This window comes from Scyliorhinus canicula, chromosome 6 (genome assembly GCF_902713615.1).
Source record: "Scyliorhinus canicula chromosome 6, sScyCan1.1, whole genome shotgun sequence".
Lineage (NCBI taxonomy): Eukaryota > Metazoa > Chordata > Chondrichthyes > Carcharhiniformes > Scyliorhinidae > Scyliorhinus > Scyliorhinus canicula.
In genome coordinates this window covers 165,986,028-166,220,452 of record NC_052151.1, presented here as the reverse complement: position 1 = coordinate 166,220,452, position 234,425 = coordinate 165,986,028, and the positions used below count along the sequence as shown (strand labels likewise).

Genomic DNA, 234,425 nt, shown 5'->3' with positions numbered 1-234,425 from the left:
AATTTCATTTCATTCCTTGAGAGAGGGAAGTGTTAGGCAGAGAAAAAAACATAGAATTATACACAGAAATATTAGACTTTAAAAAGACCTGAGTTTTATATTTTAAAATGGACACAAATCCTGATGATGGCTGAGAATGTACATTTAGCCACTGACACGGATGGTTGTAGGGTGTTTCTCCAAGGGAGAATGGAACCCCTCCTTATGCTTCCAGTCAAGGTACTTCTAAAAGCATCCAAAGACTGATTCCCATCTCTGAAAAAGGCAAGGAACATAATGGCTATCACATCTGAAAGAGCCTGGGTATAGTTGCCTCCCTCGACCAACTAGTGGATTCCGGGTCCAGTTGGAATACACAAAGAAGTGGGTTAAAATGCTAACTCAGGGAGCTGCTCAATGCCTGCCTGTGTCTTTCCCTGCTCAGATGTCTGTATCTGTGTGCTGCAAGGAAAAGCAGCTGGAAGTTTTTCCACACTGAAATTGTGTGATGAAGCCTGGAAAAAGGAAATAATCAACCTTTCTAGGAAAATCTGAAAACTCTCTCTTTGACCGTGGAAGTCAACCAGCCACCAAAAAGGATTCACGGCTGCAAAAAAGAATGGAAATATCTCTGCCAAACTACAAGAACACCTGAATCAAAACATCAACTGCATGGCTGCAAAGGTTAACTCTACTGCAATCACTTATTAACGGCCGCACACGTCACTGTCAACTTCTTGCAACTCAGGGACTGTTCTGTGTAACCTTTTATTTATATTCACTTATTTTTGGATTTGATTCTTACTTCTAACCCGTGTCAATGTGGAATAATGTGTTTTCCCCTTTCTCCTTCCCAGTCCCACACCCAGTGCCCCTCCAATCTTCTTTTGAAATCATTGATCATATCTGCTTCCACCACCCTGTCAGTCCCCAATCTTTTTTTTAAATATAAATTTAGAGTACCCAATTAATTTTTTCCAATTAAGGGGCAATTTAGTGTGGCCAATCCACCTAGCCTGCACTTCATTGGGGTGTGGCGGCGAAACCGACGCAAACACGGGGAGAATGTGAAAACTCCACAGGGACAGTGACCCAGAGACAGGATCGAACCTGGGACCTCGGCACTGTGAGGCAGCAGTGCTAACCCACTGCGCCGCCGTGCTGCCCTCAGTTCTCGATCTTAACCATTCATTTGAACAAGTTCTTCCTCAAATTTACCCTGCATCTCTTTCTCAAAAATGTATTTCTATAATCCCTATTCCTCATGGCATCAGTGAAAGTTGTTTGGCTACCTTGATTAAAAGCAAAATACTGTGGATGCTGGAAATTTGAAATAAAATCAGAAAATGCTGAATAAACTCAGCAGGTCTGGCCGTATCTGTGGCGAGAGAAACAATGTTTTGAGACCATATGGCCCTTCTACAGAACTGAAATGGGATAGAAATGTGATGAATTATCTATGGGGGGGGGGGGGGTGGAGGTATTGTGATGGACATGGGACATGGGCTGTTAATAGTACCATTAGAGATGAAGAATGTTTAAAAATAAATAAATTTAGAGTACCCAATTCATTTTTTCCAATTAAGGGCCAATTAGCGTGTCCATGCAAACACGGGGAGAATGTGCAAACTCCACATGGACAGTGATCCAGAGACGGGATCGAGCCTGGGACCTCAGAGCCGTGAGGCAGCAGTGCTAACCACTGCGCCACTGCGCTGCCCTCGGAAGAATGTTAATAGTGGCAAAGGTAGGATCGCAAAATGTTTTAATAGGAGGACAGATCAGTGCGCAGTTGGACCAAACCTGAATAACAAGGGACAGTGGCCATGTGGGAGAGGGCTGGGGTATTAATGGGACAAGCCAGGGGAACTGAATAACAGAAACAAAAGGGGGGAGTCGAGAAGGAGGGGACAATTCATAGTCTAAAGTTGTTGAACTCAATGCTGAGTCCAGAAGGCTGCAGCGTGCCTAATCAGAAAATGAGGTGTTATTCTTCCAGTTTGTGTTGAGCTTTACGGGAGCATTGCGGCAGGCCGAGGACGGACATGTCAATGGAAATCTTGTCCAAACCTGTCATAACCTTGTATACCTCTGTCAAACCTTCAAATGGGTGTGCATGCCCAGTAGGACTGATGTGCATCCAACAATCTCTCTGGAACTCATATTATTGCAGTAAGATTAGTTTAATTATTTAAAAACCATCCACTCATTGCCAATGTGTAGTTTGTTGCCCTTGGGTTTGAAAATCTGTTACAGACTTAATTGTTTTCCTTTTTTGGCCCATTTCCAGGCACTTTTACTTGTACTTTTATACTTTTCACTCCACAGCCTCTCGCTACATCCACACAGATACACCTGCCAAAGTGAGTGAAACGCAAGATAAAAAAGGTTTTAATTTAGTTTGTTCGTTGAAGTGTATGGTATTATATAAACAGAACAAGTCAAATGTGTGGCAGCTTACACAAAATAAATGTGTTACTCATGATGTATACGGTCAGCATCCTTAGTGACTAATTATATTTTATGTAAACCCTTGCTGTCTGACAGGTGCTGTTTGCATAATTACAGTGTTGAACACTTCTTGGGTGGAAAATGTTTCCCGTTTTCTGTTTAACCGGAAACTTGAGCCAATATACAAAGTCAAAGATGAGAGATTATTGGACAGATTCTCCACTTCACTGAGGTCTTGATCTCTTATGTTGAGCAGACAATATTTTACAAATATGCCATCAAGCTCTCCCACACATCCTGCTAACCTGGTATAGAGGCCCCTGCCTTTCACTCAGTGTTGGCTGCTCAACATAAGAGATCAAGACCTCAGTGAAGTGGAGAATCTGTCCAATAATCTCTTTTCTTGCCGGCAGCTCACCCCAGTCTGTGGGTTTCCCAGCGGTGTGGGTTACCTTCAATGGGAAATTCTATTGACAAGCGGCGGGAGTAAGAATCCTGCCGCCAGAGACGTGCCACTGAGAAACACACAGCTGGGGGGGGCCAGAGAATGCCGTCCGAAAAGTCGGAAGGCAGGGAAACTTTGTTGCAGTTGAGGGGAAAGCTTTTAACTGGCTGACAAAGTCACTGCATGGACTGAGATGTTGTAGGAGCTCATCAAGAGAAAGAGGGAGGGACAAAGGCAAGATCCTTGCTGCCTCAAAGGCTGCTCATCCTCCTGGCAACATCTGGACATTGGGTCATTGAATCAGGCTGTGTGGACATCACCTGGGTGCAGTTCAAGCTAGGTGTTATAGCACCACAAATAGAAACCAGTGAAACAGCACAGCAACTGTATGAATAACAAAGAAGAGGTCCCTGGCCCCAGCAGGCCACATCAGATAGCTGAGGGTTATGCAAAAGGAGCTATTACCCAGAGCACAGAATCTATCAGAACAGGTGAATTTACCGGGACTAGATATAAAACCAGTGCAGGAAGAGACTATGACTCTTGGGGCAGATGATCATAGGCATCTGTGCCCTTGTCAGTGAGGAGCTCACTCCTCACTCCACTCAAGCCAAGCCCTCCCAGTAGCAGCCAAGGTCACTGTGGCCTCAAATTACTTCATGACTGGATCTTTTCAGGGTTTAGCTGTGAACCTCTGTGGCATATCTCAGTCAGCCTCACTCTGCTGCATCACCATGTTTCCTTCTTCACCAAGGCCAGAATCTCTATCCAATTTCTCACTGATGGGGCCTCCCAAGCTCTGAGGGCATTGGGTTTTGCCACCATCACCAGGTTCTTCCAAGCCCAGGGCATTATTTTCTGCACCCGTTTCGGCATCCAGGCATCCACTGACAGACTAGGGCGGTTCTTCAACAGAAAGATCAACCTCTCCCTGAATGGGAAGTTTTTCTGTCACCTCCCAGCATCATGTATGTGCACCTTTTGATGGAAGCTGCCATCACACATCACAGAGGAGGGAGGCGGGGGGGAGTGGGGGGGGGGGGGGGGTGGATATCTTCAGAGGAAGAGGAAGAGATATAGTGGGGCATGGAAAGAATGGGCCAAGGTACACGGATGGGGAACATTCTGCTATGTGAGGTACCATCAGCTGACCATGGAGGTGGCCAGATCCAGTGTGTCACAATGACGTCTATACAGGAAGCCATGATTGTGAGTGACCTTCTGATCCAGCAAAGGTACAGCTTATAAACTCTGAGAGCTGAGGGATTAGCCCTCTGACTGTGAATACAGCAAGCCTGACCTGACAGAGGAAAGACAACCATGCATCAAGCCTGAGCAATCTTACTGTCACCAAGAGATGGTCTTCTGGAGTCTCCACTGACACCAGTAAGAAGCTGGTGTTTTGTTTACACACTTGTACTACAGCTCAGCACAAAGTTTATTAAATCATGAATCACATGCTAATAAAGAGTGGGTTTATTTTCAGATCCTTGCTAACTTATAAGATGCGGCATCTACCTTGCACCACAGTGACCCAGTTATTGCACAGACTGCCATGGTGCCCTCCTCGGATATTCCTGCCTTGTCTCCCCTTGTTGCCTTGGAGGCAGAGGAGACAGCCAGCTCACCTCTCTGCCTTTGTGGCTGCGATGACTGTGGCAATTTCCTCACCTTGGAGGGACCCATTGGGGCCTCACAAGGGAGTGTCCTGTCGCCGTTCCTACAGGGGTAGTCCTCACCACTGGGTCCTGCTCCACAGATGCTTCCTCTGTCATTGAGAGCTGAATGGCCTCCTGCTTCTATATTTTATGTTTGTTTCTATGAATGCTATGTGTTTATGCATTGTAATATTCTATAATTGTAATGCCAAAGGTAGTTTAAAAATGCTGCAAGGAAAGGCAATAAAACATTTCTTTTCCTTTTTCTCTCATTTTGTCTTTGGGGTCTTTCCTTTGGATCTAAATTGTAATATTTCCTGTGGGTTTTTTTTTACATTTTAAATCATCTAATGTTTGTGGCATTGTTACTCATGTTACAGACAGGAGAGAGGCCAGCGGAATTTCATTATTCATCAGAGTCTATCCGTAAGCAGCGGAGTTTTTGAATTACTTTTGAAGTAGGCTGTGGCGTGTTGTCCCAACCCTTCAGTTTATATGATGCAATTGTAGAGGTAACATGCAGCAAACTCTCTTTATGATTAACTCAGTAAGAAGTCTTACAACACCAGGTTAAAGTCCAACAGGTTTGTTTCAAACACGAGCTTTCAGAGCACAGCTCCTTCCTCAGAAGCGGTGCTCCGAAAGCTCGTGTTTGAAACAAACCTGTTGGACTTTAACCTGGTGTTGTAAGACTTCTTACTGTGCCCACCCCAGTCCAACACCGACATCTCCACATTATGATTGACTCAGAGGATTACTTTATTGCACAATCAAATCCAGGCACGCACACATACCCTACACACCGTCCACACACACATGCAGGCACACACGTACTCCACCCACACACCCCACACCACCCACTGCACATACACTGACGTTTTCAGGCTGGTAGGCACGCACACCCCCACGTCACGCACGCGCGCACACACACACACACACACTGCAGCCACACCACACACCACCCACGCTCCAACTCTTCCCCCGCCCCACACACACACACACACCCCACACCACCCACTGCACATACACTGACGTTTTCAGGCTGGTAGGCACGCACACCCCCACGTCACGCACACACACACACTGCAGCCACACCTCACACCAACCACATTCCAACTCTCACCCCCCCCCCCCCCCCCACACACACACACACACCACACACCACCCACACACACACATTCCACCCAGACACACCCCACACACGCACACTGCACACACACTCACGCTTTCAGGCAGGCATGCACACCCACACCACCCACAAACACACACATGCACCCCACACAGCAGCCTCAGACCCCACATAATAACCCACACACATCCCAAAAGAATATTAGGTCACGTGATTTCCAGAGTTCAGAAAGGCAAAGTTCAGAGGGTGTTGAGATGAGCTTCTGGTTGTAGACAGCAACATGAAAATTATTGAATGACAATGCTGGAAATCACGTGACCTAATATTCTTTTGGGATGTGTGTGGGTTATTATGTGGGGTCGGAGGCTGCTGTGTAGGGGTGCATGTGTTTGTTTGTGGGTGGTGTGGGTGTGCATGCCTGCCTGATAGCGTGAGTGTGTGTGCAGTGTGCGCATGTGGGGTGTGTGTGGGTGGAATGTGTGTGTGTGTGGGTGGTATGTGGTGTGTGTGTGTGTGTGTGGGGGGGGGGGGGGTGGTGAGAGTTGGAATGTGGTTGGTGTGTGGTGTGGCTGCTGTGTGTGCAAGGGCTGATCAGAAAGTTTAAAAATCAAACGGCTTCAAGGAGTTGAGACCCAGGGTGGGATTCTACAGCCTCCCAGCCGGGTGTTTCTCAGTGGCAGGAGGCGGTGTACCCTTTGCTGGCGATGGGATTCTCTGTTCCCGCATTTGTCAATGGGAAATCCGTGGACAAGGGTGTACTGCCACCAGCGAATTGCCGGGAAATTCCCGACACAGTAACCAGCAGCTTGGTCAGCTCGAAGCCCTGCCCTAGGTTTGTTCGATTAGTTGGTAATTCAGCAGACTGAAGGTTTCTCAAAGGGAGACTTTAAAATGGTCATTCAAGTCTTGATGCACCATCAATTGGACACGAGACGAAGATGTGATCCAAACAAAAGGCTTTAATGTACAAGATGTGTGCCCGGCAGCAGACGTACAGAAGAATAGCCGATTGCCGGGAAGCACGGGTTCTTATATCCCGCCTTGTAGGCCGGAGCTACCTACCTCTCAGCCAATCGGCTGAGAGGCACATGACTTACCCGGGCCAATGGGCAGCGAGTCCTCTGCACCAATAGCAGCTCACTTCTAAGGTACCGTAATACCCCTGGTCATACTACCACAAGTCTTATCACCTTTCTCCACAATTATTTCAAAAAGGATGTTTATTGTCCGGGCCTGGCTTTGGTTTCAGGAATGATAATAGCTTTTGAAGGAGTCACCGTCCATGTTGAGTATTTTATATTGGAGAGCAATTGACTGAGCAGACACGCTGGTTGGGATTCTCCAAGTCTGCGACGAGACGGAGAATCGCTGTGGCGCGGGAAATTCCCACCACGCCAGGCCGCCGATTCTCCGGTTGCGTCAATTGTGCCCGTGCGGTCGACTCGGTCAGGGGCCGCTGAAATAGGCCCCCGCGGCGATTCTCCGCGGGCAACGGACTGAACTCCCGCTGGGTTCCGCTGAGTCCCCCTGGCATGGTTCAAACCTGGTACCACCCGGCGGGAGCTCGGACCTGCGGCCGCTGTGGAGTTCCTAGTGGGGGGGCGGGGAAATCTGACTCTGGGGGGGTGAGGCTCCACGGGGTTCAGGCCCACGATCGGAGGCTTCCGATCAGCGGGCGGCCGCAATCTGGAGGGGGCCTTGCTCCTTCCCTGCGGGCCCACTGTTAGGTCCCCGACATGTTGCTCCACGCCGGCACTGAGATAGCAACCATGCGCATGCGCCGAGATGGCCTGTGGTAAACCACTGTTGCACCTCTATTGGGTGATGTATAGTAGAACCTGTACTACAGGTACGTTGGTAGTCGCTGCCTGCTGGCTCCGCCCAGTAGGCGGAGAATAAATATGTGTGTCTCCCATGCTGCAGCCATTTCGCCAGCTGCTGTGGGAGGCCACACATCTTAGAGCAATAAAGCCTCAGTTGTGCCCAACTCAAGTCTTTGTGCAATTAATCGTGCATCAATTTATTGCTCTAAGATATTCAAAAGATGGATCCGTATCATACCGGATCGCCTGCAGCTGGATCCGCATTCAAGCACTGCCAAAATGGACTTTCAACACTGGCTAGCTTGTTTCGAGGCGTACATCAACTCGCCGCCCAGCCCTGTCTCGGAGGCTTGAAGATACAGATCCTGTACTCAAGGAAGAGCTCTAGCATCTTTCCGCTAACCCAGGACGCGCTGAACTACACCGAAGCCATGACGCTTCTCAAAGAGAATTACGCTCAGAAGACGAACACGCTCTTTGCCAGGCACGTACTCGCCACTCGCTCTCAACTCCCTGGTGAGTCCATAGAAGACTTCTGGCGGGCCCTAATCCCACTCGTCCAGGACTGTGACTGTCAGGCCATTACGGCCACTGAACATTCAAACCTCCTCATACGGGATGCGTTTGTTACGGGGATTGGGTCGGACCTCATACGCCAGCGACTGTTAGAAGGGGCAATGCTCGACCTAGCAGAGACAAAGAAACTAGCGCTCTCTATGACGTTCGCCTTGTGCAACATTCAGGCCTACAGCCCCAGCCGCGCAGCCCACCCTCCTACGCATTATGGACCCCACAGACAGCCGCCCCAGCGGGGGCCTTACCCAGCCAATATGCCTGCGCCATGCGCCAGCCAGCAAACCCTGCGGGTCCCCGATGTTACTTTTGCGGCCAGCAGAAACACCCCCGCCAACGCTGCCCGGCCCGTGCTGCCCTTTGTAAGACTTGTGGCGAGAAGGGGCACTTTGCCACGGTGTGCCAGGCCCGTGCAGTCGCCGCTACCGTCCTCACCCCCCTCGTTTACGGGCAATGGCACCGCTATCTTCACCTCCCCGGACCATGGGGGGCCAGTGGGAGCCGCCATCTTCCCCTCCGAGCAACATGTATGGCCCATGGGCGTCACCATCTTGTTCAACCCCTGCCACGTGCGGCCCATGGGCGCCGCCATTTTGTCCTCCTCAAGAATTACAGGCGCCGCTATCTTGTCTCCCACACGACACATGGGCAACGCCAGCGTTCGAGGACCTGTGCCCCCCGGGCTCTCCATCATCCGACACCAGCGACGGCCGACCACGACTCGCCTCAGTGACCATCGACCAGTCTCGTCCGCACAACCTGGCCTTCGCATCGACCAGCGTTAAAGTCAACGGACACATGACCTCTTGCCTGCTGGACTCCGGGAGCACCGGAAGCTTCATCCACCCAGATACGGTAAGGCACTGCTCCCTCGTGGTACACCCTGCCAACCAAAAAATCTCTATGGCCTCCGGTTCCCATTCCGTGGCGATCCGGGGGTACTGTACGGTCACACTCACGGTCCAGGGCGTAGAATTCAGCGGCTTCCGCCTCTACATCCTCCCTAACCTCTGTGCTGCCCTACTACTCAGCCTGGACTTCCAGTGCAACCTCCAGAGCCTAACCCTGGAATTCGGCGGGCCCCTACCACCCTCACTGTGTGAGCCTTCCCTCTTCGCAAATCTAACCTCAGATTACAAACCCGTCACCACCAGGAACAGATGGTACAGCGCCCAGGACAGGACCTTCATCAGGTCGGAGGTCCAGCGGCTGCTGCGGGAAGGCATCATCGAGGCCAGCAACAACCCCTGGAGAGCCCAAGTGGTAGTAGTTAAAACTGGGGAGAAGCATAGAATGGTCGTGGACTACAGCCAGACCATCAATCGGTACACGCAGCTCGACGCGTACACCCTCCCACGCATATCTGATATGGTCAATCAGATTGCACAGTACCCGGTCTTCTCAACGGTAGACCTCAAATTCGCTTACCACCAGCTCCCCATTCGTAAATCGGACCGTCCATACACTGCCTTCAAGGCAGACGGCCACCTTTATCACTTCCTCAGGGTTCCCTTCGGCGTCACCAACGGGGTCTCGGTCTTCCAAAGGGAGATGACCGAATGGTCGACCGGTACGGTTTGCGGGCCACCTTTCTGTACCTAGACAATGTCACCATCTGCAGCCATGATCAGCAGGACCATGACGCCAACCTTGCCATATTTCTCCACACCGCTTCTCTCCTAAACCTCACCTACAACAAGGAGAAATGCGTGTTTAGCACGACCCGCTTAGCCATCCTCAGCTATGTGGTCCAGAACGGAGTTCTCGGGCCCGATCCCAACCGCATGCGCCCCCTCATGGAGCTCCCCCTCCTCCACTGCCCCAAAGCCCTCAAACGCTGCCTGGGGTTCTTTTCGTACTATGCCCTGTGGGTTCCAAACTATGCGGACAAGGCCCGCCCACTCACACAGTGAACCCATTTTCCCCTGACGGCCGAGGCACAACAGGCCTTCTCCCGTACCAGAGCCGATATCGCCAAGGCCGGATGCACGCAGTAGAGGTGACACTGCCCTTTCAAGAAGAGAGCGACGCATCAGACGTACCCTAGCCGCCACCCTCAATCAGGTAGGCAGACCTGTGGCATTCTTTTCCCGCACCCTTCATGCCTCAGAAATTCGACACTCATCCGTCGCAAAAGAGGCCCAAGCTATCGTTGAAGCTGTGCGGCATTGGAGGCATTACCTGGCCGGCAGGAGATTCACTCTCCTCACTGACCAACGGTTGGTAGCCTTCATGTTCAATAACATACAGCGGGGCAAGATCAAGAATGATAAGATCTTGAGGTGGAGGATCGAACTCTCCACCTACAATTATGAGATTTTGTATCGCCCCGGTAAGCTCAACGAGCCCCCAGACGCCCTATCCCGAGGTACATTTGCCAGCGCACAGGTAGACCGACTCCGGACCCTGCACAACAGCCTTTGTCACCCGGGAGTCACACGGTTGTACCATTTCATAAAGGCCCGCAATCTGCCCTACTCGGTCGAGGAAGTACGGACAATCACCAGGGACTGCCAGGTCTGTGCGGAGTGCAAGCCGCACTTCTACCGGCCAGACCGTGCGCGCCTGGTGAAGGCCTCCCGCCCCTTTGAGCGCCTCAGTGTGGATTTCAAAGGGCTCCTCCCCTCCACTGATCGTAACACGTATTTTCTCAGTGTGGTCGATGAGTATTCCAGATTCCCCTTAGCCATCCATGCCCCGATATGACGTCTGCCACCGTCATCAAAGCCCTCAACACAATCTTCGCTCTGTTCGGTTTCCCCGCCTACATCCTCAGTGACAGGGGATCCTCCTTCATGAGTGATGAGTTGTATGTTCCTGCTTAGCAGGGATATCGCCTCCAGCAGAACGACCAGCTACAACCCCGGGGAAACGGGCAGGTAGAGAGGGAGAACGGGACGGTATGGAGGGCCGTCCAACTGGCCCTACGGTCCAGGAACCTCCTGGCCTCCCGCTGGCAGGAGATCCTCCCTGATGCACTACACTCCATTCGGTCACTACTGTGCACCGTCACTAACAACACATCCCATGAACGTCTTTTTGCCTTCCCCAGGAAGTCCACATCCGGGGTGTCACTCCCGACTTGGCTCGCAGCTCCAGGACCTGTCCTGCTCCATGTCCGACTCCACAAGGCGGACCCATTGGTGGAAAGGGTGCAATTGCTCCATGCCAACCTCCAGTATGCCTACGTGGCGTACCCCGACGGCCGGCAGGATACTGTCCTCCTCAGGGACCTGGTACCAGCAGGTTCCACACACACACACCCCTCCGGCCAGGCGCCACCCTCCCCTCCCCCGGCGCTCCCAGCAGCAACCCCCCCCCGGGACCATCCGTCCTCCCTTGCCCACGCCCGAGGATGAAGAGGATTTCAGCAGGCTCCCGGAGGCTCTGGACATCAGACCAGCATCGGCATCGCCGCCACCACTACGTCGCTCCCAGCGCCACATCAAGGCCCCGGACCGGTTAAACCTCCAACTGGTCCACTGCACTTCAAAAGACATTTTTTTTTCTCTCTATCAAATATTGTAAATGCAAATGTAAAAAGAAAACCATTTGTTGTATATAGTTCTCCACCAATCCTGCCGGACTCAATTTTAACAGGGGGTGAATGTGGTAAACCACTGTTGCACCTCTATTAGGTGATGTGTGGTAGGACCTGTACTACAGGTGCATTGGTAGTCCGTGCCTGCTGGCTCTGCCCAGTAGGCGGAGTATAAATATGTGTGTGTCCCATGCTGCAGCCATTTCGCCAGCTGCTTTGGGAGGCCACACATCTTAGAGCAATAAAGCCTCAATTGTGCCCAACTCGAGTCTTTGTGCATTGATCATTCATCACGGCCGTTGCGTGCAAGCGCGGACCCGTGCCGACTGTGCAGGGCTGCCTTGTGGCGCCAGAGCAGCACGCAGCACTCCAGTGGCATGCTACCCCCCTAAAAAACAGAGAGTTGTTGGGCCAGGAGGCCTGTTGATGCCAGCGTACACCATTCCTATGTTTACGCCGGCGTCAACACTGGGCCTGAATTTCAGAGAATCCCGGCCGCTGACTCTGCGGGAAGAACAAGCTTATAAAGATACAAATGATGTCCATTCTCCCTCAATAGTTCCCCTTTAAAATGGACGTTGGCAGTTCCAAGCTTGAGATGGGTCTGTTCGTGTCTCAAACCCTTGAACCCTTTTAAAATAAAACTTTGACCTTTTGTTATGCATGGTGTGTTTGGAAGAGTGTTTCTGGCTTCAGTGGGGAATGTGTTTTGGGAAGGCTTTGGTTACTAAAGCGATCATGATTGATCTAATTTTGAAGTGGGTGGGGGGGGGGTGGCAAGGGGGATTTCGGTTTTGTGAGGGGTTTCAGCTTTTTATCTTGTTATTTTCTTGTTATTTTGATTTTTATGAAGTGAAAAATGTTAATTGCAATATTCTTTTAAAAAAATGAGTGATCTAATTTTGGAATATGGGCTGCACTCTTGGATATTTAATGAGAATTGATCTTAGATAAATTGAATTATCTTACTGAAGATTTCAAATACGTCAGTAAACAATCACGCCCTTGCTTTGTTACTTCTTTAAAAGAAATCCCAACCTATGTACCCCAGATCCATAACAAATCCTCAAAACAACGGCACACTGCATTACTGTGAAGTATTCTACCCGGGGGAGCTTCGAATTTCAGTTGGCCCTGTTTGTGAAGGTGCCGAGCAAAAGTACATAACAAGTTAGATAAGCCAGCTAATTGACACGCTGGCGCTCCCTACGGTCAATTATGTCTCTCATAAACAGTATTGTTATTATACTGTATCCACTTTGATGCATACACGAGTGAATAATTCAAGATTGTCAAACAAGAACTCAGTTGTAGCGTGACTGGTACACCTTGCACGCAAATATGTTCTCAAGCACTATATCTACTGTGCGCAGAGTGTATTCAGCTTTCATTCCATTTTGTTATTTGTACTTTACCCTTAATGTCAATATTTATTTGTAACTTGAACCTATTTGCAATCTGGTAGGCACAAGTGTTCTTATACTCACAGATACTAGTGACTCCAGTTGCATTGATATAGTAATGTTATTTGAAATGAACCAATATAAAACTCATGTTTGAGACATCATAACCTGCAGTCTAATAATCTGAGCACATTTTATCCATTCATATGTCAATGGATTTGATACCAAGCTGAAGAGAGAAAGAGAGAGGAAACTGACATTTGGCAAAGAGCGAAACCAATACGAAGATACTGGGAGAGAAGTAGAGAAGTCAGGACAGCCTGAGAGAGGGAAGCCAGGAGCTTTGAGCATAGTAATATCCACCCAGTGATGCAATATTGCTTCTACACAGTCTGCTGAGTCTCTGAACTCAAGATCTTTGCTGTGGTGGGATGCCTGATCAAGGAAAGGTACTCTGTTACATAGAAGCTCCAGTCATTAAAAAATTTAAGGTTAAGTTGCTTGTATTAATGTATTATATGAAACGATGAGGGCGAGATCTACCAGCCGCGTTATGTCTGAAAGCACCCCACCCACTTCCGGGATCTACCTGGATCGCCACGCCTCACAAGACCTAAAATCTCGCAAGATGCTGCAATGCAAATCCCGCCAATTGTGGGCAGGATCACTGTCTGGAAAATCTGCATATTAGAGTAAGACAGCTAGTCTTCCTCTAATATACACTCCCATGATCTATCCAAGGCTTGTGATCTAATTCCCTTGTCTTGGCGATCTTGGCCGAGTGCCGTTCAATGCTGGTCTCCACAAATGGGGACCAGACGGAATGCACTTGTGGGGTATCCCAGGGGATTGGAGGCTTCCAGGTGCTTGTCTTCTGGGCAAGGTGGCACCCTGACACAGTCAGCCTGGCACATTGGCAGTGCCACCTGGGTGCCAGCCTGACACTGCCAAGGTGCCACTTACATTGGCATGGGCACTGCCACGGTGCCATGATGACACTGCCAATGTGACAAGCTGGACTATTTTGCATGATGGGGATTGGATCCCAGGGTGCCCTGCATGGGAGGGGGGCCGGATGGACCGGACCCCCAGGACCCCCTGATAGGCGAGTTGGGGCTGGGGGGGTTCAGCGATCGCATCAGGGGTTGAGAGATATCAGACCAGCATCAGCATCGCCGTCACCACTACGTCGCTCCCAGATCTCTCCCTGCGAGCGGAACTCCTCAGTGCAGAAAACGGGACTATGTCTGACCTCGGCCACATGTGCCCTGCTGAGGCCCCTGATCTATCCAAGAGGCCACTCAATAGTGGGTGTTTCTCGGGGCTCCATGCGCCAGGAGACACCTAGCCAATCGCGCAATGGGACTTTGTTCCTATTCAGGTAGATTGCGCCCAAATATGGTTTACACCTGGCTGCTTCGAGGCATCTCCAATTAGCTGGCTCTGGTATGACATTGGCAGAGTTTGAAGTATTGGGTGGAATTTTCCCAACTGGGGCTAAGGCCATGTTGGGGGTGGAAATTTGGAGTATCTCCCCCGGCAGAAAAACACACATATCATCTAGCCCCAACCTCATTGATTGTGCAACCAGGTGTTTTGTATCATAATCCATGGCGGGACAGACCTGATTGCACATAGTCCACTGTTCTATCCAGGCCTATATTGAAAAAGCACCCAACATCACTGACCCATATTGAAGAAAGAAGATGGACTTCCTGAGAAAGCCATGATGTGGAGATGCCGGATTCGGACTGGGGTGAGCACAGTAAGACGTCTTACAACACCAGGTTAAAGTCCAACAGATTTGTTTCAAACACTAGCTTTCGGAGCGCAGCTCCTTCCTCGGGTGAATATCCTGAGAAAGAAGATGGATTTCCAGGAACATTCTAAGGCTGGAAGATAAATCTCATTCAGGGCACTGAATCTAGTAAGTCCACCTGCAGATTCGCCCCCGACCCACTGCTGCGGTGTTCCGGGATCCAGGGTTGTTCACAACCTTCAGTTTAACTTCCAGAGGTAGCGCCAGGTGTGTCCCGACATCTGCATTCCATGTTGTTCCAAACGTGTTTTGGACCAGCACCGTGGAGAATCAGGCATGAGCGGAATATTCTGGACAGGCCTTCATCTTCATCCCATTAGCGTGATGCAGATCAGTTTCACACCAGCCTCCAGCGGGTTTCTTGTCCCACCATGGCAAGCTGCAGCGTAAGCTCTCTCTGGGAATTTACGCTGTTGTAAAAACGACGTCAACTCCTCACCCCGCTGTCATTAAATCCACCAGCAGGGGCATGGAAAAATTTCATCCAAGCTGCAAACATTTTCTCATTCAGATGGGAAAAAAATTTGAGAACATAATAACTTTGAAAATAAATAAACTACTCCATGTGCCTGTGACCTACGTTGGAACCCGGTCTGCCAATGACTCAGTTTTAAACTTCTCGGGCGGGATTCTCCGTGAACCGGGGGGGGGGGGAACTCCGGTGCAGAGGAGTGGCATGAACCACTCCGGCGCCGGGCCGCCCCAAAGGTGCAGAATCCTCCGCACCTTCAGGGCTAGGCTGGCGCCGGACTGATTTGCGCCCCGCCGGCCGGTGCAGAAAGGGCCTGGCGCCACGCCAACCGGCGCCGAAGGAGCGCCAGTGTGTGCTGGCGTCATGCCAGCATGTGCACAGGGGGTTCTTCTCCACGCCTGCCATCGCGGAACATTACACCGGCTGGCGCGGAGGAATAGAGTGCCCCCACGGCACAGGCCCGCCCGCAGATCGTAGGGCTCCGATCGCAGGCCAGGCCACTGTGGGGGCACCGTGGGGCCCCGGCCAGATCCCCAGATCCCCCCCCCCCCCCCACCGAGGGGGCTTGTGCTGAGTTCTGAAAGACCACCATTCCACACTACAGGGCCTCAAAGCCGCATGCCTTGTGAATTCTTCTCCATCATTTCATGGTCCCAAATGCCCGTGTACCTTCGTCTTCGAGTTAATTTAATTCAGCAGCTGCTACCTTCAGCTAAACCCAGAAGTGCAGAACCTTAGTGCAACCGCTTGTCCCTGAGCTCATTTACCCTCCACCTAGCTTCCAAGGGGGATTTCTTAACAAGACCATAAAAAATATATATTTGTAACATCTCCCCTCCCCCCTCCCCCCCCCCCCCCCCCCCCCACACACACACACACACGCACACACACACACACACAAATGTTAAAATTGATACTCTTTTAAAAAATGTGTTCAGTGAATAATGGCATTGCTGCCTAGGCCAGCATGTATTGACCAACGGCGTGGATTAGTCAGCTGCCACACAGCGGGATCTGGAAGGTGAGTGTGCGGGGGCCATCCTGGAGGGGGGGCAGGGGGATCCGATCCTGGGGGGGACCCCACAGTGGTCTGGCCCGTGATGGGTGCATACTGATTGGCGGGTGGGCTGGTTCCATGGGGGCTTACTTTACTCCGCGCCGGACCCCTGTAGGGCTCCGCCATATTGCCCGGGGGCCGGCGCGGAGAAGGGAACCCCGTGCATGCACGGGAAAACGCCAACCATTCCGCGCATGCGCGGAAAATCACCGGCCGTTCCACGCATGCGTGAACTCATGCGGGCCGTTCCGCGCCGGCTGGAGCTACGGGGACCACTCCGCCACCAACCTAGCCCCCTATGAAAGTACGAATTCCTCACTTTCAGGGGCCGTTGACGCTAGACTCGCTGGCACCTGTTTTCACGCCGGTGTGGGGACATAGCCCCATTATGAGAGAATCCCGACCCATGTGTCCTGATATCCCTTTAAGAGGCTGTGTTTTGTTTGATAATGCTCCTTTGAGTGTTTTACTAAGTTGAAGACACATACAAATGCAGCTTTATGTTGCTGTACTCAGGCTAGTAGCTGTGCTTTCCTGAAATCTATACCCAAAAGAGTATTTGTCCTCCTTCTTTCTATCTAACTTTGAGGAGAATACACATTATTAAAATTTGAAACACAGATGCCATTAGGATAGTGGAAAGGTGTTACTCCTAATTTAAATCAGTGCTGTACTTAATTGGACCCTTATTTTCATGCATTCACAGCAAAATGCAAATGTCAGATGTTTTTGGAACAAGGCAGGCTCTTGGCTCAAAAGCACATCCCTTTTTGATTTACTCATCAATTATTCAGCAATTTATTCATCAAACCACTTTACCCTAAGAAAGCTGTCTAATTATGCCTTGAATTAATTTATACAATCTCCTTCAAATGGTCTTCCCCGGTAATTTGTTCCATATGTTTAATACCCTTTGTATGTGAAACAATTCTGTCTGAATTCCCAAGTTACTCTCATTTTCCTAACTGGAAAATTTGATCTTACTTTTTGGAAGAGTTTGTCAGTGTGAAACATTTCACTCTCGTTATTTTTTCATTACCACTTAGATACTTAACGCATAACCAAATAGCAATAAAAATAGGAACTCCAAGGGTCACCTTAACGCATATTCAGAAGACAGCAAACTTTCATTGCTTTATACCGTCTTTAATGTATCACTTATAGGAGAAGTTAATAAGAGGATTTTCTGTATAAGTGTTATTCTCCATCATTTCATGGTCACAAATGCCTGTGTACCTTCGTCTTCGAGTTAATTTAATTCAGCAGCTGCTACCTTCAGCTAAACCCACAAGTGCAGAACCTTAGTGCAACCGCTTGTCCCTGAGCTCATTTACCCTCCACCTAGCTTCCAAGGGGGATTTCTTAACAAGACCGTTAAAAAATATATTTGTAACATTTCCCCCCCCCCAACACATTTATTGAATAATGGCATTGCTGCCTAGGCCAGCATTTATTACCCACCGCTAATTGCCCTTGAGAAGATGGTGGTGAACCGTCTTAAACTGCTGCAGTTCGCAGGTACACCTGTGGAGGTGCTGGAGAGGGAGTTCCAGGATTTCAACTCAGCAACGATGAAGTATCAGCAATATAGGCCGGAATTCTCCGGCCGCTTGCCGGCAGCATGATTCTCTGGTCCTAGAGGTGGCAACGGCGGTCTGGGGTGGCTTCAATGAGAATTCCCATTGACAGCGGCGGGACCAGAGAATGCCACCACCAGTGAATGACGTACCGACTCCCGTTTCCGAGAAACACGTGGCTGGGAGGCCGGAGAATCCCGCCCATAGTTTCAAATCAGGATGATGCGTAACTTTGAGCGAACGTGGTGTTCTGATTCTTTCAAGGTGGTGGAGATCATGGTTTTGGGAGGTGCTGTCACTGAAGCTTTGGCGATTTGTTGCAGTGCATCTTGTGGCTGGTACTTATTGCAGCCATGGCCGCTGTGGTGGAGTGGTTAATGTTTTAAATGGTGGATGGGGTGCCAATAGAATATTCTGCTTTGTCTTGAAAGGTGTCGAGTTTCTTGAGTGTTGTTGGAACTGCAATAATCCAGGATAACTGGACATGATGTAATCACACAATTGGCATGTACCTTGTAGATGGTGGATAGGCCTTGAGAAGTCAAGAAGTGTCGCTCGGCCCAATTTATCCAACCTCTGATCTGCTCCTTTAGCCACAGTATTTAGGTAGCTGGCCCAGTTAGCTTTCTGGCCAATGGTGATCCCCAAGATGTTGATGTTGATGCTGCAGAATTTTGCAATGATAATGCCATTGAATGCCAAGAAGCGATGGTTAGATTCCCAACCAGTGGAAGATTGCCCCCCTTATTTCAATTGACTTCAATTTTGCTTGTGCCCTGTGATGTCATGCTTGGTTAATTACAGCCTAGATGTCAATGGCAGTCTTACCATACCTCTGAAATTCAGGGGCTCAATTCTCCGCCGGCGGGATGCTCCATTTTGCCGGCAGCCCAGGGGTTTCCAGACAGCTTGGGGCTGCCCCACAATGAGAAACCCCATTGACCAGCCAGCGTAACGAAGCATCCTGCCGGCAGGGTGAAATGGAAACGTGGCACGGTGGGACGGAGAATCCCAGCCCCAGCTTTTTTGTTCATGATTGGACCAAAGCTGCCATGAGATCAGGAGCTGAGTGACCCTGATGGAGCTCAAACTGAGAATCGACAAGTAGGTTACTGCTGAGAAGTGTCACTTGATAGCATTATTGACAACCCCTTCCATCACATTGCTGATGATCGAGAGTAAACTGATGGTGTGGTAATTGGCTGGATTGGATTCATCCTGCTTTTTGTGGGCAGGACATACTTGGGCATTTTTCCACATTGTCAGGTAGGGGATAACATGGCTAGGGGTGTGTCTCGTGTTGAAGCACAATTCGTCAGCACAAAAACTGGGATATTGTTTGGGGCCCACAGTCTTCGCTATTTTGAATGTACTCAGCTATTCCTTGATATCACATAGAGTGGATTCAATCGGATGAAGACTGCTTTCTGTGATGTGGGAACCACAGGAGGAGGTCAAAATGAATCATTCATTCAACGCTTCTGGTTGAAGAAGTTGCCTCCCATTTTCCACCCTTTTAACGTGGACTCATTCAAAACTCTGCTGCCCATATACCACTTGCTAACAAGTCCCATTCATCCATCATTGACCAACACTGACTCCTGTTGTAACACCATGTCAGTTTTACCATTTTCATCCTTACTTTCAAATCCCTCTAGGGCCATGGCCCTATCTTTTTAACCTCTATAACCATCAGAGATCTTATCGCTCTTCCAATCTTGATCTATTGTGCATCCCCTACTTTCATTGCTCCTCCATCGGCAGCCACGCTTTCAGCTGCCTATCCAGGTCACCACAGTGTCTGCCTCTTTCCACATCCATAATATCACCTGATTTAACTCTGTTTCAGCTCATCTGTACTGATGCCCTCAACCGTGGCTTTGTTATCTCTAGACTTGACTATTCCAATGCACTCCACTCACCTTCTCCTTCTGTGCATCATCCAAAACTTTGCTTTTGTACTTGCACGTCCAGTTCACTCATCACCCCTGTGCTCACTGGCTCCTGGTCAAGCAATGATTTTTTTTTTTTAAATGTCCATTTATTGGGATTTTCAATTTTTTTACCAAAACAAATTACACTGCTGCACTGCAGCCTCACAGCGCCGAAGGCCCAGGTTCGATCCCGGCTCTGGGTCACTGTCCGTGTGGAGTTTGCACATTCTCCCTGGGTTTGCGTGGGTTTCGCCCCCACAACCCAAAAGATGTGCAGTGTAGGTGGATTGGCCACGCTAAATTACCCATTATTTGAAACTAAATTACCCATTATTTGGTACTCTAAATTTATTTTAAAAAAAGAAGCTATAGGCTTCAATGTACAGTGGGTACTGCACAAAATAGTAATGACATCATTGGGAACAAATAAGACTGGATGAATCAGGGACACGTTTATTCCACAGATAAATTACCCGTTTGCACCCAAACAGGATACAGGCAACACCGTAGACCCACATCTCACCCATAGACACCAAAGAAAATGACAAAAAGAATACAAAATCCCGAGAACCTCAGTGGTAAGGGGAATTGACTAACTCTCACAACGCAATTCAAACTCTTCTCCAGGTCCAGACAGGAACAGGCAGGAATCCTATACCTTTAAGATGTCAAAATAACAAAAGCAAAAATAAAGAGAGGTCCAGGCACAATCGAACCTGACAACTCAGCCCATGGTCTCCCAAAGAAATGGTAAAGAGAGAGCAAGAACAAGAGTTAAAATCAACAACCCAAACTTCCATAATCCCATTCCTGAGCCCCAGATCAAAGGAAAAAATAGACCACCAACACCAGCACCCCCTCACGGGACAAAAGGATATTGTGGGGTCAAGAACCAAAAGAAATATAAACTGGTCCCAATCTTAAACAGAGGGGGAAATGCACTCCAGGATGGGAGGGCCGTCAGAATGTTCCACGACCTGGGGAGTGCCCTGGGAGGGAGGGCCGACCCGTGCCCCACATCCTCCAGAACTGGGGGCCCTCCCCCACAACCACAATCAGGACCATTCAAAAGGTAAAAGGATGAGGCCACCCAAAAGCCATCACAGCTCCGTTTCTGAGTGTCCAGCTCACCATCCAAACCACCACAGCCAGCCCTCACAGACACAAATGACAGTCAAAGAGGGAGACCACATCCACATTAGGAGAGGAGACCCACATCAACATTAGGAGAATGATTGACTCTCCCCTAAAGTGGAGTTCAACAAACCCCAGTCCTCAACAGGATAATACACATTCACCCTGGATTTGAAAAAGAAAAAGCGTAACCAAATATTTTAAAAACTCTACCTTTCTCAAATGTAGCGCAGACAGAATTAACCTTACTACCCACACCCTCCACCCCTCCCCAGATCCAGCTGCTCATCCTCCCCCCCACAGATATATTAAAATAAGGAAATGCACAAATCCCAAAATCAATATTCAGCCTAACATGATAAAACCTTATTAAATCAGGATAACCACCTGTGCAGGACATCACACCTGAAATATCCCCTACAAACAGATAAATTAACAACATTAACTGACATTATCAGGGAGTAAAGTCGAAGATAACAACTGAGGAACGAGGCACTCATCAGGATAAGAACCACTTCACTGATGTATGAAGAAAGTAGACATCCAGGATAAAGCAGGATCTGAAAAGGAGAGCACATTTCAGGATCTTCTTCGGATTCCAGGGATCAGAACACGATCCTCATTACTTCCAACATGCTGACTCAACAGAGCCCAAGTGGTCACCTACCTAGGCTCCTGGGGGGGGAGGGGGGGGTGGGGGGGCAGCCGGCTCGGGCAATCCCAAATCCTCTCGACTGACAACAGTAATAAGACAACCCCAGGCCTCAGAGTCAGTATTAAATGTGCTCCATTGAATATGAACTGCCCAGCCTCCAGACTGAAATTCCCGAAACAAGGCAGCCAGTTCTCAAGTTCGGCTGGTGCACCTCACCAGGGATACGAGGCACGATCGGACTCCTCATTGTATCCCCTTCATCCTCACCTGAAGCCCTCAGGATGGAGGACAGGCCATGCAATAGGAACTCAACGACGCTGAGGCAGATTTCCACCAGAGACAGTGCTCTCTCTGCGACAAGAACCTGCCACCACCTGCTTAAAGATACCTTGCAACTCTTAAAATTGGGTTTTAATATCCTGCACCGCAAGACTATGTCATGGGAGTGTCCCTTTACGAATTGTTTGTATTATCACATGATTTCAATTATATCATTGTGTGGGTGGAGCTGGGCTGTGGCTCTGGGTTTCACGTTTGGTTTACACAGTTGGAAGCTGGACCCAGCCAAAGAAAGTTTCTTTTGTCTCTCTCTCTCTATATATATATGTGTGTTAAAAGGTGTCCAGATCACTTGATAATTTAAAAGTGATAATTGTTTTCTGGAAAGAATTCAAACCTACTGTTTTGTTAAAAGGTTTTCCTGGTTTAGTGGATGTTGTTATCAAATTGAAACAGTTGAAAGGGAAGTTATTAAGAGTTATATTTATATAGAGAACTGTAGCTGTGTGGGGGATTTATGTTTGTAGTTGATAAAAATGCTTACTGTGTGTGTTTATAAAATGTTAACTGAATTCGTAGAATAAACTTTGTTTTTGTTTAAAAGTGCTTAAGGCCTCTGTTGAATAACACCTGAAAAGTAGGCCCTTGTGATCCTTGTAACCAAAACCTATAAACCGTTGTGGGTCAGGTGAACTCCATGATATACTTTGGTGTTCTCTAAACCCTGGCCCATAACAACTATCGGACAGATCACCTTCATCGCAAACAGGCAAAATCCTTCGGTGTGCATCATATCAGCAGGATGGGAAACCTCTTAAAGGCAGTTGCCCTACCAAGGGTTAGGCCCCACCTCAACTCCCTCCAGCCACCACGACTCAACAAGGATTAAAGCACATTGCCTTGAATTAAAAGTACTATAAACCTGACCAACAAACCTCTGTACATAGTGAAAGCTAAGTTAACCAAAAAGAGACATAAAATAGATATGCGCAAGGATAAAAACAAAGATTGAAAGATGAGCAGAGTCAGAGCTCGCAAATACACAACTGCTCCCGCGTTCACATCATGTGGCCCCCCCATGACTCAATTTTAAAATCCACATCCTTGTTTTTTAGCTCTCCATGGCCTTGTCCCTCTCAATCTCTGTAATCTCCTCCAACCCCAGAACTCTCTGAGACCCTGGGCGGGATTCTCCCCTACCTGGCAGGATGGGCGGTCCCGGCACCGAGGAGTGGAGTGAACCACTCCGGCGTTGGCCGCCCGGAAGGTGCAGAATCCTCCGCACCTTCAGGGGCTAGGTCGGCGCTGGCGGGTTTGGCGCCATGCCAGCCGGCGTCAAAGGGCTTGGCGCCGCGTCAACCGACTCCGAAGGGCCTGGGCCGGCGGGAGATGGCGCATGCGCGGGAGCGCCAGCATTTGCTGGCGTCATCCCAGTGCATGTGCAGGGGGGTTCTTCTCCGTACCAGCCATAGCGGAGGTCCACAGCAGCCGGTGCGGAGGGAAAGAGTGCCCCACGGCACAGGCCCGCCTGCGGATCAGTGGGTCCCGATCGTGGGCCAGGTCACCGTGGGGGAACCCCCCCAGGGCCAGATCCCCCAGCACCCTCCCGAGGACCTTGGAGGCCGTCCGCAGAGTCAGGTCCCGCCGGTAAGTACCTGGTCTAATTTACGCCAGCGGGATCGGCCTAAAACGGGCGGCCTCTCGACCAATCGCAGGCCAGAGAATCGCTGGGGGGGGGGGGGGGGCCGCTACCAGCGGCCACTGACCGGTGCAGCGCAATTCCCGCTCCGCCAAAACCCCGGGGCCGGAGAATTCAGCAGCCGGCGGGGGCGGGATTTACGGCGTTCCCCCGGCGATTCTCTGGCCCGGCGGTGTGTCGGAGAATCCCGCCCCCTATTTCTGGCCTGTTGAGCATCCCTGTTTTTAATCAATCCACCATCGGTGGCAGTACAGTGGCACAATGGTTAGCACTGCTGCCTCACAGTGCCAGGGACCCAGTTTAATTCCAGTCTTGGGTCACTGTCTGTGTGCAGTTTGTATGTGCTCCCACTGTCTGTTTGGGTTTCCTCCAGGTGCTCTGATTTCCTCCCACAATCTAAAGATGTGCCGGTTAGGTGGATTGGCCATGCTAAGTTGCCCTCTCAGTCCAAAAAGGTCAGTTGGGGTTATTTGGTTATGGGTATATTGTGGGCCGTGGGCCTATGTTGGGTGATCTTTCAGAGGGTCAGTGTAGACCTCCTTCTGCACTGTAGTGATTCTATGATGCCTACAACTCCCAAGGCTGCCTCCTTAAACATCTTCATGTCTCCATTTCTTTCTGTCCATAGAATTCCTATTGTGCAGAAGGAGGCCATCGAGGCCATCGAGTCCACACTGACACTCCGAAAGAGCACCCCACCTAGACCCATTCCACTGCCCTATCCCTATAACCCCACCTAACCTTTGGACAGTAAGGGGCAATATAGCATGATCAATCCACATAACCTGCGCATCTTTGGACTATGGGAGGAAACCGGAGCACCTGGAGTGAACACATGCAGACACAGCAAGAAAGTGCAAATTCTACAGTCACCCAAGGCCGGAATTGAACACCGGTCCCTGGCACTGTGAGGCAGCTGTGGTAGATATCATGCCACCCATTTTCCTCCGTTATGATGCTCCTTATAACCCACCTCTTCAAATAATATTTTTGTTGTCTGCCCTATTATTACCTTGCGTAGCTTGGTGCTAAATTTTGTTTTGTAACAGCAAAGTGTTTGAGACTATTTTATGCCAATAAAGGCGTTAAATAAATTCAAGTCAAAGCAAAATACTGAGGATGCTGACGATCTGAAGTACAAACAGATAGTGCTGGAAAAACACAGCATGCTGATACGATATGTGGAGAGAGAAACAGAATTGGGCAATTCCAAAGGAGTCATATTAGACTCGAAATGTTAACCTGTTTCTCTTTCCACAAATGCTGCCACACTGGCTGAGTTTTTCCAGCACTTTCTGTTTTTCTTTTATATTATAAAGATACAAGTTGCTACTGTTGACTCTTGCATACTAACATCAATTAGGAACAGGACTAGGACACTCAGCCCCTAAAACTTGCTCCACCATTCAAAAGATCATGGCTGATTTGATTACAACCTCAACTCCACATTGCTGACCCTCCGATAACCTTTCACCTCTTGCTCATAAAGAATCTAGCTACTTCTGCTTTAAAAAAAAATATTTAAAGACTGTTTCATCCGCCGTATGAGGAAGAGAGTTTCAAAGACTTGTGACACTGAGAGAAAATGGGAGATGTTTTATTTTTAAATGGTTACCCTTTGTTTTAGACTCTCCTACAAGTGGAAAGATCCTTTCCAAATCTACCCTGCCCTTCAAGATCTGTTTCAATCAATTTGCCTTTTACTCTTCCAAACTCCTAGCCTGTCCAACCTTTCCTCATTCCAGGTATTCGTCTCATGCAGTTTCGTCTCATATAGTTTCTCTGAATTGCTTCCAACACATTTACATCCTTCCGCAAATAAAGAGCAGTGCTCTACATGTGCTCTCACCGTGCACTGAAGCACAACTTAAACACATGCAGAATAAATGTAAAACTTGAAATAAGTTAAGATTTGATTGGAGCACTAACAGCAACAACAAAAAGGGGCTCCAAAGCTTGACAAGAGTTGATTTCTTTCACAATGTCAATGGTAAAGTCGATGTGAACTACATTCTCCCCTTGACTACGTGGGTTTCACCCCCTCAACACAAAGATGTGCAGGTTAGGTGGATTGGCCACACTAAATTGTCCCTTAAATCAAAAAAAATAATTGGGTACTCTAAATATTTTTTTAAAAGTCTAAGTGAAGTACAGTAGCGAGCTTTGAGAGATGTTCGTGTTTCTCTGACTCCTGGAGCTGCCTCGGCCACGCCCCCTTCTTGACTCCCCTTGGCCCCGCCCCCGTTGCTATGCAGGAGGCGGCGGCGCCGCCGCCAATCAGCAGGCGCGATGCTGGCGGGTGGAGGCAAAAGGGGAAGAGGCACTGCTCGCAACATGGTGGAGGTGCTGCCGTTGAGGCCGTGAGTCGGACATCGATTACTCACCCTGCTGCCTCGCTCACTCCCTGCCTGCTCGCTCCCTCCTGAGGCAGGAACCCCGGCCTCCTCTCCCTCACCCCCGGCTCCCTGTCACCCCTTCCCCGGCCATCATGCTGCTCTCCCTCGTCGTCCACACTCACTCGCTCCGCTACTGGCTGCCGGCCGCTGTGATGATGGGCACGGCCCCGGTGTACCTCCTCACCTGGGCGGCCTGGCGCCTCCTCTCCATGCTGCTGCCCGCCCGCCTGTACCACATCATGGACGACCGGCTCTACACCATCTACCAGAGTGTCGTCCTCTTCTTCTTCGAGAGCTACACCGGGGTGGAGGTGAGAGCTTTTGCCCAGACACTGCCTGACAGGGGCAGTGGGGTAGGGTTGCCGGGTGGGCAGAGAGGTAGACCACTCACTGCGTTCCAGTCTGCTCCAATACTACCATGTTTGGATGTGTTTTGTGCCGCCCCCCTCCACCCCGGCTGGTTAGTGAAGTTGTAGCAAGTCCGCAGTATATCTAACATTGGCCACAAAGCCAGAATGTGGAATAAAGTGGCTTAAACTCATCTACACTGTCTCATCTCCTTAGTTTTTGCTGAAGTGTACAGATCTTTAACTGGATTCTAGTCCGACAACAGCCATTGAAATTTTCCCCGAGGGAGCCTTGGGGTGGGTGGGGGTGGGGTGTTCATAGGCCAACTGAATGCTGGCTGCCCTCCTGCAGTATGATCACTGGATAGCTGTCTAGCATGAGAAGTCCTGTCTGAGTTCAATCAATACAGAACACCGAGACGTTGAAAACAGCTGACTTATCACAGGGCAAACATTCCATCTTTTAGTGTCACACTGTTTACGCATTGTCTAATTGATGGCCTCTCATCTTGATTTGAATGGAAATTTGTCATCATTCCCACCTTTGTGCAAATAATGTGTAAAAGGTTAACCTCAGACTTTACTGACTATTTTTGGTCGTATGGAAAATTAGGGCATGTGCTCCATTGAAGAGCAACCATTGTGTACCAGAGAGGGTGGTATGGTGGCACAGTGGTTAGCACTGCTACACCACAGCACCAGGGCCCAGGTTCAATTCCAGTCTTGTCTATTTGTCTGTGGAGTTTTCACCTTTCTCCCTATGCTGGTGTGGGATTCCTCAGGGCACTAGGTTTCCTCCCACAATCCAAAAATGTGCAGATTAGGCTGTGCTAAATTGCCCCTTAGTGTCGAAGAGATTAGGTGGGGTTACTTGGTTAGGGGGATAGTGTGGGGTGTAGGCCTAGGGTGAGTGCCCTAGTAGTTCAGTGTAGACCCAATAGGCTGGATGGCCTTCCTCTGCACTGTAGGGGTTTTATCATTCTTTTTTTTTAATAAATGTTTTTATTGGGTTTTTGAACAAGGTATAATTATCGTTATGTACACAGAATAAGAATATATTATATATATATATATATATATTTATTTATTTATTTATTTATTTAGAAGAGAAGGGCACACCCCAACATAGAATACAATAAAATATGAAATAGACTAACTGGTGGGGTACCGTGCACCAGCTCGACAGTGGCAGCTCTGTGCATCTGGCCGAATTATTTACACCACGTGAGTACGCGACTGTTTGTGGGGGGGTGGGGACTGGTGGGGGCAAATATACATTTGGGTGCCGGGGAGATAACCACAGTGCGACACCTGGCCGGGTCGCGTGCCGCTATCGCCCGCCTCTCCCGGACGGCGCTCGCTGCCGTCCCCGCTCGCCTCCGCTGATCCTCCCGTCCTCCATCCCCAACCTCCTCGTTCCCCGCTCCTGGAGATGTCATGCACGTTTTGGCACCCCGTGCCCTCCTTCCGGCTCCCGTTTCCCTACCCCCCGCCCCATCCTGCTGGTTCTCCTCTCCTGTCCCCCCCCCTCCGCCCACGGTTTGCCCCTCCCTCCTCGAGTTCAGCTGTCTCCCCCCTCCCACCCCTGTGGTTCGCCTTTCTTCAGGTTTAGCTGCCCCCTCCCTCCCTCCCTCCCTCCCAGTCCCTCTCTCCCTTTCATGCCTTAGCTACCCTCCCCTGATTCTTGACTAAGTTCTCCTGATTCTTGGCTACCTGACTATTCTTCCTCTTGTTTGTTGGCCACAAACAGGTCCCGGAACAGTCGCGTGAATGGCTCCCACATTCTGTGGAAGCCGTCGTCCGACCCTCGGATGGAGAATTTAATTTTCTCCATTTGGAGAGATTCCGAGAGGTCGGACAGCCAGTCTGCAGCTCTGGGTGGTGCTGCTGACCGCCAGCCAAACAGGATTCTATGGCGGGCGATCAGGGAGGCAAAGGCAAGGGCGTCCGCCCTCCTCCCCAGGAATAGATCTGGATGGTCCCAGACCCCGAAGACCGCCACTTTCGGGCATGGCTCCACCTTCACTCCCACCACTTTGGACATTGCCTCGAAGAAGGCTGTCCAGTACTCCACCAGTATGGGGCAAGACCAGAACATGTGGGCGTGGTTGGCCGGGCCTACTTGGCACCGTTCACATCTATCCTCCACTTCCTGGAAGAACCTACTCATACGGGTTCTTGTTAGGTGGGCTCTATGTACACTTTTAGCTGCGTCAGGCTGAGCCTTGTGGAGGTGGAGTTGACCCTATGCAGTGCTTCGTTCCAGAGTCCCCGTCCTATCTCAATCCCCAGGTCCATTTCTTTCTTGTTGCGTCCAGTATGGTGTTGGCCCTTTCTGTCAGTCGGTTGTACATGTCACTACAGTTCCCTTTATCTAGGATACTTGTGTCCAGTAGGTCTTCCAGTAGTGTCTATCGTGGCGGTTGTGGGTACGTCCTTGTCTCCTTTCGTAAGAAGTGTTTGAGCTGCAGATACCGTAGCTCGTTCCCCCTGGCTAGCCAAAATTTCTCTGTCAGTTCGTCCAGTGTTGCGATCCTGCTGTCCGTGTATAGGTCCCTGACTGTCAGTGTCCCTCCGTCCTGCCTCCACCTTTTGAAGGTGGCGTCAGTCAGTGCTGGTGTGAACGGGGTTTTATTATTCTTTGACATCTTGGTTCAGTGCAGCATTCAACACACTTTAAAAAATAAAAATCTTTTCATTGTCACTAGTAGGCTTACATTAACACTGTAATGAAGCATATATGAAAAGCCCCATAGTTGCCACATTCCTGTGCCTGTGTGGGTACAGAGGGAGAATTCAGAATGTCCAAATTACCTAATAGCACATCTTTCGGGACTTGTGGGAGGAAACTGGTGCATCTGGAAGAAACTCACGCAGACACGGGGAGAACGTGCAGACTCTGCACAGACAGTGACCCAAGCTGGAAATTGAACTTGGTATCCTGGTGCTGTGAAGTCATAGTGTTAACCACTATGCTACTGTGTTGCCCACTGAAGTAAACACCCAACAGAAAAGTAACTTTCTTGGGGGTAGGTTTGACACTCTTATCCCAGTCATCATATTCATTGAACCTGAGACTGTCAAAGCATTAAATATCTGAAGCATTAAATTCTCCGATGTAGCTCATTTGTGATTTCACGTGACATATGCATATATTATGCATAAATATCAGTCACATATTCTATTCTTAAGTTACACCATGTGATAATTTGTGTACAAAGGAAAAAAATGGTCCCGCATGGATTGTTATTTTAGAATTAGGTGTATACTTGCAGATTGCATCACTGAATCTAAATAGTCAATCCATTTGCAGCAGGAACTGTTGTATGCTTATTTTAAAAAAGGGTGGTTGTGACATTTCAATACATGTTTTCTGTAAGAGTTAGGAAGTTTTTGTCACCTCTGTAATATGACAATCTCTATACACGCAGAGGAGTCTGGAAGCTACTTTAAATTCTTAGCTGCTGACAACTCCATGATCTACTTCAATGTAATCTTTCTTAACCCCTGAATTGCTTCTGATTTGTCACCCAAGACTGCCTACATTTTGCATGTGAAATATTCCATTTGTTGCTGAAACATGCATAAATGCTTTTGTGTTCTCTGGACTCGACGATTCCATATTTTCCTAGTAAATCTCCAACCCCCTAAACTTGGGCTGATTCAAAAGTTAGCTGCCCAAGCCTTCGAGAGCCAATAACCCTGTGCTCACAGCTCCAACTCTGGCCTCTTGACCCTCAATGCCCACCAATGCTTTCAGCTTTCCAGGAAGTGAAGTCATGAAATTCCCTCCCTGGACCTCTCTGCCTAGGTAGTTCTCTCCTTTTAAGTTGCTGCTTTAAACCTACTCAATTGACCAAACCTTTGACCTCCTGTTCTGATATCTCTATATGGCTCCAGTGACAAATTTTGATTGACTGCTACTGTGAAACGCATGTGGGTATTTTACTTAATTAAAGCTATATTCAAGTTATTACTTAAGCTGCAGGAAATACACATCATTGTCTGTTGTATAAAAACATAATTTTATGACACTCAAAACAATAGTTCCTTATTAAGAATTCCACCTGAAGCTTTTCTGCTTGGGTGCTTTTTCATATTTGGTTTGGTCTAGTTGACTTCTTATTTGATGTAAAACTGTCACAAGTAATGGGCAAGTTGCACTCTTCGTGTTCTAGAAGTTTTGGTTTTGCACTGGTAATTCATGCAGCTAACACCTTGTTTTCTTTTATTTTTTTGAGAGAAAGTGGCGTTTGTAATTATTGTAAATTCACATTTTGTGCCTAACACTGCACTCAATTGATTTGTACTTAGACTGACTAGTATTTTGTTGCCTAATGTCATAATGTAAATTCTTGCACTTTCTGACGTTGAGTAGGTCGTGTGGTGCAGAGTAATGATGAGGCTTTCCCAATGAACAGATATTGTCTAGATATTGAAGCACGCACCAGGTCATTGAGTGCGCAAGGTGTTGCAGAAGCGATTGGTTGTTGTGTTAAAGAGAAATGCCTAGCTTTAATATCCCATGATAACTTTCAATTGCTTCAATACTTTGTAAGCAGATATAATTTATGACTTTCACAAAACTGCACTGTTGTCCCTTGGAGACTTTTGTCTTTTATTCTTACCTTTTTTTTTTACAGCCCAGAAAGAAGCCAGTTGCCCCATTGTGTCTGTGAAGCCATCCAGCACCTATCTAGTCTAATCCCATTTTCCAGCACTTGGTCTGTCGATGTGTGTACTATGGGGTTTCAAATCCTCATCTAAATACATAAAAAATATTGTGAGGGTTCCTGCCTCTACCACCCTTTCAGGCAGTGAGTTCCAGATTCCTATCCCCTTCTAGGTGAAAAAGTTCTTTTTCCAAATACCTTCTAAATCTGCTGCCCATTTCGTTAAATCTATGCCTGTGGTTGTTGACCCCTCCAATGAAGGGGAAAGACATATTCCTATTTATGTCCTTCATAATTTTGTATACCTTAACCAAGGCCTCCCTCTTCCTTCTCTGCTCTAAGGCGAACAACTCCAGCTGAATCTTCAGAGCTGAAAAGCACCAGCACAGGCATAGAACACACAGTGCAGAAGGAGGCCGTTCGGCCCATCAAGTCTGCACCGACCCACTTAAACCCTCATTTCCACCCTCTCCCCGTAACCCGATAACCCCTCCTAACCTTTTTCGACACTTGAGGGCAATTTAGTATGGCCAGTCCACCTAACCTGCACGTCTTTGGACTGTGGGAAGAAACCGGAGCACCTGGAGGAAACCCACGCAGACACGGGGTGAACCTGCAGACTCCGCTCAGACAGTGACCCAGCAACATCCAGGTGAATCTCCCCTGAGCCCTTTCTGGTGCAATTGCATCCTTCTTACAATGTGGTAACTAGAACTCCTATAGAATCATAGAATTTACAGTGCATTCGGCCCATCGAGTCTGCACCGGCTCTTGGAAAGAGCACCCTACCCAAGTCCGCACCCTACCCAAGCCCACACCCCCATCCCCGAAACCCAGCAACCCCACCCAACCTTTTTTGGGCACTAAAGGCAATTTAGCATGGCCAATCCACCTAAACAATACATCTTTAGACTATGGGAGGAAACCAGAGCACCCGGAGGAAACCCACGCAGAAGGGGCAGACCCCGCACAGACAGTGACCAAGCTGGAATCGAACCTGGGACCCTAGAGCTGTGAAGCAACTGTTCTAACCACAGTGTTTCCCGAGAATACTGCACACACTACTCTAGCTGTGGCCTAACCAGCATTTTATACAGTTCCATCATAACCTTCCTGCACTTACATTCCATGCCTCAGCCAATAACCACAAGTATCCCATATGCCTTCGTAAACACCTTCTCTATCTTTCCTCTTGCCTTCAGGGACCTATCGACATGCACCCCAAGGTGCCTCTGGTTCTCTGTGCTTCCTAGCATCCTAGTTCATTGTGTATTTCCTTATCTTGTTAGTCCTCATAAAATGCGTCCCCTCTCACTTTTCAGGGTTAAATTCTATTTGCCACGGTTCTGCCCATCAATGTTGCTCTGTAATCAAAGGTATTCTTCCTCGCTATTTACCACGCCATCAATTTTTGTAAGTTGTGAACTTACTGATCCTAGACCCATTCCCATCTAGATAATTCATGTACACTACAAACAGCGAGGGACCCAGCACAGACCCCTGCGGTGCATCGCTGGACACAGGCTTCCAGTCACAAAAACAGCCATATACCAACGTCCACTACCTCCTGCTGCTAAGCCAATTTTGGATCCAATTTGCCAGATTTCCCTGGATCCCATGGGCTCTTTCCTTCATGTTCAGTCACCCATGCAGAACCTTGTTAAACGCCTACCTGAATTGATGTAGACTATATCAACTGCACTACCCACACCTCGTCACCACTTCTAAAAATGTAATCAAATTTGTTAGACATGATCGCCCCTTGACAAAACCATGCCACCAATCCTTGATTAATCCTTGCCTCTCCAAGTAGAGATTAATTCTGTCCCTTAAAATTCTTTCTAATAATTTCCTTCCTACTGATAGATTCAGTGATCTGTAATTTCCTGTTACTTCCCTTCTTGAATAATGGCACTGCATTATCATAGAGATATCATCGAATTTGCAGTGCAGAAGGAGGCCATTCGGCCCATCGAGTCTGCACCGGCTCTTGGAAAGCGTGCCCTACCCAAGGTCAACACCTCCACCTTATCCCCATAACCCAGTAATCCACCCAACACTAAGGGCAATTTTGGACACTAAGGGCAATTTATCATGGCCAATCCACCTAACCTGCACATCTTTGGACTGTGGGAGGAAACTGGAGCACCCGGAGGAAACCCACGCACACATGGGGAGGATGTGCAGACTCCACACAGACAGTGACCCAAGCTAGAATCGAACCTGGGACCCTGGAGCTGTGAAGCAATTGTGCTATCCACAAGGCTAACATGCTGCCCATTAGATTCCCTCTCTGGCACCTCACCTGTGGTCAGATGAAAATTAACATCAGAGCCCCTGCAATCTTGTGTCTTGCCTCCCAACAATCGAGGATGCATCTCGTCTGGGCCTACTGATTTATTCATTTTTAAGCCTGCTAAAACCGCTAACACCACCGTCCCCCCCTGCTAATCTGATCAATTATATCACCGTCCCCTTCCCTGCTTTCTATACTGACATAGTCCTTCTCCATAGTGAATGCAGATGCAAATTTTAATACCCTACCTATGTATTTCGACCACACGCATGTTACCACTTTAGTCCCCAATAGGCTCTTTCCCTAATTAACCTCTTGCTCTTTATATACTTAAAACACCCTGGGATTTTTCTTTATTTTGCCCATCAGTCTTTTTTTATGCCCCCTATTTACTCTCCTAATTTATTTTTAAATATCCCCCCATCAATTTCTATACACATCTAGAACATCTACTGTTTCCAGCCGCCATAGTGGGTAATTTTGTATTGTAACCATTGTTCTCTCGGGCCTCACTGAAATGACCCTAATTCTTCATGTCTGAACCTAATTAGTGATTTTCAGCAGGCTACTCGAATGTAGGTGACTTTTCAGGCAAGAAATGCCCTCTTCTTTCTCGGTGACCCCGACACATGCATTTCTAGCAGATGTCACTCAATTAGAAAGTAAGCTATACTTTGGATGAAGGGGTGGATGTACTGTATTTGGGTTTTCAAAAGGCATTTTATGAAGTGCCTATCAAGGGTTATTGTGGAAAAGAGGAGTTTGTGTACTGGGGATAACATATAATAATAATAATAATCTTTATTGTCATGAGAAGGCTTCCATTAACACTGTAATGAAGTTACTGTGAAAAGCCCCTAGTCACCACATTCCAGCACCTGTTCGGCTACACGGAGAATTCAGACTGTCTAAATTACCTAACAGCACGTCATTTGGGACTTGTGGGAGGAAACAGAGCACCCGGAAGAAACCCACGCAGACACGGGGAGAATGTGCAGACCCCGCACAATGACCCAAGTTGGGAATCTAACCTAGGACGTTGGTGCTGTGAAGCAACAGTGCCATATTGACATGGAAAGAGATATAACGAGTGGGGTGCCACGGGTTCAGTGCTGGGACCTCTACTGTTTATAATTTTCTATAAATTACTTTGAGTTGTGAAGAGGGCTAAAAGAGGCCACAAGACATATTGGGAGGTTAAGTGAGTGGGCAAATATCTGGCAACGGGTGGGAAAATTTCAAATTGTGTATTTTGGCAGGAAGAATAAAAAAAATAAGCATATTATCTAAATGGTGAGAGATAGCAGAGAGATCTGAGTGTCCTAGTGCATGAATCACAAGGTTAGTATGCAGGTACAGCAAGTAATCAGGAAAACCAATAAAATGTTATCAGTTATCGCAAGGGGAATTGAATACAAATGTTGGGAGGTTATGCTTCAGTTGTACAGAGCACTAATGAGTCCCCATTTGGAGTACTGTGTACAGTATTGGTCACCTTATTTAAGAAAAGATATAAATGAGCTGGAAGCAGTCCAAAGAAAGTTTACCAGACTGGTTGGACACTCTTAAGTTGTATTCACTGGAGTTTGGAAGAGAAAAAGACAAATGGATTGAAACAGATAAGATCCTGAGGGCTCTTGACGGGGAGTGTTCCCTCTTGTGGGAGAAACTAGAAACCGGGTCCCTATTAAAACTGAGATGAGGTGAAATGTTTTCTGAGGAATGTGAGCCTTTGGAACTCTTTCCTCGAAAGGTGGTGGAAGCAGAGTCTTTGAATATTTTGAAGGCAGGATGGATAGATTCTCGGTGAGCAACAGGGTGATATAGGTGGTAGGCAGGATGTAGATTTGAGGTGACGATCAGATAAGCTGTGATTTTTATCAAATAGCGGAGCAGGCTTGAGGCTGAATGGCCAACTGCTGTTCCTTGTTCGTATATTCAGTAGCAGTCATATGTTCATTCTATCCTCACAACAAGTGTGAGGAGCTCACGGAATTCTTTGTGATGAAGAATAATAAGACCATTAGTTCAGCCGCTTCCTTCCCCTTCCCCACCAAGGAGCTGTCCTTGGTCTTTTCCTCATGTGCATGTTGCTCTGTGGCAGCATTATTCAAAGTCACAGGCTGAAATTTTATATTCCCCTGATGGGTTACAAGATAGGGCTATAAAATTGTATGGGCGGGATTCCCTGCCCACCACAAGCTAGTTGTAATTTTACGCCAGGGCGAGCCTAGCCTTGGGAGGTGGGGGTAAAGGAGGGGGGGGGGGGATCTCTCTGGTTGAAAGGTGGTGGGACATTGCATCAAAATTCCCCATCTGACTTGTGGCAATCTCCCCTTTGAGCCCAGAGACCTATCTTCTCCCCTGACCTAGCACCCCTACCCCCCAAAGCCTTCTGAAACATTTCTGCACCAGCACATTTGCTGCTGATAATCTCAGTATTGTCTTGTAACGTTCATACTCTCCTATTCCAAAGGTCTCCGGACCAGCCTCCCCTCCGTAAATGTCACCACATTAAAAAAAAATTCTTGTGCCATCGTACACAAAATCCTGCTTGCCCATTACCCCGTTTCTCACTGATGGTCATTGGCTCCAGGTCCCTGTCACTACAAATTTAAAATCCCTATATTTATGTATTCTAAATTTCTTTACAGCTTCACCTCTCCCTATCCCTGTAACGTGCTTCCCTCTGAACTACACCTTTCTCTGATCTGGTATCTTATCTTCTCTCTTCATCCTACTTCAGCCTCCGAGGCCATTTACTGCAAAGAGAAAATGGTGGTATTCTTTTCTTTTGATAAATCATTTTGTGTGCTGCTGTTCTTGATCTTGAATCAGCTTAAATGAGTAGTTCACCACTGAAACAAAGTCAGTTTCCCATCTGAGTTTTGCACCTTCCAGGCTTGGATGTATATTGCCATTCATTCATTGGTGCAGAAGTTGATCTCCTGTCATAATGCAGTACCAACAAACGATGATCTCTCAGCCCATTGATGCACAGCAGCAATGAATGATTTAGCAAGTAGATGTGAAATAAAAATCCTGTTTTGTTCGCTCATTGTTTCTACACGTAGTAACACCATTGTGCTTAATAATCAAGCCCCCACATGCCTTTTATCATATGCCGATAACTTCTGTCAGTAACAGCTGCAGCTGTATATGAAGTATACAGCAGTTTCAACCATAAGACCTAGGAGTAGAATTAGGCCACTTGACCCATCGAGTCTGCTCCGCAATTCAATCATGGCTAATATTTTTCTCCTCCCCATTCTCCTGCCTTTTCCCCATAACCCCTGATCCCCTTATTAATCAAGAACCTATCTTTCTCTGTCTTAAAGACACTCAAGTGATTTGGCCCCCACAGCCTTCTGTGGCAAAGAGTACCTTAGATTCACCACCCTCTGGCTGAAGAAATTCCTCCTCATCTCTGTTTTAAAGGATCGTCCTTCAGTCTGAGGCTATGCTCCCTGGTTCCAGTTTTTCCTATTGTGGAAAAATCCTCTCCGCATCTACGTTATCAGGGCCTCTCAGTATCCTGTAAGTTTCAAGTAGATTCCCCCGTTACCATCCTAAACTCAGAGTACAGACCAAGAGTCCTTGACCATTCTTGTGAACCTCCTCTGGACCCTTTCCAAGGCCAGCACATCCTTCCTTAGATATGGGGCCCAAAATTGCCCACATCCAAATGGGGTCTGACCAGAGCCTTATACAGCCTCAGAAGTACATCCCTGCTCTCGTATTCTAGCCCTCTCGACCTGAATGCTAACATTGCATTTGCCTTCCCAACTGCCAACTGAACCTGCAAATTAGGTCTAGGCCTCCCAAGTCCCTTTGTGCTTCTGATTTCATGAGCCTTTTCCCATTTAGAAAATAGTCTGCCTGTATTCTTTCTACAAGTTGCATAACCTCACACTTTTCCACCATCATATTCCATCTACTAGCTCTTTGCCCACTCTCCTAGCCTGTCCAAGTCCTTCTGCAGCCTCCCTGCTTCCTCAATATTACCTATACCTCTGCGTATCATTATATCATCTGCAAACTTAGCAACAAGGCCCTCAGTTCTTTCTTCCAGATTGTTAATAGTTCAGATTTGAAACCTGCAGAAATGGCATTACAGTGAGAAAATGTCAACCACATGGTCAAAAAGTGCCTTTAGAAAGCAAAATACTGCATATGCTGAAAATCTGCCCCCCCCCCCTCACCCCCAGAAATTGCTGGAAATAATCGCTCAGCATGTATGCAGAGAGAAACAGTTAACGTTGTAGATCTCTGACCTGTGTTCTTATGAGAGATCACAGACCTGAAAGGTTGTTTCTGTCTCCACAGTTGCTGTCAGATCTGCTCGATATTTTCAGCCTTTTCTGTTCATTATTTTGGAAAGCAAGTATCATTAAAAAGATGTAAAGTGACAGCATTTTCTTTACTTTATTTTCCTTCAACTATTCCCAAACCCACTCCCTTCTCCCTTTCTCCAAAGGACCGATTAGGTTAAAAACGTTCATGTGGGGAGTTATGGCGATGTAATCCTTCCCAAATCTAATGTTGCCGTGTCTGTAAAATGGTGTGTTTGCTGCTATTTCCATTGAATTGAACATGAACAGTTAATATGGATGTGCAACGTATCTGGAATGCAGGGTGTGTGTGTAAAGTGGGGTGTGTGTGTGTGTGTGTAAAGTGGGGTGTGTGTGTGTGTGTAAAGTGGGGTGTGTGTGTGTGTGGAAAGTGGGGTGTGTGTGTGTGGAAAGTGGGGTGTGTGGAAAGTGGGGTGTGTGGAAAGTGGGGTGTGTGGAAAGTGGGGTGTGTGGGTGTGGAAAGTGGGGTGTGTGGGTGTGGAAAGTGGGGTGTGTGGGTGTGGAAAGTGGGGTGTGTGGGTGTGGAAAGTGGGGTGTGTGGGTGTGGAAAGTGGGGTGTGTGGGTGTGGAAAGTGGGGTGTGTGGGTGTGGAAAGTGGGGTGTGTGGGTGTGGAAAGTGGGGTGTGTGGGTGTGGAAAGTGGGGTGTGTGGGTGTGGAAAGTGAGGTGGGTGGGTGTGGAAAGTGAGGTGGGTGGGTGTGGAAAGTGGGGTGTGTGTGTGCGTGGGGAAAGTGGGGTGTGTGTGTGCGTGGGGAAATTGGGGTGTGTGTGCGTGGGGAAAGTGGGGTGTGTGTGCGTGGGGAAAGTGGGGTGTGTGTGCGTGGGGAAAGTGGGGTGTGTGTGCGTGGGGAAAGTGGGGTGTGTGCGCGTGGGGAAAGTGGGGTGTGTGCGCGTGGGGAAAGTGGGGTGTGTGTGCGTGGGGAAAGTGGGGTGTGTGTGCGTGGGGAAAGTGGGGTGTGTGTGCGTGGGAAAGTGGGGTGTGTGTGCGTGGGGAAAGTGGGGTGTGTGTGCGTGGGGAAAGTGGGGTGTGTGTGCGTGGGGAAAGTGGGGTGTGTGTGCGTGGGGAAAGTGGGGTGTGTGTGCGTGGGGAAAGTGGGGTGTGTGTGCGTGGGGAAAGTGGGGTGTGTGGGGAAAGTGGGGTGTGTGGGGAAAGTGGGGTGTGTGGGTGGGGAAAGTGGGGTGTGTGGGTGGGGAAAGTGGGGTGTGTGGGTGGGGAAAGTGGTGTGCGTGGGTGGGGAAAGTGGTGTGCGTGGGTGGGGAAAGTGGTGTGCGTGGGTGGGGAAAGTGGTGTGCGTGCGTGGGGAAAGTGGCGTGCGTGGGGAAAGTGGCGTGCGTGGGGAAAGTGGGGTGCGTGGGGAAAGTGGGGTGTGTGGGTGGGGAAAGTGGGGTGTGTGGGTGGGGAAAGTGGGGTGTGTGGGTGGGGAAAGTGGTGTGTGTGGGTGGGGAAAGTGGTGTGTGTGGGTGGGGAAAGTGGTGTGGGTGTGTGGGGAAAGTGGGGTGTGTGGGGAAAGTGGGGTGTGTGGGGAAAGTGGGGTGTGTGGGTGGGGAAAGTGGGGTGTGTGGGTGGGGAAAGTGGGGTGTGTGGGTGGGGAAAGTGGGGTGTGTGGGTGGGGAAAGTGGGGTGTGTGGGTGGGAAAAGTGGGGTGTGTGGGTGGGGAAAGTGGTGTGTGTGGGTGGGGAAAGTGGTGTGTGTGGGTGGGGAAAGTGGTGTGTGTGGGTGGGGAAAGTGGTGTGTGTGGGTGGGGAAAGTGGTGTGTGTGGGTGGGGAAAGTGGTGTGTGTGGGTGGGGAAAGTGGTGTGGGTGGGGAAAGTGGTGTGTGTGGGTGGGGAAAGTGGTGTGTGTGGGTGGGGAAAGTGGTGTGTGTGGGTGGGGAAAGTGGGGTGTGTGGGTGGGGAAAGTGGGGTGTGTGGGTGGGGAAAGTGGGGTGTGTGGGTGGGGAAAGTGGGGTGTGTGGGTGGGGAAAGTGGGGTGTGTGGGTGGGGAAAGTGGGGTGTGTGGGTGGGGAAAGTGGGGTGTGTGGGTGGGGAAAGTGGGGTGTGTGGGTGGGGAAAGTGGGGTGTGTGGGTGGGGAAAGTGGGGTGTGTGGGTGGGGAAAGTGGGGTGTGTGGGTGGGGAAAGTGGGGTGTGTGGGTGGGGAAAGTGGGGTGTGTGGGTGGGGAAAGTGGGGTGTGTGGGTGGGGAAAGTGGGGTGTGTGGGTGGGGAAAGTGGGGTGTGTGGGTGGGGAAAGTGGGGTGTGTGGGTGGGGAAAGTGGGGTGTGTGGGTGGGGAAAGTGGGGTGTGTGGGTGGGGAAAGTGGGGTGTGTGGGTGGGGAAAGTGGGGTGTGTGGGTGGGGAAAGTGGGGTGTGTGGGGAAAGTGGGGTGCGTGGGGAAAGTGGGGTGCGTGGGGAAAGTGGGGTGCGTGGGTGGGGAAAGTGGGGTGCGTGGGTGGGGAAAGTGGGGTGCGTGGGTGGGGAAAGTGGGGTGCGTGGGTGGGGAAAGTGGGGTGCGTGGGTGGGGAAAGTGGGGTGCGTGGGTGGGGAAAGTGGGGTGCGTGGGTGGGGAAAGTGGGGTGCGTGGGTGGGGAAAGTGGGGTGGGTGGGTGGGGAAAGTGGGGTGCGTGGGTGGGGAAAGTGGGGTGCGTGGGTGGGGAAAGTGGGGTGCGTGGGTGGGGAAAGTGGGGTGCGTGGGTGGGGAAAGTGGGGTGCGTGGGTGGGGAAAGTGGGGTGCGTGGGTGGGGAAAGTGGGGTGCGTGGGTGGGGAAAGTGGGGTGTGTGGGGGTGGGGAAAGTGGGGTGTGTGGGGGTGGGGAAAGTGGTGTGTGGGGGTGGGGAAAGTGGTGTGTGGGGGTGGGGAAAGTGGTGTGTGGGGGTGGGGAAAGTGGTGTGTGTGGGTGGGGAAAGTGGTGTGTGTGGGTGGGGAAAGTGGTGTGTGTGGGTGGGGAAAGTGGTGTGTGTGGGTGGGGAAAGTGGTGTGTGTGGGTGGGGAAAGTGGTGTGTGTGGGTGGGGAAAGTGGTGTGTGTGGGTGGGGAAAGTGGTGTGTGTGGGTGGGGAAAGTGGTGTGTGTGGGGAAAGTGGGGGGTGTGGGGTGTGTGTGTGGGGTGTGTGTGTGGGGGTGTGTGTGGAAAGTGGGGTGTGTGGGTGTGTGTGGAAAGTGGGGTGTGTGGGTGTGTGTGGAAAGTGGGGTGTGTGGGTGTGTGTGGAAAGTGGGGTGTGTGTGTGTGTGGAAAGTGGGGTGTGTGTGTGTGTGGAAAGTGGGGTGTGTGTGTGTGTGGAAAGTGGGGTGTGTGTGTGTGTGGAAAGTGGGGTGTGTGTGTGTGTGGAAAGTGGCGAGTGTGTGTGTGTGTGTAAAGTGGCGAGTGTGTGTGTGTAAAGTGGCGAGTGTGTGTGTGTAAAGTGGCGAGTGTGTGTGTGTGTAAAGTGGCGAGTGTGTGTGTGTCTGTAAAGTGGCGAGTGTGTGTGTGTCTGTAAAGTGGCGAGTGTGTGTGTCTGTAAAGTGGCGAGTGTGTGTGTCTGTAAAGTGGCGAGTGTGTGTGTGTCTGTAAAGTGGCGAGTGTGTGTGTGTCTGTAAAGTGGCGAGTGTGTGTGTGTCTGTAAAGTGGCGAGTGTGTGTGTCTGTAAAGTGGCGAGTGTGTGTGTGTCTCTGTAAAGTGGCGAGTGTGTGTGTGTCTCTGTAAAGTGGCGAGTGTGTGTGTGTGTCTGTAAAGTGGCGAGTGTGTGTGTGTCTCTGTAAAGTGGCGAGTGTGTGTGTGTCTGTAAAGTGGCGAGTGTGTGTGTGTCTCTGTAAAGTGGCGAGTGTGTGTGTCTCTGTAAAGTGGCGAGTGTGTGTGTCTCTGTAAAGTGGCGAGTGTGTGTGTCTCTGTAAAGTGGCGAGTGTGTGTGTCTCTGTAAAGTGGCGAGTGTGTGTGTGTCTGTAAAGTGGCGAGTGTGTGTGTGTCTGTAAAGTGGCGAGTGTGTGTGTGTGTCTGTAAAGTGGCGAGTGTGTGTGTGTGTGTCTGTAAAGTGGCGAGTGTGTGTGTGTGTCTGTAAAGTGGCGAGTGTGTGGGGTGTCTGTAAAGTGGCGAGTGTGTGGGGTGTCTGTAAAGTGGCGTGTGGGGTGTGTAAAGTGGCGTGTCTGCTATTTCCATTGAACTGAACATAAACAGTTAATATGGGTGTGCAACGTATCTGGAATGTAGGGGTGTGTAGTGTTTTTTGTATTGCGGTTATTGTTGAGGTGTGGACGTTGGAATTTGTAGGACTGCATTCCTTGAGTTCAGTGTATCAAAAAGTCAGGAAACTTTGTGTGTGTATATAGCCTTATTGGCGCCACTGATACCTTGCAATCGGAAGATGATGAAATAAGATGTAAATGATAAGCGCCAAATCACCCATATGAAGCCAGTGCCCCAGATTAATTTGTTATCAAACACTTCACCCTGAATTATGAGAGGGGTAATTTTCAATTGGCAAAGTCTAAATTAAAAAAAAATGGCACTCTTAAACTCTCAAAAAAGCCCTCCATTTTCTAACTTTAAGTTCAGCTGAGACCCGGCCACCTGGAAATTCAACTGCAAGATATCTGGCAGTACTCTGTTTACAAGACCTTAACTTCAACTAACAGAATCAACTTATCCAAGAAACGACCTGACTGTCATGAAAGAGAGACGATTTGTAATTGTACTGTGTTTTTCTTAGTCTGTCTCCGATCATGTATGTGATACGAGTGAGTGAGACATAGCATTTTATAACCACTGGGTCAAGTGTGGAATAGTCTTTGTTTTACAACTCACAAAAAGCTTACTGCTGGAATTATTTAAACTGGGCCAATTATTTAAATTAGGAGGGTAAATTATTTAAATACAGAAAGGAGGCTCCAGCTAAATCTAATAGCTGGGATCACCATTCCATTAGATAATTTTAATTCCTCCTTCCAGATGTAAAAATCAATAACTGTGTTGCCAACTCCATTCTGATTTTAATTTTTAATATTGCTGGTTTCCGAAATCACCCCGAATATCAGGAGCAAGTTGCAAACAAAATGCTAAAGGCTTGAAAGTAACTAACTAATGCAAATTTATTTGGGGAGATTTTTAATATTGGGAGTTGGACATAAGAATATGGTGGAGAGAGAGATTTTCAGTGGTTGGTTTTTTATATTTGTAGAAAATTAATTTAGTAACCAGCCTGATAGCTGAGGAGGCTGAGCAAGAAAGTGTGCACAGAGAAACCATTGCAGAAATTGTGTCATTTTGTTTAAATTAAAAAATAAATAAACTTGGAGTACCAATTATTATTTCAAATTAACGGGCAAGTTAGCGTTACCAATCCACCTAACCTGCACATCTTTGGGTTGTGGGGGTAAAACCCACGAAGACACGGTGTCCAGGTGGGATCAACTTCAGAAGCCTGAAAATCATTAATTTCAAGTTGCTGTCTGACACACCTATGAATTTTCAGAAGTACAAAGGAGCATAACATCAGTTTTATTATAATGAAAATCTGCCTTCTTGCAGCTTGGGTTAATGGGATGAACCTGATGGGAAGCTGACAATACATTGATCAAGTAAGTCCCTGTTATTATTTTAACGGACTCCACTTCTCCACCACCTATCAGAGCTATGTTGCTATGTTCGTGACACTGGAAGGCCCTGATCCAGTCTTTAGAAGAAATTGCCCAGTTTTATTTCCATCCTGCTGGTGTCAGTACTTGAATTATGAGCACTAGAGCAGTGCACTTCAAACTTTTTTCCGGGGACCCATTTTTACCAACTGGCTAACCTTCGCGACCCACGCCGGCCGAGCAGCTCGACCCACCATTTTCTCTTGCCTTGTTTGCTGCTGACAAAAACGGAGGAAATGGTTTTGGGTCTCTTTGGTCATCATACACGCTCCTCCAATGGAACCTGTTGGATGAAGGTGAAGCCTTCTGGTGTCGGGAAGTATGGAGTCTCCATCTATCCAAAGTTCTGCATTTTTTTCTTGTAAAATTTTATCAAATAAAGCCCCACCCGAATTTGTAAAAAATAAAATAAATGAAAAGAATAAAAATTAAATGAATTTAAAAAATGAACAACCCCCCCCCCCCCCCCCCCCCCCCCCCGAACATGTAAAACAAAAAGCTGCAACAGTTTTTTCAAAAAAAGCGGCCACACTGCGCATTCGTGTCCGATCATCGGCGCGCATGGGCAAAACCATGCGCAGTGTGCCCGCATTTTTATACAATTTCGGGGGCATTATTAACAGTTGCTGTTGCACACAGATTTGCGCAATCGGGAGCGCCGCGACGGATGGCTCCGTGACCCGCCTACAACCCACTAGCGGGTCGCACCCCCTAGTTTGACGATGCCTGCACGAGAGTATAGACATTGCAGTGATGCTGTACCACAGCTAAGGGCAAAGTTAAGACTTTTCGTTCTAATGTACTTGTTGGGAATATGTATAGGAACTGCTTAAATTGGTTTCATCTCTCTCTCCCCTAACACCCCACCACCTGTCAAATTGGCAGTTCCAAAATTAATGATTACAGGGTTTTCATTCTTCTGGTTTCATTTTATTGGAAATATATTCTGATGCTGCCACCTTTTCTGAGCATTATACCAAAATGGTAAAGTCTTGGTCCATTGATGTTTCATACGGTGGGCTCTAATCTCCTTTTAAAATTGATATGTGGTCCACTTATCCTAATCTGTTTGTCTAGCTATTTCACATTACTACATTGTGAGGTTCCAGTTTGTTCAATCATTTTGCTGAGATCTAATGTATCCTTTGTTGTGTAATTGAATTAACATGTTTTGGCATTGATGTTGCGACCATGGCCTTGTTACAGTTTATTAGTAAATTACATTTGCTATTAACTTTCCATTTTATTAATGGACTTGGTTTGTGGGTGGCATTTGCCTTCGAGCTACTGTGCCATTGGACAAAGATATTTATGACATTGATATTTCCAGAGAAATAAAATATAAAATTTTTATTCTGTTAGCGCAGACTAAAATCGCAAACGTTGCGAATTCTGATGAAGTTGGTTTATTTACTTCCAAAAGGCTTGGTCTATTCTATCTTCCAGCAAGTACAGATACTGTGTTTAATTTAAATTTCCTGTTGTAAAATCAATTTCAAACTTGATTAGATTTCATGTGCGCAAATTGCATCAAATACATTTGTCATCATAGAATTTACAGTGCAGAATGAGTCCATTCGGCCCATCGAGTCTGCACTGACCCTCGGAAAGAGCAGTGTACTCAAGCCCACACCTCCACCCTATCCCCGTAACCCCACCTAACCTTTTTTGGACACTAAGGCCAATTTAGCATGGCCAATCCACCTAACCTGCACATCTTTGGACTGTGGGAGGAAACCAGAGCACCCGGAGGAAACCCATGCAGACACTGGGAGAACGTGCAGACTCCGCACAGACAGTGACCCAAGCTGGAAATCGAACCTGGGACCCTGGAGCTGTGAAGCAACTGTGCTACCGTGCCGCCATGTTTGAAAAAGGGCAGAGGGATAAACCCAACACCATAGGCCAGTTAAAACAGTGGTGGGGAAATATTTAGGGACCCTGGGATAAAATTAATTGATATTCAGAAAAGTGTGGGTCAGGTGGCACTACTGCTTCACGGAGCTGAGGACCCAGGTCACTGTCCGTGTGAAGTTTGTACATTCTCCATGTCTGCATAGGTCTCACTCCCCACAACCCATAGAAGTGCAGGGAAGGTGGATTGGCCACGATAATTGGAAAAATTTAAAAATGCATGATTTAATAATTGAAGTGAGCATAGATTTGGTAAGACAATGATAAAAATTGAAAATGCTGCAAGTCCTCAGTAGGGCTAGCTGCACCTGTGTTTTATTTGTACTTTGTAAATTTGAAAGCCAGGCTCAGAAGATGTGGACCACATATCAATTTCAAAAGGAGATTAGAGCCAACCGTATGAAACATCAATGGACCAAGACTTTATCATTTTGGTATAATGCTCAGAAAAGGTGGCAGCATCAGAATATATTTCCAATAAAATGAAACCAGAAGAATGAAAACCCTGAGATTCTTGACTTTAGTTGGAAAATTAAAAAAAAAAATTTCAAGTTGGAAAAATTGTATACATAAAATAATCTGCAAGTGTGAATACAGCATTGTTGTCTGTTGCCCACTCGCACCATATCCGATCCACCCTCTGCCTAACTCTCCCTTGCACACAACTGGAACTGCTTTATCTCCACTGGGTCCACCACCATGTTTGCCTTCCTCTCTCCTCTGGATCTGCCGATGGTGGTCCTGAGCTCCCAATTCTCTTTTGTATTGAAATAGGAGAGGTGTGGGGAGGGGACGGTTTGCTTATAAATAATTTTTAAAAGAGTATATGTAAAATAATGTGGCTGTCTCACCTGCTTGACTGTCCACAGAAAGCATTCTGTGATGTGGCAGCGTATTATCAGTATCGATTGGCTTGCTGACCAGCCTGATTGATCCTTGATTACTTATTTAAAAATGGTAAGAAGTCTTGCAACAACAGGTTAAAGTCCAAGAGGTTTGTTTTGAATCACTATCTTTGGGAGCACAGCTCCTTCATCAGGTGAGTCATCCCAGTCCAACGCCGGCATCTCCACGTCATATTTAAATATGGTGGGCTGCTGCAACTTTTGGTGCCCCCCCCCCCCCCATCCCAAGTTTTATATAGGTACTTCTGGATAGATGTGAATGTGGTGGGGTGGGTACCCATCCTATTTTATGTCCACTGACACCTCCACCCACTCCCTCTCCCCCACTCCAAAAGGACAATCTGCCTAGTAGAGGCAGGTTGAATACAGCCTATTAAATACACAAGTCCATGACTTGTGGCAGAACAATTTGAGATGGCAAAAATTAGCAGACAGAACTGTTGATTTCTGATTAGTGGTGCAGAGTACAAAAGTCGAGCAGTTTTGCCAACCATTTTGGTGTGGCTAATTCTGGTAGAGAGCAGGCAGAAGAGATCTGCTAGATTGGTAGCAAGGATGAGGGATTTTAGTTATGTGGAGAGACTGGGGAAAGAGTTGCTGTCCTGAGAGCAGAAATATTTAAGGGGAGTTTTAACCGAGGTGATCAAAATCATGGAGAATTTTGGTAGAGCAAGTTTCTAGTGGCAGACAGTTAGTAATCAGACTATATAGACTGAAAGATATTGGTAAAGGATCAGTCTGTAAGACGAATGTTTTTACATAGCAGATTATGATTATTTGGAATATGCTGCTTGAGAAAACAGCTGCCTTAGTCTTGAAATTAATATTTTGTCACTCAATCGTTAGTTGATTATTCCCGTTTATGTTTTGGGAGTCTAGTGGGTCTATGCACAAATATATTTGAGTGATTTCACGAAGTTAATTAATTGGCTATTAAGTAATTTGGAGCAGCCTGACAATGTGAAGAAGAGAACATAACAACCGTTGTTCTTTTTGTTACTGGATGTCAATTTCAGTAAATGGAAGAGGTGGAACAGTGAGAGAAGAGGAGAAGACCGGGGTCTAGTTCAGCCAGGGATTATAGAATTTTAAAAAGAGAGCCCAGGCGGATACCATTTGTAGTGTAAGATTTTGAACTGGAGCTGTCTCTGCTTAAAGTTGAGGCAGGAATATTGAGAAATCCGTCTAACTTTGCATATCGTACTGCTATCACTGCTTGGGAGCTCAGGCGTTTCTACATTGATACCCTGTTCTAAGTATGATTCAGCGGGCAGTGGAAGGCCAGCTCAAGGAACAAGGTGGCAGTTACACCACCTTCTCTTAAGAACATAAGAACTAGGAGCAGGAGTAGGCCATCTGGCCCCTCGAGCCTGCTCCGCCATTCAATGAGATCATGGCTGATCTTTTGTGGACTCAGCTCCACTTTCCGGCCCGAACACCATAACCCTTAATCCCTTTTTTCTTCCAAAAAACTATCTATCTTTACCTTAAAAACATTTAATGAAGGAGCCTCAACTGCTTCACTGGGCAAGGAATTCCATAGATTCACAACCCTTTGGGTGAAGAAGTTCCTCCTAAACTCAGTCCTAAATCTACTTCCCCTTATTTTGGGGCTATGCCCCCTAGTTCTGCTTTCACCCGCCAGTGGAAACAACCTGCCCGCATCTATCCTATCTATTCCCTTCATAATTTAAAATGTTTCGATAAGATCCCCCATCATCCTTCTATACTCCAACGAGTACAGTCCCAGTCTACTCAACCTCTCCTCGTAATCCAACCCCTTCAATTTGGGATTAACCTCGTGAATCTCCTCTGCACACCCTCCAGTGCCAGTACGTCCTTTCTCAAGCAAGGAGACCAAAACTGAACACAATACTCCAGATGTGCCCTCACTAACACCTTATGCAATTGCAGCATAACCTCCCTGGTCTTAAACGCCATTCCTCTAGCAATGAAGGCCAAAATTCCATTTGCTTTCTTAATCACCTGTTGCACCTGTAAACCAACTTTCTGTGACTCATGCACGAGCACACCCAGGTCTCTCTGCACAGCAGCATGCTTTAACATTTTATTGTTTAAATAATAATCCCGTTTGCTGTTATTCCTACCAAAATGGATAATCTCACATTTGTCAACATTGTATTCCATTTGCCAGACCCTAGCCCATTCACTTAACCTATCCAAATCCCTCTGCAGACTTCCAGTAGCCTCTGCACTTTTCGCTTTACCACTCATCTTAGTGTCATCTGCAAACTTGGACACATTGCCCTTGGTCCCCAACTCCAAATCATCTATGTAAATTGTGAAAAATTGTGGGCCCAACACGGATCCCTGAGGGACACCACTATCTACTGATCGCCAACCAGAGAAGCACCCATTAATTCCCACTCTTTGCTTTCTATTAATTAACCAATCCTCTATCCATGCTACTACTTTACCCTTAATGCCATGCATCTTTATCTCATGCAGCAGCCTTTTGTGTGGCACCTTGTCAAAAGCTTTCTGGAAATCCAGATATACCACATCCATTGACTCCCCGTTATCCACTGCACTGGTAATGTCCTCAAAAAATTCCACTAAATTAGTTAGGCATGACCTGCCCTTTATGAACCCATGCTGTGCCTGCCCAATAGGACAATTTCTATCCAGATGCCTCGCTATTTCTTCCTTGATAGATTCCAGCATCTTCCCTACTACCGAAGTTAAGCTCACTGGCCTATAATTTCCTGCTCTCTGCCTACCTCCTTTTTTAAACAGTGGTGTCACGTTTGCTAATTTCCAATCCACCGGGACCACCCCAGAGTCTAGTGAATTTTGGTAAATCATCACTAGTGCATCTGCAATTTCCCTAGCCATCTCTTTTAGCACTCTGGGATACATTCCATCAGGGCCAGGAGACTTGTCTACCTTTAGCCCCATTAGCTTGCCCATCACTACCTCCTTAGTGATATCAGTCACTGGCATGTTATTTGTGTCTTCCACTGTGAAGATCGACCCAAAAAACCTGTTCAGTTCCTCAGCCATTTCCTCATCTCCCATTATTAAAACTCCCTTCTCATCCTCTAAAGGACCAATATTTACCGTAGCCACTCTTTTTTGCTTTATATATTTGTAAAAACTTTTGCTGTCTGCTTTTATATTCTGAGCAAGTTTACTCTCACGCTCTATCTTACTCTTCTTTATAGCTTTTTTAGTAGCTTTCTGTTGCCCCTTAAATATTTCCCAGTCCTCTGGTCTCCCACCAATCTTTGCCACTTTGTATGCTCTTCCCTTCAATTTGATACTCTCCCTTATTTCCTTGGATATCCACGGTCGATTTTCCCTCTTTCTACCGTCCTTCCTTTTTGTGGGTATAAACCTTTGCTGAGCACTGTGAAAAATCGCTTGGAAGGTTCTCCACTGTTTCTCAACTGTTCCACCATAAAGTCTTTGCTCCCAGTCTACTTTAGCTCGTTCTTCTCTCATCCCATTGTAATCTCCTTTGTTTAAACACAAAACACTAGTATTTGATTTTACCTTCTCACCCTCCATCTGTATTTTAAATTCCATCATATTGTGATCGCTCCTTCCGAGAGGATCCCTAACTATGAGATCATGAATCAATCCTGTCTCATTACACAGGACAAGATCTAGGACTGCTTGTTCCCTCGTAGGTTCCATTACATACTGTTCTAGGAAACTATCGCGGATACATTCTATAAACTCCTCCTCAAGGTTGCCTTGACCGACCTGGTTAAACCAATCGACATGTAGATTAAAATCCCCCATGATAACTGCTGTACCATTTCTACATGCATCAGTTATCTCTTTGTTTATTGCCTGCCCTACCATAACGTTACTATTTGGTGGCCGATAGACTACTTCTATCATTGACTTTTTTGCCTTACTATTCCTGATTTCCACCCAAATGGATTCAACCTTATCCTCCATAGCACCGATATCATCCCTAACTATTGCCCGGATGTCATCCTTAAATAACAGAGCTACACCACCTCCCTTACCATCCACTCTGTCCTTCCGAATAGTTTGATACCCTCGGATATTTAACTCCCAGTCATGACTATCCTTTAACCATGTTTCAGTAATGGCCACTAAATCATAGTTATTCACGATGATTTGCGGCATCAACTCATTTACTTTATTCCGAATACTACGAGCATTCAGGTAAAGTACACTTATGTTGGTTTTTTTACCAGAAGACGGTCACCATTTCCACGGGATTTTCTTCAACCTTAGTTGGCTGTCTCTGACTTGCCTTGCAGGATAGACAAATGTTTCATAACCCTTTGGCTCATCCTAACTCAGAATCTGTGCACTACAGCCTTCAGCGCGTACATGCCAACACTGGAAACTGCAGATAGATTTCAGAGGAATCTTGCTCTATCCCTGAACAATCCTTGGCCCAAGTTCCAAAGGGCGACAAGCTGATCCTCCTTGGCAACATTTAAATTTATTTTTAAATAAATTTGGAGTAACCAATTCTTTTCATCCAATTGAGGGACAATTTAATGGGCCAGTTCACCTACCCTGCACATCTTTTTGGGTTGTGGGGGTGAGACCCACTCAGACTCAGAAAATGTGCAAAGTCTACACAGGCATTGATCCGGGGCCGGGATCGAAAATGGGTCCATGGCGCTGTGAGGCAGCAGTGCAATCTCTGTGGTAACTTCAATACCAGAATTGGAAAGGACACATAATTCTGGAGGTGTAATTATAAGAGATGGGTAGGAAAATCCAGCACCAATGGTACCTTGCTCCTGACAAAATGCCTCGTCATAACCAACATCCTATTCCGTCAGAAACAAGTACAAGGCCTCATGGCAACATCCTCGCTCCAAACTCTGGCAACCTATCGGACTATATAATTGTCCGAATGAAGAACTACAAGGACGTGTATATCACCCGCCCCATGACAGGAGCCTGCAACTGATGAGTGCACCACCATCAAATCTGCTCCCTGATCCACATCAGTGTATCCCCAACGCAGCAGAAACAATGAATCAGGAAAACCAACACCAGGCACTCAAAGATCCTGATAATAAGCCAGTGCCTCATTATCAACCTGATGACTCCCAGTAACCCAGAGATGCAGGGTTTTCAGTGTCAGGCCTGCCCTCAAGGCCTCCATAATCAGCACCTGTGAAGAGATGCTTGGTCACTCAACCAGGAAACCTATTCAAAAAGAATGACAAGGTGATCCAGGAGTTGATAAGTTGCAAGCAAAGCTTTTCTGAACCTGAAACAGCGATCCAATTCTAGAAAGCAGCCTGAGATTCCCCCCAAAAATGACGGCTTAAATAGCAGATGGTCGGTAGAGAAAGTGCAGGAGATCCAGCAGTTAGCTGACAACTAGGATGCATAGTCAAGACCAGCATAGTCATAGTCCAAACATCCAAGGTCCTACCCACAGCTGGCTAAGAGCGGTGAGGTGCTCATTAAGAAGATGACATTGAAGCAATGGAGCATGATGACATGCTCACCAACTGATCTACCACTGATCCAATTCCCATTTGGACTGGGTTGAAGCAAATCTCATCGCACCAACACTCCTTGTTGTTCCTTGCTGCAATGTTCCATCTCACTCTTAGCAAGCACCTCACTGGAATTGAACTAAATTACAGAAACTGAAACCGGCAGGCCACATCCAAGGTTGTCACATCATCTGTCATTGAACTACCGTGTGCAGATGATGCTTGCGTCTGTGTACACTGAGGCCGAGTCCCAAGCCACTGCCAACATCTTCATCAAGATATGCAAGCGTATGGGCCTTAAGCTAAACATCCATAAGACAAATGTCCTCGACCAATCTGCTCCCGCCACACATTGCCCCCATATTATCAAAAGCCACAACAAGGCCGAGGACAATATGAGCCACTTTCCATACTGTGGGTGCCTAATGTCAACAAGGGCAAACGTTGGCAACTAGGTTCGCCACCACCTTAAGTGTCCCAGCGCAGCCACTGATTGCCTTAGCTGATGACCAGGACCTCCAGTACGGCACCAAGCTCTTGGTCTACAGAGCCGGAGTGATACCTGACTTGATCCTGACCTGATGAATGTTTACCGTGGCACTTCAAACCCCTGGAGAAGTACTGCCAGCGCTGCTACCGCAAAATCCTGTGCACCCATTGACAGGATAGGTGCACCAGTATCCGTATTCTCATGTATGTCCGCATTGAAGCATGAACACGTTCGATGTGCTCCGCTGTGCGGCCCCCACCGTCCGCATTTTTGACACAAGACTTCCGAAACAAGCACCCTATTTGGAGCTTCAAGACAATAGGCGAACCTCAAGAAGGCATGACATACTTCCAAAGGACCCGCAAAGCCTTGTTGAAAAAGTGCAACATTGTGTCAGACTTGTGGGCGCCGACCCTGTCGCAGATGCCAGTCCTGGGGGCGCCAGAGGCGCCGTCGTTCCGACCGAAACTGGGGCCAACCCAGGGGCCGTACCTTCCATTTGGATGAACCTGCGACGACTACTCCCGAGGACGTGGAGACGGAGGACGACTGCCTGCAGCTGCATTGTATGGCAGCTCCCCGTGTGGCACCCATTAAGGTGACAGTATGGGTCAATGGTCACCCGCTTCAGATGGAGTTGGACACTGGCGCAGCGGTCTCCATGATCGCCCAGAAGACATTCGACTGCATCAAGCAGGGTATACAGACCCTTGCGTTAACCGACACACAGGCCAGGTTGGCTATCTGTATGGGGGAACCATTGGATATTGCAGCAACTACGATGACCACTGTTGTTTATGGACGCCAGGAGGGGTGTTTCCCACTTATCGTGGTGCGGCCACAGGCCCAGCCTGTTGGGTTGGGACTGGTTGCAGCTGCAGTGGTAGCACATTTTCTGGAGGGTTGACTGAGGTGCTAAGCCGGTACCCAGATTTATTCCAGCCTGGTTTGGGGAAAATAAAAGGGGCCGTAGCCCGTATCTTAAATCGAACCAGAAGCCACGCCGCGCTATTTCTGGGTGCGCCTTGTGCCTTGCTGAGAAGGTAGAAGGGGAGCTCACTTGTTTGGAGACTTTAGGTATTATCAGGCCTGTCTGTTTCGCTGACTATGCAGCACCAATTGTACCTGTAATTAAGCCAGATGCCACAGTTCGCTTGTGCGGCGACTATAAACTTGCAGTGAATACGGCTTCCCGACTCGACCGACATCCAATGACTCGCACAGAGGATCTCTACGCGAAGCTTGCAGGCGGACTCTCATTCTCAAAATTAAGTATGAGTCATGCCTACCTACAGTTCGAGCTGGACCCTGCCTTCCGGCCATGTGTAACTATTAATTCATACCGTGTATATGAATATACACGGTTGCCCTTTGGGGTATCCTCTGCCTGCGCTATTTTTCAACGCGTCATGGAGGGCATTGAGAGGTTTACCGCATGTTGCTGTCTACTTAGACGACGTTTTGATTACAGGGACGTCGGAGCAGGAGCATTGAGAAAATTTGGAGGCTGTCCTTAGATGCTTTTCGGAGGCTGGAGTCCGTTAACGTCGCACAAAGTGTGTCTTTCAGGCGAAGGAAGTAGTCTACCTGGGTTATCGGGTGGACCGTGAAGTTTGCACCCCGTCGCAGAGAAGGTGCGCGCAATTCAACAGGCCCCCGTCCCAATTGACACTTTGCATCTTCGTTCTTTTCTCGGCCTCGTAAACTTTTACGGGAAGTTCCTCCCCAATCTGGCAACTACGCTGGCCCCGTTGTACCTTCTGCTAAAGAAGAATCACACCTGGGTTTGGGGTCATTTGCATGAAACCGCTTTAGAACATAGAACAGTACAGCACAGAACAGGCCCTTCGGCCCTCGATGTTGTGCCGAGCAATGATCACCCTACTCAAACCCACGTATCCACCCTATGCCCGTAACCCAACAACCCCCCCCCCCCCCCCCCCCCCCCCCACCCCCCCCCCCCCTCCAACCTTACTTTTTAGGACACTACGGGCAATTTAGCATGGCCAATCCACCTAACCCGCACATCTTTGGACCGTGGGAGGAAACCGGAGCACCCGGAGGAAACCCACGCACACACGGGGAGGACGTGCAGACTCTGCACAGACAGTGACCCAGCCGGGAATCGACCCTGGGACCTTTCCGGCGGGTAAAATAACAATTGTCGTCGTCTGGGTTACTAACCCACTATGATCCTGGAAAGCCTTTGCTCATCACATGTGATGCATCCCCGTATGGAATTGGGGCCGTCCTGTCCCACAAGATGGAGAACGGGGCCGAGCGGCCGATAGCTTTCACCTCCTGCACATTGACTGCGGCGAGAAAAAAGTACTCGCAGATAGAGGAGGGGGGGGCCTAGCGGTGGTCTTTGTGGTGAAACGCTTACACCAGTACATGTATGGCTGCCACTTCACTATCGTGACTGATCATAAGCCTCTGCTGGGACTTTTCCGAGAGGATAAGTCAATACCGCCCATTGCTTCTGCACGGGTCCAGTGCTGGGCTTTGTTGCTCGTTGCCTATGAGTATTCTCTGGAGCACAAACCAGGAACCCAGATAGCGAATGTTGATGCACTGAGCCGATTGCCTTTATCGACCGGCCCCATGTCGACCCCCACGACCGGTGAGGTGGTTGCAACCCTAAATTTTATGGACACCTTGCCTGTCACGGCGTCACAGATCCGTGAGTGGACCCAGACGGAGCCAGTCCTGTCAAAGATTCGGCACATAGTCCTGTATGTGGGGGCTGGTTTAGCACACTGGGCTAAATCGCTGGCTTTTAAAGCAGACCAAGGCAGGCCAGCAGCACGGTTCAATTCCCGTACCAGCCTCCCTGAACAGGCACCAGAATGTGGCGACTAGGGGCTTTTCACAGTAACTTCATTGAAGCCTACTCGTGACAATAAGCAATTTTCATTTCATTTTCATGGTGGGCAGCATAGACAACTCCCAGGTGAGTTGCGGGCATTTTCCTCCAAGCTGTCAGAGAATTTAGCGTGGAAGACAGTATCCTCTTGTGGGGATGCGTATGATTGTCCCGGAAAAAGAACAGGAGCTGATACTAAGAGACTTGCACAATGGGGATATGGGTGTGGCCTGGGCATCAAGGTGTGCCCAAAATGGAAAATGTTGTTCCGGAGTTATGTTTGGTGGCCAGGCCTCAACACCGACATTGAGAAGGTGGCCCAAAACTGCTCCATTTGCCAGGAGCATCAGACGTTTCCGCCGGCCGTGCCCCTACATCACTTGAGAATGGCCAGGGCGGCTTTGGGCGCGTTTGCATGCGGATTTCGGCGGCCCTTTTCAAGGAACCGTATTCCTTCTATTAATCGTTCTAAATAGTCTAAATAGTTAGAGGTGCATAAGATGGTAGGCGCAACGTCCTGCGCAACAATCGAAGATGCGTTTGTCTTTCAGTACGCGTGGCCTCCCCGAGGTGCTGGTCACGGACAAGTGAGGAGTTTGCGAGGTTCATGAAGGTGAACGGCATACGCCAAATCCGCACCGCTCCATACCACCCGGCTTCAAATGGGTTGGCAGAGCGCGCAGTGCAGACATTCAAACAAGGCCTAAAGAAGCAGTCTTCTGGGTCAATGGACACGCCTGACTCGTTTTCTTGTTTTCATATAGGACCACCCCACCCCCACATGTGGTGACTTGGGTAGCTCCCGCGGACCTCCTAATGGGCCGGAGACTTTGCACCCGCCGTAGTATGGTTTTCCAGGACATTGGCGCAAAAGTACACTGCACACAAGAACATGGGACATGGTTTTTCTCGGCATCGGCCAATTCGGCAGTTTGCGCACGGTGACCAGCGTTCGTTCAGAATTTTGCTGGTGGTGCCCAGTGGGTCCCTGGTGTAATCTTTTGTCAAATGGGCTCTATCTCTTACCAGGTGCAAGCCCAGGGTCGTCTCCAGCGCAAGCATGTAGACCACGTTCGGTCCAGAAGACCATCCCTTCCACAAATTCCTTGCCCCTGGAGCTAATTTCTACAGCCACACAGACACAATGGAAAGTATTCCTCTCAATCTTGCTCTGCCGCACTCAAAGCCTGCGCAGGTGCTTGCAGAACCACATGGAGATGAGATGTCAAGATGACGGAGGCAGCGGACTCTGACTCCGAGGGGGAATCTTTGGGCCCACGGGCCATGGATGTACAACTGTTACGCCGTTCATCACGGAAGCGTCGTTCTCTGTCTTGTTACACGCCGCTCGATCCAGCACCTTGTGAAAATGGTGTCCGGTCTGCGGCAAAACGAGTCCGACACCCTACTTCGCCAGGGTCTTCGGTGGATTCCTTGGACTTTGTGGGGGAGGGATGTTATAACCTGCCTGCTTACCACTGGCTGGGGACTAATAGCAATCCCACAATCCTTTGGGAGTATGAGCTTCCCTAGTGAGGAAGGCGGAGAAATCATTAGCAGATTCCCTGCATAAATAAAGATGTGCGTGTCCTTCAACTTGTGCTGGATTCTCCGTGGCCCTCACAAAAGTAATGAAATGGATGAAGGGAACTGCCTGCTCTACTCTTAACTTCTGATGTTAGCGCTCTCTCCAACTGGGACATGGTCACTGACCACCAAGGCATTCGGAGGAAGATTGTTTGGGAGGTCATTAGAAAAGGCAAGCTGTAAAGTTTAGCTGGTTGCGAGGAGGATCCAGAGAAAACCGATGCCAGAAAATGTGGCAGAGACTGCCATGCCTGAGTGGAGCTCCTGAACCACATCTGGCAATGCTTAACGCAGAGTTAACATCACTGTGCAAACCATTGAATCATGGACAAAGGTTGCCACTGTATGTTCTCATGATAAAGAAAACATGATAGCCAATGCTTTGTCACAAGTTTGACGAAAGTGAAGCAGGTTCGATGGTGGAAGAGAGAACTAAAATAGACTGTATCGTTGTAAATGTCTGCCTGTTTTGATGTTTCAAAATATATGTAGGTCTATTGTCGAGTGTTGGCAATGGGCAAGTGAAAAGGTGAAAAATGAAACCATCTGTGAAGTTGATTTATTTTAAGTTTTGGGGGGGGGGGGGGGGGGAAGAGAGGTGTCGTGAGTGTCCATCTAAGAAAGGTTATCATATGGCTTCATGTGATGTCATTTTGTGGGTGCAGCTGGGCTGTGAGGTGAGAGGGATTTTTAATTTCACTTTGACTGCTATGGACTTATAAGGAGAAAAAAGTATTTTCCCCTGTCTTTCTATGTTTTCATTTTAAAGAGCTGTTCTGGTAAAAAGCACATTTAATTGTGGCTATCTTTAAAGATATAGTTGTTTTCTGGTAAGAGTTTGAATCTGCTGTTTGAGACTGGATCAGAAGCTTGGGGAGAGGAGCAGTCCCATTCAAGTGAGAACAGTGTGCTGGTCACGCCCTTTAAAAGGGGGTACATTCTTAGAATAAACCTTGTTTTTAGTAAAGCGTTTAGGTGGTCAGATGACTCACCTGAAACAAAGGCTTTTGTGCTCATCCTAGCCAAATTCAACATAAAAGTTATAGGTCAGGTGAACTTCATAATACACTTTTTGGAGTTTCTAAGCCCTGGCCCATAATGCATTACAATCTCCAGCCCAGAAAGAGAGCAATTTAATAAGTGCCATCTCGGGTAGTAAATTGTAGTTGGAGATTTCTCTTCGCTTTTTTTTCTTCGGTCTTTATTTATCTCTATTTTACAGTTTTACTTCTTGCAGTTGATTTGACCCTATTTCCTTAGTTCATTTTCTCTCTTAAAGCTCCTGAAAAGTCCTTAAATCTTGTTCGTCAAAGTGATGCACAATTCCCTTTGTTCATCTAACTGATGCTCTATTGCCCTTGTTGCTTTTATCAGCAACTTGCAGGGAATGATTTTGGATAAGCAGGGTGGGAAAGGTATAACTCGGGAGAGTATCCTGTGAGATGTCCCACTGCAGCAAATTCTGGGCCAAAGTTGCAGTTATTTTTAATGCATCACACGTTGCCTCCTGGGTTAATTTACTGTCACCAGGAGAAAACCGAAATGGCAAACTGAAAACCAAATACTATATAAATATGTGGACATATTGATTTGCAATTTCTGGAAGAAATCTTAGCAGTTTTGCTGTTGTGAAAAAACTAATTTCTGCAGCCGTAACCTTTGCTGAGTAGCAAGCATTAAATTTAATTCTTGTCTCACATTGCAACTTCTAACTGTTTTATGTGCCAGTTTGGCTATATAATATTCACTTTTCCCAATCACTTTGATATTTTATGCTCTGTGAATAAAATGTTCTTTTGTCAAATTTAATTAATTTTTTGGAACCCCACAATGAAAATGAAATGTAAAATGTGTTCAATGTGGTCACTTAACAGTGAGGGAAAGTAATGGATTTAATGCACCAGTATTTTGAATTTCAATAATCTGTATTTATTTCAGTCAATCCATTGCAATAAGAAAAAAATAATAGTTGCTGGAAGGAGATAATTAGGTTAAAATGGTATAAGCTAGGAGCCTGGGGGCAAAAGCTGTGAACATTAGAACTCCGATCATATATCGTGCATTAATACCAATTTTCTGGAAATATAGTAGTTCTGATTAACTTCGGACATGTCAAAAACTGTAAATTCTAATGTACACGTTCGATCAAATAGTAAAAGAACAGCAGATCCTTGGGACCGAACACATGGTAAACTAACTCTATGGGTCTGTTTAAAGGTTTTTTTGATCTCCCATATTTGATTATATGTATATTAATTTGTATTCCCAGGCATGGGAAAGGGTCTTCGAGGAAGAAATGGGGGAGACAGTTGAAACAGCGATGATCTTCTCTTGCTGAAGATGTGCACTGAGCACAAGCTCTTCACCAGCAATAGTTTTTTTTTGTCTCCCTAATCACATCAAGACCTCTTTGATGTTCCATACGTATTGGTATCCATTCAGTTATGTCATCGCTGGGAAAAGGGGCAGGCAGGATTTGCATGTAATAAAAGCTGTCTGCAGTGCTGACTGCTGGACCGATCACCATCTTTTTTCAAAGTTAAACATTAAAATCCATCCCCATAGGTGCCCCGAGGACATTTTTGAGGTCCATAGTGGTCTCAATGTCTCAAGAATCATACAAAAATTTATGAAGGCATCTCTCTTTCAAACTTGAATTGCTCACGTACAGCAAACATGGATTGAGAATAGCCAGGCAGCTGTTATGGATATAATGTGTCCACTGTTCTGGAGACCCTTGACCCTACCTCTTTTGGTTTAATGGCAATGAGGAAGCCAGAAACGACTGAAGGAGAAATATTGCTTGTACAGGATTTACTTTAATGAAAAGTCTTCACTATCCAAACACTCTGTCCACCAAAACATCCACAAAATGTCCAATACAAATTTTGAGAGATGCAAAGTAACTGGCTAAATCAGAGAGCAGACGAAATTTCATTACATAAAGGCCACAAAATCTGCAAGAGATTCTACGATGATCTAAAATATTGTCTATGAACCCCTGTCTACTAGATCATCACTATTCCCAGGTGCCAGTGAATCAACACTACTCACAGAAAAAGCTGAAATTCTAGAAATCTTTGGCAGAACACTTCAACTATATTCTTAACTAGCTTTCAGTCATGAGGCAGCTGCAGGTTGCCGTCGACTGTCCTCTTGATGACCTTTAGAAAAGACCAGTGCAATCAGTCTCCAGTTGAGCATCAGTTACAGGAGCTTATTCTATCTGAGCTAAGTACAAAGGCTGGAGATCAGTGTCTGGTCAAGAAGCTCGGTGAACGCTTTCAGTTTACGTGGGAGAAAGGAAATACCCTTGAAGAATACAAAGAAACCTCCATTGTTCATCTGTGCAAGCAGAAAGGAAGTCATCCATCTTGCAACAATCATAGAGCAATCTCACTCCTCTCTGCCAGCAAAATCGTTGCCAGAATCCTTCTGAACCGCTTCGTATAAAACCTCGGCCAGAATCTGCTGCCAGAGAGTTCATGCAGTTTCAGAAAAGCTTGATGAATCACTGATATTGGTTGCAGTTAAGCAACTCCAGGAGAAATACCAAGAACAGAACTTGAGCCTCCAAACCATATTTACCTGACCACGGTCGTTGGAAGTCTGTGCGGAGTCTACACATTCTCCCCGTGTCTGCGTGGGTTTCCTCCGGATGTTCCGGTTTCTTCCCACAAGTCCCGAAAGACATGTTTGTAATGTGAATTGGACATTCTGAATTCTCCCTCGGTGTACCTGAACAGGACCTGGAATGTGGCGACTTGGGGATTTTCATAGTAACTTCATTGCAGTGTTCGTGTAAGCCGACTTGTGACACTAATAAAGATTATTATTATTGGGGAAATTTGGCTACCCTGACCAATTAATCACAATTGTCACTTCCTTGACGACTTGCAAGCAGGTCTTCTGATCCATTCCCAGTCACTAATGGAGTTAAACAGGAGTGCATGCTAGTAGAACTAGCCCTCCATGTTTCTCTCTGCCATGCTACCCGATGCCTTCTATGATGGTAGTGCCCTGGAATAAAAATCAGATATAGCATGGATGGGAAACTGCTCTACTCAATCTGAGACACCTCCAGGCAAAGACCAAGGTTTTTAAGGACGTACTTGCCGATTTTGCCAATGACAGCACCTGCTGTGTATTCAGAACTGGACAATGTTGCATGAACTTTTTCTCCAATGCATGTGACAACTTTGGCCTTGAGATCAGCATGAAGAAAAGTGAAGTGAGATCCCAGCCTGCTCCAGGAAAGCCCTAACTCGAGCCCCACGGTTTCAGTACATGACCAAAATCTGTCAGCGGTGGATAAATTTACTGTCTCAGCTGTTGGTCATGGGGGCACTAAAGAATTGCCAAAGCAATTTGGTGGACTTCCAACGTCAGTCTGGGAATGAGGAGGAGCAAGTTTTCCCATTAAACTGAAAGTCTATAGAGAAGTGTGCTGATCACCCTTCTATATGCCCGCATCATGCCAAGAAGCTCAAACACTTGCATCTGAGCTACCTTCAGAAGCTTTGCAAGTTGGATGGCAGGAGAAAATACCAGACACTGATATGCTCACCTGAGCTGGCATGCTAAGCATTCACATCATACTGAGTTTTGATATTGAGTTCTGGGAGAAGATTGACCAGGTTTGCTGCACTAGCTAGAACAAAATTAACAAAAACACTGCAACCTCCCTTAAGTGCACATCAGAAACGGAGAGAAAACACAAGGAGAGGAATTCCTGAGATACAACTCAATTGTCTGTGGCATTCTATACTATCTTCAGCGGAAATTCCAGGCACAGTTTGGCCTGAGCAGACACCTAGGAAACCACCAGAACTCTTATCAAAAACGCCAGCAAATTAATGTGGTCACCTTTGCCTTTGACGGGAAAACAAGTTCAAGTCAAGTTTGGAGTGATTGACACCACAAATCCACTTTTCACATGCACTCTGACTTTTGCTGCAACAGCACAAATGGAATGGCATGAGAGTTATGATGTGTGGAAGAGATGTCACTCTATCTTATGATGTGTATTCAGACTGTAGCCTTGCTGCAATACCTTAGAACTGGTGGTCTAAAAGAGCGTGGGACCAAACAATATACAATTAGCGTTTTCCAGGTATAATGTTTTTAAACAAATAGATTATTGTTGGTAAAAAGGAAAATAAAACTGGGTGTTACAAATTTGCATGATTTTCCACTTTAATATTCATCAGCTTGTCCAGGGAAAAATAGAAAAAAGTCTTTGCAGCTGCCTAAATTACATATCAATATGGATCAATACCACTTGAGTTGAAGTGGTTATCACCATTGCTGACTCGTAGCCAAAGTGAAAATATTGAAGGGGTATTGGTCCTGACAGGATATATTGACTTATGATTCCATTATTTCATTACAAACATGCTTCCCCATCATTGGTCTCATTGGGACAGTGCTTTGCCAGGTCTTAATTTTAATTCTGTAGTGCTCTTTTTGGATGTAGTTTTGTTTCCTAGGGAGTCACGTGGTTCAAATTAACTGTGGGTCTACTCTAGTGATTTTGTTTTTCAAAGATGAGATATATTTCACTAATAGGGAACCAGGTGGAGCATAACGAAAGGAAACCTTGAATAATGTATTGCATTGTTGCATTAAATACAAAGTGGAGCTATTGAAATTGAAATGATGATTAACCTTTACTGAAAATACTTATGGTTCATGTCCTCCAAACTTTGTATCAATTGTTTCTTCTATTTTTGGTGAAGTTGTCTTTAGACTGAGACACTGTTAGTATTTGCTACAGTTTGAGCTGCTGCTTAAAGTGCTGATCTGTATTTCTGCAATTTTAGTGACCTAGAGTTGAAACATGGTCGTGAAGTCTTGCTTGGCACCAGAAGTTCATATTTATTTGTCCTGACAACTTGCAAAGCTGAGAGGTGAGAAATGACAGGGGGAACAAAAAGTAGGAGAGAAAAGAAGAATGCCTATTGGAGGGTGTAGTAACATAATGCCTGGGTGTTACTAATGTTTACTGTCATTACTCCCTTGAAACTGACAGCAACTTGGCAGGTCAGGACGCATGCAGAGTAACACCAAACTCCAGAAGTTGTCAAAGGTTCCCACAGACTGTAGTCCCTCTTGCAATTCTAGTCCCTCTTGCAATTCTAGTCCCTCTTGCAATTGTAAGTTACCAGGAACTTTCATTGTAACGCTGTTAGTCGTGCTGTAAAACTGGACTTTTACAAAAATAAAAAAAATTTACGTGCCCAATTCATTTTTTTACAATTAAGGGGCAATTTAGCATGGCCAATCCACCTAACCTACACATCTTTGGGTTGTGGGGGTGAAACCCACGTAAACAAGGGGAGAATGTGCAAACTCCACAAGGGCGTTGACCCAGAGCCGGGATCGAACCTGGGTACTCAGCGCCGTGAGACAGCAGTGCTAACCACTGCACCATAAAACTGGACTTTTAATGGTGTACTTACTAACTTCAAATTTGCTAAATACTCTTGCTGGCCATGAAAGGTTAATTTTAGTTTGTGGAGAAATTCCAGTGTTAAATTTCATGTTTTTTATCTTTAAATCTGTATCTTTTTTGTGCTTCTTTCTTGATGCAGTGATAATATATGTTGCTGACTGAGTTTAAATTAAAAGTATGAATTTTAACTACTTTCAACTTCCTGGTTTGTTGTGTGTGAATATTTTAGTTTGTTAGCCTTGAAAGGTTAATTTTAGATTTGTGGAATGTTGGGTTTCTCCACAATGTTAAATGTCATGTTTTTAAAAGCACAGAGCATTGTTTTCTTTAAATCTGTATCTTTATTTTTTGCTTCTATCTTGATGCAGTTGGGAACATACATTTATGACTGTAAATTTAAATTAAAAATGTAGGAATTTAACTATTATCAACTTGCAATTTTGTTGTGTGTGAATATTTCCATTTGGTTCCTACCTGCTTGCTGTCATTACTGCTGCATGCCAAGACATTCCCTTGATTGTATGGTGCCTGAGTTAAATTGCCACCACAGATATTACTAGGTCTTAATGCACAGCTTTCTTCAGGGTCAGCAGAGATCTGTTAAATCGAGGACAAATATTTACATAACTATAAAAAATAACTCAGAATCTGGAGATTGCACCGTACAGTGTTAGCAGTCAGTTACTTTGTGCAGAGTGCCCTAAAATCCTGTGCTCCTAGTGCTTCCCTTCACAATGTTCCAGTGCAGAGAGAGCCATGTGACGAAGGCAAGGGCACAAACTGTTGTGTATGAAAAATTTCAATTCTGATCAAACCTGGAATAGGATTTTCCAAAGTTGAGTCCACAAAGGAGCCTCAATTAAAGACCTAGACGTTTTTACACAACAAATAAAGTCAACAGTTTACTTATCTGCACTTGTGTATAAGCATTACAGAAAATATTATGTATTACTTTTCTTAACTTAAATAGGCTTGGTCTTAAGATTAGAAATCTGTGAGAAAAAAGAATGGAGTCAATAATAATCTTTATTAGTGTCACAAGTAGGTTTACATTAACACTGCAATGAAGTTGCTGTGAAGATCCCCTAGTCGCCATACTCCAGCGCCTGATCTGGTACACTGGGGGAAGAGTTCAGAATATCCAATTCACCTGTTATGTGCCAGGGTTTAGAGAACCCCAAAGTGTATCATGGAGTTCACCTGACCCACAACCTTTAATAGATTGTGGTATGGGGAGCACACGGCCTACTTGACAGGTGTGGTACAGCAGAAATGGATGAGTTTTTAAAAAAGCAAAACAATGTTTATTCTATGAACTCGAGTTAACCTTTTTAAAACATACAGTGAACATCTTAGCAACCATTAATTCAAATACAACCCCCAAAGACTACAACACTAAGTAACCCTTTAAGCTTTCCTTTTTAACATCCATACGACTTAAAAAACAAAACCTTATCAAAGCATATTAGGTTAAAGTCACTACTGAAAACATTTATAATTCTGAATTCACCAAATAATCAAGAGATAGTATTTTCATGGCAGAGAGATCAACAGTACACCTGCTCTGTCTGGCTTCAGCTCCAATACTGAAAACAAAACTATAAAACACACTGCAGCAAACAGCCTAAAACAAAAGTAAAAAGCTGACAGACAGCCCAGCTCCACCCACTCTCTGACAAAATACCCATATCTTAAAGGTACTCTCACTACAGATATTTATATACACGCACATTTATAAACACCCACTTCTTAAAGGTACTCTCACATGACACCCCTATCAAGCACGTCTTTTGGGACTTGTGGGTGGAAACCGGAGCAACCAGAGGAAACCCACAAAGACACTGGAGAACGTGCAGACTCTGCACCGACAGTGACCCAAGCCGGGAATCGAAACTGGGACCCTGGAGCTGTGAAGCAACAATGGTAACCACTGTGCTACATGCAGGCAGGCAAGGCAAGGCACCGGGGCTGAATGGGACCCCGGTGGAATTTTATAAAAGATTTGCCGACCGGCTGGTACCACTGTTAGTGGAGGCATTTAAAGATTGACTGGCGTGGGGGTCGCTTCTAGAGATTTATGATGCAGGATAATGACCCGGTGGAGTGTGGTTTGTACCGGCTAATTTTGTTATTGAATGTAGACGCAATGATTTTGGCCACGGTGATGAAGCTCGGAGTGCTGCATCGGGTGTTCTTCTACGTTGATCTGTTATTGTATTTTGCGGACCCAGTTCCCACACCGGGGACATCATAGCCCTGTCGAAGTGGTTTGGGGATTTCTCCGGATATAAGCTAAATTTGTGGAAAAGTGTGTTTTACGGTTAACCCACGGGGAGCTAATCTGGGGCTGTTGCCATTCTGTTTGACGGGCACTCACTTGAGATACCTGGGGAGTGCAGGTGGCTCAGGGTTGGGTCCGGCATTGTAAAGTAAATTTCCGATTCTGGTGAGTAGAGTTGAGGCCGATCTACAGAGGTGGGATAGCCTTCCTTTCTTTCTTTGGCAGGCCAGATGTTCATCTGTGAAGATGAACATTCTGCCATGGTTTTTATTTTTATTCCAATGTTTGTTTTTCACCAAAAGCATTTTTGTGGAGATGGAGAGCTTGATCTAGGCCTTCATTTGGGTAGGCAAGGCAGCCAGGATTCAACAAAAGGTCTTGCAGTGGGACCGGCAGTTGGGGAGCTTGGCATTGTCAAGCCTGATATCACAGAAGTCATAGGATTTACAGTGCAGAAGGAGGCCATTTAGCCCATCGAATCTGCTCCGGCCCTTGGTGTCTACTTAAGCCCACACCATCACTCTATCCCCATAACACCACCTAACCTATTGTCCTTTTCCTTTTTGGACACTAAGGAGCAATTTATCATGGCCAATCCACCTAACCTGCACATCTTTAGATTGTGGGAGTAAACCGGAGCACCCGAAGGAAACCCATGCAGAGTCTGGGAGAACGTGCAGACTCCGCACATACAGTGACCCAAGCCGGGAATCAAACCTGTGCCCCAGGCATTTGAAGTAACAGTGTTGATTACTGTGCTACCGTGCATTGTTGGGGTTTTCTCTGTCATAAATTTATAGGGGTACGGGTCAGTCCGGTTGATAGTGGTTGAAATGTGTTATTTTTGTTCTGCATCTGAATATATTTGATAACTATTGTTATTTTGCAATATTGAACCCCCCCCCCCAGTTTTCTGCAGTAATTTTTTAAAGTAAAAAGAATATTGTAAAAATACTCATTTTGAATAGTCATTTTGAAAAAAAAAATGCAGGGCTACAAGGTAAAGGTAGGGGAGAGAAACAAGCAGAGTTTTGCATGTGCAGAGAAGGCACAGACATGTCAGACCAAATAGCTTCCTTCTTTGATATAATGGTTCAATGCATGAAAGATTTAAGCAGAAAGAAACCAGCATCATGCCACACTGCACTGAAAGTAGAACGTGGACTGAATTAATACCAAGCAAAAGTCAGAGGCAACATTATTCACTCGAGTGAAAGATTTCAGCATCAGGGCATATAAGTTAGGAGTAAGTAGAAAGTTCAGAGAGAGAGCTTTGTTTTTAAAAACAAAAAGCAAGACGCTTTTTGAATATTCCATCAAAAAAGGCTATTGATGCAAGTAATACAGATTTTGAGAGAAAGAAGATAGATCTGAAGCTGTTTAGCACAGGGCTAAATCGCTGGCTTTGAAAGCAGACCAAGGCAGGCCAGCAGTACGGTTAAATTCCTGTAACAGCCTCCCCGAACAGGTGCCGGAATGTGGCGACTAGGAGCTTTTCGCAGTAACTTAATTTGAAGTCTACTTGTGACAATAAGCGATTTTCATTTTTTTTTCATTTTTCATTTCAAGCAGAAATTAGTGGATACCATCAAGTACATGTGACACTGGGGGGAGGCGGCGCGGGGGCGGGGGGGAATAAAATCAAAACTTTGAAACTGGCACAATAATTTAGATTTTTACTGTCTTTGGATTATTTTGATCAAGTATTGCAAGTATTATTTCTTACATTCTTTTTGTTGAGTAATCATGATTCGCATAAACAAATTTGAATACTAGTTTGAGCTTAAACAGCGCCATCTGGCAGTGTGGCGTTTCCAGAGTGGTGGATCACCCGTGATAAACACTTGGTAACAGTAATGGTTGGACTTATGACATACAAACTTGAAAGTGCTGCCTGTCCAAGATCAGTTTTAGATCAGAAAAGGTGCCGATCTTCTTTCAGAAACTGCCCTTTTGAGACAAAATATGCATTGATATAAGAGTTCTAATTTCAATAAGTAATACTGCCAGACACATGACAGGAGATTTATCAGACTGCCAGTTTTTCATATTTTATTTCTAAAGATGTTTGTAGTTAAGGCCAAAGCCTGGTATGTTTTCAAGAAGCGATTGGGGTGAAGGGGAGCAAAGGATAAGGTGGGGGTAGGGCGGGGGGGGGGGGGGGGGGGGGGGGGGCAGGCGGGATCAAGCTATTGAGTTGAATGATTAACCACGATAATGAATGGCAGAGCAGGCTCAAAGGGCAGATTGGCCTTTTACTGCTCCTTTTATCTATGAAATGAAATGAAAAATGAAATGAAAATCGCTTATTGTCACGAGTAGGCTTCAATGAAGTTACTGTGAAAAGCCCCTAGTCGCCACATTCCGGCGCCTGTCCGGGAAGGCTGGTACGGGAATCGAACCGTACTGCTGGCCTGCTTGGTCTGCTTTAAAAGCCAGCGATTTAGCCGAGTGAGCTAAACCAGCCCCTGTTTCTAACATATGATTGTTAAAAGTAAGATTTGCAGTATATTTGCAGAATGACTGGTGCTATGTGCCAGATTTTCCACAAGACTATTTTACATCATGGTTAAGGAATGCAGGCACATATTTACAATATAATTCCTCGGTTTGCATGTCACGTTTGTAACATCCTGTTTGTGCACGGAAATTCTATTCATAAATTATATTCAAAATCAAAAGATGAATAGAGAGAGTTTTCCCCCTCATTCAACGCATACTTAAGTAAATGAATACAAGAATTAGTTACTTCCTCCAGGGTGCTGGAATTTTATTTTTTGAGCTAATTTTAAACTCCTCATAGTTTAAACAAAAAGCAAGGTACGTGTGGTGTATGAGCATTCTGAAATCTTGCAATCTTCCTTTCCCCCCTATCCACCTACCCTCTACCTGTATTTAGAAAAACGTTATTCTCCCTTCCAAATAGCATTGTTTGTGTACCTCCACATGTGGATTGCAGTGGTTCAAGATGGCGGCTCATGGCCACCTTCCCGAGAATTTAGGAATGGGCATTAAATGCTGGCACAGCCAGTGATGTCCACACCTCATAGAATTTACAGTGCAGAAGGAGGGGATTCGGCCCGTTGAGTCTGCACTGGCACTTTGAAAGAGCACCATACTTGAGCCCACGCCTCCACCCCATCCCAGTGACCCCACCTAACCTTTTAGACTCTAATGGGCAATTTATCATGGCCAATCCACCTAACCTGCACGTCTTTGGATTGTGGGAGGAAACCAGAGCACCCGGAGGAAACCCACGCAGATACTGGGAGAAAGTGCCACCCCACACAGACAGTCACTCAAGGCCGGAATTCAACCTGGTTCCCTGGAGCTGAGGCAGCAGTGCTAACCACTGTCCCACCATGCCGCCCACCTCGTGAAAGAATATTAAAAAAATTGAGTTGTTCAATGTGCTTTGCTTTATTGCTCTAATTTCTGGCTTGGGCAGTGGAAGACGATTTGCATTTGAATGTTAGCTTGCGTCACTGTGACTTGGTGATTTTGACCTGCAAATTCACAATAATTGAGTTTTTCTAACCTAATATTCCTCCTTTATTGCTTGTGCCTGATGTGCCCCTCCTAGAAGAGACATGAAATTACAATCTTTTTCTATGCCGATGTACAGTATGAGTGTAATTTACATGGATCAGAATAATGTAGCAGACCGGACTCATTCAACTTGATATCCTGATGACCTTTATTTGAGTTAGATCAGTTATGGTTATAACATGATTCTTAATTGTCATTTTAAATTATTCAATTAGGACTTTTAGTTTTGACTTTTCTTGAATTCAGATCCAAAAATCCGAAATAATCCACTAAGGAGAAAATCAATCTTAAGGATGGAAAGTTTGTGCTTAAGTGATGAAGGCAATTTTGAAAGGATCCCATATATTATGTGAAGTCTGGTCTGTCTATGCTATAGCCCTTGGGACAGAATCACAAAATTGTTATGGTGCAGAGGGAGGCCGTTTGACCCATTGTGTCTGCGTCGGCTCTCCAGCATCCTGACTTTGTGCCATTCCCCTGCCTTTTCCCTGTACCCCTACGCATTTTTTTTATTCAAATAATCATCTAATGCACTCTTCAATGCCTCGATTGAACCTGCCTCCATCACTACCAGGAAGAGCATTCCAGACTTGGCCACTTCTTGCTGTGTGAAAGTCAGTATCACATTATTTCTTTTGCAAATCACATTTGTTGGTCGTTCTGAGTTAGTGTGTTTAACACTCCTCCAATAGAGGCAGTGTGCTTAACACTCGTTTGGCTCTGTTTCTTATTTCTATGCTCTGGAGTCGCCAGGTGCCGTAAGAGACACCGTCACAAGTGCTAAGGTCAAGTTCAAGTCAATAAAGTCATAAACCGATTAGTAAGTCCAAAACAATTAGAGTTTATTATAACAATTATAATAAATACTCATGCACACGCTAAAAGACTAACTTACTTCTACTATTAAACGACTAATACGTATCTAAGTAGGAACAAGCAAGGTCAGGGAATAAGGCCTTTGTTCCTTTCTGGTCTGCAATTTTGTTCGTTAATAGTCGGCAAGAGTATAAGCAATGCCTGGGTCACGTAGCGATCGTCGTTTTGGCACTTACTTATCGATGGCTGCTGCTCGACGGCCGGTGATGAAAGACAGGAGGCTGGAGCCGGAGACAGGAGGCAACAGCAGCAGGGGCCGGAGACAAAACAGGCCGAACCATGTGCGGGACCTTCTTTTTATAGGTCCCCAGAGGCCCGTGCCCCTTGGGGCGGGCTCACTCACCTGCTGGGGATCGATTGGGTCTTTCCCAATCGATATGATTCAAACCCCCCCCCCCCCCCCCCCGCCTATCCTAGGGTCGTTCCTTGATGGCTGGGGCGGTTCTTAGGGCTTATTGTCCTGGTTTCGTTGGCGCCATCCTGTCTGCTTAGCTATTGAAAAGTATTGATAGATACTTAAATGTATCTATTGTATCTGGGCCTGTCCCGGTATCACCTCATTAGTATGCAGATAGTTTTCCCATTAACATCGCTGCCTGGACTCTGCAGCTGTGGGGAAACCGGTTTTTGCAAATGTCTGAATGCTGCAAGCTGTTTGCTCTTTACTGTCCGTTTTTCCCTGCAGTCTTTGCAGTTCTCCATTTTGTATACTGGTGTCCATTTCAGATGGCTACACATTATATCTATGCCTTCTCATTCTTAGTTCTTTTACGAGCAGGAGCAGTTTCTCCCTACTCTCCTGGAACAATTCTTGTTAACCTCTTCACGCTCTCCACTCTCTCCAATGTATTAGTCTGACGCCCAGAACGCGACACAATATTTCAGCTGAGGTCTAACTACTGTTGACAAGTTTATCATGCCCTCCTTGCTCTTGTACTCTGCCCCTGTTGTTAATAATAACAATAATCTTTATTGTAACAAGTAGGCTTACATTAACACTGCAATGAAGTTACTGTGAAAAGCCCCTAGTCGCCACATTCCGGCGCCTTTTCGGGTGCACAGGGAGAATTCAGAATGTCTAAATTACCAAACAGCATGTCTTGGGACTTGTGGGAGGAAACCGGAGCACCTGGAAGAAACCCACGCAGACACAGGGAGAACGTGCAGACTCCGCACAGACAGTGACCCAAGCCAAATTATTTTTTTCCAATTAAGGGGAAGTTTAACGTGGCCAATCCACCTAACCTGCACATCTATGGGTTGTGGGGGTGAAACCCACACAGACACGGGGAAAATGTGCAAACTCCACACAGGCAGTGACCCGGGCTGGAATCTAACCTGGGTCTTCTGTGCCGTAGGCAGCAATGCCAGCCATTGTGCCACCGTGCCGCCCGTCCATTTGACATTCTACCATGGCCTCTTCACAGTTTACAAGTTTTGTATCATCTGCAAATTTGAAATTTGTCCCCATGCACACCAAGATCTGAATCATTAATGTATGTAGTCCAAAAATGTGCAGATTAGGTGGATTGTCCAGGGATGTGTAGGTTAGGTGGGGCTATGGGATAGGGTGGGGAGTGGGCCCAGGTAGGGTGCTATTTCAGAGGGGCGGTGTAGACTCGATGGGCTGTATGGCTGCCTCTTGCACTGTAGGGAATGTATGATCAGGAAAAGCAAGGACCCCAATACTGACCCTGGGGAACACCACTACAAACTTTCCTCCAAATCCAAACATATATGTTTGACTATTAGTCTCTGCTTCATATTTTTAAGCTAATTTTGTATCCACATTGCTCCAGTCCATTTTATTCCAAGACATCTGCAATTACAAAGTCTCAGTTTTTCAACTCTGTGTTTCTGTCAAAACTTAAATTTCTTAGTCTGTTGCTTTTCCTGTTTGGCTTCTCTCTGCTTAAAGCTTCTTAGCAGTGCTTCCTAACACGTGGATGAATCGTAAACCTAATTACCAATATTTGTTGCCATTACTTTGAGATGCAAATTAGCAGGAACAGTCAGACTTTATACGCAACCTCAGGAACTTCTTGGTACATGCTTTACTCCATGAAGACAAACAATGCAAAATTATGTAAGGAAGTTGTATATCATTAGCTGTATCAATGGAACTCCATGACTTCTCAATGAAAATCGGAGTGGTTGCCTATGTGACTGAAGGCATGCTCTGTTATTTTATTCTCTCTGCTTTTTGTGACTCAATGAATAGCAATTTTATATTGAACTTAACCCGAATTTTGGAGTTTCTTTATCATGGGACAATTATCACAATTAATCAAAAATGGAGACTTAATTAAAACCCAGTTGAATTTGAAGTGCAATGTCGGAAATGGGTGCTGGAAACCGCTTCATCAATAACTTTCAAAAGAGAATTGGATATATACTTGAATAGATGGGAATGGAACTTATCAAGTAGCTTTCAATGATCTACATGGACTTGATGGCATCACTTGTGCTGTAACATTCTATTATGTGATTGTCTATTTAGGATGTCCTAAGGCATTAAAAGGCACTGTCAAAGAAACGTTCCTGGACAATTGCTCCCAGTTTCAAAGAAAAAAACTACTTGATAGCCATTCCGCCTCTTAGCTTGTGCATGTGAAACGAGTCTGTTTTTTGCAGTTTTCCCAAAGGATCAAGAGAAAAAGGAACAGGAGCAGGCCTTCTGGCTCATTGACCTGCTCCATCGTTCAATAAGATCATTGCTGATCTGATTGTGGCCATTGCTCCACTTTTCTGCTTTTGCGCTCCATTACTTTTGACTCTCCTATAGATTAACAATTTGTATAACACAGCCATGAATATATTTAATGACCAAGAGTCCTAAAGATGAATGACCCTCTGAGAAGAAATTGAAATGAGTGACCCCTTGTTTTTAAAGTCTGCTACCTAGTTCTAGGTTGCCCCAAAGGGAAACATCCCCATAATCTTACCCTGTGAAGCCCCTCAGAATCTTTTTGTGTCAATAAGATCATCTTTCTAAACCTCAATGAGTATAGGCGCCCAACTTGTTCAAATTTTCCACCCCTTCATCTCAGGAATCAGCCTAAGGGACTATGTGTGAACTGTTTTCAATTCAATTCTATTCCCACTTGAGACCAACACTATTTTGTACACAGGAGCAGAATTAGGCAATTCAGCCCTTCGAGTCTGCGCCACCATTCAATCAGATCATGGCTAATCTCTTCCTGGTCTCAAAGCCACCTCCCTACCTGTTCCCCATATCCCTTTAACTCTAGATGCCATATCATCACAGCATTATACATTTAATGCACAACTTCCCTATTTTCAAACTTCATCTCCCTTGCAATAAAGGCCAACATTCCGTTTGTCTTTCTAATTACTTGGCATACCAGCATACTAACCTTTTTCTGTTTCATGTCCAAGAACAGAGGTCTATTTGTATCGCAGCATTCTGCAATTTGATTCAATTTAAATAATCTGCTTTTCAATTCTTCCTGCCAAGTGGACAACTTCACATTTTCCCAATTTATGCTTTATCTGCTTTCCCCACTCGCGTGACTATATTCCCTTACACACTCTGTTTGTATTTTCACAACATGTTTTCCTACCTATAAGACCTTCAACCGTACTTCAAACAGGGTCAAAGTTTCCAGTGTGTCATTAAACTGAAACTTCTGCTATCACTGCATAGGCTTAAGACCTAAATTATTGAACTTATTAAGAGAGCCAAAACTGGTGGATGTTTGGGACCTGTCTCAGTACAATTCTAGCACTGACAATTGGCTGATCAGTTTTAACTTCAGTTGAAATTTCAAGAGATGCTACACTGGCAATGCCAGATTGTTTTGATTTTTTTGGAGGGGGATAGTTCCGTGAAAATTTGCTTGAAGCTCCATTTTTTTGTTCTTGGGTGAGGGACGGATGAGAAGGAGACCAACGCCAGAAATCTCTCTTCCCCCAAAATGTACGTATAAATAGAATAATTTAAAATAATTCTCTGGATGCAGGTGTTGCGAGCAGGGCCAATTTTTATTCTTTGGCTCTGAGTAAAACAGTCTGATTGACAAGGAAACCCATGGGATTCTGGAGATTTTCTTGGAGAATGTGAGATTATTCACACTGTTCACGCCAAGTGCCAGACGTATGCTCTCCATAGATTTAGTAGCTGAACAACCCAACATGGTACTTACTACAAAATATAAAACAAAGGCATTCAAAATGTGAAGCTTCTTATTTTTTAGCCTTGTATTCATCCTGTTGGCCAAGTGTCATTTAGTTTAAGGCTGAGAAATAAGAAGCTTCACGTTTTGCATGCTTTTGTTTTATTCAGAAAGTACATTTTTAGAGGGACTATGGTTTTGTATGCAAGAGATTTCAAATGTATGACAACTTGTTCTTGCATTAAAGGGATTACGTCTTCATGAAAATGGAGGGGGAGAATTTTCAGAGCAACTGTTATGATAAAATGTTATTAGTACAACTGGTACAGTGTGATGTACTGTGTTTTTAGGCGTAAAATATTTTTTGCTAAACTTATTCATGAAGATTGTGCCGTTTAACAAAAAAATCATCCCTAAAGTTCGTTTATGGCAGTTGTAAGACACTCCCGAATGACGTAGGTAGTAGGGAAGTTGCTCGAGTCCATTATGAACTATTTCCTAGCACAGCATTTGGAAAGAAGTATCGGACAAGTCAGCATGAATTTACAAAAGGGAAATCATGCTTGGCAAATCTACTGGAATTCCTGAAGATGCAACTAGTTGAGTTGAGCAGGGAGAACCAGTCGGGATGTGGTTTATTTCGGAAGGCTTTCGATAAGGTCTCAACTTTTACTATGTAAAGTTAAAGCGCATGGGATAGAGAGCTGGTTAGCAGACAGGAAGCAAAAAGTTTGAATAAATGGGTCTTTTTCAAATTGGCAGTTCTGCAGGAATCTGCTAAGACCGCAACTGTTCACATAGGATGAGGGAACTAAATGTAGCATCGCCAAATTTGCAGATGGTACAAAGTTGGGTGGTATGGTGAACTGTGAGGAGGATGCAGAGATGCTTCAGTAGGATCTGGACAGGCTGACTGAGTGGGCATATACATGGCAGAAATAGTATGTGGATAAATGTGGCAGATTATTATTTAAATAGGTGTAAATTGAGGGAGGTGGATACTCAGCGGGACCTTGGTGTCCTCATGCATCAGTTGCTGAAAGTGAGTGCATAGGTATAGCAGGCAGTAAAGATTGCAAAGGTATGTTGGCCTTCATAGCGATAACATTGAGTATAGGAATAGGGAGTTTTTACTACAATTGTGTAGGGCATTGGTGAGACCACACCCTGGAGTATTGTTTGCAGTTTTGGTTACCTTATCTGAGGAAGGATATTCTTGCTATGGAGGGAGTGCAGTGAAGGTTTACCGGACTGATTTCTGGGATGGCGGGACTATTACATGAGGAGAGACTAAGTCAGTTAGGATTATATTCATTGAGTTTAGAAGAGTGAGAAGGGATCTCCTTGCAACTTAGAAAATTCGAACAGGCTTAGACAGGGCAGTTTCAGAAAGAATTTTCCCTATGGTGTGGGAGCTCAGAACTAGGGACCATAGTTTGGTAAATGTTTTAGGACTGAGGTGAGGGGAAATCTCTTCACCAAAGAGTGGTGAATCTGTGGAATTCACTACAAAAAGTAGAGGCCAAAATGTTGTGTACTTTCAAATAGTAATTAGATATGACTCTTTGCGGCTAAAGGGATATGGGGGAGGGGGAAAGGAGGGATCAGGGTATTGAACTTGATCAGCCAGGGTCGTAATGAATGGCGGAGCAGGCTGGAAGGGCTGAATGGCCTCCCGTTTCTAGTTTCTATATATGCTTCTTTGTATGCTTTAAATATCAATTTGTTTCATTTTGCTTTTAATGCTATTGTTGAGTTTTTGGAATATATAACAATCTCCACCTGATTTTATTTCTACCCCCTCCATAAAATTAATACTTTCAACACTGATATTTTTGCAGGTTGTTATATATGGAGACCTGCCAAAGGAAAAGGAAAACATGATTTACTTATCTAACCATCAGTGCACAGGTGTGTGAACTTGTCTTCATGTTCTCTTGCCGATTGAGAAGTTGCTCCTTGTATATTGTCTTTGTGTTCTGAATCTTCAATTATTTTCTGTCCTAGATGTTGTTCAGTTCAGGAATGCTATTGAAAGTATTCAAAATAGTAATTTACCACTTTAAGATTATTTCTGTTGACTTGTATGTCTAGTTTTAAGTTGGTACTGTAATTGTGCTAAGTTCCATTGTGTTATAGAAGTTAAAGATTTATCCGTACTGCTTTCTAAGTGAAAAAAGGCAACTGTTATATGTGTGCCTGTGATCCTGGAATATACGCCATTTTCACCGTATTAGACAGTGAAAATACAGTGATTAAAACTGTGGGGAAATGGCAGACAAGTTGAATAATTAATTTGCCTTAGTATTTACAGTAGCAAAGAAGGATAGCTTGCAGAAAGTCCTGAAGACATTAATAGTGGATCGGGTGGCAAGGACTAAATAAAATTAACGTAAGCAAAACATCGATAATGAGGAAATTGATGGAAGTAAAGAGTGACAAATTCACAGGGCCTGACATTTTTCATCTGAGGGTGTTAAAGGAAATAGGGAGCACATTGTTGATGCCCCTAACTATAATCTTTCAGAGTTCCCTAGATTCAGCAGTCGTCCCATTGGATTAGAAAATTGCCCAAGTCACTCTGCTTTTTAAGAAGGGTGAAAGAGGAAAACTAGGGTACAGACCAGTAGCCCTAACATCTGGTGGGGAAATTGTTGGTGTATAATCATGGGTAGAGTAACTGAACACCTGGGAATTTCCGTACCTGCTGAGGTTATTAGTGAAGGCCTGTCTTCCCAATCTTCGCTTGATGTGTGGTGATTTTTGGGTTAAAACTCCACCAGTCAACTCTCCCCCTCAAAGGGGAAAGCAGCCTATGGTCATCTGGGACAATGGTGACTTTACTTGCTTAATTAAGTGAACACCTCAAATTTTCAGTTATTCAGGGAGAGTTGGCATGGATTCATGATCGATAGGTCATGCCTGATAATCCTTATTAATTTATTGAAGAGGTTATGAAGGTAATGCATAGGGGAATGTCGACGAATGTTGTTTATATGCGCTCGCAGAAGGCATTTGATAAGTCCCACTGTTAAGTAAGGTTGAAGGCAAATTACTAACCTGGCTGGGAAATTGGTTGTGTGGCAGGCAACAAAGTAGGGATAATGGATTGGTACACTCGTTGGCAGGATGTGACCAATGGTGTCGCACAGGGAGTTAGGGCCTCACTTGTTCATATTATTCATTAACAACTTGGGCACAGAATGCCATATCCAAATTTGCTGGTGGCACAAAGTTGGGTGGCATTGTAGACCATGTAGATGACAGCATAAAATTACAATGGGATATTGATAGATTAGGTGGATGGGCAAAACTATGGCAGATGGATTTCTGTGTAGGCAAGTGTGTGATTATCCATTTTGAACCAAACAATGATAAATCAAGATGTTGTTTAGATCACTGTTCTTCAAACTTTTTTCCGGGGACCCATTTTTACCAACCGGCCGACCGTCGGGACCCAACCGGCCGACCTTCGAGACCCAACCGGCAGACCTTCACGACCCACGCCGGCTGACCTTCGTGACCCACGCTGTCCAACGACCTGAATGACCCACCATTTTCTCTTGCCTTGTTTGCTGCTGATAAAAATGGAGGAAATAGCTTTGTGTCCCTTTGGCCCTTGTACACGCTCCCCCAATGGAACCTGTTGGATGAAGGTGAAACCTTCTGGTGTCGGAAAGTATGGAGTCTCCATCTGTCCAAATTTCTGCATTTCTTCTGTAAAATTTTATTACATAAACACCCCTGAACTTGTTTAAAAAAAAAACAACTGAAATTATTAAAATAAATGAATAAAATTAATAAAAACTACTACAGAACTTGTAAAAAAAAAATGATAAAAATTAAATTAATAAAATAAATGAATAAAAAAAATGTTAGAGGAACAGTACACAGATGAGCATGGAAATACCATTGTGAAAAAGGTAATGCAAGAATGAGTATGACTAATCATTATTTGCATTCCTTTTATTCTCATATAGATGGAGACAGGAACATTACACACACAAACTACTTACTTCATTGCACCTTTTAAAATTACTCCAGGTAATCAAGGACCAATGAAGTGAAATGATAAATTGTGCATGCACAAGTGAGCGATAAGCTGAGACCATTTATAAAAAAAAAAAAAAAATTGCAGCTGCACTTGCACATGCGTGCCCAATCATGGGCTAGCATGTGCATAGTTTTGCGCGTGCGCGCCGATGATCGTGCGCACATGCGCTATGCGGCTGAATTATTTTTACATGTTCGTGGCCATTTTAAAGGCTGCTTGCAGCTGGCATTATTAAAAGCCGGCTGCTGCGCGGGGATTTGCGCGATCGGGAGCGCCGTGGACAACGGCTCCGCAACCCTCCCGAGAACCACCCGGGGGTCGCGCCCCCGACTTTGAAGAACACTGGTTTAGATGGCATGAAGCCAAATTCAGTGGATGTCCAAAGAGACCTGGGGGTTCACTTGTGCAGAAAGTAATCAAGAAGGCAAATGGAATGCTGACTTTTATATCTAGAGGACTGGAGTTTAAGAAAGAAGAAGTTATGTGGCACCTTTACGAAACCGTGGTTAAACCCCACAAGGTGTACTGTGAGCAGATCTGGGCACCACATCTTAACAAGGATATTTTGGACTTGGAGGGAGTGCAGCATAGATTACAAGAATGATACCTGGACTTCAGGTTATTAGGAAAGATTATACAAATTAGGCCTGTTTTCTCTAGAATTTCCAAGGTTGATCTCTGGAAAAGATGGTGCATAAAGATTAACTGTTTTCACTGGTTGAAGATTCTAGAACTAGGTGGAACTAGAGTCTAAAAATTATGGTCAGACCTTTCACAGAAAACAGGTGCAGGAGTAGGCCATTCGGCCCTTCGAGCCTGCACCACCATTCAATTTTATCATGGATGATCATGCAAATTCTGTATCCCACTCCCTCCTTCTCTCCATACCCCTTGATCCCTTTAGCCGCAAGGGCCAAGTCCAGCTCCTTCTTGGATACATCTAACAAACTGGCCCCAACAGCTTTTTGTGGTAGAAAATTCCCCAAGTTCACAACTCTCTGAGAGAAGGAGTTCTTCCTCATCTCAGTGCTAAATGGCTTACCCCTTATTCTTCGGCTGTTACTCTTAGCTCTGGACATCCCCAACATTGGGAACATTCTTCCCGCATCTAGCCTGTCCAGTGCCCTCAGGATTTTTATATGTTTCTATGAGATCCCCTCACATTCATCTAAAGTTCAGTGAATACAAGCCCAGTCGATCCAGTCTTTTGTCATGTCAGTCCTGCCATCCCTGGAATTAATCGAGTGAGCCTTCTCTAGACACCCTCAATAGCAAGAATGTTCTTCCTCAAACTAGGAGAGCAAACCAGCACACAACATTGAAGGTCTGGCCTCACCAAGGCCCTGTAAAACTGCAGCAAGACATCTTTACTCCTATACTCAAATCCTCTCCGCTATGAAGGCTAGCATGCCATTAGCTTTCCTCACTGTCTGCTTTAGCTGCATGCCAACCTTCAGCGACTGTTCCACCAGAACACCCAGGTGTCGTTGCACTTCTCCTTTTCCTCAACTGCCACCATTCAGATAATCTGCCTTCCCGTTTTTGCCACCAAAGTGGCTAACCTCAGATTTACCCACATTATTGTATTTGCCCACTCGGCCAACCTGTCCCAAGTCCCCCTGCAGCCTCTTCACTCCTCCTCATAGCTCATACTGCAACCCAGCTTAGTGTCATATGCAAATTTGGAGATATTGCAGAGTGCAGTAAACTCAGCCCAACGCATCACACAAGCTTGCCACCCTCGCATTGATTCTGTCTGCACCTCCTGCTGCCTCAGGAAGGCAGACAACATTATCAGAGACCCCTCCCACCCAGGCTTTGCCTTCTTCCAAACCCTTCAATCAGGCAGAAGATACTAGAAGTTTGAAGACCCACACATCCAGACATAAGAACAGCTTCTTCCCCACAGCTACGAGACTCCTCAACGACTCTTCCTCGGACCGATCTGTTCCCTGTAAGAACACTAGCGCAGCATGGTAGCATAGTGGTTAGCACAATTGCTTCAAAGCTCCAGGGTCCCAGGTTCGATTCCCGGCTTGGGTCACTGTCTGTGTGGAGTCTACACATTCTTCCCGTGTGCGCGTGGGTTTCCTCCGGGTGCTCTGGTTTCCTCCCACAGACCAAAGATGTGCAGGTTAGGTGGATTGGTCATACTAAATTGCCCTTCGTGTCCAAAATTGCCCTTAGAGTTGGGTGGGGTTGCTGGGTTATGGGGATAGGGTGGTGGTGTGGACTTGGGTAGGGTGCTCTTTCCAAGAGCCGGTGCAGACTCGATGGGCTGAATGGCCTCCTTCTGCACTGTAAATTCTATGACTATTCACGACGCCCTATGCTGCTCTTGCTCATGTATTTGCTTTGTTTGGCCCCTTGTTCCGCACTGTAACCAATGACTGTTGATGTACCATTTGTCGATGCACTCTGTTGATTATTGTTTTTTTTTTTGTCTACTATGCATGTACTGTGCACGTTCCCTTGGCTGCAGAAAAATACTTTTCACTGTACTTCGGTACATGTGACAAGAAATCAAATCAAAATCAAATATTGCATCCAATTCCTTCAACCATGCTATTGAATGTCACTGCCTGCCATTCTGAAAAGGACGCGTTTATTCCCACTCTCTGCTTCCTGTCTGCCAACCATTTCTCTATCCAAGCCAATGCATTACCCCCAATACCATCAGCTTTAATTTTGCTCACTAACCTATTGTGTGGGACCTTGTCAAAAAGCCTTTTGAAAGTCCAGATACACAGCATACACTGGTTCACCCTTGTCCACTCTACTGGTCACCTCCTCAAAAAATTCCAGAAGATTTGTCACGCATGATTTCTCTTTAGTGAATCCATGCTGATTTGGACTGATCCTGTCCCCGCTTTCCAAATGCTTAGTTATTTTATCCTTAATAATTGACTCCAGTATTTTCCCCATCACCGATGTCAGGTGAATCGGTCAATAATTCCCTGTTTCCTCTTTCCTTTTTTTGTTTAAAAGTAGGGTTATGTGAGCTACCCTCCAATCCATTGGAACTCTTCCAGAGTCTATAGAATGCTGGTAAATGATCATCAATGCGTCCACTATTTCTTGGCCCACATCCTTAAGTACTCTGGGATGCAGAGCATCAGGCCCTGGGGACTTCTGGTTTTAATCCCATCAATTTCCCCAATATAATTTCTTGACTAATAAGGATTTCCATCAGTTCCTCCTTCATGCTAGACTCTTTGTCCTTTCGCATTTCTGGAAGGTTATTTGTGTCCTCCTTAGTGAACGCAGATCCAAAGTATTTGTTCCAAAGTATTTGTTCAACTGGTCTACCATGACTTTGTTGCTCATTATGAATTTACCTAATTCTAACTAAGGGACGTACATTTGTCTTCACCAGTCTTTTTCTCTTTGCATACCTATAGAAGCTTTTGCAGTCAGTTTTTATGTTTTCTGCAAGCATACTCTCGCATTCTATTTTCCCCTTCCAAATTAAAACCTTTATTCTCCTCTGCTACATTTTACATTTCTCTCAGTCCTCCGGCTTGCTGCCTTTTTTGACCAATTTATATGCCTCTTTTCTTTTAACACTATCCCTACTTTCCCTTGTTAGCCATGGTTGAGCCACCTTCACCAGAAAGGGATGTACAACTGTTGAAATTCATGCATGTGTTCTTTAAATGTCTGCCATTGCCTATCCACTGTCAACCCCTTAAGTATCCGTTGCCAGATTATCCTAGCCGATGCACGTCTCGTACCATCAAAGTTGGCTTTCTTTACCTTGAGGACCCTAGTCTCAGACATAACTATGTCACTCTCAATCTTAATGAAGAATTCTACCATATTATGGTCACTCTTTCCTAAGGGATCTCTTATCATAACGTTGCTAATTAATCCCCTCTCATTGCATAATACCCAGTTAGGAGAGACGTTAGGAAGAACTTCTACACACACAGGATGATAGAGGTTTGGAACTTGCTTCCACAAATGGCAATTGATACTAGACCAGTTAGTAATTTTAAATCTCAGACAGTTTTTTGTTAAGCATAGGTATTAAGGGATATGGGCCAAAGGCAGGTATACTGAGTTAGAACATGATCCCATGAATGGCGGAGCAGGCTTAAGGGGCTGAATGGCCTATTGCAGTTGCTATGTTCCTAAGTCTCTAAACTTAGTTGATGTTGGTGCTGCCCCTGGTGTTCGTCAAAGAGCAAATAATAATTTACAAGTGGAGTTGAGTAACTTATTCGGGCACCGTATTGTCAGCCCAGTTGTTTTTGGCACCCTTGCAACAGGTTGCAACATTTATAACAACAGTTGCTCCTTTTCGAATATTTCAATGAAAGTCAGTGCAAATTTGAACCATCTGTCTGTATACCTCTGCCAACCAGGAGATGGTCAAGCTGCACTTTGGTCTAAATGCTGTTTCCTAATCTTTTTGTTAATGTTAAATGTTTTCTTTGGTTGAGTATTACTCGCGGTATGACTCGTGCCTCTTTGAAGTACCTCTCATATTTAAATATATCTTTTGAACTAAACACTTACGAATGGTTGGCATAAAAACTTCAACCTCAATTTAACGCTGCATGTACTGAGTAGCAAGACAAAAAAGGCAATCTCATCAAGAGACAATTTTTGTTTGGTGTCAAGTTTTCCAAAAAAAGCTTTGGCATACGTGCCTTTCTATGTGCATTAGATACTCATTGTTTGGAAGTTGAAGTTTCAAAACTCAAAGTTGAATGAACAATTGCTTTTATTTTAGCCAGAAGTTTAACCCATAGTCACTTAGTTGCAAGTTGCTATTATAAACTGGTGTTGCAAGCCTTGTATTCCTTCAGCTATCCTGAATTAAAGGCTCACTAATGTTTGGTACAATAATTCAAACCCCAATTTAAGGCCAACTTCAAATATCATAGTGCATGTGTGATTGTAATAAGTAGTTGATGAGGAAAAGTAACTTTTACATGTTCATGACACCAGTAAGGATAATTAGAAAAATCGCAAATTGAATTTATATAGGGTACATTTTTTAACAAATGTATTTTATTACAAACATGTATTAAAGCAGGTTACAACATGTAAACACCCTGGGAAACATAGTTCCCAGCAATCAACTGTACAGTCTGTACACCTTTTCTTTTTCACTCCCACGCGACGAACAGCTCCTCAAACACAGGCACAAACATCCTCCAAATATAGTACCTTTAACATAGAAATAACATCCCAAGGCATTACCAAATGTTGAGTCTAGGAGAGAGGTATTAGGAAGGACTTCGGAGTCCTTGTTCACGATTCTCTTACGGTTAACGTGCAGGTTCAGTTGGCAGTTAAGAAGGCAAATGCAATTTTAGCATTCATGTCAAGAAGGCGAGAATACAAGACCAGGGATGTACTTCTAAGGCTGTCGAAGGCTCTGGTCAGACCCCATTTGGTATATTGTGAGCTGTTTTGGGCCCCGTATCTAAGGAAGGATGTGCTGGCCTTGGAAAGGGTCCAGAGGAGGTTCACAAGAATAATCCCTGGAATGAAGAGCTTGTCATATGAGGAATGGTTGAGGACTTGGGTCTGTACTCGTTGGAGTTTAGAAGGATGAGTAGGGAATGTTATTGAAACTTACAGGATACTACTTGGCCTGGATAGAGTGGATGTGGAGAGGATGTTTCTACTAGTAGGAAAAACTAGAACCAGAGGACACATTCTCAGACTAAAGGGACGCTCCTTTAAAATTGAGATACGGAAGAATGTCTTCAGCCAGAAGGTGGTGAATCTGTGGTACTCTTTGCCACAGAAGGCTGTGGAGGCCAAATCACCTGAGTGCCTTTAAGACCGAGATAGATAGGTTCTTGATTAATAAGGAGCTCAGGGTTTATGGGGCGAAGGCAGGAGAATGGGAATGAGAAAAATATCAGCCATGATTGAATGTTGGAGCAGACTCGATGGGCCGCGCAACCTAATTCTGCTCTTGCCCCTATGTCTTATGGTCATTTTTGTTCTCCCCAGTGAAATATTCTGGTAACCTGGTGGTGGGTTGTTACATTGAAAATGTGGAGACAATTCAGCAGCACTTTAAATTGGGAGCGGTGTCGAAGTTGGCGCTGATATGTGCTAACCGTATGTTTCAGCCAGCAAGATTGGATGCCAGAAGGCTGGGAGGACAAGGGGATGGAAAGAATGAAGGATTTGTTTCTGGAGGGGCAGTTCGCGAGTTCAGAGACGTCTGACGGTCTGAAAACCTCAGCTATCTGCAGGTTCAGGACTTCGTGAGGAAGATATTCCTGGCAAAGCCGCCATCATTGCTGTTGGAATACAGGGGTGGCACAGTGGTTAGCACTGCTGCCATACAGCGCCAGGGACCCGGGTTCAATTCTGACCTCTGGCAACTGCATATGTGGAGTTTGTACATTCTCCATGAGTTTTCTTTGGGTGCTCCGTTTCTTTCCATAGTGCAAAGATGTGAGGGTTAGGTGAATTAGCCATGCTAACTTACACCTTGATTTCCAGGGATGTGCAGGTTAGGTTATGGGATTATGGGGATAGGGCAGAGTGGACACTCATAAAATGGGCAGAGTGCTCATTCGAACGTAATTGGGCAGAGTGCCCATTCGAAGGGTGAGTGCACACTTGATGGGCCGAATGGCCTCCTTTTGCACTGAAGGGATTCTATGATTCTAAAATAGTACACCAGGAGCATTTAACAAGGGGTAGGATGAATCGGGTTCTGTTGGAGTGGAGGTCAGCTTCTCACCCAAGGCCTCAGCAGGGCTGGGGGAATTTTATTATTATTATTATCTCTTGAATTCCCTCCCCACCCCTCATATTTGTCTCTTTCAAAGAGCTGTCAAATTACTCTCATGTTCCCCATACCCCTGCAAATATTTACCGTCAACTTTTTTTTATCCGAAGGGGATGGTGAGGACGGTGTCAAGGGTGGTGGGATCCAGGGTCAAGCCAGGATGGGGACTCGCGATCTTTGGGGTTGGGGTAGAGCTGGGAGTGCAGGAGGCGAAAGAGGCCGGTGTGCTGGCCTTCGCGTCCCTAGTAGTCCGGCGAAGGATTTTGCTACAGTGGAAGGACGCGAGGCCCCCAAGCGTGGAGACCTGGATCAATGACATGGCGGGCTTCAGTAAGCTTGAGAAGGTTAAATTCGCCCTGAGAGGATCGGTGCAAGGGTTCTTTAAACGGTGGCAACCTTTCCTCGACTTTCTGGCTCAACGATAGGGTACTGGGACGGTAGCAGCAGCAACCCGGGGGGGGGGGGGGGGGGGGGGGGAAACGTTGATTATGTTTGCTTATTTTATTTAAATTTGATTTATTTAATTTAAATTTATGGTTAAGTTCTCTTGTTGGGGGGGGGGAAGAGAGTGTGATACATGTGATGTTACGGTATGGGGGGAATTGTGGGTGTTATGGGGCTGTTAGTTGCATATTACTGCTAGTTGCTATACTTGTTATATTTTTATATTTTCTGTAAAAACTTCCAATAAAAATTATTTAAAAAAAAACAAATTTTTTTTATCCAAATCCATTTTTAAAGTTATAATTGAAGCTGCTTTCTCACATTCTTCAGGTCACCTCACCTCACCTCTGGTTCTTTGGCAAGTCACCTTAAATCAGTGTTGTCTAGTTAACAACCCTTCTGCCACTGGAAACAGTTATGGCTTTTTTACCTTTTAAAAACCCTTCAAGAGTTTGAATACCTCTTAAATTGCCCCATAGTCATTTCTGCTCTCAGGTAAACATCATCTTCTCTAGTCTCTAAACGTAACTGAAATTCTTTTTTAAAAATTTTTTAAATAAATTTAGAGTTCCCAACTTTTTTTTTCCAATTAACCTGCACATTTGGGCAGCACAGTAGCATAGTGGTTAGCACAATTGCTTCGCAGCTCCAGGGTCCCAGGTTCGATTCCCGGCTTGGGTCACTGTATGTGCGGAGTCTGCACATTCTCCCAGTGTGTGCGTGGGTTTCCTCCGGGTGCTCTGGTTTCCTCCCACAGTCCAAAGATGTGCAGGTTAGGTGGACTGGCCATGCTAAATTGCCCTTAGTGTCCAAAATTGCCCTTTGTGTCGGATGGTGTTACTGGGTTATGGGGATAGGGTGGAGGTGTGGGCTTGGGTGGGGTGCTCTTTCCAGGAGCCGGTGCAGACTCGATGGGCCTCATGGCCTCATTCTGCACTGTAAATTATATGATATGATCTTTGGGTTGTGGGGGAAAAATCCACGCAAACAAGGGGAGTAGAATGAGCAAACCTCACGCAGTGCATAACTGAAATTCTGATCCGCGATGTCATTCCGGTAAATTACTTCAACAGCCTCGCCAAGGCCTTGACGGCTTTACAGAAGTATGGTGCCCAGAAATCTTTGCACTATTGTAGCTGGGACCCTTCCAACATTTAATAAAGGTTTAACACAATTTCTTTAATTTTGCACTTAGTCTCTGCTCATACAGCCCAAGATTCCATATGCATTTTTAAAAATATAAACCATTTCAAGTACAAACTCAGTCCTTGTTTCCTTTGAAATTGTGTTATTTCATTTGTGTTTTAACTCGTTCTTCTGCCCAAAATGTATTAACTCACAGTAGGGTGCTGAATATTAGCTGCCACAGGTCTGTCCACCGCACTGTCCTCCTGAAGTTCGTTTCTATCCATCTTACCGTTCACCTTTATTTAAGTTTCTTTCTCTAATCCTATTTAATCCTCTCCCTTCACATACTTTACTACCGCATAAATGAACACACGATCAATTTTGCCATCTCCCATGTGCTTGATCAAAAACAAAACTATCTCTGACCTGCAGAACAATGCAGCGTGGGTTCAATTCCCGTACCTGCCTCTCCGAACTGGCGCCAGAATGTGGCGACTAGGGGCTTTTCACAGTAACTTCTTACTTGTGACACTAAAGATTATTATTATGGTGTTTCTACACCTTGAGAAAATTAAGTACACCATAAGGGTGCATTTGAGGGATTCTACAAAAGATGGCCACTGTTAATTTTGTACTTTTAAGGAACTTGTCACAATCACTGTTTGGGGAGGGGGGGGGGGGGGGGGGGGGGGGGGGGGGGGGGGGGGTGTTCCGGTTGTTTCTTTGGAGTTTGCTATTCTTGTTTTATTGTTTTGTACTCTTCAAAATTTTAAAAATATTTTCTTAAAACTATCATGGGGACAAGGAAGGGAATCTGAGTGGTCAATTTAGTTTCTAGTGAGCAAGGAAGTGGTGTGTCTTGTGTTGAAGGTGAACTTAGAAGGCTTGCAGGGAAGATGGGAAGGAAACTGAAGAAAGGCGTGGATTCATTCTCGTTAGTGGTAAATTTGACTTTGACGTGGTTTTGGTAACAACGTGGTGACAAAGCAATCTATGAACTCTTGAAATGAGAGTGAAATGAAAATGAAAATCGCTTATTGTCACGATAGGCTTCAATGAAGATACTGTGAAAAGCCCCTAGTCGCCACATTCCGGCGCCTGTCCGGGGAGGCTGGTACAGGAATCGAACCGTGCTGCTGGCCTGCTTGGTCTGCTTTAAAAGCCAGCGATTTAGCTGAGTGAGCTAAACCAGCCCCTGGAGTGAGCTAAACCAGCCCCTGAGTGAGCTAAACCAGTGGAGGAGAGGTTGAAGGTATTGTTGGTAGGAGAGAAAAGAAACTGAAGGAAAAGTTATCTTTTTCAGTCCTGGAGTCGTTAGTACAGTTGTCAGGTAACCCTGCTGGGTAAATCAGTTTTGTACCATGTACTTTGAAACCGTACTCCAATGTGTTTGACAAAGGATCATCTGGACTTGACATTAGCTCTTTTCTCTCCCGACAGATGCTGCCAGACCTGCTGAGATTTTCCAGCATTTTCTCTTTGGTTTCAGATTCCAGCATCCGCAGAAATTTGCTTTTATCTGTGTGTCTGTCCTCCACAGACCTGAGAGTACAAAGGTATAAGCCATACCAGAGGGAGCAATGAGAACCAGGGTATCAAAGGTGGAGCTGAGGGGACTGGTTTAGAAAATGGGCAACTGAAGTAGCATGGCAAATTATAATAATCTTTATTGTCACAAGTTGGCTTACAATAACCCTGCAGTTAAGTTACTGTGAAAATCCCCTTGTCGCCATGTTCTGGCACCTGTTCAGATAGACAGAGGGAGAATTCCGAATGTCGAAATTACCTAACAGCATGTCTTTCAGGACTTGTGGGAGGAAACCGATGCACCAGGAGGAAACCCATGCAGACACTGGGAGAACAAGCAGACTCAGCACAGACAATGACCCAAGCCGGGAATTGAACCTGGGTCCCTGGTGCTGTGAAGCCATAGTGCTAACCACTATGCTAGCCCGTGCTGCACATGGTATAAATTGAAGGCCAAAGGCGAGGCACTTGAAAATTTCAAAATATATTTGCAACTAACTTGGGAAAGGATATTGTCCTATGTGCAGATGGTAGAAGCATTAGATAAAGCTACAGGAATTGATTTATGCACTGAAATGGTCAGAGATAGTTTTGTTTTTGATCAAGCTCATGGGAAATGGCAAAATTGATCGTGTGTTCATTTATGCGGTAGTAAAGTATGTGAAGGGAGAAGATTAAATAGGATTAGAGAAAGAAACTTAAATAAGGTGAAAGGTAAGGTTGATAGAAACAAACTTCAGGAGGACAGTGTGGTGGACAGACCTCTGGCAGATAAAATTCAGCACACTACTGTGATGTAATACATTTTGGGCGGAAGAATGAGTTCAAACATAAATGAAATAACACAATTTCAAAGGAAACAAGGACTGAGTTTGTACTTGAAATTGTTTATATTTTTAAAAATGCATATGGAATCTTAGGCTTTATGAGCAGAGACAGAAGTGCAAAATTAAAGAAATTGTGTTAAACCTTTATTAAATGTTGGAAGGGTCCCAGCTACAATAGTGCAAAGATTTCTGGGCACCATACTTCTGTAAAGCCGTCAAGGCCTTGGCGAGGCTGTTGAAGTAATTTACCGGAATTATATTGGGGATCAAGAATTTCAAATATGCACATTCTCCCCACAACCCAAAGATGTGCAGGTTAATTGGATTGGCCACACTAAAATTGCCCCTTATTTGGAAAAATAGTTGGGAACTCTAAATTTATTAAAAATTAAAAAAAAAAAAGAATTTCAGTTACGTTTAGAGACTAGAGAAGATGATGTTTACCTGAGAGCAGAAATGACTATGGGGCAATTTAAGAGGTATTCAAACTCTTGAAGGGTTTTTAAAAGGTAAAAAAGTCATAACTGTTTCCAGTGGCAGAAGGGTTGTTAACTAGACAACACTGATTTAAGGTGACTTGCCAAAGAACCAGAGGTGAGATGAGGTGACCTGAAGAATGTGAGAAAGCAGCTTCAATTATAACTTCAAAAATGGATTTGGATAAAAAAAGTCGACGGTAAATATTTGCAGGGGTAATTTGATAGCTCTTTGAAAGAGCAGGAACAATGGATTGAACGGCTTCCTTCAAAGCTGTATCCATCAGTGATTCTGTAAGGAGAGCCAATACTGAAATAACAAAGAATGAGCAGTCACCAAGCAACAGCAACGACCGCTTGTATCAATATCAAATCTTTAACGTAGCAAAAGTGTTAGCCATAACAATGTGACACATTGAAGGTATCTGAGCAGATGATCAAAAGCTTAGTCAAAAAGATTGGTTTTAAGGAGTGTCTTCAAAGAGGAGCAAAATATGATCGGTAGGGAGGTTTGGGGAGGGAATTCAAGAGCTAATAATCTTTATTGTCTCAAGTAGGCCTACATTAACACTGCAATGACGTTACTGTGAAAAGCCCCTAGTTGCAACATTCCAGCGCCTGTTTGGGTACACGGAAGGAGAATTCAGAATGCCCAAAGTACCTAACAGCATGTCTTTTGGAACTTGTGAGAGGAAACCGGAGCATCCAGAAGAAACCCACGCAGTCACAGGGAGAAGGTGTAGACTCCGCACAGACAGTGACCCAAGCTGGAAATCGAATCTGGGACCCAAGGCGCTGTGCAGCAATAGTGCTACTACTGTGCAGCCGTGACACCATAGGGCTTTGGCAGTTGGAGCGGCACAGTGGTTAACACTGTTGCCTCACAGCGCCAGTGTCCCAGATTCAATTCTGACCTTGGGTGACTGTTTGTGTGGGGTTTAGCCGTTCTCCCTGTGTCTGCGTGGGTTTCCTCCAGGTGCTCTGGTTTCCTCCCACAGTCCAAAGATGTGCAGGTTAAGCGAATTGGCTATGCTAAATTGCCCAAACGCTAGGTGGGGTTACGGGGCGAGGAGTGGGGGATTGGGCCTAGGTCGGGTGCTCTTTCGGAGCAAGGGCTGGTGGAGACTCAATGGGCCAAATGGCCCCCTTCTGCATTGTAGGGATTCTATGAAAACATGCTGATGCTGGAACAATGAAAATAGAGAATATGCAAGATTATAGAATTAGCAAAGCACAGAGATTTTGAAAATTTGTAGAGCTGGAGGCGGTTACAGAGGTATAGAAGGGCAGAGCCATGGGCAAATTTGAAAAGTAATGAGAATTGGAATAGAAATGAAAAATGCTGAAACTGCTCAGTTGGTCAGGCTGCATCTTGGATAGAGCGAGAGTTAACATTTCATCAGAACTCCATGCTAACCATGAAACGTTAACCCTGTTTCTCTTTCCACAGATGCTGCCTGATCTATGTATTTCCATACTTCTGTTTTTATTTCAGATTTCCAGTCTCTACAATATCTGCTTCTACTCTTGTATGAGAATTTTACATTTGAGGCAATACTGGGCCAATAGCCGATATAGGTCAAGGGGCACAAGAGTGATGAGTGACTGGAAGGAACTTTGTGTGAGTTAAGATATAGGCAGTAGTTTTGGATGAGGACACATTTTATGCAGTGTTAGAGATAGGAGACCAGCCAGGAGAGCATGGGAATAGCCCACTTCAGAGGTAACAATGGTGTGGATAAGGGTTTTAACTGCAGTTAAGTTTAAGCAAAAGTGTTAAAAGGTAATAGAGGGCAATCTTGGACATATGGTCAGAAACTCATCTTTGGGACAAACACACCAGTTGCAAACCCTCTGCTATGTGAGGAAGTGGAGGGAGTCCTGGTTAGATCCATTGAACCAGGCGAGCACAATTCCAACCAGCCGGACACTGGAAGAGGATGATGTGACCAACTGTGTTGAATTTTGCAGACAGTCCAAAAGAATGAAAAGGGGTAATTTACAATGGTTATAGGCTGAAAAATGATGGATATCTTGGCTCGGGTTTGTGTGTAGTAGTGGTTGCGATAGAGGTAGGCAATAAGTATTTTAAAGAGAAATGATAGGATAAAAGACTGTGCTGCTCAAAGGAGAAGGTGCCAGAGGAGTAGCGGAGGACACCCAAGTTCAGATTTTGCCACCAGTGGTTAAATAAGATCAGTGAACCATTCATTCCTCCTAGCTTGTGCCACCGTTCAGTTGAATCATGGATGATCTTTATCTTAACTCAATCCAGTCGTCATGGTTTGTAAACCCTGAATACACTTGCCGAACAAAATATAAATTTGATATTTTCAATTGACCGACACTGACCAGGTTTGGGGACTCGTGGTAGGGTGACGGGGTGTGTTCAAGATTCCCATAAACTATGTGTGAAGAAATGCTTCTTAATTTCTCTCTTGAAAGCCTACAGGCAATAGTTTGTCTAATTTATTCTCAGCGAGTGTAACTATCATTTACAAGAAGGGTTAGATCGCTCCTACTCTGTCTAACCTCCAGGAAATGTGCAACTTGTCCTTGTAATATAACTCTAATCTCTGTCAGAATTCTGGTGAACCCGTGGTGCACCTTCTGAAAGGCCAACAAATCTTCCTTGAAATTTGGGTGCCCAAAGCTGGCCATATTTAGGGGCAGCACGGTAGCATGGTAGTTAGCATAAATGCTTCACAGCTCCAGGGTCCCAGGTTCAGTTCCCGGCTGGGTCACTGTCTGTGCGGAGTCTGCACGTCCTCTCCGTGTGTGCGTGGGTTTTCTCCGGGTGCTCCGGTTTCCTCCCACAGTCCAAAGATGTGCGGGTTAGGTGGATTGGCCATGCTAAATTGCCCGTAGTGTCCTAAAAAGTAAGGTGGGGGGGGGGGGGGGGGTTGTTGGGTTACGGGTATAGGGTGGATACGTGGGTTTGAGTAGGGTGATCATTGCTCGGCACAACATCGAGGGCCGAAGGGCCTGTTCTGTGCTGTACTGTTCTATGTTCTATGTTCTATAATATGCCAGGAAGGATTTAATCAAAATTTTATACAACAGAAACATCACTTTCCCCCTTGGGATAAAGGTCAACATTTCCCTTTTTGATGACATTTTGAACCTATGTAGCTTGTAGCGATTTGTGCACATAGATACACTAATCATTTTACTATCCACAGCTCTTGGTCTGTCACCCAAAACAGTGTTCTAATTTGGAACCAATGTGGGTGACCTCATTTCCCCCACATTGAACACCATTTGCCATAGCTTTCTCTACTCATCGAGTTCATTTGTAACCTCGTGGTCAGGTGCGCAGGCATACTATGTCTCTTAAGGTAGTGTTATCTGCAAATTTGGATGAACAACAATGTTTTCTTTCATTCGAGGTTGGCTTCATGGAGGCTGCAAATGGTCCTGCATGAATCACTTGGAGGATGTGAAGGGGAAAAAAGGGGCAGTTGTGAGATGGTGATTCGAGTTATTAATAGGGATGGAATAACATACCTCAGTTACACGAGAAAAGAAAGAGGTCTGAAGAGGTAGTTAAGAGGTCTGAGAGATGATAAACAAAGAGCCAAGGGAGATAAAAGTTTTTTTTTCAGGTATGCAGTAACAATACGTGCACATGAATGGACACAGGAAATTTTAGTTGCATTAGCAAGACAGCGATTGAAGGACATTACCTAGTTACAATTTAAGGCCCTAGAAGAGATGATCTAAAAGAATCCAAAGTGGTGGGAAGAATTTGAATAATTGCTAAGTGGAATACGATATACATTAACTATCTGGAAGAAGGAACTGGTCTTATTTACTAGGTTTGCCGATGATAGAAAGATATATAAAGGGTCAGTAGTGTTGAGGAAGTGGGGAGCCTGCAGAAGGAGTTGGTCATGCTTGGAGGATGGACAAAAGTGGCAGATGGAATGCAATGTAGAAATGTGAGGTTATGCACTTTGGTTGGAAGAATAGAGGCATAGCCAAATTTCTAAATGGGAAAATGCTTCAGAAATATGAAGCACAAAGGGTTAGGAGTCCCAGTTCATGATCCTCAAGGTTAACATGCAGGTTCAGTTGATAGTTAGGAAGGCAAATGCAATGTTAGCAGTCATGTTGAGAGGGCTAGAATACAAGACCAGGGATGTACTGCTGAGGCTGAGGCTGTCAGACCCCATTTGGAATATTGTGAGCAGTTTTGGGCCCCCTATCTAAAGAAGGCTGTGCCGGCCTTGGATGGGGTCCAGAGGAGATTCACAAGCATGATTCCCGGAATGAAGAGCTTGTGTTATGAGGAGCGGTTGAGGACTTTTGGTCTGTACTCGATGGAGCTTAGAAAGATGAGGGGCGGATCTCTTTGAAACATGCATAACACTGAAAGGCCTGGATAGAGTGGAGAAGATGTTTCCACGTGTAGGTGAGATCCCCTGGGCACAGCCTCAGAGAAGGGACGATCCTTTAAAACAGATGAGGAATTTCTTCAGCCAGAGGGTGGTGAATCTGTGGAACACATTGCTGCAGAAAGCAGTGTTATGCATGTTTCAAAGAGATCCACCCCTCATCTTTCTAAGCTCCATCGAGTACAGACCAAAAGTCCTCAACCGCTCCTCATAACACAAGCTCTTCATTCATGTCTAAGATAGACATAGACCACTTCCAGTCACACGGATGTTCTGAGTGGGGGCGTGAAAGGTGGCCGCCCTCCTGGAAACTTGAAATTAGACACTTTTAACCCACAAATAGGCCACTAACACGGGGGGGGGGGGGGGGGGGGGGGGGGGGGGGGGGGGGGGGGGGGGGGGGGGGGGACTTCACCCTTCTCCAACACCACCACAATGAATGAGGCATGCGAGGCAACAGTTTGAGGAGATGAAAGAAAGATAGAATCAGTACAGCCTGAAGAGGAAGAATGAGGGGACAACAAACATGCGGGCCAACGAGGAATTGGCCGCACCTGAGTGGGATGGGCCTCCCGAGCATATGCTGGGATACCCCCCTATAAACGAATGGATGGACCTTCTAACACGGGAGCTCCAATTGCACAGGCGCCAAAAAAATGGAAATGATGGTAGCGGAGGTACTGGCCCCCTTTCATGCGTGCTGGAAATGGTGGAGCGGCGACTGGAGACACAAAGTGACCACCAGAGAACTGGAGAAAGCTGCAACCAGCCAGTGACCGGATCAACTCATTGGAGACAGAGATGGCAAAGTTGGTGACAACACAAGGGACGCGGGACAAGGACGTTTGAGAACCAGGAAAACCGGTTGCACCGTCAAAACCTCCACTGAGTACAAATGCTGGGCAAGTACCTGTTGGAGGGGAAAGCTTTCCCAGGCCCCAGAAGTGGTCAGAGCCGACAGGTCACTCCGACCAAAGCCGGGGAGCAGCCGCGGGCCATCTTTGCAAAACTGCACCGGTACCAATACGGGGAAAAGATCCTAAATTGGGCTAGCCACACACGGTCCTGTAAGGGGGAAGGGCATGTGATTTGTGTGTACCAGGTATTTGGTGCAGACCTGGCCAAGTGCTGGGCAGTATTCAATGCAGCCAAGGCAGCCTATTTAAAAACAAAAAACAAAACAAGGTGCGGTTTGGGATGCTGCAACCCACCAATCTTTGGGTGACTTTCCAAGGTCAGGAGTTCTAATTCACCGCACCGGCAAAAACAGACGACTTGGTGCGGAAACACGGGCTGGGAAGGCAGCGACACCAGCAGTTTCCTCTGTTTAAAAGAAGAGACTAATTGTGTGGGATTGATCTGCCTCATCTTTGTTCCGACTGAGTCACGGAAAGGAGGGTGTGATAGCGGGAAGGTACATTTTATTACCCATATTGGGGATTGGAAAATATGTATGCTGACTAAAGGGGGGTCTACAGCCATAGTTGCAGTGAAGACTCTTGATGATTATAAATGTTTTTTGGCAAAGTTTGAAAGTTGTAATTTATGAATTGTTGGAGATAAAATATGAAAATACAATAAAAACATTTATTTAAAAAAAGGCAGGTAGATAGGTTCTTGATAAATAAGTGGATCAGAGGTAACCAGGAGAAGGCAAGAGAATGGGGATGAATGGCAGAGCAGAATCGATGGGCCAAATGGTCTAATCCTGCTCCTGTATCCTTTGGTCTTATCAAATCAACTTGGAGCATCCATCAGCCAGTGTCTTAGTTTGGAGAACGTTGTGGCGATGGAGTGGATCTAGGAGCTGATGGGGCGGCAGAGAATGGAAAATGAAAATGAAAAAATGAAAATTGCTTATTGTCACGAGTAGGCTTCAATGAAGTTACTGTGAAAAGCCCCTAGTCGCCACATTCCGGCGCCTGTCCGGGGAGGCTGATGCGGGAATCGAACCGTGCTGCTGGCCTGCTTGGTCTGCTTTAAAAGCCAGCAATTTAGCCTGGTGAGCTAAACCAGCCCCAAATCGAAGGAAGTTGTTCATTGGAATCAAAGTGATGATTAAAAAGGAACCATAAGAGTAGAGCCTGAAATAAGTCAGAATTGTACTGAGAAAGTGAACCAACAAATGGGACTTGGAAGCATTCATGATTACACGCACCTGAATTAGTTTAATGATCCAGTGAAGTAACACAGTCAAAATGTTTAAAAATTAGAAATTTCTTTTTGTCAACCTCCATGAATTCCACATTTTCTGAATGTTATAAAGCATCTTAACTGTAAGCATTCATGCTGACTCTAATTATCTTTAAACGGTTGATGCAAAAATAAGGTCAATAGTGAACAGAAATCAGCAATGTTACCTGATGGACTTTTTAAAAAGTAAAGTAGTGCAGGAAAGAGAAGCCTCAATATTTTGATAGCATCATGTTTGAAAGAACGTTGTATGGCATTTTCATCTTATTTGAACAGTTTAACTGTTCCATTTCTGTATAAATAGAAGCTGCAAGTCTTAATGTATTTACTTTATTTCCTTTGCTTCATTTTAATGTTCTTGGTAGTTAATCACAAGGGACAGCATTGACGTATTTTTTTGTGAAAGGGCAAGAGCGTTCCAAAGATTTGTTCTGATAAATGTGATGACTGAGTAATCTCATAAATGTATTACACTTGCTTTTAAGATTGAATCCATTTAAAAATTCCAAGATGATTGAGAACTTCCATTACTCTGGTTCACTGAGCATTTGTATAGGATGGATTGCATTCCCTGTGCAAGAATGTATCCCACAGGCACATAGAAATGCTGCAGCGCATTTGTACCTTTCTAAAAGCTGGTGTAAGCCAACTTCGTTTCAAAAATAGAACAGATCTTTGATTTGCTGTTCCGTATAATAATAGTATATAAATATACAAATGTCTACAAAATTTAAGGATGATATATTTTTCTTCCCGTTCAGTTGACTGGATTATTGCTGATATGTTAGCAATCCGACAAAATGCACTTGGCCATGTGCGTTACGTTCTAAAGGATGGGTTGAAGTGGCTTCCCTTGTATGGATGGTATTTCTCTCAGGTATGGTACCTTATTTAAAATTTGTGAGGAAGGAAACAATTTACAACGGAAACAATTTAGATTCAAAGATTTACATCATTCTTTATTTGGACGTTTCATGGCTGACTACTTTCTGTCACGCCTGTATGCTAATGAGAACATTCCTTCAATTGCAATGCCAACCGTCCCCTCCACCACTCCTTTTAACTTTTAAACAAATCAGCTATCTAATATGCCATTTTAAAATAGTCGCCATTTTATTAAAGTACAGGGATCATTTTGTTGCCTTCATTAAAAAGAATTGAAAAATTCTGTAAGCTTCAGCTCATCGCAAACTCTGCTGCCCTTGCCCTAACATGTTAAATCCCATTCAACCATCACCCCTGCATTTGTTGATTTAGATTAGCTCCCAGTGAAGCAATGCTTCAATTTAAAAATTCCCATACTTTTTTCTCCATTCTCTCCAAGGCTTCAACTCTCAGATGAGCTGTACAGCTCTGATTAAGGCCTCCGGAACATCCTTAATTTTAATTGTCCCATTGTTAGCCGCCTGAATCTTTACATTGGCATGGTCCTCTGCCCGGGAATTCATTCCCCAACCGCTCTGCCTCTCTATCCTCCTTGGCGCTCTTTAAAACCTAGCTCTTTGACCAAGCTTTTCGTCATCTGCAGTAATATAGCCTTATGTGGCTCAATGTGAAATTTAGTTTGCTGCTGTGAATCGCATTGGAATGTTTTACCTGGTTAAAAGCACTATGCAGCGCTAAGTTGTTACAGCCCAGAAGGCCACCATTTTGCCCGTTATACCTCTGCTGACCCTTTCGCTAATTAGTCCCCCTCCCCTCCACCCCATTGCCCAACACATCTTTCCTTTTCATGGATTTATCAATTCCCTTTTAAAAAAAATAAATAATTTAAATTCAAATTTTCACAAAATACCAATAACAGAAAATACCAAGAACAGAAAGAACAACCCCCCCCCGTATACAAAAAAGAAGAAATAAATTAACGCCCGACATTAGCAAAAAACAAATATGCACGTCCCTTCAGCCCAAAACAAAGGGAAACCCCCCCCCCCCCCCCCCCCCCCCCCCCCCCCCTGCTGCCAGCCTTATTTCTACCATTCTGCCAGGAAATCCAGGAATTGTTGCCACCTCCTGAAGAACCCCTGCACTGATCCCCTTAGGGCAAATTTCGCCCTCAAATTTAATAAACCCCGCCATATCATTGATCCAGGTCTCCACGCTTGGGGGTCTCGCATCCTTCCACTGAAGAAGAATATTTCGCTGGGCTACTAGGGACGCAAAGGCCAGAATGCCGGCCTCTTTTGCCTCCTGCATCCCGGCTCCTCTGCAACCCCAAATATTGCGATCCCCCAGCCCGGTTTGACCCTGGATCCTACCACCCTCGACAACGTCCTTGCTACGCCCTTCCAAAATTCCCCCAGCGCTGGGCATGCCCAGAACATATGGGCATGGTTTGCTGGGTTCCCTGAGCACCTAATACACCTGTCCTCGCTCCCAAAGAATCGGCTCATCCTTGTCCCAGTCATGTGAGCCCTATGCAGCACCTTAAACTGTATGAGGCTAAGCCTCGCACAAGAAGAGGTGGAGTTCACCCTTCCTAGGGTGTCCGCCCACGTTCCTCCCCCCTCAATCTCCTCACCCAGCTCCTCCTCCCATTTAAACTTCAGCTCCTCCACCGAGGCCTCGTCTACCTCCTGCATCACTTGGTACGTTGCCGAGATCCTCCCCTCTCCAACACACACCCCCGAGAGCACCCTGTCCTGGACCCCACGCGGCGGCAACAGAGGGAACTCCGCCACCTGCCGCCTGACAAACGCACTTACCTGCATGTACCTAAAGGTGTTCCCCGGGGGGAACCCGAACTTCCCTTCCAGCTCACCCAGGCTCGCAAATTTCCCGTCTACAAACAGGTTCCTCAACCTCCTAACACCTGCCCTGTGCCAACTCAGGAACCCGCCATCAATTCTCCACGGGACAAACCGGTGGTTCCCCCGTATCGGGGACCGCATTGAGGCCCCCACCTCCCCCCTGTGACGTCTCCATTGCCCCCAAATTTTGAGGATAACTGCCACCACCGGGCTCGTGGTATACCTTGTTGGAGGGAGCGGCAGCGGTGCCATAACCAGCGCCTCCAGGCTCGTGCCCACACAGGACGCCATCTACATCCTCTCATGCTGCCCCTTCCACGTCCATTACCCACTTACGCACCATTGCTGCGTTGGCAGCCCAATAATACCCACAAAGGTCGGGCAGTGCCAGCCCGCCCTATCCCTGCCCCGCTTCACGAACACCCTTCTCACCCTCGGGGTCCCGTGCGCCCACACAAACCCCGTAATGCTCCTGTTAACCCGCCTGAAAAAGGCCTTCGGGATAAGGATGGGGAGGCACTGGAACAGGAACAGAAATCTCGGGAGCACCGTCATCTTGACTGACTGCACCCTACCCGCCAGACACAGCAGCAACATGTCCCATCTCTTGAACTCCTCCTCCATCTGCTCCACCAGCCTTGTGAGGTTAAGCTTATGCAAGGCCCCCCAGCTCCTGGCCACCTGGACCCCAGAGTACCTGAAGCTCCTCTCCGCCCTTTTTAGTGGGAGCCTACTAATCCCCCCCCCCCCCCCCCCCCCTCCTGGTCCCCCGGGTGTACAACGAACAGCTCGCTCTTCCCCAAGTTGAGCTTGTACCCCGAGAAATTCCCGGAGAATCCTCATCACCTCCGGCATTCCCCCCACCGGGTCCGCCACATACAGCAATAGGTCATCCGCATAGAGCGACACTCCGTGCTCCTCCCCACCCCCCGCACCAGCCCCCTCCAGTTCCTCAACTCCCTCAGCGCCATGGCCAGGGGTTCAATTGCCAGCGCAAAAAGCAGGGGGGGGACAAAGGACACCCCTGCCTCGTCCCTCGGTATAACCGAAAATACTCCGACCTCCTCCTCTTCGTGGCCACGCTCGCCATCGGGGCCTCATATAACAGCCTCACCCACCTGACAAACCCCTCCCCAAACCCGAACCTTTCCAGCACCTCCCACAAGTACCCCCCCCACTCAACCCTATCAAAGGCCTTCTCCGCGTCCAACGCCACCACTATCTCCGCCTCTCCTTCTACCGCCGGCATCATTATAACATTCAAGAGCCTCCGTATGTTAGTGCTCAGCTGCCTCCCCTTCACGAACCCCGTTTGATCTTCGTTGATAACCTGCGGCACACAGTCCTCTATCCTCGTGGCTAAAATCTTCGCCTGTAGATCGGCCTGTATGACCCACACTGCAGGGGATCCTTGTCCCGCTTAAGGATCGAGGAAATCAGCGCCCAAGATATCGTCGGAGGCAGAGCCCCCCCCCTTCCCTTGCCTCGTTGAAGGTCCTAACCAACAGGGGGCCCAACAGGTCTGCATACATCTTATAGAATTCGACCGGGAACCTATCCGGCCCTGGCGCCTTCCCCGACTACATGCTCCCTATCCCTTTGCTCCACCCTCGGAAATCTCAGCCGGTTCAAAAAGCGCCCCATCCCCCCCTCCTCCGCTGGGGGTTCGGACTAATACAGTTCCTCATAAAAGTCCCTGAAGACCCCATTAATGTCTACCCCCCTGCACACCACATTTCCTCCCCTATCCTTAACTCCGCCAATCTCCCTGGCCGCATCCCGCTTATGGAGCTGGTGCGCCAGCATCCTGCTCGCCTTCTCCCCATATTCATACACCGCTCCCTGTGCCTCCCTCCACTGAGCTTCCGTCTTTCTGGTGGTTAGCAAGTCGAACTCAGCCTGGAGACTATGCTGCTCCCTCAGCAATCCCCCCTCCGGAGCCTCCGCATATCTCCTGTCCACCCTCACCATCTCCCACATCAGTCTCTCCCTCTCTCTCTGCTCTCTCCTCTCCCTGTGGGCTTGAAAGGAGACCAGCTCCCCCGTAACCACCGCCTTCAGCGCCTCCCAGACCGTCACCTAGACCGTCCCCACTCGAACCTCCCCATTGTCGTTGGCCTCCAGGTACCTCTCGATACATCCTCGAACCCGCCCGGCCACCTCCTCGTCCGCCAGCAGCCCCACCTCCAAGCGCCAAAGCGGGCGCTGGCCCTCTCCTCACCCAGCTCGAGGTCCACCAGTGCGGGGCGTGGTCAGAAATGGCTATCGCCGAATACTCAGCATCCTCCACCCTCGCAATCAGCGCCCTATTCATAATGAAAAAATCAATCCGGGAATAGGCCTTATGCACATGGGAGAAGTATGAAAATTCCCTGGCCCTCGGCCTCGCAAACCTCCAAGGATTCCACCCCTCCCATCTGGTCCATAACCCCCTCAACACCTTAGCCGCCGCTGGCCTCCTACCCGTCCTGGACCTGGATCGATCCAATGGCGGATCCAGCACCGTATTGAAATCCCCCCCATTATCAGGCCCCCCCGCCTCCAAATCTGAAATCCGGCCCAACATGCGCCGCATGAAACCCGCATCGTCCCAATTTGGGGCGTATACATTGACCAGCACCACTCGCTCCTCCTGCAGTTTTCCGCTTACCATCATATACCTCCCGCCGCTGTCTGCCACCACATTTGACGCCTCAAACGACACCCTCTTCCCCACCTGGATCGGCACCCACCGATTTTTTTACATCCAGTCCCGAATGAAACACTTGCCTACCCATCCCTTCCTCAATCTAACCTGATTCGCCACTTCAGGTGCGTTTCCTGAAGCATGGCCACATCCGCCTTCAGCCCCTTCAGGTACGCAAATACGCGGGCCCATTTGACCGGCCCATTCAGTCCCCTCACATTCCAGGTTATCAGGCGGATCAGGGGGCTACCTGTCCCCCTCCCCCGTCGACTAGCCATTACCCTTCCTCAGTCCGCCACGTGCCCGCGCCCCCCGCTGAGCCCGTTCCCCACGGCGACCGACCCCCATCCCGACCCCCTCTACATGCTCCAGCTCCTTCTCGGCCATTCCAGCAGCAACCTGATTTCCCTCCCCGCTCCCCCCCAAGCTAGGCCCCCCCCTAGCTGCGTAACCCCTTCCATTGTACTTCCGTAAGTCAGCCGACTCCGGCTGACCCCGGCTGCTCCCGCCACCCCAATGACCCTCCCCAGTGCAACACCCCCCCCCCCTCCCCCCCCCGTGCCGGCCCCGCCCACTGCTCCTCCAGCACGGGAGTGAAGCCCGCGCTTCCATCCTCAGCCTCGCCCCCCCCGACCCAACATGCGGGAAAAGACGGGCACATGGCCCAACAGGACCGCGAATCACTCCCAAACTCTCAACCAGTGGAAAAAAAAACCAGACGTGACAAAACGCCCAAGTAAACAGATAACAGTCGCGAAAAAACAGAACAGCAAAAAGACATCATCAAATAGAACCGATAAAAGCGAAAGGATACCAAGGAGGACAAAGCCTCCGGGCTGTGTACACCGTTCCCCAGCCCCCAGTCCTCAGTTCAAGTCCAGCTTCTCTGCCTGGACGAAAGCCCAGGCCTCCTCCGGAGAGTCAAAGTAGAGCTGGCGGTCTTTATAAGTGACCCAGAGGCGTGCCGGCTGTAACAGGCCAAACTTGACCCCCTTCTTGTGGAGCACTGCCTTCGTCCGATTAAAACCAGCCCTTCTCTTTGCCACCTCCGCACTCCAGTCCTGGTAGATCCTGACCTCAGCATTCTCCCACTTACTACTCCTCTCCTTCTTCGCCCATCTCAGCACACACTCACGGTCGACGAAGCGGTGAAAACGGCTTGTTTGGCTTGGGTTACCTCAGCAGCACCCGATGGGCACCCTCCGGCTCCGAGGGTCGCTGGAACGACCTCGCGCCCATTAGCGAGTTCAGCATCATAGTCACATAGGTCCCCAAATCCGACTCTTCCAGCCCCTCTGGGAGGCCTAGAATCCGCAGGTTCTTCCAACGGGCGCGGTTCTCCATCTCCTCCATCCTCGCTGACCACTTCTTGTGAGCGCCTCATGCGACTCCACCTTCACTGCCAGGCCCAGGAGTTCGTCCTCACTCTCCGAGGCCTTTTGCCGAAGCTCTCGGATCTCCGCACCCTGAGCCGTTTGGGTCGCCATGAGCTTGTCCAGGGAGGCCTTAAGCGGTTCCAGGATCTCCGCCTTCAGCTCCCTGAAGGAGCGCTGAAGCAGCTCCTGCTGCTCCTGCGCCCACTGCTGCCACGCTGCTGATTCCCCGCCCGCCGCCATCTTGCCTTTCCTGCCTCGCACCTTTCTCTGCTCTAAAGCCGATTTTTTTGACTGCTCCACTCCTGGTCCAGGCCATCCACCGGCGGAGAATCTTAGAGGAAGTGTTCCCACACGGGGAAAAGTCCAACCAACACCGCTGCGGGCCCTTAAAAGAGCCCAAAAGACCGAAAATAGCGGGAGCTACCGAACGTGCGGCTTAGCTCCGCATCACCACAACCGGAAGTTTCATCATTTCCCTTTTTGAAAGATAGTAAATCTGCTTCGTCCACACTCAGGTGGCGCATTCCAGATAATTCTCTACATGCTTTTTCCTTCTGTCACCTGGTTCTTTTGCCAATTAACTTATTTGTCCCCTCTGGTTACCGACACATTATTCTCCTTATTTGCTGTGTGAAAATTGTTCATGATTTTGGACATTTCTGATCCCTTGTATGGTTTTAATAAATCTTCTCTGCAACCTCTGGAAGACCTGGGCATTTTTACTGAAGTGGGGTGTCCAGAACTGGGAGCAAATTCCAGCTGGAGCCTAACCTAGGATTTAAACTAACACATTTTTTGTTTCTACTCTCTTCCTCTGTTCGTAAGAGTGTAAAAATAGAGTAGGAGTCAACTGTTCTAGCCCGCTCAGCCATCTGATATGATCATGCCTAATCCTGTACTTCAGTTCCACCTTCCTGTGCAATCTTCATATCCCTTAATTCCCTGTTGTATCCAACAATCTGCCTATCTCTCTGGGATAGAGAATTCCAATGATTCACAACCCTTTGAGTAGAGAAATGCCTCCTCCTTTAAGCTTTGAATTGCTGACCCCTTGATGTATAATTCTAGACAACATCCTCCCAGTATTCATCCTGTTGAGCCACTTTAGAATTTTCTATGAGATCACCCCTCATCCAGTTTGAGGGATGAAGAGGCCGAACATTTTCAACCTCTGCTCTATGGGCAAATGATTAATTCTAGGGATAGCCTTGGTTAACGTTGGTTGTGTTCCCTCCTTAGCAAGTATATCCATCCTTCATTAAAGGGACAGAGTACTTTCACCAAGGCTCTGTACAAATTGTAATATAACCTCTTTATTCTAATACTCCAATACCTTAATAACAAAGGCAAACATACCATTTTCTTTCCTAATAACCTCCTGTGGCTGCATGTTTACATTTGTAAATTGTGTACAATTGCACCTCAGGTCCCTCAGAATAATAACATTTCCCACTCTCATCATTTAAAAAAATAAATTTCTAAGTCAAGAATTCCTGTTGCGATCCCAACTGGATGTGAAGATCCCGAAATGGAGCCCTGGCACAAAAGACTAACTTTTTAAATTAAAACTTGGAGGAACAGAGTCACAGGACTGCCACTTAGTTTAAACAACACGAATTTAAAAAAAATTAAACTTGAAAAGTTGGATTATTGTACAAGGCTCATTTACTCCTCCCTTTGCTTAACAAATACATAGGATTTAAAATTTAGCGTGGATTACAAAGTACTACATAAGCACATCATTAACACAAAAAGCCCCTTGTAAGCACACAAGATATTTGTGGTCAAACACACAATCTGTTCTGAACCCACGTTAGTGTCTGTTCATTTCCCCTCCGAATCCCCCAGATGAGACTTTCTAAACTCCACTCCCAAAAACACGCTTTAAAATCTTTTTCTTGTAATAATACCTTCCCGCGGCGGTTTACATTTCAAAGTTCAGTCCTGATTTTTCAAACGTTACTTTTAAACAAAACTTCCACTCTTCTTTCAGCAGCAAATCCAATCCAGGATTTTTCACCAACCCCTTTAGGATTTATTTGTCTTGAATGCTGTGAAAACTGCTCACAATTGATTTAACTGTCTGTTCCCAGACTGTATGAAAATGGCATCAAATGTTTCATCTACCTCTGAAGACTGCTATCCCACTTTAAATCTAGTTACTGCAATTGTTTTAACTCAGAACACTTTGTTTACTCTTTTAATTCTTCTAAACAATACCTTGGTCTCTGTTCTCTTAACGTCAGATACCTTACACATTCTTTCTGTCCCTTCTGTCCCAATTCTCAGGTTATCTGAATTGTACCTCATTCCTTAGGAAGCTTGCATCTTTGCACCTCCCTTGTTCTGTCACGCTTATCCTGGCAGAGTTGAGAACTGTTTACTTCCCCAATGCCGTGTCTTCAAATTCGGCTAAAACTTACATCGTCTCTGTCTTCCTAGGCCTCAGGTGCTAAGCAACACCACCATGCTTATGCCTTTTATTTATTCTCAGACCATAGCCCATCTAAGCACAATAGAAACACAGCTGGAACTTAACCGACCCTCAAACATATAAATACCTTTGTACAGCGTGAATTTAACTACAGGGTTTACCCTTCCAAGCACAGAAACATTAAATTAAACCCACTTAAAACTATACCTTATTTCTAATGTTTACCAATACAGCTATAAATCCCTTAAAACTACTTTTGTTTTCCTGACAATCCCACATGCAGTTTTAACAACCATCTGAACTTATTCTGTCACTATCAAAGATTGTAATTCTCTCTCTGTTCCCGAACACCTTTAAAATTGTTAGTTTATAATGCTTTTCTTTCTTCCTGCCAAAATAAATCCCTTTGCACTTCGCTACATCAAATTTAACCTATCTGTAGGGCTTTCATCAATCTATGTCCCCTTGAAGTCTGCTATTATGCTTCTCGCTGCATAACAAGTTATCAGAAGCAAACTTTGAAATTCTGCCCTGTACAATGTTTCCAGGCATTAATTTATATCAAAAAGAGCAGTGGTTGCAGCACCCGAGTCCTGGGGAACGCTACTACATACTTTTCCCCAGTTTGAAAAGCAAATTTTCACTCACTGCTGCCCTGCTTCTGTCCCTTAACTAATTTTGTATTTGCATGATCAATTCTCATTAATTGCATGGCTCAATTTTGCTAACAAGTATATTATGTGTTATTTTATCAAATGCCTTTTGAAAGTCCATATGCATAAACAAGTAAAATGCTTTCAACAACCTTCTCCATTCCTTCATCAAATTCTCAGTTAGTGAAACATGATCTCTCTCAAATCCGTGCTGGTTTTCATTTATTGAGTTATGTTTTTCCAAGCGGCAATTAATTGTCTTGGATTATTGCTCAATTTCTCCACAGCTGACAATAGGCTGATTGGCCTGTAACTACTCGGTTTGTCCTTCAGTGTGGTAGTCCACTTCTACCAATACTGATAGATTTGGGAGGATGGGGTCAAGTTGACTTAACTTTTGTGTTGGTTCTTTCACCATCTACCACATGCCCAGTCTGGCTGAGATGTGAGCTCAGTCAGCCAAAGTGCTGCTTAGATATACATTGAAGTTTCACATCCAGGGAATTCTGTGTTTCTTCACAGTGCCGTTCAACTTGGAGGAACACTGATTCATCATCTGAGGGAGGGTGATCAATAGTAATTAGTAAGCTGCTTGCTTTCCCATTTTGGTGCTGATACCATGTGTTGCTCGTTCTGGGTGAGTGTGCTTTACACTCAATTGGCTCTGTTTTATTCCTTAGCTCTAGAGTCGCCAGGTATCCTTATGATACCGCCACAAGATTCAAGTTCAAGTTCAGACCAATGACTCAATACACCAGTTAGTAAGTTCAAAACAAAACACATTTATTATTACACAGTTATTTACTATAACACTAAAAGACTAGGCTATTCCTACCACTAACAGGCCAATACTTATCTGGAATAAGGGAACTGCTGGATCAGGGAACAATGGCCTCTTGCTTTGTCCTGGATCTGCAGGCTTCCAGTTGGTGTGGACTAAAGGGGTCAGGAGTGTCTACTCCCGTAGCGTGTGTTGTATGACACTTACTTGATGGCGGCTGCTGACCAGGCCTCTCCTTCTCAAGGTGTTCTGCTGGGAGGGCCGGCTGGTCACGAAGAAAGAATCAGTCCTGGGACCTGACTTTTATAGGTCCCAGGGGCTTCGCGCCCTTCTGGGCGGACCCTCCATAAACTTGCAATCGATTGGCTCTCTTCCCAATCGATTGATTTGAATTTCCCCAATAACGGGGTTGTTCCTTGATCACTGGGCGGTCCTTGGGGCTTATTGTTTCAGACTCCCTTTGGCGCCGAGAAGTCTGACCTTCTATAGAATGTTTCAATCTCTTCTAATTGTTGTGTCCATTGTGCCTGGGAATCACTGGGAATCGTTCACTTAATATGCGCAGCTCATTAGTTACAATGCTGTCTGGTTTCTTTAGCAGCTAGAATACACAGGGGATTCTGCAAACTGCTTGTCTCTTTGCAACTGTCCATTTTTCCCTGTAACCTTTGCGTTCTTCCATTTTGTGTGAGGAAGTGGCCAAGCCAGGTGGCTACACATAAGACTTCATGGGGTCCACAATCAATGTTGAAGACTCCCATGTCCACTCTCTTTTCTTTCCCCCTCCCCCACCACCTCTGGATTTATAGACTACTTTACATCTCGTGGTTGATCTGTCCTTGCATTGGGACAGTACGTACCCAGGGATGATGGAGAAGTCCGGGCTTTTTGCTGAAAGGTATGATTCTAACAACATGGCTAGGTTAGACTTGCTTGATTTGGCTGTACGATAATTATGCCATAAATCCTCCGATGTTTGGGAGGAAGGTCAACTGTGCTCGGTGTGCCTTTGTCATGGTTTGATGCATAGATTGATGCTGGGTGGTCTGTCTGCATTTATTCTTAGTAATACTTTGGTACAAATGGGTGACTTTTTGAGCTATTGAGTGCAGTTAAGAGTTGATGACATTGCTGAGAATTGGTAAGGATGACCGATTTGGTTTCCTTAAAGGGCATTAGTGAAACATGAATTTTCATGATAATCTGTTCATTTCATGGTCACTTACTGACGGTAACATTTCGGATTTATATCATTAAATTCCCTCTAGATTACTAGTACAGAAATGTAGCAACTATGTTACTAATCCTCAAGATGTGCCTGCAGCTCACAAACCTTATTTACCATGCTCTGGACATTTGAGTGCGTGCACTTTAAACCTTTCTTAGTCTGCCTTGCATTTTGACTAGTCAGATTCCATCTATTTGTGAACTCTTTATTCTACTGCTGCCTATTGCTCCTGGTACCCTTTCGCTACGGCCTTATCCAGGTCCTTTGCCACATTAATCCATCCCCCGATAGCACTCATTAACCTCACTGCAAGGACAGTAGGCTATCCATTTATGTACAGGGCTGTCCTACCCAGAACTGAACACAGTACCTCAAAAATCCTGAAGCCTTTCCTCCTGCACCATGTCCTCAGCCACATGTTAACCTCCCTCGTGCTACTGTTCCTATACTCAGTACCATGTGGCATTAGGTGTAATGATTACGATTTAAGGTCCTGCTCTTTAACTTTCCCTCTAAAGCCTGAAACTGACTGTAGAACTCGTAACATTTTTTCTATCTATGTCACTGGTTCCAAACTTCTGGCTGTTCCCTTCTCCACACAAAATGTTACCTTTCCGTTACCCCGGTAGCAGTGCAACACCATACCAGGCAAGACTCATCCCAATGTGGACACAAATAACGTAAACAAAGTTACAAAAGAAAAATCTATAAAATATCTGTATACCTCCAGTATTTCTTCGAGCAAATGGCATAAACTGCCTGTCAGAATCTTACTCAATTTTGAAAATTTTGAGTACCCCAGCCTTTTTCTGGGTGAATTTTTCCAAATTTCCACCCCCCTTTGTGAGAAGATGTTCTTGACTTAAGCCCTGAACAGCTTGCCTTATTTTAAAGCTATACCGACCTGCTTGTTCTGGGCTCCCCCTCTCCTTCTGCATTCAGACTTGTTTACTGAGATCTCTCCCAGTTCTATCAAATTATTTAATCCTCTTGGATATTTAAATTAAATCACCCCTTTAATCTTCTACACTTAAGGGAATGCAAGCATAGTAAATGAAATCTGTCCTCCTAATTTAAACATTTTAGCCCAGCTATCATTCTGATGAATTTGTGATGTTCCCCTTCTAAGGTTGGCAAATGCTTCCTGAGTAGAAGTAGCCATAATTGAATACAGTGCACTTTATACATTTTTAAAAATCTTCTGTGTGAGTGCACAAACATTTTCTGCATTATTTTCCTGAGTCTTGAGTAGCTGGCCTTGGTATTCTAAGAATTATTTTTTTTTAAAAATCAGTCCTTTCATAAAAATTGTACAGGTCCAAAATATTGACTTGTAAATACTCAACATTTATTTTAGTGACAAAATGTGCAGGAAAAACTAAGGTCTGGCAGTATCTATGGGACGAAACCGAGTTAACATTCCAGGGGAAGGGACCTTTTGTAAGGGATTTATGAAAGGTTTTTTTAACTCTAATGTCATAGAATGGTTACAGCACAGCAGGAGGCCATTTGGCCATCTGAAAGAGCAATTCATCCAGTGCCGCTACCCTGCTTTATTCCCATATGTAGAATTATTTTCCAAAGAAACATCTAGATTCCTGCAAGTTACTGCTCTTTCTCCATAAACTCATGTAGCCATTTGACAAATAAGAAATCCTCATGATGGAGGCCATCGTGCAACTCTATAGGTCAGTGTTTTGTCGGGTCTTGAGGCTGAAACATTTGTGCCAAATTTAATTTGAGTATTTGATAGATGATTTCAGTTATTATCTCTTGTATAAAATTTTTTAGAAAAAGCCAAACCAAAAAACACAAGTAGCATGCTATACATGACACCACTGCTTTTATATGAGGAGAATGGTACTGATTTTTAGTTACATTCTGCACAATACGGGAATGCATCCAGAACCCTCATTTATACAAAGTAAAATTAAAGTGTGAACAAAGTGAGACGGGCAGCTGTTGTTGTAGTTTGTGTAAAACTCTGGAAATGTAAATTTCCCCTATTTGTATTCAGATGTATGAATTGGGATCTAAGAAAAATGAACAATTATCTTGTGGAAAGTATTTAAAGTTTGCAATCTAGAATAATAACCAAGTTGCTATTTATAAGTTTTTATTCCTACTTTGCAGATGTAAAATATCCTGCAGGTTCTTAAAATATCTTGTAGGTTCTAAGAAAAACTTATTTTACAGTTGAACTGGAGGCCTGCACACCATATGTTGTGCGATTGCGTGGAGTACTATTAATTAGAAAAATGAGATTGTCCATTACTGACATGAATAGTGCCTGTAAAGCTTATTCATGGACAATTACCACGTTATACCATTAATGTCAGTTATCAATCAATTGTGTAGTTTAAGTTTGTACTTTTAAAAATTCTATTATGGAACTCAGTGAACTTTGCAATAAGATGTCACTCACCGTGAATGTCATTTATATTTTAGCATGGAGGAATATATGTCAAGCGAAGTGCCAATTTCAATGAAAAAGCAATGGCTAATAAACTTCGACAACAAATAAAAGTGGGAACCCCAGTAAGTACTTCAGTGCTATTTGTGTTTTGATGGCAATGATAGATGAGTGTTGCTTAAAGTTGAATTTTGTTTTTCTGCATTTGTAAATACTGCTCAATTATCTGTCGTAGGTTTGAGTAGCATTCTAGCCATTTTGATATGGTTATACTTTTGGATTATTACCTGTTCTTTGAACCAGTTTTACATTGCAACTTACAAAATATTTATATCAAGTGTTTTCTACATTGTTGTAATATGTAACATTTCTTCACCCAGTTGTTGAAAATTTATTTTTGGGGAAAGAAGCCATAGTATGCAATACTGTATGGACGAAATAGAAACAGAAGGAGGCCATTCAATAAGATCATGGCTGATCAATTTGTGTTTTGAGTTCCATAATAGCATCCCACCCCACCACCCTGATAACCTTTGGATTTCCTTACCTAACCAGAATATATCTGCCTCTACCTTAAAAATATTCAGTGATCTAACCTACACTGCCTTCTGAGGCAGAGAGCTCCAAAGTTGCACAACACTGAGAAAAAAGTCTTTATATCTGTCTGAAAGGGCAGCCCCTAATTTTAATACCCTGCCCCTAGTTCTGGACTCATTTGCAAGATAAAAACATCCTTTCCACATCCAGCTTGTTGAGACCTTTCAGGATCAAGTCACCCCTCACTCTTCTGACCTCTAGTGGAAACACGCCCAGTCTGTCCATTCTATCCCCATAAGACAACCCACTTGTTCCAGTTATCAATCTAGTAAACCTCCTTAGATCGACCTCCAACGAATTTACATCCTTTCTTAAATAAGGTAACTAAAACTACACACAGTACTTGAGCTGTGGCCTCACCAATGCCCTTTTTAACTGAAGCATATAATACTTACAGTAATTAAATGGTACCTAATGTTTCTTCGAGGTAAATCGGGCGGTGCTGATGGGGATGTTTGGGTCGGAATACGCGGGAATTGTGATGTCGGATGTGACGGGTGCAGAGGCTGGGGTGGAGGTTGGTTTTGGGACTTCTGGCCGACAAGGCGTTTTGCGAGAAGGCGAGAGTGGTGATTCGGAATTATGTGGAACTTAATCACCATATATACTCGCGTATCATGCGATCTCGCGTATCATGCGACCCCTAAATTTTCGTCCCCAAAACATGATTTTATGCTATATCTCATGTATCATGCGAGTCACTTTTTTGGAAATTAATGCCCAAACTAAAACTTCCAAATGGTATCATTGTCTGTGGTTTCTGTTGTGAAAGCTGTTCGCGAATCGAACAGCTTTCCAGCTGGCTTTACTAGCGTCGTTCTGCCACTTGACGTTTCCATTCATAAAAACGGCAAGTAAAACACCCGCGAATTCTGTATCGGAAAAAGACGGCCATGTATTGAATAAACTACCCATATGATCAGGAATACTACTCTTCAGATTTTGACCACAGCATTCTGATGGGAAGATGTTCAGCCACTTGACGTTTCCATTCATGTTTTTATGAATGGAAACGTCAAGTGGCTGAACATCTTCCCATCAGAAAAAACAGCAAGTAAAACACGCGCAAATTTTGTATCTCGCGTATCATGCGACCCCCCCCCAAATTTAGGTTACAATTTAGGTCTTCAAAAGTCGCATGATACGCGAGTATATACGGTACTTATGTCTTCAATTTCTCTGTCAATAAAGGATTGAATTCTATTACCCTTAATTACTTGCTCAATGGAAACCCGTCCGGACCCAGAGCGTTACCAGTTTGTATTGACCAAATACAGCTCATAATCTCCTCCAGCACTCCATCGGAAATGGGACGAGAAGGGGATTAACACTAAAAGATTTGTTTCTTGGGGGTTGGTTTGCAAGATTGAAAGAGCTGGAAGTGAAGTATGGGCTGGAGCAGGGGGAAATGTTTAGATACATGCAGGGTTGAGATTTTGCCAGGAAGGAGATACGGAGCTTCCCGTTGGAGCCAGCCTCCACATTCTGGAGGAGGTGCTGACAACGGGACGAGAGAACGAGGTAAGAGGAATGCTCCGGAGGGTGAACGCCTCCACCTCGTGCGTGAGGTTGGGGCTGATGCAGCTGAAGGTGGTATATAGAGCACACCTCACGAGGGCGAGGATGAGCTGGCTCTTTTGGGGGGTAGAAAATCTGTGAACATTACGTGGGTTGGGGGGAGGGGGGCAAGGGCAAATCACGTTCATATGTTTTGGTCCTGTCCAAAGCTGGAGGATTACTGGAAGGGGGTTTTGGGAGGCCATATTCGGGGTGTCGGGCCAGCTGGGGTTGGAAACGGGTGCGGGGGCAGATGCTGTAGCCTTTGCCTCATTGATCACCCGAAGGCAGATCCTGTTGGGATGGAGAGCAACCTCTCCACCCTGGCGTGGCAGGGGGACCTGACACAGCAGCATCCCACACCGTACAATCAAAATCGGAGTGCCCTACCCAATCTTTTCGCAACTTTGTTTGATATTTGATTTTCAGGTGGTCCTCCTATTGGGAAAACTACAGCCGCTTTCAAACTCCTCCGGTGCAGAAACACCTGGGATCATTCCACCCCCTCACATTCCATGTTATCGACTCTGACCCCCCCCCCCCCCCCCCCCCCCCCCTCCCCCTCCCCTATTTCGACCCACTATTAGCCATATCCACCCTGAGACAATCCAGTAGTGCCCAACCTTCAACAACTCCTCGCCCACCCAAGGTGGGCCCCATCAAACCAGCTCAAAAACATAGGAGCCATCACCATCAGCAATCCACCCCATCCAGCAAACCAAACAAACAATAACAGAGCAACAACCTCCCTATCCTCAAATCAACCAGAAGCAAAGCCTAAGCTTGTTACCTGAAAAAAAATACAACACCCACCCCCCCCATTGTAACCAGCTGCAGGCTTCTCCCCTCTCTGCTCCCATCAATAGCAATACTGCTCGCAGGGTGACACCTGCACAGAATCAAAATCAAAGTCAACTAACCAGTATATCAATAATCAGCCCCTCTTCCCAAACCAAACTTTAATACAAAATCATCGAGGAAGATCAACACACAGCTGCCCTCCATCACAGACAAAACCCCCAACCCCCCCCAAAAAAAACATTCCTCAACTAGTCCAGAGACAACCCCACGCCCCCCCCCCCCCACCGTACAAAAATCCTACAAAAAGAACAAATATAGATGAACTTAAAGAACAAACAATAAACTTCATTATCTTTCAGCATTTCAGTTCACCCCAGTCTGTGCTACTTAACAAACTCATTTGCATCCTCTGCATCAAAGTAATAGTTCTGTCCTTGAAAGTCACCTGAAGACAAGCTCAGTACACCACTCCAAACGTCACGTTGCTCTTGTACAGCATGGCTTTGGCCTTGTTAAACACTGCACGCCTTCTCGCCAGCTCTGCCCCAATATCTTGTTATATTCTGTTGGCATGGCCCTCCCTTCGCCCACCTCAGAACCTGCTCCTTATCCAGGTATCGATTAAATCTGACTATGATCCCTTATATGGTACACCTGATCTAGGCTTCTGCCTCTGTGATGTATGGGCCCTGGACAACTCGGGAGGAGTCGAAAAGACCTCCTACCCCACCATCATTCCAAACATCTTAGACATAGAGTACATGGAGTTGGAGCCCTCCAGGCCCTCCGGCAGCCCAACGATCCTTTTTGCCATCTGGAGCAGGTTTCCAGTTCGTCAACCTTGGCGTTTAGCGCTTTAGGCTCTTCAGCGAGAAATACCATCTCTGACTCCACGGAGACAACTCACTCGCCATGATCAGAGGGCACCTCCACCTTCTGTATCGTTGCCCTTTGTACCTCTATCCGCCAGTTCATCTTATCCGTGGCCACCTGAATTGGGGCCAAAGCCCCCTTCATTGCCTTCTCCAGATCCTCAGCTACCGCCTGCCGCAGCTGCTTAAATTAGCCAGTCAAGAAGCTCACCAACTTCTCAGTCGTCCACTGAGGGGCCACTGACCATAGGAACCGCTGCTATGGACCCCTCTGCAGAAGCGCGAGAAACTTTTAGTCTGGCAACAATCCCTTGCCCAAACTTTGCCTTGAGCTATTTTTACTGAGTGTTACTCGATAGTGGGGAACTTATTCCCTCCAACTACACCAATTTCCTACTAAAAATTCCAAATTGATACTGAAATTGAAATGTACATTTAATAAAAGATGAAATTATTGTGTATTTTGGTGTGTAAGACAGACTTTTCTTATCAGATGGTTAGGCCTCGTCTTGTGCTCCGCTTCAACTTATTTATCAATTAGCCATTGATTAGTCAGACCTGACTTTATCTATATGAATTTTAGATGTCCGCTCCTTTTGTCTGTATGAATAAATCCAAGCGTGCCTCTTGCCAAAATGCCTCCAATCAAGTCACGTCAATCCTATAGTGCAGCGTTTAAACTGGAAGCCATGCAGCAGAAGAAAATGGCAGAAACATGGCTGCTCATTGTAAATACGGAGCATTGGTCAATGTTAAAGGGGGTGGACGGGAAATAACATCACTTCTACCCTATCCCTGTAACCCAATAACCCCTCCTAACCTCTTTGGACATTAAGGGCAATTTAGCATGTCCAATCCACCTAACCTGCACGTCTTTGGGTTGTGGGAGGAAACCGGAGCACCCGGGGGAAACCCACGCAGACATGGGGAGAACGTCCAGACTCCGCACCCAGTGGGGAATCGAAGCTGGGACCCTGCTGCTGTGAAGCCAGAGTGCTAACCATTGTGCTACTGTGCTGCCCATGTAGGTAAATCGGTAACTACGCTGTGTTAAGCATTACTCCTGGATGTATGTCAAAGATACTATGGCTAGTTCATATTTACAAAGAAAAGTACAGGAACAGGCCCTTCGGTCCTCCAAGCCCGTGTTGACCATGCTGCCCGACTAAACTACAATCTTCTACACTTCCTGGGTCCGTATCCCTCTCTTCCCATCCTATTCATGTATTTGTCAAGATGCCCTTCAAATGTCACTATCGTCCCTGCTTCCGCCACCTCTTCCGGCAGCGAGTTCCAGGCACCCACTACCCTCTGTGTAAAAAAAACTTGCCTCGTACATCTACTCTAAACCTTGCCCCTCGCACCTTAAACCTATGCCCCCTAGTAATTGACCGCTCTACCCTGGGGAAAAGCCGCTGGCTATCCACTCTGTCTATGCCCCTCGTAATTTTGTAGACCTCTATCAGGTCGCCCCTCAACCTCCGTCGTCCCAGTGAGAACAAACCGTGTTTATTCAACCACTCCTCATAGCGAATGCCCTCCATACCAGGCAACATCTCTTCTGCACCCTCTCTAAAGCCTCCACATCCTTCTGGTAGTGTGACGACCAGAATTGAACACTATACACCAAGTGTGGCCGTACTAAGGGTCTATACAGCTGCAACATGACTTGCCCATTCTTATACTCAATGCCCCGGCCAATGAAGGCAAGTATGCCGTATGCCTTCTTGACTACCTTCTCCACCTGTGTTGCCCCTTTCAGTGACCTGTGAACTGCTGCTTCATGGCTGAACGCCAGGATGATTTGGGAATTCTGGATGTCTACAGGAGAATAGGTTCATGACCACAGGACGTGTGTGATATGACCTGGTGGATTAAGGATACATGGGGCAGTGTACCTGAAGAGGTGATTATGAACAGTTTAATCCAATCTGAGATTACCAGCAGACTAGAAAAACCCAAGACTCAACCAGAGGAAGACTATGACACGGAGAATAACATCACTTTTGCCCTCAACTCTGAGCTAGCAGCGAATTACCACTTGGACACAGTGATGAAGAATTCAAAGAGTAAACTGTGTTGAAAGTGTTTGTAGTCAATGATTCATTTTTATACGGATTACTGCTAATATATGGATTTACACATCTGTTTCACGATTTGGTGTTAGTGTTGTATGATTTTTCTTTTCATTAATAAATGTGGTTTGGATTGAATCTGTTTTTCTGGTTGTGCCTGGTCTCATCTCCTACACCACTTCGACTTGTATCTGAGTTGAGTTTGGAATAATCGGAAATCCAATCAATTCGACTTATACTCCACATTGACTTCTACACCAGGAAATACAGTAATTTGTTTTATAATAATAATTTATCCATATTTGGAGCTTTTAAATAGTGAGGGACTAAAGCCTCGGTATTTTCATATATATATCATCGATATTTCTAAAATTTAAAAAACTGAGCCAAGATCTTTAAAATGTCTGTCTGTGACCCCTGAACTGAAGAAAAACTCACACATCACTATCTCTAAGGAGCCACTACCGACCCCCTGTAGACTGTACAGCCCAACTTCAAAGACAGTTTTACAAAGGCAATCTGTATTTAATAACCGAGCCTGACCAGAAAGAGATGGATCATCTGACAAATACCCCTCAGTCTTTCTTTCAATTCCTAATGGTTGAGATATTTAACAGTTATTGGGATTCAGATGATGGATGCACATTCTTTGCAAAAGAAGGTGAAGAGGTGGGAGTCATGTGACATGGGCCTCTGGCTTGTGCAACAAGTAATAAATCAAATGTCAACACCAGGACTTCTGGGACCACGAGCTGTGCTGAGCAGTTGCAGGAAAGGCGACTCTCTTCCAAAATAAGTAGTTTCAACATAGAAATGGCCGCTAAGTCGACAAAGTCACCTCCCACCATCCCTTGAAAACCATCACGTACCTGAAGATATGCCCTCAAACCAACAAAAGGGTTCAAAAGAAAAAGGGCAGCAACAGCCAGGAAAGGAAGGACCAAGTCGCGGACAAGAGGAGTGAAGCAGAGCAAGATATGACGGAGGGAACGGAGCCGCCCATACAAAAGCCAGCTTACCTACCAATAGGACAACGGATGGAGTTCCTAGAGGTGCCTTAAAGAAATAAATTATTTTTCTCTCTATAAATTTAGAGTATCCAATTTTTTTTTCCAATTAAGGGGCAATTTAACACAGCCAATCCACCATCTCTGCACATCTTTTGGGGTGTGGGGGTGAGATCCATGCAGACACTGGGAGAATGTGCAAACTCCATACGGACAGTGACCCAAGGCTGGGGTCAAACCTGGGGCCTTAGTGCCTGATGCAGCAGTGCTAAACATTGCGCAAAAAGAAAGAAATTATTGCAACAGTAAAGTCGGTGGTCACAGGAGCGTTGGGCCCCCTTCAAAGAGGCATTGGACTGGACAGTGCGCTGGCTGGAGACGCAGGAAGCAACGGCGCAAGGAGCAGACATGGCAAGGCTGGTGGCGATCCAGGGAGTGCGCAATGGAAAGATGGAGGACCAAGAGAAACGCCTGTACGCTAGGATTGTGGGACTACTGGAGTGCACAGAGGGCAGGAACCCTATGTGGCCCAGATTCTGGATAAGCTGGTTGAGGACGAAGTTTCCCCAAGCTCCCAGATGTAGATAGGGCCCACAGGTCACTCCAGGAGAGGCCAACGGCAAGAGGACCACCGCGGGCCATTATCGCCAAGCTCCACCGATTGCAAAATGAGGAGCAGAACCTGAGCTGTGCACAAAACACACGGTCCTGCATGTGATATGGGCACATGATCCGCGTGTACCAAGACATTGTGTCCACCTGGCTAAGCATCAGATCAAATTTAACAGGACCAAAACAACTAGTGAAGAGCAAGGTATGGATTGGATACCGGGCTAAACTGTGGGTGACCTCCTAAAACAAGGAACGCTATTTCACCACACCAGGAGAAACGGAGGCAATTGCCTGCAAGAACGGATTGGGAAAGCCACAAAAGTGAAGGCAGAAATGGATCAGTATCAATGTGAAATTTACTTTGCTTTGGCATGAATGAATGCCCAAGAGGGGAGGGGGCAGAAGGGGATCAAACCAGGAAGGGAGGGTGGATAAACAAAAGTGGGGAATGGAGGAGTTGCTCCTGGGTGGGAAACCTCTATGCTGGCGAACATGCTAGCACAGGGAAGTAAGTGGAAAGGGTGGTCGTGGTGAATCTCCGATAGGGAGGCGGGGCGGGGAACCCCCCCCCCCCCCCCCATTAGAATAGTCACCTGGCATGTCAGGGGACTTAACGGCCCAGTGGAAGATCCAGAGTCTTCGCCCATCTGAAAAGCCTGAGGGTTGAAGTAGTCTTCCTCCAACAGACGCACCTGAGGGAGAAGGACTAACTGAGGGTAAGAAAGAGTTGGATACGACTGACATACAAAGTGTGTTACTTGGGCCAAAGTGGGATAAGGGCTCGGGAGGTGGCCACCCTGTTCAAAAAGGGGACGACATTCACATGATGAAGATGGTGACGAATCCGCAGGATGGTATGCCATGGGCAGCCGTAACCTGGAAGGGACCCAGTGGTGCTTGTGAATGAAACGCCTCCAACTGGGATGCAGCCTTGATAAAGACCATAGTAGAAATCCCCGACATCGACTCTCATCATGGGGGGGGGGTAGAGGGGAACTTCAACTGTCTGCAGGACCCACGGACGGATAGATCCAGCCCTAACTCTGGGAAACAATCGACCATGGCAAGAGAACTGAATGCCTTTATGGAGCAAATGATGGCGGTGGACCCATGAAGGTTCACACAGCTGAGGGAGAAGGAGTTCTCCTCCCAGGTCCACAGTCTACAGCAAAATTGACTTCTTTGTAATGGGGAAATCGATGCTTCCAGATGTGGTAGAGACGGAATGCTCCACAATAGTCATCTCTGCTAAAATGTGAGGTTGGAGACGGGCTGGGCTCAAAATTCTTCCTCTTTCCCGACACTGGAACCTTTTTCACCGTCCCCAGATGAGAAAGCAGACAGCCATGAGGGAAATAGCACAGGTGAAAGATGGGAAGCTAATCACAGCACCAGACGAGATCATTGAGGCCTTTGTGACTTTCTACGCAGAGCTGTACACCTCCGAGTCCCCAGAGGGGATTGGAAGAGGAAGCAGTTCATCGACGGGCTGGACATACCAGTCATGGGGGAGGAAAAGAGGCAGGGACTGAAAGCACCTCTCGAACTGGGGAAAGTCACAAAAAGTATCCACTCCATGCAGGTGCGGAATACGCCGGATCCAGACAGATTACCAGCTATAAAAGAATTTGCGTCAGCACTGACCCCTCACCTGCAGGAGATGTTCAATTAGTCCCCACAGAGAGGGCCCTGCCACCAACGCTAATAGAGGCCTCGATATTGCTGATCCCCCCCCCCCCCCCCCCCCCCAAGGACAAAGATCTGATGGAGTGCAGGTCATAGAGACCCGTCACTCTTAAACACTAATGCCAAAATACTGGCGAAGGCCCTGGCAAGACGACTGGAGAGTTGCGTGCCAGAGGTTGCCGCAGGTGACCAGACCAACTTTGTCAAGGGCAGACAACTAACAGCGAATATCAGGCATCTGCTGAATGTGATCAGGGAGGAGATACCAGAAGTGATTATCTCACTCGGCGCAGAGAACACTTTCAACAGGGTCAAATGGAGGTACCTCGCAAAGAAACTAGAACGGTTTGGGCTCGGGGTCACCTCGTGGGTCAAACCACTGTACAGCCCTCCCATGGCGAGTGTACGGACAAAGTCGAGCTCTGGATGATTCTGGCTGCACAAAGGCACAACGGATGCCCGCTATTCCTGCTACTATTTGCCCTGGCAATCGAGCCACTGGCACTCTAATAACTATGTAATTACGGCTCTTACATCAGCAGAGAGTTGGAGAGGCATTCATAGGAGAGACAAATCATAAAGTCTCTCTCTCTCTCTCTATGCGGATGATCTCCTCTCCATCTCAAACTTTCCCTAGCCAGTATGGGACAAATAATGGAACTATGCAGGGAGTTCGGATCCTTCTCCGGTTACAAACTTAATCTGAGCAAGAGCGAAACCTTCTCTGTGAACCCACGTGGGGAGAAATCCGAGCTGCAGAAATTGCTGTTCAAACTAGCCCAAACCAAATTCCGATACCTGGTGTTCCAAATAGTCCACGACTGGACATGGATCCATAAACGGAACCTAAAGAGTCTGGTGGAGGAGGTAAAAATGGATCTACAGAGATGGGACTCGCTCCCTGGTGGGGAGATGATGAAGATGAGCATGCTGCCCAGGTTCCCTGTTCAGATCCCTCTCGATCTTTATCCCAAGGCCGCCTTCACCAAAATCAATAAATTAATCATGGAAGGGAAAGGTCCTACGAAGAAGGAGAAACATGGGACGCTTGCCCTCCCAAACCTCCAATTCTACCACTGGGCAGCCACCGCAGAAAGGGGCCGGGGTGGGTCAAGGATTTAGAGGCCGAATGGATTGAGATGGAGGAAAGTTCCTGTACTGGGGCGTCGCTCAGAGCGCTGGCCACGGCTTCACTCCCATCATCCCCCCCCCCCCAGCCAAATGCTGAAAAGCCCAGTGATAGTGGCCACGCTGAGGACATGGAACCGATGTATTTATTCCTGCTTTTTTCTCTCTCCTCTTCCCTGCTATTATGGGTCTGGAAGTTCTTGAATGTTTATCTGCAAGTGCCTGTGAGAATTTGTGATCATTCAGATTTGACCTGGAAATTACAATCCAGTTTTTTTTAAAGGCAGTTTTGCAGTATTTTAGCTTAGTTGCACCCTTGTGAATTTGCTAATGCAACCTCTTTAGCATTACTAAAGAAGCAGGCTTTAAATAACTGTTTTAAACCTTGCGGTTATAGTTTTAGTTGATACTTTAATTGTGATATTTTAAGTGAAAACTACACTACTATGTTTTCAAAACTACACACCCTGCCTTTTAACTTTGTTTTGCCAGAGGCTAGCCGTAAGGTAATAAATTGAGCGAATCATAGTTATTTTCAAACATTTATGGCCCGAAAATAGCTGTAACTGGTCTTTAAGTGTTACTTGCTATTCATTAGATTTGCCCGTTACCTTTTAATCTCTGTACGTTATAATGCTGCAAGTTGTGGAGCATCGTCTAAAATGCAGCTGAGATAAACCAAATTCAACTCCATTCTTGTCACAGTTAATTTTCAGCCCAGGGAGGTCAATTGGCAGAGGCTAACACTTATCCAGTTGCTAAGAGGGTACTTGTACTTGAGATGTCTTGTCTTAATTTTCTGTGGCAAATTTACTTTGTATCCATTATGCAATTGCAGAAATGTTATGCAGTTCAATACATCTGAATAGGGAGCCAGTAAGCAAGACCCCCGTTCTGCAAAACAGCTTCTCGATTTGTTTTCCATGTATCTGCCCTTTACCTGATAATGGTGTGGCATTTACACATAAATAATGAGTGCAATTAGCCTGCCATTATTTTGACATCAATTGCCATGCTTTTTAATGCCATCAATAAAGAGTAAAAATTCAACTAGTCTTAAATCATAAGATAAAGGTTGATAATTGCTCGGCTAAATCGCTGGCTTTTAAAGCAGACTAAGCAGGCCAGCAGCACGGTTCAATTCCCGTACCAGCCTCCCCGGACAGGCGCCGGAATGTGGCGATTCTGTTTTGTTTTCACTTTTTCCTCGCAAGCTTTCATGGCTATTGTCCGTATGAATGTTGTACATAGCTTAAACTTATTGAATAAAAATTGAGGCATAATCATCACTGTTTACTGGAAGCTAATCTGCAGGGTTTATCTTGAAATATGTACTGTATACTGTGTTTAAACACAATCACTAATGCACAGTGAAGTCATTACTCTATTGACCTTTAATTGCTACATTATTGCTGAAAGAGCTACGTGTACTAGAATTCTGATTGCCATTACATTATGTGCCTTCCTTTTTATTGAAATGAGTTTAACAAAGTGTTATTTATAAAATGGTAAGTCTCTTGATAGTCTATTTGCAGTGATATAGCTGTTGCCAGATGACTTTTTCCCATGGCTGTCTCAAAAGATGGGATTGTTGAATTGGTATTTTATGTTCTCCAAAGCTAGCTTTCTACAAGTTATGTTTAAAAATTTCCTTCTGAGGTTTTCCAGCTGGGTAAGTTCGCCAACATTTCTTGTTTCATGCAAAGGGACTTGTGCATACTCTGTTATGTTTTGAGAGAGTACATGTGATTTTACAGATGACATGTTGCTTTACAGGTCCAGTCAGGATCATAGCTACACAATCAGAAGATGTGGTAGCAGTCTGGGTGGTAGTTTGTTTGGAGAGGGTGTGAAGAGGAGTTTTTATTGCATATTGGGTTACAGCAGTGGCGGATAGAATTCTTAGTGACTTTCTCCAGCTGTTTCAGCCTGGTGTCGGTTGGAGGCAGGCCTGGAGAAAGACGGTGCCACACCTGTTTTCACAGTTCCAATTTACCTTTGAAATAAAACCAATTATGACCGTACTATGTATTCTACCATTTATAAAGTGAAAATATAGTTTTGTGTGTAGAGTCAAAGATGTTTACAGTATAGAAACAGGCCCTTATGCTCAGCTTGTCCATGCCGCCCAATTTCTATCACAAAGCTAGTCCCACTTGCCCGCATTTGGCCCATATCCCTCTATACCCACCCTGCCCATGAAACTGCCTAACTGCTTTTTAAAAGGCAAAATTGTACCCGCCTCTACCACTGCTTCTGGCAGCCTGTTCCAGGTGCTCACCACCCTCTTGTGTGAAGAAATTTCCTCTTTGGTCTCTTTTGTATCTCTCCCCTCTCTCCTTAAATATATGCCCTCTAGTTCTAGACTCCTCTACCTTTGGGAAACGATGTTGGCTATCTATCTTGTCTATACTCATTATTTTATAGACCTCTATAAGATCACCCCTAAGCCTCCTATGCTCCAGGGAAAAAAGTTCCAGCCTCTCTTTATAACTGAGACCATCAAGCCCTGGTAGCATCTTCGTGAATCTCTTCTGTACTCTTATCTAGTGTGACAATATCCCTCCTATGATAGGGAGACCAGAACTGAACACCGTATTCCATGTGTGGCCTTACCAATGTCTTGTACAACTTCAACAAGACGTCCTAACGCCTGTATTCAATATTCTGACCAATAAAACCTAGTATGTTGAACGCCTTCTTCACCACCCTGTCCACCTGTGACTCCCACTTTCAAGGAGCCTGTACTCCTAGATCTCTTTGTTCTGTAACTCTCCTCAGCTTCCTACCATTAACTGAGTAGGTCCTGCCCCGATTTGATCTACCAAAATGCATCACCTCACATTTGGCTACCTCACCCTGGATTCCATGAGATTTAACCTTTTGCAACAACCTACCATGCGGTACCTTGTCAAAGACCTTGCTAAAGTCCATGTAGACAAGTCGACCGCACTGACCTCATCTACCTTCTTGGTTACCCCTTCAAAAAGCTCAATCAAATTCGTGAGATGTGACTTTCCCCTTACAAAGCCATGCTGACTTTCCCTAATTAGCACGTGCCTGTCCGTGCTGTCTGAATGCCTGCAGATCCTATCCCTCAGAATACCTTCTAACAACCTACCCACTACAGAAGTAAGGCTCACCGGTCTGTAGTTCCTAGGTTTATCCCAACAGCCCTTCTTAAACAAGGGCATGCATTTGCTACCCTCCAATCTTCAGGCACCTCTCCTGTGGCTGTCGATGATTCAAATATCTCAGCTAGGGGCCGGCAGTTTCCTCCCTAGCCTCCCACCAGGGGACACACTTCTTCAAGTCCTGGGGATTTACCTATCTTAATGCGCTTTAATACCTCCAGCACCATCTCTGCTGTAATATGTACACCCATCAAGACATCACTTTTTATTCCTCACTTTCCCTTTCTCAACAGTAAATAACGACGACAAATATTCATTTAGGACCTCACAAATCCTTGTGGTCCGCACGTATATGACCCTGTTTATCCTTAAGAAGCCCTACCCACTCCCTAGTCACTCTTTTGCCCTTGTGTATCTGTAAAAGCTCATTCGATTTTCCTTTGTCTTTATCTGCCAAGATGATCTCATGTCCCCTTTCTGTCCTTCTGATTTCTCTCTTAACTATTCCGACAATCTCACTACTCTTCAAGGGATCTACTTGATCCCAGCTGCCTGTGCATGTGCCTCCTTCTTCCTTTTGACCATGGCCTTAGTATTCCGAGTCATCCAGGGTTCAATACTTCTACCAACCTTCCCCTTTACTCTAAGAGGAATATACTCACCCTGAACCCTAGTTAACACCCCTTTGAAAGACTCTGACTTATGAGCTGTCCCCTTGCCTGTAAACAGGCTGCCCCAATCAACTTTTGAAAGTTCCTGCCTAATACCATCAAAATTGGCCGTACCCCAATTTAGAATTTAAACTTTTGGACCAGGGCGGCATGGTAGCACAGTGATTAACGCTTGCTTCACAGCATCAGGGTCCCATGTTCGATTCCCGCTTGGGTCACTGTGCGGAGTCTGCACATTCTCCCCGTGTCTGCGTGGGTTTCTTCCAGGTGCTCCGGTTTCCTCCCACAAGTCCCTAAAGATGTGCTTGTTAGGTGAATTGGACATTCTGAATTCTCCGAGTGTGCCCGAACAGGCGTCAGAATGTGGCGACTAGGGACTTTTCACAGTAACTTCATTGTAGCGTATGCCTACTTGTGACAATAATCAAGATTATTAAAAAAGAACTATCATTCTGCATAGCTATCTTTAATCTAATGGAATTATGGTCACTGGTCCCCAAGTGATCCCTCACACTTCGTTGCCTGCCCTTCCTTATTCCCCAAGAGGAGGTCAAGTTTTGCCCCCTTTCTAGTCGGGCCATCCACACTTTGATTGAGGGATTTTTCCTGAATCCACTCGACAAATTTTTCTCTATCCAAACCCCCAATGCTATTGCTGTCCTAGTTAATGTTGGGAAAGTTGAAGTCCCCTACTATTGCCATCCTATTTTTCCGGCAGCTATCTGTAATCTCCTTGCATATTTGCTTCTCGATTTCCCGCTGACTAAATGGGGGCCTTTAGTACAGTCCTATCAAAGTGATCTAGTCCTTCTTATTCTTCAGTTCTACCCATATAGACTCAGTGGACTAATCCTTGGATATATCCTCTCTCTGTACTGCCGTGATGTTGTGCCTAATGAAAAACGGAACTCCCCTTCCTTTCTTAACTCCTGGTTTATCTTTCCTATAGCATCTGTACCCCGGAACATTGAACTGCCAGTACTGCCTCTCTTTTAGCCATGTTTCAGTAATAGCTATAATATCACAGTCCCATGAACCTAGCCATGCCCTGAGTTCATCTGTTAGGTCTCTTGCATTGAAATAAATGCAGTTCAATCTGTTTCTCTGCCTTCCACTTTTCTCCTTACTGGCTTTTGTTTCTATCCCCTCTTTACTACCCTCTGACTTCCCGCATTGGTTTCCATTCCCCCTGTCACATTTGGTTAAATGCTCTCCAAAAGCACTAGCAAACAACCGCCCTAGGATATTGGTTCCAGTCCTGCCCAGGTCCCACCTCTCCTCCCAGAACTGGTTCCAATGTCCCAAAAATCTGAACCCCTCCCTCCATCTCTCAAGCCATGCATTCACCCTGTCTATCCTGTTATTCCTGCTATGACTAGCACGTGGCACTGGTAGCAATCCTGAGATTACTACCTTTTTGAGGTCTTACTTTTTAGTTAGTTTACCTCCCAGCTCCCTAAATTCAGCATGTAGAACCTCATCCCGTTTTTTACTTACATCAGTGGTGCCTATATGCACCACAACAGCTGGCTGTTCACCCTCCCCATTTAGACATCCAGGATCCTTGCACCCGGGCGACAACATACCTTCCTGGAGTCTCGTTTGCGTCCGCATTAACACCTGTCTACTCCCCTTACAATCGAACCCCCTATCACTATAGCTCTGCCACTTTTTCCTATCTTCCTGCGCAGCAGAGCCAACCACGGTGCCATGAACCTGGCTGCTGCTGCCTTCCCCTGGTGAGCAATCTCCCCAACAGTTCCAAACCGGTATACCTGTTTTGGAGGGAGATGACCGCAGGCAACCCCTGCATTGCCTTCCTCCTCTTCCTCTGTCTGTAGGTCACGCATTCCCTATCTCCCTTAGTACAGGGTATCTGCGGTGTGACCAACCCGCTAAACGTGCTGTCCACAACTTATTCAGCATTGTGGATGCTCCGAAGTGAGTCCATCCGCAGCCCCATAGCGTCAAACGGTCTAACCAGAGCTGCAGCTGGACACACTACTTGCACGTGAAGGAGCCAAGGACAGTGGACATGACCCTGATCTCCACATTGCACAAGCAGAGGATGACACGGGTCTGAGATCTTCTGCCATGTCTTAACCCTTAGGTTAATTTATACTAATACAATGCCGCCCAAACAAAGATTTTTAAAAAAAAAGAAAAACTACTTACCAGTCACACTACTTACCAGATATATTCAAATTTGTCAGGTCTCCAGCTCTGCCCCTGGAGACTTACCAGTCATTTCTCTCCCTTGTAGTCTCGGCTCCCAGTTCCACCTAACCTTTAGTTTTCACCCAACCCTGAGAAGTGCCCTCTCTCGGCCAAGACAGCACTCAGTGGTTAGAACTCATTGCTATCTTTGGTTAAAACTCGTTGCTATGTTCCTAGGAGTGGATAACTCAGTTCATGTTCCCAGGGATTGCATATATTTTTGATTTTGTCCAATGAACATTATTTAGTGGGGGGTACAATGTGCCAGATGGGGACCTATGCTTTGTTAATACTGGTTCCTAACATTGCATTTTATGGAGCAAGTTAAGATCTTGGGATGGAGTGTTAGATTTGAAGGTAACAAAATATAAACATGTTTAATGATCTGAAATTCGTCCCCTAACTGCTAGAATAACATTAACAGCTAAGCATCTTGTCTTTTTTTGGATGTCCTTTGCATTTTGAGCTTTGCAATACAATCCTCAGTGGCAGGTCATTGACATCTTCAGTAAGGCACATTACTCTTCTCACCCTTCTCTCCCCCAGTCTTCAAGATACAGGGACTGTTATTTCGAATATCTGATGATCTAATTGGTTGATGTTATGGCAGAATGCGAAAAGTAGTTGAGTTTGTGCTTCAAGCACCCTACACCCCACCTCCAGTTTGTTTAATTTCTTTGGAGGTACTTGACTGCAAGCCTCTTCACCTCCAAGGGCCTGGTCCAAACTTATTCATTTCAAATATGATAGAAAGCTGTTGCACTTTGGCTATGATAAAAAAGCTAACTGTTAACCAGTATTTGCTTGTAGTATGTTTTTCAGCTACCTGTTGAAAACAGCTGAAACTAACCACTTTTAAAATGAACAATTTTTTTTTTCCTCCTCAGGCGTATCTTGTGATTTTCCCAGAAGGAACCCGTTACAACCCAGATAACCCGCAAGTGATTGCGGCAAGCCAAGCATACGCTCGTAAAGAAGGTGAGGTTGTAATTTTTCAAATATTAGAGAGAACTATGTACTGTTCCTGGACATTGATTCAATTGTTGTCTAGAGGAATGGGTAACACACTCCATTGGTTATAAGGTCTACAGGAGAAACTGGCATTGACAGATTCTGCTCCTGTTATAAGCACTAAATTGGCAGTTTCACTTGTCGGAGCCACAGGAGTAGAAGACTGAAGTGCAACATTTGTGTGTGTACGAGTTGGGGAGAGGAATCTTTTATGCTGCATCTGGCCTCTGTTCTAATTGCATCCCTCTGTTCATTGACCTACATTGGCTTCTGAGCAAGCAACACCTAGATGTTAAAATTCTCATCCTTGTTTTCAAATTTTTCCAAATCCATATCTCTATAATTCAGTCTTTATGAAGATTAAAGTCCCCCAATTGTGGTGTTACCTAAGACATAGGAGCAGAAGTATGAGATCTGGCTGATCTGATATAACCCTCAAATTTGTTTTCCTGCCTTATCCCCATAACCCTTGATTCTCTTACAGATTCAAAATCTGTCTATCCCAGCCTTGAACATACTTAACGACCCAGCCACTACAGCCCTCGACAGTAAATAATTCCACAAATTCACTACCATCTTAAGTGAAGACATTTCTCCTCATCTCAGACTTAAATGGTTGACCCCTTACTGAGATTATGCCCACCGGTCCTGAACTGTCTCACAAGGGGAAACAATCTCTCAGCATCTACCCTGCTAAGCCCCTCTTCCTATATGTCTCAATAAGGTCGCCTCTCATTCTTCTAAACACAAATGAGTACTGGCCCACCTACTTAACCCAAGAGAAAATGCTGGAAAATCTCAGCAGGTCTGGCAGCATCAGTAGGGAGAGAAAAGAGCTAACGTTTCAAGTCCAGATGACCTTTGACAAAGAGTCACCTGGACTCATAATATCAGCTCTTTTCTCTCCCTACAGTGCTGCCAGACCTGCTGAGATTTTCCAGCATTTTCTCTTTGGATCCAGATTCCAGCATCCGCAGTAATTTGCTTTTTTTTCAACCTATGTAACCTCTCCTCATGAAAATCCCCGTGATCAACCTAGTAAAGGGTGGCTGTGGTTAGCACTGCTGCTTCACAGCGTCAGGGACCCAGGTTTGATTCCAACCTTGGGTCTGGCTGTGTAGGATTTGCACATTCTCCCCATGTTTGCATGGGTTTCCTCCGGGAGCTTCGATTTCCTCCCACAGTCCAACGATGTGCAGGTTAGGTAAATTGGCCATGCTGAAATTGCTCCTTGGTGCCCAAAGGGTTAGGTGAGGCTACCGTGACAGGGTGGGGACGTGGGCCTAGGTGGGGTGCTCTTTCGGAGCGTTAGTGCAGACCAGATAGCCAAATGGCCTCCTTCTACTCTGTAGAATTCTATGAACCTTCCCTGGTCTGCCACCTGTGCCAGTATATCTTTCCTTAGATAAGGGGTTCAAAACTGTTCACAATATTCCAGGTATGTACCGTTGCACATTTTGTTTGGGTTCATGATTTATATTCTCTGACATTGCAACTACTGTTCATGGGGGGCCTGCTAACTCCTGTGTTTCCTACCCCTTGTTTATTTGTTTCACCCAAATGAATCCTATACCTTGGTTTTTCTGCTATAAAATCTTTTCTATCTAGTGTTTCATCCCAGCCTTTACTTGGGTTATTGTCTGTCCGTTTCCATTTTGCCTATCTCTTCTAAAAATCAAGTATCCTGGAATATTTAATTCCCTTTGGTCAATCTGCAGCTATGTCTCCATATTGGCTGGCGCATCAAGCACCCCCCCCCCCCTTTTTTTCCTGTCAATGCTGTTAATTCATCTGTTTCGTTGCAAATGCTTTGCAGTTTTTTCTGTTCCTTCAGCCACTTGAGCCGTATTCATTTTAAGCTCTCTGACCTTCCTGTCACAATCTACTCTCATGTTCCCGAATTGCTGCATTGCTTTACAGCCGTAACATTTCTTTTGCTGGGGCTGAATTTGACCTTTCCTGTATCCTCTCACCAATACCCCATCTCCACTCATTAGTTTAAAGCCATTCCACTGCCCTAGTTATTCAGTTTGCAGGACACTGTCTCCTGGTTTAAGTTGAGCTTGTCACAAAGCAACTGCTCCCTCTTTCCTCATTACTGCTCGCATTCAAAGTATCGTCTTGCATTTTTGACTTTGTCTATATGTATCTGTTTCTGGAACCTACCTCTTAATTCACCTGAGGAAGGAGCAGTGCTCCGAAAGCTAGTGATGTGAAACAAACCTGTTGGACTTTAACTTGGTGTTGTAAGATTTCTTACTGTGCTCACCCCAGTCTAACGCCGGCATCTCCACATCATCTCATTACTGCTGCCAGTGGCAAACTAATCTCCCGCGCCACTTTCAATGAGACATTTAAGCTACAAATCTATTTGTTAATTTGTGCATCGCTCAAGTAACAATCTAGAGACTGCCTGTCCAGTTCTGCTTTTTAATTTCAGCCCTAACTCCTCAAACACTCATTGACACAACTAGGAATTAGGTTGTCACGTCATTTGGTTCTTTCTGGACCTTGACAACCCTCTCTCATCTAACTAATTTTCTGGCCGTAGGATGATGCCCTTGGCACTGGATGGGCAGTACAGTCTTTGGAGCTACCGATGTGCCTTGCCATGCTAGCTTAACACCTTGCTCTCATGTCCATATGTCCATTCTTGGCCTGCTGCAGTGCTTCAGTGAAGCTCGGCGCAAGCTGGAGGAACAGCATCTCGTCTTCGGTTAGGCGTGTTGCAGCCCATGGTACTCTCTGAGTTCAGTAGCTTTAGATTGTGAACTTTCTCCTCCATCTTAAACCCTTTTTTTTTTCTTTTTAATTTAAAGTACCCAGTTCGTTTTTTTTCCGCCCCAATTAAGGGGCAATTTAGCATGGCCAATCCACCTACTCTGCACATCTTTGGATTGTGGGGGCAAGAATGTGCTAACTGCACACGGACCATGACCCAGGGCCACCCGGGTCCTCTGCCCCATGAGGCAGCAGTGCTAACCACTGCGCCACCGTGCCACCTTATTCAGCATTTTATTTAAAATATCCAATATACGTATTGCTCCATGCAAACACACCCTTCCGCTCCCTCACCAGGCCAATTGCCTTGTCCGTAAAGTTGCTAATTCTTTTGCAATCTTTCACAGCTACACTTCAATATCTAACACATTCTCCCTCTTTCAATTCCAACGAAGAACCAAAGGAACTTGAAAGGTTAACGCTGTTTTCTTCCTTACCAGTGCTGCCAGGCCTGCTGAGGTTTCCCAGAATCATCCTCCTTTCAGATTCCATCATCTGCAGTATTTTGCTTATTTAATTTTAACAGCCTTTCTGGATGGCTGCAATCAGTGGAAACACGCCATACTCATTATTTCAGTCTGGATGTGTAAGCAGGACCCTGGTTCTAGCTTGAAGAATTTGAAGCCAGGGTTGGGTTAATGATCACGGAAACGATTTAGTCAATTTACCTTGAACTTAAAATTCCTCTACTTTAGCTGGTTTGGCTGATTTCAAGTGAATAGTGGAAATTCCAGGCGCTAGTACATTTCTTGCAATAATGCCCTCTTAAATTTGCCTACCAATAGAATCTATCGTAAACCCATTTTTTTTTCTTTTTAATTTAAAGTACCCAGTTCGTTTTTTTCCGCCCCAATTAAGGGGCAATTTAGCGTGGCCAATCCACCTCCTCTGCACATCTTTGGATTGTGGGGGCGAGAATGTGCTAACTGCATCTAGAATCTAATAATTTGTATTTATCTTGTTAATTTCAATATGTCAGTCTTGTGTGATATAGCTCTAGTTCCATGCTGGTACAGAAATTGTATGCTGGTACATTCGCATTGTCTTTTTTTTTTGAAGGCTGTTTTATCTCTTTTTACCGTTCAAGAACAATGCAAGTTGTAGTTATTTTATGCAGTTACAGTTTTTCTTTATTCAAACTGTCTTGGTAGTCATTCCAAATTCCCATTTTCTCGCATCTCCACCCACCTGAAGGGATCTGTACATTGACATATCTAGATCCCTTGGTTCCCTCACTGCATTGAGAAGTTTGCCTTTTCAGATATTTTTTGATTCTTGAATTTTTATTTCCAAATTACTTACTTTGCCTACTTCTCCTTTAACTCTTCTTATCTACCCATTCCCCTAAATTGTTAATATTCTCCTCTAGTTTCCTGTCCTCTCCCTGACAGTTTTCTAATGCTTCTAGTTTGGTATAAGAAAACTTTAATATCCACCCTACACTGTCGAGACTCAGAACCACCCCCACCCCCAGAATCTTACATATTACATCCGGAAATACCTTCCAGAACTCCCTCAGCTTCGGACAAGTGCACATGATTCGCCGGCCCTCCCGCACACAGCCCACACCTATCTTCCCCTCCAAGAAGAACCGGCTCATCCGGGATACCATCATGTGGGCTGTGTGCACCACCTTAAATTGGATGAAGCTTAACTGCGAACATGACGAGAAAACATTCATTCTCCGCAAGACTTCCCTCCACACACCGGCCCACAACTCCTCCTCCCACTTGCGTGAATCTCCTCCAAAGAAGCGCCCTCTATCTTCATCAGCTCCCCATACATATCCACCACTTTACCCTCCCCAATGTCATCCTGGGACAGTAATTTATCCTGCAGCACTGGGGGCGGCAGCGCCGGAAAGGACAAAGCCTCCTTCCTGTCAAAGCCCCTAGCTTGCAGATACTTAAACCTATTCCCCTTTAAGGGCGGCATGTGGCGCAGTGGTTAGCACTGGGACTACGGTGCTGAGGACCCGGGTTCGAATCCCGGCCCTGGGCCACTGTCCTTGTGGAGTTTGCACATTCTCCCAGTGTCTGCGTGGGTTTCACCCCTCCCCAGCCCAAAGATGTGCTGGTTAGTTGGATTGGACATGCTAAATTGCCCCTTCATTGGAAAAAAAAAAAATTGGGTACTCTAAATTTTTTTTTTAAAATGTTCCCCTTTGGTAACGGTTATGTCTCCTCGAGTTCCTCCACACCCGCAAACTTTTCTCCCACGAACAAATCCCTGAAGTACTCTATCCCCACTTGCTGCCACACCCGGAACCTTGCATCTAACCCTGCCAGCGCAAACCTGCAAATCGGTGCCCTCAACGACATACCTTCCAGTCAAAGTACTCTCTACACTGTTTCCAAACACTTGATGGCGAAACCACCACCCGGCTCGTGGAGTACCGAACCGGTGTTAACAGAAGGACCAGCCACGCCAACGAATCCCGCAAATGAATAAAGGAAAAAAAAAATTGGGAACACCTTGCTTTTCCCCATATTCAATTTATTTCCAAAATACGGCCAAACTCATCCAGGGTCCCCATGACCCTATCAAAACTCCCAATCGGGTCCGAAATGTACAACAGGAGGTCATCTGCAGACAAAGACACCGTTGCCCACTCAATTCAACTCCATCCCCTCGACGTCATAACCGCCATTGCCAATGCTTCTATCGCCAAGACAAAAAAACGTGGGGAGAGCTGATCCCCTTGTCTTGTCCCCTGGTATAGACCAAAGTACTCTTTGTCCGAACACTAGCCTTGGGTGCCTTGTACCAACCCAATCCGCAAACCCCTATCCAAACCCAAACCGACCCAACACCTCCAACAGATATGCCCATTCAACCCGATCGAACACTTTCTCCACGTCCATTGCCTCCACCATTTACACTTCCCAACCTTCCGAGGGCATCAAAATGACATTCAGCAGCAGCCTCATATTTGCCGACAGCTGCCGCCCCTTCACGAACCCTGTCTGGTCCTCTCCTGTCACCCTGGCACACAATTCTCCATCTGCGACGCCAACACCTTCCTCAACAACTTTAAGTCTACATTCAACAGTGAAATTGGGAGGTATGATGCACACTGCTCCGGGTCTTTACCCTTTAAAATGAGCGATTTATAGAAGTCTGCAAAAGTGGGGGGGGGGGGGGTGTTCCCCCCTTGAGCATTATACACCCCAATGAGCAAGGAGGCCCCAGCTCCAACCCAAACGTCTAATAAAGCTCAGCTGGAAAGCCTTCTGGACCGGGGGCCTTTCCCACCTGCATCGAACCCCACACAGTCCATCACCTCCCTAACCCCAATCTGTGCCCCCGACCCCTGTACCTTCGCCTTCTCAACTTTCTGGAACTTCAGTCCATCCAAGAACCGCCTGAAGTCTTCATCCTCAACTGGAGTCTCCGACTCGTACAACCTCCGATTGAAGACCTCAAAGACCTAATTCACCCACTCTGGCTCCGATACCACCGTGCCCCTCCCATCCCGCACCCTTCCAATCTCTCTTGCCACCGTCTGCTTCCTCAAACTGATATGCAAGTATCCTGCTCGCTTTCTCCTCTTACTCATAAACCGCCCCTCTGGCCCCTTGCAACTGCCCTACCGCCTTCCCAGTGGATACCATCCAAAACTAATTTGGAGCCTCTGCCTCTCCGTTGGTAACACCTCATCAGGCACCACCGAATATCTCTGTTCCACACTCAGGATGTCCTCAACCAACCTCAGCCTCTCTGTCCTTTCCACTCTCTCCCTGTCCGCTGCAATAGATATGAATTTTCCCCTTACTACCTCTTTTAGCACCTCCCACAACCTCGTGACCTCCCCTGTTTTGTTCAGCCCCACATAGTTTTGAATGGCCACCCTCTCGCATACCCACTTGTCCGCCAGTGATCCCACATCCAACCTCCACTACGGCCGTTGAGCCTCTCCACTGCATCACTCGCAGATCCACCCAGTTGCCCCCTCCCCCAATACACTATAAAATCCATCGCCTAAGCCGAAACTTTCAGGGACTTTCAGGGACCTATGACACGGTCGGTCTGATCTAGGATCCAGAACCGTGGTGAAATGTCCCCTTATAACCAGCCGATGCATATCCAGGTCCAGAATCTTCCCTAAGACCACTTCAGAAAATCCACGTCATCCCAATTTGGGGCATAAATATTCAATGGCACCACAGACTCTAACCTCCCACTAGCCATCACAAACCTGCCCCCAGGATCGGATACAATCCTACCGACCTCAAAGGCCATGCTCTTCTTAACCAGCACCGCAACCCCCCTCGTCTTCAGATCCAGCTCCATATGGAACACCTGCCGCACCCAACCCTTCCTCAGCCTCGCCTGGTGCCCCAACTTCAGGCGGTTCTCCTGAAGAAATGCGCCTTCTCTTATCCAACTGCACCACCTCTTGTGCCAGCATCCGGCTCAACTCCCCCCTCCCCCAATCCCTCCTCCCTTCGATCCCCCACTTCACTACCGTTAACTAACCAACCAGTTAGCATGATGGCCTCCGCCCAAGGCCTCAGACTGCCCCCCCTCCCCACAGCTGACCTTCCCACAACCAGAACAAACAGAAATGGAAGTACACTCACCCACTCCACACCAATATTCATTGAATATACCAATCCGCCCATCGTGTGAACCCGCATTCCCACTTTAACATCTCCAAAGTTCAGTGTCCTCACACACCTCCCAGCCATGGTCTCTCATAAATTCAATCGCCTGCTCTAGCGTATCAAAATGAGACTCCAATTATGGTGTGTGATGCACAGAAAAACAGGGTACAACACCCCAAACTTCACCCCTTCTTATAGAGCATTGATCTGATTATAACCAGCCCACCACTTGTCCAGCTCCGCACCCAGGTCCTAGTATATTCTCAGCATGTTTCCTTCCCAGGTGCACTTTTTTATCTGCCTCGCCCATTTCATTATCTTCTCCTTGTCGAGAAAATGATGCAGCCCCACCACCGTTTCCCGAAGGTGGCTCCACGGCCTTCAGCTTCTTCCGGGGGTTGGTGGTCAAAGTTGCCCTTCCCCGCCAACTTCTGGGCGGCACTGTCACAGTAGCACTGTGGTTAGCACTGTCGTTTCACTGTGCCAGGGACCTTGGTTCAATTCCTGGCTTGGGACACTGTCTGTGCGGAGTCTGCGTGTTCTGCCTGGGTTTCCTTCCTCAAGTCCCGAAAGACGTGCTGTCTCCCTCCATGTACCAGAACAGGTGCCAGAATGTGGCGACTAGGAGGTTTTCACAGTAACTTTGCACTTCTCCAGCATATCCGTCATATACTTTGCGGCCTGCATTCCTTCAGTTTCCTCGGGGTTTGTTCCACAACCTGGAGATTCTGCCTCCTAGAACGGTTTTCGAGGTCCTCTACCTCCTCCCTCAGCCTCTTATGACTATCCGTCACAAGCACCATCTCTGCGTTAAAAACGAGGCCAGCCAGTCCTCGTGCTCCCCCATCGATTTCTCCACCTTCTCAAGTGCCAGACCCTGCACCACCAGCCAGTGCTCCACTCTCTAGATAGCTGCCATGAACGGCTCCATCACATTTGCCAGGTCCTGTATGGCCTCCTTCCTAAGTTTAAAAACTTCACAAGCTGTTCGGTAGACAACTGGGCAGGCAACGATGCCCCAGCGTCCTCCACCATCTTCTCTGTGTTGCACCTCAAATATACTCACGGTCAAGCTACTGCTTGTTAAACTCTTCGTCTGGATAGCCATAAACCGGCCCCACCAGTGGAGTATTGCAATCACTCAGTGCTCAAGCACCTTACACCAGCAAACACCCCGTTAATCGGGTGGGAAGGACCAAAACATTTCACCTCGAGTGGGAGTCACCAAATGTGTTGCCATCCACTCCACAGCCGCCGCCAGAAGTCTACTGCCTGCCTTTCAGCCATGTTTCTCAACTACAAATCCTATTTATGCTGTTTTCTCACCTTTTATTACGCACCACTTTTTTTATCAACTGCTTTCCAGAAGTCCAGATGAACTTTATTGTGTATTTTTGGGGCGGCACTATGGTACTGCTGCCTCACAGCTCCAGTGACCCAGGTTCCATTCCGGCCTCAGGTGACTGTGTCCCCGTTTATGCATAGGTTGCCTCCGGGTACTCTGGTTCCGTCCCATAGTCCAAAGATGTGCAGGTTAGGTGGATTGGCCATGCTACATTGTCCGTTACTATCCAAAAGCTTAGGTGGAGTCACCGGGACAAGGTGGAGGCGTGGGCTTAAGTAGGGTGCTGTTTTGAATGTTGGTGCAGACTCAATGGGCCGAATGCCTCCTGCACTGTAAATTCTGTGATTTCATTCTTCTGTATTTTCCATAATTTCCTCAAAATTGAACATTATCTGCTCCATGTTGACTGTGATCTGACCTTTATAAATGTTTGTTTATTTGATCACTAATTATCTCTGTTAATTTTCCCACTCAATGTAGCCTCTGACATTCCTCTTCGAATATTCATTCAATTATTTTTTTGTATGAAATTATTTTTATGCTGATCATGCTGATTTATGCTGCCTCCCATCCATTGATTCCATCTACACCTCCCGCTGCCGGGGGAAAGCGGGCAGCATGATCAAGGATCCCTCCCACCCGGCTTACTCACTTTTCCAACTTCTTCCATCGGGCAGGAGATTCAGAAGTCTGAGAACTCCAATTATGGTGTGTGATGCACAGAAAAACAGGGTACAACACCCCAAACTTCACCCCTTCTTATAGAGCATTGATCTGATTATAACCAGCCCACCACTTGTCCAGCTCCGCACCCAGGTCCTAGTATATTCTCAGCATGTTTCCTTCCCAGGTGCACTTTTTTATCTGCCTCGCCCATTTCATTATCTTCTCCTTGTCGAGAAAATGATGCAGCCCCACCACCGTTTCCCGAAGGTGGCTCCACGGCCTTCAGCTTCTTCCGGGGGTTGGTGGTCAAAGTTGCCCTTCCCCGCCAACTTCTGGGCGGCACTGTCACAGTAGCACTGTGGTTAGCACTGTCGTTTCACTGTGCCAGGGACCTTGGTTCAATTCCTGGCTTGGGACACTGTCTGTGCGGAGTCTGCGTGTTCTGCCTGGGTTTCCTTCCTCAAGTCCCGAAAGACGTGCTGTCTCCCTCCATGTACCAGAACAGGTGCCAGAATGTGGCGACTAGGAGGTTTTCACAGTAACTTTGCACTTCTCCAGCATATCCGTCATATACTTTGCGGCCTGCATTCCTTCAGTTTCCTCGGGGTTTGTTCCACAACCTGGAGATTCTGCCTCCTAGAACGGTTTTCGAGGTCCTCTACCTCCTCCCTCAGCCTCTTATGACTATCCGTCACAAGCACCATCTCTGCGTTAAAAACGAGGCCAGCCAGTCCTCGTGCTCCCCCATCGATTTCTCCACCTTCTCAAGTGCCAGACCCTGCACCACCAGCCAGTGCTCCACTCTCTAGATAGCTGCCATGAACGGCTCCATCACATTTGCCAGGTCCTGTATGGCCTCCTTCCTAAGTTTAAAAACTTCACAAGCTGTTCGGTAGACAACTGGGCAGGCAACGATGCCCCAGCGTCCTCCACCATCTTCTCTGTGTTGCACCTCAAATATACTCACGGTCAAGCTACTGCTTGTTAAACTCTTCGTCTGGATAGCCATAAACCGGCCCCACCAGTGGAGTATTGCAATCACTCAGTGCTCAAGCACCTTACACCAGCAAACACCCCGTTAATCGGGTGGGAAGGACCAAAACATTTCACCTCGAGTGGGAGTCACCAAATGTGTTGCCATCCACTCCACAGCCGCCGCCAGAAGTCTACTGCCTGCCTTTCAGCCATGTTTCTCAACTACAAATCCTATTTATGCTGTTTTCTCACCTTTTATTACGCACCACTTTTTTTATCAACTGCTTTCCAGAAGTCCAGATGAACTTTATTGTGTATTTTTGGGGCGGCACTATGGTACTGCTGCCTCACAGCTCCAGTGACCCAGGTTCCATTCCGGCCTCAGGTGACTGTGTCCCCGTTTATGCATAGGTTGCCTCCGGGTACTCTGGTTCCGTCCCATAGTCCAAAGATGTGCAGGTTAGGTGGATTGGCCATGCTACATTGTCCGTTACTATCCAAAAGCTTAGGTGGAGTCACCGGGACAAGGTGGAGGCGTGGGCTTAAGTAGGGTGCTGTTTTGAATGTTGGTGCAGACTCAATGGGCCGAATGCCTCCTGCACTGTAAATTCTGTGATTTCATTCTTCTGTATTTTCCATAATTTCCTCAAAATTGAACATTATCTGCTCCATGTTGACTGTGATCTGACCTTTATAAATGTTTGTTTATTTGATCACTAATTATCTCTGTTAATTTTCCCACTCAATGTAGCCTCTGACATTCCTCTTCGAATATTCATTCAATTATTTTTTTGTATGAAATTATTTTTATGCTGATCATGCTGATTTATGCTGCCTCCCATCCATTGATTCCATCTACACCTCCCGCTGCCGGGGGAAAGCGGGCAGCATGATCAAGGATCCCTCCCACCCGGCTTACTCACTTTTCCAACTTCTTCCATCGGGCAGGAGATTCAGAAGTCTGAGAACACGCACGAACAGACTCAAAAACAGCTTCCCCACTGTCTCCAGACTCCTAAATGACCCTCTTATTGACTGACCTCATTAACACTACACCCTGTATGCTTCAACCGATGCCAATGCTTATGTAGTTACATTGTATATCTTGTGTTGCCCTATTATGTATTCAGGTATTTTCTTGAATTTTGTTTAATTCCCTTTTCTTCCATGTACTGAATGATCTGTTGAGCTGCTTGCACAAAAATACTTTTCACTGTACCTCGGTACATGTGACAATAAACAAATCCAATCCAATCCAATCCAATGGTACAGCAATGGCCTACTTAAAGAAAACTTCAAACACACTTTTAGCGATTTATACCTTATTACCAATTTACAGCTGGTGGAAATTACCTTTCACTATTTATCTCCCAGCAGTTCTTAATCTCAAACCCCTAATTTTCCATATTCCAATGAACTCATTCACATTTTTCCCAATTTCCCTGTCAGCTAGAACCTCCCTTCCCTTGTCTTGGCTTGATGAATCTTCACTTTATTACACACCTCTAAATCCTTCCTCGGTGCTGCAACTGTAACCTGAATTATCTGCACATTCTCCATTCTAATTCAATTTCACTTATCATTCACCACATGCCTTCTAGTCTGTTCGGATAATATCTCATTAGTTCCTGCAACCCAGGCTAAATTTTCTTTGAAGAGCTGAATGAAAGGGTCACATGTTGGTATCGCATGATGAACTTGTGCTTCCAGAGAATAAAGAAAATTACAGAACAGGAACAGGCCATTCGGCCCTCCCAGCCTGCGCTGATCCAGATCCTTTATCTAAACCTGTCGCCTATTTTCCAAGGATCTACTTCCCTCTGTTCCCTGCCCGTTCATATATCTGTCGAGATGCATCTTAAATTATGCGATTGTGCCCGCCTCTACCACCTCTGCTGGCAAAGCGTTCCAGGCACCCACCACCCTCTGCGTAAAAAAACTTTCCACGCACATCGACTTATTCAGTGTACAGATCATCATTCAGATTTAAATATTATAAAGAACAACACAGCACAGGAACATGCCCTTCAGCCCTCCAAGTCTGTACTGGTCATGATACCAACCTTGGCCAAACCCTCAGCACTTCCTTGTGCTGTATCCCTTTACACCCATCCTATCCTTGTCAAGATGCCTTTTGAACGCAGTTAATATATCTGCCTCCACAACCTCCTCTGGCAACCTGTTCCAGGCACTCACCACCCTCTGCATAAAAAAACCTGCCTCACACATCTCTAAAGTTAAAAGGTACCTTTTCTGATTTCTAATATATTTAGAACATAGAACAGTACAGCACAGAACAGGCCCTTCGGCCCTCAATGTTGTGCCGAGCCATGATCACCCTACTCAAACCCACATATCCACCCTATACCCGTAACCCAACCCCCCCCCCCCCCCTTAACCTTACATTTATTAGGACACTACGGGCAATTTAGCATGGCCAATCCACCTAACCCACACATCTTTGGACTGTGGGAGGAAACCGGAGCACACAGGGTGAGGACGTGCAGACTCCACACAGACAGTGACCCAGCCGGGAATCGAACCTGGGACCCTGGAGCTGTGAAGCATTTATGCTAACCACCATGCTACCCTGCTGCCCCCATTTTATATCTAAACAACATTATTTGTAATGGTGCAAGTTTACTGGAGTTCAAAGCCAACAAATATTGTTTTGTTCGATGTTTATATTGATAAGTGGTACTTTTTTTTACGCTGGTGATTTGCATTTTGTTTGTTGAATTAGGAATAAAAAGTACATCCTGATCAAAGAGCTTGTGTGACAATGGATATAGACTAGCTAGTTCCTGTTTATTATGTGAACTTAAACTGTACTTGTCTTTACATCATTCAGTTTCATAACATCCTCTTCAGTTTTATCTTGGTGCTGTACTTCCCATGATGAATGAATAGAGGCAACGTTTTTATTGTTCATTGTGGAATTTCAATGCATTATTTGCTCGATGATACTGTGACGTTCATGAGCTAGAATGCAAACTAGCCTTATGTGATGGATGTTGTAGCTTACTTATATGTTACAGAGAAGGCTCTGGTTACTTATGGACAATCCACAATTCTGTAGAGTTTGAAATGAGAATTAAATGGGCTAGGTTTTACCCAATGGTCAAATGTAAAGGCAGAGCCTCTCGTTCCTGGTGCTGGGGTCCTTCTAATCCAGCATAAAGTGCTAATGAATGAGGAACTTTCCCTATCAGACCATAGGCTAACCTGACTAGCTTCGCAGGACAGCTTTCTGGAGACATGGGTGAGCCATGCAAGTCCAGTTAAATCCCTGAGCTACCATTACATTCCAATGGGCTGGGCAGCACGGTGGCGCAGTGTTAGCACTTCTCCCCCACAGCGCCGAGGTCCCAGGTTCAATCTCTACTCTGGGTCACTGTCCATGTGGAGTTTGCACATTCTCCCCTTGTTTGCGTATGATTCGCCCCCCCACAGCCCAAAGATGTGCAGGGGAGGTGGATTGGCCATGCTAAAGTACCCCTTAATTGGAAAAAATGAATTAGGTACTCTAAATTTATGTTAAAAAAATTCCAGTGGGCTTGGATAAGTAGCTGATTACAAGGTTAATTTCCTTCCTGCTGCCAGTGTATGTGAATGTGAAGCTGTTTTACTTCCCATTGGTGAAGAATCAACCCTTTACAGTTTTTGAGCAAATCATTTGACCCCATGTGCTCTTTTTAAAATATTATCCAATATTTACTGCTGCCAGTATCATATTATCGTAGATAATCATAGAATTCCTATAGTGCGGATGGAGGCCATTCGGCCCATCGAGTCTGCACTGATTCTCTGAAAGACCACCCTACCCAGGTCCATTCCCCTGTCCTATCCCTGTAACCCCATCTAACCTACACTTCTTTGGACACTAAGGGCAATTTAGCATGGCCAATCCACCTAATCCGTACATCTTTGGACTGGAGGAAACCGGAGAACCCAGAGGAAACCCACGCAGACACAGCGAGAACGTGCAAACTCCACACACAGTCACCCCAGGTTGGAATTGAACCTGGAATCCCTGGTACTGTGAGGCAGCAGTGCTAACCATGTGGCTACATGCTGAGCATTAGTATTCACAAAAAAGAAGGAATTGGTAGAGTCTGGAGAAGGGTGTGTAGATAGCCTGGGTCACATTGAGATCCAAAAAGACAAGGTGTTGGGCATCTTGAAAAATATTACAGTAGATAAGTCCCTAGGGCCTGATGGGATCTACCCCAGAATACTGAAGGAGGCTAGAGAGGAGGCCTTGACAGAAATCTTTGGATCCTCACTGTCTTCAGGTGATGTCCTAGAGGACTGGAGAATAGCCAATGTTGTTACTTTGTTTAAGAAGGGTAGCAAGGATAATCCAGGGAACTACAGGCCGGTGAGCCTTGCGTCAGTGGTTGGGAAATTACTGGAGAGAATTCTTCGAGACAGGATCTACTTCCATTTGGAAGCAAATGGATGTATTAGCGAGAGGCAGCATGGTTTTGTGAAGGTGAGGTCGTATCTCAGTAACTTGATAGAGTTTTTCGAAGAGGTCACAAAGATGATTGATGCAGGTAGGGCAGTGGATTGTGTCTATATGGACTTCAGTAAGGCCTTTGACAAGGTCCCTCATGGCAGACTGGTACAAAAGGTGAAGTCACACGGGATCAGAGGTGAGCTGGCAAGATGAATACAGAACTGGCTAGGTCATAGAAGTTAGAGAGTAGCAATGGAAGGGTGCTTTTCTGATTGGAGGGCTGTGACTAGTGGTGTTCCGCAGGGATCAGTGCTGTGACCTTTGCTGTTCATAGTATATATAAATGATTTGGAGGAAAATATAATTGGTCTGATTAGTAAGTTTGTGGACGACACAAAGGTTGGTGGAATTGCGGATAGCGATGAGGACTGTCCGAGGATACAGCAGGAGTTAGATAGTTTGGAGACTTGGGCGGCAAGATGGCAGATGGAGTTCAATCCGGACAAATGTGAGGTAATGCATTTTGGAAGGTCTAATGCAGGTAGGGAATATACAGTGAATGCTAGAACCCTCAAGAGTATTAACAATCAGAGAGATCCAGATGTACAGGTCCACAGGTCACTAAGGGCAGCATTGGTGGAGAAGGTAGTCAACAAGGCATACAGCATGCTTGCCTTCATTGGCCAGGGCATTGAGTATAATAATTGGCAATGTTGCAGCTGTATAGAACCTTAGTTAGGCCACACTTGGAGGTTAGTGTTCAATTCTGGTTGCCACACTACCAGAAGGATGTGGGGGCTTTAGAGAGGGTGCAGAAGAGATTTATCAGGATGTTGCCTGGTATGGAGCGGTTGAATAAACTCAGTTTGTTCTCACTGGAACGACGGAGGTTGAGGGGCAACCTGATAGAGGTCTACAAAATTATGAGAGGCATAGACCGAGTTGATAGAGGCTTTTTCCCAGGGTAGATGGGTCAATTACTAGGGGGCATAGGTTTAAGGTGCGAGGAGCAAGGTTTAGAGGAGATGTACGAGGCAAGTCTTTTTTACACAGAGGGTAGTGGGTGCCTGGAACTCGCTGCCGGAGGAAGTGGTGGAAGCAGGGATGATAGTGACATTTAAAGGGCATCTTGACAAATACATGAATAGGATGGGAGTAAAGGGATATGGACCCAGGAAGTGTAGAAGATTTTAGTTTAGACAGGCAGCATGGCCGGCACAGGCTTGGAGGGCTGAAGGGCCTGTTCCTGTACTGTACCTTTCTTTGTTCTTTGAGCGAGGAACTGCAAAACTGATGCATCATTTTATATACGCAGTTTTTATTACAAATGGAGATGTGTCATGAGAATGTCACTTTGAGAAATGTTTGGCTGCTCATATTACTGCAGTGATGTCAGAGTGTGGGTGGAGCTGGGGTGTCTGTCAGCTTTTTACTTTCGTTTTAGGCTGTTTGCTGCAGTGTGTGTTTTAGTTTCGTTTTCAGTGTTGGAGCTGAAGCCAGACAGAGCAGGTGTACTGTTGATCTCTCTGCCATGAAAAGACTATGTCTTGATCATTTGGCGAATTCAGAATTACAAAATGTTCTCAGTAGTGAATGTAAACCTAATGTGCTTCTGTTTAAAGGTTTTTTTTCTAAGTCTTCTGGATGTTAAAAGGACAGCTTACGGATTACTTAGTGTTGTAGTCTTTGGGGGTTGTATTTGAATTAATGGTTGCTAAGATGTTCACTATGTTTTAAAAAGATTAACTCGAGTTCATAGAATAAACGTTGTTTTGCTTTTAAAAAATACTTTTCCCTTTTCTACTGTACCACACCTGTAGAGTGGGCCGTGTGCCCCCCACCCCTCCCCCGTAGCAGTATATTTTGTTGATGAATAAATATAATTGTTTTTAAAAGCTGTGAATTGTAGACTGTTTCAGTTAATGGTTACCTGATGTGTGTATTTTGGACCTTGTCATGAGCAACACAGGTTTATTCTATCCAAAGGTTCAAAGTACTATAGCAACTGGTGGTAAAGTTAATTAAGTATATAAAAGCAAAAGTAAAATATCTAATTGAATAAAATAAATAGTTAATTAGAGCATATTAAGGATGGCAGGACAGATGTCTCACAGCTGCAGCATGTGGGTGCTCCTGGATGCCAGTTTTATCTAGGGCAAACACATCTGCATTAAGTGTTTGAAGTTTGAGCAGCTTCAGCTCAGAGTTTGAGCTGGAGGCTGGAGCCATTGCAACGCATCTGGGAGGGAAAAGTTAACTGGGTTCTTTCTACTAAGAGGCAGTCATGCCTTTGAGGACAGGGTTTTATGGAAATGGTCAGTATTCATGGACAGGACGGTGTGACTGCAGGCGGGGCACGCAAGGGTACTTGGGGCAGGAGCTCGGGCTACAGGAGGGTATGAAATGAAAATGAAAAAATGAAAATCGCTTATTGTCACGAGTAGGCTTCAAATGAAGTTACTGTGAAAAGCCCCTAGTATTGGCACATGAATATTGAAGGGTGCAGGATATTTAGAAAAGATAGAAGCAAGGAAAAGGTGATGGGTGGCTCTGTTAATTAATGATGGTATTAGCACAATGCAGAACGATAAGGAAATGGTTTGGGTAGACATGAGAAACGGTAAAGGCAAGAAGTCACTTATGGGAGTCATGCAAAAGCCTCCTAACAGTAACTGGATGATACAGTGGAGCATAAAGGAAGAACTAATTGTACTTGTCAGATGGGCAACGATAGTATGGATTAGGGGTTCATTGAATGTTTTGGGGATAATTTCGTAGAACATCATATTCTGGAGCCAACCAGAGAGCAAGCTATATTAGAATTGCTACTGAGCAACAAGGTGGGAGTAATTAATGATATAGTGAAGGTGCCCCTAGGTAGCAGCGACGATAAGATGATTAAATTTCACATTGCGTTTGAGGGAGAGAGGAGTGGGTCTGAAACTGTTTTTAAATTTAAATAAGGGTAATTATGAGGGCATGAATGCTGTGCTAGTTAAAAGGAATTGGCAAATTAGGTCAAGGGGTAGGTCAATAGAGATGCTGTGGCAAGTATTTGAGGGGATATTTCCGAATACGCAATAGATGTATTCCAATGAGTAAAGTCCAAAGGATGGGCTCCCTATCTGTAGTTATCGAGAAAGGTTAAAGATTTTACAAAATTTAAGAAAAAGCATATAATGGTGAAAAGAGAGGTGGCAGGTCAAAACACTGGCAGGTCAAAACACTAGACAGAACAGCATAGGATAACTAGAAGATTAATAAGGAGGGAAAAGTTACAAGAGCAAGCTAGCCAGTAACATAAATGGATAAGTAAGAGAATTGATAATGGAAAACAAAAAAATGGCAGATGAACAGGTATTTTACATCAATCTTTTTGTTTAAATTTAAAATACCCAATTTTTTAAAATTCCAATTAAGGGGCAATTTAGCGTAGCCAATCCACCTACCCTGAACATCTTTAGGTTGTGGGGTGAAACCCACACAGCAATGGAGAGAATGTGTAAACTCCACATGGATAGTGACCCGGAGCCAGGATTGAATCCAGATCTTCAGTGCTGTGAGGCAGCAGTGCTATCCACTGCACCACCGTGCCGCTCCTGCATCAAGAGGATAGAAGTAACATCCCAGAAGCTGCCATAAACCATGAAATGGAAGGGAGGGAGGAACTCGGGGAAAATGACAGTCGCCAGATAAATTGTAGGAGCTGTCCTGGTGGACTTCATCTTAGGGCCTTAAAAGTGTCTAATGAGATAGTTTATGCATTGGTTTTGATTTTGGGAAGATCCCATTAGATTCTGGGAAGGTCCCATTAGATTATAAGATAGCAAATGTAACTCCATTTTTCAAAAAGGAAGGATAGAGAAATCCAAAAACTACAGGCCAGTTAGCTTAACATGTGATTTAGGGAAAATGTTTGAAGCTATAATGATGAAAGCTATAGCAAGGCACTTGTATATGTTCAAGGCAATTAGGCAGAGCCAACATGGTTGTCTGAAATCATGTTTAACCAATTTATTGGTGTTCTTTGAGGAAGTAGCCTGTGCTGTGGGGAAAAGGGGAACCAGTGCATGCGCTGTACTTAGATTTCCAGAAGGCATTTGATAAAGTGGCATATCAAAGGTGGTTATGTAAACGCTCATGATATAGGCCAGGGGTGGGCAAACTACGGCCCGCCAAAGGTTTTTATGTGGCCCACCAAGTCATAAAAAATTTTTTATTTTTATTTTTTTATTTTTTTTTAAGGTTAATGGGGGGGGGGGGGGGGGGGGGGTGTTGGGTTACTTACTGGTATAGGGTGGATACGTTGACTTGAGTAGGGTGATCATTGCTCGGCACAACATTGAGGGCCGAAGGGCCCGTTCTGTGCTGTACTGTTCTATCTTCTATGTTCTACATGAGGCGCCCAGAATCATAACCGGGTGAAGTAATTATTTTACTTAATATACTATGCGGCCCTTTAAAATTGTGAATTTCTGAATGTGGCCCTTGCACGGAAAAGTTTGCCCACCCCTGATATAGGCCATATTGGAATGGATGTTGGCGTGGATAAAAGATTGGCTGGCTAACAGGAAGCAGAGTAGGCAAAATGGGTCTTTTTCAGGTTTTTCAAGATGCAATAAGTGATGTGCTACGGGGATCAGTACTGGGAATTCCAAAAGTTTACAATTTAAAATAATGACTTGGTTGTTGAAAAGATGGGTGCCAAATTTGCTGATGGCACAAAAATAGGCAGGAGAGTAAATTGTAAAGAGGACATAAGGCTATAAAAAGATATAGCTAGGTTCAGTGATTTGCCAAATATCTGGCAAATGGAGTATCATAGGGAAAAATATGAAATGGTCCATTTTGGCAGGAAGAATGAAAAACGAGCATATTATCCAAATGGTGAGCGATTGCAGAGCTCTGAGATGCAGAGGGATCGGGGTGTCCCAGTGCATGAATCACAAAGGTTAGTATACAGGTACAGTAAGTAATTCCAGAATATTATAATTTATTGCAAGGTGAATTGGATACTGAATACTGCGCGCAGTATTGGTCACCTTATTTCAAGAAATATGTAAATACACTGGAAGCAGTTCAGACAAGGTTTATCAGACAAAAACCTGGAATGGGTAGCTTGTCTTCAGAAAAGGTTGGACAGGCTATGCTTGTATCGACTGGAGTTCAGAAGACACGGCTTGATTGAAGCATATAAGATCCTGAGGAATCTTTACAGGGTGGGTGTGAAGAGGATGTTTTCTCTTGTGGGAGAATCCAGAACTCAGGATTGCTGTTAGGGCTTGCCATTTAAAATTGAGATGAGACTAATGGTCTTAAATCTTTGGAACTTTCTTCCTAAAAAGGAGGTGGAAGCAAACTCTTTGAATATTTTTAAGGCTGAAGTGGTTAGATTCTTGGTAAACAAGGGGGTACTAGGTTATCTGGGGTAGTCGAGATGCAGGTTTGAGGTTACTATCAGATCAGCTATCATCTTATTAACTGGCGGTGCAGGGTTGAGGAGTTGAATGGCCTACTCCTTGTTCGTATATATCTTTTTTCTTTCCTTTTACCCTGTGCAATCCCAAACTGGTGAAGACTACATCTACCTATCAGGAGGCTGAGTCAACCTTTTTTAAAAGAACACGACTGTTGAACATCCATGGTACAACAAATGACTTCCTTGGATATTTGAATTATTAACGAAGTACATAATCAGAGTGACTGTTGATGTTTTGTAAAAACATGAGTCTAATGCAACTTGAGAGGCTAACGGGTACGCTATTGTTTAAATAAATTTAGAGTACCCAATTCATTTTTTCCAATTAAGGGGCAATTTAACATGGCCAATCCACCTGGCCTACACATCTTTGGGTTGTGGGGGCGAAACCCACGCAAACACGGGGAGAATGTGAAAACTCCACACTGACAGTGACCCAGAGCCGGGATCGAACCTGGGACCTCGGCGCCGTGAGACAGCAGGCCTAACCCACTGCGCCAGCGTGCTGCCCTGAGGATACACTATTGAACAAATAATTTAATGTCCTCTTTTCGGAAAGTACCGTTTCTCAAATGTCAAAATTATTGTTAGATATTGGGTGTAATTTAAATTCAACCCCATCTGTATCGCTCTTTCTCTGCCGAATGAATTGGAGAGTAAAAACTGATATTGATCATCCAAAAATAGATTGCAATTGGCAGCTATTTTGCCAACCTATATTTTTTGTGCTGATTGGAATTCCAGCTCAATAATTTGGCCCCTTCATTCAAGCATTTGTTCTTTAATTGAGTTATTTGTATTTTTCTATGAGTGCAATTTGGTGATCCACACAACCCAAAGACTTGTGCAGAATGTATCATGTTTTGGTTTTCAAATAATTTAGAATCCAGGGTTTCAGTTTAAGTTTTCCTGAAATAGTTTCCCCCGTAAGCTGTTATTGTTGGCTTCTAGTTTACTGGAGTTATTTGAACATACATTTCCAATGACTTTATTTGATGTCGGTTCATTGACAAAAGAGTGAAAGCTGGAGTCAATTAAACCGTTTTAGAAGTAAGAAATTCCAGTGGTGTCAACTTTAATCTTTGCCAACTGTCTCACAACTTATGGATGTTCTGCACTGGAATTTAGTACTGTACTCCAATCATGCAGCATTTTCTGTGCAATTTGACAGGATATTCCAGGACCATCTGAGTAAATTTGTTGTGCTTTAATTAAAAGATTTTGCTTCATTGCGGTAAGAGTGTAATTACAGGGTAGGTGGATTGACCACGTGGTGACTTTCATTTCATTTGTACATTATTATGGCTATGGCATGAGTGTTGTCTTTTAGCGATTGAAACATTTAAATCTGCAATGTCCTTTTGCTATAAATTTCAGATCCTGCCACATGACCTATATACAGCTCTTGTTGGGATCAAGAGTTTGATGTCTGTTATCTCTGGAAGCATAGAACAGTGAGACAAAGGTCAGCACAATAATGAATACAAACCTAAACTGTTTTGGGTGGCATTGTTTTGAGTTATTCCGTAATTTCATTTGAAAAATGCGATACAAGTCTCCAGAGATAGTTGATAAAATTTAATTTGTTTTAGTCTTTAGTAACTATGTAATACAGATGCGGTAACTCATTCCATTAGGATGCATTTCATACTCTTGTCATTACACTAATAAGACTACTGAAGCAACTGCTCTACTCAGAATTCTTTGCGGCAGGAGATTCCCAGAAAAACAATCCTCACAGCATCCCTGAAGAGGTCAAATATCCATGTTGGCTCATGGGAGTCTCTGGCTTTTGACCAACAAATTGGAGAAGGCACCAAACACATCGAAATACATAGTTGGCAACACCCACAGAGCAAGTGAAAACATGAGAGAGAGCACGTAAACCTCACAACAACCCATCTACCCGACCCTTCATGCATCACAAGCCCACATGTGGCAGAGTCTGCAGATTGCACAATAGACTTAGCAGCCATCTCTGAACCTATCCTGTCAGAATGAAAGTAAGTCATCTCTATCCCTAGGAACTGCCTAAGAAGAAATTTGGGTTAAAAGCGCTAAATGAAAATGTTAAAACGTGTAAGTGCTTGGAAAAAGAAATTGAGTGTTGCAGTATTTTATTTTTAAATGTGTGTAGGAACCGAAACCTTTTTTACCAACTATATTTGGAAATGTTCATTTGTCAAATGAAATTTTTACACAACTTCAATCATTGCCACCCAAAAAAGGTTTGTGTGTTGGTTTCTGTTGTGTTGACGTTTTGCATTTCATTGTTATAGACTTCTAAAGGTAATCATATTTCAATATTAAGCCTATTATTCCTAAATATAGTGTAGATTTTGATATTTAATAAAAGGTGTGTCAAATGAGAAATTGCAATTAACATAAACTGCCGATTTAACCCCACAGCTGGGATGCTTTATCATTTCATTTAAACCTTTTATGTATTGTACTTCATTGTTGAGACATAATTTGTTGGTTGACATGTCCTTTCCCATTTGTAAATATTTCTTTCACTGTCTTCCAGGGCTGCCAGAGCTAAGACATGCAATGTCACCACGTGTGAAGGCAACGAGGGTAGCGATTAACACAATGAGAGACCACCTTGATGCAGTGTATGATATAACTGTTGCATACGAAGGAACAATAAATAGCAATGGGCACCGGGCAACAGCTCCATCTATGCCTGGTAAGTATTTCCATATTGTCTGAAGCATGCTGATTACATGAGACTTAATCTCAAGGGATGACCAGAAAATTCAAAAATATTCTTGCCATTGGTTGATAGCATTGGTAAAGTAAAATTTATGAGTATACAGACATTTTCACTGAATGAAAAATAAGAGTGTAGGTGAATATTTCTTTCCCAACTTAAAAATCTCCATGGTGTAATTATTGTCTGCCATGTTTATCACAGTATTGATTTTCATCAAAAGCGGGATTTTATTCTTCTAGGATCTTATTGAACAATGAATATATACCTATTTCCAAAATTAGAAATTACTGTCCTAACTAAAACTTGATAAGAAACTGCCTTTTAACCATTAAATATATCTGCTTTAAACCTGATTATTCAACATGATTCCCAAAATTGTGTCAGGATATAAGTGTCAGTGATGAGTAATTATAACAAGACAATAACATTGATGACAGTCCTTGAGAAAGATGTAAATTGTAGTACAGTATCAAAGGACTAGCTTTCTCTCCACCTATGCATGTTCCAACAAAGGGTGGTTAACCCTATATTTAAACTTGTCCTGGGGTCATTGCTCTAAGGCAGAAATGTTGGTGTGTTTCGTGGTTGGCGTTCATGATACTCATCAGAATCCAGTTGTAGCAGTGCTTTGATTTTCTTTTTAAAAAATCAATGCCTTCTTAACTACAAACACTATTAACTTTTTCACTCTTATACTTGAAGAGAACTGACTATCCAGTCGCTTTTGATATTAGGAAAATTAGTCCTAGCGTGGAGCATGCTACCCTTATTCAAATCATTCATCTAATGAGTCCAGGAACAAGTGATTCTTTTTCTGTAGCCTGCCTGTATTAAAGCATTACGTCATTGAGCAGAACTTGATTGTGTAGAACATTGAAATTGATGACAATCGTGAGTAAACCAAAGGTTCTTCGATTCCTAGTCTTCCATTTTTCAACCATATGTGCATTTATCTATCTGTGTAGACTGAGTGTGAATACCAATTGTGTTAAAATTGAATGTTTATTTTGAACGGTCAAAATCTTAATGCAGAACTGGATGTCATGGGCCTGTCCTGTCAATATACGTGATTTAGTTGCTTCAGTCCTCAGCTATTACCTTTTATACCTGTTGTTGATTTCTGTGCTTATTCATTTTAACTAGGGAATTAGCTACAGGTAATAACCCAAACAGTTGGGCAGTATCTGTCTGAGAAAACAAAATTGGCCAGGAAGTGTTCCTTGACAGAATCCTGCTTGGGTCTTTTAGCTGTAGGCATACTTGTCTCTAGGTTTTTGGGTCAGAGATTGATACCTTCCAGTGAACCTGTATAATGCAGCTTCTTCCACTCTGATGTCATGAATACTAAAAATAGTTGAACCAGTTCAGCCAATTTTCCTGGGAGGCATGACATGAAACAAGAATCTTGATTTATTTCAGTTTTTAAAAATGCCCATTTGCAAAATATATTTGCTCAAAGCAGTGAAAGTTCTGGGACTAACTTGGTCAAATATTTGTATTGTAACTTTCATGTGGTAAACCTGTCTTTCATGATGGTTGTAAATGCCATTCGAATTAATAGCAACTCACAAATGAAATATATGGCTACGCTTCTGAATTTAAAAGTCATATGCTAGCACTGTCAGCTGAATTTGCTAGACAATTAAAGAAAAAGTCAAAGTGCTATCATGAGTTTGGTTTCAATGATGGTTCCATCATGACTCCTTGGAAACTGAAGCTGTCCATGTCCAAATGCAGAAAGACCTGGACAATATCCACGGTTGGGCTGACAAGTGGCAAGTACAATTTGCACTACAAAGTACCAGGCAATGACCATATATCTGGGGCTGATTTAGCACACTGGGCTAAATAGCTGGCTTGTAATGCAGAACCAGGCAGCAGTGCGGGTTCAATTCCTCCCTGAACAGGCGCCGGAATGTGGCGACTAGGAGCTTTTCACAGTAACTTCATTGAAGCATACTTGTGACAATAAGCTATTATTATTAATACTATTATTATTATCTCCAACTAGAAAGCATCTGACCATGGCCCCTTGACATTCAATGGCATTATCATTTCTTAATCCACCACTATCAATATCCATAGGGTTGCCATTGACCAGAAACTGAACTGGATCAGCCAGATCAATATTTTGGCTACAAAAGCCGGTCAGAGGCTCATGATCGTGCGGCAGTAGCTCACCACCTCACTCCCCGAAGCCTGCCCAGCATCAACAAAGCACAAGTCAGAAATGTGATGGAAAAATCTCGACTGCCTGAATGAGTGCAGCTTCAACAAACAAGAAGCCTGACACCGCACAGTGCAACGCAGCCTGTTAGATTGGCATCCCTTTCGTGAACATTCACTCCCTCCACCACCAACGCATAATGGCAGCATTGTGTACCGTCTAAAAGAGGCACTGCAATAACACACCAAAGTTGGGTCGTACCTTCTTAACCTACAGCCACTACCATCTAAAAGGACCAGGGCAGACACATGGGAACTTCACCACCTGCAAGGTCCCCTCTAAGCCACTCCCCATCCTGAATTGGAAGTATTTTATCATTTTCAGTAATTATACTGAAAATATTGTTTTAACAAATAAGTTATTAAAAAAAAATGCCATCCACGTGAAAACACTGAGGGATGATTTTGATTATTTCCCCCCTCCCCCACTATGTAATTGATAATTTTAGAGACCAGTGCATGGGCATGAGAAATGTGAAGAGCAGCGAGAAGCCATTAGTTAATGTCAAAACTGCTAAAGCAGGAAGTAGCTTTTCAGTAAGCTAGCATTTATTAAATAGCATTGAATTAGTAATGGAATATTGCTTTTCAGTAGGGCAAATTGAGGATAGATTAGAGATATTTTCCTTGGAGAAAAGAAGGCTGAAAGTGTGAATGCGAGTCTAATTCACTTGTCTCTCAGTCCGGAAGAAACGATCTCGAACACGTCCGTACTTTAGAATATTATTTATTGCGATCGGGGCCGCTCTCTAGGTATTCCAAAGAACCACCTCTCTGAGAGTGCCAAAGTCTTGCTCAAAGCACCCTTCTTTTATATGTTTTTTTAAGGGGTTGTCTCTTACATTCACTTGAGCTTGCCCCAATACAGATTACAGCTTGTTTTTACCAAATGTTTAGTACATGACATGATTAATTTGTTATTGTCATATTTTCAATACATAATCTTACAGACATTGAGGTAGACATTTTGCGGTTGTCTATTGGCACAAAAGCGTATAGCAATTTTAGCCTAATTAGTAGCTTAATTGGTAAATGGTAGCTATAATTGCAAGCGGCCTCCATATTGTATATCTCATCATCCGGCCATTCGCCTTGTTTCTCAAGGCTGTGTGGCTTATAGTCACACTCCCTTACCTTGAACATCCTGCAATGACTTCAACAACATATTCTTACATATTCGTTTAATTTGTGATGTCCCACCTGGCTCTTTCTGTTTCTGGCTATTAACCCTTGCTTCACATCCTCACTTCCCTGCTTCACATTCTCACTCCCCCCTTTGATCATTCCATGATCACACAGCCCTCAGAAACTTATCCTTGAGAGTCTGAAGAATGCCTCCGGGAAATCTAGCTCTACATCCTCATACGCATTCTCGGCACGTGCTAAGTCCTGCGGGTCTAATTGGGAAAGCCGCTGCATCATCTGTGGCATCACAGAAGCACCTAAACGATTACAAAAGCATTTAACACAGGTTATAATAATACACAGCAAAATGCAAATAGCAATAAAGAAAATAAATCCATGAAACAGATAGGTGGTCCAGGAGCTAGACCACAGCCATCCCCAGTCGTCTCTTTACCCCATCCCGAATGTGGTCCACTAGGTGAGTAATGTTCTCCGAGCTATCAGGGATATAAGTACAGCACTCAGAACCCACCACAGCACATGTACCTCCCTTGCTGGCGAGGAGGTAGTCTAAAGCCATGCGATTCTGTAAGGCAACCATCCGAACAGCTACTAACTCTGCGCTGAGCTCACTGAGTCCTTCTGCGGTATCATTGGCCACTTGCTCCAATATATCCCGGAGCTGGATGACTTTTTGGAGAGATCTAATACTGCCGAACTGTGGCCAAAGGACAGTAGCTATTGCCTCCCAAGGCACAATGGCCCTAGTGGATCGGGCATGGGGATCGTCGGATAGGTCTGTATAATGGGCAATACCAGGGACTACAAAGCCCATATAGCAAGAACCCGACCAATTTTCCGGCAACCAGGGATATGCTTTATGTCCGCATACAAAATAGGTATCATTGTACGAGCTCAAGTTCCCCTTGGCATCCGTCATCATGATTCTAGTCGGTTCCCCCCTCCAGGGGCCGCCACTAGTCTGGTTCTTCACTGCTGACCAATTAAAGGTGAACAAGCCCTTTTGTGTAAGATTAGTTATGGGTGGTTGTCAAATCAGGGTCTGGTTACATTGGCTAGTACCTACTGGGTAGGTCCCATTGGCATGATCCTTTTTAAAACATATACTGCCTTTTGGAAATTTAGCATACTTGGGGAGGATCAGGTAGGGCGGCTGATGGGTTGCATTAAACTTTGGCCACCACCATCTTTGAAACCTGTTCATATTGAACCCAGCCGACTGCCAATCTATCATATCTTGTGTATCATTATCAGAATCGGTATGATTACGTCGCAGAGCCCATTCTGCAACCTCCTCGATCAAATAGGAAAGAGGGACCAAGGGAACACCCCCATGGGCATGGCTGCGAACATGCGTACATACCCAACAAGAGGAGATATTCAATTTCTTTGCATAAGTATAAGACATAAACAGGAATTAATTTGCAGTCACGTGGTGTGTTGCCCGCTTCCTCCTGGTAGGCGGGTGAGTATGAATAGTCTTGTACTCAGGAACTCGTGGCTTGCCTTTCCCTCGTACACCGGTAATCCCACCGGCAAGCGTAGCGATCGCAGGTCAGGGATCCGCGGGTAGTCAGCAACCGTGGCTTCTGCTCGTCTTGATGAATAATGGTGGTACAGGTATCCACCGGAGTTGCCGTCCATAAGATCTCATCTGTGGTGCTGTTAACACAGCTAAAAGTGTCATCACTACAAAGGTGCAGAAGTCGTCCGCCGGGTCTACATCGTCGGTCTCGAGTGGTCGCACACAGTAGTGTGCTGGCGAGGATCGCGAGTACAAAAGGTAGCCTCATCCTGTAGTCGAACGATCAGCCACATGTACCTAGAACTTGAAAACGAAGGTTAATAATCACGAAAACTTCACTAGCTTACAGTGATGGATGTGCATTGCATCCTTCAATTTTGACTGCCGTGGGGGTGGTTAGGAGAACTTGGAACGGTCCTTCCCAACGTGGTTCCAACCCCTTCCATGTCCAATTGCAGATCATCACATGATCTCCCGGTTGTACAATATCGGAGCTAGCTAAGGGTGGCACTTCCTCTTGCGTGACATGTACTTGTAATTGGAGACTCTTTAATACTTTAGTCAAGGCTATTATATAATTAGCCATTTCTGTAGTCATGTGGTGGAACTGAATGTCTCAGGATGTATGACAGTCCAAGGGGGTGCGAAGGGGTCTTCCGTACAAGATTTCAGCGGGGCTCAATCGAGTCTTTCCCGCAGGGATGGTTCTGATCTGGAAAAGTGCAACAGGTAAAAGTTTGAGCCAGGTGGCTCCGGTCTCTGCTTGTAGCTTAGCAAGTTTGGTTTTCAGAGTCTGGTTAGCTCTTTCCACGATCCCAGCTGCCTGGGGTCTGTAGGCGCAGTGTAACTGCTGTTTAATTCCTAGTTGAGTGCAGAATTCTTTATTGATCTGTCCCACAAAGTGAGGTCCATTATCAGAGCTTAAACAATATGGAAGTCCAAATCTTGGTACAATTTCACGCATAAGAACTTTTACTACAGTTGAAGCCTTATTATCTACAGTAGGATAGGCCTCTATCCATTTACTAAACACATCAACAATCACTAATACATGCTTATAACACTGGCATCTTTCCAACTCAATGTAGTCCAGTTGCAGGGTCTCAAAGGGACCCTCGGGCAATGGTGTTTTCCCCTGCTCGCAGGGGACAGCCTTCCCAGGGTTATACTGCTGACATATCAAGCAGCGATTGCTAATTTGTTGGGCTATTTCCTGCAGTCTGGGATGCCACCAGGTTTTTAACAATATATCACCTGTAGCGCGAGCACCACAGTGAGTTGCAAAGTGTACACATTCGGTCACCCAGGCTGCCAAAGCATCGGGCATACATGTCTGCCCTGCTGGGGTGACCCACAGCTTACTTTCTTTATCATATATACATCCCAATTCTTCCCATAACTTTATATCGCTAGCAGGAGCGTCCTCCTGTAGCTGGATTACATCAGTAATAGTCGGCATAGGTTTTTTTAGAGGGAGACTTGTCTTTTGAGCTTTTAGTCTGGCTCATCATTTTAGGCGCTACCATGGCCTTTGACTTTGAGGCTTCTTTTGCTTGGTGGTCGGCCTGCCTATTTCCTTCATCTACTGGAGTTTTTCCTTTCGTATGGGCAGTACACTTTATCACTGCTACCTTTTCTGGGAGCATAAGAGCTTGGAGTAACTGGGTTACTAGCTGTTGATGGGGAATTGGGGTGCCAGCGGATGTTAAGAATCTTCTGTTCTTCCATAATTGTCCGAAATCATGAACGACTCCAAAAGCATATCTGGAGTCTGTATAAATATTTACTTTTTGCCTGCTCCTAGTGCGCATGCGCGTATTAGTGCGAACAATTCTGCTTGCTGTGCTGAAAACGGAGTCTCAAATGCTGCTGATTCTACTGTCTCCCCACCCTGGTTGATTATAGCATATCCTGATAACCGCTCCCCCCTTTCACCGATGGAAGCACTTCCATCTGTGAACATGGTTAGGTCTGGGTCGTTAAGAGGGTGAAAATTCAAAACTTAAGATTTGTAAGTTCCAATTAAAATGCATCTTCAGCTGTGTGGACTGTTCATTACTTTATCAGAATTTAAAAGGCCAGAGTTCACAGGCAAACCCGTATGGGAGTGTCAAGACATCTTCTGGATTACACACAAAAGCTTGTTGAAAGGGTTAATTGTCTTGCAGAGACAAAAAGGGGCGTATAGTGGGTGGATAAATTGGAATGATGCCATTCGCATCTCTAAACTTGTTTTTAATTTTTCACTCAAATGGCTGGGAGTAAAAGTTGGAGTGCTGCCAAATTCCCGTTATCAAGTTTTTCAAGGAACACAATATGTTATTGAAACTCATGGACATATTTCATTTACCCATCTGTTGTTTATAAGTCATTCTGCAATCTCATAATTAAAACATCTGCGTTGTGAGACAGTTTCGTTTCACCCTACTGAAGACTATCTGTGTCAGGGAAGTTCCAACCCTGAACCAATGAAACACGGCTTGATCACACCTGTCACATGCACTTCAACCATCCCAACCTCCGCTGAACACCACAAAACCAATACTTTCCTATTCCTACACACGTGATCTCGCACCCTGACCAAAATTCTCTGTGTATCAAAATTACCCTTCAGTGACAATGCGCAGACAACCCGAAGCTTTCAAATAATCACAGCTCGTAAAAAGTCAAGGTCTGAAGTCAAAGTCTGAATACAAAGACAGTGAATAGTTCAGAACAATGTTTAAATGCCTAAAACTCTCTCTCTCTCTCTCTCTCTCTCTCTCTGGAACTCTTGTCGCTCTTTCTCTTTATCTAACTACCCCTGCCCTTCTCTGTCTCTCCCTGACTCGCGCTCTTTCGCCCTCTCAACTTTCGCTGTCTCTATCAGTCTCTCTCTCTCTACGTAACTCTGTCTGTCTCTCTTTGTCTAAAATGGAACAAAATTAAAATACAGAACAAAATTTTTCATTCTCCTTCGAAAACTTTATCTGTGTCATTCCATTTAAGTCAATTTCCACTGATTAATTTTAGAGGCATTAGCTTTTCTTAGAGATGTATATTTCTTTGTGCAGATGACCTGCTTGCTGAAATGGTTAAATTTTTGTACAGAATCAAAAGTGTTGGAGAACTTGGCATGGTGCCATCTCTGTCTACTATGTGACCTTAGACATTACCCATCCTTTCTTTCAATTTTCAATGTTCGTTATTTAACCGGTTTTTGGAAAGAGACATTACTGGATGTTTATTTTTCTTTTATTTCAAATGAGTTGAATTACTGCTGAATTTATCTGGACGGCTTGAAATGATCTGAAGTTATTCTCGACATGTATCCATTCTTAAGTTTCCAACCGTAACCTTGCACTGATCTTCCTCCCCATTTTTTCGTTCTGGGAGTGGAGGGGTTAGTCATTCTCAGATATTCCTGAACAAAACCAATTGAGTGTTTTAGCCCCTTTCTGATCTTTTGGACTTCACTTAATTTGATTTTTTTTTTTCTCTCCTTGAGACATTCCGGGACAGTTGTTAGCCGTAATTGTTGGCAGTTTTGTGAGGTCTTTACACTATCTTTACCCACTTGATTGCTTTGTTTAAAGGAGTTAGAGCTCAATTCCTTTTAACGAGCCTGTCTTCCAAATGGTGTGAAGGTTGAATTTATCATTTGTGCTTCTAACTTTATTTGTCTTATCTTTACTTCTGTGTATCTCACCATTTTTCTCTGTTCCACAGAAATCACACCCATCTTTGATCATTGTTTTTTTTACCAGTGTATTTTGCTCTTCAAAAACCAAAAAAAAAATTTTTAAACTGACATTTTTACTAATTTGGCCTTGATACTAGATTTATTGGATGTTACCTCACCGTCTGTCCGCCTTGCCAAGTGATTCTAATTTTAGGCGGTCAAATGTTTGACTACTCGCCTTGTCCACCGGCTCGAGCGGCGTCCAGCTCAGCAAATCCTTCCAAACTTACACTAAATGTTAGGGGTGAAAATATTCACACAAAGGCCTGAATATCAGTAACAAAGCAGTTTACTTTGTCAGAATTCTGGGAGATAAGATTTGGGAACTCCGCAGTCCCGGACAGCACCTTATCTCACTTAAGCTTAAACTCACATGGATTAATAAACAGATTGAAGGCGGATAGCCTAATGACTTGGTTCTTTTCCCATATGTGCCTTCCTTTTTTTAAGACCTTGGCTGTTTTAACTATTTCTTTCTCTGTCAGTTTTATACCCAATTTTAATGCATTAGTTTTCCCCCAGTGGCCATTTTTCTTCTAAATTTTTATGCAATTCTCCTGACAATTGTCTCAGTTGCTTGGAATATTCCGGATATTGTTTACACAAGGTTTGAAGCGCGCTTCCACTATCCGAGGTTGTATCTAACGTATTACCCATCTCTACACTATTGGCAGTTAATGATCCTTGCGATTATTGTTAATTTGGTGAAATGGTCCTGGACCACTTTATTCAATCTTGAATTTAAACGGAGTTATCCTGCTCCATTGCCCAATTCAGGCAGGCTCATCCGTGCCTGCAAGCCTATCTAACTACAAGGTTATAACGTCCTTGTTATAGTTTTAACTTAGGGTTGATCACGCACCCTCTAAAGCCTCTTATCGCGGGGGCACTTTTAAACAAAAGCAAGGATCATGATAATGCCGAAACCTCTGTTGTGGCTATTAACTGTCAGGGCTACCACCCTTCCTTACGACACTAGTCCCTGACTGTGCCCATGGCTATAACTGTAGGGGCCAACTCCCTCCCTTAAACGGGTTCGCCGGACTGACCTGGATTTCGTAGGAGCGTCCCTGAGCACTGGCAGTGGGGCCGAATCGCGGACGGTACAGCGGAGGGGAATACCAAAGTGGCAAAAATTTAACTCTCAGTGGTGGCCCAATTCCTCCTTCGCTCCCGAACTCGACCAGTCGCTTACGCCGTCAGCCTCAGCGGAGACTCTTTGAAATCCCACCGCTGCCACCAAATGTGAATGCGAGTCTAATTCACTTGTCTCTCAGTCCGGAAGAAACGATCTCGAACACGTCCGTACTTTAGAATATTCTTTATTGCGATCGGGGCCGCTCTCTAGGTATTCCAAAGAACCACCTCTCTGAGAGTGCCAAAGTCTTGCTCAAAGCACCCTTCTTTTATATGTTTTTTTAAGGGGTTGTCTCTTACATTCACTTGAGCTTGCCCCAATACAGATTACAGCTTGTTTTTACCAAATGTTTAGTACATGACATGATTAATTTGTTATTGTCATATTTTCAATACATAATCTTACAGACATTGAGGTAGACATTTTGCGGTTGTCTATTGGCACAAAAGCGTATAGCAATTTTAGCCTAATTATAGTAGCTTAATTGGTAAATGGTAGCTATAATTGCAAGCGGCCTCCATATTGTATATCTCATCATCCGGCCATTCGCCTTGTTTCTCAAGGCTGTGTGGCTTATAGTCACACTCCCTTACCTTGAACATCCTGCAATGACTTCAACAACATATTCTTACATATTCGTTTAATTTGTGATGTCCCACCTGGCTCTTTCTGTTTCTGGCTATTAACCCTTGCTTCACATCCTCACTTCCCTGCTTCACATTCTCAAAAGAAGACTTAATAGGTATTCAAGATCCTGAGGGATATGGACAGGCTAAACAGTGGGAAACAGTTCCCACTCGAGCATCAAGAATTAAAGGACACCGATCCAAAATAATTGACAAAAGGAGCGAGAAGTGATGTGAGGAAATTTTCCCATTCAAGAGGGTGGTTGCAGTCTGGAACAAACTTTGAGTGGTGAAGGCAGATTCAATCAAGCATTTGAAAGGGAATTGAATTGCTATCTGGCGATGTGCACAGGGCTACGCAAAGCAGTGGGACTCGTAGAATGCTCTGAGAGTCAGCACGGACTTGATAGGCTGAATGGCCTTTTTCTGCACTGTAACGATCGTGATTCTGTGACTTCCCCTAGGAACTCTTGTCTGTCTTGACTTTACATTGCCTTATTTCATAAATGCTTCCTTGACTTCGATTAAGATTGTTTCATTTGCAGAAATGCTTGAAGTGTCCAGTTTTGCTGCATTGGAAGCACTCCTTGTTAGCCAATGGTTTTTTGTGTCACATGCAAGCATCTCAAAAGAGCTGCCAGTGTGGAGTTTCCACCCTTTCACCTGGTTTGGCAGGATTTCTTGTAGAGGAGGCCACTGCCTGTGGACCTACCCAGCTAGTGGAGTCTTGTAAATCCACAGTCAGGCTGAATTATAGTCCAGTTAAATGCTCTAAGCTCTGCCTAGCTCACATGCTGTAAAGCTCTGCCTGATTCACATACTGTACCACTTGATCCAAAGTGAGATCCTCTTTCGCCTGCAGAAAGTTGGGGAGTTTTTCATTCTGGACACCTACAACTATGCATATCCTTCATTGCCCTCTATCTGCACGAACTAGCCAGGTGATACAGATTGGTTAGAAATAATTCAGTCTATTTTCCTTGGGTTGTTGTGAACACTGCTTGTTCAATTACTAAGTTTTGCTTTAGCCTGAAATAAATGTCAAAGACTTTAAGAAGGGACTTAAAAGACTGCTGTGGCCTCCTGCACCCCCTGCCTTTGGAGAAAGTTGTCTGCTGCTGGACCTACTGCATAAAGAAAGGAACTGACTTGAAGCTTTTGATCCTTTTCCAGAAGGCCTCCTACTGTTCAGTACCAGACAAAATGGTGTTTCCATAACTCCCACTGCTGGGCTCTCTGCAGGCCTTCGAGGAAGTCAAACTGGTGGGGCAAGTGTGGAGACTGTTCCAACAGAAATATCATCATTACCTCGCTCCAGTGCGCCGCCTCTTTCCGTTGACTTTGAAAGCATCTCATACAAAAATGTTCTTCACGTTGTTCCTTTGATAACACCCATGTGTTTTTTGCATTGATATCTCAACTGCTGCCACCGTGTTCTGAAATGGTCATTCCATCTTGGACTCCAGGTGTGGTACTTGGTTAGTAAACCAACTGTAGGTATTCTCTGGTATCTGCTTACACTTGTTCAGTAGTACTACATCTAAACAGGTTACAGAGTGGGCATGTTGCTCCCAGGTGTGATTCCAACCAGAGAGCAAGTGAGTCGTGCACATATCTGACTTATTATAGAACATAGAAAAATACAGCACAGAACAGGCCCTTCGGCCCACGATGCTGTGCCGATCTTTTGTCCCAGATTAAGGACAAATTAATCTACACCCCATCATTCTACCGTAATCCATGTACCTATCCAATAGCCACTTGAATGTCCCTAATGTTTCTGACTCAACTACTTCCACAGGCAGCACATTCCATGCCCACACTATTCTCTGGGTAACGAACCTACCTCTGACATCCCCCCCCCCCCCCCCCCCCCCAATATCTTCCACCATTTACCTTAAATTTATGTCCCCCTGTAATGGTTTGTTCCACCCGTGGAAAAAGTCTCTGACTGTCTACTCTATCTATTCCCCGATCATCTTATAAACCTCTATCAAGTAGCCCCTCATCCTTCTCCATTCTAATGAGAAAAGGCCGAGCACCCTCAACCTTTCCTCGTAAAACCTACTCTCCATTCCAGGCAACATCGTGGTAAATCTCCTTTGCACCTTTTTCAAAGCTTCCACTTGCTTCCTAAAATGAGGCGACCAGAACTGCACACAGTACTCCAAATGTGGCCTTACCAAGGTTTTGTACAGCTGCATCATCACCTCACGGCTCTTAAATTCAATCCCTCTGCTAATGAACGCTAGCACACCATAGGCCTTCTTCACAGCTCTATCCACTTGAGTGGCAACTTTCAAAGATCTATGAACATAGACCCCAAGATCTCTCTGCTCCTCCACGTTGCCAAGAACCCTACCGTTAACCCTGTATTCCGCATTCATATTTGTCCTTCCAAAATGAACAACATCACACTTTTCAGGATTAAACTCTATCTGCCACTTAGCCCAGCTCTGCATCCTATCTATGTCTCTTTGCAGCCGACAACAGCCCTCCTCACTATCCACAACTCCGCCAATCTTCGTATCATCTGCAAATTTACTGACCCACCCTTCAACTCCCTCATCCAAGTCATTAATGAAAATCACAAACAGCAGAGGACCCAGAACTGATCCCTGCGGTACGTCATTGGTAACTGGGCTCCAGGCTGAATATTTGCCATCCACCACCACTCTGACTTCTATCGGTTAGCCAGTTTGTTATCCAACTGGCCAAATTTCCCACTATCCCATGCCTCCTTACTTTCTGCATAAGCCTACCATGGGGAACCTTATCAAATGCCTTACTAAAATCCATGTAGACCACATCCACTGCTTTACCTTCATCCATGTGCTTGGTCACCTCAAAGAATTCAATAAGACTTGTAAGGCAAGACCTACCCCTCACATGTCTGTGCTGACTATCCCTGACCAAGCAGTGTCTTTCCAGATGCTCAGAGATCCTACCCTCAGTACCCTTTCCATTACTTTGCATACCACCGAAGTAAGACTAACTGGCCTGTAATTCCCAGGGTTATCCCTATTCCCTTTTTTGAACAGGGGCACGACATTCGCCACTCTCCAATCCCCTGGTACCACCCCTGTTGACAGTCAGGACGAAAAGATCAATGCCAACGGCTCTGCAATTTCATCTCTTGCTTCCCATAGAATCCTTGGATATATCCCGTCAGGCTCAGGGGACTTGTCTATCCTCAAGTTTTTCAAAATGCCCAACACATCTTCCTTCCTAACAAGTTTCTCCTCGAGCTTACCAGTCTGTTTCACACTGTCCTCTCCAACAATATGGCCCCTCTCATTCGTAAAAACTGAAGAAAAGTAGTCGTTCAAGACCCCCCCCATCTCTTCAGACTCGATACACAATCTCCTGCTACTGTCCTTGATCGGACCCACCCTCGCTCTAGTCATTCTCCTATTTCTCACATGTGTAAAGGCCTAGGGGTTTTCCTTGATTCTACCCGCCAAAGATTTTTCATGCCCTCTCTTAGCTCTCTTAATCCCTTTCTTCAGTTTCCTCCTGGCTATCTTGTATCCCTCAAGCTCCCTGTCTGAACCTTGATTCCTCAGCCTTACATAAGTATCCTTCTTCCTCTTAACAAGACATTCAACCTCTCTTGTCAACCATGGTTCCCTCTCTCGACCATCTCTTCCCTGCCTAACAGGGACATACACATCAAGGACACATAGTATCTGTTCCTTGAACAAGTTTCACATTTCAATTGTGTCCTTCCCTGACAGCCTATGTTCCCAACTTATGCACTTCAGTTCTTGTCTGACAGCATTGTATTTACCCTTCCCCCAATTGTAAACCATGCCCTGTTGCACACACCTATCCCTCTCCATTACTGAAGTGAAAGTCACAGAATTGTGGTCACTATCTCCAAAATGCTCCCCCCACTAACACATCTATCACTTCCCCTGGTTCATTACTAAGTACCAAATCGAATATGGCCTCCCCTCTTGTCGGACAATCTACATACTGTGTTAGAAAAGCTTCCTGGACACTGCACAAAGACCACCCCATCCAAACTATTTGATCTAAAGTGTTTCCACTGGGAAGTTAAAGTCACCCATGACTACTACCCTGTGACTTCTGCACCTTTCCAAAATCTGTTTCCCAATCTGTTCCTCCACATCTCTGCTACTATTGGGGGGGCCTATGGAAAACTCCCAACAAGGTGACTGCTCCTTTCCTATTTCTGACTTCAACCCATATTACCTCAGTAGGCAGATCCTCCTCAAACTGCCTTTCTGCAGCTGTTATACTATCTGTAATTAATAATGCAACCCCCCCCCCACCCCCCAAAAACCTCTTTTACCACCCTCCCTAATCTTAATGAAACATCTATAACCAGGAACCTCCAACAACCATTTCTGCCCCTCTTCTATCCAAGTTTCCGTGATGGCCACCACATCATAATCCCAAGTACCGATCCATGCCTTAAGTTCACCCACCGTATTCCTGATGCTTCTTGCGTTGAAGTATACACACTTCAACCCATCTCCGTGCCTGCAATGAGTCTCCTTTGTCAGTGTTACCTTCCCCACTGCCTCACTACATGCTTTGATGTCCTGAACATCGGCTAACTTCGTTGCTGGACTATAAGTCCGGTTCCCGTTCCACTGCCAAATTACATCTATTTCATGTCCCATCTGTTAACCCTTTATCCTACAGCTAACTCATCACTGCCCAGTAATCTTGATTGTTTATAGGGTTGAGCAGTCGTTTCCTAATCTTGATTGTTTATAGGGCTGAGCAATGATTCCCTTAAGGAGATGGCACGTTTTTTACAAAACTAGAGAAACACAGTACAAAATGAAAGATACTCTTAAGCTTATATAATGACTTTAGGATGTCTTAAAGCACCGTATAACTAATGAAGTAATTCTGAATTTCGGTTACTGCTGTAATATAGGAAATGCAGTCACTTTGTACACAGGAAGTTCCCAAAAACAGAGATCATTTGTATTTTTGCAGTGATTTGACTGAAGCATAAATATTGACCAGGACTGGAGAACTCCCGCAATCTTCAAAATAGTGCCATAGGATCTTTTAAGCTCACATGAGAGAACATGCATGACTTTGGCTTAACACATAATACTTCCCTAGTACTGCACCAGAGTGTCAGTCTAGATTTTTTGCTCTAGCCTCTGAAGTGGAACTTGAGTCCACAACTTTCTACATCTACCTACTGATAGCTGACATTGTGTAATTCCAATTGATTCAGGACCACAAATTTCTTTCATGTTGCCTGATTTCAGTGAGGTTGATTCACTTACAACATGCAAATACCTGAAGACCTGCAATGGATTTTCTTTGGAAGAGAAATCCAATGTAACAATTGTTATTTGTTGAGGGAATTCCAGCAAAGGTTGAGTCAAAGTAAAATGTAAAAGTACAAATTTAGAACTTGTAAATTAAGACTTTGGGCAGAAAAATTAATATGCCAAATATTTATTTTGGAGTAAAGTGGGGGATTTATTCTTTGAAGGAAAATAGGAAAATGACAGTTGTTCTTGCTGAGAAATTTGTTCTGAGACAGCTGAGAAATTTGTTCCGAGACAGTCGTTCTATGCTTGACAAATTATTCAGGTTGCATTCTGAGAAATCGGACATTTCCTGTGATTTTAATAGCAAGTCATAAATGATGGAGGTACCATTTCTTATTAAGAATCTTGGCACCTGATTTCTCTTGCGCAATATGCATATTTCACTGCCAAACATAGAATCCCTACAGTGCAGAAGGAGGCCATTCAGTCCATCAAATCTACACCTACCCTACAAAAGAGCACTATACCTGGGCCAACTCTTCACCCTATCCCCATAACCCCATCTAACCTGCACATCTTTGGATTGTGGGAGGAAACCCACGCAGACACTGGGAGAACGTTCAAACTCCACACAGTCACTCCAGGCTGGAATTGAACCCGGGTCCCTGGTGCTGTGAGGCAGCAGTATGAGCCACTCATGTAAACAATTAGCAGTTTATTTTCCAACTTGTAAAGAATGCAAGATTTCCTTCGAGCGAATTGAAGTTTGGAAATTGAACTCAATAGTTTTTACTGTGTGCAGGAGTACAAATCTATGTCAGGGGGAAACGTATGTTAGCTTTGGAAGTACTTTGGACATAGCTGCTATGTAAACAATATGGATACTATTATACAAGATGATAAAGCTGCAAAATTGACTTTAGTGCCTTTGTTATTGTTGCTGTGTTTGTACATGTTATGCTAAACCTTGAATAAGTGTACATTTCTTTACATGTTGAATGAAATGTTACATTATACTTGTGTCTTTGAGAGTTTGACTTCTATCAACACAACAATGAAACAGATGTATTAATAGCACTGACCCTTGCAAATATAAATAGGGGACTTCTAAAGTACAAATAAACATCTAAGTTGATTCCTCAAAGCTTTTGCAAGCCTGAATACTTTTTCATACATTCTGAGCATTGTATACATAAAATAATTTGGGTTAACTCACTAAAATTTAATTCCTCAAACGCTTTGATTGCAAGTCCAGTAATATAACTATACTGTAATACCATAAGAAATTAAATATTTGTAGCAAATCTAACACTAAAGAAAATACTTGAAGTCAGTTTTAAGAGGTGCAATGCACAGTCTAAACACCTGTATATTATTTTTTAAGGTGAAATAGAAAATGCTATGTGAGCATATAATAACTTGGATGCTGACTTGTAAGATTGCAATCCATTTGTCACTTCAACTTGTTTAGCTTAGTTGGTTAATTTCTGTCAATTGGTCAAAGTGGCAGATATGGTATTATTTCAAGGCCAGGTGCTCCATCTTGAGGTTACGTCCTTGACAATCATTTGAATGCCCTTTATAAAATACCTCATTGGTCTAGTTATCTTGGTTTATGGCAAATTGCAGGATATATTGAAAGAGAGCATCGGATGAAATCTGGAGTTCACCCTGCCATGGCTCGATATGCCTCCAGTACTTTTCACCGGCAGTGGTTTGAAACTTGACTTTATGGGCATTGTGTGCGAGGTCGCTATTTGTGATTTTTAAAAAAAGGAAAATGCCGGAAATACTCAGCACGCCTAGCAGCATATGTAGAGAGAAAGAATTCCATGTTTCAGATTGGCGATGCTTCGTAGAATGGAGTGTTTAGAGATGGAGCCATTTTTAAGTCAGCCAGGGAAAGTAGAGATGGGAAAATGTGAACAAAGGACAAGGTCTGTGATGGGGTGAAGGGCGGGGGAGATAAAATGACAAAAGGGATGATAGTTTTGGTCGTGGGTGGGTCAGATCTATTGTACTCGAGTCTACTTCTGTTATGGAGCGGAGATAGGGAAGGAGGTGTGGCGGTAATGGAATTTTGTTATACGGGTGGTTTTGTTGGTAATAGATTGAGATGCATTTTGGAAAAACATTATGGTTCTGGAAGTGCTGGATCAAGAAGTAATTGAAGAAGTACTGCTGCAGCAACAAACTGCTAAAACATGACCTGTGGATAAGCATACCTATTTTGGTAATGCCTTTTTACTGGCATAGCTTAAAACCATTTGGAGCGGGAAGCTCTAGGAGTTCGCTGCTTCACTGTTACAACTACAGGATCTCTTAAGGTGTGATGGAACCACTTTGTGCTACACTCTGGGATGGTTTTGTTTCCTGCAGGTCTTGAGGTCTGTGAAGGGGATCAAGGTGGGGGATGTTAGCACTGGGTGTTTATCCCTTTCAGGCATCTGGTGCATTGTCAACTGCTCCCAAGTTGCACATAACATGGCTAGATGCTGAGTAAAGCTCCCTTCATTCCAATAGTCTGCCACAGCCCAAATTTTAAACAGGGCTCCACTGTTGAACCAGTGTCATATTCTAAAAATATACCATAACCACATTGTAACAGCTGAGATTGCCAAATAGTGCCAAAGTAGGAATAGTTTAGGTCCATGCCAAATAGGGACATGATTGCGATCAAGTTTTTTTATATATAGGAACCTTACAGTTTGTGAGCTGAAACTTTAATCCTGTTAGTATGGATTGAATTTACATTTGGCTTCCAGTCTTGAAAGACGAGTGTCCAATCCAAAACAACATCAACCAGATTGTTTTCAGGCGTTTTTAGCATTCTATTTCAAATTCGGTAACTGTCAGGCCCTGAAGACAATTAAAAGATACATTTAATGTAGGGAACCGTTAAACGGAGCCCCCATTAACCCCTACAGGTAACGGTAAAGATTCCCACAGGACTGTTTCAAAGAAGAACAAAGAGCAGGGGAATTATCCCTGGTGTTCTGGACAATATTTGTTCTGGGTGGCATGGTGGCACAGTGGTTAGCAGTGCTACCTCACAGCTTCAGGGACCCAGGTTCAATTCCGACCTCTGGTGTCTGTGTGGAGTTTGCACTTCCTCCCCGTGCCTGCGTGGGTTTCCTCCAGGTGCCCCGGTTTCCTCCCACAGTCCAAAGTTGTGCAGGTTAGGTGGATTGGCCATTCTAAATTGCCCCTCAGTGTCCAAACATTTAGGTGGAGTTGCTGGTTACGGGGATAGGGTGGAGGCCTGGGCTTAACTAGGATGCTCTATCCAAGGGCCAGTGCACAAATCAATGGGTCAAATGGCCTCCTGCACTGTAAATTCTCTGATTCTATGAATATTTATCTTCTAACCAAAACTAGGAAAACAAATAATCTGGTCATTACCACATTGCTGTATGTGAGAGCTTGCTGTGTGCATATTGGCCGCTGTATGTTCGCATTTCAACAGCCAATGCACTTGCAAAGTACTTCACCAGTTGCAAAGTGTTATGGGATGCTGTGGTTGTGAAAAGTGTCATATAAATTATAGTTATGCTTATTTTATGCAAACAGAAAGAAGATGTCTGCCTTGTCCTCTAAATTGCTTTTCTTTTCCCTGTTGCTTTAAATATCAAGGGTTAGGGAGTGATGCTATGTCTGAACTCTGACGCATTTTAATTGTGAAGTAGGGGAAGAGAATTTTCGTGCACCTAATTTGTCAGCAATCAACTCTTTGAAGTGTTTGCTGACTCGCAAAAGAGCTGTTATTTGTGAACATCGTTCGTCAGTTAAATATTGTAGTCATGGTCCAAGCAGTAGAGCACAGTCATATCATCACCATTTGTAGTAACTAACTGTATTGAACAAGGAATGTTCTTACACCAACTCTCTTCATACTATTTGCTGATAAAAGCCCAACAAAGCTTGGGCTTTTAAGAACTAATCTACACTTGGTACTTTATAGAGAATGGCTTCTTCAACTTTTTAGCTGAAAACTAACTTGAAAGTAATGCAGATAAACTTTCATGCTCTCTGTATACTATTCATCAACATAGTGGAGTTGCTGCATCCCACTGCTATCTGACTGTTGCCTTCAAACAACAGCACTTTTGCCTTTGAACTTGGCAATGGTTTTCCTACTTGGTTAGCATGCTTTTGCATAATGGCATAATCAAGGGCAATATCCACTTAGGGCATTCTGCAAGAGAATGTCAGAATCATAGAATCCCTACAGTGCAGAAGGAGGCCATTTGACCCATCAAGTCTGCACCAACCATTCAAAAGGCCACCTTACACCAGCCCTATCCCTAACCCGTTGGACACTTGGGGGCAATTTAGCATAGCCAATCCACCTACCCTGCACACATTTGGACTGTGGGAGGAAATTGGAGCCCCCGGGGGAAACCCACACAGACAGAAATGTGAAAACTCCACTCAGTCTACCGATGACAAAATTGAACCTGGGTCCCTGGCGCTGTGAGGCGCCACCGTGCTTCCCCATCCTGCTCACCGATTGGCAGGCTCCATCTTTACAAACAAAATCTGGCAAAAACAAAGGGTTCCTCTGCTAAATCACTCTTTACCAAATTATTATCCATGTCACCCTTACTGTGTGGATTGGAGTCCAGGATCTGCTGCTGCTATTGTATTGAGCGGTTTGGTCATGGCTAGCTAGGCCAGCATTTATTCCCTTTTGAGAAGTTGGTGGTGAGCTCCCTTCTTCAACTGCTGCAGACCATGTGGTGGAGGTACACTCATTGCTGTTAGGGAGGGAGTTCCAGGATTTTGACCCAGTGACTGAAGAAACAGCGATACATTTCCAGTCGCGAGTGACTTGGAGGTGGTGGCGTTGCTGCCCTGATCTTTCTCAACGGTAGCTGCCACATAGTACTTGAATATAGAATCCCCAAAACCATTCTTAAAATCTTGCAATATTAACCTAGGCAACTGGAAAGACGTGGGTCAGTTTGAATTAAGTTGCAGCTGTTAAGTTGCAATATCTGACTTCCTGGCATGCTTGCCAACTCATTTGGCTTCCAATGTGATCTATGCATCCAGGTTTGGGTTCTTCTCCCATCGGTGATCCAATAGAATCCACTGAGATTCATCCATCAATTCAAAAGGAGATTCCATTATTGACTAGATTTTCTCCTCTTGCAAACAGTAAAGATTTCAGCAGGGATTAGTGAGCTAGAAATACAGGTTTAAATATTGAAGCATAAGTGTTCAGCCAAAGCTAATGATAAATACACAGATGGCAAAGAAGAATTCTCATTATAGCATTATTTTGGCATTTCTCATCAACCTGGATCTGGAAGTCCCTATGGAAGGCTAGAAATGGGTTTTTAAAAATTGCATCAGCTATGCTCTCAATTTAATGTCGCCAAACAAAATTGAGTACTTAATCAAAATGCAATTTAGAAGGGCAGAGTACCAACACTTGAGTCATTCTTTATATTTGAATCCTCTTGAAACTAGGCATGTGGAGTATCTAAAAATATAATATTGGACTAGTGTTAAAGGATTTAGATTGATGCATATTAAAGGTTAAAACAACTCGTGAATTGCTGCACAGTCAAGTTACTTTACAACAGATCACTTGCTATGTGTGATCAATTTGGTTGATAAGATGCCACTGTACAGTATTAATAATGAAGATATTTTAAAATTCAGTATCAAGCTTTACAAAATTTTTGGGGCAATAAATGGGATTGGAGGTGGATAAATCTCCAGGGCATGATCATCTTCATCCCAGAGTATGTAGGAAAATAGCCCTAGAAATAATAGATCTATTGGCGGTCAGTTTCTTTGGACTCTGGAAAGGTTCCTACAGATTGGAGGGTAGCTAATTAACCCTGCTATTTAAAAGGGGATATTAACCAGTGAGCGTGATATCAGTAGTAGGGAAAGTCGGTTAGAATTCTATTCATTGGAATGCTGTGGGTGTTTTGCGGGGGGGGGGGGGGGGGGGGGGGGGGGGGTATTGGAGGGAGGTCCTTAGGGTAATCTCAAGGGTGGTGCATGTGAGGCAATCAGCTCCCCTAGAAGCCATATTCAGCGTGACAGATCGGCCAGGTTGGAAGCGGGTGCAGAGGCAGATGTCTTGGCCTTCGTCTCGGAGATTGTCCAAAGGCGGATTCTGTTGGGGTGGAGGTCAGCTTCTCTGCCCCGGCGTGGCAAGGGAACCTGCTGAAGTTCCTTAAGTTTGAGTTGAGGGGAAAGATTGAAGGGTTCTACACATCATGGGCCTTGTCCATCATACATTTTCACGAATTGGAGGGGGGGGAATTGTATAAATTAATGATGATTCTTTTTAATTTGTATTTTCTATTCAAAATGTTGGGAGCTATTTGAGGGTGGGTGGGAGGAGGGGATTGTTGACTGGGGGATTGCCATTGTATTTGTTATTGTTTTTCTTTCTTTAAAAATAAATTTAGTATACCCAATTCATTTTTTCTAATTAAGGGGCAATTTAGCATTGCCAATCCACCTACCTTGCACATATTTGGGTTGTGGGGGCGAAACCCACACAAACACAGGGAGGTATTTGTTGTTATTTTTAATTATTTATTGTAAATTATTTATTTATTGTTATTTATTTATTTATTGTTATTTATGTCAATTTATTTATTTATTGTTATTTATGTCAAAATAGATAAGTCCCCTGGGCCAGATGGGATTTATCCTAGGATTCTCTGGGAAGCCAGGGAGGAGATTGCAGAGCCTTTGTCCTTGATCTTTATGTCGTCTTTGTCGACAGGAATAGTGCCGGAAGACTGGAGGATAGCAAATGTTGTCCCCTTGTTCAAGAAGGGGAGTAGAGACAACCCTGGTAATTATAGACCTGTGAGCCTTACTTCGGTTGTGGGTAAAATGTTGGAAAAGGTTATAAGAGATAGGGTTTATAATCATCTTGAAAAGAACAAGTTGATTAGCGATAGTCAACACGGTTTTGTGAAGGGTAGGTCATGCCTCACAAACCTTATTGAGTTTTTTGAGAAGGTGACCAAACAGGTGGATGAGGGTAAAGCTGTTGATGTGGTGTATATGGATTTCAGTAAGGCGTTTGATAAGGTTCCCCACGGTAGGCTATTGCAGAAAATAAGGAAGTATGGAATTGAAGGTGATTTAGCGGTTTGGATCAGTAATTGGCTAGCTGAAAGAAGACAGAGGGTGGTGGTTGATGGCAAATGTTCATCCTGGAGTTCAGTTACTAGTGGTGTACCGCAAGGATCTGTTTTGGGGCCACTGCAGTTTGTCATTTTTATAAATGACCTGGAAGAGGGTGTAGAAGGATGGGTTAGTAAATTTGCAGATGACACGAAGGTCGGTGGAGTTGTGGATAGTGCTGAAGGATGTTATAGGATGCAGAGGGACATAGATAAGCTGCAGAGCTGGGCTGAGAGGTGGCAGATGGAGTTTAATGCGGAAAAGTGTGAGGTGGTTCACTTTGGAAGGAGTAACAGGAATGCAGAGTACTGGGCTAATGGCAAGATTCTTGGGAGTGTAGATGAACAGAGAGATCTCGGCATCCAGGTACATAAATCCCTGAAAGTTGCCACCCAGGTTAATAGGGCTGTTAAGAAGGCATATGGTGTGCTAGCCTTTATAAGCAGGGGGATTGAGTTTCGGAACCACAAGGTCATGCTGCAGCTGTACATAACTCTGGTGCGGCCGCACCTGGAGTACTGCGTGCAGTTCTGGTCACCACATTATAGGAAGGATGTGGAAGCTTTGGAAAGGGTTCAGAGGAGATTTACTAGGATGTTGCCTGGTATGGAGGGAAGGTCTTACAAGGAAAGGCTCAGGGAATTGAGGTTGTTTTCGTTAGAGAGGAGAAGGCTGAGAGGTGACTTAATAGAGACATATAAGATAGTCAGAGGGTTAGATAGGGTGGACAGTGAGAGTCTTTTTCCTCGGATGGTGATGACCAACACGAGGGGACAAAGCTTTAAATTGAGGGGTGATAGATATAGGACAGATATCAGAGGCAGTTTCTTTACTCAGAGAGTAGTAGGGGTGTGGAACGCCCTGCCTGCAACAGTAGTAGACTCGCCAACTTTAAGGGCATTTAAGTGGTCACTGGATAGACATATGGATGAAAATGGAATAGTGTAGGTCAGATAGGCTTCAGATGGTTTCACAGGTCGGCGCAACATCGAGGGCCGAAGGGCCCGTACTGCGCTGTAGTGTTCTATGTTCTATGTAAATATGATATAAATGTGAAAAAGGAGGATAATATATTTTTTTTAAATAATTCAATTAATTGGAGTTTCAAAGTGTGAAAGGGAATCTCATAGAAACGTAGAAAATTGTAACAGGAATAAGCAGAATAGATTCGGAAAGAATATTCCCGGGGGAGTCCAGAACTGGGGGTCATAGTTTGGGGATAAGGGATAAATCTTTTCAGATTGAGGTGAGAGAAATTTCTTCACCCAGAGTGATGAATCTGTGAAATTCACAACCACAAAAAGGCCAAAATGTTGTGTAATTCCAAGAAGTAATTAGATTTTGGTCTTGGGGCTAAAGGAATCAAGGGTTGTGAGAGGAAGGTGGCATCAGGCTGTTGAACTTCATCAGCCATGATCATGATGAAAGGCGTAGCAGACCCGACGGCCGAATGCCTACTCCTTCGATTTTCTGTGTTTCTATGTACAACAAAAGTGGATTTATGCAATTTCTTTGGGATATTAGAATTAAAATGTGCTATTTTCTATACAAAATTAAGGGCAAAAATATAAACTACTGCAGAAGCAAATCTGAAATTGATCGAAGAGTTTAATTAAATCAAAATAGAGGATGCACAACTTTTAACAAAGTCCAGAGATTTTTCAACCTCTTGTCCCAATAGTTTCTCCAATCAGGAGAAGATATCACTGTTTACTTATTTCTTGAAGGCAGGAAAACTCTGGAATCAACTAATGGTATTGTGTAAGCTATTTTGTTCAAGCTAGGTGATAGCTGGAGTTCTCCATCCATTTGCTGGCGGCGGCATTCTCTTGTCCTGCTGGCAGTGCACCCCTGCCCAATGGTTTCCTGGCGGTGTGGGGTGGCTTTAATGAGCAATCCAATTGACAGCAACAGGAGCAGAGCATTCCGCCGCCAGCGAACGGCGCATTGTCAAAAAACACGCAGCTGGGAGGCTGGAGAATCCCGCCTGTGTGTGCAGCATTCGGACAGCAGTAACTGGCATTGGTCAGGCCAGACCGAAATCCATAATTGTTTCAGCTCACTTCCTGGGAATCTCTATCGACTTTGCTATGGTATTAGGTCAGGTGCTGACGCTGAGATGGCACTGCCAACTTAGTGCCTGTGTGAAGCAAAGTTTAAATGCTCTTAGATTAAGTTGAAATGTCGTGGGAACAATTCTGTATTTCTCCATGGCAGAAAGAATGCAGCTGCTTAGATTATACTTGTCTTCAAACTTTAACTATTTTCAGTTGCGAAGTTGCTTTGCCGCAAAACATTAGGCATGACTGTTTATGTAAATTCAATTCTCTTTACCACTATATATTCATAGACCTTTTCTCAACTTATCTACCTTTGTCCTGTGCCACCTGAGAATGGTATATTGAGAACCACATGAAGCTGTTGTTTCATTAACCTACAAAGCAGTAAGCGGTGGTTTTTATTACACTATTTAAAATAATGTATTGTATGGAACCTAGCGCAAGTTGTAAGCATATGATCCACCTCTCAAGTTAATAATTGAAAAGTAACTTCATCTTGTCAATTATTTGAAATACCACTTCAGAAGCTACCATATGGTGTAGTTGAGGCAAGTGGCATAAAGTAAGGTGACTACCTGAGGAATAATGGAACAACGGGACATATTGAAAGGTGGAGATGGAAGAAATAGAGTGGAAATAGACTTGTGTGGAACAACATTGAATAACTGGTTTATGTGCTGTAAATTGTGTAATTCTCTGTAGTCAAACATTCAGTCTGTTCATCCCCTCATTGAAATTCCTCTGAATTGTTTGTTTTTTGCAGAATTTTGATATTTTGATTAATCTTTCAGTTTTTGACATGGGAACATACCCTCAGTTTTTCCCACTATTTAATGAGATATGTGCTGGTCTGTGGCGTAATTCCATATGTCCCTTGGTATCAATCTCAGATTTAAAATTAACAACTGTTCTAGCTTCAACTGCTATTTGTGGGAGAGAGTTCCAAACCTCTATCGGCCATTGAGTGAAGAAGTGCTTCCTAACATCTCTCCTAAATGGTGTAGCCTTAATTTTTAGACAGCCCCTAGTTTTAAAATGTCCAACCAGTGGGAATAGTTATCTTTATCTGCTCTGTCTTTCCCTGTTAATATCTGAAAGACTTTGATCAGATCATCCCTTAACCGTCTAAAATCTGGAGAAAACAGGCCTAATTTGGGCAATTTCTCCTCATAACCTAACTCCTGTAGTTGATATATCATTTTTGTAAACCTACGTTGCAGTCCCTCCAAGGCCAACATATCCTTCCTAAAAAAGATTTATGTTTTCAAAGCTAATATGAATACATGTTGGGTATTCTCATGTGAATATTAAATAAGCGTAAGGGAGGATATTTTTAAAAAATGAATGGATGTGGGCATCACCGACAATTGCCCTTGAGAAGCAAGTGATGAAGCTGCCTTCTTGAATGCAACTGAGTGGCTTACTAAGCCGTTAAAATGGTCTGGAATCCAAGTAAAGACCCCAACACCAAGGCAGGCAGATCCTAAATGGACCCTTATATAAAAGCAAATTACTGTGGATACTGGAATCTGAAACAAAAACAGAAAATACTAGACAATCACAGCAGGGCTAGCATCATCTCTGGAGGAAGCTAACATTTCCAGTCTTGATGGTTCTTTGTCAAAGCTAGAGAGAAACTGGAAATAGGGTCAGATTTATACTGTTTTGGGGAGGCTCTGGAGTGGTGGGACTGGATAGGGGGCCAACGATAGATGGAGATTGGCAAAGATGTTGTGGACAGAAAGACGAAAGGAATGCAATTAGGGGGTGTGACTGTTAAATTGTCCCTTCATTTCCTGAAGGGCATTGGTGCACCAAGTGGATTTTCTGATCTGGTGGTGTGATGGTCACCAGTACTGGTGCTTGAATTTTATTCCAGATTTACTTAATTGAATTTAAATTCACCAGCAGTCTTAAAGAAGCAGTTTGTACCATGAAATACTCGACCAATTATGTTTTAATGGTCTTTCAACTTTTCAGTCTATCCATTGGAACTAAAAACAACTTTAGATACTACAATATATCGCTTGTTAGTAAATTGAGCACACTACCACTTTTTTCAAATGTAGGTTAAGTACAACTTGTGCATGTTCATTTTTTGTAAGTTTCAGTAAAGCACATCATTTAATATATTTGTGTATTTGGAATAGTGTAAAACAGTTACTTTTAACATTTGTAACAGGTATGTTTTGCGCATCTGCACTCGCTGGGTGTGTTTGGATGGCATTTAACCTTCCATATTGTTGACCTTGACAAGCAGGGTTTGTTTTGATCAACTATTGGTTTCTTTTTCAATGGTCACATTTAAAATCTGATTTCACACCTTGTGCACATTTACTAGTGAAGTCATTGACCATTTTGGGGTAATTTGATTACTCTTTGGGTCAAAATATCATGGGAAAACATTTAAAAATAAAGAAATAAAATTCTGTGGCAAAAGCGTTTTGTTTCATGTGTTTGGTATGGGTACCAATAATATTGTAGTCCTAAAGAATGGTAATCAACAGTAGTTTTCACTTATTGGTCTGCACGATAAATCATGTGAAATGTAATTATAGAAAATAATATTGAAATGCTGATACCTTATGAGTTCATTTCCCTGTTAGGAAAGTCGATCATAATTTATTTGTGTGCTCTCCTCTTAGTCTCTTTTGTTTGATTTCATATGCTTAATTTCATATGATTGACAAATTGGATTTGGGATATATTTTTCAATGTTACTATTTGTCACCAAACCGAAGGTATCTCCGATTTCACAAAAAATCTATTGGTAGCCTCGGAATGTTTGTTAATCTGCCTCTCTAGTTACAGCCTCCTCAAACAAATGTTATATGTCTGTCTTTTTCTGTTAAATGTATTCTGATCAATTTTGCTGAAAAATCACATTCAAGGCACCAATGTTCTTTTTTTAAACAATGTTTTTCCTGCATCTGTCTTAAATTCTTAAAAATGTCATTGCTTCTGAGCTGTGCATTCTCTCCCCTTTGTATAGCCAGTATCAAAATCGAGCCATCCTAGCCACAGCTCAATCAAGAATAGAATTGCAGCAATCTCAGAACACCATTGCCTGCAGCATCAATGTAATTTGTCAGTTTATTCTGTTTCTGTGATTATCATCTATTGCCACCCACTGAACACTGGGTTGTGATTTTCATCTTTTGCCACCCAAAGAACACGGGGTTGTGATTTTTCTAAACTCATCAAAAGCTCTGACCGACACCCTAGCCAGTTTAGACAGGATTTGAGTTTGTATTGTTGAAAATCCATTGTCTAACCCACTGATGGTACCTAGTCCCTTGCTTCTCTCCTCTATAGAAGCGCCCCCCCCCCCCTTCCCTCCCCCCCAGTTTGTGCTGAAATGTGTTTCTGCAGGTATTAATTATCTTCGAGCACTTGATCCAAATGAACCTAGACAGAATGCCAGCAACCCAGACAGAGAAGGAGCAGGATGTCACAGTTGTCCTTGCCAATTGCTGGCATGTGTAAGGCCCAATTGTAGTCAATGGACCGCTGATCGTGATCAGGGGTCCTGATTTATAATCTGTGTCATGCTGCAGCATGTGGGGTAATTATAGTGCCCTACCCATGCCCCTTCTCTATCGAACCTTATTACAAACCTGTGATCTTCCTGATCTGTTAATAGCTACCACAATGACTGCTACATTTCCACCATTTTTATGGCACTCTTGTCAATTTAATTTTTAATTGAAAAATAGAGCATTTCTGTAAAGATTTGCAAATTAAACTTTGAAGATAGGAAATTGTAGGTCAAATGTATTGACTCTAAATGGGTTTACTGTGAATGAGGGAAATAAATAGTCATATTGACTCATACCATTACTAATTATATGTACCATGATTTCCTTTCTTCAATGTGTTGATGATTTAAGTCTTTTGTCCAGAAAGGTATTTGACTTCTATTTTATTAACAGCTTATGGGAGAAAAACGTTTGAACTACATGTTTGGTATCCGTTCTTCCTGAATAACATAGACACAATTTCATAGTAAGATAGACAATCCCAAAACATCCTGTTGTTCTGTAGGAGGTGGGGGTCTTTTAACACGCTAAGAGTTCAAAGATGCAACATTTGATTACAAAGAATGATTAGATTTATTGTTCAACAGGACATGCTCCAGTGTTGCCTGGAAAGTTTTAACAATACAAATTGTCAGAGTAGATGAATATTCCATATTGATTGCAGGTGTGATTTGCAATAACTACTACTTGTGTTCAGTATATTGCTTGAGCATCCCAAGATATGCCAAAACAGTCTGCAGCAGGCAAAAAAAAGCCTTGATCGAAGAATAAAGGTAGATGACTTGAGATTCATGAAATACTTGTTCTCTATGTGGGAGCAGAGATGGTTTTAGAAAGAAGAAAAAGACCAAATTTGAATATCGGCTATCTAAGACCGAACAGAGGGGTTTGGGGGTGTGGGAGGGGGGGGGGATGAGAATGCAAAGAAAACAAAAATAGGAAAAAGCAGAGGACATGGACTGCCACATGATGGCAGAGCGGGCCAAGGTTGTGGTTGGATTAATAAACAAAGAATAATATGAGCCAAGGAATCAAAGCATTGGGACTCGCTCGACAGAGGTTTCCTGGCCTGAGTACTTCAACCTTTCCCTGCAACATAAGATTTAAGATTCCCAGTAACTGCACCATTTCGATTTTGTTTAATATACAAGGCATTGAATTCAGTGCTTAAGAAAATAGGAATCAGTAGATGTTAGAGGGGGCTGGGTGATACGGACTCCAGACTTGGTAAAAAATATTTTACAAGTAACTGAAATCTTAGTTAAGTTGGAGCTGATGAAAGATGGAACTTGGAATTGGCGTGTGCAGAGCATCAGAAATCTAAATTGGAGACAACCATCTTACGAGGTGTTCATTAATAATGGTGATGAGAAAAGATGGAAGCTGACATTACCTGGGCTTGGCAATAAATAATGCAGTGAAGTGTAGGGTTTGGGGTTTCAGATGCAGCTCTAGGTTAGCCAGGTCTATTCTGAATGAAGAGTCTGGGCTGGGGTAGAAACCTTGTTTTTGTGGAGGCCAAACCATGTAACTTTGCTCTGACTGATGATTTGGAGAAAATATTTGCTTATTCATGATGTGCTACCAATCTTTTAAAAAAAAAAAAAAATTATGTACAGTTGAGTGTGATTTGAAGCTCGAGGCTGAAATAATTGAGAGACAACACCTATATCAAAATTGAGCTTGAGATGATTGCAGGGATGCTTGAGATGATTGCAGGGATGGGAGAAGTAATTGCAGTTAAAATAGTAAATATGATCAAAATACTAACATTTTTATAGATCAGATGATGGTGTCGCTGACAATGGCAGTATTTATTGCCCATCCTGAATTGCCCTTTAAAGTTTGGTGGGTGGTGAGGTTCATTCTTAAACTGCTGCAGTCCCAACAAGACTTGTGCTCTAGAACTAACCATGTTTCTAGCCATGCTGACATAACACTGACAAGTGGAAAATTGAATGGGTGTATTTTATATATGAAAAGCAGGGGCAATCTAATCCAGCCAGTTACCACTCCATCAACCTACTCTCAATCATCAAACTGATGGCTTTGACAGCATTGCCGAGCAGCTCACCAATAGCAGTCACCAAAGTTAATTTTGTTTTCACAACTAACACTCCGCTTTAGACCTCATTACAGCCTTGGTCCAAACATGGACAAAAGACCGAGTTCTGATGACATCAGCAATGGATTTAAATAAGAAGATGCAGAATAATACTCTATAACACTTCTTTACACCGCCCCGCCCCCCCCCCCCCCCCCCCCCACCCCCCCAACCCCCCAACCCCCTGTTAAATTTTAATGCCTTTTAAAGACGGAAATACAATGAAACTAATACCGTAATTATACAACAGTCTTTCAGGGAGCTTTGAGACTGTGCTGTGATCTTTGCCGTACCACTGGTGACTGTCAACTCTGGTGATGCTTGACTTAGTTCAGCTGAACGTGTGGGTGCAGGAGTAGATTGAATATCTATGCAATTTCCACAGCTGCATTTCCTTCTGTTGTTATCTGGAACTTTTGCTGTCTGATTCATGACGTAGCTAATGTGATCTTGGTCAGGAACTCCATTGCTCAATAAACACTATCATTTGGGTTCAAACCCATTTCCTTAGCATGATATTCATGTCTATCCTGCTTGTCCTGTCTCCTTCCCACTTTTGCTTTGACATCTGGATGTAGCAGATCTATTTCATTCCTTTACATAAACTCTTGGAACAATTTGCTCGTATATGTTGTACCATTATCAGAAAAGAGAATTTGGTAACCCATGAGTTGCAAAGACTTGGCCTAGCTTCTCTATTGTACTGGAAGTTGCATTGTTGTTCATGATGTATACTTCTAAACACTTAGAATGTGCATCCACAGTGACTAAAAACATGTGACCCACGAAAGGACCTGAAAAATCCACATGAATTCTTGACCAAGGATGATCAGGCCACTCTCTAGGAGGTAGTTGTGCTCGTGGCACCATCTTCTGGTTAGATTGAAATGCAGAACAGGATTTTACTTTGTTCAAATTCTGGTCAATATTAGCTCACCAAACATAGAACCTGGCAAGACTTTTCATTCAAGCACAAAATGAGCCCCATGAATTTCATCCATTACTTGCGAACAACCAGGAGGTGGATGACCACGCTCTATCCACACAGTATGCAACCATCCTTCACATATAAATCATCTTTGCGCCTCACTAACCCACCATCTTTTATGATACATGGCTATCCTTTCATCAGAAATATTTTAACTTGTGGCAGAATAGGATCTCAGTCAGTCCACTGCTGAATTTGTTTAGCACTCACTGGAAAACTCAAGTAAGAAAATCATCTCTGGAGGACAAGTGTGAGGTTATGCACATTGATGGGAAGAATGGAGGCATAGACTATTTTCTAAATGGGGAAAAGGCTTAGTCCTAGTTCAAGATTCTCTTAAGGTTAATGTGCAGGTTCAGTTGTCAGTTAGGAAGGAAAATGCAATGTTAACATTCATGTCAAGAGGGCAAAAATGCAAGGGCAGGGATGTACTTCTGAAGCTGAATAGCTCTGGTCAGATCACGTTTGGAGTATTGTGGAATGACAATTAATTTTCCGCAAAGAAGTCGACGAACGGTTGCCACCTCCGGGCAAACCCTAATATTGACCCTCTCAAGGTGAACTTGGCTAGCTTTCTCGGAGTAAGCTAGCCATGTCAGATAGCCAGGTCTCTACTTTGGGGCTTTGTGTCCCTCCAAGCTAATAATATCCGTCTCCGGGCTACCAGGAAAGCAAAGTTCAGAACGTCTGCCTCTTTCTCCTCCTGGATTCCCGGGTCTTCCGACACCCCGAAAATCGCCACCTCTGGACTCAGCGCCACCCTTGTTTTTAACACCGTGGACATGGCATCCGCAAACCCCTGCCAGAATCCCCTAAGCTTTGGACATGTCCAGAACATGTGGACATGATTCGCTGGCCCTCCCTCACACCTTGCTTACCTGTCTTCTACCCCAAAGATCCTGCACATCCGGGCCACTGTCCTGTGAGCCCGGTGAACAACCTTGAATTGTATCAGGCTGAGCCTGGCACATTATGGATGCGTTGACTCTACTCAAAATGCTTCCGCCCAGCGGCCATCCTCTATCTCTCCTCCAACTCCTCTTCCCACTTGGGCTTCAGCTCCTCAGTCTGCGTCTCCTCTGACCCCATGAGTTCCTTGCAGATGTCAGAGACCCTCCCTGCTCCCATCCACACTCTGGAAACTACCCTGTCCTGTATCCCCCTAGGTGGTAGGAGCGGGAAGGTTGAGACCTGCCTAAGTAGGAAGTCCCGCACCTGCAGGTACCTAAATTAATTTCCCATTGGAGACCAGACCGATGCTCCCTCCGCTCCCACGTTTCCTCCATTGCCCCCAGACTCACGGGGCTGCCACTACCATGAGTCTGGTGGAGTACCGTGCCGGCGAGAACAGCAGAGGCGCCGTTATCAACGCCCCTAAGCTGGTGCCCTTGCATGAAGCCACCTCCATATGCTCCCATGCCAACCCTCACCCACCACCCACTTTCTGACATGGCTATATTCGCCGCCCAAATGAAAAACAATCCCAACACAATTGTCCGACATAGAAACAAAAAAACCCCAGCTAAACAAAGAAAAGATCAAGCAAAAGGTCCAGCATCGAGACAAACACACCTCCATCCCCCAATCATGCAAATGTGAACTTCAACTCACTCAGCTCTGCAACTGGCCCCAAATCAATACAGAAGTCATTACAAGTAACGTCCGAAAAACGAGAAACTTTTTAAAACATGAATGTTGGAGCAAAGGTCTTAGTCTGCCACCAGTCTTTTCCTTATCGCTAAGCCCAGCGCTTCCTCGGGCGACTCAAAATAAAAATGTTGCTCCTCGTATGTGGCCCAGAGACGGGCCGGAAACAACAGTCCGAACTTCACCTTTTTTCTTAAAAAGGGTTGACCGTATCTGGTTAAACCCCGCTCTTCTGGCCACCTCTGCACTCGGGTCCTGATAGATGCGCAGGATACTGTTTTCCCATTTACAGCTCCGTGTCTGCTTGGCCCCCTGTAAAATACGCTCCTTGCCCAAATATATGTGGAATCTCACCACCATTGCCCTCGGGCGGGGGGGGGTCTCCCATTTGCGGGTTCCTCGCGAGCGCTCTGTGAGCCCTGTCCACCTCCAAAGGTCAGGGGAATGCCCCATCCCCCAGCAGCTTCTCTAATATGCCCACTATGTATGCCCCAGCGTCCGCTCCTTCGGACCCTTCCGGGAGCCCAACGATTCTGCTGTGGGACCTATTCTCTAGGTCCTCCACCTTCTCCAGGAGCCTTTTCTGCTGGTCTCTCAGCAGCCCCACCTTCAACTCCACTGCAGTTTGATGTTCCTCCTGGTCAGCCAGCGCCTTCTCTACTTTCTGGATCGCCCGAACTTGGGCATCCAATCCAATCCAATTGCCTCTTCAATCGGGTCCAAGCAGCCCTGCTTCTGCTTGGCGCAGCCCTCCTGGATAACTTGCATCAGTTGCTCCGTTGACCGCTGGATCGACAAGCCAGAGCTCCGGTCGTCCACCATGCTGTCTCCCGCTTCAACCCAAACTTTCTCTATTTTTCGGTTTCTGCCTTTGCGAGCATTTCTAGTCCTTCTCTCCATGCACTGATGTGGGAATCCAGTACACAATTGCCTCTGTCATAGATTTTTCAAATCAAGTCCGGTTTAAAAAGAAATCGGGGGAAAACCCAAAAGTCTGACCTGAGCGGGAGCCGCCAAATGTGCAACTTACTCCTTCATAGCCGCCACCAGAAGTCCATATCAGCCATTATTGAATGGTGGAGCAAACTCGATGAGCCAAATGGCCTAACAAGACTACCTGAGTTGGTAAATCCAGTGAAGGGAGACGACATCCATGTTGTCCTTCCTTACCCACAATACTGTACTTTTAAGCTGGCAGTGTCAGCGCCCAGCACTGTATTATTGCTGAGGCCATGGGAGGAATACTTACTGAAATTTGGCACACTGAAAATGCTCTTCAACAACATGTGGTCAGTACAATGGTGAAACAATAACTATTGATGGAATCTTTTAACCACACAAATGATAGCTAGACCTTTTCCTACTGTGAATACTCCGTTTCAGCCGTTGTCAGCTATCTAGATGCAAAACCAATGGGTTTTTCAGACCTGTCCTCTATTACATGAGAAAACATTGCTCCCACACAATAGGGCAAGAAGAAGTTCACTGTCTGAATCAAAATGGACTTAGCCGATTTTTTGAGTGCAGCAGCACTTTCACATCTTTGAAAGCCACTTATTGTACAGAAGTAGATACAATGGAGCCAACGCTGTAGATCGGTCTGGCAAAATATTTCAATAATTTAACAAACCTACAAATAACCTGAGCTCAAACACATTTCTGGGCTACAGAGTTTCCTTAATCACTTGGGTCTTTCCTTTCCTCAGGAGATAAGTCTTGTGCAGTGATTCTGTTGCCCAGATATTCCAAGTTCGGTAAAGTGCATTTCGGGTCCAGTCCTGCCTCTGAAAACCTTTTTAAAACTCGATCCAGGTTGTTGAGGTGCTCCTCCTCGGTCTTACCTGAAATTAAAATGTCATCTAAGTAGACTGTAAAATGAGAAATGCCTTTTAACAGTTTGTCCATCATCCTTTGGAAGATAGAGGATACGCTAGAAAATAAAAATTACACCTGAACAGTCCTTTATTTGTGTTGATGGTAATTTGCTTCTTCGAATCTTCCTCGAGCAAGAGTTGTTGATAAGCCTGGCTCATGTCCAGTTTTGGAAACATCTTTTTTCCTGCAAGGGTTGAAAGCAGATCTTCTACCCTCAGCAATGGGTAAATGTCCAGCATGGAAACCTGATTAATGGTAAGTTTATAATCCCCACATGTGCACACAGTAGTATCACTTACGAAAGGAACAGTTGGAGCTTCCCGACATGAAAACTGAATGGGTTGAATGATTCCTAGCCTTTGCAGTTGCTCCAACTTGTCCACTTAGCCTTTCACTGCATAGGGCACTGTTCTTGGTTTGAAAAAGTGAGGAGTAATCTGAGGATCTACAGACAATTTAACTGGAGTGCCCGATGTACCCAGTTCGTCTTTGAAAGCTTTGTCCTCTGTCACTCTTGTGTGCTTGTTCTCACCCCAGTTAAACAGAGTTTTCCTGAGCCAGTCTTGCCCTAGTTGACTGGGCCCAACCATGCTCTTGCTTCTTGGCTGTTATATTTAATGTCTACTGCTGACGTTTCAAGCAATGGTATAGTCTCACCGGTGTGCGCCTGAAAGTTGTTTTCTGCCTGTGTACGGGCTGGTGCCTGCTGAAAGCCCCAAATCTTCCCGAATGTCTCATCACTGATTAACAATGCAGAGGATCCAGTGTCCACCTCCATCTAGATTCTTTATCCATCAACCTCCACTGTAGCATAAATAGGCTCTGTACACCCTCCCTCCCACCGCCACTCACTCATACAAATCATGCCATAATTGTGCTCCTCTGCCTGGTCAAGGCTTTCCAAGCGATGTGCTGTCGACTGAGGCTTCCTTGCATTTAATATTTCCTGTTCACCCTCGACTTTCTCTTCGCTAAATGTCTCCTCCTTGCTACACTGGTGACAAACAGAGTCTACAAACTTACAATGATGCATATAGTGTGACCGTCCACATCGAAAACACTCCCCTGTCTTCACCTTTTTAGTTGCAGCTTTTTCGACTTGATGCAGTGCACCTGCCTGTGTGCCGACATTGGCCTTCTGAATATCCTTTTCATTATTGGCAGCAGTTGCCATGAGCTGCGAAATTTCTAGAGTTTTCTTAAAGTTAACTGTTGCTTTTCCCAGCAAACACTGCTGAATGCTGTCCTTGTTAATACCACAACCTGGTATGTCCTGAAGCATGTCTTCCAAAACTGCCCCAAACACTCAATGTTCATAAATCTGGCCCAATTCAGCAACAACACTAGCTACAGACTGTCCCATTGTCTGAAAATAACTATGGAATTTGAAACGTTATACAATTACTGAGCGTTTAAGATTGTGGTGAATCTTAACGAGTGTAACTAAATCTGCAAAATGAAATGGCCCCTGGTTTCTGTGGTGTAGCTAAATTTCTGACTAACTTGAAAGTCTTTGCTCCACACAGGGGAATTGAGCTCTTTCTAGTCTTGTCTGTGATCCCATTTGCCAAGAAAACATGTTCCAACCTTCAGTCCAGTTGTCGCTCTCTTCCACAAACTCACTAAAAGACCCAAACAATAACCATGGTGCTGCTAACTTGTCCTCTGTCAGTAAACTTGGCAAATCTTTGTGTTGCACATGCTAAAACTCTTAACCTTTTAAATTCTCTTCGCCAAAAAGACGTGGTAACTTGACCACAAAATGGTAATTGAAACAAGTTGTTAATGAAGTTAATAAATATAGTTAATTTTCTTTACAAATTACAAAGTTTAAAATACAGTATGGACACAAAAATGGGAGCAGTTTAAAACTAAGGGTATTTTCTGGTATTTTAAAACACTGTGCAGGAGTTGCATGGAGGCCCTTGCACGAGCTGTGGAATCCAGAGTCTTGAGGTTAGTAAAGAAATTGGAGAGTCGTTTAGTCAAAAGCTAATGGACGGACTCCCATGAAATCACGTACCTTGACAAAAAGTTGGAACACCAATGAAAGTGAATTCAGAGAGCTATGATATATATCTTTTGAGTTGGTCCCAAGAAAGTGAATGAACCTTAAAGATTTTATTGAGGGGCAGCTTTTGAATCTGCAATAAACTGCCTGTGGGAACGGCGGTGGGGGCAGAAGAGTAGGGAAATTCTATTCTCGCCTTGCTGGCAACGTCACGAGGTTGGCATTCACAAAGGGTGTGAACGTCATTTGAAACCATTTCCATTAATTTACATCTCATTAGCAACCCCTGCCACATGATTTCCCCTTTACTAAATATTTACAACAGGTTTAGCAAGATGTAAGGCAGTTGAGAGGATCCCTCGGGGGAGCGGGTGGAGGTGGCGTGGTAAGGATAGTGCACTCCCTACGGGAGGGGTGGCGTGGTGATGGTATGGAGGGCCCCCAAAAGCTCTGTGATGGGGCCTGTTGGGCTGCCGTTCCGTACAAACCACACTTTAAAGATGGTACCCTGATTCCTGTGGAGCTACTTGCTGGTCCTGAGGCGCCGCTCTGCCAGAATGGTGGCGTAAACCACGCTCACTTTTTTTTTACCCCCTCTAAGGCTCAATATTTGGATGGAAAACTGGTCTGTGCAATTGGAGTTGCACACCTGTTTTCAGTCTGAATCTGACACTTCGCCTAATTCTGGTAGTTTATAGCACAAATCTTTCTGAGCTATATATAGCATTAAATTAATATTGCTTATTTTGTTTAATTCCTTTTGATTTACAATAACATTTGTTTATGTTCAAAAACGTGAAATCTTGTGGTATAAGTTCTGCCAGTTAATTACTTGGTGTTCAGGTTCCTTCCCAAAGAGGAAATATGCATCAAGGAATGCATGAAAAATTGGCACGGCAGAGCAGACTCCAGGAGTCTAGTGGAAGATGATTTTTTTAAAATAAAATGGTTTGACAGCTCGAGCACAGGCACCCTGACTAGTTGCATTGCAAAAAAGAGTGCCCAGCCCCAGGACTACAATATCCCTGTATGTCATGTGTATAAGCAGTGTCATAGAGATCTATGGACCATTATAAATACTAACGTTTGAGAATTACAGTACTGACAACCTCGCTGTTTTATCATGAGAGTTAATGCAGTTGTTTGTTCAAATTATTGCAACCTACTGCTTTGTAGTTTTGCTTTAACCACAGTCTAACATGTTAATTCTTCCAGTTTTTAACACCAGGTTAAAGTCCAACAGGTTTGTTTCAAACACTAGCATTCGGAGCACTGCTCCTTCGTCAGGTGAATGAGCTCCTTCCTCATTCCTCATTCACCTGAGGAAGGAGCAGTGCTCCGAATGCTAGTGTTTGAAACAAACCTGTTGGACTTTAACCTGGTGTTGTAAGACTTCTCACTGTGCTCACCCCAGTCCAACGCCGGCATCTCCACATCCAGTTTTTAAAGTTTAGGAGATATGTTCATTGCATCCTGTCCAGTAACTTAAATATTATAGGGACAATACTGGTGTGTGTGCGTGCGTGTGCATGAAAGGAGGATTTATGTTCCAACTTCAGTTTCTGAAACCACAGGTTGCTTAAAGGAGTGTTCCTGGATTTAGGCATGAGAAAAATATTAGAATAAAATCAAAGAGCCAATGTTTCTGTCATGTAATATTTGGTTATATTTTGTGATTCCTTAAGTAGTTTGACCAAAATAGGAGTTGTGTGGCTCTGTGCTATGGGTTTCAAAAATATTATAATTACTACTACCAGTTCTCTGTTCTGTCACCTTGGTCCACAGTGAGAGGCAATCTGTCTCTTGTTGCAGAGCTCAAAATGCACTGGGGAAAACTGCTCTGGCCAAATCACAAAGTGCATGAAAAACATCAAGCTGATTCTTGGGCTGGTTTGAGGTCTGTGTACTCAAAAACTTGTTGCATGGCTGTGAAACGTGGATGCCATACAGTTATCAAGATAGGAAGCTCAACAACTTTCACTGTTGCTGTTTGCGGTGCATTCTGGGATCTCGGGACAATATTATGAACTTTAAAAAAAAAAAAAGAATTTAGAGTGCCCAATTTAGAGCTGATATCGAACCTGGGACCTCGGCACCATGAGGCAACAGGGCTAACCCACTGCGCCACCGTGCTGCCCCAAAATTATGAACTTGGCAGTCCTTGCAAGGGTGCTTTTTCCAGGCGTGTCGAAGCTCTGCAAACAGAGGCATCTTTGACTCAGGCATGTTAACAGGATGGAAGTTATACAGGTGTTTTATGTATGATGAGGTACCCAGAGTCAGAGTAGGAGACCCAGTGCTCAGCATCAAGGGTGCTTACAAGCGTAGCATGATGGCCATAAACATTGATTCTTTAGCACCTGGAGACACGAGCTGATGGCGGGGAAATAACAACATCATCCCTTGTGGACTGACGTGCACCACCATGACGATCAGTGGCTATACAGCTGCTTGACAACAGGCGGCAAGACCAAAAATAAAACCACCTGATAACATATGCTAACTTGTGGCAAGGTCTACTCACAAATCTCTGGCTATCATCAAAACTGCACTACATCCCCATTCTATTTGGTTTGCTGCATGTTAATTATTTTTCGTGGATGGAATGATGCAGACTATGTTGTTTCTTTTAAAAATTGAGCAAATCAACGTGTTTGCTTCTTAAATTCATTTGACAAGGTTGCAATACACCACTGTTAACTACCAGATTATGTGGCATCAGATTTAAAATTTTGCAGTCATTAATCTGTTTCATTGCCAATCAAGATCTTAAGTCTGAAGTTTCAAGCTTGATATGTAATTGGAAGTTCCAAAGGGTTTGTGAGAATGGAATGTACTGTGGTTACTTTTACTAATCTCCATAGAAAAGTTTTCTCATGGGTGAACAGATTTTAATCAATCAACATGAGTTGCACTAGAGCTAGTTTATACTTCGTCTGACTTAATTAAAACCTAATGTTTTATTTAACGAGTTCATTCTTGTTCATGGGAAAACCTTCCACTGGTGCATTGAAACATATTGAGGCGTAGCATGCAAAGATATTGGGTATTTCATAATGCCCTATAAACAAGAAGGGTTTTCTGTCTCGCCAATCTTGCATGTTTTCTGAAGTTTGGTAACGGAGAAGAAAAATAGGCCAAAATAATGATGGGGTGGTGAAAATACAAACTGCATTAGCAGTACACAGGCTCACTGGAATGTAAGGCAGTAAGTCATGCAGCAACAGGCTACAATTTAAGGTGCAAAAATCTTGCAGTTAATCTGTTTTGGAAGTGCTGTCACTACAAGTCAAGATGGCAGCTAATTATCTCTCAGGGTTACTGCTGATGGCACAGATGACTTCAAACCTTTGCTTTTTTTTGGTTGCACATTATGACTTTTACCTGCTTACTCTTTGTAAAGAGAGCTGAACTGTGAATAAATTGGATATGACTTCTACATTTTTCATTCAGGTTAATTTTGTTTTGCCTATTGCAGATGTGAATTTACTAATATACTGGTGAACAAAAGCTTGTTGTGAAAACATTTTGACATTTCAAGACTTTTATTTTCAAAATAGTTTGATCTGGGTGGCACGGTAACACAGTGGTTAGCACTGTTGCTTCACAGCACCAGGGTCCCAGGTTCAATTCTCGGCTTGGGTCACTGTGGAGTCTGCATGTTCTCCCCGTGTCTGCGTAGGTTTCCTCCGTGTTGTGGAAATTATAATAAAGACAAATTCTTTTAGCTTCGATAAGGAAAGGGCCGTGGTCTGGTTGCATAGCCATTCCACGGTACTCTTGAATTCTACAGTTGAAAACCATTATATTTATAGTGTGAAATAAGCAACGTTTGAAGAGATAAACCTTGAACATACGCAAGCGGAAATATGAATGTTTTACCCTTGGTTTATAAACAATTTGAGAATGCATATTGTTGTCCTTCGGAAGAACAACTTATCATAATAAGGCCAAGTCCAAAATACTAAGCAGTATTTTGTTTATGTTACCTGACCTACTAATTTTCATTCAATAGTTAAACTATAGTCAAGCATTCCCAGCATGCTTCTAAGTGGGCAACTCATTAATTTCCCTTCCACAGTCCGGGTGCTCCGTTTTTTCCCACAAGTCCTGAAAGACGTGCTGTTAGGTGAATTGGGCATTCTGAATTCTCCCTCCATGTACCCGAACAGGTGCCGGAATGTAGCGACTAGGGGCTTTTCACAGTTACTTCATTGCAGTGTTAATGTAAGCCTGCTTGTGACCAGCGCCGGCCCTAGGGTTGCTGGCGCCCCGGGCAAGCTGAACTTCAGCACCCTTCGGGGCGGGGGACGGACGGAGGGGAGGGGGGGCCGGAGGGGGCCGCCCTGGGGGGGGGGTGGAGGGGGCCGCCCTGGGGGAGGGCGGCCACCGCGCATGCGTTGGTTGGCACCGGCCCAACTGCGCATGCGCGGAACCCGGGTCTCTGGCGCCCCCTAGCACATGGCGCCCCGGGCGACTGCCCGAGTTGCCGGTACCTTGGGCCGGCCCTGCTTGTGACAATAAAGATTTTTCTTAATTGTCTTGCTTACTGGTGCTGTTCTGCTTGTTGGAATGAAAGCAAGCAACAGGGAAATTTCTTTTCGCGATGCAATGAGTTTATTTTGAGGAGGAGTGATTATTGAGGGCATGAAACAATCATGGCAACTAGACCTGAGGTCATGTTGGCAGCTGCTCCTGCAGTTCTTTCCAGTTTGTCAATTGAAACTTGCCTTTATCTATCCCTCACAGAAGCAAATCTGTGGGTAACTTGTAGGTTACTATTTCATTAAATGTTTGTGTGACTGAACCTTTCAATTTCAATAATAGCAAATGCCAAATCGATTGGCAGCGTTTTTGAGTGAGAAACCCCATTTGTGTGAAGCAAATCATTCATTTATTAGTTGAGAAGGACACCGTGCTTCCTGGGTGCTGGTGTTTGACTGCTGAACATTGTAGCTGACTCTCATTTAACTGACTACCTCATTTTATACTTTGTGACAGGGTGATGTATAAATGGGACTGGACAAGAAGCATACTTTGTATTATTCCCTGTGCCGTTGGGACATTTCCAAAACATATTGCAGCTAATCCGTTTTGGAAGTGCTGTCACTACAAGTCAAAATGGCAGCTAATTATCTCCCAACAAGAGCCCCCAAACAACAAATTAATGAGCATTTGACTTTGATGACTTTTCATCAGAACAGCCTGTTCTGACCTGAAATGTTAACTGTTTCCCTCCATAAATGCCGCCCAACCTGCTGCGTATTTCCAGCATTTTGTTTTTGTTTTCTTCCGATTTCTCAGCAAGCACAGTATTTGAACAAATAATGAAGACACGGTGATCTGTTTTTGATGGTGACGGTTGAAGGCGAAACCTTGACTCAACAACAAGAGAGCATCCTGCTTCTCTGATTGCAATTGGACCTGTTACATTCACTTGAGCCTGCAGATTGGGCTTCCGTTTAATGCACAGTCTGAAAAGTTGGAATAATGCACCATTTCCTCAGTGCTTCACTAGATGTGGATTAGTAACAGATGGACTGAGGTGGGGTGCGATGGTTGTCATTAGAGGTGAAAGCTGGCCTTGGTGACGGCGGGGCTGTTGAGTGGCAGTCATTGAATGAGAGTCCTGAGGTTCAGCAATTCAGTCGGTGGTTAGAGTTTGTGTTTGAGGAGGTCTTAAGAACCCTATGAAGCGATCAAGGAACATCACAAGGATTTAGATATAATTTACAAGTGGGGAAGATTATACCAAATAAAATTCAACACTTGTGTGCAATTTTTGCAAGATTGAGCAAACAAACTTTCATTTGCAGTGCACCTTTCACTCGGGGCACATCCCAAAAGCATTTAACAGCCAATGAATCATTATTATTTTGGAGATGAGCAAGGTCCCAAAAAATGGTCGAAATTAATATATCAATGCTGTTGTAATACGTGTCGAGAACTCCCTGCTCTTTTTTTGGAAAGAATTCAATGGGATCTTTTAAATGCATATGAGCAGACTGTGTCCAGTTTAATGACTTTTTGAAAGTAAAGCATCACCTAGAATTCAGAATTTCTCCTGCATTAAAGTGTCAACCTACAGGTATTCTACTCTGGAGTGAATGACGTAATGAGCAAAGTTATGATTCTCTAGAAGGATGAGCTAGTTGGACCAAATGGCCTCTGCAATTCGTGTACCTCTTTGTGGTCTTGTTGGCTTTTTGAATTCATTCAGCCACAAACCAAAAGTGCACTGTACAAGGCATTGATAGTGAATCCAGTGAAAGATTTTTGGTGCGTCTGATGCATGCAAAATTATGTGTTGACCAAGCTAAGTATTCTTTGGCAAATATTAATCGCTGTTCTTTCGTTTATTATTGGCCAGAGTTTAACAACTGATCATTTTGAGTGTTGCCAGTTTTGTTTCTCTAATTTTCATAGCCTGGGAAAAGTAACTTGAAGTGGCATGCAGGGGGAATTTATTTTCTTCCAATATAAAGAAACAGAATACTGAACAACTGAATAATATCCTGGCTTTGCCAACTTTGGCCGGAAAACATCTGGAGAATGACATTTTTGACGTTTTTGGATTTTCTTTTTAATCTCAGACAGTTGCTTAAATTTCAAATAATGAAAGAGCTGCCACAGTTACTAGTATGTTTTTAGAATATATACACAGAATGGAAATATTTCATTGGTAAGTGGTAGCTATTTCCCAGTGCTATTTTTGCACAGTAGTTCTTGATAGATCTTAAACTTCAGAATTAACGATGGATAGTTTCATTGTCTGTTTAAAGAACTATAACATTAAATGAAATGCTCCAAACTTAATACTCCCTGATGTATTTTTATGTAAAAGCACTACCTGATATTGTACTGCACTATACAAAAGCCAGATTTGGTTCCCATCCTCCACCATTCGCTAATCTTAAAACAGTGCTGCAGTTGGATTGCTACATTCGATCTGTGGGCTTAAGTGGTGGGGAAGGGATATTTGGGCTTGGATCCCATTCTATTGGCCTTTGCTTAATCCAGGCAAGTGTACTATATTAATGAGTTGGGATATTATGAAATTTGGCTATAATAGCTTTCATGATCACAAAGATTATCAGTAGTCACTGTCCAGATTTATGCACAAAGAATAGTCATTTAGGTGAGATGCATTTGCCCCGAGAAAGGGAGAAGAGAAAGTGGAAATATTTATTTTTGTGCATCACTGATGTTCAGAATTGCTTCCAAAGTGAGACTGTGATTCCAAATGGACCATAATAGACTTTGTAGTGTGGGGAAAGAAAATGAGAGAGAAGTTGTGCAAGGCACTCCTGATGACTGACTGCAGGAGGTAAGCAGTTGTAGGTTGCAGAACTGTCGGACCAGGCAGGTCACAAAAAGGGATAAAGTTACAGAAAAGGGAGACGGATAACGACCCCACGTAACAAAATATATAGGGGTCTGAGAATATTTTTAATGGCTAGACTCTAAAAGAGTGGTGTTTGAAAATTACCTTGTTACATTATAAGTCAGGAATAATAGAATTGGTTTCTGTGGCAAAAATAGGACTATTTTTATTGAAACTAAAACCTTCTGAGGATTTAATAGTTTTATTGTTCTTTGATATTTGGAGGCCTGAACTAAATCTACTTGTTTACAAGTGCCTGTTCGATGTCTAGTTGCATTATCAGACTACAGGCAGCCCTCGACTTTGCAACGTTACGGACGAACAGGATTTACAACCTTTATAAATTGACATATTGTTTTGTATTTACAAGTCGGCTTCGAATTTATGACACACGCCAGTTAGCAAGTTCAAACATTCGTATGTGCATGTCGCTGTTGTGCACCACCCTGTTACTTGACTCAAGACACTCAGTTGCTTTTCAATTACATTTTTACTTGGTGAATCTTTGTCTTTCCAAACTTTTCTTGAAACTTTTATTTTATAGTACATTTTTACAATTTATTAAGTAAAAGATTCTGAGTTATTTTGGTGAAAATAGGAGATCGGACCTTGTTCAGGAATGAATCCCTGATTTGACGTAGACCCAGTTTTCAGGAACTAATTATTAATAAATCCGAGGACTGACTGTACTTGCCTCGGATTTGAATAGATCTTGGATGCAGGTGGCAAAAAGAAAAGCAAGTGTAGTGAGATGATATTTTCAGAAGGAAGCCAGAAGCTGAGTTAATAGCTAGGTCATCTAATGAAAAAGTCTTGATAGAGTTTTCTGATCTCCCACTCTCCCCATTTTCCCAGTCCCATATTATCAAACCAGTACAGAACTTCAGCCTCTGTGGCTACTTGAGTTCTACAAGCTTTACCACACGCCACCCCAATAATGCAGCAAAATGTTGAGAGCGTGTAATTAAGTTCAAACGGTTCGACACATCATTCAATTTCCATTATAAATGTAGATCTAGGAATTTATCTTGAATAAAAATTAGGACAAGAATATAAAACTAAAGTCCTTTGCACAAATTTAAGCTAAGTATAACTTCACCACTTGAGTGTGCCAGTTGTTGTTGACTCCCTGTGTAAATTGCCACAGTGGATTGGTTATACCAAATTCAAATATTTTTGGCAAACAGTACTGTAAAAGAGGTTATTGTAAAAATAATGTTTCCTGCACAATAAATTCATGGCTGGAATTATATGTGAAATTTGGTCTGATGTTGGAATTCTAGGAATTGGGTCTTGTGTGAACCTTTATGAAAAGCTTATTGATTCACTAGCCTTCTTGAGTTTATCTCCTCTTCTGTGCTATCGCCCTGCTCTCCTATCCACAACCCGCAAAAGAAAATTGGTACAACTGGAGATGTATGCAGCTTTCTTTTTAAATGACTGCTTGCATATAGTGTTTGTCATGGAAAGCCAGTATCTCCGGTTAGTAGCTAAAAGCGTGGGTGGATTCCAAACTCTGTCAACCAAGCCTTTATCTCACCTGATGTGGCTGGAATGTATCTAAAATTATTTTCTAAATTGCCTCATCATTTAAGAGGGAGTGCAGTTTTTTTTAAAAAGCATGTGTTTGCAACTGTCAAGCAATGGAGAGGTTTTACTTGCGCAAACTACTGTAACTATATGCAGAACAGGAAAGTGTTCCATCAAGTTAAGCACAATATTGGGAAACTGATGAACCAAATGGAGCAAACAATGTGTCAGGTAATTATGCTTCATATATGAAAGAACATTACAACACTAACTTGAGCTAATAGTTGATCAAGGATACCTGCATCATATTCATGCCCTTTGCAACAAGATGAACGTTATTTTTTTGTTTTAGGATGTAAATTCTTCCATGTAGAAGGTTAAATTAAAGCATACACGATGGAACAAACTCCGGCTAATTTTATATCCAAGACATGGTTTTCGTACAAGTGGGAGAAATAGGATTGTGTTTGATTAAGCAAGACTCATTATTGTATTGTGACAGATGAAGATAAATTGTAGTTATGAATTTCACGCTGTCTTGTGGAAGAGGATAAATTCCCACCACACCAAAAGTTGAGACTCTCTCTGGTACAAATGGTGACCGTGATGATCTGAAGTCTTTGCCGATTAACTGTAGTCCTAACTATGTTGATTTTGATTATTGCTTTACTTGGAATGGGAGGCGCAAGGTTACTGCCCTGATGTCTTATCATGAAATCTAAACAGCTTTTAGCAGATTGACCTTCATTTCTAAAAATGGATCTGTAAAATCCTAGAATGTTGCAGTTCAACAAGAGGGCATCCAATCTATGAGGCTGCACCATTTGTTTCCTCCCCACACGAGGCAACTGGCCTAAATTCATTATTCTTATTCCTTGTAGCTTTTAATATTCCACTTTTCAAATAACGTAAGAAATGTATAGTCTGCTTCAACAGTGATTTGTTGCAGAGAATTGCATGGTCTATGCACTCTGCAAAATGAAATATTCTCTCAAATCTAATTTATCTTAAATGTGAACTTTCGGTTTACTGTCTGAGCAGTGGAAATAGTCTATCGTTATTTTTTTAACCTTCTGTTCCTTAGTATTGATCAAGTCAATCATTAACTTTCTCAGATCTCCTGAAACAAAACTTTGTTTCAAAATTCACTTGAAAGCTAGTGCCTCACCCCTGGTAATGTTACATCTATAATTTCGCCTATAATGTAATCCTGTGTTTGGCAGCGTTTTTTTTAAACAGACTCGTGTATTTGTCCATTGCTCAGAACTATGTACGTGTGCTAAATTGAAATGACAAAATGTATCTGCTGCGTAATTGCAAACCATCTAAAACACAGAGGGCTGAGTTGTGGTGCAGCAAAGTTGGATTGAGAAAGCCATTGGGAAATTCAAGTGATGTGAAATGAAAAATTCTTGGGATTGCCAGTGTTCCCTTATGATTTCTATAATAAAACCCAGTGTTCCAACTTGTGTACAGCAGAGAAAAGTGGCTCCAATTTGTACTATGCCTCAAATGATCATTCATGTGCTAATATTGCTTGATTTTACATTACAGATTTTTGTTCACTGTACTGATAATAGCATGAATAATCCTTGATATCATTTTGATACTGTGACTTTTACAAAATATATACTAATCAAAGTGCTGTAGATTAGAACATGCTATTTAGAAACCAATGAAATGCATTGGGGGTGGGGGGGGGGGGGGGGGGTGCACCCTAAGCTTACAAGTGCTGCCAACTATTGTGGTTCCATTACACAACTTGGAGTTTTGAGATTCAGCTGCATTAGATTTCTGATCTACTCCATTTTGGGAGACGAAATCATAATTTTGAGTTTATTTAGCCTCAAACCCCTTCTCTCACACCATCACTGCCTCGGTTCTTCAGCTCTATTTTAATCAATTTTCCCAGTGTATTAGTAGTCTTTGGCAGCCTGTAAGGGTCTGCATCCCCTATACAATAGTTATCGGCACTCTATCTGGCCATCGGCACTATAGCTGAAACCAGTTTTATTTTTTGCTGATCATGCATGCCTGCATTTTAGCAGTGATAACCATGCAGGATTGTAAATTTAAAGTACAAAGCAAACCACCCCTCCCCCTTGCAGAGAAGAACAACTTGCAATTATTGCTTGAAAAAAGAGACATTTTGTTGAAGCTTTAAATCTTGCACTCATCAGGACAAGAATACCAATGGAAGGGAAAAAGGGCCAATTTTTACTGTATGAGAAAATTGGTTGTTGAGTGTACCCTGGTCATGATGCACATTCTCCATTACAACACCTCAACCATTTCAGAACCATATTGGGAATAGAGGCTATGAATGCACCAAGGCTTTATGTTCCCAATTTGCAATGTTTCAGCCTCTTAGTGCTTCGTTGGAAGAAGTTTTGTCACATCCAGAACTCAGTCGGAAATGTTTATAACATTATTCAAACATGATTTTTGTGAAAGTAAACAAACAAAATTCTGGTTTTATCCAAAAGAAGACAATTCTGTATCTGATCTGAACGAAATAAGTGCAGAGGCCAATTCAAAAAATTATTCCGTTTTAAGTTCCAAAAGGTCATTTTTGCTGTTAGGTAATTTGAACATTCTGAATTCTCCCTCTTGTGTACCCAAACAAGTGCCGGAGTGTGGCGACTAGGGGATTTTTACAGTAACTTCATTGCAGTGTTAATGTAAGCCTACTTGTGACAATAAAGATTATTATTATTCATATCTTTTAATCTTATTTCTGGAGTTCGACTTAAGACCTGGTATCTCATTCCTCCTCGGTACATTGTGAATATTGCTATTTATAATCAATGCTGATGTAGGTCTCCTAAAATTTGATGATCTCACTACCCATTGTTCGTCCTGTTAGTTTCTTGGCTGTTTGCAGCCTGCACATATGAATCTTAGCCATCTAGTTCAGTGTGATTACAGAGTAATGTTCATCAAAACACTTCTGATTACTTTCATGGGCTCTACAATGGAACAAAGATCACTGGAAGTTCCTTGTGTTTGAATACACCCCAATGACATGCTGATGAAATAAGATGGAAGGTGAATTAGAATCAAATGTAGAGTTTGCAGATTATCTGAAACTTTGCTAAGCAGTAGATAATGACAAGAATCAACATAGGTTTCAGGATGTTATTTAGGATGGTGGTGATTTTGGCAGGAGAACATTAGAGGACATTCATAGCGGAGAAGTGCAAAATTATGTAGTATGCTATAAATAGTGCGATTTTGGAAAATATAGATGAGGGAGATCTTGGTGTCTATACACACATCCTTAAATGGAGCAGAGAAAGTTGATTTTATGAATAGAGGAAAAAAATATAAGGCCAAAGAAATCATGCTGGAACTTCATAAACCATTAGTTCGGTCCCAACTGGAATATCACAGGCAATTATGGATACCAGATTTCAGGCAAGTTGTAAAGGCCTTGAGGGTTATAGACAACATTTACCAGGGTGAGGGACTTCAGTTATGAGAGGAGGTTTGATAAGTTACCACTTAACAGAATGCAGCACTCCCTCAGTCCTCCACTCGAGTGCCAACCTCACATCCTGGAGTGGCACCATACAACCTTCTGACTCGTTCAAGATGACGTGATTTTGCCAGAGTAGATAGCAAAAAACTATTCCCTGTGGCGAGTGGGTCAATAACCAGTGACCATAGAAATAAAAATCATTGGAGGACAGACGAAAAAAAGTTTCTTCCCTTGAAAGCCTGCATTCACACACACACACACAATTTACAGTGCAGAAGGAGGCCATTCGGCCCATCGAGTCTGCACCAGCTCTTGGAAAGAGCACCCTACCCAAGGTCAACACCTCCACCCTATCCCCATAACCCAGTAACCCCTCCCAACACTACGGGCAATTTATCATGGCCAATCCACCTAACCTGCACATCTTTGGACTGTGGGAGGAAACCGGAGCACCCGGAGGAAACCCACGCACACACGGGGAGGATGTACAGACTCCGCACAGACAGTGACCCAAGCCGGAATCGAACCTGGGACCCTGGAGCTGTGAAGCATTTGTGCTATCCACAATGCTACCGTGCTGCCCGTTCATGAATCCATTGAACATCTTATTACCTTGCTGGGGTTTGTTTTGCATTTTTCCCATTTTGCCACTTGCTTCGTCAGAATCATTATTGCATCTGTTAATAGACATTACAAATTTCCTTGGTTTTCAATTTTTTTTTTAAAGTGCCGTTGAAATGTCAGATTAAAACTTCCGGTTGCGGCTATGACCAGCTAAGTCGCACATTTGGCAGCTCCTGCGACAAAGGTGTTTAAGGGCCGATTGGAGGGCCCCGACGGTACTGTAAAGACGAATCCCGGTGGGGGAAGGCTCCCTGAGGAGAGTGAGACCAACTTTATGGTTGGTACTCGGAGAGGGGCGACAAAAAAGGCGGCAGCAGCTCCCCAAAAAAAGCAGGGGAAGAGGACCAAAATGGCGGCCGGTGGCGCACTAGAAGATTGGAGAAAATGGGCGGAGGAGCAGCAGGCCGCTCTCCTCCGGTGTTTTACGGAGCTGAAAGTGGAACTCTTAGAGTCCATGAACGCGACGACCACAAGGCTGATGGGGGCCCAGGCGACCCAAGAGGCGTCGATAAGAGAGCTGCAGCAGGAGATGGCGGTGAGGGAGGAGGAAGCCACGGTCCTCGTGGGAAAGGTGGAGGTGCACGAGGCACTCCACCTGAAATGGCAGAGCCGCTTTGAGGAGCTGGACACGCGAATGAGGCGGAAGAACTTGAGGATCCTGGGCCTAGCAGAAGGCCTGGAGGGGCCTGATCTCCCGAAATATGTAGCGGAGATGTTGAGCTCCCTGATGGGAGAGGGGGCCGGTCCATCGCCCCTGGAGCTGGAAGAAGCATATCGGGTCATGGCTAGGCGGCCTAGGGCAAACGAGCCCCCGAGGGCGGTGCTGGTGCGGTTCCAGCGGCTCTGCGATCGGGAGAAAGTGCTGAGGTGGACCAAGAGGGAGAAAAGCAGCAAATGGGAGAATTCGACGGTGCGGATATATCAGGACTGGAGTGCGGAGGTGGCAAAGCGGCGGGCCCGGTTTAACCGAACGAAGGCGGTGCTGCACGCAAAAAGGATCAAGTTTGGAATGCTGCAGCCAGCGCGCTTGTGGGTCACCTACAAGGACCAGCACCATTACTTTGAGACCCCAGAGGAGGCATGGACTTTTGTTCGGGAGGAAAAGCTGGACCTGAACTAGAACTTGGGAACGCCGGCGGTCGAGGCCGCCCGAGTACCCTTGACTGATCAAGTGGCCCATGTCTTTCTTAGGCCAGGTCGGAACTTGGTTAAAGTTGATGGATCGTTTGGTTTCTTTGAAACTTGTGTTATGGGGGGTTTCTTTGTTCCTTTTTGTGTGTCTCTTCCCGTTGCCAACTTCCCTTAATTATTGTTGTTGTAGGGGGGGCTTTTTTTACTGTTTTTTGATCTGTTCTTTAAGGGTTATGGTTACTGTTGGTTAAGTACGTTATTATTGGGTAGTTATTTAGTTATTTAGTTATGCAGGCATAGTTATGTATTTATGTATTTATTTGCGATTTGTTATTTATATTGTTATATTGTTCTCTTTTTTTCTTCCTCTCGTTTTAAGGGGGCTTTGTTATCGGTGTGGATGGGGACGGGGGTGGAATTGAAGATGGCGGGGTAGGGTGTGGCCGGGCGAAAGCGCGGGCTCTCCCCTGTCTCCCGCGCGCGGGACGGAGGAAGGGGGAGGAGAGAAGAGTGGGGTGTGGCCAGCAATGGCGGCTTTTCCCGCGCTGAAGCGGGCTCAGAGAGGGATGGCAAGGGGGGGGGAGGCCCCTCCCCCCCACATCGGGAGGAGTCGGAGTGTGGCAGGGGTAGCCGGGTCAGCGAAAACCAGCTGACTCTCGGGAGTACGATGGTGGAGACACTGCGGCTAGGAGGGGTCCTAGCCAGGGGAGGGGGGGGGGGGGGGGGGGGTTTAGGGGGGGATACCGGGTTGCTGCTGGAAAGGCTGAGGACGGGAAGGGAAGAACGGGAGGAGGGGGGGGGCAATCGCCATGGGGAACGGGTCAGAAGGGGAGGGTCGACCCGGGGCGAACAGGGGACAGAACATGGCTAATAGACAGGGGAAAGGGACGGGTCGCTCCGCGACCCGGTTGATTACTTGGAATGTGAGGGGGCTGAACGGACCGGTCAAGAGATCAAGGGTTTTTTCACACCTAAAGGGACTGCAGGCGGATGTGGCAATGTTGCAGGAGACTCACTTGAGAGTAGTAGACCAGGTGCGCCTGAGAAGGGGGTGGGTGGGACAGGTGTTCCACTCAGGCTTGGACGCAAAGAACCGGGGGGTGGCGATTTTGGTGGGAAAGAGGGTGTCGTTCGTGGCGGCGCAGGTGGTAGCAGATAAGGAGGGTAGGTACGTGATGGTGAAGGGTAGGCTGCAGGGAGAGAATGTGGTGCTGGTAAATGTATATGCCCCGAATTGGGATGACGCGGGTTTTATGAGGCGCCTGTTGGGCCTCATTCCGGGTCTAGAGGCAGGAGGCCTGATCATGGGGGGGGACTTCAACACAGTGCTCGACCCTGGGCTGGACAGATCGAGTTCCAGGACGAATAGGAGGCCGGCAGCGGCGGAGGTGCTAAGGGGGTTCATGGAGCAGATGGGGGGGGTAGACCCTTGGAGATTTGGCAGGCCAAGGGCGAGGGAGTATTCTTTTTTCTCCCACGTTCACAGGGTGTACTCCAGAATAGACTTTTTTGTACTGAGCAGGGGGCTGATTTCGAGAGTGCAGGACACTGAGTACTCGGCCATTGCGATTTCGGACCATGCACCACACTGGGTAGAGGTAGAACTGGGGGAAGCACGGGACCAGCGCCCGTTGTGGCGCCTGGATGTGGGGCTGCTGGCGGACGATGAGGTGTGCGGAAGGGTCCGGAAGGGCATTGAGAGATATCTGGGCACGAACGACACGGGTGAGGTGAAGGTGGGGGTAGTCTGGGAGGCCCTGAAAGCAGTGATCAGAGGAGAGCTGATCTCCATAAGGGCACACAGAGAAAGGAAGGAGAGGCAGGAGAGGGAGAGACTGGTGGGGGAACTTATAGAAGTGGACAGGAGATATGCGGAGACACCAGAGGAGGGGCTGTTGAGGGAGCGGCGCAGTTTACAGGCCCAGTTTGACCTACTGACCACTAGGAAGGCGGAGACGCAATGGAGAAGGGCACAGGGTGTGGTCTATGAGTACGGGGAAAAGGCGAGCAGGATGCTAGCACACCAGCTGCGCAAGCGAGATGCAGCCAGAGAGATTGGGGGAGTGAGAGAGAAGGGAGGGAACGTAGTGCAGAAGGGGCAAGAGGTGAACGGGGTCTTCAGGGAATTGTACCGGTCTGAGCCGCCCAGGAGGAGGGGGGGAATGGAGAACTTCCTCGATAGATTGAGGTTCCCAAAGGTCCAGGAGGAACGGGTGGAGGGGCTGGGGGCGCCGATAGAGCTGCAGGAACTAGTTAAAGGGATAGGCCAGATGCAGGCGGGGAAGGCGCCGGGGCCGGATGGGTTCCCGGTGGAATTTTATAAGAAGTATGTGGACTTGGTGGGTCCAGTGCTGGTGCGAGCCTTCAATGAGGCGCGAGAGGGGGGGGCTCTGCCCCCGACAATGTCACAGGCCCTGATCTCCTTGATCCTGAAGCGGGACAAAGACCCTGTACAGTGCGGGTCCTACAGGCCTATCTCCCTCTTGAATGTAGATGCCAAACTGTTGGCAAAGGTCCTGGCAACCAGAATAGAGGATTGTGTGCCAGGGGTAATCCATGAGGACCAGACGGGTTTCGTAAAGGGACGACAACTTAACACAAATGTCCGGAGGCTGTTGAATGTAATTATGATGCCAGCAGTGGAGGGGGAGGCTGAGATAGTGGTAGCACTGGATGCGGAGAAGGCATTCGATAGGGTGGAGTGGGAATACCTGTGGGAGACGCTGGAACGGTTTGGGTTTGGGGAGGGATTTATCAAGTGGGTGAAGCTGCTGTATTCAGCCCCGATGCGAGTGTGGTTACAAACGGGAGGAGGTCGGAGTATTTTGGGCTCCATCGAGGTACCAGGCAGGGATGCCCCCTATCCTCCTTACTATTTGCATTAGCAATCGAACCGTTGGCGATGGCACTGAGGGGTTCAGGGGGTTGGAGAGGACTGACAAGGGGAGGGGAGGAGCATCGGGTATCACTCTATGCGGATGATTTGTTGTTGTATGTGGCGGATCCGGAAGGGGGAATGCCGGAGGTAATGGAAATACTAGCGGAGTTTGGGGACTTTTCGGGATATAAATTAAATGTGGGTAAAAGTGAGGTCTTTGTGATACACCCGGGAGATCAGGGGGAGGGAATTGGGCGGCTCCCCTTTAAGAGAGCAGTAAAGAGCTTCAGGTACTTGGGGGTGCAGGTGGCAAGGAACTGGGGGACCCTCCACAAGCTGAACTTTTCAAGGCTGGTGGAGCAGATGGAGGAGGAGTTCAAGAGGTGGGACATGGTACCGCTGTCGCTAGCAGGGAGGGTGCAGTCAGTCAAAATGACGGTCCTCCCGAGGTTCTTGTTTCTGTTCCAGTGCTTGCCCATCTTCCTCCCCAGGGCCTTCTTCAAGAAGGTAACTAGCAGCATTATGGGCTATGTGTGGGCGCATGGCACCCCTAGAGTGAGAAGGATTTTCTTGGAACGGAGTAGGGACAGTGGAGGATTAGCGCTACCCAATCTTTCCGGATACTACTGGGCGGCGAACGCATCGATGGTGCGCAAGTGGGTGATGGAGGGGGAGGGGGCAGCTTGGAAACGTATGGAGAGGGCGTCCTGCGGCAATACAAGCCTGGGGGCGCTAGTAACGGCACCATGGCCGCTCCCCCCCACAAGGTATACCACGAGTCCGGTAGTGGCGGCCACCCTTAAAATCTGGGGGCAGTGGAGGCGACACAGGGGGGAAGTGGGGGGTCTGATGGCGGCGCCACTGAGAGGGAACCACAGATTTGTCCCGGGGAACACTGGCGGGGGATTCCAGAGCTGGCACAGGGCGGGCATCCGGCAACTGAGGGACATGTTCATAGAGGGGAGGTTTGCGAGCCTGGGAGAGCTGGAGGAGAAATTTGAGCTCCCCCCGGGGAACACGTTTAGATACCTGCAGGTGAAGGCATTTGCCAGACGACAGGTGGAAGGATTTCCCTTGCTTCCCGATGGAGGGGCGAGTGATAGGGTGCTGTCAGGGGCCTGGGTCGGAGAAGGGAAGGTCTCGGACATCTACAAAATAATGCAGGAGGTGGAGGAGGTACCGATAGAGGAGCTGAAAGACAAGTGGGAAGCGGAGCTGGGAGAGCGGATAGAAGATGGGACATGGGCGGATGCCCTAGAGAGGGTCAATTCGTCGTCGTCGTGCGCAAGGTTGGGCCTCATCCAATTTAAGGTGCTGCACAGAGCCCATATGACGGGGACTAGGATGAGTCGGTTCTTCGGGGGGGAGGACAGGTGTGTTAGGTGTTCGGGAAGCCCTGCGAACCATGTACATATGTTCTGGATGTGTCCGGCACTGGAAGAGTTCTGGGAGGGGGTGGCGGGGACGGTATCGAGAGTGGTGGGAACCAGGGTCAAACCAGGGTGGGGGCTAGCAATTTTTGGGGTTGGGGTGGAGCCAGGAGTACAGGAGGCAAGGGAGGCCGGAATATTGGCCTTTGCGTCCTTGGTAGCTCGAAGAAGGATCTTGATTCAGTGGAGGGACACAAGGCCACCAAGTGTTAACACCTGGTTAAACGACATGGCAAGCTTCATCCAATTGGAAAGAATCAAATTCGCCCTGAGAGGGTCGGTACAGGGGTTCTTCCGGCGGTGGCAGCCCTTCCTTGACTTTCTGGATCAGAGATAGGAACTGGAGGCCGAAACAGCAGCAACCCGGGGAGAAAAGGGGGGGGGGGGGGGAAGGGGAGGGGGGTGGGGGGATAGCAACGAAGGGAGCACGTCAGCGGGGGGTCGCGGACAATGACTGCCCGAGGCCCTCGGCAGAAAGGGAAAAACGGTTTGGTTGCTAGACTGATAGCGCGGGGGGGGGGGGGGGGGAGGGAGGGGGGGGGGAGGGAGGGGGGGGGGGGGGGGAGGGAGGGGGGGGGGGGGGGAGGGAGGGGGGGGGGAGGGAGGGGGGGGGGGAGGGAGGGGGGGGTGCGCGCGGGGGAGGGCGTGGGGAGGATTTTCCAGGGGGGACTTGTGGTGTTATAATTTAAAATGTAATAGGGGTAAATGTTTGTATCGAAAAATTTCAATAAAAATTATTTTTAAAAAAAGAAATGTCAGATTAATATTTGAACATAGCGGTTGTGCTAAATGTATGGTCATGTGATAAGAATTCCAGATAACTGGAATTACTTCCTTTTGGATATCCACCCCATAACAGAATTCTGTTGTCCCAGCCAATTTAGTTTTTTTTCCATTTCATTACTCATTTCCTTGCCATAGGGAGTCATCCATATTCGATCTAGATATCCCAACTGCATAAGATCCTTTCAGAATTTTATTTTAAATAGCAGTTAAAAGCAAAATCTTTGTTTCTTTTTGTGTGCTGGTGTACAATAGTTTAACATGATTATTATACCTTTTCTCAGAGGCAATGAATCTGACTTGTCTCATTAAAGTACAGGAAACAATCAGAAGGCCAATGAATACACAAGAAACATTTGAACCACTGCCATCCAAAGTTATAAATAAATTTACATCACTTGCATTGTTTTAGTTCAGGTGTTATTTTGATAGGGGTGGAATTAGTAGGCAGGAAGCCCATGAGTTTTCATCCATCCATTTCAGTGGAGTTAAAACCATGGACATCGCCCTTGCCATTTTCCGAAACATGGATTTTTAGCCCAACTGGACTGAATTCACAATAAAAATATATTTTTGAAGGTATATTGATTGAGTCATATTTTAAGTTGTGGTAAAATAGCTGTACGACTTTGATTTGAAAATTGAATGAACCTGTGAACAGGAATGTGTATTAAATTGACGTGATGTTAACTGACTTTATTCAGTACTTTTTATTTAGAGTACTTTTAAATGGTTGTGGCATGTAATGTTATCCTAATGAGTGGAGTTTCTGAATAATTATTCGTATGTTGGATATGATCGTTTCCATATCGTGAAGATTTGTTTAACATCTGAGATAGTCAGGAAAGAAGTCAGTGACAGAGACTTTCTAATTATTATAAGCCATTGCTGCATTTCTGTACGGTGGCATTGATGATTTGCTTTGAACAGTGAATATTTTAAAATCCTGGGGACTGAGGATAACTTTCTCAGCCATTCTTTCTTGGGTCAAATTAAATAATATATAGTTGGTCTTGTATATTTTCTCCTTCCGTTTGTTTCAATATGTTTGGATTTGAAGTGTCACAAAGTTAAAATGGTCTGTCCATTGTTTTTTTAAAATATTTTTATTCAACATTTTCAATTTTATACATAGCTATAGAACAAAACCACCCCAAACTATCCACCCAAACAAAAAGACCTGCAACAATGAAATGAAAAAATGAAAATCGCTTATTGTCACAAGTAGGCTTCAATTAAGTTACTGTGAAAAGCCCCTAGTCGCCACATTCCGTCGCCTGTCCGGGGAGGCTGGTATGGCTGGGGGATCGTATGGAATATTAAGAATAGCCCTCCCCTAACGCCCTCGTTTCCCCCCCCCTCCCCCTGCCACATTCCCTAGCAACTAACGGTGACCAGAAGCCCTCGTTCCCCCCCTCCCCCTGCCACATTCCCTAGCAACTAACGGTGACCAGAACTTTAAAGTACAGAATAAACAGCTGCCGTGTCCAGTGGAACCGCAGAATTGTCCCCCTCGCGGTGTATTTGACCTTGCGGTATTAAAAACTCCATACGAGATGACTTCCGGTGGCGGCGATGACGTAGGAAGCCGCACATTTGGGAGCTCCCGATTCAAACTGACTTTTCGGCTCTTTTTAGAGCCCAAAACTGAATTCTTTCGACGTCTCCTGGTGGGGGAAGGTGTGGTGATCAACTTTCTCCACATTTCATGACTCGAACTCTGAGTAGAAAGGGGGGAAAAAACAGCAGCAGCTCCCCAGAAAAAACGAGGGGAGGATTCCAAGATGGCGGCCGGCGGAGCACCAGAGGAGTGGAGGCTGTGGGTGCAAGAGCAGCAAGCTGCTCTCCTGCGCTGTTTTGCAGATTTTAAGGCTGAGGTGCTGAGCTCTCTGCAGGAAACGAATAAAAAGCTTTCGGAGATTCAGACGACCCAGGGTGCTGCCATCCAGGTGTTGCAGGCCGCTGAACGAGAGGAGGAGGCCGTGGTCCTCGTGAGTAAGGTGGAGGGGCACGAGGCACTCCACAAGAAATGGCAAGACCGCTTCGAGGAGCTTGATCACTGCATGAGGCGGAAGAATCTGAGGATCTTGGGCCTTGTGGAGCGGCTGGAGGGGTCGGATCTGACAACCTACGTGGCCACGATGCTGAACTCACTAGTGGGGGCAGGATCTTTCCATTTGCCCCTGGAGCTGGAGGGAGTCCGCAGAGTACTGGCCAGGAGGCTTAAGGAGAATGAACCCCCGCGTGCGGTGCTGGTGAGGTTCCACCGGTTCAGTGACCGGGAGTGTGTGCTGCGCTGGGCCAAGAGGGTGAAGAGCAGCAATTGGGAGAATGGGGTAGTACGGATCAACAGGATTGGAGTGCGGAGGTGGCTAAGCGGCGGTCCGGGTTTAATCGGACGAAGGAGGTGCTCTATAAGAAGAAAATAAAGTTTGGAATGTTGCAGCCTGCACGCTTGTGGGTAACTTATTTGGAGCGGCATTATTATTTTGATTCCCCGGAGTAGGCGTGGGCCTTCGTGCGAACGGAGAAGCTGGACTCGAACTAGGGGTTGGGGGTTGCGGGGTCGGTAGTAATGCTTTATTGCTGGTTTCTGCTGTTGCTGTGTTTTTCTGTACTTTTGTAATTTTGACATGGTTATTTATTGGGGTGTTCTGTTTTTTTTGTTGGGGGGCATTGTTTGAGTTTTGTATTTTGCGGGGGGGGGGGTTGGGGGGTTTGTTGTATTCTGTATAGGGTTGGGGGTATGGAGTGGGGCTGGTATTTGGGAGCTGCGTCAGAAGGGTGTGGTGGGGCAGTGCGAAAGCGCGGGCTTTCCTCTGGTTTCCCGCGTTGCGGGGCTGGGGGGGTGGAGATGATGACGGGGGGGGGGGCGGGGCCTTAACTGGTTCCTCCCCGCGCTGGAGCGGTGCCTTAACTGGTTCCTCCCCGCGCTGGAGCGGTGCCTTGAGGAGTGACAGGATGGGGGATGATCCCGCTCTGGGAGGGGTCGGGTTTTTGGCGGGAGTTTCCGGGGTCAGCAGAAGTTAGCTGACCCACGGAAGTACAATGGAGGATGGTTCGCGGCTAGAAGGGTTCCTAGCCTGGGGGGGAGGGAGGGGGGGAAGGGGAATACCGGGTTGCTGTTGGCAGGGTCAGGAAGGAGCTGGTGTGGACAGAGGTGAGGTGTTGTCGCCGTGGGGACTGGGTCGGGCGGGGGGTGCTGGCCTGGGGCGGGCAGTCGACGGGCTATGGCTAGTCGACGGGGGAGGGGGGCGGGACGCCCTCTGATCCGGTTGGTCACCTGGAATGCGAGAGGACTGAATGGGCCGGTGAAGCGGTCTTGGGTACTTGCTCATCTGAGGGGGCTAAAGGCAGATGTGGCAATGCTTCAGGAGACCCACCTGAAGGTGGTGGACCAGGTCCGTCTGAGGAAGGGGTGGGTGGGGCAGGTTTTCCACTCCGGGTTGGATGTGAAGAACCAGGGAGTGGCGATTCTCGTGGGGAAAAATGTGTTGTTTGAGGCATCTGAGGTGGTGGCGGATAAGGGGGGTAGGTTTGTTATGGTAAGGGGCAGGCTACAGGGAGAGAAGGTGGTACTTGCTAGTGTGTATGCCCCAAATTGGGATGATGCGGGCTTTATGAGGCGTATGCTGGGACGTGTCCCGGATCTAGAGGCGGGAGGTCTGATTATGGGGGGGGGACTTCAATACGGTGTTGGATCCTTCACTGGATCGGTCCATTTCAAGGACGGGTAGGAGGCCGGCGGCGGCCAAGGTACTGAGGGAGTTTATGGACCAGATGGGAGGGGTGGACCCATGGAGGTTTATGAGGCCGAGGGCACGGGAGTACTCTTTCTTCTCCCATGTACATAGAGTTTATTCTCGGATAGACTTCTTCATGGTGAGAAGGGGACTGATTCCGAGAGTGGAGGAGGCCGAATATTCGGCCATTGCAATCTCCGACTACGCTCCGCATTGGATGGAGTTGGAGATGGGGGAGGTGCGGGACCAGCGCCCGTTGTGGCGGTTGGATGTGGGGTTGTTGGCGGAGGAGGAGGTGTGCAGGAGGGTCCGGGCAAGTATTGAGGGGTACCTCGAGGTGAATGATACGGGGGAAGTCCGGGTGGGGATGGTCTGGGAAGCCTTGAAGGCAGTGATTCGTGGGGAGCTGATATCCATCCGGGCACACGGGGAGAGGAGGAGTGAGAGAGATAGACTGGTGGGGAAGATGCTTGAGGTAGATGGGAGGTACGCAGAGGCACCAGAGGAGGGATTGTTGGGGGAGAGGCGCAACCTACAGGCTAAATTTGATTTGCTGACCACTAGAAAGGCGGAGGCACAGTGGAGGAAGGCACAAGGGGCAGTGTATGAACATGGTGAAAAGGCGAGTAGGATGCTGGCTCCGCAAGCGGAATGCGGCTAGGGAAATTGCTGGAGTGAGAGATAAGAGTGGGAATGTGGTGCGGAAGGGGGTAGAGGTGAATGAGGTCTTCAAGGACTTTTACGGGGAACTGTACCGGTCGGAGCCAACGGTGGAGAGGAGGGGAATGGAGAAGTTTCTCGACGGGCTATCTTTCCCGAAGGTGCAGGAGGAGCAGGTGGAGGGGTTGGGGGCGCCAATTGAGCTGGAGGAGCTGGTTAAGGGGATCGGGCAGATGCAGTCAGGGAAGGCGCCGTGCCGGATGGGTTCCCAGTGGAGTTTTATAAAAAGTTTGTGGACCTAGTGGGCCCCTTGCTGGTGCGGACACTTAATGAGGTGTGGGAAGGGGGGGACTTTGCCCCCGACGATGTCGCGAGCGCTGATTTCTTTAATCTTAAAGAGGGACAAGGACCCCCAGCAGTGTGGTTCATACAGGCCCATATCTCTCCTTAATGTGCTGGCAAAGATCCTGGCCACCAGGATAGAGGACTGTGTGCCAGGGGTTGTACACGAGGACCAGACAGGTTTTGTTAAGGGAAGGCAGCTGAACACGAATGTGCGGAGGTTGTTGAATGTCATCATGATGCCGGCGATTGAGGGGGAGGCTGAGATAGTGGTGGCGCTGGATGCAGAGAAGGCCTTCGATAGTGGAGTGGGGGTACTTATGGGAGGTGTTGGGGAGGTTTGGATTTGGTGAAGGGTTTATTAGATGGGTGAGGCTGCTATATGAGGCTCCGATGGCGTGTGTGGCCACGAATGGGAGGAGATCGGAGTACTTCCGGCTTTACCGAGGGACCAGGCAGGGTTGACCCCCCGTCCCCCTTGTTTGCATTGGCAATCGAGCCGTTGGCGATGGCGTTGAGGGATTCAGGGAGGTGGAGGGGTTTGGTGCGGGATGGGGAGGAACATAGGGTGTCGTTGTATGCCGATGACCTGCTACTGTATGTGGCGGACCCGGTGGGAGGGATGCCGGGGTGATGGAGCTGCTAGCTGAGTTTGGGATCTTTTCAGGCTATAAACTAGATCTAGGCAAGAGTGAGGTGTTTGTGGTGCACCCTGGGGACCAGAAGGAGGGAATTGGTAGGCTCCCGCTTAGGAGGGCAGGGGAGAGTTCTAGGTACCTGGGGGTGCAGGTGGCCAGGGACTGGGGGACTCTTCACAAGCATAATTTCACCAGGCTTGTGGATCAGATGGAGGAGGAGTTCAAGAGGTGGGACATGCTGCCATTGTCGTTGGCGGGGAGGGTGCAGTCCGTCAAAATGACGGTGCTTCCGAGGTTCTTGTTCCTCTTTCAGTGCCTGCCCATCTTCATCCCCAGGGCCTTCTTTAGGAAGGTGACTAGCAGTATTTTGAGCTTCGTGTGGACACTTGGGACTCCGAGAGTGAAGAGGGTTTTCCTGGAGCGATGGGGGGATAGAGGCGGGCTGGAGCTGCCCAACCTTTTGGGGTACTATTGGGCGGCCAATGTGTCAATGCTGCGTAAATGGGTGATGGGGGGGGCGGCGTGGAAAAAAATGGAGATGGCGTCTTGCAGAGGTACAAGCCTGGGTGCCCTGGTAACAGCGCCGTTGCTGCTCTCTCCTAAGAGGTATACCACGAGCCCGGTGGTGGCGGCGACCCTAAGAATCTGGGGACAGTGGAGACATCACAGGGGGAAACAAGGGGCTCGATGGAGGCTCCATTAGGTGGAAATCATCGGCTTATCCCGGGGAACACTGATGGGGGATTTAGGGGGTGGCAAAGGGTGGGCATCAGTAAATTGAGGGACCTGTTTATTGGCGGGAGGTTTGCGGGCCTGGGGGAACTGGAAGATAAATTTGGGCTCCCCCAAGGGAACATGTTCAGATACTTGCAGGTAAAGGCGTTTGCTAGGCGACAGGTAGAGGAGTTCCCTTTGCTGCCCTCGCGGGGGGCGATGGACAGAGTGCTTTCGGGGGTGTGGGTCGGAGAGGGGAAGGTGTCTGACATTTATAAGGTAATGCAGGAGGTGGAGGAGTCGTCAGTGGAGGAGCTGAAGGCTAAATGGGAGGGGGAACAAGGGGAGCAGATAGAGGGTGGGACTTGGGCGGATGCTTTGGAGAGAGTCAACTCTTCCTCTTCCTGTGCGAGGCTTAGTCTCATCCAATTTAAGGTGCTGCATCGGGCCAGTATGTCTGTGACTCGGATGAGTAGGTTCTTTGGGGGTGAGGACAGGTGCACCAGGTGTTCGGGGAGTCCAGCGAATCATGCCCATATGTTCTGGGCATGCCCGACACTGGAAGAATTCTGGAAGGGGATGGCGGGGACGGTGGCGAGGGTGGTTGGATCCAGGGTCAAACCAGGTTGGGGACTCGCGATTTTTGGAGTTGCGGCAGAGCCGGGAGTGCAGGAGGCGAAAGAGGCCAGTGTTCTGGCCTTTGCATCCCTAGTAGCCCGGCGGAGGATCTTGATGCAGTGGAAAGATGCGAGGCCCCCAAGTGTGGAGACCTGGATCAGTGACATGGCGGGATTTATAAAATTGGAGAGGGTCAGATTTGCCCTGAGAGGATCAGTACAAGTGTTCTATAAACGGTGGCAGCCTTTTCTGGACTTTTGGCTCAAAGATAGGTATCTTGGTCAATAGCAGCAGCAACATTGAGGATGAGCGAATGTTTATGACTGTTACCATTATTGTTATTGTTGGTATTTTATTGCGGTTCATTGTTGTTATAAAAATACAAAATTTTTCAATAAAAATTTTTTTTTTTAAAAACTCCATATGATCCCCCAGCCATACAAGGCACTGGCTGAAGAGGCTGACCTCCACCCCATCAGAACCCACCTTCGAGCAATCAGTGAGCAAAGGCCAGACCATCAGCCTCTAGCCCTGTCTGCAGGTCTGACATCCCAAATTTGACCTCCAAGGAACAAGACTTCAGTTCAATTTGCAGAATCGCCTACATGGTGCTAAAGAAGGAGACTCAGAACCTCATGAGTTTAGCCATGACCAGAACATGGATACATGGTTAGTTGGACCCCTCCCACAACACTCAGACTTATCCTCCACCTCTGCAAATTACCTATTCATCCTAGACCTAGTCGAATGAGGCTGGTTTAGGGGCTGGATTGGCACACTGGGCTAAATAGCTGACTTTTAAAGCAGACCAAAGCAGGCCAGCAGCACGGTTCAATTCCCACACCAGCCTCCCTGAACAGGCGCCGGAATGTGGCGACTAGGGCTTTTCACAATAATTTCATTTGAAGCCTACTTGTGACAATGAGCAATTTTCATTTTTCATTTTTTCATGAGCCCTATGCACAACCTTCAACTGTATTAACCCTAATCTCATTCACTCTCCAATCCCACCCTTAACTCTCTTCACCAATGCTGTGCCCTCCGCCATAATCCTTCCATAAACCCCTGAGGTATTCCCCTCATCAATCCCTGCAGGCAACAAAACCCTCTCCAGCAATGAGGATGGTTGCACCACAGGGAATAATGGAAAGACCTTTTTCTCTAAATTGGGAACCTGTAGATACCTAAATGTAACCAACTGTGAAAGCATCCCTCATCCCTTCTACCCCCTTCTCCCCATTCCCTAAATCTGGCACCCAACCTTGCAGGCTCAAACATATAGCACAAATTGGCATGAGCTTTGATACTGCCCCCAATTTAAAGTACAGCCATATGAAAAATGAAAGAAAAAAAAATGAAAATCGCTTATTGTCACGAGTAGGCTTCAATGAAGTTACTGTGAAAAGCCCCAAGTGGCCACATTCCGGAGCGCCTGTCCGGGGAGGCTGGTACGGGAATCGAACCGTGCTGCTGGCCTGCTTGGTCTGCTTTAAAAGCCAGTGATTTAGCCGAGTGAGCTAAACCAGCCCCTGAGAGCTAAACCAGCCCCTGAGCTAAACCAACCCCTGAGAGCTAAACCAGCCCCTGAGCTAAACCAGCCCCTGAGCTAAACCAGCCCCTGAGCTAAACCAGCCCCTGAGCTAAACCAGCCCCTGAGAGCTAAACCAACCCCTGAGCTAAACCAACCCCTGAGCTAAACCAACCCCTGAGCTAAACCAACCCCTGAGCTAAACCAACCCCTGAGCTAAACCAACCCCTGAGCTAAACCAACCCCTGAGCTAAACCAACCCCTGAGCTAAACCAACCCCTGAGCTAAACCAACCCCTGAGCTAAACCAACCCCTGAGCTAAACCAGCCCCTGAGCGCTAAACCAGACCCTGAGAGCTAAACCAACCCCTGAGCTAAACCAACCCCTGAGCTAAACCAACCCCTGAGCTAAACCAGCCCCTGAGCTAAACCAACCCCTGAGAGCTAAACCAGCCCCTGAGAGCTAAACCAGCCCCTGAGAGCTAAACCAGCCCCTGAGAGCTAAACCAGCCCCTGAGAGCTAAACCAGCCCCTGAGAGCTAAACCAGCCCCTGAGAGCTAAACCAGCCCCTGAGAGCTAAACCAGCCCCTGAGAGCTAAACCAGCCCCTGAGAGCTAAGCCAACCCCTGAGCTAAGCCAACCCCTGAGCTAAACCAGCCCCTGAGCTAAACCAGCCCCTGAGCTAAACCAGCCCCTGAGAGCTAAACCAGCCCCTGATATCTTCAATATGGAGACCACAACTGGATTTGCTGAATATTTCCCTGGAGAAAAGGGAAGTGAGGCCATCGCTAATGTCCTCAACCCAACTACCTACACGAACCCAACACCATCCACACCCATAGAGCCTCAGGATCCCCACACCACCCAGTACCACCTTCACATTTGCCGCGCAGTAAAATGTATCAAGTTTGGCAACTCCAAACCCCCTGACCTCTGGTCCCTCTGATGGGCCGTCTTCCGAATCCTAGCTACATTACCCGCCCAAATAAAGGACAAAATCAATCTCTCAACTCTCCCAAAGAAGAGTACCCAATTCATTTTTTCCAATTAAGGGGCAATTTAGTGTGGCCAGTCCACTTATCTTGCACATCTTTGGGTTGTGGGGGCGAAACCCACGCCAAGACTGGGAGAATGTGCAAACTCCACATGGACATTGACCCCGGGCCTGGATCAAACCTGGGACCTCGGCGCCATGAGGCAGCAGGGCTAACCCACTGCGCCACCGTGCTGCCCCACCAAAGAAAGATTATGATAGAAAAACTGGCAAACACTGGAACAAAAACAGAAACCGTTGTAAAAGGTTCCTAAAGGACTGAATTCTGCCTACCAAGGACCGAGGGAGACAATCCCACCTCGGCCTTGACCCCACACACCAAGCTTGTAAAATTTAACTTAAGAAGCCGGGCCCAAACCTGAGCTACCTGCACAAACGGAAGGGCGACATCCGCAGACTGGCTCCCCTTCCCGGCAGAGTGATGAGAAAACATTCAATTTTTTCCATTCAGTTTGTAGCCTGAAAAAGTCTCAAGGCGTGAACAGCACCATGATATCACCCATTGTGGGAATCAGGTCTGTCACATATAGCAGGAGATCATCAGCGTACAAAGGCATCTTGTGTTCTATTCCTCTGAACCACTTCTGGTCAGTTATTTTGGAAAATAATATTTTTGTAATACTAGCATACTTGGCAGCTATATTAATGCTTTCATTATTTTGTATTTACAGTTTACTGTTTCTTTGATTCACAGAATTCTTGTGCAGGGAGTGTCCGAGGATACACATTTTCTTTGCGCGTGTAGATGTGAAAGAGGTTCCAGAGGAAGCTATATTCCTGAAGAGGTGGTTACATGAACGCTTCGAACTAAAGGACAAGTCAGTACATTTCGTCATAGTTCATCATTACTTAACAAATTTACAGGTTTTTTTTGGCTTTAGTTTAGCATTTTATAAAATCTCAAAGTAATTTCTAAAGATTTATTCACAAAGAGCTGAGATTAAAATGTTGCAGATCAGTTTAAATATGACAGTGAAACATGGCTATCGAGGAAGGTGTTGGAAAATGGTCCCATTTTATTTGAAGGCATCACTTTGCATGTAGACACACCACATACTAATGACTCTCCTCTGTTCGTAAGGGTAGTTTGGAGCATGTTAGATTCTTTTCATCTGAAAATACTAAATTGTGTTTTTGCATCAAATTAACTTGGTCCAGTATCAATGAGCATTTTTCACTGCATCAAAACATTGAAGTGCTATTTGATCCATTAAGCGCAGAATGTTGAACTAAGAAACCTTTCCCTCACCTCCTCCCCCTCGGGAATTCTTTTTGCCTCCTTTCTATCTTCAGATCTCCATCCCTTCTTAACTTGGTCATTTGGAGGAGTTTTAAAGTAAGCCCTTTTCACGAGCAACATTTGGATATATGCCTAATCCTAAATACTGGGGAATTCACTTTTCTTTGGTTACTCTTGTGTGTAGGTTAAGTTAGTTAATTATTTTGGCAGCATTTTGTTTAGCTCAAATCCAGATGGCAGGAATGGTACTTGATGCACTTAATATGCCTTGGATGTGTTACAATTGAGGGTTCAGCCATAATTGTGCTGTGTCAGTTGTTAGGATACTATCATGTAATTAATGACCTCTAGCAATTGCTGGCGACTGCCAGGCGGGCTTCTATCTGTTGCGAGGCATACCTGTTGTTCCCGTGCGCCCCCCTTTTTTTTTAATCAAATGCTTGAGTTTGAAGGATGTTTCATTTCTGGACTATTTTTTCTTATTAGTTTTTCTTATTATTTCTAATTAAACGTTACCAATTTCAAGAGCATGCATTAACTGTATTTTTTTAAATGTTAATATCTTTTCCTACTCTATCCCAGATGATGGAAATAATTTACCATTGCACGTAATCTTCAAACATATTCGTCACCTACGGATCACTGTGCCTCTACAAGTTGTGCACACTTTCTCATCCCTAGTTTCTGCCCTTTCTCTTGATCGGCTCTTGTTCTCCAGTTTCTAAGTTTATTTTTCCCTGTTTGAGTGATAACTGCAATTGTCCAACCATTTAATCTCCAACATTGTGATTTTGTGTGGCACAGTTTATTACGGTGTAAAAAGCGAACCTTTTTCTTATCTCTCACCGCTCCAACAGACTGTTGTAATTTGAGAGTGAAGCCTCTTTGGGGTTTCTGACCACTCCCCCTCTCACTGTCCTGTCCCGCCTCGCACCTTCCCAGTTTCTAATTTCTCCAATTTAAAAGTGGGTCTAAAGATTGAACCACGCCGAGGTCCCAGGTTCGATCCCGGCTCTGGGTCGCTGTCCATGTGGAGTTTGCACATTCTCCCCATGTTTGCATGGGTTTCACCCCACAACCCAAAGATGTGCAAGGTAGGTAGATTGAACACGCTAAATTGCCCCTTAATTGGAAAAACTCAGTTGGGTACTCTTTTTTATAAAAAAAAAGACTATGAACCTCATAGTTATCCACAAGCTCTATGGCTTTTCTGGCAGTTTTAACTTGCTGTTCCTCAACATGAGTTCCAATCATTGCAGGCAACAAATCTTTATATCCTCCAACAGAATTATCTCTCTAAGGGCATCATAGGTCATCTCTATTTTTAATGCATGCACCCACATAATCAAATGACTGTTTAACCTTTTGAATTCAATTTTTTTTTAAGATAAGATAAATTTAGAGTACCCAATTCTTCTTTGCTCCCATTAACTATCATATCTGCTAGCAGGGTGACCACCACTTGGGGAAGAAGGGGTAAAAAATAAACGCCCCCCTTTCCCAATCTCACTTTTAATATACTGGGAAGAAAGAACTCGCACCCTCCATTTGAGAAAGCAAGAAACCCCATACTACCATGGAAAAGACAAAACAGAAGCAGAAAAGTAGAAACACAGACAAAGGCAAGATACATGAGCATGTAAAGATCAAAAGTCCATGACATCCAACAACTACAATCGATCCCTCCCAGTCTATTTTTCCTCACAAAGTCACTCGCCTCCTCCAGTGTATTAAAATAATGGTCTCTAGGGCAGCACGGTGGCACAATGGTTAGCCCTTCCGCCTCATGGCGCCGAGGACCCAGGTTCAATTCCGGCTCTGGGTCACTGTCTGTGTGAAGATTGCACATTCTCCCCGTGTCTGCGTGGGTCTCACCCCCACAACTCAAAGATGCGCAGGGTAGGTTGATTGGCCATGCTGAATTGCCTCTTAATTGGGAAACAAAAATAGATAAAATAATGTTCTCTGCCCTTGAAAGTGATCCACAACCAAGCTGGGTACACCACTCCGAAGCACACATTGCCATTGTAGAGTGCCGCTTTGGCCTTGTTAAACCCAGCTCGCCGTTTGCCAGTTCTGCCCCAATAGCTTCTTTTTTTTATTTTAAATTTTTCCAATTAAGGGGTAATTTAGCATGGCGAATCCACCTACCCTGAACATCTTTGGGTTGTGAGGGCAAGACTCACGCAGACACGAGGTAAATGTGAAAACTCCACACGGACACTGAGCCGGGGCCAAACCCGGGTCCTGAGCGCCGTGAGGCTGCAGTACTAACCATGTGCAGGTTAGGTAGATTGGCCACGCTAAATTGTCCTTTAATTAGAACATTTCTAAAAATCAATTGAGTATTATATATTTTTTTAAATAGTCTGTGAGAGTTGAGTCCAAATGTCTTATAGCCATTTCATCTGTTTAGCTATTCTCCCAAAATCCCACACAAATGTGTCGGCACCCCGTTCTTCAAATTTTGGGAAAACTTGTACGTATCTGAACATCTCCCCATTAGATCCATGTCGAGAACTGTTTTCTTCCTCAGTCAGCTCTGTTGCCCCAGCGGCAATTGGCTGCATTTTAATTTGATGTTCGTTCTCTTTATCTCTCCCTGCCATTGCTAACTTATGAATTTATAATTCCCTTTGGATATCTCTCACACTCATTCTCGCATTTCTAACTTCTTCATTTCGATTTCTGTTTGTAATAGAATTTTAGCTAATTCAATTTCGTCATTTGGCAAAATATTGAGTCTGTCTGACCCACCTATATATTTAATGGATTGCTCGGCTTTCAATTACTTCAGCTTTCTTTTCCCCTGTAGATAATCCCAATTCCAATTTCTCAGCTGGATACTATAAATTCTTTAATCTTTCTGACCATGTATAGTAAAGTTGTTTTTTTTTGTTTAAAACCCATGGATTCTTCCGGCTCGCTTCACTGACTACCACATGTTTTGAAACTCAAACATTGTCTACTTTAAACAAAATGTTATTGATCCCTAATTAGGTCTTTTGGGGGTTCTAGAATCCTAACAATTTGCTTCAACCCAACCAAGGTAGTGACTACCACATTCTCATTGCTCTTTGGGTGAAGAATGTTCTTTTGAATTCTATTGGATTTTTGGTGACTGTCTTGTATAGATGGCCTCTATTTATACTCTTCCCTCACAAGAGGAAACATCTCGCTCGATTTGTTTCTCAAAAGAAAGAGAGACCCAACCTAGCAATTCTTTCCTGATATTTATATCCATGCATTTCTAGTATTCATCCTTCTAAATCTTCTCTGCACCCGTATCCTGTATGGGCTAACCAAGGTTCAATGCAGGTTTTGTACATCTTCCCTACTTCTCCATTCTATCCCTCTAGAAATAGAGCCTCGTGCTTGTTTTCTTTTTTGAAAATATTTTTGTTCTCCTTTTTCACATTTTCTCCCAAATTTACACCCACCAACAATAAACAATAATCAGCAACAAATATGTCAATCCCCATAACAATAAGAACGATCCCATCCTCCCACCAACCCACAAACATTAGCCCGCATATTTACCTAAACAAATGACAAAAAGGAATCGGGGATTACCCATAGTCGCCCTTAATACACACAGCCCCCCTCCCACCAGCGCCCCCCCCCCAACTAATGTTCGATGTTATCCAGTTGTTGAAAGTGCATAACGAATAATGCCCATGACTTGTAGAACCCCTCCATCCTTCCCCTCAGTTCAAACTTAACCCTCTCAAGAGTCAAAAATTCCAACAGGTCCCCCCGCCAGGGCACAGGGTGGAGAGTCTACTCTCCATTCCAACAGGATCTGCCTTCGGGCGATCAACGAGGTGAAGGCTACAATATCTGCCTCCGCACCCGTTTCCAACCTTGGTTGGTCCGACACCCCGAATATGGCCTCCCGGGGACCCGGGTCCAGTTTCACGTGCACCACCTTGGAAATTACCCTAAAAAACCTCCTTCCAGTAATCCTCTGGCTTTGAAAGGGATTAGCGCCCCCCCCCCCCCCCCCCTTCCCCCGCAACGTTCACACGCATCTTCTTCTCCTTCAAAGAATCGGCTCATCCTGTCCCTCATGAGTTGTGCTCTGTATACCACCTTCAGCTATAAGCTGTATCAGCCCCAACCTCGCACATGAGGTGCAGGCATTCACTCTCCGTTGCACCTCACACCAGACCCCCTCCTCTATGACCTCTCCCAACTCTTCCTCCCATTTTGCTTGAATCCCTTCCAGTGGTGCCTTATCCTCTTCCAAAATAGCTCTGTGCACCGCTGACACTACCCCCTTCGCCAGTCTCCTTGTCGCAGCACTTCCTCCAGCAATGTGGAGGACGGTTCCTCCGTGGAAGCTCTGTATCATCTTTCTGGCAAAATCTCGAACCTGCATGTATCTAATCATTTCTCCTTGCTCCAGCCCATACTTGGCTTCCAGCTCCTTCAATCCTGCAAATCGACCCCTAAGAAACAAATCTTTTAGCGTCTTAATCCCCATCTCTTCCCATTTCCGGAAATTTCCATCCCAGCTCCCTGGCTCAAATCTGTGGCTCCCCGAATCGGCATTTCCCTTGACCCTGCCCCAACCTGTAGTGTTGGTGAAACTGCCTCCAGATTTTCAATGAAGCTATTATTACCGGACTCCTTGAGTATTTCCCCGGAGCTATCGGGAGCGGCGCTGTTGCTAGTGCTTTCAGTCCCGACCCCCTGCACAGACTCTCCTCCATTCTGACCCACTGGGAATCAACCCCTCTGACCCAGCTCCGCTCCATCTTCACATTCACTGCCCAGTAGTAGTACATCAGGTTCGGGAGACCCAAACCCCCTGGCTGTCTTCCCCTTATAGCAGCACCTTTCTCACTCTGGCCACCTTTCCGCCCCATATGAACGAGGTAATCCTTCCCTCAATCTCCCTGAAAAATGCCTCTGGCAGGAAAATAGGTAGGCATTGAAAAATAAACAGAAATTGCGGCAACACATTCATTTTAACCGCCTGTACCCAACCAGCCAGTGACAGAGGGGGACCATCCCACCTCGCCAGATCATCTTTCACTCTCCCCACCAACTAGAGATGTTGTCCCTACAAAGCCTCCTCCACTCCTGGGCAACCTGCACCCCCAGATACCTAAAAGTGAGTCCCTGCCCTACAGAATGGCAGACCCCCCACCCCCGGCTGAGACACCACAAAATACTCACTCTTGTCTAGGTTCAGCTTGTACCCCGAGAAAGACCCAAATACCCACAGTAGCTCCACTATTCTCCATATCAACACACTCTGTTCCGACACATATAACAGCAAGTTGTCGGCATATAAGGACACCCAATGCTCTATCACCCCCCCCCCCCCCCCCCCCCCCCCCCCCCCCCCCCCTCCACCTCGCACTATTCCTGTCCATGCTCCCGAACATCTTAATGCGATGGCCAACGGCTCAATCGCAAGTGCAAGCAGCAGGGGGGACATAGGACATCTCTGCCTCGTCCCATGGTGGAGAGAAAAGTATGCTTGTTTGCTTTTTTAATGGTCTTCCTAACCCATGGTGCAACTTCTAGTGATTGGTATATTTTTACATGGAAATCCCTTTGTTCCTCTAACCCACCAAGAACTTTCCAAATAATAAGTGGCCTCTCTATTCTCCGTAGCAAAATGTACTACCTCACATTCACCAGTGTTGAACTTGATTTGCCAATTACTTGCCCAATCTGCACGTTTATTGATGTTGTCCTGTTATTTGTTGCAGCCTCTGCTGTATTAGCTATACAAAACATATCCATCCCCTACGCCATATAGGTGTTATTCATAAATTTAGAAAATGTGTTTTTGATTCCCATGTCCAAATTGTTAATTTAGCAGTAGTCCCAGCACTGATCCGTGTGGAATTAAAATCTGCATACAAGGGAGCCGGTGCTACAGTGTTAACGTCACTGGACTAGTAATCCAGAGACCCAGGCTAACTTGCATGTTCAGTTTCCACTATGGCAACTGGTAGAATTTAAAGTCAATTAATAAAACCTGGAATTGAAAGCTTGTCTCAGTAATGGTGACCACATAATTATCGTCTGATTCACTGAAGTCCAGTTAGGAAATCTGCCATCTTTGATGCGATTCTCGATCCACAACAATGTGATTGACTCTGAACTGGACTCTCAAGTCACTTGGTTCAAGAGCAGGTAGTGATTGGCAACAAATTATGGCTTCTCCAGTGACGTCCATTTCCAATCAGAGAATATATTTGGGCAGCACGGTAGCATGGTGGTTAGCATAAATGCTTCACAGCTCCAGGGTCCCAGGTTCAATTCCCGGCTGGGTCATTGTCTGTGTGGAGTCTGCACGTCCTCCCCGTGAGTGCGTGGGTTTCCTCCGGGTGCTCCAGTTTCCTCCCACAGTCCAAAGATGTGCGGGTTAGGTGGATTGGCCATGCTATATTGCCCTTAGTGTCCTAAATAAATAAGGTTAATTTGGGGGGGGGGGGGGGTTACTGGTATAGGGTGGATACGTTGGCTTGAGTAGGGTGATCATTGTTCGGCACAACATCGAGGGCCGAAGGGCTTGTTCTGTGCTGTACTGTTCTATATAGAATATATTTTTTTAAACTACCCTTTTATCCCCCCACTCTCTGCTTTCTGTGTTCTTACACTTGTCCCCTGGCTCCACATTCTTTGACCTCATTCATTAGTCTATTACAGAACACCCTATAAAAGACAAATTACATCTACTGCATTACAATTGTCTACTCTATTACTTCAAGGAATTCAATAGGTTGATCAAAGAAGGTTTTGCATTTTGAATAATACTGATTATTTAGTATTGTATTTCCCCTTGCCAGGTGTCCTTCTATTTCCTGCTTCAGTAGGGTTTCCATTATTTTTCCTACCATCAATATTAAGCTGAATTGTTTATAATTCCCATGATATGATCTGTTTTCCTTTAAATATAGTGACATGTCTTACAACACCAGGTTAAAGTCCAGCAGGTTTGTTTCGATTCACTTAGCTTTCGGAGCTCAGCCCCTTCCTCAGGTGAATGAAGAGGTGCGCTCCACAACCATACAGACAAAGTCAATGATGCAAGATGATACTTTGAATCCAAGTCTTTGCAGGTAATTAAGTCTTTACAGGTCCAGTCGGTGCGACTGGAGAGAAGGTTAATCACAGGTTAAAGAGGTGTCCATTGTCTCAAGCCAGGATAATTGGTAGGATCTCGCCAGACCAGATGACGGGATGAAAGTAATGCAACATGAATTGAAGGTCCCGGTTGAGGCCATACTCATGTGTGCGGAACTTGGCTATCAGTTTCTGTTCGCCGATTCTGCGTTGTTGCGCGTCCTGAAGGCCGCCTTGAAGAACACTTAAAACGCTTACCCGAAGATCAGAGGCTGAATGCCCTTGGCTGCTGAAGTGTTCTCCGACTGGAAGGAACATTCCTGCCTGGCGATTGTCGCGCGATGTCTGTTCATCCGGGACCATGCCTTGGGATATCTTTTCCGACAGCGTATGAGGTAGACAACGTTGGTAGCGTCACACGAGTATATATCGCGTGCCTGGTGGGTGCTGTTCTCATGTGTAATGGTGCTACCCATGTCGATAATCTGGCATGTCTTGCAGAAATTGCCATGGCATGGTTGTGTGGTCTCGTGGTCGCTGTTCTGAAGACTGGGTAGTTTGCTGCAAACAATGGCCTGTTTGAGGTTGTGCAGTTGTTTGAAGGCAAATAGTGGGGTGTGGGGATGGTCTTGGCAAGATGTTCGTCTTCATCAATGACGTGTTGAAGGCTGCGAAGAAGATGTTTTAGTTTCTCTGCTCCGGGGAAGTACTGGATGACTAAGCGTACTCTGTTGGTTGTGTCCCGTCTTTGTCTTCTGAGGAGGTTGGTGCGTTTGTTTGCTGTGGTTGGATGAGTGGAGCGCCATATCCCATTCTTACGAAGGCATCTTTCAGCATCTGTAGATGTCTATTACGTTCCTCCTCGTCTGAGCAGATCCTGTGTATACAGAGGGCTTATCCAAAGGGGATGGCTTCTTTAATGTGTTTAGGGTGGAAGCTGGAGAAGTGGAGCATCGTGAGGTTATCCGTGGGCTTGCGGTAAAGCAAAGTGTTGAGGTGATTGTCCTTATTGGAGTGTCCAAGAATGTAACCGATTCTAGAGTGTAGTCCATGGTGAGAAGGTACTTATTGATGTCATCATGTAGACGTTTCAGTGATTCTTCACCGTGGGTCTAAAGTAACCAAATGGCATTGATGTATCTGGTATATAACGTCGGTTGAAAGTCCTGTGCGGTGAGGAGGTCTTGTTCAAACTTGTGCATGAAAATGTTGGCGTATTGAGGTGCGCATTTGGTCCCCATGGCTGTTTCGTGTGTCTGGATGAAGAACCTGTTGTCGAAGGTCAAGGCGCTGTGTTCCAGGATGAAGCTGATGAGTTGTAGATTTGCGACTGGATATTGGCAGTTGTCCAGCCTTCAGGAGAACAGCGACCACGATACCACACAACCCTGTCATGGCAACCTCTGCAAGACGTGCCAGGTCATCGATATGGGTACCACCATTATAGGTGAGAACACCACCCACCAGGTATGCTGTACATACTCTTGTGATTCAGCCAACATTGTCTACCTCATACGCTGCAGGAAAGGATGTCCCAAGGCATCGTACATTGGCGAGACCATGCAGATGCTGTGACAACAGATGAATGGACATTGCATGACAGTCGCCAGGCAGGAATGTTCCCTTCCAGTTGGCGAACACTTCAGTCAAAGGTATTTAGCCTCTGATCTTCGTGTGAGCGTTTTCCAAGGCGGCCTTCAGGACACACGAAAACGCAGAATCGCCAAGCAAAAACTGATAGCCAAGTTCCGCACGCATGAGTACGGCTTCAACCGGGACCTTGGATTTATGTTGCCTTACATTCACCCCCTACCATCTGGCCTGGGCTAGCAAAACCATGCCAACTGTCCTGGCTTGAGACAATTCACACCTCTTTAAAGTGTGATTATCCCTCCCTCCAGTCGCACCGTTTGAAACTGTAAAGATTTAATTATCTGCAAAGACTCGCATTCAAAGTATCATCATGCATCATTGAATTTGTCTATATATCTGGTTGTGGAACTTCATTCACCTGAGGAAGGAGCTGCGATTCAAAACAAACCTGTTGGACTTTAACCTGGTGTTTTAAGACTTCTTACTTTGTCCATCCCAGTCCAACGTCTGCATCTCCACATCATGGCCTTTAAATATAGGAATTGTATTAGCTGTCCTCTGGCAATTCATCTTTTCTAACAAATTAATAAATATGTGCAGTAATGCCTCTATCTTTTCCCCAGATTCTTTAAAAATGCATAGATGCAGTCCATCTGGACGAGGGTCTTTATCCTTTTCAAATTGTTTAGTTTATTCAGGACATTCACTTTTTAAATTCTGAATGCACTTATTTCACTGCACATATTTGCATTCAATATAATGCCTACCTCTTCTATCTCCCTGGTAATGTTTGTGCCATCTCTCATCACCACATATATATCCTGTGTTTTCCTTCATGGTCCACTTCCTTCACAACCTTTCATTTTTCTATTGATGTAACTGTAAAATATTTTGGTTTACTTTCAGTGATAATTTGATTTCATATTTCCTCTTTGCCATTGCAGGTTTTTAAAATCCTCTCCTAATACCTTTGTCTTCTCTCTTGTACTCCTCTGCTGCCTGTACTTAATTTATGCCTCTTTTCATACCCCTCAGTTGTTTCCTTCTGTCTTTATTAATCCATGGAGTCTCAAATGTTCTTTCCTTATGGTGGAATGTGTTTTTCCTGTTGGACACAGTTTTAAATGTTTCCCAATGTAGTTTTACATTTTGTTTGCCAGTGTTGTTGCCCATTTTATTTTTCTAAGTTCTATTCCCAGCCCCCCTAAATCAGCTTTTCTCCAATCTGTTAACGTGATTTCTGTCATCCTTATGTCCTTCTCCAACATCATCTTAAAGCACGTTATTATTATTATTTTATTCTGATCACTATTGTCGAGGTTTCCCATCTGCTTTTACTTGTCTGGTTTATTCCCATTATTTGATCCAATAGCGAAGCATCATCATTCATCTTTTTATAGGTTTTGAAACGAGTCCTTTACACAATGTTGGAGCTCCATTCCCTTATCCCCTTTACCTTTGGTCCAATTCATATCAAGGTGTTGAAATGCCCTTTGATGAGTATTCAATGTTTTTTTTTGTTCAAATTCCCTAAATTCTCTGCATATTTCATTCCCCCCCCCCCCCCCTCCCCCCCTTTGCACTAGTACATGGTCTGTAAACTGCACTTATTAGTGTGATTGGGCACAGTGGTTAGCACTGCTGCCTCACAGTGCCAGACACTTGGGTTAAATTCCAGCCTTAGTTGACGGTGTGGAGTTTGCACATTCTCCCCATGTCTGCGTGGGTTTCCTCCAGGTGCTCCGGTTTCCTCATATCCAAAGATATGTGCATTGGGTGAGTTGGCCATGCTAAAATTGTATCCGGAGAGGTGGCCTAGGAGGGGTGTTCTTTCGGAGGGTCGTCACAGACTTGATGGGCCTCCTTTTGCACTACAGGAATTCTATGTTTCTATGAGCTTTGACAAACGGTCATCTGGACTTGAAACGTTAGCTCTTTTCTGTCCCTGCAGACAGGGCCGGTGCTAGGAATTGCGGGCCCAAAATTAGAAAAGTGATGGCGGGACCCCTACTCTACAAAAGTAAAAATTTATGTATGTTTATATTTCGTGTAGTATGCTCGTCTTTAACCAAAAAAAACATTAAATGCTTGATATACTAAAATTTTGAAACTTACTTACCCGGGCGGAAGGATTTGGCGGCGCAGGACTGAAGGATTTGGCGACGGTAATGCGGTGCGTTCCCCAAAAGTAATAACTACCCTATAGTTCCTCTTAGAATACAGAAAAGGCTTCAAACGGTAACTCTGTCGCCGCTGGCGCGGGGCCCCCTTAAGGTGCGGGGCCCAATTTGATGAAATTGGTCAAATAGGCTTAAAACTGGCCCTGCCTGCAGATGCTGCTGCCAGCCCTGTTGAGATTTTCTGGCATTTTCTTTTTGGCCTACGTTTCTATGTATGGATTCTACTTCTTGCTGCAGCTTTGTCCCTTTCTTCTACTGCCATTGTTATTCCTAATGAGTACAACTAATCAATCTCCCCTTCTCCCTCTATATGTATTTTCCAATTATGTTATACTCTACAATGTTGACTATCCAAAGCAGATTTTTCTAAAGCTAAGACTTAGAAATCCCTACTTGCCTGAATTCCTCCCAACACGATTGCTTCCAACTCCCTTCATTCATTACAACGGTGCCTTGCCATGCAGACATTTAAACTCATTATTAATGATTTCCCCATACTTTACATTCAATCATCTTTATGAACTCCTGTTCTGTCTTCCCTTACTTTATTCTCTACTCTGCTCTCCTACCTTGTTTTGTTTACATTTGGGTTGTTTATGTTTCTTGTAGATCAGTCCATCTTAGTCGTTTAAAGCCTTTTTGGGCTCCCAATTTGAAATAGTGTATTTTATGGATAAGTCAGACTTAATCATTCCGTATTAACACAATAACTTCCAACAGGGTAGTAATTTTATTTTGTATTTCTGATATGGTATGAATCCAAAGATGTCAATCCTTTCCTGGGTAGGGTGAATTAGAGGGAGACACTGGCATCCACAGCAGTCCTGACATGTTTAATTATCATCCTTTTTGAATATAATGACAATGGTCTAACCAGGCCAAGTTTCCTACAAAAATTATATCTGAATACCTGCTAAATGTCTACATACAGTTTTATTTAACAAAGTGAACAATACCATTATGCCCAAAACAATCATCAATTCTCAAATGTTAATGGGCATATAATCTTCACAGTAAAATGTACATCTTTCAACAGAATTGTGCTGCTTTCAGTTCTACCTAAAGTTCAGATAAACTGTAACCCAAAGCAACACAATAAGCATCGACACATTGAATCGGAAGCTCAATAAACACATTAGAGAAGATGAGAAGTTCTATATAGCTGGAGTTAGATTAAGAAGGCTGGGAAGAGCTTCTTTGGAACATAAACACACTAGCATAGGCCATTTAGGCCGAATAACCTGTTCTGTGCTTTATATTATGTATAATATGTATGTAATAATTAGATTCCCTTGGTATTCACATGGGGTATTAGTTCCTTTCCGAATAGCCTGGGGTTTTATTTTTGGAAGTCTAAGCATTGGGTCCCAGCTTTAACACTATTTTGGGTATTTTATACATCACCTTTTTCAAATGTAATGAAAACTCAGAATAGACACCAATACCATTTTTTTAAAACTTGCAGCAATTTAGGGAGAACCCATCTGATTGCTGCATGCATTGTAATTACTTACTCCCAAGATAAACGTCAGGAGGACAGAAAAAAGTATGGTCTGATTTATTTAATACCACCGCAGTTACACACTTAATGCACATTTGGTGCATGTTTTGCTCCTAACAAAGAACAAACTGCTTTCTGTACAGAACATAAAATAGTGGGGTGGCGGAAAGTTCATACAGTCAGTCTTATTTTCTGGCAAGTTTGCATAAGCTGTTGATCCACTTGTTCTATTAAACTTTGAATTAAAATGTGAGAGCTTTGCCTAAATATTTACGGGAGCATCTTCAAAAGATGTTACACCGTTTTAACCATCCTTAACCAGTCATTGATCATTTACAGAGCTCACACAAGACTTTCATAGCATTTCTGCTCTGTGATAGTAAACTGACATATAGGGACATAGGAACAGGAGTAAGACATTCAGCCCATCGAACCTGCTCTGCTAGTCAATTACATCATGGCTGATCTTCTACTTTAATGCCATTTTCCTTCTACCTCCATAACCCATATCTTTCATATCCAGTAATCTATCAATATCTCTCTTGAATGTACTCAATGATTGAGCCTCCACAACACGCTGGGATAAAGAATTCCAAAGATTCACCACGCTCTGACAAAAGAAATTCCATTTCACCTCAGTCCTAAATGACCTATATCGTGTTCTGAGACTGTCACCCTTGGTTCTAGACACCAACCGGGAAAACTTCCTTTCTGCATCTACCCTGTCAAGCCATATGAGATATTTATATCCCTGATGGGGCACTGAACCCTAGCCTCCCTTAAAGTAGACGGGATCTCCTCCAGTGTACTAAAATATAGAAGTCCTCGTTACACAGACTTGCCCCATGTTACCTGATTTTGCAGCATATGTGAAGTTGAAGGGTGAACAACATTCAGTGATTCATTATGGTGCAATTATACCAAAGTAGGTGAGCAGCCAAAATGTTTTAATTTTATCGTCATTTATTTTAAAAATTATTTTTGCACGAGTAGAATTTTGCTATCCAGAAAAATCTAAGTTTACAAGTGAATACTGTCCTAGTTCCTAACTGCAATAGATTAATTTTTCTCTCGGGACTGATCTAGATTAGTTTTATCAATTCCAGATATTAGGAATTTACAATGGGAATTGAGTATGAAAGCTGCCATGTGACATTTTTGAGCTTATTTTGCAAGTAATGTTTTTTAACTCTTTCACTAGAACCATTTCTGAATTCCAACTTTAAGAAATATGAAATAAAGCTGTTTGGCCTTTTTAAGCTCGTTTCTAATCACTTTCATATTTATGTGACCTGACGTTGCCATTGTTGTTTTCCCCTCTTTGCTTACAGGTTGCTGAAGGAATTTTATGAGGCAGAAGATGAACAGAAACGATACAAATTTCCTGGAGAAGGCCGGAGATCACAGTTGAGCATTATGAGGACACTTCCATCCCTGCTCTTCCTTGGTGGTCTGACAGTCCCCTTGTTGCTGACAGAATCTGGAAGGAAGATTTATATGAAAACATGGATTTATGGAACATTAGTGGGCTGGTTATGGGTTAACATCAGACCCTAAAACTCCATTCTTTGATGCAAGTTCTAATTATTTAGAATAAACCTAATGTAATTGCTTGTATAGCATTTTTTTGGAAGTTACCTGTAAAATGGGATTTCAAAATTGCAGTTGAAGAAATTTTATATTCTAATGGAAAACATTTGCCTTAATGACTGAAATGAACATATTCCAGTAATGTACCTGTTTAGTATGGCTGTACTTTAGTGGCAATAGTTTACCTGCTCAATGTAGTTTTAGAGCCCTAATGTGTTTCTGTGCAGTTGAAGATCAAATTACTGTAGGCTGTTTAAGAATTCAAATGGTGGGGTTAAATCCTATTGAGGACTGGAAAAGTGCTTTATTTGATGCTATATGTAGCTACAGGCTGTAGTGTTTTGAGGGGCAAAAAACTGATGTGTTGCAGTACTTGTTTACATGGAGTCTGCTATTTAATGCTGTTTGTGACATGAAAAGACTTTTCATTGTTTTCAGACGGCATCATTGCATTTTGTTATGAATTAAGGGTGTCTTTAGAATCAGCTTATAGCATTGGTGCTCTGAATGGTGAAGGAGGGCAAATCAGTGGTTTGTGGTCTTTTACATTGCTCTAGCTAAGTGTAGTATCACTTAAAATCAAACTTCCAAAAATATTTCTAGTACAGTGAAATTGCTTTGAAGCATGGTTCACCTGTGGAGGGTGGAAGAGGACAATGCAGTGTGGCTGTGAAAGATGGGTAAAATGCTAAATTTTAGTTGCTGACTGCTTAGATTTGCGAATTAATGCTGTCTTTTTTTTAATATAATTACTGCGGCATTTCAGATGGTGTGTGTATGTACTAAATGTACATAAATGGTCAAGTTGTTGGGCTGAAACCATTTGTTGTCATCAGTTGTATTCCTACATCTCCATGAGTACCATCATCTGATATACAATAGAATGAAGATAAAGCACTGGAAAATGAAGTGGGTTACAGTACATGTTGACCTTTGTGTGGATAAATGATTAAGAATCTACTGCTTGTCTGTTTAGTCATTGAGTTGCCTAGTGATTGTGAACTGTTTTCTTAACTTTGTGATGCCTTTATGTGCCGTTTACTGTATTTACAGAGAGCATGTGCCTTTTGCCTGTTACTGACTGGTTTGGTGCATTCATAGCGATGGTACTGATGACAGTCTTAATGCAGGCATATTAGAAATGCATCACAATTATAAATTGCAACTGGATTTGCTTACGGAAAAGATGATACTCCCTCTAGTGGGTCAAGAGAACTAGACTAAATCTTCCCTTGAGATTTTTCAAATGGTTTTGTTTTTCTACATGCAGTATGTACAGTGAAACCCACTCTATCCAAGTGTACAAATCCAAAGTTTTTATTCTTGCTCAGAGTTTATAATTCCTATGTGTACTATTTGAGTGCACCTGCTGTTGAATAGTGCTTATGAATGCTGAATAGTTAAACCCACTCTTAATTTTACTTACCTCAATTCAGACAAAGTAAATATTTATAATAATTTTTAGGTGTTATCACTGGCATGATTACATATCCTGAATTTCTTTCCCCAAGAGCACAACAGTGAGCTAATGGAAAGTATTATCAATGTTTTAACACATTTTCAGGACAATTCAAATGGTGCAATGCCAATGTGATTAATCATAGTTTCTTATATGTAATGAAATGAAAATCGCCTTTAATGCAGGTTGGTTTATTCTGATGTTCGATTTTTCAAAGCACATTTGTTTTAATAGACAGTATGTTTACAACATTTATCACAGTACCATATACTTGCATGCATATTGGTTTTAATGTTTTCTTTTACAGCATTTTTAAGCATTTTAATTTGTGTACACATGTTGCTTAAATAAATTTTAAATGATTAAAGTATAATATAACCATCTGTTTTTGTTCTTTATCTTTGCTATTAACTAAACAGAAGTATTTAAATTGCTATGTCTAACTCGATTTATAGATAGTTAAAATTAGTTCCATCTGGAATCTCTTAAAGATCTAATTTTGCTTCATTATCTGGTTATAAATATGTAGCCAGGCAGTGGATTTTTAAATCTCTGAAAGTAATACTAATTTTCCTTTTAAATAATTGGAACATGTTTTTATCTAGCTGCAGAGTAAAAAGAAATATTTTCTTCCATTATCACCCAATTATGTAAGTGTGATACTTCGCTGTGGATCTATTGATTGCCTTGAATCTTACTCTTCCCTTTGATGTCATGACTGAACAGTTGTAGTGCTGAGTTCAATGATACATGGATAAGTTTGCCACTTAAAATTTAATGATGACCTGTTGCCAAATTAGGCATTTCCCCTTGTGTAGGAAAATAAATGCATCCTACTCCTGGAGACTGAAGCAGCATGGGAAGCAATTATGAGCTCAAGCTATTCCATTGCTGTAAGGATACGGATTATCTCCAGGCTTATGACGCAAGATTTTTTTTTCCAGTGGCTAGCTGGCAGAAAACAGAGTATGCATAATTGAGTTTTTTGTCTGATTAGCGGGATGTGACAAATTGGAGTCCTGCAGTGGTCTGTGCTGGGGCCTCAATCTCTTACAAATTACATCAATGACTTAGATGAGGGGAGTGAGCATGGGTCTCGCCCAAAATGATGTGCTGAATAGGTGAATTTGCCACACTAAATTGACCCTTAATTGGAAACAAATAATTGGGTACTCTAATTTATTTTGAAAAAGATGAAGGGAATGAAGACATGGTAGCTAAATTTCCGGATGACACAAAGATAGGTAGAAAATGTGTTGTGAAGAAGACACGAGTTTTCAGACGGGTTGAGTGAGTAGACAAAACTTCGTCAGGAAGAATAAGCTGGGTATTACTTAAATGGCGAATGACTGCAGAATTCGTGAGTGCAGAGGGATCTAGGTGTTTTAGTGCGTGAGTCACTCGGCTTATATCCAGGCACAGCACAATCAAGAAGGCTAATGAAATGCTATCTTTGATGATGAGAGGAATTGAACATAAAAGTATGATGTTGTGCATCAGGTATGTAGGGCATTGGTGGGACCACATTTAGAGTACTGTGTGCAGTTCTGGTCTCCTTATTTAAGGAAGGATGTAAATGTATTGGAGCCAGTCCAGAGGAGGTTTACTAGATTGATACCTGGAATAAGCGGGTTTTCTTATGAAGATAGGTTGGACAGATTGGGTTCGTTTTCGCTGGAGTTCTGAAACGCGAGGGGTGACTTGACTGAAATATAAAAGATCCTAAATGGTCTTGACAACATGAATGTGGGCAAGTCCAGAACAAAGTGCACTATTTCAAGTATTTGACAGCGAGGAGGAGAATACTTTTTCTCTGAAGGTTGTGACTTTGCAGCTCTCTTCCTCAGAAGACGGTCG

General features: G+C 45.1%; 1 protein-coding gene across 1 annotated transcript; it reads left to right on the top strand.

The window, feature by feature from the left end:
* The first annotated feature begins 26,116 nt into the window (after nt 1-26,116).
* On the top strand, nt 26,117-232,951 carry agpat5 (1-acylglycerol-3-phosphate O-acyltransferase 5 (lysophosphatidic acid acyltransferase, epsilon)). The gene is made up of 8 exons (XM_038800425.1): nt 26,117-26,335; nt 75,642-75,711; nt 96,377-96,492; nt 109,972-110,061; nt 127,181-127,271; nt 150,147-150,308; nt 216,611-216,734; nt 230,851-232,951. Exons 1-8 carry the CDS (start codon nt 26,117-26,119, stop codon nt 231,074-231,076), a joined length of 1,098 nt encoding a protein of 365 aa, XP_038656353.1. The 3' UTR covers nt 231,077-232,951.
* The last annotated feature ends 1,474 nt before the right edge of the window (nt 232,952-234,425 follow it).

Bases quoted from the DNA above. Each gene is read 5' to 3' on its own strand.
- agpat5 (XM_038800425.1), top strand. From the start codon at position 26,117: ATGCTGCTCTCCCTCGTCGTCCACACTCACTCGCTCCGCTACTGGCTG. The intron at 26,336-75,641 runs GTGAGAGCTTTT...ATATTTTTGCAG, and splicing joins AGAGCTACACCGGGGTGGAG to GTTGTTATATATGGAGACCT. The intron at 75,712-96,376 runs GTGTGTGAACTT...CTTCCCGTTCAG, and splicing joins ATCTAACCATCAGTGCACAG to TTGACTGGATTATTGCTGAT.